The sequence below is a fragment of the Malus sylvestris genome, chromosome 9, assembly GCF_916048215.2.
Source record: "Malus sylvestris chromosome 9, drMalSylv7.2, whole genome shotgun sequence".
In the NCBI taxonomy this organism is placed as follows: Eukaryota; Viridiplantae; Streptophyta; class Magnoliopsida; order Rosales; family Rosaceae; genus Malus; species Malus sylvestris.
The window spans coordinates 22,201,638-22,446,037 of record NC_062268.1 but is presented as its reverse complement, the minus strand read 5'-3'; the positions used below and the strand labels follow the sequence as shown (position 1 = coordinate 22,446,037).

Sequence of the window (244,400 nt, the reverse complement as noted above, 5' to 3'; positions counted from 1 at the left end):
ATTACAACCCTCTCCATAATCCAGAAATTAATCCTTCACGCCAGAAACCATTCCCCATCTTCAACAGCACCTATCCTTCATCATTCACCATATTTTCTGACCCAAAACCACCCTAGCCGTCCCATACACCTATCCTACACACTTTTCCACCATTCTACACCATCCATAACCCCCAAAAACCATCACAAACCCCTGTGCCGCAACCAAGGAAGAGGAGGAAGGTTCTTAGATGTTCCTGCTGTGCAATTTAGATTGCTGGAATTTTTAGGTGTGATCTTTCTTATGTTTCAATGTTTCAATTCAATAAACTTTGTGTTGTGAGTATGAGGAACTAAACCCCCTTAGTTGGGGGGTAATTCGAAACCATGTACATGCTTGCAATTTGATTCGATTACATTCAGTTGTTATTTCATAAGTTGTGGATTCAATTCGTTCATCTATTTGATTGATACTTATTTATGTATGTTGATTGAGAGTGCACGCTTAGTTTTCATGCATGAATATGATGCTAGATTATGAGGGAGTTTCACCTAATAGTTACAATCTTATAATCACAAGTAGTGAAGATCGCTTGAAAACGATCGCGTTGAATGAATTCTTAGCATAAGTTTCATGCAATTCATAGCAACAAATGCTTCGTCAATGCTTATGTTTTTCATAGAACGTAATGATTCTTGCTTGTATCTCTATTATGCAATTCATGTAGGGAACTTGTAGGGAATGTTTTGGGTTGTCGTATGCAATCATCCAACTTAATAACTTGTGGAAAAACTGAGGGTTAATTAGTGCAATTCACGGTTAATCTGGGGCGTTGAGTATTTATAATTTATTGGAAGAACAACTGAAAATCGTTTTGTTTGCAAGTGTGACATGTGTGGAGAAGAACCTCCTAACTAGCCTTTTATCCATCTATTTCACCAAAATCGTTTTTACAATCTGTGCTAATTAAAGTTTCTGTTTTGTGTTAAATTTTCGTCCAAAACAAATCCCCCTCTCATTTGAAGTCTTAGATTAGTTAGAAAGTATTTTGATTTGTGTTTCTAAGTATTTTGATTCAAGTTTTCATCAAATTTCGTCCAAATTAGTGTAGGTGCTCAAAACTGCCCAGAAAGTGGTTTTTAGGCAGTTTTGAGCCTTCTAGTTGCTGTTTTGAGTTTTAGGTTTGTTTAAGTCTTTTAACCTTTACTTTTGCATTCTTTGAGTCTAGTTTAGTGTTTTAAACTTTGTTTTTGAGTTTTTAAGTCAGTTTCCAAGTGTTTAGCAATCCCTCCTAATCCCCGGTTTAGAACGATCCCTACTTACATCTTTGCTACAATTTGACAAAAAGAGGGTTTAATTTGTGTGCTTATCTATTTCGCATCAAATTTTTGGCGCCGTTGCCGGGGATTAGCAACTTTGCTAATCCCTTGGTTCTTTTCTTTTTGTTTAGTTTGTTTCTGTTTTAGTTTCTGACTTAGTTTTGTTTTCCTTGTTTTGTGTTACTTTTGATATTTGATTTAGTTCTCTTTCTTTGATTTTAGGTACTAGAGAAGTAAGACATGGATTTTGCTAGCATTCAAGCTCAATTAGCAAATCTTACTTCTCAATTGTCACAGATTGCCGAAAGTACCACAATGCAAAGTGTCCCTACATTTGGTGCGTCTTATAGGCAAGGATACCAAGCCAATCTATATCCACAAAGCGATTGGAGTGATCATTCAAACTCTATGTGGTGGGAAGCTCAACAAGTTCAACACAAAGCATATTGGCAGCCATACGAAGAGTTCTATTCAAGACCTATGCAGCCACCACAACCTCATATACAATATGCTCAATCAAATTTAGGTTCGTCAATAGATTATAATCAAATTCTTAATGAATTAAATTCTTTGTTGCAGGGCTCACAAAATCAAGCCAAGGAGGATCAACAAGGTGGATATTGGCAGCAAGAAGAGGAGTTCTATCATTGGCCATATGAACTATCACATCCATCACAACAATTTGCCCAATTCAATTCAGGTACGTCTTTGGATAATGATATGTTTAATAAGTTACTCACCTCTTTGTACCAGGAAGTAGAAAATCGAAACAAAGAGATGCCAATTCAAACCAAGAAGACGGGTGAATTGGAGAAGCATATTGGGCAGATTATGGAGTTCATGGCACACATTCAAGAGCAAAGTGAAGTTTCCAACTCAACTATTGAAAATTCGAAGGAAGATTTTGAAATCCATGATGCTATCACTTTGGGAAGGGCTATGGAGGTTGGAGCTGACCTAAAAACGTCCAAACATTGCCTAGAAGTGGATGAGGAGCTGCTGATTGAGGAGGAGGAAGAAGACATACACACGGCAAGGGTAGAACAACCCTTGCCGCAACCCCCTAAGCCTTCTAACCCACCCACCACAAGTAAGGACGTCCCAATTTCATTTCATTCTAATGTTATTCCTCCCAATGTCCCTTTTCCTAGCAGGTTTTTGATTCCCAAGCAAGAAGAGAGTGAAAAAGACATTGTGGCAGCTCTTCCAAAGGTGCAAAAGGATATTCCAATTCTTGGTGCAACAAAGCAAGTTCTAGATCGTGTTGAATATTTCAAAGGCCTTTGTTTCCCAAGAAGAATGATTCAAGAGAAAGTAGTGGCTAAAGAATGTCAAGACTTCATCAAAGAGGACAAATTTGAAACAACAAAGCCCAAAGAAGTTGAATTTGATGACATTGGACAAGTCACAACCATCATAGTAAATCTGGCCAAGTCCAATATCCCTGAAACGTTCAAAGGAGTGGTGTTTGTCATTGAGTTCTTGTCGGACAAAGCAAGTAAGTCATCTTCTCCAATTTCCATTACATTTTATACTAACTTGCTGATTTTGATGAATCAGGTACCTACACTAGAATCTAAACCAATGCCGGTTCATTTCAAGTATCATCGTCCATTCAAAGATCAAATCCATGCCGTGGGACCTAGGAATTGCTCTAACAACCAGATTTGAGTTTCTAAAACCCTTCACTTTGTTGCTTGTTTCTAATCTGCCAGTTTTGTTTTTAACTTGCTGTTTGTGTGTTTCTTTGTGTTTTGTGTGAGTTTATGCTTGAAACATTGAGGACAATGTTTGATTTAAGTGTGGGGGGGGGGGGTAAATAAGTGTTTTTGATGCAAATTCGTGGGATTTTATCACCCTTTACTTATAGACTTGTTCCTTGCTGTTTTTAAGCTCTTTTGGTGTGTTTTAGGGTGTTTTGAAGTAAAAATCCGAAAATCACATAAAAATTTGAAAAATTTGTTTTAAAAACCCAAAAAGAGTTGTTTTTGTATGTTTGTTTGTGTCTTAGGGTACCTTCCAACACAATGATGAGGATTCGGTTTGTAATTACATGGCTGTTAAAGAGAGTGATTCACATGGATGAAAGTTTGATTTACTCTTTGTTATGCTTAGTTGTGGTTATAACTTATGAATTCACATGCAATCATAAAAGAAAAAAATCAGTTTTTGTAACATGCTTGAAGGAAGGAACTCAAACTAACGCTACAACCTTGTGAGACTTGAGCCTAAACGCTTATTTGGAGAGTTAAAATCTGTGCATTCTTTGTTTTCTAAGTCGTTGCATGATCTCATTATTCCTTGCTTGGTTGCTACTTAGAAGGCGTTTCATCATTTAGTTCCAAATGCTAGAACTCATGCCCATTTCATTCAAAGCATGTTATTGATTTGCATAACACATATTCAAGATGAAGTTGTGTAGTGACCACCACCTTAGCCAAAAAGCCATGAATCCCCTATGTCATTATGTTTTGTAGGTTTTAACCCCGTTGAGCCTTGTTTAGCCTATGTTGTTGTTAACCCACATTATCCTCACCTAGCCTAGTTTAGGACCATCCATACCCTTGTTCTTAAAGCATAGTAAAGCATGATTCGAATTGAATTCCTTTTGATCTATGTTGGCAGAAACCAAGTGTGGGGGAAGTATTTTTCATGAGGAATTGTGTGCCATAGGCACGGCAAAGAAAAGAAAAAAAAATTCGTGGAAAAAGAAAAAATGAAGAAAAAAGTGTGAAAAGTATGAAAAAAAAAACAGTTTGAAAAAAAAAAAAAGAAAAAGAGTTCCAAAGTATTGTTTGTTGAAGTAAGGGTCCAAAACAATGAATTCGGCCCTAAGGAGTTGTTTAAGTCTTCCCCTTGTGTTTTAAAGTTAATTTCTGCAATCTAAGTGAATTCTAAGTCTCAATTTCATTGCTTTGCTTACTATTGCTTGAAGAACGTTTGTTTTCCCCATCCTTTCCTTGTTAACCAACAACCTAAGCCCCATTACAACCCTTAACTTCTACCTTGAGTGTTATGTGTTTCAATTTGTGGAGTTTGAATTTGGTATGAGCATATGGTGTCACTGGTTCTCGCATCTAAGTAGTAGCATTCCATTCATGAGATCATATCTAAACATGCTTCTTAACTCTAGAAATTGCGTTCTTTGTGAAACATATATGTGAGCATTCGTTTTCATATCTACATCAATCTTCTCACATATGACTAGTGTAGGGTGTGGAGTTAGAAAATCTGAGTGAAAATAGAGTGTATATCTTGTAAGGAATTGAGGGAAGTCTCTAAGGCATGTTACTACATTCAAAAGCATTGTTTTAATTGATTACTTGTGAACTAGTAAGTGGTGGCTTTAATTAAGTATGTGCTTGTGTAAAGATGACTCAAATCTGTGGGGATAGCAATCTTTAACATGTCATGTGCATTGGAAATCCCTGAGGCAAACGTTGGAAGGTTTAGGTTTGTTTTGGTTAGTTTGTTTCGTTTCGTTTTCTTTCTTTTGTTTGTTTTGCTCGAGGACTAGCAAAAGCTAAGTGTGGGGGAATTTGATAGGAGCATATTTATGCGCCTTAGTTAGCTAGTTCTTATGCATCTTTGTTATGTTTTCTTCGTTAAAGTAGTCTTTTAAGCTATTTTCATGTGTTTTCAGGTTTAAAGGACATATTACATGAAATGATGCAATTTGGAGCTTTTAGAGCAAAAAGTGAGCTTGGAATGAAAAGGACATGCTTGGAACACAAGGTTGGGTTGAAATTGAAGAGTTCGAGATTTGAGGTTTCCTACTTGAAGTAGGAAAGCTAAGCCTAAAAGTTTCCATTTTTGGTTGATCTTTCCTAAATCGGAATTGGCAACCAAAGTTTCTAAAGTTGGAATTTTCTATTTTTGGAGGTTTCCAATTTCGAGAGTTTCTATTCTCGGCTTTGGGCTTTTGGATGACCCATCTTTGCCTCTTGGACCTATGCCGCACCTAACCCTAACCCTAGCCCACTTAATCAGCCACACCTAGGCCTTGTTCACATGAAAAAAATCTGATTACTTACCCTAAGCCCATGCCGCACCTAATGTTCTAGAAACCCTAGTTTTTGGTGGATTTCCTAACCCTAGCCTCACCTAAACCCTAGCCCATTTGTCTAATCTGATTTCTTTAGGGTTTGGCTGCCTATATATATATGTTTTACCTCCCTTGGCCGAATTACAACCCTCTCCATAATCCAGAAATTAATCCTTCACGCCAGAAACCATTCCCCATCTTCAACAGCACCTATCCTTCATCATTCACCATATTTTCTGACCCAAAACCACCCTAGCCGTCCCATACACCTATCCTACACACTTTTCCACCATTCTACACCATCCATAACCCCCAAAAACCATCACAAACCCCTGTGCCGCAACCAAGGAAGAGGAGGAAGGTTCTTAGATGTTCCTGCTGTGCAATTTAGATTGCTGGAATTTTTAGGTGTGATCTTTCTTATGTTTCAATGTTTCAATTCAATAAACTTTGTGTTGTGAGTATGAGGAACTAAACCCCCTTAGTTGGGGGGTAATTCGAAACCATGTACATGCTTGCAATTTGATTCGATTACATTCAGTTGTTATTTCATAAGTTGTGGATTCAATTCGTTCATCTATTTGATTGATACTTATTTATGTATGTTGATTGAGAGTGCACGCTTAGTTTTCATGCATGAATATGATGCTAGATTATGAGGGAGTTTCACCTAATAGTTACAATCTTATAATCACAAGTAGTGAAGATCGCTTGAAAACGATCGCGTTGAATGAATTCTTAGCATAAGTTTCATGCAATTCATAGCAACAAATGCTTCGTCAATGCTTATGTTTTTCATAGAACGTAATGATTCTTGCTTGTATCTCTATTATGCAATTCATGTAGGGAACTTGTAGGGAATGTTTTGGGTTGTCGTATGCAATCATCCAACTTAATAACTTGTGGAAAAACTGAGGGTTAATTAGTGCAATTCACGGTTAATCTGGGGCGTTGAGTATTTATAATTTATTGGAAGAACAACTGAAAATCGTTTTGTTTGCAAGTGTGACATGTGTGGAGAAGAACCTCCTAACTAGCCTTTTATCCATCTATTTCACCAAAATCGTTTTTACAATCTGTGCTAATTAAAGTTTCTGTTTTGTGTTAAATTTTCGTCCAAAACAAATCCCCCTCTCATTTGAAGTCTTAGATTAGTTAGAAAGTATTTTGATTTGTGTTTCTAAGTATTTTGATTCAAGTTTTCATCAAATTTCGTCCAAATTAGTGTAGGTGCTCAAAACTGCCCAGAAAGTGGTTTTTAGGCAGTTTTGAGCCTTCTAGTTGCTGTTTTGAGTTTTAGGTTTGTTTAAGTCTTTTAACCTTTACTTTTGCATTCTTTGAGTCTAGTTTAGTGTTTTAAACTTTGTTTTTGAGTTTTTAAGTCAGTTTCCAAGTGTTTAGCAATCCCTCCTAATCCCCGGTTTAGAACGATCCCTACTTACATCTTTGCTACAATTTGACAAAAAGAGGGTTTAATTTGTGTGCTTATCTATTTCGCATCAGATCCCTACTTACATCATTACTACAATTGTCACAAATAGGGTTTAATTTGTGTGTCAAGTTAATTTTCACATCAAAAATTCTGCCCAAAAATCATCCCTAGCCGTACCCCCATCAACCCTAAACCTTTCCCTACCATTCCCCATCCATTCTACACCCTAAATACCACCCAAAACCTGTTCTAAACTTCTCTGCAGCAGCAAGGAGGAAAGGGAAATCATTGATGATCTTGCTGCCAAGTTGGAGCCTTCTAGGTGTTTTCTTTCTTTGGGTTTTAATTTCTAAATTTATGAATCTTTGCTTTGCGAGTATGAGGAACTAAACCCCTCTTAGTTAGGGGGTGATTCGAAACCATGTACATGCTTGCAATATGATTTGATTACATTCAGTTGTTATTTCATAAGTTGTGGATTCAATTCGTTCATCTACTTGATTGATAACTTATTTGTGTATGTTGATTGAGAGTGCACGCTTAGTTTTCATGCATGAATATGATGCTAGATTATGAGGGAGTTTCACCTAATAGTTACAATCTTATAATCACAAGTAGTGAAGGTCGCTTGAAAACAATCGCGTTGAATATATTCTTGGCATAAGTTTCATGCAATTCATAGTAACAAATGCTTCGTCAATGCTTATGTTTTTCATAGAACTTAATGATTCTTGCTTGTATCTCTATTATGCAATTCATGTAGGGAACTTGTAGGGAATGCTTTGGGTTGTCGTATGCAATCATCCAACTCAATAACTCGTGGAAAAACTGAGGGTTAATTAGTGCAATTCACGGTTAATTTGGGGCGTTGAGTATTCATAATTTATTGGAAGAACAACTGAAAATCGTTTTGTTTGCAAGTGTGACATGTGTGGAGAAGAACCTCCTAACTAGCCTTTTATCCATCCTTTTCATCCAAAAACGTTTTACAATCTGTTTTGTTTTAAAGTTTCTGTTTTGTTTTCAATTTTCGTCCAAAACAAATCCCCTTTTATTTTGAAGTCTTAGATTAGGTAGAATATGTTTTGATTTGTGTTTCTAAGTGTTTTGATTCAAGTTTTCACCCAAATTCGTCCAAGTTCTTGTTAGGTTCTCAAAACTGCCCAGAAAGTGGTTTTAGGAAGTTTTGAGTCATTAGGTTGCTGTTTTGAGTTTTAGGTTTGTTTAAGTGTTTTTAACTTTAGTTTTGCATTCTTTGAGTCTAGCTTAGTGTTTTAAACTTTGTTTTTATGTTTTGAAGTGAGTTTTCAAGTGTTTAGCAATCCCTCCTAATCCCCGGTCTAGAACGATCCCTACTTACATCTTTACTACGATTTGACAAAAAGAGGGTTTAATTTGTGTGCTTATCTATTTCGCATCAATGGACAAACCATGGTACTTCGGAATGTGGTGTAGCAAACTTGACTTCAACTCGAATTCCTCGGTCTTTCCTTGGGCAGCCGCTGGGTATTGAATGCATAGGGGTGCGGCATTGTCCAATCCCGAAGCCGAAAGCTCCTTGATTGTACGATTGTCTTGTGCCATAACTTCCTCTTCTTCACCCACTCTTGCCGTGGGTTGGTCCTCTTCTTCAATGGGATGTTCCTCACGCTCAGGTTTAGGAATTTGATCTTGTTGATTCCTATTCCTTCTCAAAGTCCTCTCAAAATCGTTGTCAAAGTCCAAGATGTGTTCACGAATCGGATGAGAACTCCGAGTCATAAACTAGTACCTAAAACAAGAAACAAAACAAACTCAGAATCTGGACGAATTAAAACAAACTAAAATAAACAATCCAAGGGATTAGCAAAGCTAATCCCCGGCAACGGCGCCAAAATTTGATATGATATTAATTAGCACTCAAATTAACCCTCTTTTTATCAATTGTAGTAAGTATGTAAGTAGGGATCGTTCTAGGCCGGGGATTAGGAGGGATTGCTAAATCACTGTGAAACTGACTCAAAAACGTAAAAACAAAATTTAAAACACTACACTAGACTCAAAGAATGTAAAACTATAACTTAAAACACCAAAACAAACCAAAAGACTCAAAATAACACAAAAACACTCAAAACTGCCTTAAAACCACTTTCTGGGCAGTTTTGAACTCTAAACAAGATTTTGACGAAAATAGGTTTTAACTTGACTCAAAACACTTAAAAACACAAACTAACACACTCTCTAACTAATTTGACACTTGAAAACAAAGGGGGATTTGGTTTTTACGAAATTGAAAACAAAACATAAACTTGTAAATCAAAACAGATTTTAAAACGAATTTGATTGAATTGAATGGATAGAAAGCTAGCTAAGGGGTTCATCTCCACACATGTTATACTTGCATTCAATAACCCATGAATTCTCAAAGCCCCAAGTTAATTAGGTCCGCTTAAATTAACCTTCAGATTTTCCTAACGTTATTGAATTGGATGATTGCATACGACAACCCAAAGCATGCCCCACAAGTCCCCTACATGATTGCATAATAGAGATACAAGCAAGAATCATTAAGTTCTATGAAAACCATAAGCATTGACGAGGCACTCGTAACTATGAATTGCATGAAACTTATGCCAAGAATTTACTTAACACGATTGTGATCAACAACCTTTACTACTTGTGAATATAAGTTCATAACGATTAGGTGAAATTCCCTTATATCCTAGCATCAAATTCATGCATGCAAACTAAGTGTCGACCCTCAATCAACATATAAGAATAAGTTTTAATTCACATAGATAAGCAAATTGAAATCACAACTTATGAAACGCAATTAGAAGTAATCAAATCATATAGCAAGCATAGACATGGTTTCGAATCCCCCCCTAGCCAAGGGGGGTTTAGTTCCTCATACTCGCAAAGCAAAGATACATAAATTTAGAAATTAAAACCCAAAGAAAGAAAACACCTAGAAGGCTCCAACTTGGCAGCAAGATCATCAATGATTTCCCTTTCCTCCTTGCTGCGGCAGAGAAGTTTAGAACAGGTTTTGGGTGGTATTTAGGGTGTAGAATGGATGGGGAATGGTAGGGAAAGGTTTAGGGTTGATGGGGGTACGGCTAGGGATGATTTTTGGGCAGAATTTTGGGATTTTGGTGATGGGAAGGTGCGGCAGAATGCAAGGGCAGATTTCTGGCGTGAATGATTGTGTATGAGAGGTGGTATTTAGGGTGTAGAATGGATGGGGAATGGTAGGGAAAGGTTTAGGGTTGATGGGGGTACGGCTAGGGATGATTTTTGGGCAGAATTTTGGGATTTTGGTGATGGGAAGGTGCGGCAGAATGCAAGGGCAGATTTCTGGCGTGAATGATTGTGTATGAGAGGTGGTGATCTGATCTAGGGGTTATAATGAGTATATATAGGCATCCAAAACCCTAGGGTAATCAGATTAGGGTTTCTAGAAGCCCAAATCCACCAGAAATTAGGTTAAAACAATCAGATTTTTAGTGGGAATAAGGCCTAAGGTGCGGCTAGGGTTAGGGTTTAGAGATGGCCTTCTAGAATGCCTTGCAAGGCAAGGAAATCAGATATTCTAGAGGCCTAGATGCGGCTAGGGTTAGGGTCCACAAGGAATTAGGGTTTAGGTCATCTAAAAGCCCAAAACCAAGAATAGAAACTTTCGAAAATGGAAACCTCCAAGAATAGAAACTTCCAACTTTAGAAACTTTGGTTTCCAAATCTAAATTCTTTGTTCTTCACTTTCATTTCTTCATTTCTTAAGCTCCTTTGACCTTCAAACTCGTCCATTCCTTGTGCTCCATTAGCATACACTCCATTCTAGCTCAATTTTGCTCTAAAATGCTCCATTTTGCACTTCTTTGCATACTTCGTCTCTAAACCTGAAATTGCACGAAAATGACTTTAAACACTAAAATAACTAAAGAAAAACAACATAAATGCTTAAGAACAAGCCAACTAAGTCGCATAAATATGCTCCTATCAAATTCCCCCACACTTAGCTTTTGCTAGTCCTCGAGCAAAACAAAGAAACCAAACAAAACAAAAACACAATCTAAACCTTCCAACATTTGCCTCAGGGATTTCCAATGCACAAGACATGTTAAAAATCATCACTCCCACAGATTTTAGTCATCTTCACACTTAAGCACATACTTAATCATAGTCACCACGTACTAGTTCACATATAACCAATTAAAACATGATTTTGAATGTAGTAACATGCCTTAGAGAATTTGCTCAATTCCTTACTAGATATGCACTCAATTTTCACACAGCTTTTCTGACTACACACCCTATACTAGTTATATGTGAGAAGATTGATGTAAATATGAAAACGAATGCTCACATATATGTATAACAAAGAAAGCACTTTTCGGAGTTAATAAGCATGTTTAGATATAATCTCATGGATGGAATGCTACTACTTAGATGCGAGAACCAGTGACACCATATGCTCATACCAATTTTAAACTCCACAAATTGAAACACATAACACTCAAGATTAAAGTCAAGGGTTGTAACGGGGCTAGGGGAGTTGGCTAACAACGAAAGGATAGGGAAAACAAACGTTCTTTAAGCAATAGTAAGCAAAACAATGAAATCGTACTCATAATTCCCATTAGCATGCAGAAATTAACTTTTAAACACAAAGGGAAGATTCAACAACAATTAGGGCCGAATTCACTGTTTGGACCCTTCCTTCAACAAACAACACTTAAGAACTCTTTTTCACATCTTTTCAACTCCTTTTCATTCTTTTCACAACTTTTTCTTTCTTTTTTTTTTCTTTTTATTTCCCACGAAATTTTTCTTTTCATTCTTTTCTTTTCTTTTTCTTTTCTTTTCTTTGGCACACCCACAACAAAACTCACTTCCCCCACACTTGTTTTCTGCCAACAATGACCAAAAGGAATTCATTTTGAGTCATTCATTACTATGCTTCAAGAACGAAGGTATGGATGGTCCTAATCTAGGCTAGGTGAGGATAATGTGGGTTAACGAAGAAAACATAGGCTAAACAAGGCTCAACGGGGTTAAAACCTAAAAAAACGACTGCATGGAATGAAGGCTTTTTGGCTATGGTGGTAACTACTAACTTCATCTTGAATATGTGTTATGTAATTCAATAACATGTTTTGAATGAAATTGGCATGAGTTCTAGCATTTGGAACTAAATGATGAAACGCCTTCTAAGTAATAACCAAGCAAAGAATAATGAGATCATGCAACGACTTTAGAAAACAACAATGCACAGATTTTAACTCTCCAAATAAACGTTTGGGCTCAAGTCTCACAAGGTTGTAGCGTTTGTTTGAGTTCCTTCCTTCAAGCATGTTACAAAAACTAATTTTTTTTTTCTTTATGATTACATGTGAATTCATAAGTTATAACCACAACCAAGCATAAACCAAAGAGTAAATCAAACTTTTATCCATGTTTATAACTCGCTTTAACAATCATGCAATTACAAACCGAATCCTCATCATTGTGTTGGAAGGTACCCTAAGACACAAACACACAAAAACAACTTTAAAATGACTCTTTTTGGGTTTTTTCAACACTTTTTCGAATTTTTTTCTTGAATTTTCGTATTTTCTAGTAAAGCCACATAAAAACACATCAAAACATATAAGAACACTCAAAAACAGTGAAAAACAACCTTTGAAATGTTAGGTGGTAAAATCCTACGAATTTGCATCAAAACACTTTGGTTACCCCCCCACACTTAAATCAAACATTGTCCTCAATGTTTTCAAGCATAGACTCACACAAATAACAAACAAACAAACAAAACAACATCTAAACAACAAAGAGAAGAGTTTAGGAACGCAAATCTGGAATTGGAGTGCTCTCTATATCCTCCTTTGTTGAATGCATGGGTTGCCTCCCAAGTAGCGCTTGCTTTAACGTCGTACAGCCGGACGAAGACCTCATTCACTCCTTACTAGGGCCCACGGCATCCAAGGGTAAGTCATCCACGGTATGCTCCACAAAGGTGTCATAATAAGGCTTCAGACGATGCCCGTTCACCTTGAATTCTTGTCCTGTTTTCAAGCTTTGGATTTGGACTGCACCATGAACAAAAACATTAGTAATAACAAACAGTCCAATCCACTTAGAACGTAACTTACCGGGAAACAAACGTAAACGGGAATTGAACAATAGCACTTTCTGCCCAATTGAGAATGATTTCCCACGGATCATGTTGTCATGGAAAGCTTTGGTCTTTTGCTTGTAAATGCTTGCATTATCGTATGCCTCGTGCCGTATCTCATCAAGCTCATTCAATTGCAATCTCCTTTGACTTCCCGCTTCATCGAGGTTCATGTTAAACTTCTTGATGGCCCAAAGTGCTTTGTGCTCCAATTCAACGGGAAGATGGCACGCCTTGCCATAGACAAGTCGGAAGGGGGACATCCCAATGGGGGTTTTGTACGCCGTACGATACGCCCAAAGTGCATCATCTAACCGTAAGCTCCAATCCTTCCTTGTTGGCCCAACTGTCTTCTCAAGTATTTGCTTGATCTCTCGGTTGGAAACCTCGGCTTGGCCATTCGTTTGAGGATGGTAAGGTGTAGAAACCTTATGGGTGACACTGTATTTCCTCAATAACGCTTCAATGGTCCGATTGCAAAAATGTGACCCCCCATCACTAATGATTACTCGTGGCATTCCAAACCTTGCAAAAATGTTAGTTCTAATAAAATCTGCAACCACTTTAGAATCATTAGTCCGGGTGGCCTTGGCTTCCACCCATTTCGACACATAATCAACCGCAAGCAAAATATACATGAAACCATACGATGAAGGGAAGGGACCCATAAAATCAATACCCCAAACATCAAAAATTTCAACATTTAGGATAGAAACCTGCGGCATTTGGTCCCTAGCACTTATACCACCCATTCGTTGGCATTTATCACATGTTAAACAAAAAGTTTTAGCATCTTTAAAAATACTAGGCCAATAGAATCCACATTGTAACACCTTGAGGGCTGTGCGTTGTGTGCCAAAGTGCCCTCCACATGCATAAGTGTGACAAAAACTCATAATTGAATGACATTCAGAATCGTGCACACAACGACGTATAATCTGATCGGGGCAAAATTTCCATAAGTACGGATCATCCCACACATAAAACCGTGCATCATACCTAAGTTTATCACGTTGGTGCCTAGTGAACTCACTTGGAATACGTTTTGACACCAAATAATTAACAATATCGGCATACCAAGGTGCACTAACCTTTAGGGACATCAATTGCTCATCCGGGAATGTCTCTAGAATAGGTATGACATCTTCTTCATGCACCAAACGGCTCAAGTGATCAGACACAACGTTCTCACTTCCTTTCTTGTCTCGGATTTCGATATCGAACTCTTGGAGAAGAAGCATCCATCGAATAAGCCTTGGTTTAGCCTCCTTCTTCATGAGCAAGTACTTCAATGCTGCATGATCAGTGTAAATTATTACTTTAGTACCAAGTAAATAAGAACGAAACTTATCTAAAGCAAAAACAACGGCAATGAGTTCTTTTTCCGTTGTGGAGTAGTTCAATTGAGCATCGTTCAAGGTCCGAGAGGCATAATATATGACGTGTGGCTGTTTGTCCTTCCTTTGTCCCAAAACAGCGCCTAGAGCATAATCGGATGCATCGCACATAAACTCGAAGGGAATGCTCCAATCTGGTGGCCGAATGATGGGGGCCGAAGTTAGCATCTCTTTAAGATGTTTGAACGCCTTTTCACACTCCTCGTTGAACTCGAAGGGCACCTCCTTTTGGAGAAGTCGGCAAAGGGGTGTGGAAATCCTTGAAAAATCCTTGATGAATCGCCTATAAAATCCTGCATGTCCCAGAAACGAACGAACCTCTCTAACCGAAGTCGGAGAGGGTAAGTAGCGTACAAGATCTATTTTCGATTTATCAACCTCAATTCCCCTTGCAGAAACAATATGCCCTAAAACTATGCCTTGTTTTACCATAAAGTGACACTTTTCCCAATTTAAAACAAGGTTAGTTTCCATGCATCGTTTTAAAATTAATGTGAGATTTTCCAAGCAACCATCAAACGAATCGCCAAAGACACTAAAATCATCCATGAATACCTCAATAATCTTCTCAATAAATTCTGAAAAAATACTTACCATGCATCGTTGGAACGTGGTCGGTGCATTGCATAAACCGAATGACATGCGGCGGTAAGCAAAAGTACCAAATGGGCACGTGAAGGTGGTCTTTTCTTGGTCTTCCGGAGCTATGACAATTTGATTATATCCCGAATAACCGTCAAGAAAACAATAAAAAGAATGACCGGCTAACCTTTCAAGCATTTGGTCAATGAATGGCAATGGAAAGTGGTCCTTCCTTGTGGTGTTGTTGAGCTTCCTATAGTCAATGCATACTCTCCAACCTGTTTGAATACGGGTTGGCACAAGCTCATCCTCGGCATTCTTCACCACAGTGACTCCGGACTTCTTTGGGACAACTTGAACCGGTGAGACCCAACGGCTATCCGAGATTGGATAGATCACTCCACAGTCGAGAAGCTTTATAATTTCCTTTTTCACGACTTCCATCATCGGAGGGTTGAGTCGGCGTTGAGCTTCTCGAGTTGGTTTAGCCCCCTCCTCTAGAAAGATGCGATGCATGCATGTTGTAGGGCTAATTCCCTTAATATCGGCCAATGTCCATCCGATGGCTGTTTTGTGCTCTTTCAACACCCGAATCAACTTTTCTTCCTCTAATGCCGTGAGTGATGAAGAGACAATGATGGGCAACGTCTCTTCCTCTCCCAAGAATGCATACTTTAAATGGTCCGGCAACGGTTTAAGCTCAAGAACGGGGGCCTGAATCACAGAAGGTAACAACTTATTAGTGGAAACGGGAATTTGAATTGGGTTAGAAGGCTTACCATGATGTTTTGGCAATGATTCCAAGGCAGCCACAAGCTTGGCATGTTCATCCTTTGGTACGGCCATGTTGGGTTTTGTGCCAAGTCCTTGTGCAATTGTCGTTTCGAGTGGATCGTCCTCCAACATATCAAGATAATCCTGCGCCAATTCATCCAATATATCAATAGAAAAACAAGAATGATCATCTTTAGTAAATTTCATAGCTTCAGAAATGTTAAAGTTAATAATCTCCCCATCAAATTCCATTGTCGACGTCCCTTTGAACACATCGATCTTGGTGCGTGCTGTTTTCATGAATGGCCTCCCAAGTAGAATCGGCAATGGGGTGACATTTGGTGAGTCCTCCATCTCTAAAACGTAGAAATACGCTGGAAATATCAAGTTATCCACCTGCACCAACACATCTTCCAAAACTCCTTTCGGATATGCATTAGAACGATCGGCTAATTGAATTATAACACCATCATTTTTAAGCTCTCCTAAGTTCATGGATGCATATATTGAGTATGGCATGACATTAATGGAAGCTCCTAGATCTAACATAGCATGTTCAAATTTAGTATTGCCTATAACACATGGAATTGTAAAACTTCCCGGATCTTTGCATTTAGGAGGTAATTTTCTTTGCAAAACAGCGGAAACATTCTCACTTACCTGGGCAACCTCTTTGTTTGAAATTCTCTTTCTTGTTGTACATAGTTCCTTCAAAAATTTGGCGTACCTAGGTACTTGCTTAATTGCGTCAAGGAGAGGTATATTGACTTGCACTTTCCGGAACGTCTCTAGAATGTCCTTTTCAGCTTCTTCTTTCTTTGTTTGCTTGAACCTACTAGGAAAGGGGACATTCAAAGGAAAATCATTAGTAGGAATGGAATTGGACATGGTTGTACCTTTATTTGGCAGATTGGATGGCTTAGGAGCCATGGAGACTTGCGGCAAAGGAACCTCTTTCCTTGCCGTGGCCAACCCCTGTTCCTCCTCTTCAATTATTACTTCTTCCACCTTGTTTGGGGCTGATTTGGATGGTGGTGGGGCTGTTCCTACTTGTTTCCCACTTCTTAACATGATTGCCTTGGCAGATTCAAAGCCTCCTTTCGGATTTGCAATGGTTGAGCTCGGCAACCTGCCTTGCTCTCGAAACTGCCCCATGAACTCGGCAATTTGCCCTACTTGTATCTCCAACTCGTCCACCTTTTTGTCCCTATTTTGCATTCCCTGCGCCATAGAAGTTAGTAAATTAAAAATTTGATCATTATCAATAGAGGAACCTGATTTTTGGGTGGGTTGTGCTTGGGGTTGAGTTGGTGCAAATGGCTTTTGATAGAAACCCGAGGGTTGTTGCCTAAATGTGCTTTGTTGTTGGCCTTGTTGGGGTTCTCGCCATTTGAAATTTGGTTGATCACGCCAACCGGGATTGTAGGTGTTAGAAAAGGGATCATTCCTTTGTTGGTATTGCTGCCCAAAACCCACGGCATTGAGGGTCTCCCACCCTCCGTTCTCGATCAATTGTGGGCATTTGTCCGTAGGGGGTCCTTGCATGGAACATACGCCACACGCACTTACATTTTGAACTTTTGGCCCTTCCACAACCTGAGAAAGCAAAGTAGTAAGGTTAGCCATTTGATTTTGAAGTTCGGTTATGGCACTTACCTCATTCAGTTGGTGTTGCCGTGGAGTGCCTCTTTGTCCAACACCTTCGTATTGTTGAGCGTTCAACGCTCGCTTTGCAATCAAGGTCTTTGCTGCCGTAGGGGTCTTGTCCACCAATGCTCCTCCCGCCGAGGCATCTAGCATTTGTCGTTTGATTGGTAGAAGTCCCTCGTAGAAGTATTGTAGAAGAAGCTCCTCCTTCATTTGATGCTGTGGACAAGAAGCAACAAGAGATTTAAAACGTTCATAATATGTAGGAAAGGACTCACCTTCTTCTTGTTGAATTCCACTTATCCTTTTTCGTAGGAGAATGACTCGAGAGGTTGGAAAAAACTTCTCTAAGAAAGCCCGTTTCATGCTCTCCCAAGATGTGACTGTTCCGGGAGCTAATTCATATAACCAATCTTTCGCCTTTTCCATAAGAGAAAAGGGGAAAGCCTTCATCTTCAATATACTCCCGTCCACGTTTACCGGAGTCATGCTTGAGCAAACGACTTCAAACTCCTTCAAGTGCTTGTTTGGATCTTCCATGGAAAGCCCATGGTACTTCGGAATGTGATGTAACAAGCTTGACTTCAATTCGAACTCGGCAGTTTTGTCCTGAGCCGCCCTAGGGTACTAGATACATAGAGGTGCTGCATTATCCAATCCCGAAGCGGAAAGCTCCTTGATCGTTCGGTTGTCCGCTGCCATGTCTTCCACTTCCTCTTCAACTTCAGAAACGGACTCGGAACTTGCACTTGATTCACTAGGTTCCGGGTTCTTCCTCTTTCGTCTCAACTCACGCTCAAAATCGTCGTCAAAGTCTAAAATATGTTCTTGAACCGGATTAGAACTCCGAGTCATAAACAAGTACCTAAAACAAGAAACAAAATAACATAAGAATCTGATCTAATAAGAAAAACGAAAATAACAATCCAAGGGATTAGCAAAGTTGCTAATCCCCGGCAACGGCGCCAAAATTTGATGTGAAATATATAAGCACTCAAATTAAACCCTCTTTTTATCAATTGTAGCAATGTATGTAAGTAGGGATCGTTCTAGACCGGGGATTAGGAGGGATTGCAAAATCACTTGGAATTGACTCAAAAACGTAAAAACAAGTTGAAAACACATAAAACTAGCTTAAAAGACTACTTTACTAAGCAAAAACACTATAAATGCACAAGAACAAGCTAAACTAAGGCGCATAAATATGCTCCTATCAACCTTATATTCTAGCAACATATTCATGCAAGCCAATTAAGTGTCGACCCCTAATTAACAAACACAAATAAGTTATTACTCGCACAGTTAAGCCAATTGCATTCACGATTCAAGAACTCATAACTAGAATTTATCAAATCAACTTGCATACATAGTCATGGCTACGAAATTACCCCTAACCAATAGGGGTTTAGCCACTCATGTTCATAGCAAAACGAAAGGAAAAGAAATTAAACATTGAAATCATAAAACGAATTACACCTAGAATGCACCAACGATGAAGCTTGAGCATCCAAGAGTCCTTCCTTCCCTCTCCTTGCTGCAGCACACGAATGGGTGAGTTTTTGGGGGTTATGGATGGTGTAGAACGATGGGTTTATGGCTGGGATAGGTGTATGGGACCGCTAGGGTGGTTTTGGGTCAGAAAATATGGTGAATGGTCAAGGATAGGTGCGGCAGAGAGAGTGGTGATGTTTCTGGCATGAATGGGACTGAATGGATATGTTTGTGGCTGCACACACATGTTTATTTAAAGGGATTAGGAAATTAAAAACCCTAGGCTAATTAGGTAAACAGAAATTTAAGTCAAAAGCTTCTAGAAGTAGGAAACAAAATCAGAAATTAAGGGAAAGGTCAAGGGATATGCGGCAACACCTTGAAACACATTAGGAATGTGTTTTAATGTATAAAATCAGGAAAGAACCCTCTCCCTTGCACGGCAAGGAAGAGGAAAGGGCAAGGAAATGAGGGTGTGATGTGGGAAAGGTTTAGGGAAAGGTTGATGTCCTAAAACTGAAGGGGAAGTGGATCCATTGCACGGCAAGGGGATGGAAGTTTGGGAAGGGTGCGGCAAAGGTCCCTAAGAGTTCTAGGGCCTTTGTTTTGTGTCCTCAAATGCATATGTGTCCTCAAAGTGGCTTGGAACATGAGTACTTTTAGAATTAGGAAAGGTCAAACCAAAATAGGAAACCTTGGCTTAACTTTCCTACTTCAAATAGGAATCCTTGTTGGAGTAGGAATCCTCATGTGATTTGGAATCCATCTTCAATTAGGAAACCTTCGTTGATTAGGAATCCTTCGTCGATTAGGAATCCTTCTTTCTTCAAGTCTTCAATTCATCCATTGATGCGTAAATTAACCAAACACACAAATTAACCCTCTTGTTGACAATTGTAGTATGGATAAGTAGGGATCGTTCTTAAACCGGGGATTAGGAGGGATTGCTAAAACACTCTAAACTGACTCAAATATGTAAAACAAGGTTTAAAACACTCGACTAGACTCAAAGAATGCAAAACTAAACTCTAAAACACTAAAACAAATCAAAAGACTCAAAACAGCACCCAAAACACTCAAAACTGCCTTAAAACACTTTCTGGGCAGTTTTGGGACTCTAATGCAAACTTGGACGAATTTTGGTTTTCTAATGACCTAAAACACTTAAAAACATAATCTAAGACAAGTTCTAACTAATATGACTCAAAGAAATAAAGTGGGGTTGATTTTGGACGAATTTAAATTAAATGGCAGATTGTAAAGAAAACAGATTGTAGACAAAATTGTGATGAATCAATGGATGATGGAATGGCTAAGGGGTTCTTCTCCACACATGAAATATATGCAACGTAAATCAATTTCCAGTTATCAATTTATTTCACATATATAATCATGGTTTTGAATACACCCTTAGCCAAAACGAATTTAGCCAATCATACTCAAAGCAAACCAAAGATTACATGAATTAGACATTGAAATATAAGATAGAATACACCTAAAATTGTTCAACAACTCAGAATGAAGAGCCAAACAATTGAGTGAATCTGTCCCCTTTCCTTGCTTGCGGCAGATTGGATGTTGGTGGTTTCTTGGGTTATTGAATGATGTAGAATGGATGGAAGACGTATGGAAGTGTTTAGGGTTGATGGGTGGTGCGGCTAGGGTGGTTTTGGGTCAGAAAATATGGTGAATGGTGAAGGAATGGGGCTGTTGAAGGTGGTGTTCAGTTTCTGGCGTGAATGGTTATTTTCTGGATGAATGGGTATGTTTGTGGCTGCACAAGGATGTTTATTTAAAGGGATTTAGGAAATTAAAAACCCTAGACTATTTTGGTAACAGAAATTAAGTCTAAAGCTTCTAGAAATAGGAAACAAAATCAGAAAATTAAAGGAAAGGGCAAGGGAAATTCGGCTAGGGTTTAAAACACAAAAGGAAGGTGTTTTAAAGCTTAGAATCAGGAAATAACCCTCTCCCTTGCACGGCAAGGAAGAGGAAATACCAAGGGGGGTGCGGCAAGGGTTCAAAAGGTGCAAGAGATGTGTATTTGATGTCCTAGAATGCTTAGGAAGTCTTCATAATTGCTGGAACTTTTAGGGACATTTAAGAAAAATCAAACCAAAGTAGGAAACTTTGGCTTAACTTTCCTATTTCAAGTAGGAATCCTTGTTGGAGTAGGAATCTTTGTTCTTCTAGGAATCCTCATGTGATTAGGAATCCATCTTCAATTAGGAATCCTTCGTTGATTAGGAATCCTTTTTCATGTAAGCACTTTCCTACTTCTACTAGGAAACCTTGTTCAAGTAGGAATCATCATCTTCAAGTCTTCAAATTCGTCCAAACCTTGGCTCCAAATATGTGACATTCATTCCAAGCTCCATTTTGCTCCAAAAGGCTCGAAAATGCATCTTTTTATATGCTTTGCCCTTAAAACCTGAAAACACATAAAACTAGCTTAAAAGACTACTTTAACTAAGAAACACCATGGAAATGCATAAGAACTAGCTAACTAAGGCGCATAAATATGCTCCTATCATCCATTCCTTTTGCTCCAAAAGGCTCCAAATTACATCATTTTGCACACTTCGACTTTGGAATCTGAAAACACACAAAAGTGACTTTAAACACTAAAATAACTAAGGAAAGACAACTCAAATGCACGAGAACAAGCCAATTAAGTCGCATAAATATGCTCCTATCATTCATCACAATTTTGTCTTACAATCTGTTTTCTTTACAATCTGCCAAATTAATTTAATTTCGTCCAAACACAATTCCCCCATATTTTGTTGAGTCTTAGTCATTCAAATCTGTGTTATTTTGTGTTCTTAAGCATTTGGAGTCATAAACACTTTGGATTCCGTCCAAATCAAGTTCTAGTTTCTTTTTGAGTCAATTTGATTGTTTTAGGCAGTTTTGAATGCTTTAAATCTGTTTTGAGTCATAGTAGTCTTGTTAGAGTTTTTAAGTTTAGTTTTTGTGGTTTTGAATCAATTTATATTAGATTAGCACCCCTAGTTAATCCCTGGTTAGAACGATCCGTGATAGGAGCATATTTATGCGCCTTAGTTAGCTAGTTTTTATGCATTTATGTTATGTTTTCTTAGTTAAGTTAGTCTTTTAAGCTATTTTCATGTGTTTTCAGGTTTTAGAGACAAAGTGAGCAAAAGGATGCAATTTGGAGCTTTTTGGAGCAAAATTGGGCTAAAATGGAGTTCATGCACATGAAGCACAAGGGATGGACGAATTTGAGGGATTGATGAAGCTAGAAAGGCGTTTCAAAGTTGAAGAATTGAAGATACAAAGTTTCCTAGTTGAAGAAGGAAATGGCTTGAATGAAGGATTCCTAAATGAATTGGGATTCCTAATCACTGAAGGAGTCCTAATTGAAGATGGATTCCTAGATGTATGAAGTTTCCTACTCAAGCAAGGTTTCCTATGTGAAGAAGAAGAGTAAAGTCAAAGAATCAGCTCAAGAGAAGGATCTTATCCAAAACCTCATCCATAACCTTATCTTATCTTATCTTATCCAATCAAACCTTATCCTATCCTATCTTATCCTTATCCTAAACTATCCACATTTCAACCACTTAGGAGGGTTTCTAATTAGATTAGGATGCTTAAAATGGGATTTCTAGAAGCCTTATCCCTTCCTAGATAAGTGCCGCACCCTATACCTTATTTCCCTTGGAATTTCAGATTTCTAGAAGCCTTATCATCTCCTATCTTTGTGCCGCACATTATCTCCCACTCCCTTTGGGTTTTTGACTTGTTTTCCTTATAGGATTGTATGTTATTATCCTATGCAACTTAGGCTTTTAAAACCATGTCCTTGGCTACCTAGGAGATGGGATTTTCAGCCTATAAATACAAGGCCTTGCCGCACCCTTTCATTCACCATCCTCTACCATATTTTCACTACACCATTCACCCAAACATCCCTCATTGTGCCGTGAGTTTGCAAGGAGAAGAAGGAAGACAACTTGGAGCCGTGCATGCCATTCAAGGAGCTTGGATTGTGGAGCGATTCTAGGTGTTTTCTATCTTTGTTTATTTGCGAACATGAGGAACTAATTTCTTTATAGTTAGAGGGGAATTCAAAGCCATGATAATATGTTTTATATGACTTGATTACCTCCAGTTATGATTTCATGAATCGTGAATGTGGTTTACTTATCTACTTGATTGATAACATGTTTATGTATGTTGATTGAGGGTCGACACTTAGTTTGCATGCATGAATTTGATGCTAGAGTATAAGGCAATTTCACCTAATCGTTATTAACTTGTATTCATAAGTAGTAAAAGTCGCTAGTCACGATTGTGTTAAGTAAATCCTAGGCAAGAGTGATAGGAGCATATTTATGCGCCTTAGTTAGCTAGTTCTTATGCATTTTCGTTATGTTTTCTTCGTTAAAGTAGTCTTTTAAGCTACTTTCATGTGTTTTCAGGTTTAAAGGACATATTACATGAAATGATGCAATTTGGAGCTATTGGAGCAAAAAGTGAGCTTGGATTGAAAAGGACATGCTTGGAACACAAGGTGGGGATGAAATTGACGAGTTGAAGATTTGAGGTTTCCTACTTGAAGTAGGAAAGCTAAGCCTAAAAGTTTCCATTTTGGGTTGATCTTTCCTAAACCGGAATGGCCTTGCGTTTGAGCAACATTAGAAGGTTCCGAAGCGTTGGAAGACACAAAGAAAGGTGTTAGAATATTTTCTCATCCTTGCCATGGGTTAGGGCTTAGTTTCTCTTGGTTTTGGGCTTTTTAGAAGCCTATCCACACTCCCACTAATCAGCCGCACCTTTCCCCTTCTAGAACACCTATTTCCTTGCCTTGCAAGGCTTTCTAGAAGCCCTAACCCTAGCCCACTTAATTGCCGCACCCTAGGCCCTTTTCTCACTAAAATTCTGATTGTTTAACCTATTTTTCTGGTGGATTTGGGTTTCTAGAAACCCTAATCTGATTTGCTAGGGTTTTTAAGTGCCTATATATATATTTCCCCACCTTGCCGCACAGATGATCTTTACAGAATTCAGAAAAAATTCCAGCAACCTTCCCACTCCTTGCCGCAGCCATTCCTCTAATCCAGCCACCATTCTACACCTCCATACACCACCCACACCCCTTGCCGCACCACCATACCATCCTAACCCCCTTCCTAAACCAAAATCACATCCAAAAATCCCCTAAACCCTCTCTGCCGCAGCAAGGAGAAGAAGAAAGAGGAGCTTGACGTGCAGAAATTCAAAGTGGAATTGTTGGGCGTTTTAGGTGTAATCTTTCTTATGTCTTCGATGTTTCAATTCAATAAACTTTGTGTTGTGAGTATGAGGAACTAAACCCCCTTAGTTGGGGGGTAATTCGAAACCATGTACATGCTTGCAATATGATTCGATTACATTCAGTTGTTATTTCATAAGTTGTGGATTCAATTCGTTCATCTATTTGTTTGATAACTTATTTGTGTATGTTGATTGAGAGTGCACGCTTAGTTTTCATGCATGAATATGATGCTAGATTATGAGGGAGTTTCACCTAATAGTTACAATCTTATAATCACAAGTAGTGAAGGTCGCTTGAAAACGATCGCATTGAATGAACTCTTAGCATAAGTTTCATGCAATTCATAGTAACGAATGCTTCGTCAATGCTTATGTTTTTCATAGAACTTAATGATTCTTGCTTGTATCTCTATTATGCAATTCATGTAGGGAACTTGTAGGGAATGTTTTGGGTTGTCGTATGCAATCATCCAACTTAATAACTTGTGGAGAAACTGAGGGTTAATTAGTGCAATTCACGGTTAATTTGGGGCGTTGAGTATTTATAATTTATTGGAAGAACAACTGAAAATCGTTTCGTTTGCAAGTGTGACATGTGTGGAGAAGAACCTCCTAACTAGCCTTTTATCCATCCTTTTCATCCAAAAACGTTTTACAATCTGTTTTGTTTTAAAGTTTCTGTTTTGTTTTCAATTTTCGTCCAAAACAAATCCCCTTTTATTTTGAAGTCTTAGATTAGTTAGAAAGTGTTTTGATTTGTGTTTCTAAGTGTTTTGATTCAAGTTTTCACTCAAATTCGTCCAAGTTCTTGTTAGGTTCTCAGAACTGCCCAGAAAGTGGTTTTTAGGCAGTTTTGAGTCATTAGGTTGCTGTTTTGAGTTTTAGTTTTGTTTAAGTGTTTTAACCTTTAGTTTTGCATTCTTTGAGTCTAGTTTAGTGGTTTAAACTTTGTTTTTGAGTTTTTAAGTCAGTTTCCAAGTGTTTAGCAATCCCTCCTAATCCCCGGTCTAGAACGATCCCTACTTACATCTTTACTACAATTTGACAAAAAGAGGGTTTAATTTGTGTGCTTATTTATTTCGCATCAAAGAGTAACATGCGTATCCCATAGTTATGAATGCCTCGTCAATGCTTATGATTTCCATTGAACTTAATGATCTTTGATATGTGTCTCTATCATTCGTATCCCATAGTTATGAATGCCTCGTCAATGCTTATGATTTCCATTGAACTTAATGATCTTTGATATGTGTCTCTATCATGCGTATTCCATAGTTAGGGTCCTTGATAAGAATAATTTGGTTGTAATGCGTATCCCATTCAATTCAATGAATCTAGGGAAATCTGAGAATTAATTGGTCAATCTAGTTAATTTGGGGCATTGTCATTCATGGTTTGTTGAAAGAGTAACTGGAAATCGAGTCGTATGCATATGTTTCATGTGTGGAGAAGGAACCCTCTAACTAGCCTTTCACCATTCTATTTCATCAAAATCGTTTTCATTAAAGTTTGTTTTCAAAGTTTTTGTTTTAAAAGTTAAATTCGTCCAAAATCAATCCCCCTTTACTTGGTTGAGTCATAGTAGTTAGAAATCACTTTAGTTTGTGTTTTTAAGTGTCTTAGGTCAAGTTAAAACCAATTTTCGTCCAAGTTTGTGTCTAGTGTTCAAAACTGCCCAGATTGTGGTTTTAAGGCAGTTTTGAGTGTTTCTGGGCTGTTTTGAGTCTTTTGGTTTGTTTTGGTGTTTTAAAGTTTAGTTTTGCATTCTTTGAGTCTAGTTTAGTGTTTTAAACTTGTTTTACGTACCTTGCTACAATTGATAAAAAGAGGGTTAATTTGAGTGTCAACATAGTTTTCACATCAAATTTTGGCGCCGTTGCCGGGGATTAGCAAAGTTGCTAATCCCTTGGATTGTTTTATTTCTATTTGTTTTAATTGAGTCCAGATTTTTACTTTGTTTTCGTTTTTTGTTTTTAGGTACTAGTTTATGACTCGGAGCTCTCATCCGGTTTGTGAACACATCTTGGACTTTCACGACGATTTTGAACGAGAGTTGAGACGAAAGAGAAAGAATCCAAAACCTAGTGAATCCAGTTCAAATTCAGAAGCCGAAGTTGAGATTGAGGAAGAGGAACCCACGGCACAAGTGGGTGAAGTTGAGACAGTCATGGCACAAGACAATCGTACAATCAAGGAGCTCTCGGCTTCAGGATTGGACAATGCCGCACCTCTATGTATTCAATATCCGGCGGCTGCCCAAAGAAAGACCAAAGAATTTGAGTTAAAGTCAAGTTTGCTACACCATATTCCGAAGTACCATGGGTTGTCCATGGAGGATCCTAACAAGCACTTGAAAGAGTTCGAGGTGGTGTGTTCAAGCATGACTCCAATCAATGTCGACGGGAGTATATTGAAGATGAAGGCCTTTCCCTTTTCTCTCATGGAAAAGGCGAAAGATTGGTTGTATGAATTAGCTCCCGGAACGGTCACATCTTGGGAGAGCATGAAACGAGCTTTCTTAGAGAAGTTTTTTCCAACTTCTCGAGTCATCCTCCTACGAAAAAGGATAAGTGGAATTCAACAACAAGAAGGTGAGTCTTTTCCTACGTATTATGAACGTTTTAAATCTCTTGTTGCTTCTTGTCCACAGCATCAAATGAGGGAGGAGCTTCTTTTACAATACTTCTACGAGGGACTTCTACCAATCGAACGACAAATGCTAGATGGTTTGGCGGGAGGAGCTTTGGTGGACAAGACTCCCACGGCAGCAAAGACTTTGATTGCCAATCGAGCGTTGAACGCTCAACAATACGAAGGTGTTGGACAAAGAGGCACCCCACGGCAACACCAAGTGAATGAGGTAAGTACCATAACCGAACTTCAAAATCAAATGGCTAACCTTACTACTTTGCTTTCTCAGGTTGTGGAAGGGCCAAAGTTCAAAATGTAAGTGCGTGTGGTGTATGTTCCATGCAAGGACATCCTACGAACAAGTGACCACAATTGATCGAGAACGGAGGGTGGGAGACCCTCAATGCCGTGGGCTTTGGGCAGCAATACCAACAAAGGAATGATCCCTTTTCTAACACCTACAATCCCGGTTGGCGTGATCATCCGAATTTCAAATGGCGGGAACCCCAACAAGGCCAACAACAAAACACATTTCGGCAACAACCCCCGGGTTTCTATCAAACGCCATTTGCACCAAATCAAACTCAAATACAATCGGCCCCAACAAATTCAGGTACGTCCTTGGATAATGATACAATTCTTAAATTACTCAACACTTTGTCTCAGGGGCAAGAGAATCAAACCATAGCATTGCAAACCCAAGCTAAAAGGGTGGATCACTTGGAAAAACAAATTGGGCAAATTGCGGAGTTTGTAGGACAGTTTCGAGACCAAGGAAGACTCCCTAGTTCAACCGTTGCAAATCCAAAAGGGGGATTCGAAACAGCCAAAGAAATTACATTGAGGAGTGGCAAACAAGTTGGACTTGAACCTCAAGCATCCAATTCAAGTCAAAAAGAGGATGAAAAGCTACTGTTTGAGGAAGAACCCCAAACCTCACCCACGCCAAGGATGGAACACCCTTTGCCGCAACCACTGATGTGATATTAACTAGCACTCAAATTAACCCTCTGTTTATCAATTGTAGTAAGTATGTAAGTAGGGATCGTTCTAGGCCGGGGATTAGGAGGGATTGCAAAATCACTTGAAAACTGACTCAATTATGTAAAAACAAGTTTAAAACACTAAACTAGACTCAAAGAATGCAAAGCTAAACTTTAAAATACCAAAACAAACCAAAAGACTCAAAACAGCACCAAAACACTCAAAACTGCCTTAAAAACACAATCTGGGCAGTTTTGAACACTAGACACAAACTTGGACGAAATTAGGTTTAAACTTGACTCAAAACACTTAAAAACACAAACTAACTTGACTTCTAACTAATATGACTCAACAAAGAAAAGGGGGATTGATTTTGGACGAATTTGAAGACAAAACAAAACCTTGTAAAACGAACAGATTTTAAAACGAATTTGGTTTAAATGAATGGATGGAAGGCTAGCTAAGGGGTTCATCTCCACACATGTTATACTTGCATTCCAAACGATTTCCAATTGCTTTTCAATAACCCATGAATTCTCAACGCCCCAAGTTAATTAGGTCCGCTTAAATTAACCTTCAGATTTTCCTAACGTTATTGAATTGGATGATTGCATACGACAACCCAAAGCATTCCCCACAAGTCCCCTACATGATTGCATAATAGAGATACAAGCAAGAATCATTAAGTTCTATGAAAACCATAAGCATTGACGAAGCACTTGTTACTATGATTGCATGAAACTTATGCCAAGAATTTACTTAACGCGATTGAGATCATCAACCTTTACTACTTGTGAATATAAGTTTATAACGATTAGGTGAAATTCCCTTACATTCTAGCATCAAACTCAGGCATGAAAATTAAGCGTGCACTCTCAACCAACATACACAAATCAGTTTTAATTCATATAGATAAGTAAATTGAATCCACGACTTATGAAACGCAATTGAAAGTAATCAAATCATATAGCAAGCATAATCATGGTTTCGAATCCCCCCTCATACGCACAAAACAAAGAGAATTGAATTTAAACATTGAAATCAAAGGAAAAGAAACACCTAGAAATTCCAGTGACGCGAACTTGAATTGCATGAACTTCCGAGCTTCCTTCTCCTCCTCCTTGGTGCGGCAAGGGTCTAGGGATAGGTTTAGAGCCTTAGGGGTATGGATGCATGGTTATGGAGGGATGTAGTAGTGTTTAGGGGATGGGGATGGTGCGGCAAAGCTTAAAAACTAGGGAGGAAGGTGTTTGGTGGCTGCGGCAAGAGTGTGGAGATGGTTAGACGAATTTCTGGAGTGAATTGTGAATTGTGGTGAGTGGTGAATGTGAAGGGGTGCGGCACACATATTTATATGGCTCTAAAACCCTAGGTGAATCAGATTAGGCCTTCTAGAAAGCCAAATCCATCAGGGAATAGGTTAAACAATCAGATTTTGCAAGGAAAAAGGGGTCCTAGGTGCGGCAGGTTTGTAGGGATTAGGGATAGGGCTTCTAGAATGCCTTGCAAGGCAAGGAACTAGGGCATCTAGAAGCTAGGGTGCGGCATTAATGTAGGGATTAGGGATAGGGCTTCTAGAAAGCCCCAAAACTGATAGGAAATGTAGAAACTCACGGCAAGGAGGGGAATTCTTCTAGAAACTTCTCATTTGTGTCCTACAACACTTAGGAGTCCTTCTAACATTAGGAAAACATGTCTTAATCCTCCCTTGACTTGGAATTCTTCTCCTACTTCATCTTGGACACCTTTCCTTCTTGAACTTGGAAATCTTCTTTGTTGCTGAAACTTGATGCCATTTGGATTTAACTTTCCTACTTCAAGTAGGAAACCTTGTTTGAGTAGGAATCTTCATTCTTCTAGGAATCCATCTCCAACTAGGAATCCTCCTCCAACTAGGAATCCTTCTTCAATTAGGAATCCCTCGTTGACTATGATTTCATCTTTTACTTAGGCGCTTCCCTACTTCAAGTAGGAAACATCATCTTCAAATCTTCAATTTCGTCCATCCTCTTGGCTCCAAGCATATGATGTCCATTCCAAGCTCTAATTTGCTCCAAAAGGCTCCAAAATGCATCCTTTTTCATACTTTGCCCTTAGAACCTGAAAACACATAAAACTAGCTTAAAAGACTACTTTACTAAGGAAAAACACTATAAATGCACAAGAACAAGCTAAACTAAGGCGCATAAATATGCTCCTATCAACCACCCAAGCCATCCAATTCGGCCAATAAAGGTAAGGAAGGTACAATTCAAGTTAATTCTAATGTTATTCCTCCGGATGTACCCTTTCCCAGCAGATTTTTGCAAGCCAAGAACGAAGAAGAGGAAAAAGACGTTCTTGAGACATTTAGAAAGGTGCATGTCAATATCCCTCTCCTCGATGCTATAAAGCAAATCCCGAAGTATGCCAAGTTTTTGAAGAAGCTTTGTACAACAAGGAAACGGATTCGGGAGAAAGAGGTGGTACACGTAAGTGAAAATGTATCTGATAGGAGCATATTTATACGCTTTAGTTAGCTAGTTCTTATGCATTTTAGTTATGTTTTCTTAGTTTAAAGTGGTCTTTTAAGTTAGTTTCATGTGTTTTCAGGTTTTAAGAGCATATTACATAAAATGATGCAATTTGGAGCATTTGAGAGCAAAATTGAGCTGGAATGGAGTGTATGCTTATGAAGCACAAGGAATGGACGAGTTTGAAGGTCAAAGGAGCTTAAGAAATGAAGAAATGAAAGTGAAGAACAAAGAAGTCGGAATTGGCAACCAAAGTTTCTAAAGTTGGAAGTTTCTATTCTTAGAGGTTTCCATTTTCGAGAGTTTCTATTCTTGGTTTTGGGCTTTCTAGAAGCCCTATCTACAAACCCTAACCCTAGCCCACTAATCAGCCGCACCTAGCCTTCTAGAACACCTATTTCCTTGCCTTGCAAGGCATTCTAGAAGGCCCATCTCTAACCCTAGCCGCACCTAAACCCTAGCCCATTGTCTAACCTGATTTCTTTAGGGTTTGTGGTGCCTATATATATGTGTTTTAAGCCTAAATTCGTCACCACCCCTTCACACCATTCAAACACACCTTGCCGCAACCCTAATCACCATTCTACATCACAAAACCCCATCCTACATCCATACACATCTCTGCCGCACCTTTTGGAGAAGAAGGAGAGCCTTGTCGTGCATTCCATTGATGAATGAGGGCCTTGTGCGCAAGCCATCTGCATCTTTGGGAGTTTTAAGAGTTTTTTCTTCTCTTGTTTCTGTTTTCATGTTTAATTTAAATTGCTTTTCAATTATGTTAGACATGTGGAACTAATTTCTTTTTAGTTAGAGGTGAATTTGAAGCCATGGACATATGTTTTATATGATTTGATTTCTTCCAATTATGATTTCAGAAATTGTGAATGTGATTTACTTATCTATTTGATTGATAACTTGTTTATGTATGTGGGTTGAGGGTCGACACTTAATTTGCATGCATAAACTTGATGCTAGGATATAAGGGAATTTCACCTAATCGTTATTAACTTATATTCATAAGTAGTAAAAATCGCTAGTCACGATTGCGTTAAGTAAATCCTAGGCAAGAGTAACATGCGTATCCCATAGTTATGAATGCCTCGTCAATGCTTATGATTTCCATTGAACTTAATGATCTTTGATATGTGTCTCTATCATGCGTATTCCATAGTTAGGGTCCTTGATAAGAATAATTTGGTTGTAATGCGTATTCCATTCAATTCAATGAATCTAGGGAAATCTGAGAATTAATTGGTGCAATCTAGTTAATTTGGGGCATTGTCATTCATGGTTTGTTGAAAGAGTAATTGGAAATCGAGTTGTATGCATATGTGCATGTGTGGATAAGGAACCCTCTAACTAGTTTCTCATCATTCTATTTTATCACAATCTGTTTTGCTTTACATTTGTTTTCAAAGTTAAATTTTAAAGTTTTAATTTCGTCAAAATCAATCCCCCTTTTATTTTAAAGTGTTAGATTAGTTAGAAATCAATTTAGTTTGTGTTTTTAAGTGTCTTAAGTTAAGTTTTAGTCCAATTTCGTCCAAATTAGTGTTAGGTACTCAAAACTGCCCAGAAAGTGGTTTTAAGGCAGTTTTGAGTCTTTTTGTTGCTGTTTTGAGTTTTTGGTTAGTGTAGGTGTTTTAAACTCTAGTTTTGCATTAATTGAGTCTAGTTTAGTGTTCTACATTATGTTTTTATGTTCTTGAGTCAGTTTCACATTGATTAGCATCCCTAGTTAATCCCCGGTTTAGAACGATCCCTATTTGCTCATATACTACAATTGTCATCCATAGGGTTTAATTTGTGTGTCAAGTTAATTTTCACATCAGTATCTGCATTGTTGCAAAGAAAGTTACCACCTAAATGCAAAGATCCAGGTAGTTTCACTATCCCTTGTGTTATTGGCAACTCGAGAGGCTCAGCGCCGTCTCAACCCTCCAATGATGGAAGTTGTGAAAAAGGAGATTATCAAACTTCTTGATTGTGGAGTGATTTATCCGATCTCTGATAGTCGTTGGGTGTCACCGGTGCAATGTGTTCCAAAGAAGTCCGGAGTGACCGTGGTGAAGAATGCCGAGAATGAGCTGGTGCCAACCCGCATCCAGACAGGTTGGCGAGTGTGCATTGATTATAGGAAGCTCAACGCCACCACAAGGAAGGACCACTTCCCTTTGCCGTTCATTGATCAAATGCTTGAAAGGTTAGCCGGTCATTCTTTTTATTGTTTCCTTGATGGTTATTCTGGATATAATCAGATTGTCATAGAGCCGGATGACCAAGAAAAGACAACTTTCACATGCCCCTTTGGTACCTTTGCTTATCGTCGCATGCCTTTTGGGCTATGCAATGCTTCGGCCACATTTCAAAGGTGTATGGTAAGTATCTTTCAGATTTTGTGGAAAAGATTATTGAGGTATTTATGGATGCTTTCAGTGTGTTTGGTGATTCATTTGATGGATGTTTGGAAAATCTCACAATAATTCTGAAACGATGTGTAGAAACTAACCTTGTGCTTAATTGGGAAAAATGTCACTTTATGGTTAGACAAGGCATAGTTCTAGGGCATATTGTTTCAGAAAGAGGAATTGAAGTGGATAAATCGAAAATAGATCTTGTACGCTACTTACCCTCTCCTACTTCGGTTCGAGAGGTTCGTTCGTTTCTTGGTCATGCAGGATTTTATAGGCGATTTATCAAGGACTTCTCCAAGATCTCAAACCCTCTTTGCCGTCTCCTCCAGAAAGATGTGGCATTTGACTTCAACGAGGAGTGTGAGAAGGCGTTCAATCACCTCAAGGACATGCTAACTTCGGCCCCTATCATAGTTCCACCGGATTGGAGCCTTCCTTTTGAGCTTATGTGCGATGCTTCTGATTATGCATTAGGAGCTGTTTTGGGGCAAAGGAAGGACAAGAGGCCACATGCTATCTATTATGCCTCTCGGACTTTAAATGATGCACAATTGAATTATTCTACCACTGAAAAAGAACTTCTAGCTGTTGTATTTGCTTTAGATAAATTCCGTTCTTATTTGCTTGGTACTAAAGTTATTATTTATACTGACCATGCAGCATTGAAGTACTTGTTCACCAAGAAGGAGGCCAAACCACGACTCATTCGTTGGATGCTTCTTCTCCAAGAGTTCGATATCGAAATCCGGGACAAGAAGGGAAGTGAAAACGTGGTGGCTGACCACTTGAGCCGTATGGTGCATGAGGAGGATGTCGTGCCTATCATAGAGACATTCCCAGATGAGCAACTGATGTCCGTCAAGGTAAGTGAACCATGGTATGCTGATTTGGTGAATTATTTGGTGTCTAAACATCTTCCTAGTGAATTACTTAAACACCAAGGTGATAAATTGAAGAAAGAGGCACGGTTTTATGTGTGGGATGACCCGTATTTATGGAAATATTGCCCTGACCAAGTTATACGTAGGTGTGTGCATGATTCTGAGTTTAATGCTATTCTAACCTTTTGTCACACGTTGCTAGAATATAAAGTTGTTTCACATAATCGTCACACACTTATATTCATATGTAGTGAAGGTCGCTAGTCACGATCGCGTTAAGTCCAATTCCTAACATGAGTGACATGATGTCATAGTTGCAAGTGCTTTGTCAATGCTTATAGTTTTCATTGAACGTAATGATCTTTGATTGTATCTTTATTATGATGTCATGTAGGGAACTTTTGAGGAATGCTTTGGGTTGTCGAATGATGTCATCCAATCCAATAACACAAGGAAAACTTGAGAATTAACTAGTGATGTCACGGTTAATTTGGGGCATTGTCATTCATAATTCAATGAAGGAATAACTGGAAATCGAGTCGTTTGCATACTTGTCATGTGTGGAGAAAGATCCTCTAACTAATCCATCATCCATTTAAAATCCCAAAATCGTTTTCAATTCTGTTTTTACTTTGCAATCTGTTTTGTTAGTTATTTTCGTCCAAATCAAACCCCCATTTATTTTGGAGTCCTAGATTAGTTAGAAAGTGTTTTGGTTTATGTTTTTAAGTGTTTTGGTACAAGTTAAAACCCAAATTCGTCCAATTTGGTGTTTTGTGCTCAAAACTGCCCAGAAAGTGTTTTTAAGGCAGTTTTGAGTCTTTTGGTTGCTGTTTTGAGTTTTTCGTTTGTTTTAGTGTTTTAAACTTTAGTTTTGCATTCTTTGAGTCTAATCTAGTGTTTTAAACTTTGTTTTTACGTTTCTAAGTCAGTTTTCAAGTGTTTAGCAATCCCTCCTAATCCCCAGTCCAGAACGATCCCTACTTACATACTTTACTACAATTAACAAAAAGAGGGTTTAATTTGTGTGCTTAATATATTTCGCATCAGTATCCAATATCCCATGGCTACCCAAGGTAAAACCGAAGAGTTCGAGTTAAAGTCAAGTTTGCTCCACCACATTCCAAAGTTCCGTGGGCTGTCCATGGAGGATCCGAACAAACATTTGAAAGAATTTGAAGTGGTGTGCTCAAGTATGACTCCGGTTACCGTTGACGGAAGTATTTTAAAGATGAAGGCTTTTCTATTCTCTTTAATGGACAAAGCCAAGGATTGGTTGTACGAGTTGGCTCCCGGTACAGTTACATCTTGGGAGAGTATGAAGAGGGCGTTTCTGGAGAAGTTTTTCCCAACTTCTCGCATCATTTTTCTTCGTAGAAAAATAAGTGGAATTCAACAAGATGAATGTGAGTCTTTTCCTACATATTATGAACGATTTAAATCACTTGTTGCTTCTTGTCCACAACATCAGATGAAGGAGGAATTGCTTTTGCAATACTTCTACGAAGGGCTCCTTCCACTAGAACGTCAAATGCTCAATGTCTCGGCGGGTGGAGCATTGGTAGACAAAACGCCCATGGCTGTAAAAATCTTGATTGCTAATCGAGCGTTAAACGCTCATTAATACGAATGTGTAGGCCAAAGAGGACCCCTGATAGGAGCATATTTATTCTACTTAATTGGCTTGTTCTCGTGCATTTAGGTTGTGTTTACTTAGCTATTTTAGTGTTTAAAGTCACTTTTATGTGTTTTCAGGTTCTAAGGTCAAAGTGTGCAAAAAGAAGCAAATTGGAGCCTTTTGGAGCAAAAGGAATGGATGAATTGAAGTCTTGAAGAAAGTTGGTTTCCTAATCCAAGAAGGATTCCTAATCAACGAAGGATTCCTAATTAAAGAAGGATTCCTACTCATTTGAGGATTCCTAGAAGAACAAGGATTCCTACTCATTTGAGGATTCCTAGAAGAACAAGGATTCCTAATCAACGAAGGATTCCTAATCAACAAAGGATTCCTAATTAAAGAAGGATTCCTACTCATTTGAGGATTCCTAGAAGAACAAGGATTCCTACTCATTTGAGGATTCCTAGAAGAACAAGGATTCCTACTTGAAGTAGGAAAGTTAAGCCAAGGTTTCCTATTTTGGTTGACCTTCCCTATTCCTAAATGTCCTTAATTTCCAGCCACTTTGAATACCTTTTAAGCACTTTGGGACACCAAACAAAGGCCCTAAACCACTCTAGGACCTTTGCCGCACCTCCCTCATCCTTTCCTCTTCCTTGCCGTGCAAGGGATAGGGTTTCTTTCCCAAAATCTGACTTAAAACACATTCCTTTTGTGTTTTAAGTGATTGCCGCAACTTTTGGTGGGTTTCCTTTAAGTTTCTGATTTTATTTCCTAATTCTAGAATCCTTAGACTTAATTTCTGATTTCCTAATCAACCTAGGGTTTGAATTTCTGTTTTCCTTTAAATAAACCTCTTGTTGCAGCCACAAAACATTCCACACACATCCATACAACTCTATTCACGCCAGAAACCTAATTTAAGGCAGTTTTGAGTACCTAACACTAATTTGGACGAATTTGGACTATGACTTGACTCAAAACACTTAAAAACACAAACTAAATGAATTTCTAACTAATCTAACACCTTAAAATAAATGGGGGAATGATTTTGACGAAATTAAAACTTTATAACTTAAACTTTGAAAACAAATGTAAAGCAAAACAGATTGTGATTAAATAGAATGGTGAGAAGCTAGTTAGAGGGTTCCTTATCCACACATGAACATATGCATACAACTCAATCTCCAATTACTCTTCCAACAAACCATGAATGACAATGCCCCAAATTAACTAGATTGCACCAATTAATTCTCAGATTTCCCTAGATTCATTGAATTGAATGGAATACGCATTACAACCAAATTATTCTTATCAAGGACCCTAACTATGGAATACGCATGATAGAGACACATATCAAAGATCATTAAGTTCAATGGACATCATAAGCATTGACGAGGCATTCATAACTATGGGATACGCATGTTACTCTTGCCTAGGATTTACTTAACGCAATCGTGACTAGCGACTTTCACTACTTATGAATATAAGTTAATAACGATTAGGTGAAATTCTCTTATATCCTAGCATCAAGTTTAGGCATGCAAATTAAGTGTCGACCCTCAACCCACATACATAAACAAGTTATCAATCCAATAGATAAGTAAATCACATTCACAATTTCTGAAATCATAATTGGAAGAAATCAAATCATATAAAACATATGTCCATGGCTTCAAATTCACCTCTAACTAAAAAGAAATTAGTTCCACATGTCTAACATAATTGAAAGGCAAGTTAAATTAAACATGAAAACAGAAACAAAGAAAGAAAGAACTCCAAACACTCCACTAATGGCAGATTGCATGTGCAAGGCTTCTCCTTCCTTTGGACTGCACGGCATTCCTTCTTTCTCCTCCTTTAGTGGCTGCACAAGGTGGATGAATGGTTATGGAAGGATGTAGGAATGGTTTGGGGAAGGGGATGGTGCGGCAATGGTGTAGAAATCAGAAATATGGAAGTTTTAGGGTGAAAGGCTGCGGCAAGGATGTAACTAGGGTTTTTGGCGTGAATGAATTAGATGGGGAGTGGTAGGTTCGGCCAAAGGGTTAGAATGAGTATATATAGGCACTTAAAAATCCTAGCAATCAGATTAGGGTTTCTAGAAATCAGAAATATGCAATGGGCTAGGGTTTAGGTGCGGCATTAAGTGAGGATCCAAGATGAATTGGGCTAGGAAGGTGCGGCCTTGTCCAAGAGGTAAGGATGGGTCATCTAGAGGCCCAAAGCCAAGAATAGAAACTCTCACAAATGGAAACCTCCGAGAATAGAAACTTCCAACTTTAGAAACTTTGGTTTCTAATTCTAAATTCTTTGTTCTTCACTTTCATTTCTTCATTTCTTAAGCTCCCTTGACCTTTAAACTCGTCCATTCCTTGTGCTCCAAGCATGTACTTTCCAATCTAAGCTCCATTTTGCTCCAAAAGTCTCCAATTTGCATCCTTTTATGTCATATGCCCTTTAAGCCTGAAAACACATGAAAGTAGCTCAAAAGACTACTTTAACGAAGAAAACATAACGAAAATGCATAAGAACTAGCTAACTAAGGCGCATAAATATGCTCCTATCAAATTCCCCCACACTTAGCTTTTGCTAGTCCTCGAGCAAAACAAAGAAACAAAAGAAAAACAAAACGAAACAAAACAAACGAAACATAACCTAAACCTTCCAACGATCGCCTCAGGGACTTCCAATGAACATGACAAATTAAAAATCATCATTCCCACAGATTTTAGCCATCTTTACACTTAAGCACATACTTAATTATAGTCACCACGTACTAGTTCACATTTAACCAATTAAAACATGATTTTGAACTTAGTAACATGCCTTAGAGAATTTGCTCAATTCCTCACTAGATATGCACTCAATTTTCACACAGATTTTCTGACTACACACCCTATACTAGTTATATGTGAGAAGATTGATGTAAATATAAAAACGAATGCTCATATATGTTATAACAAGGAAAGCTTTTTCTGAATTTAATAAGCATGTATATGATCTCATGAAAGGAATGCTACTACTTAGACGCGAGAACCAGTGACACCATATGCTCATACCAATCCCAAACTCCACAAATTGAAATACACAACACTCAAGATAGAAGTTAAGGGTTGTAATGGGGCTTGGGGTATTGGCTAACAAAGAAAGGTGAAGGGTAAACAAACGTTCTTAAAACAATAGTAAGCAAAGCAAAGAAATTGACACTTCGAATTCACTTTTGAATGCAAAAATCAACTTTTAAACTCAAAGGGGAAATTCATGCAACACTTGGGGTCAAATTCAATGTTTTGGACCCCTTCTTCAACAACCAACACCTTAGAGCTCATTTCCATGCTCTTTCAACTCTTTTTTTTCACACTTTTCTCAACATTTTTCTTTTTTTTTTTCTTCTTTTTTTTTTTTTTTCCTACGAATTTTCTTCTTTTTCTTCTCTAACCCATGCCTCATTTAAGACTTTGGCACACAATACACAAGGCTCACTTTCCCCCACACTTGTTTTCTGCACACCCTTGATCAAAAGGAATTCATTTTAAGTCATGCTTACTATGCTTTAAGAACAAGGGTATGGATGGTCCTAATCTAGGCTAGGTACGGATAACGTGGGTTAACAAACAATATAGGCTAAATAAGGCTCAACGGGGTTAAACCTACAAAACAAATGTATGGAATGAAGGCTTTTTTGGCTATGGTGGTAATTACTACACAACTTCATCTTGAATATGTGTTATGCAAATCAATAACATGTTTTGAATGAAATTGGCATGAGTTCTAGCATTTGGAATTAAAGTGATGAAACGCATTCTAAGTAACAACCAAGCAAAGAATAATGAGATCATGCAACGACTTTAGAAAACAAGAATGCACAGATTTTAACTCTCCAAATAAAGTTTAGGCTCAAGTCTCTCAGGGTTGTAGCTTTAGTTTGAGTTTCTTCCTTCAAGCATGTCACAAAAACTGATTTTTTTCCTTTTTGATTACATGTGAATTCATAAGTTATAACTACAACTAAGCATAAACCAAGAGTAAATCAAACTTCCATCCATGTATATAACTCTCTTCAACAGTCATGCAATTAAAAACCGAATCCTCATCATTGTGTTGGAAGGTACCCTAAGACACAAACAAACACACACAAACAACTTAAAAACGACTCTTTTTGGGTTTTTTAAAACAATTTTTCAAATTTTTATGGTATTTTCGGATTTTTGAATCAAAACACATTAAAACACACCAAAACAGCTTAAAAACACCTAAAAACAGCAAGAAACAACATTGGGAAGTATGAGTGAGAAAACCCTACGAATTTGCATCAAAACACTTTGGTTACCCCCCCACACTTAAAGCAAACATTGTCCTCAATGTTTCAAAGCATAAACTAACACAAAAACACATAAACAAACAAACAAACACTAACAAACTAAACATGGCAGAAACTAAATAAGCAACAAAGAGAAGGGTTTAGGAACGCAAATCTGGAATTGGAATGCTCTCTAAGTCTTCCTTTGTCGAATGCATGGGTTGCCTCCCACGAAGCGCTTGCTTTAACGTCTTCCAGCCGGACGGTACCTCCGTTTAAGCTTGACTAGGTGCCACGGCATGGAGGGGTACATGCTCCTCAAACATCTCGTAATAGGGCTTCAATCGATGCCCATTCACCTTGAATTCTTGCTGCGTCCTTGCACTCTTGATTTGCACTGCACCATGAGGGAAAACATTAGTGATAATAAAAGGACCAACCCATTTGGAACGCAACTTACCCGGAAACAACCGAAGGTGAGAATTGAACAACAACACTTTCTGCCCAATATAGAACGTCTTGGCACGAATCATCTTGTCATGGAATGCCTTCGTCTTCTCCTTGTAAATCCGGGCATTCTCATAAGCTTCATGTCGGATTTCCTCAAGCTCACACAATTGGAGCTTCCTATGTAAACCTGCGGCATCAAGGTCCATATTAAACGTTTTGACGGCCCAATGTGCACGATGCTCTAACTCGACGGGAAGATGGCATGGCTTCCCATAGATGAGCCGAAATGGTGACATCCCAATGGGGGTTTTGTAGGCAGTGCGATACTGATAGGAGCATATTTATGCTACTTAATTGGCTTGTTCTCATGCATTTAGGTTGTGTTTACTTAGCTATTTTAGTGTTTAAAGTCACTTTTGTGTGTTTTCAGGTTCTAAGGTCAAAGTGTGCAAAAAGAAGCAAAATGGAGTTTGGAATGCATGTCACATATTTGGAGCCAAGGTTTGGACGAATTTGAAGGCTTGAAGATGATGATTCCTACTTGAACAAGGTTTCCTAGTTGAAGTAGGAAAGTGCTTACATGAAGGAGGATTCCTAATCAACGAAGGATTCCTAATTGACGAAGGATTCCTAATTGAAGATGGATTCCTGATCACATGAAGATTCCTAGAAGAACAAGGATTCCTACTTGAAGTAGGAAAGTTAAGCCAAGGTTTCCTACTTTGGTTTGATTTTTCCTAATTGTCCCTAAAAGTTCCAGCAATTATGAAGATTTTCTAAGCATTCTAGGACACAAAACAAAAGCCTAGAACCCTTATGGACCCCTTGCCACACTCCCTTGCCCTTTCCTCTTCCTTGCCGTGCAAGGGAGAGGGCTCTTTCCTGTTTTGGAGCATTAAAACACCTTCCTTTTTATGCTTTAAACCCTGGCCGAATTTCCTTGACCTTTCCTTTTAATTTTCTGATTTGTTTCCTTAATTCTAGAAGCTTTAAACTTAATTCCTGATTACCTAATTAGCCTAGGGTTTTTAATTTCCTAATCCCTTTAAATAAACAGGTTTGTGCAGCCACAAACATCTCCATTCAGCCACACACTCTCCCAAAATTCGTCAAACCCCATCCACAACCTCAGAAACCATTCCTCCTCCATCTCTGCCGATTTCCACCACCATTCTTCATCTCCACACCTTCCACACAACACCCATACACTACCCCCAAGCCTTGCCGTGCCCCTACACCATCCATAATCCATTCTACATCACACAAACCCCCCAGAAATCATCCTCACCCAATCTGCCGCAAGGAGAAGAGAAGGAGACAGTTCATGAAAATTGTTTGGCTCTTCAATCTGAGTTGTTGAGCAATTTTAGGTGTATTCTATCTTATATTTCAATGTCTACTTCTTGTAATCTTTGTTTTTCATTGAGTATGATTGGCTAAATTCGTTTTGGCTAAGGGTGTATTCGAAACCATGTTTATTTATGTGAAATAAGTTGATTACTTCCAGTTATCGTTGCATAAGTCGTGAATACAATTTGCTTAACCGTTTAATTCAAAACTTATTCTTGTATGTTGATTGAGAGTGCACGCTTGATTTGCATGCTGGAATTTGGTGCTAGAATATAAGTTTGTTACACCTAATCGTTATGAATTTATATTCGCAAGTAGTGAAGATCGCTAGTCACGATCGTGTTAAGTAGATTCATGGCAGGAGTATCATGCTTTTCATAGTTACAATTGCCTTGTCGATGCTTATGATTTCCAAAGAACTTAATGATTCTAACTTGTATCTTTATCATGTTGTTCATATAGAGAACTTGTTAGGAATAATTTGTTTGCGATGCATATTCATCCAATTCAATGATTCTAGGGAAATCTGAAAGTTAATTTAAGCGGACCTAATTAACTTGGAGTGTCGAGGTTCATAACTTATTGAATTGATAACTGTAAATCGATTACGTTGCATAAATTTCATGTGTGGAGAAGAACCCCTTAGCCATTCCATCACCCATTGATTCATCACATTTAGTTTACAATCTGTTTTAATTTACAATCTGTGCATTTAGTTCAAATTCGTCCAAACACAATTCCCCCATATTTTGTTAAGTTTGAGTCTTCATAATCTGTCCTCTTTGGTGTTTTTAAGTATTTTGAGTCATAAGTTTTGTCAAATTCGTCCAAATCTTGTCTTAGTTGCTGTTTGAGTCAATTAACTTGTTTTAATCAGTTTTGGGCAGATTTGAGTGTTTCAAATCTGTTTTGAATCTTAGTAGTCTAATTAGAGTCTTTAAGTTTAGTTTTTGTGTTTCTAAGTCGATTTGTATTAGATTAGCACCCCTAGTTAATCCCCGGTTAGAACGATCCCTACTTACATCATTACTACAATTGTCACAAATAGGGTTTAATTTGTGTGTCAAGTTAGATACGCCCATAATGCATCGTTTAAGCGCAAACTCCAATCCTTCCTCGTAGGCCCCACGGTCTTCTCAAGAATTTGCTTGATTTCCCTATTCGAAACCTCGGCTTGCTCGCTCGTTTGAGGATGATAAGGTGTGGCCACCTTATGCGTGACATTGTATTTCTTGAGCAACGCCTCGATGGTTCGATTACAAAAATGGGAACCTCCATCACTGATGAGCACGCGTGGCATTCCGAACCTTGCAAAAATGTTAGTTTTCACAAAATCTGCAACCACTTGAGAATCATTAGTTCGGGTGGCTTTTGCTTCCACCCACTTCGACACATAATCCACAGCAAGCAATATATAAAGAAACCCATGTGACGAAGGAAAGGGACCCATAAAATCAATACCCCAAACATCAAATATTTCAACACTAAAAATGGGGGTTTGCGGCATTTGTTGTTTAGGACCTATATTGCCCGTTCTTTGGCATCTATCACAAGACATGCAAAATGTTCTAGCATCCCTAAAGATGGTAGGCCAATAGAAACCACATTCTAATACCTTAAGTGCTGTTCTATTAGTGCCAAAGTGTCCCCCACAAGCATAAGTGTGACAAAATGTTAGAATAGCATTAAACTCGTAATCGTGCACACACCTACGTATAACTTGGTCAGGGCAATATTTCCATAAATACGGGTCATCCCACACATAAAACCGTGCCTCTTTCTTCAATTTATCACCTTGGTGTTTAAGTAATTCACTAGGAACATGTTTAGACACCAAATAATTCATCAAATCAGCATACCACGGTTCACTTACCTTGACGGACATCAGTTGCTCATCTGGGAATGTCTCCATGATAGGTACGGCATCCTCCTCATGTACCATACGGCTCAAGTGGTCAGCCACCACGTTTTCACTTCCCTTCTTGTCCCGGATTTCGATATCGAACTCTTGGAGAAGAAGCATCCAACGAATGAGTCGTGGTTTGGCCTCCTTCTTGGTGAACAAATACTTCAATGCTGCATGGTCAGTATAAATAATAACTTTAGTACCAAGCAAATAAGAACGGAATTTATCTAAAGCAAATACAACAGCTAGAAGTTCTTTTTCAGTGGTGGAATAATTCAATTGTGCATCATTTAAAGTCCGAGAGGCATAATAGATAGCATGCGGCCTCTTGTCCTTCCTTTGCCCCAAAACAGCTCCTAATGCATAATCGGAAGCGTCGCACATAAGCTCAAAAGGAAGGCTCCAATCCGGTGGAACTATGATAGGGGCCGAAGTTAGCATGTCCTTTAGGTGATTGAACGCCTTCTCACACTCCTTGTTGAAGTCAAACGCCACATCTTTCTGGAGGAGACGGCAAAGAGGGTTTGAGATCTTGGAGAAGTCCTTGATAAATCGCCTATAAAATCCTGCATGACCAAGAAACGAACGAACCACTCGAACCGAAGTAGGAGAGGGTAAGTAGCGTACAAGATCTATTTTCGATTTATCCACTTCAATTCCTCTTTCTGAAACAATATGCCCTAGAACTATGCCTTGTCTAACCATAAAGTGACATTTTTCCCAATTAAGCACTAGGTTAGTTTCTACACATCGTTTCAAAATTATTGTGAGATTTTCCAAACATCCATCAAATGAATCACCAAACACACTGAAATCATCCATAAATACCTCAATAATCTTTTCCACAAAATCTGAAAAGATACTTACCATACACCTTTGAAATGTGGCCGGAGCATTGCATAAACCAAAAGGCATGCGACGATAAGCAAAAGTACCAAAAGGGCATGTGAAAGTTGTCTTTTCTTGGTCATCCGGCGCTATGACAATCTGATTATATCCAGAATAACCATCAAGGAAACAATAAAAAGAATGACCGGCTAACCTTTCAAGCATTTGATCAATGAACGGCAAAGGGAAGTGGTCCTTCCTTGTGGTGGCGTTGAGCTTCCTATAATCAATGCACACTCACCAACCTGTTTGGATACGGGTTGGCACAAGCTCATTCTCGGCATTCTTCACCACGGTCACTCCGGACTTCTTTGGAACACATTGCACCGGTGACACCCAACGACTATCAGAGATCGGATAAATCACTCCACAATCAAGAAGTTTAATAATCTCCTTTTTCACAACTTCCATCATTGGAGGGTTGAGACGGCGCTGAGCCTCTCGAGTTGGTTTAGCCCCCTCCTCTAGAAGTATGCGATGCATGCACGTAGTTGGGCTAATTCCCCTAATATCGGCCAAAGTCCACCCAATGGCCGTCTTGTGCTCTTTCAACACTCGGATCAACTTCTCCTCCTCTATGGCTGTGAGTGATGAAGAGACAATGACGGGCAATGTCTCGTTGTCTCCCAGAAAAACGTACTTTAAATGATCGGGTAACGGTTTAAGCTCAAGTACGGGTGCCTGAATCACTGAGGGTAACATCTTATTAGTGGAAACTGGAATTGGAATTGGGTTAGAAGGCTTACCATGGTGTTGAGGGAGTGACTCAAGGGCAGCCACTATCTCGGCCTCATCCTCACTTCTAGGCACGGCAACACCATTTTTGTGCCCAATTCCTTGTGTAATTGTCGTTTCAAGTGTATCCCTCTCCAAACAATCGAGAAAATCCTGCGCCAAATCATCAATTATATCAATAGAAAAGCAAGAATGATCGTCCTTAGGAAATTTAATACTTTCAGAAAGATTAAAATCAATGACTTCCCCATCAAATTCCATCGTTAAAGTTCCTTTAAACACATCTAACTTGGTGCGGGCTGTTTTCATGAAGGGCCTCCCTAATAGAATCGGCAATGGGGTAGAATGGGGTGAATCCTCCATGTCAAGCACGTAAAAGTCCGCTGGAAAAATCAAATTACCAACCTGCACCAAAACATCTTCCAAAACACCCTTTGGGTATGCATTAGAACGATCGGCTAATTGAATTATCACACCATCATTTTTAAGCTCACCTAAGTTCATAGATGCATAAATTGAGTATGGCATAACATTAATCGAAGCCCCTAAGTCTAACATGCATTGTTCAAACTTAGTATTACCAATAACACATGGAATTGTAAAACTACCCGGATCTTTGCATTTAGGGGGTAATTTCCTTTGTAACACGGCAGAGACATTTTCACTTACTTGAACCACCTCTTTGTTCGAAATCCTTCTCCTTGTTGTACAAAGTTCTTTTAAAAACTTAGCATACCTCGGGACTTGCTTAATCGCATCAAGGAGCGGGATATTGACTTGAACTTTCCGAAAGGTCTCTAGAATGTCCTTCTCGGCTTCTTCCTTCTTTGATTGCCTAAACCTGCCAGGAAAGGGCACATTCAGTGGAATAGAACTAGAAAAAGTCGAATTTGGACTTACCTTGGTGGTTGAGGACGATTTAGGAGGGTTAGAGGGTGGCGGCAAGGATTGGTCATCCTTGGCCGTGGGCTTTGCTCTTTGTGCCTCCTCTTGCATCAACTTGTCCTCCTCGTCTTGACTTGATTTGGATGTATTTGAGTCCGCTCCAACCTGTTTACCACTTCTCAACATGATGGCCTTAGCGGTTTCAAATCCTCCCTTCGGGTTCATAACGGTTGAACTAGGCAATCTGCCTTGTTCTCTAATTTGCCCCATAAACTCTGCAATTTGACCCATTTGCTTCTCCAAGTTGTCCACCCGTTTGTCTTGGATTTGTCTCTCCTTATTTTGAGTTTGTACTTCCTGCGTCAAAGTAGTAAGTAACTTAACAACTTGATCATTATCCAAAGACGTACCTGAGGTTGGTGGGGTGGTTTGCACTTGGTTTTGATTGGGGACGAATGGCTTTGTATAAAAGCCCGGTGGTTGCTGCCTAAATCCTCCTTGTTGTTGGGGTTGTTGAGGATCCCGCCATTTGAAATTCGGATGGTCCCTCCACCCCGGATTGTAGGAATTAGAGTATGGATCATGGCGTGGTTGATTTTGGTTCCCAAAACCCACGGCATTGGCAGCTTCCCAACCCCCATTCTCAATCAATTGAGGGCATTGATCATTGGCATGTCCTTGCATCGAGCACACGCCACACACACTTGGTCCATGAATCTTCATTCCCTCGGCCAACTGAGAAACAATAGAAGTAAGGTTAGCTAATTGGGATTGAATCTCGGGCATAGAACTTACCTCATTCACTTGTGGCCGTGGGGGGTCCCTTTGTCCAACACCTTCGTATTGTTGTGCATTATGTGCTCGGTTGGCAATTAGAACTTTTGCAGCCCCCGGAGTCTTATCCACCAACGCTCCTCCCGCCGAGGCATTAAGCATTTGGCGTTCCATGGGAAGGAGTCCTTCGTAGAAGTATTGAATGAGTAGCTCCTCCTTCATTTGATGCTGTGGACAAGAAGCAACAAGTGATTTAAAACGTTCATAATAAGAAGGAAACGATTCACCTGGGTTTTGTTGGATGCCACTAATCCGTTTCCTCAAGAGAATGACTCTTGAAGTTGGGAAAAACTTCTCCAAGAACGCTCTTTTCATACTATCCCAAGATGTAACCGTTCCGGGTGCTAACTCGTAAAGCCAATCTTTCGCCTTTTCCAAAAGTGAGAATGGAAAAGCCTTCATCATCAGAATACTCCCGTCAACATTGATGGGTGTCATGCTCGAACAAACAACCTCGAACTCCTTGAGATGCTTGTTGGGATCTTCCATGGAAAGCTCATGGTATTTCAGAATGTGGTGCAACAAGCTTGACTTCAACTCAAATTCGTCGGTCTTGCCTTGGGCAGCCGCGGGGTATTGAATGTATAATGGTGCGGCATTGGTCAACCCCGAGGCCGAAAGCTCTTTAATGGTCCGATTGTCCGTGGCCATAACTTCTTCTTCCTCTTCTTCAAACTCAGATTCGGCCTCTGAACTTGAACTAGGTTCACTAGGTTCGGGATGCCTCCTCTTTCTTCTCAAATCACGTTCAAAATCGTCGTTGAAATCCAATATGTGTGCATGCACAGTTCGAGAGCTCCGCGTCATGCACTAGTACCTAAACCAAGAAAACAAAACAAAATAAGAAACTAAGTAATTTATACTAAAACACACGGCAATAACACAAGGGATTAGCAATTTTGCTAATCCCCGGTAACGGCGCCAAAATTTGGTGTGAAAATTAACTTGACACACAAATTAAACCCTATGGATGACAATTGTAGTATATGAGCAAATAGGGATCGTTCTAGACCGGGGATTAACTAGGGATGCTAATCAATGTAAAACTGACTCAAGAACATAAAATTATAATGTAGGACACTAAACTAGACTCAATTAATGCAAAGCTAGAATTTAAAACACCTTAAACAAACTAAAAACTCAAAACAGCAACTAGAAGGCTCAAAACTGCCTTAAAACCACTTTCTGGGCAGTTTTGAGTACCTAACACTAATTTGGACGAATTTGGACTATGACTTGACTCAAAACACTTAAAAACACAAACTAAATGAATTTCTAACTAATCTAACACCTTAAAATAAATGGGGGAATGATTTTGACGAAATTAAAACTTTATAACTTAAACTTTGAAAACAAATGTAAAGCAAAACAGATTGTGATTAAATAGAATGGTGAGAAGCTAGTTAGAGGGTTCCTTATCCACACATGAACATATGCATACAACTCAATCTCCAATTACTCTTCCAACAAACCATGAATGACAATGCCCCAAATTAACTAGATTGCACCAATTAATTCTCAGATTTCCCTAGATTCATTGAATTGAATGGAATACGCATTACAACCAAATTATTCTTATCAAGGACCCTAACTATGGAATACGCATGATAGAGACACATATCAAAGATCATTAAGTTCAATGGACATCATAAGCATTGACGAGGCATTCATAACTATGGGATACGCATGTTACTCTTGCCTAGGATTTACTTAACGCAATCGTGACTAGCGACTTTCACTACTTATGAATATAAGTTAATAACGATTAGGTGAAATTCTCTTATATCCTAGCATCAAGTTTAGGCATGCAAATTAAGTGTCGACCCTCAACCCACATACATAAACAAGTTATCAATCCAATAGATAAGTAAATCACATTCACAATTTCTGAAATCATAATTGGAAGAAATCAAATCATATAAAACATATGTCCATGGCTTCAAATTCACCTCTAACTAAAAAGAAATTAGTTCCACATGTCTAACATAATTGAAAGGCAAGTTAAATTAAACATGAAAACAGAAACAAAGAAAGAAAGAACTCCAAACACTCCACTAATGGCAGATTGCATGTGCAAGGCGTCTCCTTCCTTTGGACTGCACGGCACTCCTTCTTTCTCCTCCTTTAGTGGCTGCACAAGGTGGATGAATGGTTATGGAAGGATGTAGGAATGGTTTGGGGAAGGGGATGGTGCGGCAATGGTGTAGAAATCAGAAATATGGAAGTTTTAGGGTGAAAGGCTGCGGCAAGGATGTAACTAGGGTTTTTGGCGTGAATGAATTAGATGGGGAGTGGTAGGTTCGGCCAAAGGGTTAGAATGAGTATATATAGGCACTTAAAAACCCTAGCAATCAGATTAGGGTTTCTAGAAATCAGAAATATGCAATGGGCTAGGGTTTAGGTACGGCATTAAGTGAGGATCCAAGATGAATTGGGCTAGGAAGATGCGGCCTTGTCCAAGAGGTAAGGATGGGTCATCTAGAGGCCCAAAGCCAAGAATAGAAACTCTCACAAATGGAAACCTCCGAGAATAGAAACTTCCAACTTTAGAAACTTTGGTTTCTAATTCTGAATTCTTTGTTCTTCACTTTCATTTCTTCATTTCTTAAGCTCCCTTGACCTTTAAACTCGTCCATTCCTTGTGCTCCAAGCATGTGCTTTCCAATCTAAGCTCCATTTTGCTCCAAAAGGCTCCAATTTGCATCCTTTTATGTCATATGCCCTTTAAGCCTGAAAACACATGAAAGTAGCTCAAAAGACTACTTAAACGAAGAAAACATAACGAAAATGCATAAGAACTAGCTAACTAAGGCGCATAAATATGCTCCTATCATGGAACTTTTAGGTGTAATCTTTCTTATGTTTTCAATATTTCAATTCAATAAACTTTGTGTTGTGAGTATGAGGAACTAAACCCCCTTAGTTGGGGGGTGATTTGAAACCATGTACATGCTTGCAATATGATTTGATTACATTCAGTTGTTATTTCATAAGTTGTGGATTCAATTCGTTCATCTACTTGATTGATAACTTATTTGTGTATGTTGATTGAGAGTGCACGCTTAGTTTTCATGCATGAATATGATGCTAGATTATGAGGGAGTTTCACCTAATAGTTACAATCTTATAATCACAAGTAGTGAAGGCAATACTTTTGAGAAGTGGAAAAGAGATTGGGGCAGGTTCTACACCATCACAAACAGGTCCCAAAAGTGATGTAAATATGCAAATTGAAGAGGAGGAATCAAGCATGCCCACGGCAAAGGAGGTTCCACCTTTGCCGCAAGTCCCTAAGGCCCCCAATCTGTCCAATTCGGCCAATAAGGGTAAGAATGTGTCCCATTCAGTTCATACTAATGTTTTCCCTTCAAATGTGCCTTTTCCGAGTAGGTTCATGCAAACGAAGAAAGAAGAGGCAGAAAAGGATATCCTTGAAACCTTTAGGAAAGTTCAAGTTAACATACCTTTGTTAGATGCAATCAAGCAAGTCCCGAGGTATGCTAAGTTCTTGAAGGAGTTGTGTACCACTAGGAAGAGGATGTCGACTAAGGAAGTGGTGAAGGTAGGTGAGAATGTGTCCGCCATCTTGCAACGCAAACTACCTCCCAAATGCAAAGATCCGGGTAGTTTTACCATTCCTTGTGTCATTGGTAACACTAGATTTGAATCTGCCATGCTTGATTTAGGTGCTTCTATAAATGTTATGCCATATTCCATTTATGCATCTATGAACTTAGGAGCATTGAAAAATGATGGTGTAATAATACAATTGGCCGATAGATCTAATGCCTATCCAAAGGGAGTTTTGGAAGACGTTTTGGTGCAGGTTAACCATTTGATCTTTCCGGCGGATTTCTATGTTCTTGAGATGGATGAATCGGATCATGCACCCTCGCTGCCCATTCTACTTGGAAGGCCATTCATGAAGACGGCCCGGACTAAAATTGATGTGTTTCATGGAACTTTGTCCATGGAATTTGATGGGGAAGTTGTTAACTTCATTCTTTCTGATTCTATTAAATATCCTTGTGAAGATCATTCATGTTTCTCTATTGATATTGTTGATTCTTTGGCGCAGGGATATCCTGAAGATTTGAACGAGGATGTGCTTGAAAAAGTCATTACACAAGGCGTGGAAGGCAAAAACAAAGGAGCAGATTTCATGCAAACCCACGGCATGAATGACAACATTCTTGTCGTGCCCCCTAGTGAAGAACTAATTGAAGTTGTGGCTGCCCTTGAGTCCTTACCTAAGCTTGATGGTAAGTATACTAACCGTGAGTCCATTCCCATTTCGACTAACAAATTGCTTCCATCCATAATTCAGGCACCTATCCTTGAACTCAAGCCTTTGCCAAGCCATTTGAAGTACATTTTCTTGGGAGAAAATGAAACACTACCTGCCATCATTTCCTCCTCCCTCACGGCACAAGAGGAGGAGAAATTGCTTCGAGTTTTGAAGGAGTTCAAATCTGCCCTAGGTTGGACATTGGCCGATATCAAAGGTATAAGCCCTACGACTTGTATGCATCACATATTTCTTGAGGAGGGGGCCAAACCAACTAGAGAGGCTCAACGCCGTCTTAACTCTCCAATGATGGAAGTTGTGAAAAAGGAGATAATTAAACTTCTAGATTGTGGGGTGATCTATCCCATCTCCGATAGTCGTTGGGTTTCACCTATCCAATGTGCGCCTAAGAAATCCGGAGTGACAGTTGTGGAAAATGCCGAGAATGAGCTTGTACCCATGAGGATTCAAACCGGTTGGCGTGTGTGCATTGATTATAGGAAGATAAACGCCACCACAAGGAAGGATCACTTCCCTTTGCCGTTTCTAGACCAAATGTTGGAAAGGTTAGCCGGTCATTCCTTTTATTGTTTTCTTGATGGATATTCAGGTTATAACCAAATTGTCATTGCCCCGAATGATCAAGAAAAGACCACTTTTACTTGTCCCTTTGGAACGTTTGCATATCGACGCATGCCATTTGGCTTGTGCAATGCTCCTGCCACGTTTCAAAGGTGTATGGTAAGCATATTTTCGGATTATGTTGAAAAGATTATTGAGATATTCATGGATGATTTTAGTGTGTTTGGTGATTCATTTTACAAATGCTTGGATAATCTCACTTTAATCTTGAAACGTTGTGTTGAAACAAACCTTGTGTTGAATTGGGAAAAGTGTCACTTTATGGTTAAACAAGGTATTGTTTTGGGTCATATAATTTCTGAAAAAGTAATTGAAGTTGATAAGTCTAAAGTAGATCTTGTACGTTACTTACCCTCCTACTTCGGTTAGAGAGGTTCGTTCGTTTCTAGGTCATGCAGGATTCTATAGAAGATTTATCAAAGCCTTTTCCAAGATTGCACAACCCCTATGCCGCCTCCTCCAAAAGGAAGTGTCTTTTGAGTTCAACGAGGCATGTGAGAAGGCATTCAAGCATCTCAAGGAGCTACTTACCACGGCACCCATCATCACTCCTCCGGATTGGTCCATTCCATTTGAATTGATGTGTGATGCCTCGGATTATGCACTTGGGGCTGTTTTGGGTCAAAGAAAAAATAAACATTCCCATGTTATTTATTATGCTTCACGCACTCTAAATGATGCTCAATTGAATTATTCTACAACCGAAAAAGAACTTTTGGCGGTTGTATTTGCTTTAGATAAATTTAGATCATATCTAATTGGTACTAAAGTAATTGTTTTCACTGATCATGCAGCCTTGAAGTATCTTTTCACCAAAAAGGAGGCTAAAGCAAGGCTCATTCGTTGGATGCTCCTACTTCAAGAGTTCGATATTGAAATTAGGGACAAGAAAGGTTGTGAAAACGTGGTGTCTGACCACTTGAGCAGATTGGTGCGTGAAGAAGAGTCCCTCCCCATTTCTGAGACGTTTCCGGATGAACAACTTCTGTCCATTAAGGTAAGTACCCCTTGGTATGCCGATTTGGTCAATTTCTTGGTGTCTAAGCAAGTTCCTAACACCCTAAGCAAGGCCCAACGTGATAAACTTAGAAAGGAGGCACGGTTTTATGTGTGGGATGACCCATATTTGTGGAAAATCTGTCCGGATCAGATTGTGCGTCGTTGTGTGATTGAATCTGAATTTCATTCCATTTTGAGTTTTTTCCATTCGTATGCATGTGGTGGACACTTTGGTACACAACGCACAGCACATAAGGTTCTTGACTGTGGTTTTTATTGGCCTACATTGTTTAAAGATGCTAGGACGTTTTGCTTGACGTGTGATAGATGTCAAAGAACGGGAAATTTGGGCCAAAGGGACCAAATGCCGCAAACCCCCATTCTTGTTGTTGAAATCTTTGATGTGTGGGGTATTGATTTTATGGGTCCTTTTCCTACATCTTTTGGCTTTACTTACATATTACTTGTTGATTATGTGTTGAAGTGGGTGGAAGCTAAAGCCACCCGAACTAACGATTCTAGAGTTGTTGCAGATTTCGTTAAATCTAACATTTTCTCTAGATTTGGGATGCCGAGAGTGCTTATAAGTGATGGTGGATCTCACTTTTGCAACCGCACCATTGAGGCATTGTTGAGGAAGTATAATGTGATGCATAAGGTTTCCACACCTTATCACCCCCAAACGAGTGGCCAAGCCGAGGTTTCCAATCGAGAAATCAAACAAATCTTGGAGAAGACCGTTGGGCCAAATAGAAAAGATTGGAGCTTGCGTTTGGAGGATGCATTGTGGGCGTATAGAACGGCCTACAAGACACCCATAGGTATGTCCCCATTTCGGCTAGTGTATGGCAAGCCATGCCATCTCCCCGTGGAGCTTGAGCACAAGGCACATTGGGCGGTCAAAACCTTCAATATGGATGTGGACATGGCTGGAAATCATAGGAAGCTCCAATTGAATGAGCTTGAGGAGATTAGGCATGATGCTTATGAGAATGCCCGGATTTACAAGGAGAAGACCAAGGCGTTCCATGACAAGATGATTAGAGGCAAAACATTCTCCATAGGGCAGAAAGTGTTGCTATTTAACTCCCGTCTTCGTCTATTTCCCGGTAAGTTACGTTCTAAGTGGGTTGGCCCATTTGTTATCACTAATGTTTTTGTGCATGGTGCAGTCCAAATACAAAGTTTGAGAACCGGCCAAGAATTCAAGGTGAATGGACATCGATTGAAGCCCTACTACGAGAACTTTGTTGAGCATGTTGTGGAAGAAATTCCACTAGATGCCGTGGGCTCCAATGGGGTCTGATTGTGTTCTTCGTCCGGCTTCAAGACGTTAAAGAAAGCGCTACTTGGGAGGCAACCCATGCAATTCAACAAAGGAAGCCATAGGAATCACTCCAATTCCAGATTTGCGTTCCTAAAACCCTTCACTTTGTTGCTTGTTTCTAATCTGCCCAGTTTTGTTATTTACTTGCTGTTTGTGTGTTTCTTTTTGTTTAGTGTGGTTTTATGCTTGAAACATTGAGGACAATGTTTGATTTAAGTGTGGGGGGGTAACTAAGTGTTTTAGATGCAAATTCGTGGGATTTTATCACCCTTAACTTGGAGACTTGTTCCTTACTGTTTTTAAGTGTTTTTGAGCAGTTTTGGTGTGTTTTAGTGTGTTTTGATGCAAAAATCCGAAAATCAAATAAAAATTTGAAAAATTTGTTTTAAAAAACCCAAAAAGAGTTGTTTTTGTGTGTTTGTTTGTGTCTTAGGGTACCTTCCAACACAATGATGATGATTCGGTTTGTAATTACATGGCTGTTAAAGAGAGTGATTAACATGGATGAAAGTTTGATTTACTCTTTGTTTATGCTTAGTTGTGGTTATAACTTATGAATTCACATGCAATCATAAAAGAAAAAAAATCAGTTTTTGTAACATGCTTGAAGGAAGGAACTCAAACTAACACTACAACCTTGTGAGACTTGAGCCTAAACGTTTATTTGGAGAGTTAAAATCCGTGCATTATTGTTTTCTAAGTCGTTGCATGATCTCATTATTCCTTGCTTGGCTACTACTTAGAAGGCGTTTCATCATTTAGTTCCAAATGCTAGAACTCATGCCCATTTCATTCAAAGCATGTCATTGAATTGCATAACACATATTCAAGATGAAGTTGTGTAGTGACCACCACCTTAGCCAAAAAGCCGTGTGCCCTACTCCATTATATGTTTAAGTTTAACCCCGTTGAGCCTTGTTTAGCATTTTCTTTGTTAACCCACATTACCCTCACCTAGCCTAGATTAGGACTATCCATACCCTTGTTCTTGAAGCATAGTAAAGCATGATTCAAATTGAATTCCTTTTGATTTATGTTGGCAGAAAATAAGTGTGGGGGAAGTGTTTTTCATGAGGAATTGTGTGCCATAGGCACGGCAAAGAAAAGAAAAGAAAAAAATTTTGTGGAAAAAGAAAAATTGAAGAAAAAAAATATATGAAAAGTTGAGAAAAAGAGTTCCAAAGTATTGTTTGTTGAAGTAAGGGTCCAAAACAATGAATTCGGCCCTAAGGAGTTGTTTAAGTCTTCCCTTTGTGTTTTAAAGTTAATTTCTGCAATCTAAGTGAATTCTAAGTCTCAATTTCATTGCTTTGCTTACTATTGCTTGAAGAATGATAGGAGCATATTTATGCGACTTAGTTGGCTTGTTCTTAAGCATTTATGTTGTTTTTCTTTAGTTATTTTAGTGTTTAAAGTCATTTTCGTGCAATTTCAGGTTTAGAGACGAAGTATGCAAAGAAGTGCAAAATGGAGCATTTTAGAGCAAAATTGAGCTAGAATGGAGTGTATGCTAATGGAGCACAAGGAATGGACGAGTTTGAAGGTCAAAGGAGCTTAAGAAATGAAGAAATGAAAGTGAAGAACAAAGAATTCAGATTTGGAAACCAAAGTTTCTAAAGTTGGAAGTTTCTATTCTTGGTTTTGGGCTTTTAGATGACCTAAACCCTAATTCCTTGTGGACCCTAACCCTAGCCGCACCTTAGGCCTTATTCCCACTAAAAATCTGATTGTTTTAACCTAATTTCTGGTGGATTTGGGCTTCTAGAAACCCTAATCTGATTACCCTAGGGTTTTGGATGCCTATATATACTCATTATAACCCCTAGATCAGAGCATCACCTCCCATATACATCATTCACGTCAGAAACAAAGAGGCTCTCTTTGTCGCACCTTTCCACCACCATATTCCATATTTTCTGCCCAAAATCATCCCTAGCCGCACCACCCATCAACCATACACCTTTCCATACCATTCCTCATCCATTCTACACCATAAATATCACCCAAAACCTGTTCTAAAGTTCTCTGCCGTAGCAAGGAGGAAGGAGAATTCTTGGATGCGCTTGCTGCCAAGTTGGAGCGTTCTAGGTGTTTTCTTTCTTTGGATTTTAATTTCTAAATTTATGTATCTTTGCTTTGCGAGTATGAGGAACTAAACCCCCCCTTGGCTAGGGGGGGATTCGAAACCATGTTTATGCTTGCTATATGATTTGATTACTTCTAATTGCGTTTCATAAGTTGTGAATTCAATTTACTTATCTACAAGAATTAAAACTGATTTGTGTATGTTGGTTGAGGGTCGACACTTAATTTGCATGCATGAATTTGATGCTAGGATATAAGGAAATTTCACCTAATCGTTATGGACTTATATTCATAAGTAGTAAAGGTTGATGATCTCAATCGCGTTAAGTAAATTCTTGGCATAAGTTTCATGCAATCATAGTAACAAGTGCTTCGTCAATGCTTATGGTTTTCATAGAACTTAATGATTCTTGCTTGTATCTCTATTATGCAATCATGTAGGGGACTTGTGGGGAATGCTTTGGGTTGTCGTATGCAATCATCCAATTCAATAACGTTAGGAAAATCTGAAGGTTAATTTAAGCGGACCTAATTAACTTGGGGCGTTGAGAATTCATGGGTTATTGAAAAGCAATTGGAAATCATTTTGAATGCAAGTATAACATGTGTGGAGATGAACCCCTTAGCTAGCTTTCTATCCATTCAATTCAATCAAATTCGTTTTAAAATCTGTTTTGATTTACAAGTTTATGTTTTATTTTCAATTTCGTAAAAACCAAATCCCCCTTTGTTTTCAAGTGTCAAATTAGTTAGAGAGTGTGTTAGTTTGTGTTTTTAAGTGTTTTGAGTCAAGTTAAAACCTATTTTCGTCAAAATCTTGTTTAGAGTTCAAAACTGCCCAGAAAGTGGTTTTAAGGCAGTTTTGAGTGTTTTTGTGTTATTTTGAGTCTTTTGGTTTGTTTTGGTGTTTTAAGTTATAGTTTTACATTCTTTGAGTCTAGTTTAGTGTTTTAAACTTTGTTTTTACGTTTTTGAGTCAGTTTTCAAGTGATTTAGCAATCCCTCCTAATCCCCGGCCTAGAACGATCCCTACTTACATACTTACTACAATTGATAAAAAGAGGGTTAATTTGAGTGCTAGTTAATTTTCACATCAAAGAACGTTTGTTTTCCCTATCCTTTCCTTGTTAACCAACACCCCAAGCCCCATTACAACCCTTAACTTTTATCTTGAGTGTTATGTGTTTCAATTTGTGGAGTTTGAATTTGGTATGAGCATATGGTGTCACTGGTTCTCGCATCTAAGTAGTAGCATTCCATTCATGAGATCATATCTAAACATGCTTCTTAACTCTAGAAATTGCGTTCTTTGTGATACATATATGTGAGCATTCGTTTTCATATCTACATCAATCTTCTCACATATGACTAGTGTAGGGTGTGTAGTTAGAAAATCTGAGTGAAAATAGAGTGTATATCTTGTAAGGAATTGAGGGAATTCTCTAAGGCATGTTACTACATTCAAAGCATTGTTTTAATTGATTACTTGTGAACTAGTAAGTAGTGGCTTTAATTAAGTATGTGCTTGTGTAAAGATGACTCAAATCTGTGGGGATAACAATCTTTAACATGTCATGTGCATTGGAAATCCCTGAGGCAAACGTTGGAAGGTTTAGGTTTTGTTTTGGTTAGTTTGTTTCGTTTTGTTTCCTTTCTTTTGTTTGTTTTGCTCGAGGACTAGCAAAAGCTAAGTGTGGGGGAATTTGATAGGAGCATATTTATTCTACTTAATTGGCTTGTTCTCGTGCATTTAGGTTGTGTTTACTTAGCTATTTTAGTGTTTAAAGTCACTTTTGTGTGTTTTCAGGTTCTAAGGTCAAAAAAGGAATGGATGAATTGAAGTCTTGAAGAAAGTTGGTTTCCTAATCCAAGAAGTATTCCTAATCAACGAAGGATTCCTAATCAACAAAGGATTCCTAATTAAAGAAGGATTCCTACTCATTTGAGGATTCCTAGAAGAACAAGGATTCCTACTCATTTGAGGATTCCTAGAAGAACAAGGATTCCTACTTGAAGTAGGAAAGTTAAGCCAAGGTTTCCTATTTTGGTTGACCTTCGCTATTCCGAAATGTCCTTAATTTCCAGCCACTTTGAATACCTTTTAAGCACTTTGGGACACCAAACAAAGGCCCTAAACCACTCTAGGACCTTTGCCGCACCTCCCTCATCCTTTCCTCTTCCTTGCCGTGCAAGGGAGAGAGTTTCTTTCCCAAAATCTGACTTAAAACACATTCCTTTTGTGTTTTAAGTGATTGCCGCAACTTTTGGTGGGTTTCCTTTAAGTTTCTGATTTTATTTCCTAATTCTAGAATCCTTAGACTTAATTTCTGATTTCCTAATCAACCTAGGGTTTGAATTTCTGTTTTCCTTTAAATAAACCTCTTGTTGCAGCCACAAAACATTCCACACACATCCATACAACTCTATTCACGCCAGAAACCCTTCCTTCACCTTTGCCGTGCCCAACCTTCACCCAAATCCATATTTTCTGACCCCAAACCTTCCTAGTCGTGCCATACACCCATCCTAGACACTTTCCCACCATTCTCCATCATCCCAAACCCATCCAAACCATCTCCATACCTTGTGCCGCAACAAGAAGGAAGAAGGAGTGCTCTTGAATGTGCTTGCTAGTCTATTGCAGATTGCTGGAACTTTTAGGTGTAATCTTTCTTATGTTTTCAATATTTCAATTCAATAAACTTTGTGTTGTGAGTATGAGGAACTAAACCCCCTTAGTTGGGGGGTGATTTGAAACCATGTACATGCTTGCAATATGATTTGATTACATTCAGTTGTTATTTCATAAGTTGTGGATTCAATTCGTTCATCTACTTGATTGATAACTTATTTGTGTATGTTGATTGAGAGTGCACGCTTAGTTTTCATGCATGAATATGATGCTAGATTATGAGGGAGTTTCACCTAATAGTTACAATCTTATAATCACAAGTAGTGAAGGTTGCTTGAAAACGATCGCGTTGAATGAATTCTTGGCACTAGTTTCATGCTCATCATAGTAACGAATGCCTCGTCAACACTTATAGTTCTCATTGTGCTTCATGATTCTTGATTGTATCTTTATTGTGCTCATCACGTGAGGAACCTTTGAGGAATGCTTTGAATTGTTGTATGCGCTTTCCCATCCAATTCATTAACTTAAGGAGAACTTGAAGGTTAATTTAAGCGTATCTAATTAACTTGGGGTGTTGAGTTTCATAACTTATTGGAAGAACAACTGAAAATCATTTTGTTTGCAAGTGTGACATGTGTGGAGAAGAACCTCCTAACTAGCCTTTTATCCATCGTTTTCATCCAAAAACGTTTTACAATCTGTTTTGTTTTCAATTTTCGTCCAAAACAAATCCCCCTTTATTTTGAAGTCTTAGATTAGTTAGAAAGTGTTTTGATTTGTGTGTCTAAGTGTTTTGATCCAAGTTTTCATCCAACTTCGTCCAAGTTCTTGTTAGGTTCTCAAAACTGCCCAGAAAGTGGTTTTAGGCAGTTTTGAGTCATTAGGTTGCTGTTTTGAGTTTTATGTTTGTTTAAGTGTTTTAACTTGTAATTTTACATTCTTTGAGTCTAGTTTAGTGTTTTAAACTTTGTTTTTACATTATTGAGTTAGTTTTCAAGAGTTTAGCAATCCCTCCTAATCCCCGGTTTAGAACGATCCCTACTTACATCTTTACTACAATTTGACAAAAGAGGGTTTAATTTGTGTGCTTATCTAATTACGCATCAACCCCCACGGCAACAAGTGCATGAGGTAAGTTCCACTTCCAATATTCAATCTCAGTTAGCTAATCTTACTTCTCTTATTTCATAGATGGCCGAGGGAATGAAGATTCAAGGACCCATGGTGTGTGGCGTATGTTCTATCCAAGGACATGCATCTGAAAAGTGTCCTCAACTCATTGAGAATGGTGGATGGGAGAGCGCTAATGCCATTGGGTTTCAAAGCCAAAATCAGCCAAGACATGATCCATATTCCAACACGTATAATCCGGGGTGGAGAGACCATCCAAACTTCAAATGGAGAGAGCCACAACAAGCCCAACCACAAGGAGGCTTTAGGCAACAACCCCCGGGCTTCTACAACAAACCATACGCACCCCCTCAAGTCCAACCACAATCTGCCCCAAATACTTCAGGTAATGCTTTGGATAATGATACACTTGTTAAGTTACTAACCACTTTGACGAATGGGCAGGAAAATCAAAACAAAAGGGTGGACCAACTAGAGAAACAAATGGGACAGATTGCCGAGGTTGTTGGGCAGATTCGAGACCAAGGAAGGCTTCCTAGTTCTACCATTCCAAATCCAAAAGGAGGGTTTGAATCAGCCAAAGCAATCACCCTAAGAAGTGGTAAGGAGGTTGGGGCAAGTTCTTTATCAAAAATAGGTCACAAAGAGGATGAAAAACTTCAATTTGAGGAGGAGGAAGCATGCCCACCCACGACAAGGGTGGACACACCTATGCCGCAAGCCCCCATGGCTCCAAATCCGTCCAATTCATCCAATAAAGGTAAGAATGTGTCAAATTCGGTTTCTACTAATGTTGTGCCTTCGAATGCTCATTTTCCTAGCAGGTTTGTGCAAACAAAGAAGGAAGAAGCTGAAAAGGACATCCTTGAGACACTTAGGAAAGTTCAAGTCAACATACCCTTGTTGGATGCCATTAAGCAAGTCCCGAGATACGCTAAGTTTTTAAAGGAGCTATGCACCACTAGGAAAAAGATTTCAACCAAGGAGGTTGTGAAGGTAGGTGAAAATGTCTCTGCCATCTTGCAACGTAAACTACCCCCCAAATGTAAAGATCCGGGTAGCTTTACAATTCCGTGCGTCATTGGTAACACTCGTTTCAAATCTGCCATGCTAGATTTAGGAGCCTCTATAAATGTTATGCCATACTCCATTTATGTATCTATGAACTTAGGTGAGTTGAAACATGATGGTGTAATCATACAATTGGCCGATAGATCTAACGCTTATCCAAAGGGAGTGTTGGAAGACGTTTTGGTGCAGGTTGATCATTTAGTCTTCCCAGCAGATTTTTATGTGCTCGAAATGGATGAATCGGATCATGCTCCTTCATTGCCCATCCTCCTTGGAAGACCATTCATGAAGACGGCCTGGACGAAGATTGACGTGTATAGTGGAACGTTATCCATGGAATTTGATGGGGAAGTTGTTAATTTTAATCTTTCTGATTCCATTAAGTACCCTAGTGAGGACCATTCATGTTTCTCTATTGATATATTTGACTCTTTGGCGCAGGGATATCTTGAAGATTTGAATGACGATGCGCTTGAAAAAGTCATTACACGAGGAATGGAACTCACAACCAAGGGGACAGATTCTAGTGTAACCCACGGCATACATGGACTAGGCCATGCCGTGCCTCCTAGTGATGAAATTTTTGAGTTGGTTGCTGCCTTTGAGTCACTACCTAAGCATGGTGGTAAGTCTCCTAACTTTGATTCCATTCCCATTTCGACTAACAAGTTGCTTCCATCCATCGTTCAGGCACCCATACTTGATCTCAAACCCCTACCAAGCCATTTGAAGTACATCTTTTTGGGGGAAAATGAGACACTACCTGCCATCATCTCCTCATCTCTCACGGCACAAGAGGAGGAGAAGCTAGTGCGTGTCTTGAAGGAATTCAAATCTACCCTAGGTTGTACATTGGCCGATATTAAAGGTATAAGCCCTACGACTTGTATGCTTCACATATTTCTTGAGGAGGGGGCCAAACCAACTAGAGAAGCTCAACACCATTTTAACCCTCCGATGATGGAAGTTGTGAAAAAGGAGATAATCAAACTTTTAGATTGTGGGGTGATTTATCCCATCTCCGATAGCCGTTGGGTTTCACCTATCCAATGTGTGCCCAAGAAATCTGGAGTGACGGTTGTCGAGAATGCGGAGAATGAGCTTGTGCCCACTCGAATTCAAACCGGTTGGCGAGTGTGCATTGATTATAGGAAGCTAAATGCAACCACAAGGAAAGATCACTTCCCATTGCCGTTCCTAGATCAAATGCTAGAAAGGTTAGCAGGTCATTCCTTTTATTGCTTTCTTGATGGATACTCCAGTTATAATCAAATTTTTATTGCCCCGGATGATCAAGAAAAGACCACTTTTAATTGTCCCTTTGGAACGTTTGCATATCGACGCATGCCATTCGGTTTGTGCAATGCTCCTGCCACGTTTCAAAGGTGTATGGTTAGCATCTTTTCTGATTATGTTGAGAGGATTATTGAGATATTCATGGATGATTTTAGTGTGTTTGGTAATTCCTTTGATAATTGCTTGGATAATCTCACTTTAATCTTGAAACGTTGTGTTGAAACAAACCTTGTGTTAAATTGGGTCATATAATCTCTGAACGTGGAATTGAAGTTGATAAGTCTAAAATAGATCTTGTACGCTACTTACCCTCTCCCACTTCGGTGAGAGAGGTTCGTTCTTTCCTTGGTCATGCAGGATTCTACCGACGATTTATCAAGGACTTTTTCAAGATTGCACAGCCCCTATGCCGTCTCCTACAAAAGGATGTGTCATTTAAGTTCAACGAGGCATGTGAGAAGGCATTCAAGCATCTCAAGGACCTTCTCACCACGGCACCCATCATAACTCCCCCAGATTGGTCCATTCCCTTTGAATTGATGTGTGATGCATCGGATTATGCACTTGGAGCTGTTTTGGGTCAAAGAAAGAATAAACAGCCACATGTTATTTATTATGCTTCACGCACTTTGAATGATGCTCAGTTGAATTATTCTACAACCGAAAAAGAACTTTTGGCGGTTGTATTTGCTTTAGATAAATTTAGATCATATCTAATTGGTACTAAAGTTATTGTTTTCACTGACCATGCAGCCTTGAAGTACTTGTTCACCAAGAAAGAAGCTAAACCTAGACTCATTCGTTGGATGCTTCTACTTCAAGAGTTTGACATCGAAATCAAGGACAAGAAGGGGAGTGATAATGTTGTTGCCGACCACCTAAGCAGGTTGGTGCATGAAGAAGAGGATCTTCCTTTCTCCGAAACATTCCGGATGAACAACTCTTGTCCGTTCAGGTAAGTGCTCCTTGGTACGCAGATTTGGTGAATTATTTGGTGACTAAACAAGTTCCTAGCACCCTAAACAAATTCCAACGTGATAAACTTAAAAAGGATGCTAGATTTTATGTTTGGGTTGACCCATACTTGTGGAAATATTGTTCAGATCAGGTTATAAGAAGATGTGTGCATGAATCAAATTTTCACTCAATTTTTAAGTTTTTGTCACACATATGCATGTGGGGGTCACTTTGGCACCCAAATGACAGCTTTTAAGGTTCTTGAATGTGGTTTTTATTGGCCTACTTTGTTTAAAGATGCTAGAACCTTTTGTTTAACATGTGATCGCTGCCAAAGGACAGGTAATATTAGCCAAAGAGATCAAATGCCGCAGGTACCCATCTTTGTTGTTGAAATCTTTGATGTTTGGGGTATCGATTTTATGGGTCCTTTTCCTTCATCTTTTGGTTTCACCTACATATTACTTGCCGTTGATTATGTTTCAAAGTGGGTGGAAGCAAAAGCCACTCGAACTAACGATTCTAAAGTTGTGGCAGATTTTGTGAAAACTAATATCTTTTCTAGATTTGGGATGCCTAGGGTGCTAATCAGTGATGGAGGGTCTCATTTTTGCAACCGTACCATTGGGGCATTACTCAAGAAGTACCATGTGACGTATAAGGTTTCCACACCTTACCACCCCCAAACCAATGGCCAAGCCGAGGTGTCTAATCGTGAGATCAAACAGATTTTGGAGAAGACCGTTGGGCCAAATAGAAAAGATTGGAGCTTACGGTTGGATGATGCACTATGGGCATATCGAACGGCTTACAAGACCCCCATTGGTATGTCTCCTCTTCGACTTGTGTATGGCAAGCCTTGCCATCTTCCCGTGGAATTAGAACATAGAGCTCATTGGGCCATCAAGACCTTCAATTTGAATGTGGACCAAGCTGGAATTCATCGAAAGCTTCAATTGAGTGAACTTGATGAGATAAGGCATGAAGCTTATGAGAATGCTAGAATTTACAAAGAGAAGACCACGGCATTCCATGATAAGATGCTTCGAGGCAAGACTTTCGAAATTGGGCAGAAAGTGTTATTGTTCAACTTCCGTCTTCGTCTATTCCCTGGTAAGTTACGTTCCAAGTGGGTTGGCCCATTTGTTGTTACTAATCTTTTTGTGCATGGTGCAGTCCAAATTAAGAGCTTGAGAACTGGGCAAGAATTCAAGGTGAATGGACATCGCTTGAAGCCGTACTACGAGCACTTTGTGGAGCATGTTGTGGAGGATATCCCACTGCATGCCGTGGGTTCCCATGAAGGTTGATCAATGTGGTATCGTCCGGCTGGAAGACGTTAAAGCAAGCGCTTCAAGGGAGACAACCCATTTATTCTGCTTGATTGTTAATATTTTTGCGTGTTTAATTATTTTTGGGGTATGACTTTCTATTTTGAAACATTAACAAATATGCAAAGGATTTTAATATTAAACTTCATGGAAATGAACAGGAAATTGGGAAATAAAGAAACACAGCATAAGACAAGAGGGAGCCTTCACAATGGCTGCTTGGGAGAAGTCTCAGTAGTTGGCGGAATCTCAGCAGTCGGTGGAGCCACAGAAGGAGGAGGTACCGGAGGTTGATCATTTGGAGCGTCACTACGCGGTACAGCCTCAGAAGACGACGGCAAATGCTGTTGGAACAAACCCACAAACCTCCGATGATCAAGTAAAATCTGACCATCAGATTCATGCAGCTGGTCAATTTTCCTCTTCATGTTTGTGGCATAGTTGTGTGCAAGTTTGTGCAATTGTTTATTTTCATGCTTGAGTTCTCTAATCTCCTCTTTGAGACTCAGTACTTCAGCCGCCAACGATTCAACTTGACGGGTTCGAGCAAATAGGCGTTGGGCCATGTTGGACACAGAAGCCGCACACTGCACGCTAAGAGCCAGAGACTCCTTAACAGCCAATTCATCAGACCGTCTAGAGAGCAGTCTGTTATCTCTGGGGGTGACAAGGTTCCGGGCCACCACCGCAGCGGTCATGTCATTTTTCATCACCGAATCCCCAACGGTAAGAGGACCAGTAGGGGATATGAAAGACGGACGCCATATGTTGTCTGGAGAAGGAGGGGCTGCTCCTTCACCAAGGTTCAAGTCAAAACGACGGTCGGAAGGGCCAGACATTTTTCAGAGGTGTTAAAGAAAGAGGAGATCGGACAAGTCAAGATCGTAGAAGTGCAAAACGGGAGTTTTTACAGGCAGAAATTCAAGTGTGCTTTGAACGTCCTGCATACCTCTATAAAAATCAGCACGCGATGGGATTTCAGAAATCGAAGAGGATAGCTCAGAAATCGAAGAAGCCATTCAAAAATCGAAGAGGCGCCAGCTTTCTCAAAAGTTAGGCTTGCTCACAAACCACCAATTCCAGATATCGAAGAGTGTCAGCTTTCTCAGCCTCGTCAGCACACATCACACGCAACTCAGCTTTACGAAAATCACGGGCAGTCTGTCGAAGCGCCGATTCCAACCATCTGTCTCTCTCAGCCTCGTCAGCACTTGTCACATACAGTCTCTGCCCTTAACGAAGCTCAGAACTCGAAGCGCAAATTCCGGATATTAAAGAGGCCTTGATATGATATTAACTAGCACTCAAATTAACCCTCTTTTTATCAATTGTAGTAAGTATGTAAGTAGGGATCGTTCTAGGCCGGGGATTAGGAGGGATTGCTAAATCACTTGAAAACTGACTCAAAAACGTAAAAACAAAGTTTAAAACACTAACCTAGACTCAAAGAATGTAAAACTATAACTTAAAACACCAAAACAAACCAAAAGACTCAAAATAACACAAAAACACTCAAAACTGCCTTAAAACCACTTTCTAGGCAGTTTTGAACTCTAAACAAGATTTTGACGAAAATAGGTTTTAACTTGACTCAAAACACTTAAAAACACAAACTAACACACTCTCTAACTAATTTGACACTTGAAAACAAAGGGGGATTTGGTTTTTACGAAATTGAAAACAAAACATAAACTTGTAAATCAAAACAGATTTTAAAACGAATTTGATTGAATTGAATGCATAGAAAGCTAGCTAAGGGGTTCATATCCACACATGTTATACTTGCATTCAAAACGATTTCCAATTGCTTTTCAATAACCCATGAATTCTCAACGCCCCAAGTTAATTAGGTCCGCTTAAATTAACCTTCAGATTTTCCTAATGTTATTGAATTGGATGATTGCATACGACAACCCAAAGCATTCCCCACAAGTCCCCTACATGATTGCATAATAGAGATACAAGCAAGAATCATTAAGTTCTATGAAAACCATAAGCATTGACGAAGCACTTGTTACTATGATTGCATGAAACTTATGCCAAGAATTTACTTAACGCGATTGAGATCATCAACCTTTACTACTTATGAATATAAGTCCATAACGATTAGGTGAAATTTCCTTATATCCTAGCATCAAATTCATGCATGCAAATTAAGTGTCGACCCTCAACCAACATACACAAATCAGTTTTAATTCTTGTAGATAAGTAAATTGAATTCACAACTTATGAAACGCAATTAGAAGTAATCAAATCATATAGCAAGCATAAACATGGTTTCGAATCCCCCCCTAGCCAAGGGGGGGTTTAGTTCCTCATACTTGCAAAGCAAAGATACATAAATTTAGAAATTAAAATCCAAAGAAAGAAAACACCTAGAACGCTCCAACTTGGCAGCAAGCGCATCCAAGAATTCTCCTTCCTCCTTGCTACGGCAGAGAACTTTAGAACAGGTTTTGGGTGGTATTTATGGTGTAGAATGGATGGGGAATGGTATAGAAAGGTGTAGGGTTTATGGGTGGTGCGACTAGGGATGATTTTGGGCAGAAAATATGGAATATGGTGGTGGAAAGGTGCGGCAAAGAGAGCCTCTTTGTTTTTGACGTGAATGATGTATATGGGAGGTGATATCTCCGGCCAAAAGGGTTTAATGAGTATATATAGGCACTTCAAAACCCTAGCAATCAGATTAGGGTTTCTAGAAGCCCAAATCCACCAGAAATTAGGTTAAAACAATCAGATTTTTAGTGGGAATAAGGCCTAAGGTGCGGCTAGGGTTAGGGTTTAGAGATGGGCCTTCTAGAATGCCTTGCAAGGCAAGGAAATCAGATATTCTAGAGGCCTAGATGCGGCTAGGGTTAGGGTCCACAAGGAATTAGGGTTTAGGTCATCTAAAAGCCCAAAGCCAAGAATAGAAACTCTCGAAAATGGAAACCTCCAAGAATAGAAACTTCCAACTTTAGAAACTTTGGTTTCCAAATCTGAATTCTTTGTTCTTCACTTTCATTTCTTCATTTCTTAAGCTCCTTTGACTTTCAAACTCGTCCATTCCTTGTGCTCCATTAGCATACACTCCATTCCAGCTCAATTTTGCTCTAAAATGCTCCATTTTGCACTTCTTTGCATACTTCGTCTCTAAACCTGAAATTGCACGAAAATGACTTTAAACACTAAAATAACTAAAGAAAAACAACATAAATGCTTAAGAACAAGCCAACTAAGTCGCATAAATATGCTCCTATCAAATTCCCCCACACTTAGCTTTTGCTAGTCCTCCAGCAAAACAAAGAAACAAAACAAAACAAAAACACAATCTAAACCTTCCAACATTTGCCTCAGGGATTTCCAATGCACATGACATGTTAAAAATCATCACTCCCACAGATTTTAGTCATCTTCACACTTAAACACATACTTAATCATAGTCACCACGTACTAGTTCACATTTAACCAATTAAAACATGATTTTGAATGTAGTAACATGCCTTAGAGAATGTGCTCAATTCCTTACTAGATATGCACTCAATTTTCACTCAGATTTTCTGACTACACACCCTATACTAGTTATATGTGAGAAGATTGATGTAAATATGAAAACGAATGCTCACATATATGTATAACAAAGAAAGCACTTTTCGGAGTTAATAAGCATGTTTAGATATAATCTCATGAATGGAATGCTACTACTTAGATGCGAGAACCAGTGACACCATATGCTCATACCAATTTTAAACTCCACAAATTGAAACACATAACACTCAAGATTAAAGTCAAGGGTTGTAACGGGGCTAGGGGAGTTGGCTAACAACGAAAGGATAGGGAAAACAAACGTTCTTTAAGCAATAGTAAGCAAAACAATGAAATCGTACTCAGAATTCCCATTAGCATGCAGAAATTAACTTTTAAACACAAAGGGAAGATTCAACAACAATTAGGGCCGAATTCACTGTTTTGGACCCTTCCTTCAACAAACAACACTTAAGAACTCTTTTTCACATCTTTTCAACTCCTTTTCATTCTTTTCACAACTTTTTCGTTCTTTTTTTTTCTTTTTTTCCACGAAATTTTTCTTTTTCTTTTCTTTTTCGTGCCTCATTGATAGGAGCATATTTATGCGCCTTAGTTAGCTAGTTCTTATGCATTTTCGTTATGTTTTCTTAGTTAAAGTAGTCTTTTGAGCTACTCTCATGTGTTTTCAGGTTCAAAGGGCATATGACATAAAAGATGGCAAAATGGAGCATTTTAGAGCAAAAGTGAGCTTGGATTGAAAAGTACATGCTTGGAACAAGGAATGGACGAGTTTGAAGGTCGAGGGAGCTTAAGAAATGAAGAAATGAAAGTAAAGAACAAAGAAGTCGGAATTGGCAACTAAAGTTTCTAAAGTTGGAAGTTTCTATTCTTGGAGGTTTCCATTTTCGAGAGTTTCTATTCTTGGCTTTGGGCTTTTGGATGACCCATCTTTGCCTCTTGGACCTATGCCGCACCTAACCCTAACCCTAGCCCACTTAATCAGCCGCACCTAGGCCTTGTTCACATGAAAAAAATCTGATTACTTACCCTAAGCCCATGCCGCACCTAATGTTCTAGAAACCCTAGTTTTTGGTGGATTTCTTAACCCTAGCCGCACCTAAACCCTAGCCCATTTGTCTAACCTGATTTCTTTAGGGTTTGGCTGCCTATATATATGTGTTTTACCTCCCTTGGCCGAAGACCACCCTCTCCATATTCAGAAATTCGTCCAAAACCCTATTTCCCACCTTGCCGCAGCCTTCCATCCCCAAACTCCCAACTTTCTGCCCAAATTCAACCTTGCCGCACCATCCTCTTCCCCAAACCATTCCTACATCCTTCCATAACCATTCATCCACCTTGTGCAGCCACTAAAGGAGGAGAAAGGAGTGTCGTGCAGTCCAAAGGAAGGAGAAGCCTTGCACATGCAATCTGCCATTAGTGGAGTGTTTGGAGTTCTTTCTTTCTTTGTTTCTGTTTTCATGTTTAATTTAAATTGTTGTTCAATTATGTTAGACATGTGGAACTAATTTCTTTTTAGTTAGAGGTGAATTTCAAGCCATGGACATATGTTTTATATGATTTGATTTCTTCCAATTATGATTTCAGAAATTGTGAATGTGATTTACTTATCTATTTGATTGATAACTTGTTTATGTATGTGGGTTGAGGGTCGACACTTAATTTGCATGCTTAAACTTGATGCTAGGGTATAAGGGAATTTCACCTAATCGTTATTAACTTATATTCATAAGTAGTGAAAGTCGCTAGTCACGATTGTGTTAAGTAAATCCTAGGCAAGAGTAACATGCGTATCCCATAGTTATGAATGCCTCGTCAATGCTTATGATGTCCATTGAACTTAATGATCTTTGATATGTGTCTCTATCATGCGTATTCCATAGTTAGGGTCCTTGATAAGAATAATTTGGTTGTAATGCGTATTCCATTCAATTCAATGAATCTAGGGACATCTGAGAATTAATTGGTGCAATCTAGTTAATTTGGGGCATTGTCATTCATGATTTGTTGAAAGAGTAATTGGAGATTGAGTTGTATGCATATGTTCATGTGTGGATAAGGAACCCTCTAACTAGCTTCTCACCATTCTATTTAATCACAATCTGTTTTGCTTTACATTTGTTTTTAAAGTTTGAGTTTTAAAGTTTTAATTTCGTCAAAATCATTCCCCCATCTATTTTAAAGTGTTAGATTAGTTAGAAATCCATTTAGTTGTGTTTCTAAGTGTTTTGAGTCAAGTCATAGTCCAAATTCGTCCAAAGTAGTGTAGGTGCTCAAAACTGCCCAGAAAGTGGTTTTTAGGCAGTTTTGAGCCTTCTAGTTGCTGTTTTGAGTTTTTAGTTTGTTTAGGTGTTTTAAACCCTAGTTTTGCATTAATTGAGTCTAGTTTAGTGTTCTACATTATATTTTTATGTTCTTGAGTCAGTTTTACATTGATTAGCATCCCTAGTTAATCCCCGGTTAGAACGATCCCTATTTGCTCATATACTACAATTGTCATCCATAGGGTTTAATTTGTGTGTCAAGTTAATTTTCACATCATGGCTTCCTCCTCCTCTTCTTGTACGTTTTCTTCAAGGTCAGATTCGGAATTGGGTGGATGGTGTTCTTGCTGGTTTCTAGCTCTTCTTAACTTCCTCTCAAAATCGTCGTCAAAATCCAAGATGTTTGCACGAATCGGTTGAGAGCTTCTAGTCATACATTAGTACCTAAGAAACAAGAAACAAAATTAGGTCAGAAACTTAAACAAAGTCAGAAACAAAGTGAAATAAAAGAAACAAAAACAATCCAAGGGATTAGCAAATTTGCTAATCCCCGGCAACGGCGCCAAAAATTTGATGCGAAATATATAAGCACACAAATTAAACCCTCTTTTGTCAAATTGTAGTAGAGATGTAAGTAGGGATCGTTCTAGACCGGGGATTAGGAGGGATTGCTAAACACTTGGAAACTGACTTAAAAACTCAAAAACAAAGTTTAAACCACTAAACTAGACTCAAAGAATGTAAAACTAAAGGTTAAAACACTTAAACAAACCTAAAACTCAAAACAGCAACTAGAAGGCTCAAAACTGCCTAAAAACCACTTTCTGGGCAGTTTTGAGCACCTATACTAATTTGGACGAAAATTGATGAAAACTTGAATCGAAATACTTAGAAACACAAATCAAAACACTTTCTAACTAATCTAAGACTTCAAATTAAAGGGGGATTTTGTTTTGACGAAAATTAAAATAAAGAAAACAGATTGGAAATAGGGCAGATTGTAAAAACGATTTTAGTGAAAGAGATGGGTAGAAGGCTAGTTAGGAGGTTCTTCTCCACACATGTCACACTTGCAAACAAAACGATTCTCAGTTGTTCTTCCAATAAATTATGAATACTCAACGCCCCAAATTAACCGTGAATTGCACTAATTAACTCTCAGTTTTTCCACAAGTTATTAAGTTGGATTATTGCATACGACAACCTAAAACATTCCCTACGAGTTCCCTACATGAATTGCATAATAGAGATACAAGCAAGAATCATTACGTTCTATGAAAAACATAAGCATTGACGAAGCATTTGTTACTATGAATTGCATGAAACTTATGCTAAGAATTCATTCAACGCGATCGTTTTCAAGCGATCTTCACTACTTGTGATTATAAGATTGTAACTATTAGGTGAAACTCCCTCATAATCTAGCATCATATTCATGCATGAAAACTAAGCGTGCACTCTCAATCAACATACACAAATAAGTTAGCAATCAAATAGATGAACGAATTGAATCCACAACTTATGAAATAACAACTGAATGTAATCGAATCAAATTGCAAGCATGTACATGGTTTCGAATTACCCCCCAACTATGGGGGTTTAGTTCCTCATACTCACAACATAAAGTTTATTGAATTGAAACATCGAAGACATAAGAAAGATTACACCTAAAACGCCCAAGAATTCCACTTTGAATTTCTGACTTCAAGCTCCTCTTTCTTCTTCTCCTTGCTGCGGCAGAGAGGGTTTAGGGTGTTTTTGGGTGTGATTTTGGTTTTAGAAGGGAATTAGGATGGTGTGGTGGTGCGGCAAGGAGTGTGGGTGGTGGATGGAAGTGTAGAATGGTGGCTAGAGGTGGATGAAGGCTGCGGCAAGGATGGGAAGTGGCTGGTTTGTATGGAGGAGTGGCGGCTAGGGGTTCTAAGGGTGATGATGGCTGCGGCAAGGTGGGGAAATAAGGTTGGATGAATTTCTGATTTGTAGAATGGGAGAGGATCGGCCAAAGGATGTAAAACACATATATATAGGCACCTACACCCTAAAGAAATCAGATTAGACAATGGGCTAGGGTTAGGTGCGGCTAGGGTTGGAAATCCACCAGAAAATTGGGTTTCTAGAACATTAGGTGCGGCATGGGCTTAGGAGAAATGGATTAGGGTTTAACATGGCAGAAATTGAATGATTAGGCCCTAGGATGCGGCATGGACTTAGGGTTCACAAGGAATTAGGGTTTAAGTCATCTAAAAGCCCAAAGCCGAGAATAGAAACTCACGAAAATGGAAACCTCCAAGAATAGAAACTTCCAACTTTAGAAACTTTGGTTGCCAATTCCGATTTAGGAAAGATCAACCCAAAATGGAAACTTTTAGGCTTAGCTTTCCTACTTCAAGTAGGAAACCTCAAATCTCGAACTCTTCAATTTCATCCCAACCTTGTGTTCCAAGCATGTCCTTTTCATTCCAAGCTCACTTTTTGCTCCAAAAGCTCCAAATTGCATCATTTCATGTAATATGTCCTTTAAACTTGAAAACACATGAAAGTAGCTTAAAAGACTACTTTAACGAAGAAAACATAATAAAGATGCATCAGAACTAGCTAACTAAGGCGCATAAATATGCTCCTATCAGCACCTTCCTAAACGTCTCGAGAACGTCTTTCTCCTCTTCTTCGTTCTTGGCTTGCAAAAATCTGCTAGGAAACGGTACATTCGGAGGAATGACATTAGAATTAACTTGAATTGGACCTTCCTTACCTATGGTGGCCGAATTGGAATGCTTGGGTGGTTGCGGCATTGTTGGTTCCACCTTGGCCGTGAGTGGCCTTTGCTCCTCCTCTTCAATTCTCAACTCTTCCTCCTCGTTGGAACAAGACTTGGATGGTTTGAGGTCAGATCCGACTTGCTTTCCACTTCGCAAATGCATAGCTTTTGCAGATTCGAATCCACCTTTCGGATTGATCACTGTTGAGCTAGGCAACCTTCCTTGCTCACGAAATTGCCCCATGAACTCGGCAATTTGTCCCACTTGCTTCTCCAAGTTGTCCACCCTCTTGTCTTGGATTTGCCTCTCTTTGTTTTGAGTTTGGACTTCCTGCGTCAAAGTAGTAAGTAATTGAAAAATCTTATCATTATCACTTGAATCACCTGTATTGCTTTGGGCAGGTTGTGCTTGGGCTTGTGGTGGTGCCAACGGCTTTTGATAGAAACCCGGGGGTTGTTGCCAAAATCCGCTTTGTTGTTGGCCTTGTTGGGGGTCTCGCCATTTGAAATTCAGATGATCACGCCAACCGGGATTGTAAGTATTGGAAAACGGATCACCACGTGATTGGTATTGGTTGCCATATCCCACGGCATTGAGTGTCTCCCACCCTCCATTCTCGATCAATTGTGGGCACTTGTCCGTATTGTGGTTTTGCATGGAGCATACGCCACAAGAAGCTACGGGTTTGACTTTTGGACCTTCCACCACCTGAGAAAGCAACGTAGTAAGGTTAGCCATTTGATTTTGAAGTTTGGTTATGGCACTTACCTCATTGACTTGATGTTGCCGTGGCATGCTCCTTTGTCCAACACCTTCGTATTGTTGAGCGTTCAATGCTCGATTAGCAATCAACATCTTTGCAGCCGTAGGGGTCTTGTCCACCAATGCTCCTCCCACTGAGGCATCTAGCATTTGACGTTCAATTGTAGAAGTCCCTCGTAGAAGTAGTTCCTCCTTCATTTGATGATGTGGACATGAAGCAACAAGAGATTTAAAACGTTCATAATACGTAGGAAAGGATTCACCTTCATCTTGTTAAATGCCACTTATCCTTTTGCGTAGGAGGATGACTCGTGAAGTTGGGAAAAACTTCTCTAAGAAAGCTCGTTTCATGCTCTCCCATGATGTGACAGTTCCGGGAGCCAATTCGTACAACCAATCTTTCGCCTTCTCTAGGAGAGAAAAGGGAAAGGCCTTCATCTTCAAGATACTCTCATCCACGTTCACCGGAGTCATGCTTGAGCAAACGACTTCAAACTCCTTCAAGTGCTTGTTCGGATCTTCCATGGACAGCCCATGGTACTTCGGAATGTGATGTAACAAGCTTGACTTCAATTCGAACTCGGCAGTTTTGTCCGGAGCCGCCCTAGGGTATTGGATACATAGAGGTGCGGCATTATCCAATCCCGAAGCGGAAAGCTCCTTGATCGTTCGGTTGTCCGCTGCCATGTCTTCCACTTCCTCTTCAAATTCAGAAACGGACTCGGAACTTGCACTTGATTCACTAGGTTCCGGGTTCTTCCTTTTTCGTCTCAACTCACGCTCAAAATCGTCGTCAAAGTCTTAAAATATGTTCGTGAACCGGATTAGAACTCCGAGTCATAAACAAGTACCTAAAACAAGAAACAAAATAACATAAGAATCTGATCTAATCAGAAAAACAAAAATAACAATCCAAGGGATTAGCAAAGTTGCTAATCCCCGGCAACGGCGCCAAAATTTGATATGATATTAACTAGCACTCAAATTAACCCTCTTTTTATCAATTGTAGTAAGTATGTAAGTAGGGATCGTTCTAGGCCGGGGATTAGGAGGGATTGCTAAATCACTTGAAAACTGACTCAAAAACGTAAAAACAAAGTTTAAAACACTAAACTAGACTCAAAGAATGTAAAACTATAACTTAAAACACCAAAACAAACCAAAAGACTCAAAATAACACAAAAACACTCAAAACTGCCTTAAAACCACTTTCTAGGCAGTTTTGAACTCTAAACAAGATTTTGACGAAAATAGGTTTTAACTTGACTCAAAACACTTAAAAACACAAACTAACACACTCTCTAACTAATTTGACACTTGAAAACAAAGGGGGATTTGGTTTTTACGAAATTGAAAACAAAACATAAACTTGTAAATCAAAACAGATTTTAAAACGAATTTGATTGAATTGAATGCATAGAAAGCTAGCTAAGGGGTTCATCTCCACACATGTTATACTTGCATTCAAAACGATTTCCAATTGCTTTTCAATAACCCATGAATTCTCAACGCCCCAAGTTAATTAGGTCCGCTTAAATTAACCTTCAGATTTTCCTAATGTTATTGAATTGGATGATTGCATACGACAACCCAAAGCATTCCCCACAAGTCCCCTACATGATTGCATAATAGAGATACAAGCAAGAATCATTAAGTTCTATGAAAACCATAAGCATTGACGAAGCACTTGTTACTATGATTGCATGAAACTTATGCCAAGAATTTACTTAACGCGATTGAGATCATCAACCTTTACTACTTATGAATATAAGTCCATAACGATTAGGTGAAATTTCCTTATATCCTAGCATCAAATTCATGCATGCAAATTAAGTGTCGACCCTCAACCAACATACACAAATCAGTTTTAATTCTTGTAGATAAGTAAATTGAATTCACAACTTATGAAACGCAATTAGAAGTAATCAAATCATATAGCAAGCATAAACATGGTTTCGAATCCCCCCCCTAGCCAAGGGGGGGTTTAGTTCCTCATACTCGCAAAGCAAAGATACATAAATTTAGAAATTAAAATCCAAAGAAAGAAAACACCTAGAACGCTCCAACTTGGCAGCAAGCGCATCCAAGAATTCTCCTTCCTCCTTGCTACGGCAGAGAACTTTAGAACAGGTTTTGGGTGGTATTTATGGTGTAGAATGGATGGGGAATGGTGTGGAAAGGTGTAGGGTTGATGGGTGGTGCGGCTAGGGATGATTTTGGGCAGAAAATATGGAATATGGTGGTGGAAAGGTGCGGCAAAGAGAGCCTCTTTGTTTCTGACGTGAATGATGTATATGGGAGGTGATATCTCCGGCCAAAAGGGTTTAATGAGTATATATAGGCACTTCAAAACCCTAGCAATCAGATTAGGGTTTCTAGAAGCCCAAATCCACCAGAAATTAGGTTAAAACAATCAGATTTTTAGTGGGAATAAGGCCTAAGGTGCGGCTATGGTTAGGGTTTAGAGATGGGCCTTCTAGAATGCCCTGCAAGGCAAGGAAATCAGATATTCTAGAGGCCTAGATGCGGCTAGGGTTAGGGTCCACAAGTAATTAGGGTTTAGGTCATCTAAAAGCCCAAAGCCAAGAATAAAAACTCTCGAAAATGGAAACCTCCAAGAATAGAAACTTCCAACTTTAGAAACTTTGGTTTCCAAATCTGAATTCTTTGTTCTTCACTTTCATTTCTTCATTTCTTAAGCTCCTTTGACCTTCAAACTTGTCCATTCCTTGTGCTCCATTAGCATACACTCCATTCCAGCTCAATTTTGCTCTAAAATGCTCCATTTTGCACTTCTTTGCATACTTCGTCTCTAAACCTGAAATTGCTCGAAAATGACTTTAAACACTAAAATAACTAAAGAAAAACAACATAAATGCTTAAGAACAAGCCAACTAAGTCGTATAAATATGCTCCTATCAGGCCTCTGCTTTATCGAGACGTGTGAGCATCTGTCAAATTGCACATCTGTGTTGCGTAAATCACGCACAATCTGTCGAAAATTTCTGGAGAAGCAGAATGCACGTGAAAACTACTGTTAAATTATCCCAGGCTGGCCGACGCGAGTAATGGAACAATGCCTTCCTAGCCATTAAGAAAATTCTATAAATGTTGAACTTCAAAGTGAAGCAGCCTCACCCAACTTTCAGCCTCACTTAACCATTCCTCCTTAAACAGCAACTTTTCATCCTCGTTATGACTTGGAAAGATTGAAGAAAGAAACAGACCAACACCTCTCCCTCGTGCCTGCCCGTCGTGCAGAAGAAACAAGCAGAGAAGAATGCAGCTTGCACAATCAACCCAGCAGAAGGAGTCTGAGATGAAGAACTAGAGAAGCTGCCACATCTGCTTGGAGAACAAATAAGGAATTGCAACATCGCCAAAGAGCAAAGCTTCGCCGTACAATTCCAATTCAGTTCAAGATCAAAGCTGTGGAAAGTCAACAAGATCAACTATCTCCAAAACCAGATTTGCGTTCTTAAACTCTACTCTGTCTGGTTTTTACTTTGCCATATTTGTCATGTTTATTTGTCGTTTGTTATTTGCTTGTTTTTGGTGTGAGTATATGCTTGAAACATTGAGGACAATGTTCGATTTAAGTGTGGGGGAATTGGTAACTACTGTTTTGCATGAAAATTCGTAGAAAATTATCACCCATTACTTCTAATGTTGTTCCTTGCTGTTTAAGTGTTTTTAAGCTGTTTTGGAGTGTTTCAGTATGTTTTGACATAAAAATCCGAAAATTTCATAAAAATTTGAAAAAATAGTTTTGAAAAACCCAAAAAGAGTTGTTTTTGTTTGTTTATTTTGTGTCTTAGGGTACCTTCCAACACAATGATGAGGATTTGGTCTTTAATTACATGACTGTTGATGTGAAAATTAACTTGACACACAAATTAAACCCTATGGATGACAATTGTAGTATATGAGCAAATAGGGATCGTTCTAACCGGGGATTAACTAGGGATGCTAATCAATGTAAAACTGACTCAAGAACATAAAAATATAATGTAGAACACTAAACTAGACTCAATTAATGCAAAAGTAGGGTTTAAAACACCTAAACAAACTAAAAACTCAAAACAGCAACTAGAAGGCTCAAAACTGCCTAAAAACCACTTTCTGGGCAGTTTTGAGCACCTACACTACTTTGGACGAATTTGGACTATGACTTGACTCAAAACACTTAGAAACACAACTAAATGGATTTCTAACTAATCTAACACTTTAAAATAGATGGGGGAATGATTTTGACGAAATTAAAACTTTAAAACTCAAACTTTAAAAACAAATGTAAAGCAAAACAGATTGTGATTAAATAGAATGGTGAGAAGCTAGTTAGAGGGTTCCTTATCCACACATGAACATATGCATACAACTCAATCTCCAATTACTCTTTCAACAAATCATGAATGACAATGCCCCAAATTAACTAGATTGCACCAATTAATTCTCAGATTTCCCTAGATTCATTGAATTGAATGGAATACGCATTACAACCAAATTATTCTTATCAAGGACCCTAACTATGGAATACGCATGATAGAGACACATATCAAAGATCATTAAGTTCAATGGACATCATAAGCATTGACGAGGCATTCATAACTATGGGATACGCATGTTACTCTTGCCTAGGATTTACTTAACACAATCGTGACTAGCGACTTTCACTACTTATGAATATAAGTTAATAACGATTAGGTGAAATTCCCTTATATCCTAGCATCAAGTTTAGGCATGCAAATTAAGTGTCGACCCTCAACCCACATACATAAACAAGTTATCAATCAAATAGATAAGTAAATCACATTCACAATTTCTGAAATCATAATTGGAAGAAATCAAATCATATAAAACATATGTCCATGGCTTCAAATTCACCTCTAACTAAAAAGAAATTAGTTCCACATGTCTAACATAATTGAACAACAATTTAAATTAAACATGAAAACAGAAACAAAGAAAGAAAGAACTCCAAACACTCCACTAATGGCAGATTGCATGTGCAAGGCTTCTCCTTCCTTTGGACTGCACGGCACTCCTTCTTTCTCCTCCTTTAGTGGCTGCACAAGGTGGATGAATGGTTATGGAAGGATGTAGGAATGGTTTGGGGAAGAGGATGGTGCGGCAAGGTTGAATATAGGGTTTTGGACGAATTTCTGAATATGGAGAGTGGTGGTTCGGCCAAGAGGTTTAAGGGAGTATATATAGGCACTTAAAAACCCTAGCAATCAGATTAGGGTTTCTAGAAACCCAAATCCACCAGAAAATAGGTTAAAACAATCAGAATTTGCAAGGGAAAAGGCCTAGGGTTCGGCTGGTTTAGTGGGCTAGGGTTTAGGCTTCTAGAATGCCTTGCAAGGCAAGGAAATCAGAAATTTTAAAGGCCTAGGTGCGGCAAATTAGTGGGCTAGGGTTAGGGTTTGTAGATAGGGCTTCTAGAAAGCCCAAAACCAAGAATAGAAACTCTCGAAAATGGAAACCTCCAAGAATAGAAACTTCCAACTTTAGAAACTTTGGTTTCTAATTCTGAATTCTTTGTTCTTCACATTCATTTCTTCATTTCTTAAGCTCCTTTGCCCTTCAAACTCGTCCATTCCTTGTGCTCCACGCATGTACTTTCCAATCTAAGCTCCATTTTGCTCCAAAAGGCTCCAATTTGCATCCTTTTATGTCATATGCCCTTTAAGCCTGAAAACACATGAAAGTAGCTCAAAAGACTACTTTAACTAAGAAAACATAACGAAAATGCATAAGAACTAGCTAACTAAGGCGCATAAATATGCTCCTATCAAATTCCCCCACACTTAGCTTTTGCTAGTCCTCGAGCAAAACAAAGAAACAAAAGAAAAACAAAATGAAACAAAACAAACAAAAACAACCTAAACCTTCCAACGTTTGCCTCAGGGATTTCCAATGCACATGACATATTAAAAATCATCATTCCCACAGATTTTAGCCATCTTTACACTTAAGCACACACTTAATCATAGTCACCACGTACTAGTTCACATTTAACCAATTAAAACATGATTTTGACTTTAGTAACATGCCTTAGAGAATTTGCTCAATTCCTCACTAGATATGCACTCAATTTTCACACAGATTCTCTGACTACACACCCTATACTAGTTATATGTGAGAAGATTGATGTAAATATGAAAACGAATGCTCACATATGTTATAACAAGGAAAGCTTTTTCTGAATTTAATAAGCATGTATATGATCTCATGAAAGGAATGCTACTACTTAGACGCGAGAACCAGTGACACCATATGCTCATACCAATCCCAAACTCCACAAATTGAAATACACAACACTCAAGATAGAAGTTAAGGGTTGTAACGGGGCTTGGGGTATTGGCTAACAAAGAAAGGTGAAGGGTAAACAAACGTTCTTAAAACAATAGTAAGCAAAGCAATGAAATTGACACTTAGAATTCACTTTTGAATGCAAAAATCAACTTTTAAACTGAAAGGGGAAATTCATGCAACACTTAGGGTCAAATTCACTGTTTTGGACCCATTCTTCAACAACCAACACCTTAGAGCTCATTTTCATGCTCTTTCAACTCTTTTTCACACTTTTCACATTTTTTTTTCTTTCAACTCTTTCAACTCTTTCAACTCTTTTTCACACTTTACACATATGACTAGTGTAGGGTGTGGAGTTAGAAAATCTGAGTGAAAATAGAGTGTATATCTTGTAAGGAATTGAGGGAATTCTCTAAGGCATGTTACTACATTCAAAGCATTGTTTTAATTGATTACTTGTGAACTAGTAAGTGGTGGCTTTAATTAAGTATGTGCTTGTGTAAAGATGACTCAAATCTGTGGGGATAGCAATCTTTAACATGTCATGTGCATTGGAAATCCCTGAGGCAAACGTTGGAAGGTTTAGGTTTGTTTTGGTTAGTTTGTTTCGTTTCGTTTTCTTTCTTTTGTTTGTTTTGCTCGAGGACTAGCAAAAGCTAAGTGTGGGGGAATTTGATAGGAGCATATTTATGCGCCTTAGTTAGCTAGTTCTTATGCATCTTTGTTATGTTTTCTTCGTTAAAGTAGTCTTTTAAGCTACTTTCATGTGTTTTCAGGTTTAAAGGACATATTACATGAAATGATGCAATTTGGAGCTTTTGGAGCAAAAAGTGAGCTTGGAATGAAAAGGACATGCTTGGAACACAAGGTTGGGTTGAAATTGAAGAGTTCGAGATTTGAGGTTTCCTACTTGAAGTAGGAAAGCTAAGCCTAAAAGTTTCCATTTTGGGTTGATCTTTCCTAAATCGGAATTGGCAACCAAAGTTTCTAAAGTTGGAAGTTTCTATTTTTGGAGGTTTCCAATTTCGAGAGTTTCTATTCTCGGCTTTGGGCTTTTGGATGACCCATCTTTGCCTCTTGGACCTATGCCGCACCTAACCCTAACCCTAGCCCACTTAATCAGCCGCACCTAGGCCTTGTTCACATGAAAAAAATCTGATTACTTACCCTAAGCCCATGCCGCACCTAATGTTCTAGAAACCCTAGTTTTTGGTGGATTTCCTAACCCTAGCCGCACCTAAACCCTAGCCCATTTGTCTAATCTGATTTCTTTAGGGTTTGGCTGCCTATATATATATGTTTTACCTCCCTTGGCCGAATAACGACCACCTCTCATACACAATCATTCACGCCAGAAATCTGCCCTTGCATTCTGCCGCACCTTCCCATCACCAAAGTCCCAAAATTCTGCCCAAAAATCATCCCTAGCCGTACCCCCATCAACCCTAAACCTTTCCCTACCATTCCCCATCCATTCTACACCCTAAATACCACCCAAAACCTGTTCTAAACTTCTCTGCCGCAGCAAGGAGGAAAGGGAAATCATTGATGATCTTGCTGCCAAGTTGGAGTCTTCTAGGTGTTTTCTTTCTTTGGGTTTTAATTTCTAAATTTATGTATCTTTGCTTTGCGAGTATGAGGAACTAAACCCCTCTTAGTTAGGGGGTGATTCGAAACCATATACATGCTTGCAATATGATTTGATTACATTCAGTTGTTATTTCATAAGTTGTGGATTCAATTCGTTCATCTATTTGATTGATAACTTATTTGTGTATGTTGATTGAGAGTGCACACTTAGTTTTCATGCATGAATATGATGCTAGATTATGAGGAAGTTTCACCTAATAGTTACAATCTTATAATCACAAGTAGTGAAGGTCGCTTGAAAACGATCGCGTTGAATGAATTCTTGGCATAAGTTTCATGCAATTCATAATAACGAATGCTTCGTCAATGCTTATGTTTTTCATAGAACTTAATGATTCTTGCTTGTATCTCTATTATGCAATTCATGTAGGGAACTTGTAGGGAATGCTTTGGGTTGTCGTATGCAATCATCCAACTCAATAACTCGTGGAAAAACTGAGGGTTAATTAGTGCAATTCACGGTTAATTTGGGGTGTTGAGTATTCATAATTTATTGGAAGAACAACTGAAAATCGTTTTGTTTGCAAGTGTGACATGTGTGGAGAAGAACCTCCTAACAAGCCTTTTATCGATCCTTTTTATTCAAAACGTTCTACAATCTGTTTAGTTTAAAGTTTCTGTTTTGTTTTCAATTTTCGTCCAAAACCAATCCCCCTTTGTTTTGAAATCTTAGATTAGTTAGAAAGTGTTATGATTCAAGTTTTCACTCAAATTCGTCCAAGTTCTTGTTAGGTTCTCAAAACTGCCCAGAAAGTGGTTTTTAGGCAGTTTTGAGTCATTAGGTTGCTGTTTTGAGTCTTAGGTTTGTTTAAGTGTTTTCACCTTTAGTTTTGCATTCTTTGAGTCTAGTTTAGTGGTTTAAACTTTGTTTTTGAGTTTTTAAGTCAGTTTCCAAGTGTTTAGCAATCCCTCCTAATCCCCGGTCTAGAACGATCCCTACTTACATCTCTACTACAATTTGACAAAAAGAGGGTTTAATTTGTGTGCTTATCTATTTCGCATCAAATTTTTGGCGCCGTTTCCGGGGATTAGCAAATTTCCTAATCCCTTGGATTGTTTTTGTTTCTTTTATTTCACCTTGTTTCTGACTTTGTTTAAGTTTCTGACCTAATTTTGTTTCTTGTTTCTTAGGTACTAATGTATGACTAGAAGCTCTCAACCGATTCGTGCAAACATCTTGGATTTTGACGACGATTTTGAGAGGAAGTTGAGAAGAGTTAGAAACCAGCAAGAACATCATCCACCCGATTCCGAATCTGACCTTGAAGAAAACGTACAAGAAGAGGAGGAAGAAGCCACGGCAGGGATATTTGAAGAAGTCCAAGGCATGGCCATGGACAATCGTACACTCAAGGAGCTTTCCGCCTCGGGTTTGGATAATGCCGCACCCTTGTGCATCCAATACCCCGTGGCTGCCCAAGGTAAGACGGATGAGTTTGAATTAAAGTCAAGTTTGCTTCATCATATTCCTAAATACCATGGCTTGTCCATGGAAGATCCTAACAAGCATTTGAAAGAATTTGAAGTAGTTTGCTCTAGTATGACTCCCGTCAATGTTGACGGAAATATCTTGAAGATGAAGGCTTTTCCATTCTCTTTGATGGATAAAGCCAAGGATTGGTTATACGAGTTAGCTCCCGGCACTGTCACTTCTTGGGAGAGTATGAAGAGAGCGTACTTGGAGAAGTTCTTTCCAACTTCTCGCATCATCCTCCTACGCAAAAAGATAAGCGGAATTCAGCAAGAAGAAGGTGAGTCTTTTCCTACATATTATGAACGATTTAAATCACTTGTTGCTTCTTGTCCACAGCATCAGATGAAGGAGGAATTGCTCTTGCAATATTGCTACGAGGGCCTACTACCTCTAGAACATCAAATGCTTGATGCTTTGGCGGGGGGAGCATTGGTGGATAAAACACCCATGGCTGCCAAGGTCTTGATTGCTAATAGAGCGTTGAACGCTCAACAGTACGAGGGTGTAGGCCAAAGAGGACCCTGACGGCACCAAGTACATGAGGTAAGTGCGACTTCCGATCTTCATTCACAATTGGCTAATCTTACTTCTATTGTTTCACAGATGGCCGAGGGAATGAAGATGCAAGGACCTGTGGTATGTGGCGTATGTTCTATCCAAGGACATGTCTCCGAAAAATGTCCTCAACTCATCGAGAATGGCGGTTGGGAGAGTGCGAATGCCATTGGGTTTCAAAGCCAAAATCAGTCAAGACATGATCCATACTCCAACACGTATAATCCGGGGTGGCGAGACCACCCAAATTTCAAGTGGAGGGATCCCCAACAACCTCAAAATCAAGGAGGCTTTAGGCAACAACCCCCGGGGTTCTTTCCCAAAACCTACGGCCCACCCCAAAATCAAGCCCAATCCGGCCCAAGTGCCTCAGGTACGTCTCTTGACAATGATGCACTTCTTAAGATACTAACTAAGTTGTCTAATGGGCAGGAAGATCAAGCTAGAGCTATGCAAAACCAAGACAAAAGGGTGGATCAACTTGAGAAACAAATTGGGCAGATTGCTGAGTTTGTAGGTAAGTTTCGAGATCCCGGACAACTCCCTAGTTCCACCATTCCAAATCCAAAGGGAGGTTTCGATAGCGCAAATGCAATCATGCTAAGGAGTGGAAAAGAGATTGGGGCAGGTTCTACACCATCACAAACAGGTCCCCAAAGTGATGTAAATGTGCAAATTGAAGAGGAGGAATCAAGCATGCCCACGGCAAGGGAGGTTCCATCTTTGCCGCAAGCTTCTAATGTCCCCAATCTGTCCAAATCGGCCAATAAAGGTAAGAATGTGTCAAATTCGGTTCCTACTAATGTTTTTCCTTTGAATGTCCCCTTTCCTAGCAGATTTTTGCAATCAAAGAACGAAGAGGAGGAAAAAGATGTTCTAGAGACATTTAGAAAGGTGCATGTCAACATTCCCCTCCTTGATGCCATAAAGCAAATCCCGAAGTATGCCAAGTGTTTAAAGAAGCTTTGTACAACCAAGAAACGTGTCCGGGATAAAGAAGTGGTACATGTAAGCGAGAATGTCTCCGCCATCTTGCAACGCAAACTACCCCCTAAATGCAAAGATCTGGGGAGTTTTACAATTCCGTGTGTCATTGGTAATACCCGTTTCAAATCTGCCATGCTAGATTTAGGAGCATCTATTAATGTTATGCCATATTCTGTTTATGCATCTATGAATCTAGGAGCACTTAAACATGATGGTGTAATCATACAATTGGCTGATAGATCTAACGCTTATCCAAAGGGAGTTTTGGAAGACGTTTTAGTGCAGGTTGATCGTTTAGTCTTCCCAGTGGATTTCTATGTCCTCGAAATGGATGAATCGGACCATGCCCCTTCGTTGCCCATCCTCCTTGGAAGGCCATTTATGAAAACGGCTCAAACGAAGGTTGATGTGGCCAAAGGATTAGTAACTATGGCATTTGGTGGTGACATGATTAGTTTTAAAATTTCTGAATCCATTGAGACTCCTAATGTTGTTCATTCTTGTTGTGCCATTGATAAACTTGAAAAGATAGGCCCGGACCGTTCAGCACCAAGCACAAAGGATGCGTCAAGAACCATGCAAGACGAGGGAATTGGAGTGGAGTACAAGGCCCATACGGCCACTGCCCTCAAAGTGCTCACAGTGGCCGAAGGCACCATGGGGAAGAACGTGTACCTTGCTGCCACTTCATCACATCACATAGGTAAGCCACCTAATCCAAATCCAATTCCCATTAAAGTTGATAGGTGGTTCCCTTCTATGGTGCAGGTACCCAAGCAAATCCCCGATGGTGGGCGCATGTACATGAACCTTAGGCAACACAACGCACCCATCAACAAACATCACTATCCATTACCGTTCAAAGATGCAATGTATGAGAGTGACGTGGGCTCCAATGGGGCATGATCATGTTTTTCGTCCGGCTGTACGACGTAAAAGAAAGCGCTACTTGGGAGGCAACCCATGCAATTCAACAAAGGAAGCCCAAGGAATCACTCCAATTCCAGATTTGCGTTCCTAAACTCTTCACTTTGTTGTTTATTTCGAATCTGCCTATTTAGTTGTTTTAGTTGCTGTTTGTGTGTTTCTTTTTGTTTAGTGTGATTTTATGCTTGAAACATTGAGGACAATGTTTGATTTAAGTGTGGGGGGGTAACTAAGTGTTTTAGATGCAAATTCGTGGGATTTTATCACCCTAAACTTGAAGACTTGTTCCTTGCTGTTTTTAAGTGTTTTTGAGCAGTTTTGATGTGTTTTAGTGTGTTTTGAAGTAAAAATCCGAAAATTACATAAAAATTTGAAAAATTTGTTTTAAAAACCCAAAAAGAGTTGTTTTTGTGTGTTTGTTCGTGTCTTAGGGTACCTTCCAACACAATGATGAGGATTTGGTTTTTAAGTGCATGACTGTTAAAGAAAGTGACTAACATGGATGAAAGTTTGATTTACTCTTTGTTATGCTTAGTTGTGGTTATAACTTATGAATTCACATGCAATCATAAAAGAAAAAATCAGTTTTTGTAACATGCTTGAAGGAAGGAACTCAAACTAACGCTACAACCTTGTGAGACTTGAGCCTAAATGTTTATTTGGGAGAGTTAAAATCTGTGCATTCTTTGTTTTCTAAGTCGTTGCATGATCTCATTATTCTTTGCTTGGTTGCTACTTAGAAGGCGTTTCATCATTTAGTTCCAAATGCTAGAACTCATGCCCATTTCATTCAAAGCATGTTATTGATTTGCATAACACATATTCAAGATGAAGTTGTGTAGTGACCACCACCTTAGCCAAAAAGCCATGAATCCCCTATGTCATTATGTTTTGTAGGTTTTAACCCCATTGAGCCTTGTTTAGCCTTTTCTTTGTTAAACCACATTAACCTCACCTAGCCTAGTTTAGGACCATCCATACCTTGTTCTTAAAGCATAGTAAAGCATGATTCAAATTGAATTCCCTTTTGATTTATGTTGGCAGAAAATAAGTGTGGGGGAAGTGTTTTTCATGAGGAATTGTGTGCCATAGGCACGGCAAAGAAAAGAAAAGAAAAAAAAAATTGTGGAAAAAGAAAAATTGAAGAAAAAAAAAATATGAACAGTTTGAAAAAAAAAAAGAAAAAGAGTTCCAAAGTATTGTTTGTTGAAGTAAGGGTCCAAAACAATGAATTCGGCCCTAAGGAGTTGTTTAAGTCTTCCCCTTGTGTTTTAAAGTTAATTTCTGCAATCTAAGTGAATTCTAAGTCTCAATTTCATTGCTTTGCTTACTATTGCTTGAAGAACGTTTGTTTTCCCTATCCTTTCCTTGTTAACCAACAACCTAAGCCCCATTACAACCCTTAACTTCTACCTTGAGTGTTATGTGTTTCAATTTGTGGAGTTTGAATTTGGTATGAGCATATGGTGTCACTGGTTCTCGCATCTAAGTAGTAGCATTCCATTCATGAGATCATATCTAAACATGCTTCTTAACTCTAGAAATTGCGTTCTTTGTGAAACATATATGTGAGCATTCGTTTTCATATCTACATCAATCTTCTCACATATGACTAGTGTAGGGTGTGGAGTTAGAAAATCTGAGTGAAAATAGAGTGTATATCTTGTAAGGAATTGAGGGAATTCTCTAAGGCATGTTACTACATTCAAAGCATTGTTTTAATTGATTACTTGTGAACTAGTAAGTGGTGGCTTTAATTAAGTATGTGCTTGTGTAAAGATGACTCAAATCTGTGGGGATAGCAATCTTTAACATGTCATGTGCATTGGAAATCCCTGAGGCAAACGTTGGAAGGTTTAGGTTTGTTTTGGTTAGTTTGTTTCGTTTCGTTTTCTTTCTTTTGTTTGTTTTGCTCGAGGACTAGCAAAAGCTAAGTGTGGGGGAATTTGATAGGAGCATATTTATGCGCCTTAGTTAGCTAGTTCTTATGCATCTTTGTTATGTTTTCTTCGTTAAAGTAGTCTTTTAAGCTACTTTCATGTGTTTTCAGGTTTAAAGGACATATTACATGAAATGATGCAATTTGGAGCTTTTGGAGCAAAAAGTGAGCTTGGAATGAAAAGGACATGCTTGGAACACAAGGTTGGGTTGAAATTGAAGAGTTCGAGATTTGAGGTTTCCTACTTGAAGTAGGAAAGCTAAGCCTAAAAGTTTCCATTTTGGGTTGATCTTTCCTAAATCGGAATTGGCAACCAAAGTTTCTAAAGTTGGAAGTTTCTATTTTTGGAGGTTTCCAATTTCGAGAGTTTCTATTCTCGGCTTTGGGCTTTTGGATGACCCATCTTTGCCTCTTGGACCTATGCCGCACCTAACCCTAACCCTAGCCCACTTAATCAGCCGCACCTAGGCCTTGTTCACATGAAAAAAATCTGATTACTTACCCTAAGCCCATGCCGCACCTAATGTTCTAGAAACCCTAGTTTTTGGTGGATTTCCTAACCCTAGCCGCACCTAAACCCTAGCCCATTTGTCTAATCTGATTTCTTTAGGGTTTGGCTGCCTATATATATATGTTTTACCTCCCTTGGCCGAATAACGACCACCTCTCATACACAATCATTCACGCCAGAAATCTGCCCTTGCATTCTGCCGCACCTTCCCATCACCAAAGTCCCAAAATTCTGCCCAAAAATCATCCCTAGCCGTACCCCCATCAACCCTAAACCTTTCCCTACCATTCCCCATCCATTCTACACCCTAAATACCACCCAAAACCTGTTCTAAACTTCTCTGCCGCAGCAAGGAGGAAAGGGAAATCATTGATGATCTTGCTGCCAAGTTGGAGTCTTCTAGGTGTTTTCTTTCTTTGGGTTTTAATTTCTAAATTTATGTATCTTTGCTTTGCGAGTATGAGGAACTAAACCCCTCTTAGTTAGGGGGTGATTCGAAACCATATACATGCTTGCAATATGATTTGATTACATTCAGTTGTTATTTCATAAGTTGTGGATTCAATTCGTTCATCTATTTGATTGATAACTTATTTGTGTATGTTGATTGAGAGTGCACACTTAGTTTTCATGCATGAATATGATGCTAGATTATGAGGAAGTTTCACCTAATAGTTACAATCTTATAATCACAAGTAGTGAAGGTCGCTTGAAAACGATCGCGTTGAATGAATTCTTGGCATAAGTTTCATGCAATTCATAATAACGAATGCTTCGTCAATGCTTATGTTTTTCATAGAACTTAATGATTCTTGCTTGTATCTCTATTATGCAATTCATGTAGGGAACTTGTAGGGAATGCTTTGGGTTGTCGTATGCAATCATCCAACTCAATAACTCGTGGAAAAACTGAAGGTTAATTAGTGCAATTCACGGTTAATTTGGGGTGTTGAGTATTCATAATTTATTGGAAGAACAACTGAAAATCGTTTTGTTTGCAAGTGTGACATGTGTGGAGAAGAACCTCCTAACTAGCCTTTTATCCATCCTTTTTATTCAAAACGTTCTACAATCTGTTTAGTTTAAAGTTTCTGTTTTGTTTTCAATTTTCGTCCAAAACCAATCCCCCTTTGTTTTGAAATCTTAGATTAGTTAGAAAGTGTTTTGATTCAAGTTTTCACTCAAATTCGTCCAAGTTCTTGTTAGGTTCTCAAAACTGCCCAGAAAGTGGTTTTTAGGCAGTTTTGAGTCATTAGGTTGCTGTTTTGAGTCTTAGGTTTGTTTAAGTGTTTTAACCTTTAGTTTTGCATTCTTTGAGTCTAGTTTAGTGGTTTAAACTTTGTTTTTTGAGTTTTTAAGTCAGTTTCCAAGTGTTTAGCAATCCCTCCTAATCCCCGGTCTAGAACGATCCCTACTTACATCTCTACTACAATTTGACAAAAAGAGGGTTTAATTTGTGTGCTTATCTATTTCGCATCAAATTTTTGGCGCTGTTGTCGGGGATTAGCAAATTTGCTAATCCCTTGGATTGTTTTTGTTTCTTTTATTTCACCTTGTTTCTGACATTGTTTAAGTTTCTGACCTAATTTTGTTTCTTGTTTCTTAGGTACTAATGTATGACTAGAAGCTCTCAACCGATTCGTGCAAACATCTTGGATTTTGACGACGATTTTGAGAGGAAGTTGAGAAGAGTTAGAAACCAGCAAGAACATCATCCACCCGATTCCGAATCTGACCTTGAAGAAAACGTACAAGAAGAGGAGGAAGAAGCCACGGCAGGGATATTTGAAGAAGTCCAAGGCATGGCCATGGACAATCGTACACTCAAGGAGCTTTCCGCCTCGGGTTTGGATAATGCCGCACCCTTGTGCATCCAATACCCCGTGGCTGCCCAAGGTAAGACGGATGAGTTTGAATTAAAGTCAAGTTTGCTTCATCATATTCCTAAATACCATGGCTTGTCCATGGAAGATCCTAACAAGCATTTGAAAGAATTTGAAGTAGTTTGCTCTAGTATGACTCCCGTCAATGTTGACGGAAATATCTTGAAGATGAAGGCTTTTCCATTCTCTTTGATGGATAAAGCCAAGGATTGGTTATACGAGTTAGCTCCCGGCACTGTCACTTCTTGGGAGAGTATGAAGAGAGCGTACTTGGAGAAGTTCTTTCCAACTTCTCGCATCATCCTCCTACGCAAAAAGATAAGCGGAATTCAGCAAGAAGAAGGTGAGTCTTTTCCTACTTATTATGAACGTTTTAAATCTATTGGTGGTTCTTGTCCACAGCATCAAAATATAGGAGGAGCTTCTTCTACAATACTTCTACGAGGGGCTTCTACCAATTGAACGTCAAATGCTAGATGCCTCGGCGGGAGGAGCCTTGGTGGACAAGACCCCCACGGCAGCAAAGACATTGATTGCCAATCGAGCATTAAATGCTCAACAATACGAAGGTGTTGGACAAAGGAGCAACCCACGGCAACACCAAGTGAATGAGGTAAGTGCCATAACCGAACTTCAAAATCAAATGGCTAACCTTACTACTTTGCTTTCTCAGGTGGTGGAAGGTCCAAAAGTGCAAAACGTGGCAGCTTGTGGCGTATGCTCCATGCAAGGACACCCTACGGACAAGTGCCCACAATTGATAGAGAATGGAAGGTGGGAGACCCTCAATGCCGTGGGATTTGGCAACCAATACCAATCGAGGAATGACCCTTTTTCTAATACTTACAATCCCGGTTGGCGTGATCACCCAAATTTCAAATGGCGAGAACCCCAACAAGGCCAACAACAAAGCACGTTTAGGCAACAACCCCCGTGTTTCTATCAAAAGCCGTTTGCACCAAATCACCCCAAGCACAACCCGCCCAAAAATCAGGTTCTTCTATTGATAATGATTAGATTTTTAATTTGCTAACTTCTATGGCGCAGGGCATGCAAACTAGGGACAAGAAGGTGGACGAGTTGGAAAAGCAAGTGGGGCAAATTGCGAAGTTTGTAGGACAGTTTCGAGACCAAGGAAGACTCCCTAGTTCAACCGTTGCAAATCCAAAGGGGGGTTTCGAAATCGCCAAAGCAATCACATTGAGGAGTGGCAAACAAGTTGGAACTGAACCCCAAGCATCCAAATCAAGTCATAACGAGGATGAAAAGTTGCTGTCTGAGGAGGAAACACAAGCCACACCCACGACAAGGATGGAACAACCTTTGCCGCAGCCATCTTGCATTTCCAAACCATCTAATTCGACCAAGGTAAGTTCAAATCCGAATTCTTCTAGTTCTATTCCACTAAACGTGACTTTTCCTAGCAGGTTAAGGCAATCCAAGAAGAAAGAGAACGAGAAAGACATTTTGGAGACGTTTCGGAAAGTGCAAGTCAATATACCTCTTCTTGACACAATTAAGCAAGTACCAAGGTACGCCAAGTTCTTGAAGGAACTATGTACAACAAGAAGGAGAATTTCAAACAAAGAGGTTGTCGAGGTAAGTGAGAATGTTTCCGCTGTTTTGCAAAGAAAATTACCCCCAAAATGCAAAGATCCGAGTAGTTTTACAATTCCATGTGTTATAGGCAATACTAAGTTTGAACATGCTATGTTAGATCTAGGAGCTTCAATTAATGTCATGCCATACTCAATATATGCATCTATGAACTTAGGAGAGCTTAAAAACGATGGTGTTATAATTCAATTAGCCGATCGTTCTAATGCATATCCGAAAGGAGTTTTGGAAGATGTGTTGGTGCAGGTGGATAACTTGATATTCCCAGCGGATTTCTACGTTTTAGAGATAGAGGACTCACCAAATGTCACCCCATTGCCGATTTTACTTGGGAGGCCCTTCATGAAAACAGCACGCACCAAGATCGATTTGTTCAAAGGGACGTTAACAATGGAATTTGATGGGGAGATTATTAATTTTAACATTTCTGAAGCTATGAAATTCCCTAAAGATGATCATTCTTGTTTTTCTGTTGATGTATTGGATGAATTGGCGCAGGATTATCTTGATATGTTGGAAGACGACCCCCTTGAAACAACAATTGCACAAGGAATTGGAATGAAGCCCAATCTGGTCGTACGTAAGGAAGAACATGCCGAGCTTGTGGCTGCCTTTGAATCATTGCCACAACATCGTGGTAAGCCTTCTAACCCAATTCCAATTCCCGTTTCCACTAATACGTTGTTACCTTCTGTGATTCAGGCCCCTGTTCTTGAGCTTAAACCATTGCCGGATCATTTAAAGTATGTATTTTTGGGAGATGAAGAGACGTTGCCCGTCATTGTCTCCTCATCACTCACGGCATTAGAGGAGGAAAAGTTGATTCGGGTGTTGAAAGAGCACAAAACAGCCATTGGATGGACATTGGCCGATATTAAGGAGATTAGCCCTACAACATGCATGCATCGCATATTTCTAGAGGAGGCGGCTAAACCAACTCGAGAGGCTCAACGCCGACTCAACCCTCCAATGATGGAAGTTGTGAAAAATGAGATTATAAAGCTTCTCGATTGTGGAGTGATTTATCCAATTTCGGATAGCCGTTGGGTCTCACCGGTTCAAGTTGTCCCAAAGAAGTCCGGAGTCACTGTGGTGAAGAATGCCGAGGATGAGCTTGTGCCAACCCATATCCAAACAGGTTGGAGAGTGTGCATTGACTATAGGAAGCTCAACAACACCACAAGGAAGGACCACTTTCCATTACCATTCATCGATCAAATGCTTGAAAGGTTAGCCGGTCATTCTTTATATTTTTTTCTTGACGGTTATTCGGGATACAATCAAATTGTCATAGCTCCGGATGATTTTAGTGTCTTTGGCGATTCGTTTGATGATTGCTTGGAGAATCTCACAATAATTTTAAAATGATGCGTTGAAACTAACCTTGTTTTAAATTGGGAAAAGTGTCACTTTATGGTAAAACAAGGCATAGTTTTAGGGCATATCGTTTCTGAAAGGGGAATTGAGGTTGATAAATCGAAAATAGATCTTGTACGCTACTTACCCTCTCCAACTTCGGTTAGAGAGGTTCGTTCTTTTCTAGGACATGCAGGATTGTTAGGCGATTCATCAAGGATTTTTCAAAGATTTCCACACCCCTATGCCGACTTCTCCAAAAGGTGTCCTTCGAATTCAACGAGGAGTGTGAAAAGGCGTTCAAACACCTCAAGGAGATGCTAACTTCGGCCCCCATCATTCGGCCACCAGATTGGAGCATTCCCTTCGAGCTTATGTGCGATACGTCCGATTATGCTCTAGGCGCTGTTTTGGGACAAAGGAAGGACAAACAGCCACACGTCATATATTATGCCTCTAGGACCTTGAACGACGCTCAATTAAATTATTCGACAACGGAAAAAGAACTTCTTGCTGTTGTTTTTGCTTTAGATAAGTTCCATTCTTATTTACTTGGTACTAAAGTAATAATTTACACTAATCATGCAGCGTTGAAGTACTTGCTCACGAAGAAGGAGGCTAAACCAAGGCTTATTCGATGGATGCTTCTTCTCCAAGAGTTCGATATCGAAATCCGAGACAAGAAAGGAAGTGAGAACGTGGTGGCTGATCACTTGAGACGATTGGTGCATGAAGAAGATGTCGTGCCTATCCCAGAGACATTCCCGGATGAGCAATTGATGTCCATTGAGGTTAGTGTGCCATGGTATGCAGATTTAGTTAATTATTTGGCGTCTAAAGTCATTCCAAGTGAGTTAAATAAAAACCAACGTGATAAACTCAAGTATGATACACGAAATTATGTGTGGGATGATCCTTATTTATGGAAATATTGCTCTTATAAAATCATTCGTAGGTGTGTGCATGATTCTGAAATTCAGTCTATTCTAAACTTTTGTCACACTTATGCATGTGGAGGTCACTTTGGCACCCAAATAACTGCACGGAAAGTACTTGAATGTGGTTTTTATTGGCCTACTATCTTTAAGGATGCAAGAACTTTTTGCGTAGCATGTGATCGTTGTCAACGAACTGGAAATATAGGACCAAAAGACCAAATGCCGCAAAGCCCCATGTTTAATGTAGAAATTTTTTATGTTTGGGGCATTGATTTCATGGGTCCTTTTCCTTCATCTCATGGTTTTGTTTATATTCTACTTGCGGTTGATTATGTTTCAAAATGGGTGGAAGCAAGAGCCACCCGTACTAATGATTCTAAAGTGGTTGCAGATTTTGTTAAGACTAACATATTTGCAAGGTTTGGTGATAGGAGCATATTTATGCGACTTAGTTGGCTTGTTCTTGTGCATTTATGTCGTGTTTCCTTAGTTATTTTAATGTTTAAAGTCATTTTCATGTGTTTTCAGATTTTAAGGACAAAGTAGGCAAGAAGATGCATTTTGGAGCAAAATGGAGCTTGGAATGCATGTCACATATTTGGAACCAAGGTTTGGACAAAATTGAAGACTTAAAGAGGCTAAGAATGTGAAGAATTAGTGTACAAAGGATCATGAATTCAGCCACAAAAGGACACACATCCTTGCCGTGCAATCCACATTGCATTCCCTTTGGATTCCCATGCATGCTTAATCATCCTTGTCCCCTAAAATATTTCTGATTTCATGCCCCAATACACTCAATTATCACACTCAATTGCTGCATACCTCTTGTTCCCTTCACCCATCTGATTTCACACAACTTTCACAACCATTCCATGCACCAATTGATGCTCCATCATCCACATTTGGGATCCAATGCCGTGTGCAACACATGTTGCTGCACCTTTGACTAATTTCTGAAACATTTCACCTCCCCTTTTCATTTCCATGCAATGAACACAATCATTCATGCTCCCTAGCTGAAATACCACTCCATTTTACCCTCCATACTTTGCATCATTGCTCCATTTTCATCCTTGGACCATTGCACACCACAAATTCACCCTCCTTGCTGTGCATTTCCCCCACTGCCTAATCTGATTCTCTAAGGTTTTTGGGGCCTATATATACATGTTTACAACCCTTGACAAAGGGTTGAACCTCCCATATTCATCATTCATGCAGAAAATTCGTCCATACTCACCTTAGGCAGCAAAACACCCCAAAAACACCATTTTAGTGCCCAGAAAACATAATAGCCACTCCACCTTATTCCACCTTCCTTGCCGAGTTTTCCACCACCCTCCAACCATCAAACACTCCTCCACACTCACCCTAATCCTTTCTATATCATTCCTCATCCATTCTACACCATAAAACTACCCAAAACCTGTCCACAAACCAATCTGCCGCAAGCAAGGGAAAGGAGAATTCTTGGATGCACTTGGTGCCAAGTTGGAGCATTCTAGGTGTTTTCTGTCTTTGGATTTTAATGTCTAATTCATGTAATCTTTGTTTTGCTTTAAGTATGATTGGCTAATTTTGTTTTGGCTAAGGGTGTATTCAAAACCATGATTATATATGTGAAATAAGTTGATTACTTCCAGTTATCGTTGCATAAGTTGTGAGTACAATTTGCTTAACCGTTGGATTTAGAACTTATTCTTGCATGTTGATTGAGAGTGCACGCTTGATTTGCATGTTTGAATTTGGTGTTAGGATATAAATTTGTTTCACCTAATCGTTATGAATTTATATTCGTAAGTAGTGAGGGTCGCTAGTCACGATCGTGTTAAGTAGATTCTTGGCAAGAGTATCATGCTTTCCATAGTTACAAATGCCTTGTCGATGCTTATGATTTCCAAAGAACGTAATGATTCTAACTTGTGTCTTTATCATGCTGTTCATATAGAGAACTTGTTAGGAATAATTTGTTTGCAATGCATATTCATCCGATTCAATGATTCTAGGGAAATCTGAAGGTTAATTTAAGCGGACCTAATTAACTTGGAGTGTCGAGGTTCATAACTTATTCAATTGATAACTGGAAATCGATTTAGGTTGCATATATTTCATGTGTGGAGAAGAACCCCTTAGCCATTCCATCATCCATTGATTCTTCATAACTTTGTATTACAATCTGTTTCTCTTACAATCTGCCATTTAAGTTTATTTTCGTCCAAATCAAATCCCCAATTATTTTGAATTCCTAGATTAATTGGAAAGTGTGTTGGTTTATGTTTTTAAGTGTTTTGGTACAAGTTAAAACCCAAATTCATCCAATTTGATGGTTTGTGTTCAAAACTGCCCAGAAAGTGGTTTTTAGGCAGTTTTGAGTGTTTGGTTGCTGTTTTGTTTCTTTTGGTTCGTTTTAGTGTTTTAGAGTTTAGTTTTGCATTCTTTGAGTCTAGTTTCGTATTTTTAAACTTTGTTTCACAGATTTGAGTCAGTTTAGAGTGTTTTAGCAATCCCTCCTAATCCCCAGTTTAAGAACGATCCCTACTTATCCATACTACAATTGTCAACAAGAGGGTTAATTTGTGTGTTAACTTATTTTTCACATCATTTGGAATGCCATGGATACTTATAAGTGATGGGGGCTCCCATTTCTGCAATCGAACAATTGAGGCGCTACTCAAGAAATATAATGTCACGCATAAGGTGGCAACATCTTATCATCCTCAAACAAGTGGGCAAGCAGAGGTTTCAAATAGGGAAATCAAGCAGATTTTGGAGAAGACCTGATAGGAGCATATTTATGCGCCTTAGTTAGCTAGTTCTTATGCATTTTCGTTATGTTTTCTTCGTTAAAGTAGTCTTTTGAGCTACTTTCATGTGTTTTCAGGTTCAAAGGGGCATAATACATAATAGGTGGCGAAATGGAGCATTTTAGAGAAAAAGTGAGCTTGGATTGAAAAGTACATGCTTGGAGCACAAGGAATGGACGAGTTTGAAGGTCAAGGGAGCTTAAGAAATGAAGAAATGAAAGTGAAGAACAAAGAATTCAGAATTAGAAACCAAAGTTTCTAAAGTTGGAAGTTTCTATTCTCAGAGGGTTCCATTTGTGAGAGTTTCTATTCTTGGCTTTGGGCTTTTAGATGACCCATCCTTACCTCTTGGACAAGGCCGCACCTTCCTAGCCCAATTCATCTTGGATCCTCACTTAATGCCGCACCTAAACCCTAGCCCATTGCATATTTCTGACTTCTAAGCCTTTGCCGCACCTAGGGTTCTAGAATCTTTGATTGCCTTGCCTTGCAAGGCATTCTTGAAGGCTCATATTAAACCCTAGCAAACCAGCCGCACCCTAGGCCTCATTCCCATTAAAAATCTGATTGTTTAACCTAGGGTTTTTTGGTGCCTAACTTGTTAAACCTTTTGGCCGAACTACCACCCCTTCACACCATTCAAACACACCTTGCCGCAACCCTAAACACCATTCTACATCACAAAACCCCATCCTGCATCCATACACATCTCTGCCGCACCTTTTGGAGAAGAAGGAGAGCCTTGTCGTGCATTCCATTGATGAATGAGGGCCTTGTGCGCAAGCCATCTGCATCTTTGGGAGTTTTAAGAGTTTTTTCTTCTCTTGTTTCTGTTTTCATGTTTAATTTAAATTGCTTTTCAATTATGTTAGACATGTGGAACTAATTTCTTTTTAGTTAGAGGCGAATTTGAAGCCATGATCATATGTTTTATATGACTTGATTTCTTCCAATTATGATTTCATAAATCGTGAATGTGGTTTACTTATCTATTTGATTGATAACTTGTTTATGTATGTGGGTTGGGGGTCGACACTTATCTAGGATATAAGGGAATTTCACCTAATCGTTATTAACTTATATTCATAAGTAGTAAAAATCGCTAGTCACGATTGCGTTAAGTAAATCCTAGGCAAGAGTAACATGCGTATCCCATAGTTATGAATGCCTCGTCAATGCTTATGATTTCCATTGAACTTAATGATCTTCGATATGTGTCTCTATCATGCGTATTCCATAGTTAGGGTCCTTGATAAGAATAATTTGGTTGTAATGCCTATTCCATTCAATTCAATGAATCTAGGGAAATCTGAGAATTAATTGGTGCAATCTAGTTAATTTGGGGCATTGTCATTCATGGTTTGTTGAAAGAGTAATTGGAAATCGAGTTGTATGCATATGTTCATGTGTGGATAAGGAACCCTCTAACTAGTTTCTCATCATTCTATTTCATCACAATCTGTTTTGCTTTAAGTTTGTTTTCAAAGTTTAAGTTTTAAAGTTTTAAGTTCTTCAAAATCAATCCCCCATTTATTTTAAAGTGTTAGATTAGTTAGAAATCAATTTAGTTTGTGTTTTTAAGTGTCTTGAGTCAAGTTTTAGTCCAATTCCGTCCAAATTAGTGTTAGGTACTCAAAACTGCCCAGAAAGTGGTTTTAAGGCAGTTTTGAGTTTTTTAGTTGCTGTTTTGAGTTTTTGGTTGATTTAAGTGTTTTAAACTCTAGTTTTGCATTAATTGAGTCTAGTTTAGTGTTCTACATTATGTTTTTATGTTCTTGAGTCAGTTTCACATTGATTAGCATCCCTAGTTAATCCCCGGTTTAGAACGATCCCTATTTGCTCATATACTACAATTGTCATCCATAGGGTTTAATTTGTGTGTCAAGTTAATTTTCACATCAAGACCGTAGGGCCAAACTAGAAAGATTGGAGCTTGCGCTTGAATGATGCATTGTGGGCGTATCGTACAGCCTACAAAACACCAATTGGAATGTCCCCATTTCGGCTAATCTATGGGAAACCATGCCATCTTCCAGTTGAATTGGAGCACAAAGAACATTGGGCCATCAAAACTTTCAATATGGACATTGATGCCGCAGGACTCCATAGAAAGCTTCAATTGAATGAGCTTGAGGAAGTTAGGAATGAAGCTTACGAGAATGCTCGCATTTACAAGGAGAAAACGAAGGCATTCCATGACAAGATGATTCGTAGCAAGACGTTCTCTATCAGGCAGAAAGTGTTACTTTTCAATTCTCGCCTTCGGTTGTTTTCAGGTAAGTTGCGTTCTAAGTGGATTGGTCATTTTATTGTTACTAATGTTTTTTCGCATGGTGCAGTTCAAAATCAAAGTTTGAAGACGCAACAAGAATTCAAAGTCAATGGACATCGTTTGAAGCCATATTTCACAACTTTTGAGGAGAAGGCCGTGGAAGAAGTCTCCCTCCATGCCGTGGGCCCTATTCAAGCTCGATTGGAGGCATCGTCCGGCTGGAAGACGTTAAAGCAAGCGCTTCGTGGGAGGCAACCCATGCAAATAAAGAAGACCTAGGAAGCTCCGGCATCACAACCAGATTTGCGTTCCTAAACCCTACTCTTTATTGCTTTTACTTTGCCATATTTGTCATGTTTGCTAGTTGTGTTATTTGCTTGTTTTTTGTGTGAGTCTATGTTTGAAACATTGAGGACAATGTTTGGTTTAAGTGTGGGGGGGGGGGGGTAAACAAGTGTTTTTATTGAAAAATTCGTAGGATTTTACCACCTAACATTTCAAAGGTTGTTTTTCATTGTTTTCAAGTGTTTTTAGTATGTTTTGATGTGTTTTAATGTGTTTTACCATCAAAATCCGAAAATCCCCTAAAAATTTGAAAAAGTGTTTTGAAAAACCCAAAAAAGAGTCGTTTTTGTGTTTGTTTGTGTCTTAGAGTACCTTCCAACACAATGATGAGGATTTGGTTTTTAATTGCATGACGGTTAAAGAAAGTTACAAACATGGATGGATGTTTGAATTGCTCTTTTGTTTATGCTTGGTCATCGTTGTTGTTTACGAATTCACATGTAATCACAAAGGAAAAAATCAGTTTTTGTAACATGCTTGAAGGAAGGAACTCAAATTAACGCTACAACCTTGTGAGACTTGAGCCTAAACATTCTTTGGAGAGTTAATAATCTGTGAATTTGTTGTTTTCTAAAGTCGTTGCATGATCTCATCATTCTTTGCTCGGTTGCTACTTAGAAGGCGTTTCATCATTATAGATCCAAATATTAGAACTCATACCATTTCATTCAAAGCATAAAATTGATTAGCATAACATATAACAAGATGAAGTTGTTTAGTAGTTACCACCAGAGCCAAAAAGCCTTCATACCATGCATTTGTTTTGTAGGTTTACCCTTTTGAGCCTTGGTTAGCCATTTTCTTTGTTAGCCACATGATCCTTACCTAGCCTAGATTAGGACTATCCATACCCTTGTTCTTAAAGGATAATAAAGCATGACTTAGAGGGAATTCCTTTTGATCAACATTGTGCAGAAAAATAAGTGTGGGGGAAGGGAAATTTTGTGTGCCAAAAGAAGTAGAAGGGCACGGGTTAGAAAAAAAAAAAAAAAAAAAAGAGTGAAATTCGGAGAAAAAGAAAAAATGAAGAAAAAAGTGTGAAAAGAATGAAGAAGAGTTGACAAATATGTGAAAAAGAGCTCTAAAGTGTTGGTTGTTGAAGAAAGGGTCCAAAAAGCTTGAATTTGGCCCTAAGTGTTGCATGAGTCTTCCCCTTGTGTTTAAAAATTGATTTTTGCATGCAAAAGTGAATTCTAAGTGTCAATTTCATTACTTTGCTTATTATTCTTTAAGAATGTTTGTTTATCCTTACCTTTCTTTGTTAGCCAATACCTTAGCCCCGTTACAACCCTTTACTTCTATCTTGGGTGTTATGTGTTTCAATATGTGGAGTTTGGGATTGGTATGAGCATATGGTATCCCTGGTTCTCGCGTCTAGGTAGTGGCATTCCATTCATGAGATCATATCTAAATGTTTATTAACTCCAGAAAATGCTTTCTTTGTTATACATATATGTGAGCGTTCGTTTTCATATTTACATCAATCTTCTCACATATAACTAGTATAGGGTGTGGAGTTAGAAAATCTGTGTGAAAATTGAGTGCATATCTAGTAAGGAATTGAGCAAATTCTCTAAGGCATGACTACATTCAAAATCATGTTTTAATTGGTTAAATGTGAACTAGTACGTGGTGACTATGATTAAGTATGTGCTTAAGTGTGAAGATGGCTAAAATCTGTGGGAATGATAATTTTTAATATGTCATGTGCATTAGGAATCCCTGAGGCAAACGTTGGAAGGTTTATGTTATGTTTTGAAATTTTGTTTCGTTTCGTTTTATTTCTTTGTTTTGCTCGAGGACTAGCAAAAGCTAAGTGTGGGGGAATTTGATAGGAGCATATTTATGCGCCTTAGTTAGCTAGTTCTTATGCATTTATGTTGTGTTTTCTTAGTTAAGTTAGTCTTTTAAGCTATTTTCATGTGTTTTCAGGTTTTAAGGACAAAGTAAGCAAAAAGATGCAATTTGGAGCATTTTGGAGCAAAGTTGAGCTAGAATGGAGCTCATGCATGTGGAGCACAAAGAATGGACGAATTTGAAGGATTGAAGAAGCTAGGAATGTGTTTCAAAGTTGAAGAATTGAAGATGCAAAGATTCCTAATTGAAGTAGGAAAGTGCTTAATTGAAGATGAAATCCTAGTCAACAAAGGATTCCTAGTTGAAGAATGATTCCTAAGTGAAGTTGGATTTCTAGAAGATTGAAGTTTCCTACTCAAACAAGGTTTCCTACTTGAAGAAGGGAAGTTAAAGCCAAAGAATCAGCTCAAGTGAAGAAACCTTATCCAAAACATTATCCAAACCCTATCCTATCCTATCTTATCCTAATCCTAATCCACCTATATTTCAGCTGCAAGGGAGGATTCCTAACTATATTAGGATGCTTAAAATCAGATTTCTAGAAGACCTAATCCTCTCCTACAAAAGTGGCGCCTAGAACCTTTCTAGAAGACCTTTGCCTTGCATTGCAATTCAGCCACTTTCCCTCCAATTCTTGCCGTGAGTTTTCACCCAATTCCCTTGGGATTTTGGTTTCTAGAAGCCTTTATCCTTTCCTAGTTTAATGCCGCACCTTATCCTCCCATTCCCTTTGGATTTCTGATTTGTTTTCCTTCAAGGATTGTGTGTTATTTTCCTATGCAAATTAGGCCTTTAAATCCTTTTCCTTTGCTACCTAGGGGCTGTGATTTTCAGCCTATATATATGTAGTGCCGCACCCTTTCATTCGCACCACCCTCTACCATATTTTCACTACACCATTCACCCAAACATCCCTCTTGTGCCGTGAGTTTGCAAAGGAGAAGGAAGGAGACTCTTGGAGCCGTGCATGCCATTCAAGGAGCTTGGATTGTTGGAGCGTTTCTAGGTGTTTTCTATCTTTATGTCAATGTTTAAATTATTTATCTTTGTTTATTTGCGAACATGAGGAACTAATTTCTTTATAGTTAGAGGGGAATTCAAAGCCATGATCATATGTTTTATATAACTTGATTTCCTCCAGTTATGATTTCATAAATCGTGAATGTGGTTTACTTATTGATAGGAGCATATTTATTCTACTTAATTGGCTTATTCTCGTGCATTTAGGTTGTGTTTACTTAGCTATTTTAGTGTTTAAAGTCACTTTTGTGTGTTTTCAGGTTCTAAGGTCAAAGTGTGCAAAAAGAAGCAAAATGGAGCCTTTTGGAGCAAAAGGAATGGATGAATTGAAGTCTTGAAGAAAGTTGGTTTCCTAATCCAAGAAGGATTCCTAATCAACAGAGGATTCCTAATTGAAGAAGGATTCCTAATCAACAGAGGATTCCTACTCATTTGAGGATTCCTAGAAGAACAAGGATTCCTATTGAAGTAGGAAAGTTAAGCCAAGGTTTCCTATTTTGGTTGACCTTTCCTATTCCTAAATGTCCTTAAGTTCCAGCCACTTTGATTGCCTTTTATGCATTTTGGGACACCAAACAAAGGCCCTAGAATTCTTAGGGACCTTTGCCGCACATCATACACCAATCCCTTGTCCTTGCCGCACAAGCTTTCCCTTTCCCTTTAAGTTTTAGGACACTTAGACCTTTCCTAAAGCTTTGCCGCACCTTGTAAGGGATTTCTGACCTTTCCTCTTCCTTGCCGTGCAAGGGAGAGGGTTTCTTTCCCAAAATCTGACTTAAAACACATTCCTTTTGTGTTTTAAGTAATTGCCGCAACTTTTGGTGGGTTTCCTTTAAGTTTCTGATTTTATTTCCTAATTCTAGAATCCTTAGACTTAATTTCTGATTTCCTAATCAACCTAGGGTTTTAATTTCTGTTTTCCTTTAAATAAATCTCCTTGTTGCAGCCACAAAACATTCCACACACATCCTTACAACTCCATTCACGCCAGATTTCATCTCTCACCTTTGCCGTGCCCAACCTTCACCCAAATCCATATCTTCTGACCCCAAACCTTCCTAGCCGTGCCATACACCCATCCTAGACACCTTCCCACCATTCTCCATCATCCGAAACCCATCCAAACCATCTCCATACCTTGTGCCGCAGCAAGAAGGAAGAAGGAGTGCTCTTGAATGTGCTTGCTAGTCTATTGCAGATTGCTGGAACTTTTAGGTGTAATCTTTCTTATGTTTTCAATGTTTCAATTCAATAAACTTTGTGTTGTGAGTATGAGGAACTAAACCCCCTTAGTTGAGGGGTGATTCGAAACCATGTACATGCTTGCAATATGATTTGATTACATTCAATTGTTATTTCATAAGTTGTGGATTCAATTCGTTCATCTACTTGATTGATAACTTATTTGTGTATGTTGATTGAGAGTGCACGCTTAGTTTTCATGCATGTATATGATGCTAGATTATGAGGGAGTTTCACCTAATAGTTACAATCTTATAATCACAAGTAGTGAAGGTCGCTTGAAAACGATCGAGTTGAATGAATTCTTGGCACTAGTTTCATGCTCATCATAGTAACGAATGCCTCGTCAACACTTATAGTTCTCATTGTGCTTCATGATTCTTGATTGTATCTTTATTGTGCTCATCACGTAAGGAACCTTTGAGGAATGCTTTGAATTGTTGTATGCGCTTTCCCATCCAATTCATTAACTTAAGGAGAACTTGAAGGTTAATTTAAGCGTATCTAATTAACTTGGGGTGTTGAGTTTCATAATTTATTGGAAGAACAACTGAAAATCGTTTTGTTTGCAAGTGTGACATGTGTGGAGAAGAACCTCCTAACTAGCCTTTTATCCATCCTTTTCATCCAAAAACGTTTTACAATCTGTTTTGTTTTAAAGTTTCTGTTTTGTTTTCAATTTTCGTCCAAAACAAGTCCCCCTTTATTTTGAAGTTTTAGATTAGTTAGAAAGTGTTTTGATTTGTGTTTCTAAGTGTTTTTGATCCAAGTTTTCATCCAACTTCGTCCAAGTTCTTGTTAGGTTCTCAAAACTGCCCAGAAAGTGGTTTTTAGGCAGTTTTGAGTCATTAGGTTGCGGTTTTGAGTTTTATGTTTGTTTAAGTGTTTTAACTTTTAATTTTACACTCTTTGAGTCTAGTTTAGTGTTTTAAACTTTGTTTTTACATTATTGAGTTAGTTTTCAAGAGTTTAGCAATCCCTCCTAATCCCCGGTTTAGAACGATCCCTACTTACATCTTTACTACAATTTGACGAAAGAGGGTTTAATTTGTGTGCTTATCTATTTACGCATCAAATTTTTGGCAGTGTGTTTTGATGCAAAAATCCGAAAATCACATAAAAATTTGAAAAATTTGTTTTAAAAACCCAAAAAGAGTTGTTTTTGTGTGTTTGTTTGTGTTTTAGGGTACCTTCCAACACAATGATGAGGATTCGGTTTGTAATTACATGGCTGTTAAAGAGAGTGATTAACATGGATGAAAGTTTGATTTACTCTTTGTTTATGCTTAGTTGTGGTTATAACACATGAATTCACATGCAATCATAAAGGAAAAATCAGTTTTTGTAACATGATTGAAGGAAGGAACTCAAACTAACGCTACAACCTTGTGAGACTTGAGCCTAAATGTTTATTTGGAGAGTTAAATTCTGTGCATTCTTTGTTTTCTAAGTCGTTGCATGATCTCATTATTCCTTGCTTGGTTGCTACTTAGAAGGCGTTTCATCATTTAGTTCCAAATGCTAGAACTCATGCCCATTTCATTCAAAGCATGTCATTGAATTGCATAACACATATTCAAGATGAAGTTGTGTAGTGACCACCACCTTAGCCAAAAAGCCGTGTGCCCTACTCCATTATATGTTTAAGTTTAACCCCGTTGAGCCTTGTTTAGCCTTTTCTTTGTTAACCCACATTACCCTCACCTAGCCTAGATTAGGACTATCCATACCCTTGTTCTTGAAGCATAGTAAAGCATGATTCAAATTGAATTCCTTTTGATTTATGTTGGCAGAAAATAAGTGTGGGGGAAGTGTTTTTCATGAGGAATTGTGTGCCATAGGCACGGCAAAGAAAAGAAAAGAAAAAAATATGAAAAGTTTGAAAAAAGAGTTGAAAAGTTGAGAAAAAGAGTTCCAAAGTATTGTTTGTTGAAGTAAGGGTCCAAAACAATGAATTCGGCCCTAAGGAGTTGTTTAAGTCTTCCCTTTGTGTTTTAAAGTTAATTTCTACAATCTAAGTGAATTCTAAGTCTCAATTTCATTGCTTTGCTTACTATTGCTTGAAGAACGTTTGTTTTCCCTATCCTTTCCTTGTTAACCAACACCCCAAGCCCCATTACAACCCTTAACTTCTATCTTGAGTGTTATGTGTTTCAATTTGTGGAGTTTGAATTTGGTATGAGCATATGGTGTCACTGGTTCTCGCATCTAAGTAGTAGCATTCCATTCATGAGATCATATCTAAACATGCTTCTTAACTCTAGAAATTGCGTTCTTTGTGATACATATATGTGAGCATTCGTTTCAATATCTACATCAATCTTCTCACATATGACTAGTGTAGGGTGTGTAGTCAGAAAATCTGAATGAAAATTGAGTGCATACCCTGTAAGGAATTGAGCAAATTCTATAAGGCATGTTACTACATTCAAAACATCGTTTTAATTGGTTAATTGTGAACTAGTAAGTGGTGACTATGATTAAGTATGTGCTCAAGTGGAAAGATGACTCAAATCTGTGGGGATGATGATTTTTAACATGTCATATGCATTGGAAATCCCTAAGACAATTGTTGGAAGGTCTAGGTTGTGTTTTGTTTTGTTTTGTTTTGCTCGAGGACTAGCAAAAGCTAAGTGTGGAGGAATTTGATAGGAGCATATTTATGCGACGTAATTAACTTGTTTCCTTGCATTTACGTTGCTAGTACTTAGTAATTTTAGTATTTTAAGCTATTTTCGTGCAATTTCAGGTTTTAAGGACAAAGTATGCATACATGTGCATTTTGGAGCCTTTTGGAGTAGTTTTGGGCATCAAATGGATTGCATATGCTTGGAGGTAAGAAGATGGACGAAATTGAAGATCAAATGAGCATAGGATTGAATGATGATGTGAAGAATTGGATTCAAGACAAATAAAGAACAAAGTGTTCAAAATTGGAAGCCAAAGTTTCTAAAGTTGGAAGTTTCTATTCTTAGAGGTTTCCATTCTTGATAGTTTCTATTCGTGGCTTGGAAGTTTCCTAATCTTTCCTCACCTATGTTCCAGCCACAAAGGGATTCCAAAACATATTAGGGCACTTAATTGGTTGTTCTAGAAGCCCTAAACCTTCCCTAAAGTCCTTGCCGCACAAAAGCATCCTTTCTTTCCTATTTTCTGATCTTAAAACCACATTCCCTTTTATTCAAGCAACCAGCCGCACCTTTCCCCTCTTTCTTACCTATTTTCTAACCCAAAATTACATTCCCCTTTGTTCTAAAGCCTTGCCATACAAGGGGATAGGATTCTTACCTATTTTGTGCCATAAAACACATTCCTAAATCTGTCCTACAATTTCTGCCGAATTTCCCTTTCCTTTTCTCTTTAATTCCTGCACCTTTCTTGCCTATTTTCTGACCCAAAATCACATTCCTTTTCCTACATAAATCCTTCCCTAAAACCACTTCAAATTCATAGCCCTTCCTTCCCCTATAAATAAAGGCCCTTGCTGACCATTCTAAACACTCCACCCTTCACCATAACCAACCTATATCCATCCACCACCACAAATCATCACCAAACACCCTTGTGTCGCAGCAAAGAAGAAAGGAGACCCTTGGACGTGCTTGCCATTCAAGACGTTGGATTGTTGGAGCGTTTCTAGGTGTTTTCATTCTTTGTTTTCAATGTCTAAATTTATGTATCTTTGTTTTGCGTTTATGAGGAACTAAGCCCTTCTTAGTTAGGGGGTAATTCGAAACCATGTTCATGCTTGCAACATGAATTGATTATTTTTTGTTGTGATTTCATAAGTTGTGAATTCAATTCGTTTAACTGCTTGATTGATAACGTATTCGTGTATGTTTGTTAAGAGTGCACGCTTAGTTTTCATGCATGAATATGATGCTAGAATATAAGGGAGTTTCACCTAATAGTTACAAACTTATATTCACAAGTAGTGGAGGTCGCTTATAAACGATCGCGTTAAATGAATTCTTGGCATAAGTTTCATGCTCATCATAGTAACGAGTGCCTCGTCAATACTTATAGTTCTCATGTTGCTTAATGATCTTTGATTGTATCTTTATTGTGCTTTTCACGTAAAGGACTTTTGAAGAATGTGTTGAGTTGTTGTATGCGCTTTCCCATCCAATTCAATAACTTAAGGAGAACATGAAGGTTAATTTAAGCGGACCTAATTAACCTGGGGTGTTGAGTTTCATGATATATTGAACGAACAACTGAAAATTGGTTTGTATGTGTCATGTGTGGAGAAGAACCCTCTAGCTAGCCCATCATCCATAGTTTGATCCAAATTCGTCTAGAATCTGTTTTCAATTTACAATCTGTTTTGCTAGTTTAATTTCGTCCAAAATCAACCCAACCTTATTTCTTTGAGTCATATTAGTTAGAACTTGTCTTAGATTATGTTTTTGAGTGTTTTAAGTCATTAGAGAACCAAATTTCGTCCAAGTTGTGTTAGTATTCAAAACTGCCCAGAAAGTGTTTTAAAGCAGTTTTCAGTGTTTTTGTGCTGTTTTGAGTCTTTTGGTTTGTTTTAGTGTTTTAAAATTTAGTTTTGCATTCTTTGAGTCTTGTTAAGTGTTTGTAACTTGTTTTTAGTTATTTGAGTCAGTTTAGAAATGTTTTAGCAATCCCTCCTAATCCCCGGTTTAAGAACGATCCCTACTTATCCATACTACAATTGTCAACAAGAGGGTTTAATTTGTGTGTTAAGTTAATTTACACATCACTTATCTATTTGATTGATAACATGTTTATGTATGTTGATTGAGGGTCGACACTTAGTTTGCATGCATGAATTTGATGCTAGAGTATAAGGGAATTTCACCTAATCGTTATTAACTCATATTCATAAGTGGTAAAAGTCGCTAGTCACGATTGTGTTAAGTAAATCCTTACCAAGAGTAACATGCGTATTCCATAGTTATGAATGCCTCGTCAATGCTTATGATTTCCATTAAACTTAATGATCTTTGATATGTGTCTCTATCATGCGTATTCCATAGTTAGGGTCCTTGATAAGAATAATTTGGTTGTAATGCGTATTCCATTCAATTCAATGAATCTAGGGAAATCTGAGAATTAATTGGTGCAATCTAGTTAATTTGGGGCATTGTCATTCATGGTTTGTTGAAAGAGTAACTGGAAATCGAGTCGTATGCATATGTTTCATGTGTGGAGAAGGAACCCTCTAACTAGCCTTTCACCATTCTTTTTCATCCAAAATCGTTTTTGTTAAGTTTGTTTTCAAAGTTTATGCTTTAACTTTCAATTTCGTCAAAACCAAACCCCTTGCTTTTAAGTCTTGTTTTTAGAGTCAAAACTTGTTTCCTTTAAGTCTTTTGAGTCTTTGAAGTTCTATTTTCGTCCAAATCACTTGTTAGGTCTAGAATTGAGTTTTTTTTATTGTTATTTGCTGTTTTGAGTGTTTTGAGTTAGTTTTGGGTCTATAGAGTCTAGTTTAGTGTTTTTGAGTCTTATTTTTGTTGATTAGCATCCCTAGTTAATCCCCGGTCTAGAACGATCCCTACTTGCATCATTACTACAATTGTCATCAATAGGGTTTAATTTGTGTGTCAACTTAATTTTCACATCAATCAACGAAGGATTCCTAATTGACGAAGGATTCCTAATCTAAGATGGATTCCTATTCACACGAGGATTCCTATAAGAACAAGGATTCCTACTCCAAGAAGGATTCCTACTTGAAATAGGAAAGTTAAGCCAAGGTTTCCTACTTTGGTTTGATCTTTCCTAAATGTTCCTAAGTTTTATCAACTTTGAAGGCATCCTAAGCATTCTAGGACATCAAATACACATCTCTTGCACATTGTGAACCCTTGTCGCACCCCCTTGACATTTCCTCTTCCTTGCCGTGCAAGGGAGAGGGTTATTTCCTGATTCTATGCTTTAAAACACATTCCTAATGTGTTTTAGGACCTTGCCACATATCCCCTTGCCTTTTCTTTTAATTTTCTGATTGTGTGTCCTATTTCTAGAAGCCTTAGACTTAATTTCTGATTACCTAAATAACCTAGGGTTTTAATTCCTGAAAACCTTTAAATAAACTCCCTTGGTGCAGCCACAAAACATCCATATACTGACCATTCACGCCAGAAACACCATTCCACTCTTAGCCGCACCATTCTACCACCATTCACCCTATTTTCTGCCCTGAAACTACCCTAGCCGACCCCTACATCCATCCTAAACTTAATTCCATCCTTCTACATCATCCATCACTCCCAAAACTCACCCCCAACCCTTGTGCCGCAGCAAAGGAGAGGAAGAAGAAGTGCTTGAAGGTTCTAGCTGTTCAACATCTAATCGTTGGAATATTTAGGTGTTCTCTTTCTTATATTTACAATGTATAAATCTGTTTTCCTTTGTTTTGTGAACATGAGGAACTAAGCCTTTTTGGCTAGGGGGTTATTCGATACCATGATTATGCTTGCAAGATGAATTAATTACGTCTAATTGTTATTTCATGAATTATGAATGTAAAAAAGAATTCTAAAGTGTTGTTTGTTGAAGAAGGGGTCCAAAACATTGAATTCGGCCCTAAGTATTGCTTTATTCTTCCCTTCGTGTTTAAAAGTTGATTTCTGCAATCTAAGTGAATTCTAAGTTTCAATTTCATGAAATCAAAATTTGATGCGTAAAATAACTAAACACACAAATTAACCCTCTTGTTGACAATTGTAGTATGGATAAGTAGGGATCGTTCTTAAACCGGGGATTAGGAGGGATTGCTAAAACACTCTAAACTGACTCAAATCTGTAAAACAAAGTTTAAAATACTAAACTAGACTCAAAGAATGCAAAACTAAACTCTAAAACACTAAAACAAACCAAAAGACTCAAAACAGCAAACAAACACTCAAAATTGCCTAAGAACCACTTTCTGGGCAGTTTTGGGACTCTAACACAACTTGGACGAATTTTGGTTTTCTAATGACCTAAAACATCTAAAAACATATTCTCAGACAAGTTCTAGTTAATATGACTCAAAGAAATAAGATGGGGTTGATTTTGGACGAAAATAAATAAAATAAAGCAAGAACAATGTAAACAGATTTTTAGACAGAATTAAGTAAATTGATGGGTGAGAGACTAACTAGAGGGTTCTTCTCCACACAAGATACACTTGCATTCAACTTTGATTTCCAATTGCTTCTTTCAATAAACTATGAATCTCAATGCCCTAGGTTAATTGTGATAGAACTTTTTTAACCTTCAAGTTTTCCTAAAGTTAGTGAATTGGATGGGAATGCACATGCAACAACTCAAAACATTCTCTAAAAGTCCCTTACGTGAAAAGCACAATAAAGGTACAATCAAAGATCATTAAGCTTCATGAAAACTATAAGCATTGACGAGGCAATTGTTACTATGAAAAGCATGAAACGTTTGCCAAGAATTCACTTAACACGATCGTTTATAAGCGACCTCCACTACTTGCAAACATAAGGTTGTAACTATTAGGTGAAACTTCCTTATGCTTTAGCTTCAAATTCCTGCATGAAAACTAAGTTGGCCACCTTAATTAACACACAAAAATAGGTCATCAATCAAACGGTTAAGCAAATTGCATTCATAATTGATGAAATAACAATTAGACGTAATCAATTCATCTTCCAAGCATAATCATGGTATGGAATAACCCCCTAGCCAAAAAGGCTTAGTTCCTCATGTTCACAAAACAAAGGAAAACAGATTTATACATTGTAAATATAAGAAAGAGAACACCTAAATATTCCAACGATTCGATGTTGAACAGCTAGAACCTTCAAGCACTTCTTCTTCCTCTCCTTTGCTGCGGCACAAGGGTTGGCGGTGAGTTTTGGGAGTGATGGATGATGTAGAAGGATAGATTTAAGGTTAGGATGGATGTAGGGGTCGGCTAGGGTAGTTTCTGGGCAGAAAATAGGGTGAATGGTGGTAGAATGAAGCGGCTAAGAGGGGAATGGTGTTTCTGGCGTGAATGGTCAATATATGGATGTTTTGTGGCTGCACCAAGGGAGTTTATTTCAAGGATTTCAGGAATTAAAACCCTAGGTTATTTAGGTAATCAGAAATTAAGTCTAAGGCTTCTAGAAATAGGAAACACAATCAGAAAATTAAAGGAAAAGGCAAGGGGATATGCGGCAAGGTCCTAAAACACATTAGGAATGTGTTTTAAAGCATAGAATCAGGAAATAACCCTCTCCCTTGCACGGCAAGGAAGAGGAAATGTCAAGGGGGTGCGGCAAGGGTTCACAATGTGCAAGAGATGTGTATTTGATGTCCTAGAATGCTTAGGATGCCTTCAAAGTTGATAAAACTTCGGAACATTTAGGAAAGGTCAAACCAAAGTAGGAAACCTTGGCTTAACTTTCCTATTTCAAGTAGGAATCCTTCTTGGAGTAGGAATCCTTGTTCTTCTAGGAATCCTCTTGTGAATAGGAATCCATCTTCAATTAGCAATCCTTCGTCAATTAGGAATCCTTCATTGATTAGGAATCCTAACTTCTTCAAATCTTCAATTACGTCCATTCCTTGTGCTCCGAGCATGTGATAATCATTCCAAGCTCCATTTTGCTCCAAAAGGCTCCAAAATGCAACTTCTTGCATACTTTGTCCTTGGAATCTGAAAACACACAAAAGTGACTTTAAACACTAAAATAACTAATGAAACACACCGTAAATGCACGAGAACAAGCCAATTAAGTCGCATAAATATGCTCCTATCAAATTCCCCCACACTTAGCTTTTGCTAGTCCTCGAGCAAAACAAGGAAATAAAACGAAACAAAACAAATAAGACACAACCTAAACCTTCCAAAATTTGCCTCAGGGATTTCCAATGCACAGGACATGTTAAAAAAATCATTATCCCCACAGATTTGAGTCATCTTTACACTTGAGCACATACTTAATCATAGTCACCACTTACTAGTTCACAATTAACCAATTTAAACAATGTTTTGAATGTAGTAACATGCCTTAGAGAATTCGCTCAATTCCTTACAAGATATGCACTCAATTTTGATAGGGGCATATTTATGCACCTTAGTTAGCTTGTTCTTGTGCATTTACATTCTTTTTCCTTAGTTAAAGTAGTCTTTTAAGCTAGTTTTATGTGTTTTCAGGTTTTAAGGGCATATCATACAAAAAGATGCATTTTGGAGTCTTTTGGAGCACAATTGAGCTTGGATTGGACATCACATACTTGGAGCCAAAAGAATGGACGAAATTGAAGATTTGAAGATGATAATTCCTACTTGAACAAGGTTTCCTAGTTGAAGTAGGAAAGTGCCTAATTGAAGATGAAATCCTAGTCCACGAAGGAGTTCTAATTGAAGAAGGATTCCTAATCAACGAGGGATTCCTAGTTGAAGATGGATTCCTAGAAGAATGAAAATTCCTACTCAAACAAGGTTTCCTACTTGAAGTAGGAAAGTTAAGCCTAAAAGTTTCCTATTTTGGGTTGAACTTTCCTAAACCTAGATGGCTTTAAGTTCCAGATATTTTGAAGGTTTCCTAAGCATTTGTGGAGACAAAAGAAGGTTCTAGAACACTCCCCATAAGGTGCCGCACCAATTCCTTCTAGATGACCTATTTTCCTTGCCTTGCAAGGCTTTCTAAAAGCCTTATCCTTCATTCCCTATCCAGCCGCACCTCCTTGCCCTTTTACCCTTGTAATTCTGATTTCTAAGCCTTTTTCCTTGTGGATTTGGATTCTACAAGTCCATATCTGATTCCCCTAGGGTTTTAAGTGCCTATATATACTCATATTAACCCTTTGGCTGGATGACCACCTCTCATACACATCAATTCACGCCAGAAATCATCCCTTGCTCTCTGCTGCACCCTTCCACCACCATATTCCATAATTTCTGCCCAAAATCATCCCTAGCGACACCACCCATCAACCCTAGACACCACTACACATCCCCCATCCATTCTACACCATTCATAACGCCAAAACCTGTCCACAACCTTTGTGCCGCAACAAGGAGAAAGGGAGGAACTTCATGGATGCACTTGCTGTCCAAGTTGGAGTATCTAGGTGTTTTGTTTCTTTGGATTTCAATGTTTAAACTTATTTATCTTTGCTTTGTGCATATGAGGAACTAAACCCCCCTTGGCTAGGGGGGGATTCAAAACCATGTTTATGCTTGCTATATGATTTGATTACTTCTAATTGCGTTTCATAAATTGTGAATTCAATTTACTTATCTATATGAATTAAAACTGGTTTGTGTATGTTGGTTAAGAGGGCCCGCTTAGTTTGCATGCATGAATTTGATGCTAGGATATAAGGGAATTTCAATTAATTGTTATGAACTTATATTCACAAGTACTAAAGGTAACAATCGCGTTAAGTAAATTCTTGGCATAAGTATCATGCGCTTTCATAGTTACGAGTGCCTCGTCAATGCTTATGATTTTCATAGAACTTAATGATCCTTGCTTGAATCTCTATTATGCGCTTTCATGTAGGGAACTTGTGGGGAATGCTTTGGGTTGTCGTATGCAATTCATCCAATTCAATAACTTAAGGAAAATCTGAGGGTTAATTTAAGCGGACCTCATTAACTTGGGGCGTTGAGAATTCATGGTTTATTGAGAAGCAATTGGAAATCGTTTTGTATGCAAGTGTGACATGTGTGGAGAAGAACCCCTTAGCTACCCTTCCATCCATTCACTTTAACTAATTTCGTTTTAAAATCTGTTTAGTTTAGTTTACTTGTTTTGTTTTTAAATTCGTCCAAAATCAATCCCCCTTTACTTTGTTGAGTCATATTAGTTAGAAATCAATTTAGTTTGTGTTTTTAAGTGTCTTGAGTCAAGTTATAACCAATTTTCATCCAAATTCTTCCTTGGTGTCAGAAACTGCCCAGAAAGTGTTTTTAAGGCAGTTTTGAGTGTTTGGTTGCTGTTTTGAGTCTTTTGGTTTGTTTTGGTGTTTTAAAGTTTAGTTTTGCATTCTTTGAGTCTAGTTTAGTGTTTGAGTCAGTTTTCAAGTGATTTAGCAATCCCTTCTAATCCCCGGCCTAGAACGATCCCTACTTACATACTTTGCTACAATTGATAAAAAGAGGGTTAATTTGAGTGCTAGTTAATATCATATCAAATTTTCACTCAGATTTTTGATAGGAGCATATTTATGCGCCTTAGTTTAGCTTGTTCTTGTACATTTATAGTGTTTTTGCTTAGTAAAGTAGTCTTTTAAGCAAGTTTTATGTGTTTTCAGGTTCTAAGGGCAAAATATGAAAAAGGATGCATTTTGGAGCCTTTTGGAGCAAAGTTGAGCTTGGAATGGATGTCATATGCTTGGAGCCAAGAGGATGGACGAAATTGAAGATTTGAAGATGATGTTTCCTACTTGAACAAGGTTTCCTAGTCGAAGTAGGAAAGCGCCTAAGTGAAGATGGAATCCTAGTTGAATTAGGATTCCTAGTCAAAATGGGTTTCCTAGTTGAATTAGGATTCCTTGAAGATGAAGGTTCCTACTCAAACAAGGTTTCCTACTCGAAGTAGGAAAGTTAAATCCAAATGGCATCAAGTTTCAGCAACGAAGAAGATTTCCAAGTCCAAGAAGGAAAGGTTTCCAAGATGAAGTAGGAGAAGAATTCCAAGTCAAGGGAGGATTGAGACATGTTTTCCTAATGCTAGAAGGACTCCTAAGTGTTGTAGGACACAAATGAGAAGTTTCTAGAAGAATTCCCCTCCTTGCCGTGAGTTTCTACATTTCCTATCAGTTTTGGGGCTTTCTAGAAGCCCTATCCCTAATCCCTACATTGGTGCCGCACCCTAGCTTCTAGATGCCCTAGTTCCTGATAGACGCATATTTATGCGACTTAGTTAACTAGTTTTCTTGCATTTACGTTATTAGTTCTTAGTTATTTTAGTACTTTAAGCCATTTTCGTGTGTTTGTAGGTCCAAAGGGCTAAGGTAGCAAGAAAGTGCATTTTGGTGCATTTTGGAGCAGTTTTGAGCTTGGAATGGATTACATATGATATGAGCAAGATGGATGGACGAATTTGAACACAAAAGAGGCTAAGAACATGCTAAAAATCTGGTGAAACAAATACAAGTTGCAAGAAGGGATAAATTTCTAAAAGGATTGGCCAAAACTTCACTCAAAACACATCAATGCCGTGACTTTTACTTCCACCTCCACCAGAAATTTGAGTAATGATGCAATGCTTAAATCACCATGACATGTGAGTGGATGATGCAATGCTTAGCTAACCATGACATGTGAGTGGATGACTCAAAACCTACCCCAACAACAATTCCCACTCTTGCCGTGACTTACCTACCCATTCCACCAGAAATTTGTGCTTAAACAAGTCCATCATCTCCCTATAAATACCATGCAGCAACCTCATTGAATTCATCCAGAAATTAACCATTCTCCAAGCCTTTCCTTGCCTCTCCTACATATCTAAACCCCTTCCCATCCATTCCTCCAAATAACCAACCCTTCAACATCATTCCAACCTTGTTGTTGCGGCAAGGAGTAGGAGAAAAGTCCTTGAACGCACTTGCTATCCAACATGGATCGTTGGAACGTTTAGGTGCTTTCTTCCCTTTGTTTTTCAATGTTTAAATTTGTTTATCTTTGTTTTGTAATAATGAGGAACTAAACCCCCCTTGGCTAGGGGGGGATTCGAAATACATGTTTATGCTTGCGTTATGATTTGATTACTTCTAATTGCGTTTCATAAGTTGTGAATTCAATTTACTTATCTATGTGAATTACATTGATTTGTGTGTGTTGGTTGAGAGTGCACGCTTAATTATCATGCATAAATTGAATGCTAGGATATAAGGAAATTTCACCTAATCGTTATGGAATTATATTCACAAGTAGTAAAGGTTGATGATCTCAATCGCGTTAAGTAAATTCTTGGCATAAGTTTCATGCAATCATAGTAACAAGTGCTTCGTTAATGCTTATGGTTTTCATAGAATTTAATGATTCTTGCTTGTATCTCTATTATGCAATCATGTAGGGGACTTGTGGGGAATGTTTTGGGTTGTCGTATGCAATCATCCAATTCAATAACGTTAGGAAAATCTGAAGGTTAATTTAAGCGGACCTAATTAACTTGGGGCATTGAGAATTCATGGTTTATTGAAATGCAATTGGAAATCGTTTTGTATGCAAGTATAACATGTGTGGAGATGAAACCCTTAGCTAGCCTTCCATTATCCATTCAACCCAAATTTGTTTAAAATCTATTTAAGTTTTTAGTTTATTCGTTTTTACTTTCAACTTCACCAAACTCAAATCCCCCTTTTACTTTCTTGTTTTAAAATCTTTTGTTTACATTTTTAACTTTGTTTCTTTTTGTTTTTGAGTCAGTAAAGAGGTTTTAGCAAGCCCTCCTAATCCCCGGTTTAGAACGATCCCTACTTACATACTTTGCTACAATTGTCAAAAAGAGGGTTTAATTTGTGTGTCAAGTAATTCTCGCATCAGTTCCTTGCCTTGCAAGGCATTCTAGAAGGCCTATCCATATCCTAAAAACCTGCCGCACCTAGGACCCCTTTTCCCTTGCAAAATCTGATTGTTTAGACCTATTTCCTTGTGGATTTGGGTTATCCAAGTCCATATCTGATTACCCTAGGGTTTTAAGTGCCTATATATACTCCTATTAACCCCTAAATCAGATCACCACTCACCACAATTCACAATTCACGCCAGAAATCATTCCTTGCTCTTGGCCACACCCTTCCACCACCATATGCCATAATTTCTGCCCAAAAACAACCCTAGCCGCACCACCCATCAACCCTAAACACCATTACACATCCTCCATCCATTCTACACCATCCATAACCCCAAAGAACCTGTCCAAAGTCCTTTCCGCACTAAGGAGGGGGAGAAGGAAGCTCGGAAGATTCATGCAATTCAAGTTCGCGTCACTGGAATTTCTAGGTGTTTCTTTTCCTTTGATTTCAATGTTTAAATTCAATTCTCTTTGTTTTGTGCGTATGAGGAACTAAAACCCCCCTTGGCTAGGGGGGGATTCGAAATACATGTTTATGCTTGCGATATGATTTGATTACTTCTAATTGCGTTTCATAAGTTGTGAATTCAATTTACTTATCTATGTGAATTACATTGATTTGTGTGTGTTGGTTGAGAGTGCACACTTAATTATCATGCATAAATTGAATGCTAGGATATAAAGAAATTTCACCTAATCGTTATGGACTTATATTCACAAGTAGTAAAGGTTGATGATCTCAATCGCGTTAAGTAAATTCTTGGCATAAGTTTCATGCAATCATAGTAACAAGTGCTTCGTCAATGCTTATGGTTTTCATAGAACTTAATGATTATTGCTTGTATCTCTATTATGCAATCATGTAGGGGACTTGTGGGGAATGTTTTGGGTTGTCGTATGCAATCATCCAATTCAATAACGTTAGGAAAATCTGAAGGTTAATTTAAGCGGACCTAATTAACTTGGGGCGTTGAGAATTCATGGTTTATTGTAAAGCAATTGGAAATCGTTTTGTATGCAAGTATAACATGTGTGGAGATGAACCCCTTAGCTAGCTTTCCATTCACCCATTTAAATCAAATTCGTTTTTACAATCTGTTCTAATTTACAAAGTTTGTTTTGTTTTTAAATTCATCCAAAACCAATCCCCCTTTGTTTTAAAGTGTCAAAATTAGTTAGTAAGTGTTTAGTTTGTGTTTTTAAGTGTTTTGATTCAAGTTAAAACCCAAATTCGTCCAATTTGGTGCTTAGTGTCCAAAACTGCCCAGATTGTGTTTTTAAGGCAGTTTTGAGTGTTTTGGTGCTGTTTTGAGTCTTTTGGTTTGTTTTAGTGTTTTAAAGTTTAGTTTTGCATTCTTTGAGTTTATTTTAGTATTTTAAACTTGTTTTTACGTTTTTGAGTCAATTCCAAGTGATTTTGCAATCCCTCCTAATCCCCGGTCTAGAACGATCCCTACTTACATACATTGCTACAATTGATAAAAAGAGGGTTTAATTTGAGTGCTAGTTAATTTTCACATCAATTTTCTAACTACACACCCTATACTAGTTATATATGAGAAGATTAATGTAGATATGAAAACGAACGCTCACATATATGTATCACAAAGAAAGCAATTTCTGGAGTTAATAAGCATGTTTAGATATGATCTCATGAATGAAATGCTACTATTTAGACCCGAGAACCAGTGACACTATATGCTCATACCAAATTCAAACTTGATGCGAAATAGATAAGCACACAAATGAAACCCTCTTTTTGTCAAATTGTAGTAAAGATGTAAGTAGGGATCGTTCTAGACCGGGGATTAGGAAGGATTGCTAAACACTTGAAAACTGACTTAAAAACATAAAAACAAAGTTTAAAACACTAAACTAGACTCAAAGAATGCAAAACTAAAGGTTAAAACACTTAAACAAACCTAAAACTCAAAACAGCAACCTAATGACTCAAAACTGCCTAAAAACCACTTTCTGGGCAGTTTTGAGAACCTAACAAGAACTTGGACGAAATTGGGTGAAAACTTGAATCAAAACACTTAGAAACACAAATCAAAACACTTTCTAACTAATCTAAGACTTCAAAATAAAGGGGGATTTGTTTTGGACGAAAATTGAAAACAAAACAGAGACTTAAAACTAAACAGATTGTAAAACGTTTTTGGATAAAAAGGATGGATAAAAGGCTAGTTAGGAGGTTCTTCTCCACACATGTCACACTTGCACACAAAACGATTTTCAGTTGTTCTTCCAATAAATTATGAATACTCAACGCCCCAAATTAACCGTGAATTGCACTAATTAACCCTCAGTTTTTCCACAAGTTATTAGGTTGGATGATTGCATACGACAACCCAAAACATTCCCTACAAGTTCCCTACATGAATTGCATAATAGAGATACAAGCACGAATCATTACGTTCTATGAAAAACATAAGCATTGACGAAGCATTTGTTACTATGAATTGCATGAAACTTATGCTAAGAATTCATTCAACGCGATCCTTTTCAAGCGACCTTCACTACTTGTGATTATAAGATTGTAACTATTAGGTGAAACTCCCTCATAATCTAGCATCATATTCATGCATGAAAACTAAGCGTGCACTCTCAATCAACATACACAAATAAATTATCAATCAAATAGATGAACGAATTAAATCCACAACTTATGAAATAACAACTGAATGTAATCAAATCATATTGCAAGCATGTACATGGTTTCGAATTACCCCCCAACTAAGGGGGTTTAGTTTCTCATACTCACAACACAAAATTTATTGAATTGAAACATCGAAGACATAAGAAAGATTACACCTAAAACGCCCAAGAATTCCACTTTGAATTTCTGCACGTCAAGCTCCTCTTCTTCTTCTCCTTGCTGCGGCAGAGATGGTTAAGGGGACTTTTGGATATGATTTTGGTTTAGGAAGGGAATTAGGATGGTATGGTGGTGCGGTAAGAGGTGTGGATGGTGTATGGAGATGGAGAATGGTGGCTGGAGTAGAGGGATGGCTGTGGCAAGGTGTATGGGTGTGGCTGGAATGGATGAAGGCTGCGGCAAGGTGTGGGAATAGGGTTTAGACGATTTCTGATTTGTAGAGTGGGAGCTCTTCGGCCAAAGGAGTAAAACACATATATATAGGCACCTAAAACCCTAATGAAATCAGATTGAAACAATGGGCTAGGGTTAAGGTTTGTAAAATAGGGCTTCTAGGATGGAAAGGTGTGGCATGGGCTTAGGGTAAATAATCAGATTCTTTTGCATGTGAACAAGGCCTAGGTGCGGCTGATTAAGTGGCTAGGGTTAGGGTTTAGGTGCGACATAGGTCCAAGAAGTAAGGATGGGTCATCCAAAAGCCCAAAGCCGAGAATAGAAACTCACGAAAATGGAAACCTCCAAGAATAGAAACTTCCAACTTTAGAAACTTTGGTTGCCAATTCCGATTTAGGAAAGATCAACCCAAAATGGAAACTTTTAGGCTTAGCTTTCCTACTTCAAGTAGGAAACCTCAAATCTTCAACTCTTCAATTCCATCCCAACCTTGTGTTCCAAGCATGTCCTTTTCAATCCAAGCTCATATTTTGCTCCAAAAGCTCCAACTTGCATCATTTCATGTAATATGTCCTTTAAACCTGAAAACACATGAAAGTAGCTTAAAAGACTACTTTAACGAAGAAAACATAACAAAGATGCATAAGAACTAGCTAACTAAGGCGCATAAATATGCTCCTATCAAATTCCCCCACACTTAGCTTTTGGTAGTCCTCGAGCAAAACAAACTAACCAAAACAAAACCTAAACCTTCCAACGTTTGCCTTAGGGATTTCCAATGCACATGACATGTTAAAGATTGCTATCCCCACAGATTTGAGTCATCTTTACACAAGCACATACTTAATTAAAGCCACTACTCACTAGTTCACAAGTAATTAATTAAAACAATGGTTTGAATGTAGTAACATGCCTTAGAGAATTCCCTCAATTCCTTACAAGATATACACTCTATTTTCACTCAGATTTTCTAACTCCACACCCTACACTAGTCATATGTGAGAAGATTGATGTAGATATGAAAACGAATGCTCACATATATGTTTCACAAAGAACGCAATTTCTAGAGTTAAGAAGCATGTTTAGATATGATCTCATGAATGGAATGCTACTACTTAGATGCGAGAACCAGTGACACCATATGCTCATACCAAATTCAAACTCCACAAATTGAAACACATAACACTCAAGATAGAAGTTAAGGGTTGTAATGGGGCTCGGGGTATTGGTTAACAAGGAAAGGATAAGGAAAACAAACGTTCTTCAAGCAATAGTAAGCAAAGCAATGAAATTGAGACTTAGAATTCACTTAGATTGCAGAAATTAACTTTAACACACAAGGGGGATACTTAAACAACTCCTTAGGGTCAAATTCATTGTTTTGGACCCTTACTTCAACCAACAATACTTTGGAAGTCTTTTTCTCAATTTTTCAACTCTTTTTTTTTTTTTTTTTTTTTCTTTGCCGTGCCTTTGGCACACAATTCCTCATGAAAAAACACTTCCCCCACACTTATTTTCTGCCAACATAAATCAAAAGGAATTCAATTTGAATCATGCTTTACTATGCTTCAAGAACAAGGGTATGGATAGTCCTAATCTAGGCTAGGTGAGGGTAATGTGGGTTAACAAAGAAAAGGCTAAACACGGCTCAACGGGGTTAAACTTAAACATATAATGGAGTAGGGCACACGGCTTTTTGGCTAAGGTGGTGGTCACTACACAACTTCATCTTGAATATGTGTTATGCAATTCAATGACATGCTTTGAATGAAATGGGCATGAGTTCTAGCATTTGGAACTAAATGATGAAACGCCTTCTAAGTAGCAACCAAGCAAGGAATAATGAGATCATGCATTGACTTAGAAAACAAAGAATGCACAGATTTTAACTCTCCAAATAAACGTTTAGGCTCAAGTCTAACAAGGTTGTAGCGTTAGTTTGAGTTCCTTCCTTCAGGCATGTTACAAAAACTGATTTTTCCTTTATGATTGCATGTGAATTCATGAGTTATAACCACAACTAAGCATAAACAAAGAGTACATCAAACTTTCATCCATGTTAATCACTCTCTTTAGCAGCCATGTAATTACAAACCGAATCCTCATCATTGTGTTGGAAGGTACCCTAAGACACAAACAAACACACAAAAACAACTCTTTTTGGGTTTTTTAAAACAAATTTTTCAAATTTTTATGTGATTTTCGGATTTTTGCATCAAAACACACTAAAACACATCAAAACTGCTCAAAAACACTTAAAAACAGCAAGGAACAAGTATCCAAGTTAAGGGTGATAAAATCCCACGAATTTGCATCTAAAACACTTAGTTACCCCCCCCCACACTTAAATCAAACATTGTCCTCAATGTTTTAAGTATAAAATCACACTAAACAAAAAGAAACACACAAACAGCAACTAAAACAACTAAATAGGCAGATTCGAAATAAATAACAAAGTGAAGAGTTTAGGAACGCAGATCTGGAATTGGAGTAATTCCTTGGTCTTCCTTTGTTGAATTTCATGGGTTGCCTCCCAAGTAGCGCTTTCTTTAACGTCGTACAGCCGGACGAAAAGCCCATTCATTCTCCATTTGTGCCCACGGCACCCAAAGAAATATCATCCACGGTTTGTTCAACAAAGTTCTCATAATATGGCTTCAAACGGTGTCCGTTCACTTGGAATTCATGACCTGTTTTGAGACTTTGAATCTGGATGGCACCATAAGAAGATATGTTAGTAATAACAAACGGTCCAATCCACTTAGAACGTAACTTACCGGGAAACAAACGTAAACGGGAATTGAACAATAGCATTTTCTGCCCAATTGAGAATGATTTCCCACGGATCATGTTGTCATGGAAAGCTTTGGTCTTTTGCTTGTAAATGCTTGCATTATCATACGCCTCGTGCCGTATCTCATCAAGCTCATTCAATTGCAATCTCCTTTGACTTCCTACTTCCTCGAGGTTCATGTTAAACTTCTTGATGGCCCAAAGTGCTTTGTGCTCCAATTCAACCGGAAGATGGCACGCCTTCCCATAGACAAGTCGGAAGGGGGACATCCCAATGGGGGTTTTGTACGCCGTACGATACGCCCAAAGTGCATCATCTAACCGTAAGCTCCAATCCTTCCGTGTTGGCCCAACGGTCTTCTCAAGTATTTGCTTGATCTCTCGGTTGGAAACCTCGGCTTGGCCATTCGTTTGAGGATGGTAAGGTGTAGAAACCTTATGGGTGACACTGTATTTCCTCAATAACGCTTCAATGGTCCGATTGCAAAACTGTGACCCTCCGTCACTAATGATCACTCGTGGCATTCCGAACCTTGCAAAAATGTTAGTTCTAATAAAATCTGCAACCACTTTAGAATCATTAGTTCGGGTGGCCTTTGCTTCCACCCACTTCGACACATAATCAACCGCAAGCAAAATATATGTAAAACCATACGAAGAAGGAAAAGGACCCATAAAATCAATACCCCAAACATCAAAAATTTCAACATTTAGGATAGAAACCTGCGGCATTTGGTCCCTAGCACTAATACCACCCATTCGTTGGCATTTATCACATGTTAAGCAAAAAGTTTTAGCATCTTTGAAAATACTAGGCCAATAAAATCCACATTGTAACACCTTAAGGGCTGTGCGTTGTGTGCCAAAGTGCCCTCCACATGCATATGTGTGACAAAAACTCAAAATTGAATGACATTTAGAATCGTGCACACAACGACGTATAATCTGATCGGGGCAAAATTTCCATAAGTACGGATCATCCCACACATAAAACCGTGCATCATGCCTAAGTTTATTACGTTGGTGCCTAGTGAACTCACTTGGAATACGTTTTGACACCAAAAAATTAACAATATCGGCATACCAAGGTGCACTAACCTTAATGGACAGCAATTGTTCATCGGGGAATGTCTCCAAAATCGGCAAAGACTCCTCATTATGCACCATTCGGCTTAGGTGGTCAGCCACCACGTTTTCACTTCCCTTCTTGTCCCGAATCTCTATGTCGAACTCTTGAAGTAGCAATATCCATCGAATTAGCCGTGGCTTGGCCTCCTTTTTGGTGAGCAAGTACTTCAGAGCTGCATGATCAGTGAAAACAATTACTTTAGTTCCAATTAAATATGATCGAAATTTATCTAAAGCAAAGACAACGGCAAGGAGTTCTTTTTCCGTAGTGGAGTAGTTCAATTGTGCATCGTTCAACGTCCGTGAGGCGTAGTAAATGACATGCGGCCTCCTGTCCTTTCTTTGTCCTAAAACAGCTCCTAAAGCATAGTCGGACGCATCACACATGAGCTCGAAAGGTAGACTCCAATCCGGTGGAACAATGATGGGTGCCGTGGTTAACAACTCCTTGAGTTGGTTGAATGATGCCGTGCACTCCTTGGTGAATTCAAACGCCACTTCTTTTTGTAGGAGCCGGCAAAGAGGTTGTGCTATCTTCGAGAAATCTTTGATGAACCTACGATAGAATCCTGCATGGCCAAGAAACGAACGAACCTCTCTAACTGAAGTCGGAGAGGGTAAGTGACGTACAAGATCTATTTTCGACTTATCAACCTCAATACCCTTTTCAGAGATTATATGACCTAAAACGATACCTTGTTTAACCATAAAATGACACTTTTCCCAATTAAGTACAAGGTTAGTTTCAACACAACGTTTTAGGATCAAACTTAGATTATGCAAGCAACTATCAAACGAATCACCAAATACACTAAAATCATCCATAAACACTTCAATTATCTTTTCTACGTAATCAGAAAATATGCTCATCATGCATCTTTGAAATGTAGCAGGTGCATTACATAAACCAAAAGGCATGCGACGATATGCAAAGGTACCAAACGGGCATGTAAAAGTGGTTTTTTCTTGGTCCTCGGGTGAAATGACAATTTGATTATAACCAGAATAACCATCAAGAAAACAATAAAAAGCATAACCCGCTAACCTCTCAAGCATTTGGTCAATGAACGACAATGGGAAGTGGTCCTTCCTCGTGGTGGTGTTTAGCTTCCTATAGTCAATGCACACCCTCCAACCGGTTTGAATACGTTGAGGGACAAGCTCATTCTCGGCATTAGCTACCACCGTCACTCCGGATTTCTTTGGCACGCATTGAACGGGCGAAACCCACTTACTATCCGAGATTGGATAGATAACCCCACAATCTAGAAGCTTTATGATCTCCTTTTTCACTACTTCCATCATCGGAGGGTTAAGACGGCGTTGAGCCTCTCTAGTTGGTTTGGCCTCCTCCTCAAGAAATATGTGATGCATACAAGTTGTAGGGCTTATACCTTTAATATCGGCCAATGTCCAACCTAGGGAAAATTTGAACTCCTTCAAAACTCGAAGCAATTTCTCCTCCTCTTGTGCCGTGAGGGAGGAGGAAATAATGGCAGGTAGTGTTTCATTTTCTCCCAAGAAAATGTACTTCAAATGGCTTGGCAAAGGCTTGAGTTCAAGGATAGGTGCCTGAATTATGGATGGAAGCAATTTGTTAGTCGAAATGGGAATGGACTCACGGGTAGTATACTTACCATCAAGCTTAGGTGAGGACTCAAGGGCAGCCACAACTTCAATTATTTCCTCATTAGGGTGCACGGCATGGCCTAGTCCATGTATGTCGTGGGTTACACTAGAATATGCCCCCTTGGTTGTAATTTCCATGCCTCGTGTAATGACTTTTTCAAGCGCATCGTCATTCAAATCGTCGAGATATCCCTGCGCCAAAGAGTCAATTATATCAATAGAGAAACATGAATGGTCCTCACTAGGGTATTTAATGGAATCAGAAAGATTAAAATTAACAACTTCCCCATCGAATTCCATGGACAAAGTTCCACTATACACGTCAATCTTTGTCCGGGCCGTCTTCATGAATGGCCTTCCAAGTAGAATGGGCAGCGAAGGAGCATGGTCCGATTCATCCATTTCGAGGACATAGAAATCCGCCGGGAAAACTAAATGATTAAGCTGCACAAGAACATCTTCCAAAACTCCCTTTGGATAGGCGTTAGATCTATCGGCCAATTGTATTATTACCCCATCATTTTTCAACGCTCCTAAGTTCATAGATGCATAAATGGAATATGGCATAACATTTATAGAAGCACCTAAATCAAGCATGGCCGATTCAAATCTAGTATTCCCAATGACACAAGGAATGGTAAAGCTACCTGGATCTTTGCATTTGGGAGGTAGTTTACGTTGCAAGATGGCGGACACATTCTCACCTACCTTTACCACTTCCTTGGTCGACATCCTCTTCCTAGTGGTACACAACTCCTTCAAGAACTTAGCATACCTCGGAACTTGTTTGATTGCATCTAATAAAGGTATGTTAACTTGAACTTTCCTAAAGGTTTCAAGGATATCCTTTTCTGCCTCTTCTTTCTTCGTTTGCATGAACCTACTAGGAAAAGGCACATTTGAAGGGAAAACATTAGTATGAACTGAATTGGACACATTCTTACCTTTGTGGGACGAATTGGGCAGATTTGGGATACTAGGAGCTTGTGGCAAAGGTGGAACCACCTTTGCCGTGGGCAGCCTTGATGCCTCCTCTTCCAATTGCAAGAGTTCATCCTCATTATGACCTGTTTTTGATGTAGGACCTGCCCCAACTTCCTTACCACTTCTTAGGGTGATTGCTTTGGCACTTTCGAACCCTCCCTTCGGATTTGGAATAGTGGAACTAGGGAGTTGTCCGGGATCTCGAAACTTACCTACAAACTCGGCAATCTGCCCAATTTGTTTCTCAAGTTGATCCACCCTCTTATCTTGGTTTTGCATAGCCTTCGCTTGATCTTCCTGCCCATTAGACAACTTAGTTAGTATCTTAAGAAGTGCATCATTGTCAAGAGACGTACCTGAGGCACTTGGGCCGGATTGGGCTTGATTTTGGGGTGGGCCGTAGGTTTTGGGAAAGAACCCCGGGGGTTGTTGCCTAAAGCCTCCTTGGTTTTGAGGTTGTTGGGGATCCCTTCACTTGAAATTTGGGTGGTCTCGCCACCCCGGATTATACGTGTTGGAGTATGGATCATGTCTTGACTGATTTTGGCTTTGAAACCCAATGGCATTCGCACTCTCCCATCCGCCATTCTCGATGAGTTGAGGACATTTTTCGGAGACATGTCCTTGGATAGAACATACGCCACATACCACAGGTCCTTGCATCTTCATTCCCTCGGCCATTTGTGAAACAATAGAAGTAAGATTAGCCAATTGTGAATGAAGATCGGAAGTCGCACTTACCTCATGTACTTGGTGCCGTGAGGGTCCTCTTTGGCCTACACCCTCGTACTGTTGAGCGTTCAACGCTCTATTAGCAATCAAGACCTTGGCAGCCATGGGTGTTTTATCCACCAATGCTCCCCCCGCCGAAGCATCAAGCATTTGACGTTCTAGAGGTAGGAGGCCCTCGTAGAAATATTGCAAGAGCAACTCCTCCTTCATCTGATGCTGTGGACAAGAAGCAACAAGTGATTTAAATCGTTCATAATATGTAGGAAAAGACTCACCTTCTTCTTGCTGAATTCCGCTTATCTTTTTGCGTAGGAGGATGATGCGAGAAGTTGGAAAGAACTTCTCCAAGTACGCTCTCTTCATACTCTCCCAAGAAGTAACAGTGCCGGGAGCTAACTCGTATAACCAATCCTTGGCTTTATCCATCAAAGAGAATGGAAAAGCCTTCATCTTCAAGATATTTCCGTCAACATTGACGGGAGTCATACTAGAGCAAACTACTTCAAATTCTTTCAAATGTTTGTTAGGATCTTCCATGGACAAGCCATGGTATTTAGGAATATGATGAAGCAAACTTGACTTTAATTCAAACTCGTCCGTCTTACCTTGGGCAGCCATGGGGTATTGAATGCACAAGGGTGCGGCATTATCCAAACCTGAGGCGGAAAGCTCCTTGAGTGTACGGTTGTCCACTGCCATGCCTTGGACTTCTTCAAATATCCCTGCCGTGGCTTCCTCCTCCTCTTCTTGGACGTTTTCTTCAAGGTCAGATTCGGAATTGGGTGGATGATGTTCTTGCTGGTTTCTAGCTCTTCTTAACTTCCTCTCAAAATCGTCGTCAAAATCCAAGATGTTTGCACGAATCGGTTGAGAGCTTCTAGTCATACATTAGTACCTAAGAAACAAGAAACAAAATTAGGTCAGAAACTTAAACAAAGTCAGAAACAAAGTGAAATAAAAGAAACAAAAACAATCCAAGGGATTAGCAAAATTGCTAATCCCCGGCAACGGCGCCAAAAAATTTGATGCGAAATAGATAAGCACACAAATTAAACCCTCTTTTTGTCAAATTGTAGTAAAGATGTAAGTAGGGATCGTTCTAGACCGGGGATTAGGAGGGATTGCTAAACACTTGAAAACTGACTTAAAAACATAAAAACAAAGTTTAAAACACTAAACTAGACTCAAAGAATGCAAAACTAAAGGTTAAAACACTTAAACAAACCTAAAACTCAAAACAGCAACCTAATGACTCAAAGCTGCCTAAAAACCACTTTCTGGGCAGTTTTGAGAACCTAACAAGAACTTGGACGAAATTGGGTGAAAACTTGAATCAAAACACTTAGAAACACAAATCAAAACACTTTCTAACTAATCTAAGACTTCAAAATAAAGGGGGATTTGTTTTGGACGAAAATTGAAAACAAAACAGAGACTTAAAACTAAACAGATTGTAAAACGTTTTTGGATAAAAAGGATGGATAAAAGGCTAGTTAGGAGGTTCTTCTCCACACATGTCACACTTGCACACAAAACGATTTTCAGTTGTTCTTCCAATAAATTATGAATACTCAACGCCCCAAATTAACCGTGAATTGCACTAATTAACCCTCAGTTTTTCCACAAGTTATTAGGTTGGATGATTGCATACGACAACCCAAAACATTCCCTACAAGTTCCCTACATGAATTGCATAATAGAGATACAAGCACGAATCATTACGTTCTATGAAAAACATAAGCATTGACGAAGCATTTGTTACTATGAATTGCATGAAACTTATGCTAAGAATTCATTCAACGCGATCCTTTTCAAGCGACCTTCACTACTTGTGATTATAAGATTGTAACTATTAGGTGAAACTCCCTCATAATCTAGCATCATATTCATGCATGAAAACTAAGCGTGCACTCTCAATCAACATACACAAATAAATTATCAATCAAATAGATGAACGAATTAAATCCACAACTTATGAAATAACAACTGAATGTAATCAAATCATATTGCAAGCATGTACATGGTTTCGAATTACCCCCCAACTAAGGGGGTTTAGTTTCTCATACTCACAACACAAAATTTATTGAATTGAAACATCGAAGACATAAGAAAGATTACACCTAAAACGCCCAAGAATTCCACTTTGAATTTCTGCACGTCAAGCTCCTCTTCTTCTTCTCCTTGCTGCGGCAGAGATGGTTAAGGGGACTTTTGGATGTGATTTTGGTTTAGGAAGGGAATTAGGATGGTATGGTGGTGCGGCAAGAGGTGTGGATGGTGTATGGAGATGGAGAATGGTGGCTGGAGTAGAGGGATGGCTGCGGCAAGGTGTATGGGTGTGGTTGTAATGGATGAAGGCTGCGGCAAGGTGTGGGAATAGGGTTTAGACGATTTCTGATTTGTAGAGTGGGAGCTCTTCGGCCAAAGGAGTAAAACACATATATATAGGCACCTAAAACCCTAATGAAATCAGATTGAAACAATGGGCTAGGGTTAAGGTTTGTAAAATAGGGCTTCTAGGATGGAAAGGTGCGGCATGGGCTTAGGGTAAATAATCAGATTCTTTTGCATGTGAACAAGGCCTAGGTGCGGCTGATTAAGTGGCTAGGGTTAGGGTTTAGGTGCGACATAGGTCCAAGAAGTAAGGATGGGTCATCCAAAAGCCCAAAGCCGAGAATAGAAACTCACGAAAATGGAAACCTCCAAGAATAGAAACTTCCAACTTTAGAAACTTTGGTTGCCAATTCCGATTTAGGAAAGATCAACCCAAAATGGAAACTTTTAGGCTTAGCTTTCCTACTTCAAGTAGGAAACCTCAAATATTCAACTCTTCAATTCCATCCCAACCTTGTGTTCCAAGCATGTCCTTTTCAATCCAAGCTCATATTTTGCTCCAAAAGCTCCAACTTGCATCATTTCATGTAATATGTCCTTTAAACCTGAAAACACATGAAAGTAGCTTAAAAGACTACTTTAACAAAGAAAACATAACAAAGATGCATAAGAACTAGCTAACTAAAGCGCATAAATATGCTCCTATCAAAACTCCACAAATTGAAACACATAACACTCAAGATTGAAGTCAAAGGTTGTAACGGGGCTTGGGGTGTTGGCTAACAAATGAAGGATAGGGATAACAAACGTTCTTAAAGCAATAGCAAGCAAAGTAATGAAATTGAAACTTAGAATTCACTTAGATTGCAGAAATCAACTTTTAAACATGGAGGGAAGAATAAAGCAATACTTAGGGCCGAATTCAATGTTTTGGACCCTTTCTTCAACAAACAACACTTTAGAATTCTTTTTTACATCATTTCAACTCTTTTTTTCATACTTTTCACACTTTTTTTTTTCTTTCTTTCTTTTCACGAATTTTTCTTTTCTTTTCTTTCTACCCAAGCCTATGGCACACTAACTCACATGAGAAACACTTCCCCCACACTTGTTTTCTGCCAAACATTAATCAAAAGGAATTCAATTTGAATCATGCTTTACTATGCTTCAAGAACAAGGGTATGGATGGTCCTAATCTAGGCTAGGTGAGGATAATGTGGTTAACAAAGAAAATAGGCTAACAAGGCTCAATGGGGTTAACTTAAACATATAATGATATAGGATACACGGCAGTTTGGCTTTGGTGGTGGTGACTACACAACTTCATCTTGAATATGTGTTATGCAAATCAATAACATGCTTTGAATGAAATGGGTGATGCGAAATAGATAAGCACACAAATTAAACCCTCTTTTTGTCAAATGGTAGTAAAGATGTAAGTAGGGATCGTTCTAGACCGGGGATTAGGAGGGATTGCTAAACACTTGGAAACTGACTTAAAACTCAAAAACAAAGTTTAAAAACACTAACTTAGACTCAAAGAATGCAAAAGTAAAGGTTAAAACACTTAAACAAACCTAAAACTCAAAACAGCAACTAGAAGGCTCAAAACTGCCTAAAAACCACTTTCTGGGCAGTTTTGAGCATCTACACTAATTTGGACGAAATTTGATGAAATCTTGAATCAAAATACTTAGAAACACAAATCAAAACACTTTCTAACTAATCTAAGACTTCAAATTAAAGGGGGATTTGTTTTGGACGAAAATTTAACACAAAACAGAAACTTTAACGATTTTGGTGAAATAGATGGATAAAAGGCTAGTTAGGAGGTTCTTCTCCACACATGTCACACTTGCAAACAAAACGATTTTCAGTTGTTCTTCCAATAAACTATGAATACTCAACGCCCCAAGTTAACCGTGAATTGCACTAATTAACCCTCAGTTTTTCCAGAATTTATCAAGTTGGATGATTGCATACGACAACTCAAAACATTCCCTACAAGTTCCCTACATGAATTGCATAATAGAGATACAAGCAAGAATCATTACGTTCTATGAAAAACATAAGCATTGACGAAGCATTTGTTACTATGAATTGCATGAAACTTATGCTAAGAATTCATTCAACGCGATCGTTTTCAAGCGATCTTCACTACTTGTGATTATAAGATTGTAACTATTAGGTGAAACTCCCTCATAATCTAGCATCATATTCATGCATGAAAATTAAGCGTGCACTCTCAATCAACATACACAAATAAGTTATCAATCAAATAGATGAACGAATTGAATCCATAACTCATGAAATAACAACTGAATGTAATCGAATCAAATTGCAAGCATGTACATGGTTTCGAATCACCCCCCAACTAAGGGGGTTTAGTTCCTCATACTCACAACACAAAGTTTATTGAATTGAAACATCAAAGACATAAGAAAGATTACACCTAAAATGCCAAAGAAGTCCACTTTGAAATCTGCACAGAAAGCTCCTCTTTCTTCTTCTCCTTGTTGCGGCAGAGTTGGTTTAGAGGCTGTTTGGATGGTTTTCTGATGTAGGAAGGGAATTAGGATGGTATGGGGGTGCGGCAAGGTGTGTGGGTGGTGTATGGAGGTGTATAATGGTGGCTGGAATGAAGGAGAGTTGCGGCAAGGTGTATGGATGTGGCTGGAATGAATGGTGGCTGCGGCAAGGTGGGGGAAGGGATTTTTTGCGATTTCTGATTTGTAGAATGGGGTCCCTGTGCGGCTAGGGTGTAGAAATATATATATAGGCACTTAAAAACCCTAGCAATTCAGATTAGAACAATGGGCTAGGGTTAAGGTTTGTAAAATAGGGCTTTTTGGATGGAAAGGTGCGGCATAGGCTTAGGGATTTCCAATCAGATTTTTGCATGTGAACAAGGCCTAGGTGCGGCTGAAACAATGGGCTAGGGTTAGGGTTTAGGTACGGCATAGGTCCAAGAGTTAAGGATGGGTCATCCAAAAGCCCAAAACCTAGAATAGAAACTCACGAAAATGGAAACCTCCAAGAATAGAAACTTCCAACTTTAGAAACTTTGGTTGCCAATTCCGATTTAGGAAAGATCAACCCAAAATGGAAACTTTTAGGCTTAGCTTTCCTACTTCAAGTAGGAAACCTCAAATCTTCAACTCTTCAATTTCATCCCAACCTTGCGTTCCAAGCATGTCCTTTTCACTTCAAGCTCACTTTCTGCTCCAAAAGCTCCAAATTGCATCATTTCATGTAATACGTCCGCTAAACCTGAAAACACAAGAAAGTAGCTTAAAAGACTACTTTAACGAAGAAAACATAACAAAGATGCATAAGAACTAGCTAACTAAGGCGCATAAATATGCTCCTATCAAATTCCCCCACACTTAGCTTTTGCTAGTCCTCGAGCAAAACAAACAAAAGAAAGGAAACAGAACGAAACCAACTAACCAAAACAAAACCTAAACCTTCCAACGTTTGCCTCAGGGATTTCCAATGCACACGACATGTTAAAGATTGTTATCCCCACAAATTTGAGTCATCTTTACACAAGCACATACTTAATTAAAGCCACCACTTACTAATTCACAAGTAATCAATCAAAACAATGCTTTGAATGTAGTAACATGCCTTAGAGAATTCCCTCAATTCCTTACAAGATATACACTCTATTTTCACTCAGATTTTCTAACTCCACACCCTACACTAGTCATATGTGAGAAGATTGATCTAGAAATGAAAACGAATGCTCACATATATGTATCACAAAGAACGCAATTTCTAGAGTTAAGAAGCATGTTTAGATATGATCTCATGAATGGAATGCTACTACTTAGATGCGAGAACCAGTGACACCATATGCTCATACCAAATTCAAACTCCACAAATTGAAACACATAACATTCAAGATAGAAGTTAAGGGTTGTAATGGGGCTTGGGGTGTTGGTTAACAAGGAAAGGATAAGGAAAACAAACGTTCTTCAAGCAATAGTAAGCAAAGCAATGAAATTGAGACTTAGAATTCACTTAGAGTGCAGAAATTAACTTTAAAACACAAGGGAAAGATTTAAACAACTCCTTAGGGCCGAATTCATTGTTTTGGACCCTTACTTCAACAAACAATACTTTGGAACTCTTTTTCTCAACTTTTCTTCATTTTTTTTTTTTTTTCCACAATTTTTTTCTTTTCTTTTCTTTGCCGTGCCTATGGCACACACTTCCTCATGAAAAACACTTCCCCCACACTTATTTTCTGCCAACATAAATCAAAAGGGAATTCAATTTGAATCATGCTTTACTATGCTTTAAGAACAAGGTATGGATGGTCCTAATCTAGGCTAGGTGAGGAGAACATGGGTTAACAATTAACGAAGGCTAACAAGGCTCAATGGGGTTAAAAACCTACAAAACATAATGACATAGGGGATTCATGGCTTTTTGGCTAGGGTGGTGGTCACTACACAACTTCATCTTGAATATGTGTTATGCAAATCAATAACATGCTTTGAATGAAATGGGCATGAGTTCTAGCATTTGGAACTAAATGATGAAACGCCTTCTAAGTAGCAACCAAGCAAAGAATAATGAGATCATGCAACGACTTAGAAAACAAAGAATGCACAGATTTTCACTCTCCAAATAAACGTTAGGCTCAAGTCTCACAAGGTTGTAGCGTTAGTTTAAGTTCCTTCCTTCAAACATGTTACAAAAACTGATTTTTTTCTTTTATGATTGCATGTGAATTCATAAGTTATAACCACAACTAAGCATAAACAAAGAGTAAATCAAACTTTCATCCATGTTAGTCACTTTCTTTAACAGCCATGTAATTACAAACCGAATCCTCATCATTGTGTTGGAAGGTACCCTAAAACACAAACAAACACACAAAAACAACTCTTTTTGGGTTTTTAAAACAAATTTTTCAAATTTTTATGTAATTTTCGGATTTTTACTTCAAAACACACTAAAACACATCAAAATTGCTCAAAAACACTTAAAAACAGCAAGGAACAAGTCTTCAAGTTTAGGGTGATAAAATCCCACGAATTTGCATCTAAAACACTTAGTTACCCCCCCACACTTAAATCAAACATTGTCCTCAATGTTTCAAGCATGAAATCTCACTAAACAAAAAGAAACACACAAACAGCAACTAAAACAACTAAATAGGCAGATTCAAACTAAATAACAAAGGGAAGAGTTTAGGAACGCAAATCTGGAATTGGAGTGATTCCATGGGCTTCCTTTGTTGAATTGCATGGGTTGCCTCCCAAGTAGCGCTTTCTTTTACGTCTTGCAGCCGGACGAAGCTCCTTTGAAGGTTATTGAACCCCACGGCATGGAGGGGTGTTTCCTCTACACCTTGTCCTTCGAACCACTTCATGCATTGGGTCCTTGAATGGAATGGGATAATGATCCTTTCGTAGTGTCGTGTTGTGCTTCTCTAAATCAACACGAACTCTCCCACCATATTGCCTTTCATTAGGTACCTGCACCATACAAGGTAACAACCGATTAGTTGAAATGGAAATTGAAATTGGATCAGGTGGCTTACCTAGGTGCGGCATAGGAGTGGGAGTACAATGGACAGATGCACAAAGGTTGCACTCGGCCAAATTTGGTGATTTCAAGGTTGAGGCCGTGCATTCTTTGTTGCTCACTCCAATTCCCTCCGCGATGGTAGTTCGAGGTGCGTTCTTCTTGACTAGTGTTGAACATTCCTGCCCTATATTTTCAATTACATTAATGGCACAACAAGAACGAACATCATTAGTATTCTCAATTGATTCAGGAATCTTAAAGTTAATCATATCACCACCAAAGGCCATAGTTACGGCTCCCTTGGCCACATCAATCTTGGTTTGAGCCGTTTTCATGAATGGTCGTCCAAGCAAGAGTGGTGATGGTGGAGAGTGGGTTGAGTCCTCCATATCAAGCACATAGAAATCTGCAGGAAAAATCAAATGGTCTACCTGCACCAAAACATCTTCCAACACTCCCTTGGGATATGCATTAGATCGATCGGCTAATTGAATTATAACGCCATCATTTTTAAGTTTTCCTAGATTCATAGATGCATAAACAGAATATGGCATGACATTAATTGATGCACCTAGATCTAGCATAGCATGTTCAAATCTTGTATTACCAATTACACAAGGGATTGTGAAACTACCTGGATCTTTGCATTTAGGTGGTAGCTTCCTTTGCAACATTGTAGAGACATTCTCGCTTACATGTACCACCTCCTTCTCCCGAATCCGCTTCCTCGTTGTACAAAGCTTCTTCAAGAACTTGGCATACTTCGGGATTTGCTTGATTGCATCCAAAAGAGGTATGTTAACTTGAACTTTCCTAAATGTCTCTAGAACATCTTTTTCCTCCTCTTCATTCTTGGATTGCAAAAATCTGCTAGGGAAGGGCACATTGGGTGGAATAATGTTAGAATTAACTGAACTTGGACCTTTCTTACCTAGGGTGGACGGATTGGAGGACTTAGGATCAATGGTTGCTTGCGGCAAAGGTTGGTCCACCTTTGCCGTGGGTTGCTTTGGGTTCTCCTCTCCAGATTTCAACGTTTCATCTTCTTTGGGACCTGATTTTGGTGGTGTAGGACCTGCCCCAACTTCTTTTCCACTCCTTAGCATGATTGCATTTGCGGTTTCAAAGCCTCCCTTTGGATTTGGAATGGTGGAACTAGGGAGTTGTACGGGATCTCGAAACTTACCTACAAACTCGGCAATCTGCCCAATTTGTTTCTCGAGTTGATCCACCCTTCTGTCTTGGTTTTGCATAGCTTTAGCTTGATCTTCCTGCCCATTAGACAACTTAGTTAGTATCTTAAGAAGTGCATCATTGTCAAGAGACGTACCTGAGGCACTTGGGCCGGATTGGGCTTGATTTTGGGGTGGGCCGTAAGTTTTGGGAAAGAACCCCGGGGGTTGTTGCCTAAAGCCTCCTTGGTTTTGAGGTTGCTGAGGATCCCTCCACTTGAAATTTGGGTGGTCTCGCCACCCCGGATTATACGTGTTGGAGTATGGATCGTGCCTTGACTGATTTTGGCCTTGAAACCCAATGGCATTCGCACTCTCCCAACCGCCATTCTCGATAAGTTGAGGACATTTTTCAGAGACATGTCCTTGGATAGAACATACGCCACATACCACAGGTCCTTGCATCTTCATTCCCCCGGCCATCTGTGAAACAATAGAAGTAAGATTAGCCAATTGTGAATGAAGATCGGAAGTCGCACTTACCTCATGTACTTGGTGCCGTGAGGGTCCTCTTTGGCCTACACCCTCATACTGTTGAGCGTTCAACGCTCTATTAGCAATCAAGACCTTGGCAGCCATGGGTGTTTTATCCACCAATGCTCCCCCTGCCGAAGCATCAAGCATTTGACGTTCTAGAGGTAGGAGACCCTCGTAGAAGTATTGCAACAGTAACTCCTCCTTCATCTGATGCTGTGGACAAGAAGCAACAAGTGATTTAAATCGTTCATAATATGTAGGAAAAGACTCACCTTCTTCTTGCTGAATTCCGCTTATCTTTTTGCGGAGGAGGATGATGCGAGAAGTTGGAAAGAACTTCTCCAAGAACACTCTCTTCATACTTTCCCACGATGTGACAGTTCCGGGAGCTAACTCATATAACCAATCCTTGGCTTTATCCATCAAAGAGAATGGAAAAGCCTTCATCTTCAAGATATTTCCGTCAACATTGACGGGAGTCATACTAGAGCAAACTACTTCAAATTCTTTCAAATGTTTGTTAGGATCTTCCATGGACAAGCCATGGTATTTAGGAATATGATGAAGCAAACTTGACTTTAATTCAAACTCATCCGTCTTACCTTGGGCAGCCCTAGGGTATTGAATGCACAAGGGTGCGGCATTGTCCAAACCTGAGGCGGAAAGCTCCTTGAGTGTACGATTGTCCATGGCCATGCCTTGGACTTCTTCAAATATCCCTGCCGTGGCTTCCTCCTCCTCTTCTTGTACGTTTTCTTCAAGGTCAGATTCGGAATTGGGTGGATGGTGTTCTTGCTGGTTTCTAGCTCTTCTTAACTTCCTCTCAAAATCGTCGTCAAAATCCAAGATGTTTGTACGAATCGGTTGAGAGCTTCTAGTCATACATTAGTACCTAAGAAACAAGAAACAAAATTAGGTCAGAACTTAAACAAAATCAGAAACAAAGTGAAATAAAAGAAACAAAAACAATCCAAGGGATTAGCAAATTTGCTAATCCCCGGCAACGGCGCCAAAAATTTGATGCGAAATAGATAAGCACACAAATTAAACCCTCTTTTTGTCAAATGGTAGTAAAGATGTAAGTAGGGATCGTTCTAGACCGGGGATTAGGAGGGATTGCTAAACACTTGGAAACTGACTTAAAACTCAAAAACAAAGTTTAAAAACACTAACTTAGACTCAAAGAATGCAAAAGTAAAGGTTAAAACACTTAAACAAACCTAAAACTCAAAACAGCAACTAGAAGGCTCAAAACTGCCTAAAAACCACTTTCTGGGCAGTTTTGAGCATCTACACTAATTTGGACGAAATTTGATGAAATCTTGAATCAAAATACTTAGAAACACAAATCAAAACACTTTCTAACTAATCTAAGACTTCAAATTAAAGGGGGATTTGTTTTGGACGAAAATTTAACACAAAACAGAAACTTTAACTAGCACAGATTGTAAAAACGATTTTGGTGAAATAGATGGATAAAAGGCTAGTTAGGAGGTTCATCTCCACACATGTCACACTTGCAAACAAAACGATTTTCAGTTGTTCTTCCAATAAACTATGAATACTCAACGCCCCAAGTTAACCGTGAATTGCACTAATTAACCCTCAGTTTTTCCAGAATTTATCAAGTTGGATGATTGCATACGACAACTCAAAACATTCCCTACAAGTTCCCTACATGAATTGCATAATAGAGATACAAGCAAGAATCATTACGTTCTATGAAAAACATAAGCATTGACGAAGCATTTGTTACTATGAATTGCATGAAACTTATGCTAAGAATTCATTCAACGCGATCGTTTTCAAGCGATCTTCACTACTTGTGATTATAAGATTGTAACTATTAGGTGAAACTCCCTCATAATCTAGCATCATATTCATGCATGAAAATTAAGCGTGCACTCTCAATCAACATACACAAATAAGTTATCAATCAAATAGATGAACGAATTGAATCCATAACTCATGAAATAACAACTGAATGTAATCGAATCAAATTGCAAGCATGTACATGGTTTCGAATCACCCCCCAACTAAGGGGGTTTAGTTCCTCATACTCACAACACAAAGTTTATTGAATTGAAACATCAAAGACATAAGAAAGATTACACCTAAAATGCCAAAGAAGTCCACTTTGAAATCTGCACAGAAAGCTCCTCTTTCTTCTTCTCCTTGTTGCGGCAGAGTTGGTTTAGAGGCTGTTTGGATGGTTTTCTGATGTAGGAAGGGAATTAGGATGGTATGGGGGTGCGGCAAGGTGTGTGGGTGGTGTATGGAGGTGTATAATGGTGGCTGGAATGAAGGAGAGTTGCGGCAAGGTGTATGGATGTGGCTGGAATGAATGGTGGCTGCGGCAAGGTGGGGGAAGGGATTTTTTGCGATTTCTGATTTGTAGAATGGGGTCCCTGTGCGGCTAGGGTGTAGAAATATATATATAGGCACTTAAAAACCCTAGCAATTCAGATTAGAACAATGGGCTAGGGTTAAGGTTTGTAAAATAGGGCTTTTTGGATGGAAAGGTGCGGCATAGGCTTAGGGATTTCCAATCAGATTTTTGCATGTGAACAAGGCCTAGGTGCGGCTGAAACAATGGGCTAGGGTTAGGGTTTAGGTACGGCATAGGTCCAAGAGTTAAGGATGGGTCATCCAAAAGCCCAAAACCGAGAATAGAAACTCACGAAAATGGAAACCTCCAAGAATAGAAACTTCCAACTTTAGAAACTTTGGTTGCCAATTCCGATTTAGGAAAGATCAACCCAAAATGGAAACTTTTAGGCTTAGCTTTCCTACTTCAAGTAGGAAACCTCAAATCTTCAACTCTTCAATTTCATCCCAACCTTGCGTTCCAAGCATGTCCTTTTCACTTCAAGCTCACTTTCTGCTCCAAAAGCTCCAAATTGCATCATTTCATGTAATACGTCCGCTAAACCTGAAAACACAAGAAAGTAGCTTAAAAGACTACTTTAACGAAGAAAACATAACAAAGATGCATAAGAACTAGCTAACTAAGGCGCATAAATATGCTCCTATCAATGGGCATGAGAGCATTTGGAACTAAATGATGAAACACCTTCTAAGTAGTAACCAAGCAAGGAATAATGAGATCATGCAACGACTTAGAAAACAATAATGCACAAATTATCAACTCTCCAAATAAACGTTTAGGCTCAAGTATCACAAGGTTGTAGCGTTAATTTGAGTTCCTTCCTTCAAGCATGTTACAAAAACTGATTTTTTTCTTTTATGATTGCATGTGAATTCATAAATTATAACCATAACCAAGCATAAACAAAGAGTAAATCAAACTTTCATCCATGTTTATCACTCTTTTTAACAGCCATGCAATTACAAATCAAATCCTCATCATTGTGTTGGAAGGTACCCTAAGACATAAACAAACACACAAAAACAAATCAAAAACAACTCTTTTTGGTTTTTTCAAAACAATTTTTCAATTTTTTTCTGGGATTTTCGGATTTTTAGAACAAAACATACTAAAACACACCAAAACAGCCTAAAAACACTTCAAAACAGCAAGGAACAACACTTGAAGTTATGGGTGATAAAATCCCACGAATTTGCATAAAAAACACTTAATTACCCCCCCACACTTAATCAAACATTGTCCTCTATGTTTCAAGCATAAATTCACACAAAACACAAGTAAACATGCAAACAGCAACTAAACAAGTAAACTGGGCAGATTAGAAAGAATCAACAAAGAGAAGGGTTTTAGGAACGCAAATCTGGAATTGGAGTGATTCCTAAGTCTTCCTTTGTTGAATGCATGGGTTGCCTCCCACGTAGCGCATGCTTTAACGTCGTACAGCCGGACGAAGAACACCTTTACTCCTCCTTGGGACCCACGACATGCAGTGGGATCTCCTCCACGACATGCTCAACAAAGTTCTCATACTTTGAATCATTGAACGGAAATGGATAGTGATGTTTGCGGATGAGTGCGTTGTGTTGCCTACGGTTCATGTAAATGCGCCCACCATCGGGGATTTGCTTGGGTACCTGCACCAAAGAAAGGAACCACCTATCAACTTTAATGGGAATTGGATTTGGATTAGGTAGCTTACCTATGTGTTGTGATGAAGTGGCAGCAATGTGAACATTCTTCCCCATGGTGCTTTCGGCCAATTTGAGCACTTAGAAGGCAGTGGCCGTATGGTCCTTGTGCTCCACTCTAATTCCCTCGTCTTGCATGGTTCTTGATGCATCCTTTATGCTTGGTGCTGAACGGTCCGGTCCTATCTTTTCTATTTTATCAATGGCACAACAAGAATGAACAACATTAGGAGTCTCAATGGATTCAGAAATTTTAAAACTAATCATGTCACCACCAAATGCCATAGTTAGTAATCCTTTGGCCACATCAATCTTGGTTTGAGCTGTTTTCATGAATGGTCGTCCAAGTAAGAGTGGTGATTGTGAAGAGTGGCCTGAATCCTCCATATCAAGCACATAGAAATCTGCAGGAAAAATCAAGTGGTTTACCTGCACCAAAACATCTTCCAACACTCTTTTTGGATATGCGTTAGATTGATCGGCTAATTGAATAATCACACCATCATGTTTAAGTGCTCATAGATGCATAAACAGAATATGACATGACATTAATTGATGCACCTAAATCTAACATAGCATGTTCAAACCTTGTATTACGAATTACGCAAGGAATTGTGAAACTACCCGGATCTTTACATTTAGGTGGCAGCTTTCTTTGCAACATTGCGGAGACATTCTCGCATACATGTACCACTTCTTTCTCCCGGACACGTTTCTTTGTTGTACAAAGCTTCTTTAAACACTTGGCATACTTCTGGATTTGCTTTATGGCATCAAGGAGGGGAATGTTGACATGCACCTTTCCAAACGTCTCTAGAACATCTTTTTCCTCCTCTTCGTTCTTGGATTCCAAAAATCTGCTAGGAAAGGGGACATTCGAAGGAAAAACATTAGTAGGAACTGAATTTAACACATTCTTACCCTTATTGGACAGATTTGAAGGTTTAGGGGCCATGGATATGCTGCGTAAAATAACTAAACACACAAATTAACCCTCTTGTTGACAATTGTAGTATGGATAAGTAGGGATCGTTCTTAAACCGGGGATTAGGAGGGATTGCTAAAAGACTCTAAACTGACTCAAATCTGTAAAACAAAGTTTAAAATACTAAACTAGACTCAAAGAATGCAAAACTAAACTCTAAAACACTAAAACAAACCAAAAGACTCAAAACAGCAAACAAACACTCAAAACAGCCTAAAAACCACTTTCTGGGCAGTTTTGGGACTCTAACACAACTTGGACGAATTTTGGTTTTCTAATGACCTAAAACACCTAAAAACATATTCTAAGACAAGTTCTAGTTAATATGACTCAAAGAAATAAAATGGGGTTGATTTTGGACGAAAATAAATAAAACAAAGCAAGAACAATGTAAACAGATTTTTAGACAGAATTAAGTAAATTGATGGATGATAGACTAACTAGAGGGTTCTTCTCCACACATGATACACTTGCATTCAACTTTGATTTCCAATTGCTTCTTTCAATAAACTATGAATTTTAACCTTCAAGTTTTCCTAAAGTTAGTGAATTGGATGGGAATGCACATGCAACAACTCAAAACATTCTCTAAAAGTCCCTTACGTGAAAAGCACAATAAAGGTACAATCAAAGATCATTAAGCTTCATGAAAACTATAAGCATTGACGAGGCAATTGTTACTATGAAAAGCATGAAACGTTTGCCAAGAATTCACTTAACACGATCGTTTATAAGCGACCTCCACTATTTGCAAACATGAGGTTGTAACTATTAGGTGAAAACTAAGTTGGCCACCTTAATTAACACACAAAAATAAGTCATCAATCAAACGGTTAAGCAAATTGGATTCACAATTCATGAAATAACAATTAGACGTAATCAATTCATCTTGCAAGCATAATCATGGTATCGAATAACCCCCTAGCCAAAAAGGCTTAGTTCCTCATGTTCACAAAACAAAGGAAAACAGATTTATACATTGTAAATATAAGAAAGAGAACACCTAAATACTCCAACGATTCAATGTTGAACGGCTAGAACCTTCAAGCACTTCTTCTTCCTCTCCTTTGCTGCGGCACAAGGGTTGGGGGTGAGTTTTGGGAGTTATGGATGATGTAGAAGGATGGAAATAAGGTTAGTATGAATGTAGGGGTCGGCTAGGGTAGTTTCTGTGGTAGAGAGTGGGGATAGCTTTCTGGCGTGAATGATGAATGAATGGATCATTTGTGGCTGCACAAGGATGTTTATTTAAAGGGATTTAGGAAAATCAAACCCTAGGTTATTTAGGTAATCAGAAATTAAGTCTAAGGCTTCTAGAAATAGGAAACACAATCAGAAAATTAAAGGAAAAGGGCAAGGGATATGCGGCAATGACTTAAATTAAAGGGAATGTGGGTTAAATGCAAGGAAACAGGAAAGATAAGCTTTCCCTTGCACGGCAAGGAAGATAAAGGTTAGGGGAAGTGCGGCTAGGTTTAGGGAAAGGTATGAATGACCTAAAACTAAAGGGACAAAAGCTCCCTTGCACGGCAAGGAAGAGGGAAATGTGGAAAGTGCATGTATGGTGCGGCATCTACTTGGACCATGCAAGAAACGTGTGCTTGATGTCCTAGAATGCTTAGGAGGCCCCCAAAGTGAATGGAACATTAAGGACATTTAGGAAAAGTGAAACCAAAGTAGGAAACCTTGGCTTAACTTACCTATTTCAAGTAGGATCCTTCTTGGAGTAGGAATCCTTGTTCTTCTAGGAATCCTCGTGTGAGTAGGAATCCTTCGTTGATTAGGAATCCTAAGTTCTTCAAATCTTCAATTGCGTCCATTCCTTGTGCTCCGAGCATGTGATAATCATTCCAAGCTCCATTTTGCTACAAAAGGCTCCAAAATGCAACTTCTTGCATACTTTGTCCTTGGAATCTGAAAACACACAAAAGTGACTTTAAACACTAAAATAGCTAAGGAAACACAACGTAAATGCACGAGAACAAGCCAATTAAGTCGCATAAATATGCTCCTATCAAATTCCCCCTCACTTAGCTTTTGCTAGTCCTCGAGCAAAACAAAGAAATAAAACAAAACAAAACAAATAAAACACAACCTAAACCTTCCAACATTTGCCTCAGGGATTTCCAATGCACAGGACATGTTAAAAATCATTATCCCCACAGATTTGAGTCATCTTTACACTTAAGCACATACTTAATCATAGTCACCACTTACTAGTTCACAATTAACCAATTTAAACAATGTTTTGAATGTAGTAACATGCCTTAGAGAATTCACTCAATTCCTTACAAGGTATGCACTCAATTTTCACTCAGATTTTCTAACTACACACCCTAAACTAGTTATATGTGAGAAGATTGATGTAGATATGAAAACGAACGCTCACATATATGTATCACAAAGAAAGCAATTTCTGGAGTTAAAAAGCATGTTTAGATATGATCTCATGAATGGAATGCTACCACTTAGATGCGAGAACCAGTGACACCATATGCTCATACCAAATTCAAACTCCACAAATTGAAACACATAACACTCAAGATTGAAGTCAAGGTTTGTAATGGGGCGTGGGGTATTGGTTAACAAATGAAGGGTAGGGATAACAAACGTTCTTAAAGCAATAGCAAGCAAAGTAATGAAATTGAGACTTAGAATTCACTTAGATTGCAGAAATCAACTTTTAAACACGAAGGGAAGATTCAAGCAATACTTAGGGCCGAATTCAAAGTTTTGGACCCTTTCTTCAACAAACAACACCTTAGAACTCTTTTTCACATCTTTCAACTTTTTTTTTATTTTATTTTTTTTTCACGAATTTTTCTTTTCTTCCCATGCCTATGGCACACTAACTCACATGAGAAACACTTCCCCCACACTTGTTTTCTGCCCTACATTAATCAAAAGGAATTCAATTTGAATCATGCTTTACTATGCTTCAAGAACAAGGGTACAGATGGTCCTAATCTAGGCTAGGTGAGGATAGCGTGGGTTAACAAAGAATGTAGGCTAACAAGGCTCGAAGGGGTTAAACTTAAACATAAAATGATATGGGATACACGGCAGTTTGGCTTTGGTGGTGGTAACTACACAACTTCATCTTGAATATGTGTTATGCAAATCAATAACATGCTTTGAATGAAATGGGTATGAGTTCTAGTATTTGGAACTAAATGATGAAACGCCTTCTAAGTAGTAACCAAGCAAGGAATAATGAGATCATGCAACGACTTAGAAAACAATAATGAACAGATTTTAACTCTCCAAATAAACGTTTAAGCTCAAGTCTCACAAGGTTGTAGCGTTTGTTTGAGTTCCTTCCTTCAAGCATGTTACAAAAACTACTTTTTATCCTTTGTGATTGCATGTGAATTCATAAGCTATAACCACAACCAAGCATAAGCAAAGAGTAATTCAAACTTTCATCCATGTTAATCACTCTTTTTAACAGCCATGCAAGTACAAACCGAATCCTCATCATTGTGTTGGAAGGTACCCTAGACACAAACACACAAAAACGACTCAAAACACTCTTTTTAGGCTTTTCAAAACACTTTTTTCAAATTTTTATGTGATTTTCGGAGTTTTATGTCAACACACACTAAAACACACCAAAACTGCTTAAAAACACTTAAAAACAGCAAGGAACAAGTGATAGGAGCATATTTATGCGCCTTAGTTAGCTAGTTCTTATGCATTTCCATGGTGTTTTCTTAGTTAAAGTAGTCTTTTAAGCTAGTTTTATGTGTTTTCAGGTTTTAAGGCCAAAGGATGCAAGAAGATGCATTTTGGAGCTTTTTGGAGCAAAATTGGGCTTGGAATGATTATCACATAATTGGAGCCAAGGTTTGGACGAATTTGAAGACTTGAAGATGATGATTCCTACTTGAACAAGGTTTCCTAGTTGAAGTAGGAAAGTGCTTACATGAAGGAGGATTCCTAATCGAGGAAGGATTCCTAATCGACGAAGGATTCCTAATCAACGAAGGATTCCTAATTGAAGATGGATTCCTAATCACAAGAGGATTCCTAATTGAAGATGGATTCCTAATCACATGAGGATTCCTAGAAGAACAAGGATTCCTCCTCCAACAAGGATTCCTACTTGAAGTAGGAAAGTTAAGCCAAGGTTTCCTACTTTGGTTTGATTTTTCCTAATTGTCCCTAAAAGTTCCAGCAATTATGAAGACTTTCTAAGCATTCTAGGACACAAAACAAAAGCCTAGAACCCTTTTGAACCCTTGCCGCACCCCCCTTTGCATTTCCTCTTCCTTATTTCCTGTTTTTATGCTTTAAAACACCTTCCTTTTGTGTTTTAAACCCTAGCCGAATTTCCCTTGCCCTTTCCTTTAATTTTTTGATTTATTTCCTAATTCTAGAATCCTTAGACTTAATTTCCGATTACCTAATTAGCCTAGGGTTTTTAATTTCCTAATCCCTTTAAATAAACATGTTTGTGCAGCCACAAACAGAGCCATTCATCCAGAAAATAATCCTTCACGCCAGAAACCATTCTCCATCTTCAACAGCCCCATTCCTTCACCATTCACCCAAATTTCTGCCACAAAACCACCCTAGCCGCACCACCCATCAACCCTAAACACTTCCATACATCCTCCATCCATTCTACATCATTCAAATACCCAAGAATCTGCCCATTCAGTCCCATTCACGCCAGAAACATCACCACTCTCTCTGCCGCACCTATCCTTCACCATTCACCAAATTTTCTGACCAAAAACCACCCTAGCCGTCCCATACACCTATCCCAGTCATAAACCCATCGTTCTACACCATTCATAACCCCCAAAACTCACCCATTCGTGTGCAGCAGCAAGGAGAAAGAAGGAAGGACTCTTGGATGCTTAAGCTTCATCGTTGGTGCATTCTAGGTGTAATTCGTTTTATGCTTTCAATGTTTAATTTCTTTTCCTTTCGTTTTGCTACGAACATGAGTGGCTAAACCCCTATTGGTTAGGGGTAATTTCGAAGCCATGACTATGTATGCAAGTTGATTTAATAAATTCCAGTTATGAGTTCTTGAATCGTGAATGCAATTGGCTTAACTGTGCGAGTAATAACTTATTTGTGTTTGTTAATTAGGGGTCGACACTTAATTGGCTTGCATGAATATGTTGCTAGAATATAAGGTTGTTTCACATAATCGTCACACACTTATATTCATATGTAGTGAAGGTCGCTAGTCACGATCGCGTTAAGTTCAATTCCTAACATGAGTGACATGATGTCATAGTTGCAAGTGCTTTGTCAATGCTTATAGTTTTCATTGAACGTAATGATCTTTGATTGTATCTTTATTATGATGTCATGTAGGGAACTTTTGAGGAATGCTTTGGGTTGTCGAATGATGTCATCCAATCCAATAACACAAGGAAAACTTGAGAATTAACTAGTGATGTCACGGTTAATTTGGGGCATTGTCATTCATAATTCAACGAAGGAATAACTGGAAATTGAGTCGTTTGCATACTTGTCATGTGTGGAGAAAGAGCCCCTAACTAGCCTTCTACCCATCTATTTCACAAAAAAATCGTTTTTACAATCTGCCCTATTTCCAATCTGTTTTCTTTATTTTAATTTTCGTCAAAACAAAATCCCCCTTTATTTTAGAGTCTTAGATTAGTTAGAAAGTGTGTTAGTTTATGTTTTCTAGTGTTTTGAGTCAAGTTATAACATAAATTCGTCCAAATTTGTGTTATTACTCAAAACTGCCCAGATTGTGCTTCTAAGGCAGTTTTGAGTGTTTATTTGCTGTTTTGGTTCCTTTGCCTTGTTTTGGTGTTTTAACTTTTAATTTTACATTCTTTGAGTCTAGTTTAGTGTTTTAACTTTGTTTTTACATCATTGAGTCAGTTTTCAAGTGTTTAGCAATCCCTCCTAATCCCCGGTTTAGAACGATCCCTACTTACATCTTTGCTACAATTTGACAAAAAGAGGGTTTAATTTGTGTGCTTATCTATTTAGCATCAACAAGTCTATAAGTAATGGGCGATAAAATCCCACGAATTTGCATAAAAAACACTTAGTTACCCCCCCCCCACACTTAAATCAAACATTGTCCTCAATGTTTCAAGCATAAAATCACACCAAACAAAATTAAACACACAAACAGCAACTTAATCAACTAAACTGGCAGATTAGAAAGAATCAACAAAGAGAAGGGTTTTAGGAACGCAAATCTGGAATTGGAGTGATTCCTAAGTCTTCCTTTGTTGAATGCATGGGTTGCCTCCCAAGTAGCGCTTTCTTTTACGTCTTGCAGCCGGACGAAGAACTCATTCATCTCTCATTGGAGCCCACGGCATGCAGTGGGATCTCCTCCACAATATGTTCCACAAAGTTCTCATACTTTGAATCCTTGAACGAAAGTGGATAGTGATGTTTGCGGATGAGTGCGTTGTGTTGCCTACGGTTCATGTAAATGCGCCCACCATTGGGGATTTGATAGGAGCATATTTATGCGCCTTAGTTAGCTTGTTCTTGTGCATTTACGTTGTTTTTCCTTAGTTAAAGTAGTCTTTTAAGCTAGTTTTATGTGTTTTCAGGTTTTAAGGGCAAAGTATGCAAAAGGGTGCATTTTGGAGCCTGTTGGAGCAAATTAGAGCTTGGAATGAAGATCATATGCTTGGAGCCATGAGGAGGGACGAAATTGAAGATTTGAAGATGATGTTTCCTACTTGAACAAGGTTTCCTAGTTGAAGTAGGAAAGTCCCTAATTGAAGATGGAATCCTAGTTGAATTAGGATTCCTAGTTGAAATAGGTTTCCTAGTGAAATTGGGATTCCTAGAAGATGAAGTTCCCTACTCAAACAAGGTTTCCTACTTGAAGTAGGAAAGTTAAATCCAAATGGCATCAAGTTTCAGCAACAAAGAAGTTTTCCAAGTCCAAGAAGGAAAAGGAATCCAAGATGAAGAAGGATTGACAAAGACAAACTTTCCTAATCCTAATGTACAAAGATTTCAGCTGCAAAGAGGAGTCCTAAACGCTTTAGGACACCTTATCCCTTCACAATCAGCCTTATCCCTTAGTGCCGCACCTATTCCCTTCTAGAAATCTGATTTCCTTGCCTTGCAAGGCTTTCTAGAAGCCTTATCCACCTTATCTCTTACCTGCCGCACCTAGGAGGCCTTTTCCTTTGCAAAATCTGATTGTTTAAACCTATTTCCTTGTGGATTTGGGTTATCCAAGTCCATATCTGATTACCCTAGGGTTTTAAGTGCCTATATATACTCATATTAACCCCTAGATCAAATCACCACCTCTCATACACATCAATTCACGCCAGAAATCATTCCTTGCTCTCTGCCGCACATTTCCACCACCATTCTCTCAAATTTCTGCCTAAAAACAACCCTAGCCGCACCACCCATCAACCCTAAAGCCTTCCATACCATTCCCCATCCATTCTACACCACAAATAACCCCAAAAACCTGTCTAAAGTTCTCTGCCGCAGCAAGGAGGAAGGAGGATTCTTGGATGCACTTGCTGCCACGTTGGAGCATTCTAGGTGTTTTCTTTCCTTTGATTTTAATTTCTAAACTTATGTATCATTGCTTTGCGAGTATGAGGAACTAAACCCCCCCTTGGCTAGGGGGGGATTCGAAACCATGATTATGCTTGTTATATGATTTGATTACTTTCAATTGCGTTTCATAAGTCGTGGATTCAATTTACTTATCTATATGAATTAAAACTGATTTGTGTATGTTGGTTGAGAGTGCACGCTTAATTTTCATGCATGAGTTTGATGCTAGAATGTAAGGGAATTTCACCTAATCGTTATAAACTTATATTCAAAAGTAGTAAAGGTTGTTAATCACAATCGTGTTAAGGAAATTCTTGGCATAAGTTTCATGCAATCATAGTAACAAGTGCTTCGTCAATGCTTATGGTTTTCATAGAACCTAATGATTCTTGCTTGTATCTCTATTATGCAATCATGTAGGGGACTTGTGGGGAATGCTTTGGGTTGTCGTATGCAATCATCCAATACAATAACGTTAGGAAAATCTGAAGGTTAATTTAAGCGGACCTAATTAACTTGGGGCGTAGAGAATTCATGGGTTATTGAAAAGCAATTGGAAATCGTTTTGAATGCAAGTATAACATGTGTGGAGATGAACCCCTTAGCTAGCTTTCCATCCATTCATTTAAGCCAAATTCGTTTTAAAATCTGTTCTAGTTTACAAAGTTTTGTTTTGTTTTTAAATTCGTCCAAAATCAATCCCCCTTTTCTTTGTTGAGTCATATTAGTTAGAAGTCAAGTTAGTTTGTGTTTTTTAAGTGTTTTGAGTCAAGTTAAAACCTAATTTCGTCCAAGTTTGTGTCTAGTGTTCAAAACTGCCCAGATTGTGTTTTTAAGGCAGTTTTGAGTGTTTTGGTGCTGTTTTGGTATTTCCAAGTTTAGTTTTGCATTCTTTGAATCTAGTTTAGTGTTTTAAACTTGTTTTTACGTATTTGAGTCAGTTTTCAAGTGATTTAGCAATCCCTCCTAATCTCCGGCCTAGAACGATCCCTACTTACATACTTACTACAATTGATAAAAAGAGGGTTAATTTGAGTGCTAGTTAATATCATATCAGGATTTGCTTGGGTACCTGCACCAAAGAAGGGAACCACCTATCAACTTTAATGAGAATTGGATTTGGATTAGGTGGCTTACCTATGTGTTGTGATGAAGTGGCAGCAATGTGAACATTCTTCCCCATGGTGCTTTCGGCCAATTTGAGCACTTTGAGGGCAGTGGCCGTGTGGTCCTTGTGCTCCACTCCAATTCCTTCGTCTTGCATGGTTCTTGATGCATCCTTTGTGCTTGGTGCTGAACAGTCCGGTCCTATCTTTTATTTTTTATCAATTGCACAATAAGAATGAACAACATTAGTAGTCTCAATGGATTCAGAAATTTTAAAACTAATCATGTCACCACCAAATGCCATAGTTACTAATCCTTTGGCCACATCAATCTTAGTTTGAGCCGTTTTCATGAACGATCGTCCAAGTAAGAGCGGTGATGGTGAAGAGTGGCTTGAATCCTCCATATCAAGCACATAGAAATCTGCAGGAAAAATCAAGTGGTCTACCTGCACCAAAACATCTTCCAACACTCCTTTTGGATATGCGTTAGATCGATCGGCTAATTGAATAATCACACCATCATGTTTAAGTGCTCCTAAATTCATAGATGCATAAACAGAATATGGCATGACATTAATTGATGCACCTAAATCTAACATAGCATGCTCAAACCTTGTATTACCAATTACGCAAGGAATTGTGAAACTACCCGGATCTTTACATTTAGGTGGCAGCTTTCTTTGCAACATTGCGGAGACATTCTCGCTTACATGTACCACTTCTTTCTCCCAGACACGTTTCTTTGTTGTACAAAGCTTCTTTAAACACTTGGCATACTTCGGGATTTGCTTTATGGCATCAAGGAGGGGAATGTTGACATGCACCTTTCTAAACGTCTCAAGAACATATGTTTCCTCCTCTTTGTTCTTGGATTGCAAAAATCTGCTAGGAAATGGGACATTCGAAGGAAAAACATTTGTAGGAACTGAATTTAACACATTCTTACCCTTATTGGACAAATTTGAAGGTTTAGGGGCCATGGACACTTGCGGCAAAGATGTTTCTACCCTTGCCGTGGGTTGAGTTGCTTCCTCCTCCTCCATTTTCAACATTTCATCATCTTTGTGACCTGTTTTTGATGAAGAACCTGCCCCAATCTCATTGCCACTTCGTAGGGTGATTGCTTTGGCTGTTTCAAACCCTCCCTTTGGATTTGCAATGGTTGAACTAGGAAGCTTTCCTTGGTCTCTAAACTGCCCAACAAACTCCGCAATCTGCCCAATTTGCTTTTCCAATTGATCCACCCGAATGTTCGTGTTGTGCATTGCTTGGGTGTGATTGTCTTGCCCCTGAGATAACTTGGTTAGTATCTTAAGAAGTGCATCATTATCTAGAGATGTACCTGAAGCATTTGGGGCAGATTGTGGTTGGACTTGAGGGGGTGCGTATGGTTTGGTGTAGAAACCCGGGGGTTGTTGCCTAAAGCCTCCTTGTGGTTAGGACTGTTGGGGCTCCCTTCACTTGAAATTTGGGTGGTCTCTCCAACCAGGATTGTAGGTATTGGAATATGGATCGTTTCTTGGTTGATTTTGGCTTTGAAACCCAATGGCATTAGCGCTCACCCATCCACCATTCTCAATGAGTTGAGGACACTTTTCAAAGGCATGTCCTTGGATACAACATACGCCACACACCATTGGTCCTTGATAAGAGCATATTTATGCGACTTAATTGGCTTGTTCTCGTGCATTTACGTTGTGTTTCTTTAGTTATTTTAGTGTTTAAAGTCACTTTTGTGTGTTTTCAGATTCCAAAGCCGAAGTGTGCAAAATGATGTAATTTGGAGCCTTTTGGAGCAAAAGGAATGGATGAATTGAAGACTTGAAGAAATTAGGATTCCTAATCAACGAAGGATTCCTAATCACATGAGGATTCCTAGAAGAACAAGGATTCCTACTCCAACAAGGATTCCTAATTGAAGTAGGAAAGTTTAGCCAAAGTTTCCTATTTTGGTTTAACCTTTCCTAAGTCTAAAAGCACTTATGTTCCAGCCACTTTGAAGACCTCATACGCACTTTAGGACGTAAAACAAAGATTCCTTGCACCATTCAAGGTAGTGCCGCACCTCACATACCTTTTCCTTCCCTTTCCTTGCCGTGAGTCCCCTTTCCCTTTCTTTTTAGGACACTATCCCTTTCCCAAACATCCAGCCGCACCACCCTTGCCTTTCCTCTTCCTTGCCGTGCAAGGGAGAGGGTCCTTTCCTGTTTCTTTGCAATTAAAACACACTCCCTTTTGGTTTTAAACCCTAGCCGCACCTCCTAGCCTAATTCCCTTTAGTTTTCTGATTCTATTTCCTATTTAGATAAGTTTTAGACTTAATTTCTGTTTACCTAATTAACCTAGGGTTTTAATTTCCAAAATCCCTTTAAATAAACATCCTTGTGCAGCCACAAAGATCCCCATTCATCCAACAACTCACCATTCACTCCAGAAACTGAACACCACCTTCAGCCACACCATTCTACCACCATTCACCCAAATTTCTGCCACCAATCACCCCTAGCCGCACCACCCATCAACCCTAAACACTTCCATACGTCCCCCATCCATTCTACATCATTCAATAACCCAAAAACCTCCCCATAGTCCCTGTGCCGCAGCAAAGGAGAGGAAGAAGAAGTACTTGAAGATTCTAGCCGTTCAACATCGAATCGTTTGAATATTTAGGTGTTCTCTTTCTTATATTTACAATGTATAAATCTATTTTCCTTTGTTTTGTGAACATGAGGAACTAAGCCTTTTGGCTAGGGGGTTATTCAATACCATGATTATGCTTGCAAGATGAATTGATTACGTCTGATGCGTAAAATTAACTTGACACACAAATTAAACCCTATTTGTGACAATTGTAGTAATGATGTAAGTAGGGATCGTTCTAACCGGGGATTAACTAGGGGTGCTAATCTAATACAAATCGACTTAGAAACACAAAAACTAAACTTAAAGACTCTAATTAGACTACTAAGATTCAAAACAGATTTGAAACACTCAAATCTGCCCAAAACTTATTTAAACAAGTTAATTGACTCAAACAGCAACTAAGACAAGATTTGGACGAATTTGACAAAACTTATGACTCAAAATACTTAAAAACACCAAAGAGGACAGATTATGAAGACTCAAACTTAACAAAATATGGGGGAATTGTGTTTGGACGAATTTGAAGACTCAAACTTAAACAACTCCTTAGGGTCGAATTCATTGTTTTGGACCCTTACTTCAACAAACAATACTTTGGAACTCTTTTTCTCAACTTTTCAACTCTTTTTTCAAACTTTTCATATTTTTTTCTTCAATTTTTCTTTTTCCACGAAATTTTTTTTTTCTTTTCTTTTCTTTGCCGTGCCTATGGCACACAATTCCTCGTGAAAAACACTTCCCCCACACTTATTTTCTGCCAACATAAATCAAAAGGAATTCAATTTAAATCATGATGTACTATGCTTCAAGAACAAGGGTATGGATGGTCCTAAACTAGGCTAGGTGAGGAAAACATGGGTTAACAAATAATGAAGGCTAACAAGGCTCAACGGGGTTAAAAACCTACAAAACATAATGACATAGGGCACACGGCATTTGGCTAAGGTGGTGGTCACTACACAACTTCATCTTGAATATGTGTTATGCAAATCAATAACATGCTTTGAATGAAATGGGCATGAGTTCTAGCATTTGGAACTAAATGATGAAACGCCTTCTAAGTAGCAACCAAGCAAAGAATAATGAGATCATGCAACGACTTAGAAAACAAAGAATGCACAGATTTTAACTCTCCAAATAAACGTTTAGGCTCAAGTCTCACAAGGTTGTAGCGTTAGTTTGAGTTCCTTCCTTCAAGCATGTTACAAAAAAAAACTAAATTTTTTCTTTTATGATTGCATGTGAATTCATAAGTTATAACCACAACCAAGCATAAACAAAGAGTAAATCAAACTTTCATCCATGTTAATCACTCTTTTTAACAGCCATGTAATTACAAACCGAATCCTCATCATTGTGTTGGAAGGTACCCTAAGACACAAACAAACACACAAAAACAACTCTTTTTGGGTTTTTCAAAACAAATTGCTTCAAATTTTTATGAGATTTTCAGATTTCTATGTCTAAACACACCAAAATGCTTCAAAACATACTAAAAACACTTAAAACAGCAAGAAACAACATTGTAAGTGATAGGTGAATAAAACCCACGAATTTTCATGCAAACATATTGTTTACCCCCCCCACACTTAAATCAAACATTGTCCTCAATGTTTCAAGCATAAACTAACATAAACAAAAATCAAACAAACAAACAGCAACTAAACTAATCATGGCAGATGGTAAACAACAAAGAGAAGGGTTTGAGAAATTCAAATCTGGAATTGGAGTGATTCCAAGAGATTCCTTTGTTGATTGCATGGGTTGCCTCCCACGAAGCGCTTTCTTTTACGTCTTGCAGCCGGACGATGCTCCTTTGAAGGTTTATGGAACCCCACGGCATGGAGGGGTGTTTCCTCTATGCCTTGTCCTTCGAACCACTTCATGCTTGGGGTCCTTGAATGGAATGGGATAATTATCCTTTCGTAGTGTCGTGTTGTGCTTCTCTAAATCAACACGAACTCTCCCACCATATTGACTTTGATTAGGTACCTGCACCATACAAGGTAACAACCGATTAGTTGAAATGGGAATTGAAATTGGATTAGGTGGCTTACCTAGGTGCGGCATAGAAGTGGTAGAACAATGGACAGATGCACAAAGGTTGCACTCGGCCAAATTTGGTGACTTCAAGGTTGAAGCCGTGCATTCGTTGTTGCTCACTCCAATTCCCTCCTCGATGGTAGTTCGCGGTGCATTCTTCTTGACTAGTGTTGAACATTCCGGCCCTATATTTTCAATTACATTAATGGCACAACAAGAACGAACATCATTAGTATTCTCAATCGATTCAGGAATCTTAAAGTTAATCATATCACCACCAAAGGCCATAGTTACAGCTCCCTTGGCCACATCAATCTTGGTTTGAGCCGTTTTCATGAAAGGTCGTCCAAGTAAGAGTGGTGATGATGGAGAGTGGGTTGAGTCCTCCATATCAAGTACGTAGAAATCTGCAGGAAAAATCAAGTGGTCTACCTGCACCAAAACATCTTCCAACACTCCCTTGGGATATGCATTAGATCGATCGGCTAATTGAATTATAACGCCATCATTTTTAAGCTTTCCTAGATTCATGGATGCATAAACGGAATATGGCATAACATTAATTGATGCACCTAAATCTAGCATAGCATGCTCAAATCTTGTATTACCAATTACACAAGGGATTGTGAAACTACCCGGATCTTTGCATTTAGGTGGTAGCTTCCTTTGCAACATTGCAGAAACATTCTCGCTTACATATACCACCTCATTCTCCCGAATCCGCTTCCTTGTTGTACAAAGCTTCTTCAAGAACTTGGCATACTTCGGGATTTGCTTGATTGCATCCAAAAGAGGTATGTTAACTTGAACTTTCCTAAATGTCTCTAGAACATCTTTTTCCTCCTCTTCATTCTTGGATTGCAAAAATCTGCTAGGAAAGGGCACATTGGGTGGAATAATGTTAGAAGTAACTGAACTTGGACCTTTCTTACCTAGGGTGGACGGATTGGAGGACTTAGGATCAATGGTTGCTTGCGGCAAAGGTTGCTCCACCTTTGCCGTGGGTTGCTTTGGGTTCTCCTCTTTAGATTCCAACGTTTCATCTTCTTTGGGACTTGATTTTGGTGGTGTAGGACCTGCCCCAACTTCTTTTCCACTCCTTAGCATGATTGCATTTGCGGTTTCGAAACCACCCTTGGGATTGACCACCGTAGTGCTTGGTAACTTACCATTTTCACGGAATTGTCCCAAAAACTCGGCCATTTGGCCCATTTGCTTCTTGAGCTCATTAACTTCCTTTGCTTGGGTCTGCAATCCCTGCGCCATTGTGGTTAGTAATTGATAAGTTTTTTCATCATTCATAGAAGTACCTGAGTTGTTTTGTGATGATTGTGCTTGAGGAGGTGGTTGTGGTGCCATTGGCCTTGGAAAGAAACCCGGAGGTTGTCGGAATCCACCTTGTTGGGCAGGTTGTTGTGCATCTCTCCATCTGAAATTTGGGTGGTCACGCCATCCTTGATTGTATGTATTAGAGAAAGGATCACCCCTTGGTTGGTTTTGATTCCCATAACCCACGGCATGGGCAGATTCCCACCCTCCATTTTCAATTAATTGAGGGCATTGATCTGATTGGTGTCCTTGAATGGAGCATACACCACAGATTGTAGTTCCTTGCGTTTTGGGGCCTTCAACAAACTGCGATAACATAGAAGTGAGGTTAGCCATTTGGGATTGTAACTCAGAAATAGAACTTACCTCATTTACATGGTGTGGCCGTGGGGTATCTCTCTGCCCAACACCTTCATATTGTTGTGCGTTGTGTGCTCGGTTCGCAATGAGAGTCTTGGCAGCCACCGGAGTCATGTCCACCAATGCACCACCCGCCGAGGCATCTAGCATTTGGCGTTCCATGGGAAGGAGTCCTTCGTAGAAGTATTGAAGGAGCAACTCCTCCTTCATTTGATGCTGTGGACAAGAAGCAACAAGAGTTTTAAAATGTTCATAATATGTTGGAAATGACTCACCTTGGCTTTGTTGGATGCCACTAATGCGTTTCCTCAAAAGAATGACTCTTGAGGTTGGAAAGAATTTTTCCAAAAACGCTCGTTTCATGCTCTCCCACGAGGTAACCGTCCCCGGGGCCAATTCATACAACCAATCTTTAGCTTTATCCATTAGAGAGAATGGAAAAGCTTTCATCTTCAAAATGTTGCCATCAACATTTACCGGCGTCATGCTTGAACAAACAACTTCAAACTCCTTCAAGTGTTTGTTTGGGTCTTCCATGGACAGCCCATGGTACTTTGGAACATGATGTAACAAGCTCAACTTCAATTCAAATTCATCGGTCTTATCAGGAGCTGCCCTAGGGTATTGGATGCAAAGAGGGGCTGCATTGGCCAAACCCGAGGCAGAAAGCTCCTTGATGGTTCAATTGTCGACTGCCATGGTTGGTACTTCTTCTTCAACTCTTGCCGTGGCCTCCTCTTCAACCTCAACTTCTTGCTCTTCTAATTCAGGTTCGGGGCTAGGAGGATTAGACTTGTGCAATTTCTTTTTCCTTCTCAACGTCCTCTCAAAATCACCGTCAAAGTCGAAGATATGCTCACGAACAGGTTGTGAGCTACGGGTCATAAACTAGTACCTGCACACAAGAGCAAACAAGGTTAATAACCAACTTAATAGACTCGGCACAAGTAAGGACATAAGGTACCTATACACGGCACAAAAACAAAACACACACACACGGTGCAAAATTCAAAAACAAAACAGAAAACGAAACAATTCAAACAAGACTCAAGACAAGGGATTAGCAACTTTGCTAATCCCCGGCAACGGCGCCAAAATTTGATGCGTAAAATTAACTTGACACACAAATTAAACCCTATTTGTGACAATTGTAGTAATGATGTAAGTAGGGATCGTTCTAACCGGGGATTAACTAGGGGTGCTAATCTAATACAAATCGACTTCGAAACACAAAAACTAAACTTAAAGACTCTAATTAGACTACTAAGATTCAAAACAGATTTGAAACACTCAAATCTGCCCAAAACTGATTAAAACAAGTTAATTGACTCAAACAGCAACTAAGACAAGATTTGGACGAATTTGACAAAACTTATGACTCAAAATACTTAAAAACACCAAAGAGGACAGATTATGAAGACTCAAACTTAACAAAATATGGGGGAATTGTGTTTGGACGAATTTGAACTAAATGCACAGATTGTAAATTAAAACAGATTGTAAACTAAATGTGATGAATCAATGGGTGATGGAATGGCTAAGGGGTTCTTCTCCACACATGAAATTTATGCAACGTAATCGATTTCCAGTTATCAATTCAATAAGTTATGAACCTCGACACTCCAAGTTAATTAGGTCCGCTTAAATTAACTTTCAGATTTCCCTAGAATCATTGAATTGGATGAATATGCATCGCAAACAAATTATTCCTAACAAATTCTCTATATGAACAGCATGATAAAGATACAAGTTAGAATCATTAAGTTCTTTGGAAATCATAAGCATCGACAAGGCAATTGTAACTATGAAAAGCATGATACTCCTGCCATGAATCTACTTAACACGATCGTGACTAGCGATCTTCACTACTTGATGCGAAATAGATTAAGCACACAAATTAAACCCTCTTTTTGTCAAATTGTAGCAAAGATGTAAGTAGGGATCGTTCTAGACCGGGGATTAGGAGGGATTGCTAAACGCTTGGAAACTGACTTAAACACTCAAAAACAAAGTTAAAAACACTAAACTAGACTCAAAGAATGCAAAACTAAAAGTTAAAACACTTAAACAAACCTAAAACTTAAAACAGCAACTAGAAGGCTCAAAACTGCCTAAAAACCACTTTCTGGGCAGTTTTGAGCACCTACACTAATTTGGACGAAATTTGATGAAAACTTGAATCCAAATACTTAGAAACACAAATCAAAACACTTTCTAACTAATCTAAGACTTCAAATAAAAGGGGGATTTGTTTTGGACGAAAATTTAACACAAAACAGAAACTTGAAACTAAACAGATTGTAAAAACGATTTTGGTGAAATAGATGGATAAAAGGCTAGTTAGGAGGTTCTTCTCCACACATGTCACACTTGCAAACAAAACGATTTTCAGTTGTTCTTCCGATAAACTATGAATACTCAACGCCCCAAGTTAACCGTGAATTGCACTAATTAACCCTCAGTTTTTCCAGAATTTATCAAGTTGGATGATTGCATACGACAACTCAAAACATTCCCTACAAGTTCCCTACATGAATTGCATAATAGAGATACAAGCAAGAATCATTACGTTCTATGAAAAACATAAGCATTGACGAAGCATTTGTTACTATGAATTGCATGAAACTTATGCTAAGAATTCATTCAACGCGATCGTTTTCAAGCGATCTTCACTACTTGTGATTATAAGATTATAACTATTAGGTGAAACTCCCTCATAATCTAGCATCATATTCATGCATGAAAACTAAGCGTGCACTCTCAATCAACATACATAAATAAGTATCAATCAAATAGATGAACGAATTGAATCCACAACTTATGAAATAACAACTGAATGTAATCGAATCAAATTGCAAGCATGTACATGGTTTCGAATCACCCCCCAACTAAGGGGGTTTAGTTCCTCATACTCACAACACAAAGTTTATTGAATTGAAACATCGAAGACATAAGAAAGATTACACCTAAAATGCCAAAGAAGTCCACTTTGAATTCTGCACAGAAAGCTCCTCTTTCTTCTTCTCCTTGTTGCGGCAGAGTTGGTTTAGGGGGTTTTTGGATGGGTTTGGATGACTTTGGATGATGGAGAATGGTGGAAAACTATCTAGGATAGGTGTAGGGCACGGCTAGGAAGGTTTGGGGTCAGAGAATATGGATTTGGGTGTAGGTTGGGCTCGGCAAAGGTGAGGGACAGGTTCTGGCGTGAATGGAGTTTCTGGATGTGTTTTTGGTTTTTTAGAAGGGAGTTAGGATGGTAGGGTGGTGCGGCAAGGTGTGGGAAAGAGTTATGGAGGTGTGGAATGGTGTCTAAAGGTGGAGGATGGTGGCTGGAATGGATGAATGGCTGCGGCAAGGAAGGAATTTGGGTGATGGTGGCTGCGGCAAGGTGGGGAAAGGGATATGGTTTTCTGATTTTTATGGAGAGGGAAGAAGATGTGCGGCTAGGTGTAAAAATACATATATATAGACACCTAAAACCCTAAATAAATCAGATTGGGCTAGGGTTAGGTGCGGCTACTTAAGTGGACTAGGGTTTAGGGTTTGTAAAATAGGGCTTCTAGGTGGAAAGGTGCGGCTTGGGTTTAGGAGGAATGGGCTAGGGTTTAACATGGCAGATTTTAGATGATTAGGCCCTAGGGTTCGGCATGGGTTGAAGGTCCACAAGGAAATTTGGGTTTAGGTCATCTAAAAGCCCAACGCCAAGAATAGAAACTCTCGAAAATGGAAACCTCCAAGAATAGAAACTTTCAACTTTTAGAAACTTTGGTTGCCAATTCCGATTTAGGAAAGATCGACCCAAAATGGAAACTTTTAGGCTTAGCTTTCCTACTTCAAGTAGGAAACCTCAAATCTTCAATTCTTCAATTCCATCCCAACCTTGCGTTCCAAGCATGTCCTTTTCAATTCAAGCTCACTTTTTGCTCCAAAAGCTCCCAATTGCATCATTTCATGTAATACGTCCGCTAAACCTGAAAACACAAGAAAGTAGCTTAAAAGACTATTTTAACAAAGAAAACATACAAAAGTGCATAAGAACTAGCTAACTAAGGCGCATAAATATGCTCCTATCAAATTCCCCCACACTTAGCTTTTGCTAGTCCTCGAGCAAAACAAACAAAGAAAGAAAACAAAACGAAACAAACTAACCAAAACAAAACCTAAACCTTCCAACGTTTGCCTCAGGGATTTCCAATGCACATGACATGTTAAAGATTGTTATCCCCACACATTTGAGTCATCTTTACACAAGCACATACTTAATTAAAGCCACCACTTACTAATTCACAAGTAATCAATCAAAACAATGCTTTGAATGTAGTAACATGCCTTAGAGAATTCCCTCAATTCCTTACAAGATATACACTCTATTTTCACTCAGATTTTCTAACTCCACACCCTACACTAGTCATATGTGAGAAGATTGATGTAGAAATGAAACGAATGCTCACATATATGTATCACAAAGAACGCAATTTCTAGAGTTAAGAAGCATGTTTAGATATGATCTCATGAATGGAATGCTACTACTTAGATGCGAGAACCAGTGACACCATATGCTCATACCAAATTCAAACTCCACAAATTGAAACACATAACATTCAAGATAGAAGTTAAGGGTTGTAATGGGGCTTGGGGTGTTGGTTAACAAGGAAAGGATAAGGAAAACAAACGTTCTTCAAGCAATAGTAAGCAAAGCAATGAAATTGAGACTTAGAATTCACTTAGAGTGCAGAAATTAACTTTAAAACACAAGGGGAAGATTTAAACAACTCCTTAGGGCCGAATTCATTGTTTTGGACCCTTACTTCAACAAACAATACTTTGGAACTCTTTTTCTCACTTTTCATATTTTTTTTTTCTTCATTTTTTCTTTTTCCACGAATTTTTTTTCTTTTCTCTTTTTTTTCTTTTCTTTCCACACGTGCCTATGGCACACAAAATCACAAAAGAAATACTTCCCCCACACTAGTTTTCTGCCAACATAAATCAAAAGGAAGTCAATTTGAATCATGCCTTACTATGCTTTAAGAACAAGGGTTTGGATGGTCCTAAACTAGGCTAGGTGAGGAAAACATGGGTTAACAAATAACGAAGGCTAACAAGGCTCAATGGGGTTAAAACCTACAAATCACAATGACATAAGGCACACGGCTTTTTGGCTAAGGTGGTGGTCACTACACAACTTCATCTTGAATATGTGTTATGCAAATCAATAACATGCTTTGAATGAAATGGGCATGAGTTCTAGCATTTGGAACTAAATGATGAAACGCCTTCTAAGTAGCAACCAAGCAAGGAATAATGAGATCATGCAACGACTTAGAAAACAAAGAATGCACAGATTTTAACTCTCCAAATAAGCGTTTAGGCTCAAGTCTCACAAGGTTGTAGCGTTAGTTTGAGTTCCTTCCTTCAAGCATGTTACAAAAACTGATTTTTTCTTTTATGATTGCATGTGAATTCATAAGTTATAACCACAACTAAACATAACAAAGAGTAAATCAAACTTTCATCCATGTTAGTCACTTTCTTTAACAGTCATGCACTTAAAAACCAAATCCTCATCATTGTGTTGGAAGGTACCCTAAGACACAAACAAACACAAAAACAACTCTTTTTGGGTTTTTAAAACAAATTTTTCAAATTTTTATGTAATTTTCGGATTTTTACTTCAAAACACACTAAAACACATCAAAACTGCTCAAAAACACTTAAAAACAGCAAGGAACAAGTCTTCAAGTTTAGGGTGATAAAATCCCACGAATTTGTATCTAAAACACTTAGTTACCCCCCCACACTTAAATCAAACATTGTCCTCAATGTTTCAAGCATAAAATCAAACTAACCAAAAAGAAACATAAAACAGCAAGTAAAACAACTAAATAGGCAGATTCAAAATAAACAACAAAGAGAAGGGTTTAGGAACGCAAATCTGGAATTGGAGTGATTCCTTGGGCTTCCTTTGTTGAATTGCATGGGTTGCCTCCCAAGTAGCGCTTTCTTTAACGTCGTACAGCCGGACGAAAAGCCCTTTTATTCTCCATTTGTGCTCACGGCACCCAAAGAAATATCCTCCACAGTTTGTTCAACAAAGTTCTCATAATATGGCTTCAAACGGTGTCCGTTCACTTGGAATTCATGACCTGTTTTGAGACTTTGAATCTGGATGGCACCATAAGAAGATATGTTAGTAATAACAAACGGTCCAATCCACTTAGAACGTAACTTACCGGGAAACAAACGTAAACGGGAATTGAACAATAGCACTTTCTGCCCAATTGAGAATGATTTCCCACGGATCATGTTGTCATGGAAAGCTTTGGTCTTTTGCTTGTAAATGCTTGCATTATCGTACGCCTCAAGCCGTATCTCATCAAGCTCATTCAATTGCAATCTCCTTTGACTTCCTGCTTCCTCGAGGTTCATGTTAAACTTCTTAATGGCCCAAAGTGCTTTGTGCTCCAATTCAACAGGAAGATGGCACGCCTTGCCATAGACAAGTCGGAAGGGGGACATCCCAATGGGGGTTTTGTACGCCGTACGATACGCCCAAAGTGCATCATCTAACCGTAAGCTCCAATCCTTCCTTGTTGGCCCAACGGTCTTCTCTAGGATTTGCTTGATCTCACGGTTAGAAACCTCGGCTTGCCCATTAGTTTGAGGATGGTAAGGTGTAGAAACCTTATGGGTGACACTGTATTTCCTCAATAACGCTTCAATAGTCCGATTGCAAAAGTGTGACCCTCCGTCACTAATGATCACTCGTGGCATTCCGAACCTTGCAAAAATGTTAGTTCTAATAAAATCTGCAACCACTTTAGAATCATTAGTTCGGGTGGCCTTTGCTTCCACCCACTTCGACACATAATCAACCGCAAGCAAAATATATGTAAAACCATACGAAGAAGGAAAAGGACCCATAAAATCAATACCCCAAACATCAAAAATTTCAACATTTAGGATAGAAACCTGCGGCATTTGGTCCCTAGCACTAATACCACCCATTCGTTGGCATTTATCACATGTTAAGCAGAAAGTTTTAGCATCTTTAAAAATACTAGGCCAATAAAATCCACATTGTAACACCTTAAGGGCTGTGCGTTGTGTACCAAAGTGCCCTCCACATGCATATGTGTGACAAAAACTCAAAATTGAATGACATTCAGAATCGTGCACACAACGACGTATAATCTGATCGGGGCAAAATTTCCATAAGTACGGATCATCCCACACATAAAACCGTGCATCATGCCTAAGTTTATCACGTTGGTGCCTAGTGAACTCACTTGGAATACGTTTTGACACCAAAAAATTAACAATATCGGCATACCAAGGTGCACTAACCTTAATGGACAGCAATTGTTCATCGGGGAATGTCTCCAAAATCGGCACCAACTCCTCATTATGCACCATTCGGCTTAGGTGGTCAGCCACCACGTTCTCACTTCCCTTCTTGTCCCGAATCTCTATGTCGAACTCTTGAAGTAATAATATCCATCGAATTAGCCGTGGCTTGGCTTCCTTTTTGGTGAGCAAGTACTTCAGAGCTGCATGATCAGTGAAAACAATTACTTTAGTTCCAATTAAATATGATCGAAATTTATCTAAAGCAAAGACAACGGCAAGAAGTTCTTTTTCCGTAGTGGAGTAGTTCAATTGTGCATCGTTCAACGTCCGTGAGGCGTAGTAAATGACATGCGGCCTCTTGTCCTTTCTTTGTCCTAAAACAGCTCCTAGAGCATAGTCGGACGCATCACACATGAGCTCGAAAGGTAGACTCCAATCCGGTGGAACAATGATGGGTGCCGTGGTCAACAACTCCTTGAGTTGGTTGAATGATGCCATGCACTCCTTGGTGAATTCAAACGCCACTTCTTTTTGTAGGAGTCGGCAAAGAGGTTGTGCTATCTTCGAGAAATCTTTAATAAACCTACGATAAAATCCTGCATGGCCAAGAAACGAACGAACCTCTCTAACCGAAGTCGGAGAGGGTAAGTGACGTACAAGATCTATTTTCGCCTTATCAACCTCAATACCCTTTTCAGAGATTATATGACCTAAAACGATACCTTGTTTAACCATAAAATGACACTTTTCCCAATTAAGTACAAGGTTAGTTTCCACACAACGTTTTAGGATCACACTTAGATTATGCAAACAACTATCAAACGAATCACCAAATACGCTAAAATCATCCATAAACACTTCAATTATCTTTTCTACATGATCAGAAAATATGCTCATCATACATCTTTGAAATGTAGCAGGTGCATTACATAAACCAAAAGGCATGCGACGATATGCAAACGTACCAAACGGGCATGTAAAAGTGGTTTTTTCTTGGTCCTCGGGTGAAATGACAATTTGATTATAACCAGAATAACCATCAAGAAAACAATAAAAAGCATAACCCGCTAACCTCTCGAGCATTTGGTCAATGAACGGCAATGGGAAGTGGTCCTTCCTCGTTGTGGTGTTTAGCTTCCTATAGTCAATGCACACCCTCCAACCGGTTTGAATCCGTTGAGGGACAAGCTCATTCTCAGCATTAGCTACCACCGTCACTCCTGATTTCTTTGGTACGCATTGAACCGGCGAAACCCACCTACTATCCGAGATTGGATAGATAACCCCACAATCTAGAAGCTTTATTATCTCCTTTTTCACTACTTCCATCATCGGAGGGTTGAGACGGCGTTGAGCCTCTCTAGTTGGTTTGGTCCCCTCCTCAAGAAATATGTGATGCATACAAGTCGTAGGGCTTATACCTTTGATGTCGGCCAATGTCCAACCTAGAGCAGATTTGAACTCCTTCAAAACGCGACGCAACTTCTCTTCCTCTTGTGCCGTGAGGGAAGAGGAAATGATGGCAGGTAGTGTTTCCTTTTCTCCCAAGAAAATGTACTTCAGATGGCTTGGCAAAGGCTTGAGTTCAAGGATAGGTGCCTGAATTATAGATGGAAGCAATTTGTTAGTCGAAATGGGAATGGACTCACGGTTAGTATACTTACCATCAAGCTTAGGTAAGGACTCAAGGGCAGCCACAACTTCAAGTAATTCCTCACTAGGGGGCACGGCATGGGATGAACCATGTATGCCGTGAGCATGCATGCAATCAGCCCCCTTTGTTTTGAGTTCCATGCCTCGTGTAATGACTTTTTCAAGCGCATCGTCATTTAAATCGTCGAGATATCCCTGCGCCAAAGAGTCAATTATATCAATAGAAAAGCATGAATGGTCCTCACTAGGGTATTTAATGGAATCAGAAAGATTAAAATTAACAACTTCCCCATCGAATTCCATAGACAAAGTTCCACTATACACGTCAATCTTCGTCCGGGCCGTCTTCATGAATGGTCTTCCAAGTAAAATGGGCAGTGAAGGAGCATGGTCCGATTCATCCATTTCGAGGACATAGAAATCCGCTGGGAAAACTAAATGATTAACCTGCACAAGCACATCTTCCAAAACTCCCTTTGGATAGGCGTTAGATCTATCGGCCAATTGTATTATTACCCCATCATTTTTCAATGATCCTAAGTTCATAGATGCATAAATGGAATATGGCATAACATTTATAGAAGCACCTAAGTCAAGCATGGCAGACTCAAATCTAGTATTCCCAATAACACAAGGAATGGTAAAGCTACCTGGATCTTTACATTTGGGAGGTAATTTGCGTTGCAAGATGGCGGACACATTCTCACCTACCTTGACCACTTCCTTGGTCGCCATCCTCTTCCTCGTGGTACACAACTCCTTCAAGAACTTAGCATACCTCGGAACTTGCTTGATTGCATCTAACAAAGGTATGTTAACTTGAACTTTCCTAAAGGTTTCAAGGATATCCTTTTCGGCCTCTTCTTTCTTCGTTTGCATGAACCTACTAGGAAAAGGCACATTTGAAGGGAAAACATTAGTATGAACTGAATTGGACACATTCTTACCTTTGTGGGACGAATTGGGCAGATTTGGGACATTAGGGACTTGCGGCAAAGGTGGAACCACCTTTGCCGTGGGCTGCTTTGATGCCTCCTCTTCCATTTCCAAAAGTTCATCCTCATTATGACCTGTTTTTGGTGTAGGACCTGCCCCAACTTCCTTACCACTTCTTAAGGTGATAGCTTTGGCACTTTCGAAACCTCCCTTCGGATTTGGAATGGTGGAACTAGGGAGTTGTCCGGGATCTCGAAACTTACCTACAAACTCGGCAATCTGCCCAATTTGTTTCTCAAGTTGATCCACCCTTTTATCTTGGTTTTGCATAGCCTTTGCTTGATCTTCCTGCCCATTAGACAACTTAGTTAGTATCTTAAGAAGTGCATCATTGTCAAGAGACGTACCTGAGGCACTTGGGCCGGATTGGGCTTGATTTTGGGGTGGGCCGTAGGTTTTGGGAAAGAATCCCGGGGGTTGTTGCCTAAAGCCTCCTTGGTTCTGAGGTTGCTGAGGCTCCCTCCACTTGAAATTTGGGTGATCTCTCCAACCGGGATTATATGTGTTTGAATATGGATCGTTCCTTGGTTGGTTTTGCCCTTGAAACCCAATTGCATGAGCGCTTTCCCATCCACCATTTTCAATCAACTGTGGACATTTTTCAGAGACATGTCCTTGGATGGAACATACGCCACATACAATTGGTCCTTGCATCTTCATGCCCTCGGCCATCTGAGACACAAGAGAAGTAAGATTAGCCAATTGTGAATGAAGATCAGGAGTCGAACTTACCTCATGTACTTGGTGCCGTGGGGGTCCTCTTTGGCCTACACCTTCGTACTGTTGAGCGTTCAACGCTCTATTAGCAATCAAGACCTTGGCAGCCATGGGTGTCTTGTCCACCAATGCTCCCCCCGCCGAAGCATCAAGCATTTGACGTTCTAGAGGTAGGAGACCCTCGTAGAAGTATTGCAACAGTAACTCCTCCTTCATCTGATGTTGTGGACAAGAAGCAACAAGTGATTTAAATCGTTCATAATATGTAGGAAAAGACTCACCTTCTTCTTGCTGAATTCCGCTTATCTTTTTGCGGAGGAGGATGATGCGAGAAGTTGGAAAGAACTTCTCCAAGAACGCTCTCTTCATACTTTCCCACGATGTGACAGTTCCGGGAGCTAACTCATATAACCAATCCTTGGCTTTATCCATCAAAGAGAATGGAAAAGCCTTCATCTTCAAGATATTTCCGTCAACATTGACGGGAGTCATACTAGAGCAAACTACTTCAAATTCTTTCAAATGTTTGTTAGGATCTTCCATGGACAAGCCATGGTATTTAGGAATATGATGAAGTAAACTTGACTTTAATTCAAACTCATCTGTCTTACCTTGGGCAGCCATGGGGTATTGAATGCACAAGGGCGCGGCATTATCCAAACCCGAGGCGGAAAGCTCCTTGAGTGTACGATTGTCCATGGCCATGCCTTGGACTTCTTCAAATATCCCTGCCGTGGCTTCCTCCTCCTCTTCTTGTACGTTTCCTTCAAGGTCAGATTCAGAACTGGGTGGATGATGTGCTTGCTGGTTTCTAACTCTTCTCAACTTCCTCTCAAAATCGTCGTCAAACTCCAAGATGTTTGCACGAATCGGTTGAGAGCTTCTAGTCATACATTAGTACCTAAGAAACAAGAAACAAAATTAGGTCAGAAACTTAAACAAAGTCAGAAACAAAGTTTAATAAAAAAAACAAAAACAATCCAAGGGATTAGCAAAATTGCTAATCCCCGGCAACGGCGCCAAAAATTTGATGCGAAATAGATTAAGCACACAAATTAAACCCTCTTTTTGTCAAATTGTAGCAAAGATGTAAGTAGGGATCGTTCTAGACCGGGGATTAGGAGGGATTGCTAAACGCTTGGAAACTGACTTAAACACTCAAAAACAAAGTTAAAAACACTAAACTAGACTCAAAGAATGCAAAACTAGAAGTTAAAACACTTAAACAAACCTAAAACTTAAAACAGCAACTAGAAGGCTCAAAACTGCCTAAAAACCACTTTCTGGGCAGTTTTGAGCACCTACACTAATTTGGACGAAATTTGATGAAAACTTGAATCCAAATACTTAGAAACACAAATCAAAACACTTTCTAACTAATCTAAGACTTCAAATAAAAGGGGGATTTGTTTTGGACGAAAATTTAACACAAAACAGAAACTTGAAACTAAACAGATTGTAAAAACGATTTTGGTGAAATAGATGGATAAAAGGCTAGTTAGGAGGTTCTTCTCCACACATGTCACACTTGCAAACAAAACGATTTTCAGTTGTTCTTCCGATAAACTATGAATACTCAACGCCCCAAGTTAACCGTGAATTGCACTAATTAACCCTCAGTTTTTCCAGAATTTATCAAGTTGGATGATTGCATACGACAACTCAAAACATTCCCTACAAGTTCCCTACATGAATTGCATAATAGAGATACAAGCAAGAATCATTACGTTCTATGAAAAACATAAGCATTGACGAAGCATTTGTTACTATGAATTGCATGAAACTTATGCTAAGAATTCATTCAACGCGATCGTTTTCAAGCGATCTTCACTACTTGTGATTATAAGATTATAACTATTAGGTGAAACTCCCTCATAATCTAGCATCATATTCATGCATGAAAACTAAGCGTGCACTCTCAATCAACATACATAAATAAGTATCAATCAAATAGATGAACGAATTGAATCCACAACTTATGAAATAACAACTGAATGTAATCGAATCAAATTGCAAGCATGTACATGGTTTCGAATCACCCCCCAACTAAGGGGGTTTAGTTCCTCATACTCACAACACAAAGTTTATTGAATTGAAACATCGAAGACATAAGAAAGATTACACCTAAAATGCCAAAGAAGTCCACTTTGAATTCTGCACAGAAAGCTCCTCTTTCTTCTTCTCCTTGTTGCGGCAGAGTTGGTTTAGGGGGTTTTTGGATGGGTTTGGATGACTTTGGATGATGGAGAATGGTGGAAAACTATCTAGGATAGGTGTAGGGCACGGCTAGGAAGGTTTGGGGTCAGAGAATATGGATTTGGGTGTAGGTTGGGCTCGGCAAAGGTGAGGGACAGGTTCTGGCGTGAATGGAGTTTCTGGATGTGTTTTTGGTTTTTTAGAAGGGAGTTAGGATGGTAGGGTGGTGCGGCAAGGTGTGGGAAAGAGTTATGGAGGTGTGGAATGGTGTCTAAAGGTGGAGGATGGTGGCTGGAATGGATGAATGGCTGCGGCAAGGAAGGAATTTGGGTGATGGTGGCTGCGGCAAGGTGGGGAAAGGGATATGGTTTTCTGATTTTTATGGAGAGGGAAGAAGATGTGCGGCTAGGTGTAAAAATACATATATATAGACACCTAAAACCCTAAATAAATCAGATTGGGCTAGGGTTAGGTGCGGCTACTTAAGTGGACTAGGGTTTAGGGTTTGTAAAATAGGGCTTCTAGGTGGAAAGGTGCGGCTTGGGTTTAGGAGGAATGGGCTAGGGTTTAACATGGCAGATTTTAGATGATTAGGCCCTAGGGTTCGGCATGGGTTGAAGGTCCACAAGGAAATTTGGGTTTAGGTCATCTAAAAGCCCAACGCCAAGAATAGAAACTCTCGAAAATGGAAACCTCCAAGAATAGAAACTTTCAACTTTTAGAAACTTTGGTTGCCAATTCCGATTTAGGAAAGATCGACCCAAAATGGAAACTTTTAGGCTTAGCTTTCCTACTTCAAGTAGGAAACCTCAAATCTTCAATTCTTCAATTCCATCCCAACCTTGCGTTCCAAGCATGTCCTTTTCAATTCAAGCTCACTTTTTGCTCCAAAAGCTCCCAATTGCATCATTTCATGTAATACGTCCGCTAAACCTGAAAACACAAGAAAGTAGCTTAAAAGACTATTTTAACAAAGAAAACATACAAAAGTGCATAAGAACTAGCTAACTAAGGCGCATAAATATGCTCCTATCACTACTTGCGAATATAAATTCATAACGATTAGGTGTAACAAACTTATATTCTAGCACCAAATTCCAGCATGCAAATCAAGCGTGCACTCTCAATCAACATACAAGAATAAGTTTTGAATTAAACGGTTAAGCAAATTGTATTCACGACTTATGCAACGATAACTGGAAGTAATCAACTTATTTCACATAAATAAACATGGTTTCGAATACACCCTTAGCCAAAACGAATTTAGCCAATCATACTCAATGAAAAACAAAGATTACAAGAAGTAGACATTGAAATATAAGATAGAATGCACCTAAAATTGTTCAACAACTCAGATTGAAGAGCCAAACAATTTTCATGAACTGTCTCCTTCTCTTCTCCTTGCGGCAGATTGGGTGAGGATGATTTCTGGGGGGTTTGTGTGATGTAGAATGGATTATGGATGGTGTAGGGGCACGGCAAGGCTTGGGGGTAGTGTATGGGTGTTGTGTGGAAGGTGTGGAGATGAAGAATGGTGGTGGAAATCGGCAGAGATGGAGGAGGAATGGTTTCTGAGGTTGTGGATGGGGTTTGACGAATTTGGGAGAGTGTGTGGCTGAATGGAGATGTTTGTGGCTGCACAAACCTGTTTATTTAAAGGGATTAGGAAATTAAAAACCCTAGGCTAATTAGGTAATCAGGAATTAAGTTTAAAGCTTCTAGAATTAAGGAAACAAATCAGAAAATTAAAAGGAAAGGTCAAGGAAATTCGGCCAGGGTTTAAAGCATAAAAAGGAAGGTGTTTTAATGCTCCAAAACAGGAAAGAGCCCTCTCCCTTGCACGGCAAGGAAGAGGAAAGGGCAAGGGAGTGTGGCAAGGGGTCCATAAGGGTTCTAGGCTTTTGTTTTGTGTCCTAGAATGCTTAGAAAATCTTCATAATTGCTGGAACTTTTAGGGACAATTAGGAAAAATCAAACCAAAGTAGGAAACCTTGGCTTAACTTTCCTACTTCAAGTAGGAATCCTTGTTCTTCTAGGAATCATCATGTGATTAGGAATCCATTTTCAATTAGGAATCCTTCGTCAATTAGGAATCCTCCTTCATGTAAGCACTTTCCTACTTCAACTAGGAAACCTTGTTCAAGTAGGAATCATCATCTTCAAGTCTTCAAATTCGTCCAAACCTTGGCTCCAATTATGTGATAATCATTTCAAGCCCAATTTTGCTCCAAAAAGCTCCAAAATGCATCTTCTTGCATCCTTTGGCCTTAAAACCTGAAAACACATAAAACTAGCTTAAAAGACTACTTTAACTAAGAAAACACCATGGAAATGCATAAGAACTAGCTAACTAAGGCGCATAAATATGCTCCTATTAACTTGAAGCATTGTCATTCATTGTTTGTTGAAGTCATAACTGGGAATCAAATTTTATGCATATGTTCATGTGTGGATAAGGAACCCTCTAACTAGTTTCTCATCATTCTATTTCATCACAATCTGTTTTGCTTTAAGTTTGTTTTCAAAGTTTAAGTTTTAAAGTTTTAAGTTCGTCAAAATCAATCCCCCATTTATTTTAAAGTGTTAGATTAGTTAGAAATCAATTTAGTTTGTGTTTTTAAGTGTCTTGAGTCAAGTTTTAGTCCAATTTCGTCCAAATTAGTGTTAGGTACTCAAAACTGCCCAGAAAGTGGTTTTGAGGCAGTTTTGAGTCTTTTAGTTGCTGTTTTGAGTTTTTGGTTTGTTTAGGTGTTTTAAACTCTAGTTTTGCAATAATTGAGTCTAGTTTAGTGTTCTACATTATGTTTTTATGTTCTTGAGTCAGTTTCACATTGATTAGCATCCCTAGTTAATCCCCGGTCTAGAACGATCCCTATTTGCTCATATACTACAATTGTCATCCATAGGGTTTAATTTGTGTGTCAAGTTAATTTTCACATCAAATTTTGGCGCCGTTGCCGGGGATTAGCAAAATTGCTAATCCCTTGCGTTTTGCCGTGTGTTTTAGTATAATTTACTTAGTTTTCTGATTTTGTTTTGTTTTCTTGGTTTAGGTACTAGTGCATGACGCGGAGTTCTCAAACTGTGCATGCAAATATCTTGGACTTTAACGACGATTTTGAACGTGATTTGAGAAGACAGAGGAGGCATCCCGAACCTAGTGAACCTAGTTCAAGTTCAGAGGCCGAATCTGAGTTTGAAGAAGTGGAAGAAGAAGTTATGGCAGCAGACAATCGGACCATTAAAGAGCTTTCGGCCTCGGGGTTGACCAATGCCGCACCATTATGCATTCAATACCCCGCGGCTGCCCAAGGCAAGACCGATGAATTCGAGTTGAAGTCAAGCTTGTTGCACCATATTCCAAAATACCATGGGCTTTCCATGGTAGATCCCAACAAGCATCTCAAGGAGTTCGAGGTTGTTTGTTCGAGCATGACACCCATAAATGTCGACGGGAACATTTTGATGATGAAGGCTTTTCCATTCTCACTTGTGGAAAAGGCGAAGGATTGGCTTTACGAGTTAGCACCCGGAACGGTTACATCTTGGGATAGTATGAAAAGAGCTTTCTTGGAGAAGTTTTTCCCAACTTCAAGAGTCATTCTCTTGAGGAAACGGATTAGTGGCATCCAACAAAATCAAGGTGAATCGTTTCCTTCTTATTATGAACGTTTTAAATCACTTGTTGCTTCTTGTCCACAGCATCAAATGAAGGAGGAGCTGCTCATTCAATACTTCTACGAAGGACTCCTTCCCATGGAACGCCAAATGCTTGATGCCTCGGCGGGAGGTGCGTTGGTGGATAAAACTCCGGGGGCTGCAAAAGTTCTAATTGCCAACCGAGCACATAATGCACAACAATACGAAGGTGTTGGACAAAGAGACCCCCCACGGCCACAAGTGAATGAGGTAAGTTCTATGCCCGAAATTCAATCCCAATTAGCTAACCTTACCTCTATTGTTTCTCAGTTGGCCGAGGGAATGAAGATTCATGGACCAAGTGTGTGTGGCGTGTGCTCTATGCAAGGACATGCTAACGATCAATGCCCTAAATTGATTGAGAATAGGGGTTGGGAATCTGCCAATGCCGTGGGTTTTGGGAACCAAAATCAACCCCGTCATGATCCATACTCTAATTCTTACAATCCGGGGTGGAGATGATAGGAGCATATTTATGCGACTTAATTGGTTTGTTCTTGTGCGTTTACTTTGTGTTTCTTTAGTTATTTTAGTGTTTAAAGCCATTTTCATTTGTTTGTAGGTCTTAATAACAACCTTGGCAAGAAAAGTGCATTTTGGTGCATGTTGGATCAATATTGGGCTCAAATGGATTGCATGCATGAGGATGGACGTTTTGGGCATATGTGTGTGCAAGTGTGTGTGTGTAATTGCAAGGATAAACAATGACAACTCATACACATGCAAAGAAGCCCACATGCAAAGTGAAGGAGGCCTTTGGAGCTTGTTTCGGGCTTGGAATGGATAGCAAATGCATGGGCCAAAGTGGATGGACGAATTTGAGAACTAAAGAGGCCAAGAATGTGAAGAATTAGTGTCCAAAAGATAAAGAATTCAGCCCAAAAATTTGTCACTCCAAGTTGCACACTCCTTGCCATGCAAAACACATAGAATTCCCTTTGGATTCCCATGCCATGCTTGATCACTCTTGTCCCCTACATAATTTCTGATTTCATGCTTTAATTCATTTAATTATTTCACTCAATTGCTTGATACCTCTTGTTCCCTTCACCCATTAGATTTTAGACAACCTTTACATCCATTACATGCACCAATTGATGCTCCATCATTCACATTTGGAATCCAATGGCATGTGTCACACATGTTGTTGCACCTTTGACCCATTTGTTGACACATTTCACCTCCCTTTCCATCTCTATGCAATGTACACAATCATTCATGCTCCCTAGCTGCAACACCACTCCATTTTACCCTTCACACTTTGCATCATCACTTCATTTTCACCCTTGGACCATTGCACACCACACACACCAACTTGCCATGCATTTCATCCCTAGCCTAACCTAATTTTCTAAGGTTTTTGGGGCCTATAAATACATGTTTACACCCCTTGGCCAAAGAACAATCCCCCATATTCATCATTTTATCACAGAAATTCGTCCATACACACCCTAGGAAGCAAAACACCCAAAAAACACCATTCTAGTGCCTAGAAAACATAACAGCCACTCCACCTTCTTCCACCCTCTTTGCCTAGTTCTCCACCACCTTCCAACCATCAAACACTCTTCCACACTCACCCTAAACCCCTCCATATAACATTCCCCATCCATTCTACACCATAAATCCACCCAAAAATCTGTCTACAAGCTTCATGCCGCAACAAGGAGGAAGGGAGATCCATTGATGCACTTGCTTTCCAAGTTGGAGCATTTTAGGTGTTTTCTTTCCTTTGATTTTAATGTCTAATTTTATGTATCTTTGTATTGCAAGAATGAGGAACTAAACCCCCTTAGTTGGGGGGTGATTCGAAACCATGTACATGCTTGCAATATGATTTGATTACATTCAGTTGTTATTTCATAAGTTGCGGATTCAATTCGTTCATCTACTTGATTGATAACTTATTTGTGTATGTTGATTGAGAGTGCACGCTTAGTTTTCATGCATGAATATGATGCTAGATTATGAGGGAGTTTCACCTAATAGTTACAATCTTATAATCACAAGTAGTGAAGGTCGCTTGAAAACGATCGCGTTGAATGAATTCTTGGCACTAGTTTCATGCTCATCATAGTAACGAATGCCTCGTCAACACTTATAGTTCTCATTGTGCTTCATGATTCTTGATTGTATCTTTATTGTGCTCATCACGTAAGGAACCTTTGAGGAATGCTTTGAATTGTTGTATGCGCTTTTCCATCCAATTCATTAACTTAAGGAGAACTTGAAGGTTAATTTAAGCGTATCTAATTAACTTGGGGTGTTGAGTTTCATAATTTATTGAAAGAACAACTGAAAATCATTTTGTTTGCAAGTGTGTCATGTGTGGAGAAGAACCTCCTAACTAGCCTTTTATCCATCCTTTTCATCCAAAAACGTTTTACAATCTGTTTTGTTTTAAAGTTTCTGTTTTGTTTTCAATTTTCGTCCAAAACAAATCCCCCTTTTATTTTGAAGTCTTAGATTAGTTAGAAAGTGTTTTGATTTGTGTTTCTAAGTGTTTTGATTCAAGTTTTCATCCAACTTCGTCCAAGTTCTTGTTAGGTTCTCAAAACTGCCCAGAAAGTGGTTTTTAGGCAGTTTTGAGTCATTAGGTTGCTGTTTTGAGTTTTATGTTTGTTTAAGTATTTTAAAGTATAGTTTTGCATTCTTTGAGTCTAGTTTAGTGTTTTAAATTTTGTTTTTATGTTTTTAAGTCAGTTTTCAAGTGTTTAGCAATCCCTCCTAATCCCTGGCCTAGAACGATCCCTACTTACATACTTTACTACATTTGATAAAAAGAGGGTTTAATTTTGTGTGTTAACTTATTTTTCACATCAAATTTTGGCGCCGTTGCCGGGGATTTCCAAATAAACGTTTAGGCTCAAGTCTAACAAGGTTGTAGCGTTAGTTTGAGTTCCTTCCTTCAAGCATGTTACAAAAACTGATTTTTCCTTTATGATTGCATGTGAATTCATGAGTTATAATCACAACTAAGCATAAACAAAGAGTACATCAAACTTTCATCCATGTTAATCACTCTCTTTAGCAGCCATGTAATTACAAACCGAATCCTCATCATTGTGTTGGAAGGTACCCTAAGACACAAACAAACACACAAAAACAACTCTTTTTGGGTTTTTTAAAACAAATTTTTATGTGATTTTCGGATTTTTGCATCAAAACACACTAAAACACATCAAAACTGCTCAAAAACACTTAAAAACAGCAAGGAACAAGTATCCAAGTTAAGGGTGATAAAATCCCACGAATTTGCATCTAAAACACTTAGTTACCCCCCCCCCCCCCACACTTAAATCAAACATTGTCCTCAATGTTTCAAGCATAAAATCACACTAAACAAAAAGAAACACACAAACAGCAACTAAAACAACTAAATAGGCAGATTCGAAATAAATAACAAAGTGAAGAGTTTAGGAACGCAAATCTGGAATTGGAGTAATTCCTTGGTCTTCCTTTGTTGAATTGCATGGGTTGCCTCCCAAGTAGCGCTTTCTTTAACGTCGTACAGCCGGACGAAAAGCCCATTCATTCTCCATTTGTGCCCACGGCACCCAAAGAAATATCATCCACGGTTTGTTCAACAAAGTTCTCATAATATGGCTTCAAACGGTGTCCGTTGACTTGGAATTCATGACCTGTTTTGAGACTTTGAATCTGGATGGCACCATAAGAAGATATGTTAGTAATAACAAACGGTCCAATCCACTTAGAACGTAACTTACCAGGAAACAAACGTAAACGGGAATTGAACAATAGCACTTTCTGCCCAATTGAGAATGATTTCCCACGGATCATGTTGTCATGGAAAGCTTTGGTCTTTTGCTTGTAAATGCTTGCATTATCGTACGCCTCGTGCCGTATCTCATCAAGCTCATTCAATTGCAATCTCCTTTGACTTCCTGCTTCCTCGAGGTTCATGTTAAACTTCTTGATGGCCCAAAGTGCTTTGTGCTCCAATTCAACAGGAAGATGGCACGCCTTGCCATATACAAGTCGGAAGGGGGACATCCCAATGGGTGTTTTGTACGTCGTACGATACGCCCAAAGTGCATCATCTAACCGTAAGCTCCAATCCTTCCGTGTTGGCCCAACGGTCTTCTCAAGTATTTGCTTGATCTCTCGGTTGGAAACCTCGGCTTGGCCATTCGTTTGAGGATGGTAAGGTGTAGAAACCTTATGGGTGACACTGTATTTCCTCAATAACGCTTCAATGGTCCGATTGCAAAAGTGTGACCCTCCGTCACTAATGATCACTCGTGGCATTCCGAACCTTGTAAAAATGTTAGTTCTAATAAAATCTGCAACCACTTTAGAATCATTAGTTCGGGTGGCCTTTGCTTCCACCCACTTTGACACATAATCAACCGCAAGCAAAATATATGTAAAACCATACGAAGAAGGAAAAGGACCCATAAAATCAATACCCCAAACATCAAAAATTTCAACATTTAGGATAGAAACCTGCGGCATTTGGTCCCTAGCACTAATACCACCCATTCGTTGGCATTTATCACATGTTAAGCAAAAAGTTTTAGCATCTTTGAAAATACTAGGCCAATAAAATCCACATTGTAACACCTTAAGGGCTGTGCGTTGTGTGCCAAAGTGCCCTCCACATGCATATGTGTGACAAAAACTCAAAATTGAATGACATTCAGAATCGTGCACACAACGACGTATAATCTGATCGGGGCAAAATTTCCATAAGTACGGATCATCCCACACATAAAACCGTGCATCATGCCTAAGTTTATCACGTTGGTGCCTAGTGAACTCACTTGGAATACGTTTTGACACCAAAAAATTAACAATATCGGCATACCAAGGTGCACTAACCTTAATGGACAGCAATTGTTCATCGGGGAATGTCTCCAAAATCGGCAAAGACTCCTCATTATGCACCATTCGGCTTAGGTGGTCAGCCACCACGTTTTCACTTCCCTTCTTGTCCCGAATCTCTATGTTGAACTCTTGAAGTAGCAATATCCATCGAATTAGCCGTGGCTTGGCCTCCTTTTTGGTGAGCAAGTACTTCAGAGCTGCATGATCAGTGAAAACAATTACTTTAGTTCCAATTAGATATGATCGAAATTTATCTAAAGCAAAGACAACGGCAAGGAGTTCTTTTTCCGTAGTGGAGTAGTTCAATTGTGCATCGTTCAATGTCCGTGAGGCGTAGTAAATGACATGCGGCCTCTTGTCCTTTCTTTGTCCTAAAACAGCTCCTAAAGCATAGTCGGACGCATCACACATGAGCTCGAACGGTAGACTCCAATCCGGTGGAACAATGATGGGTGCCGTGGTCAACAACTCATTGAGTTGGTTGAATGATGCTGTGCACTCCTTGGTGAATTCAAACGCCACTTCTTTCTGTAGGAGTCGGCGAAGAGGTTGTGCTATCTTCGAGAAATCTTTGATAAACCTACGATAGAATCCTGCATGGCCAAGAAACGAACGAACCTCTCTAACCGAAGTCGGAGAGGGTAAGTGACGTACAAGATCTATTTTCGACTTATCAACCTCAATACCCTTTTCAGAGATTATATGACCTAAAACAATACCTTGTTTAACCATAAAATGACACTTTTCCCAATTAAGTACAAGGTTAGTTTCAAACTTAGATTATGCAAGCAACTATCAAACGAATCACCAAATACACTAAAATCATCCATAAACACTTCAATTATCTTTTCTACGTAATCAGAAAATATGCTTATCATGCATCTTTGAAATGTAGCAGGTGCATTACATAAACCAAAAGGCATGCGACGATATGCAAAGGTACCAAACGGGCATGTAAAAGTGGTTTTTTCTTGGTCCTCGGGTGAAATGACAATTTGATTATAACCAGAATAACCATCAAGAAAATAATAAAAAGCATAACCCGCTAACCTCTCAAGCATTTGGTCAATGAACGGCAATGGGAAGTGGTCCTTCCTCGTGGTGGTGTTTAGCTTCCTATAGTCAATGCACACCCTCCAACCGGTTTGAATACGTTGAGGGACAAGCTCATTCTCGGCATTAGCTACCACCGTCACTCCGGATTTCTTTGGCACGCATTGAACGGGCGAAACCCACTTACTATCTGAGATTGGATAGATAACCCCACAATCTAGAAGCTTTATGATCTCCTTTTTCACTACTTCCATCATCGGAGGGTTAAGACGGCGTTGAGCCTCTCTAGTTGGTTTGGTCCCCTCCTCAAGAAATATGTGATGCATACAAGTCGTAGGGCTTATACCTTTGATGTCGGCCAATGTCCAACCTAAGGCAGATTTGAACTCCTTCAAAACTCGAAGCAATTTCTCCTCCTCTTGTGCCGTGAGGGAGGAGGAAATGATGGCAGGTAGTGTTTCATTTTCTCCCAAGAAAATGTACTTCAAATGGCTTGGCAAAGGCTTGAGTTCAAGGATAGGTGCCTGAATTATGGATGGAAGTAATTTGTTAGTAGAAATGGAAATGGACTCACGGGTAGTATACTTACCATCAAGCTTAGGTGAGGACTCAAGGGCAGCCACAACTTCAATTAGATCCTCACTAGGGGGCACGGCATGGCCTAGTCCATGTATGTCGTGGGTTACACTAGAATCTGCCCCCTTGGTTGTAATTTCCATGCCTCGTGTAATGACTTTTTCAAGCGCATCGTCATTCAAATCGTCGAGATATCCCTGCGCCAAAGAGTCAATTATATCAATAGAGAAACATGAATGGTCCTCACTAGGGTATTTAATGGAATCAGAAAGATTAAAATTAACAACTTCCCCATCGAATTCCATGGACAAAGTTCCACTATACACGTCAATCTTTGTCCGGGCCGTCTTCATGAATGGCCTTCCAAGTAGAATGGGCAGCGAAGGAGCATGGTCCGATTCATCCATTTCAAGGACATAGAAATCCGCCGGGAAAACTAAATGATTAACCTGCACAAGAACATCTTCCAAAACTCCCTTTGGATAGGCGTTAGATCTATCGGCCAATTGTATTATTACCCCATCATTTTTCAACGCTCCTAAGTTCATAGATGCATAAATGGAATATGGCATAACATTTATAGAAGCACCTAAATCAAGCATGGCAGATTCAAATCTAGTGTTCCCAATGACACAAGGAATGCTAAAGCTACCTGGATCTTTGCATTTAGGAGGTAGTTTGCGTTGCAAGATGGCGGACACATTCTCACCTACCTTTACCACTTCCTTAGTCGACATCCTCTTTCTAGTGGTACACAACTCTTTCAAGAACTTAGCATACCTTGGAACTTGCTTGATTGCATCTAACAAAGGTATGTTAACTTGAACTTTCCGAAAGGTTTCAAGGATATCCTTTTCTGCCTCTTCTTTCTTCGTTTGCATGAACCTACTAGGAAAAGGCACAATTGAAGGGAAAACATTAGTATGAACCGAATTTGACACATTCTTACCTTTGTGGGACAAATTGGGCAGATTTGGGGCCTTAGGGACTTGCGGCAAAGGTGGAATCACCTTTGCCGTGGGCATCCTTGATTCCTCCTCTTCCATTTGCAAAATTTCATCCTCGTTATGACCTGTTTTTGATGTAGGACCTGCCCCAACTTCCTTACCACTTCTTAAGGTGATTGCTTTTGCACTTTCGAAACCTCCCTTCGGATTTGGAATGGTGGAACTAGGAAGTTGTCCGGGATCTCGAAACTTACCTACAAACTCAGCAATCTGCCCAATTTGTTTCTCAAGTTGATCCACCCTTTTATCTTGGTTTTGCATAGCCTTAGCTTGATCTTCCTGCCCATTAGACAACTTAGTTAGTATCTTAAGAAGTGCATCATTGTCAAGAGACGTACCTGAGGCACTTGGGCCGGATTGGGCTTGATTTTGGGGTGGGCCGTAGGTTTTGGGAAAGAATCCCGGGGGTTGTTGCCTAAAGCCTCCTTGGTTTTGAGGTTGTTGGGGATCCCTCCACTTGAAATTTGGGTGGTCTCGCCACCCCGGATTATATGTGTTGGAGTATGGATCGTGTCTTGACTGATTTTGGCTTTGAAACCCAATGGCATTCGCACTCTCCCATCCGCCATTCTCGATGAGTTGAGGACATTTTTCGGAGACATGTCCTTGGATAGAACATACGCCACATACCACAGGTCCTTGCATCTTCATTCCCTCGGCCATCTGTGAAACAATAGAAGTAAGATTAGCCAATTGTGAATGAAGATCGGAAGTCGCACTTACCTCATGTACTTGGTGCCGTGAGGGTCCTCTTTGGCCTACACCCTCGTACTGTTGAGCGTTCAACGCTCTATTAGCAATCAAGACCTTGGCAGCCATGGGCGTTTTATCCACCAATGCTCCCCCCGCCGAAGCATCAAGCATTTGACGTTCTAGAGGTAGGAGGCCCTCGTAGAAATATTGCAAGAGCAACTCCTCCTTCATCTGATGCTGTGGACAAGAAGCAACAAGTGATTTAAATCGTTCATAATATGTAGGAAAAGACTCACCTTCTTCTTGCTGAATTCCGCTTATCTTTTTGCGTAGGAGGATGATGCGAGAAGTTGGAAAGAACTTCTCCAAGTACGCTCTCTTCATACTCTCCCAAGAAGTGACAGTGCCGGGAGCTAACTCGTATAACCAATCCTTGGCTTTATCCATCAAAGAGAATGGAAAAGCCTTCATCTTCAAGATATTTCCGTCAACATTGACGGGAGTCATACTAGAGCAAACTACTTCAAATTCTTTCAAATGTTTGTTAGGATCTTCCATGGACAAGCCATGGTATTTAGGAATATGATGAAGCAAACTTGACTTTAATTCAAACTCGTCCGTCTTACCTTGGGCAGCCATGGTGTATTGAATGCACAAGGGTGCGGCATTATCCAAACCTGAGGCGGAAAGCTCCTTGAGTGTACGGTTGTCCACCGCCATGCCTTGGACTTCTTCAAATATCCCTGCCGTGGCTTCCTCCTCCTCTTCTTGTACGTTTTCTTCAAGGTCAGATTCGGAATTGGGTGGATGGTGTCCTTGCTGGTTTCGAACCCTTCTCAACTTCCTCTCAAAGTCGTCGTCAAAATCCAAGATGTTCGCACGAATCGTTTGAGAGCTTCTAGTCATACATTAGTACCTAAGAAACAAGGAACAAAATTAGGTCAGAAACTTTAACAAAGTCAGAAACAAAGTGAAATAAAAGAAACAAAAACAATCCAAGGGATTAGCAAAATTGCTAATCCCCGGCAACGGCGCCAAAAATTTGATGCGAAATAGATAAGCACACAAATTAAACCCTCTTTTTGTCAAATTGTAGTAAAGATGTAAGTAGGGATCGTTCTAGACTGGGGATTAGGAGGGATTGCTAAACACTTGGAAACTGACTTAAAAACTCTAAAACAAGGTTTAAAACACTAAACTAGACTCAAAGAATGCAAAACTAAACTTTAAAACACTTAAACAAACCTAAAACTCAAAACAGCAACCTAATGACTCAATACTGCCTAAAAACCACTTTCTGGGCAGTTTTGAGAACCTAACAAGAACTTGGACGAAATTGGGTGAAAACTTGAATCAAAACAATTAGAAACACAAATCAAAACACTTTCTAACTAATCTAAGACTTCAAAATAAAGGGGGATTTGTTTTGGACGAAAATTGAAAACAAAACAGAGACTTCAAACTAAACATATTGTAAAACGTTTTTGGATGAAAAGGATGGATAAAAGGCTAGTTAGGAGGTTCTTCTCCACACATGTCACACTTGCACACAAAACGATTTTCAGTTGTTCTCCAATAAATTATGAATACTCAACGCCCCAAATTAACCGTGAATTGCACTAATTAACCCTCAGTTTTTCCACAAGTTATTAGGTTGGATGATTGCATACGACAACCCAAAACATTCCCTACAAGTTCCCTACATGAATTGCATAATAGAGATACAAGCACGAATCATTACGTTCTATGAAAAACATAAGCATTGACGAAGCATTTGTTACTATGAATTGCATGAAACTTATGCTAAGAATTCATTCAACGCGATCGTTTTCAAGCGACCTTCACTACTTGTGATTATAAGATTGTAACTATTAGGTGAAACTCCCTCATAATCTAGCATCATATTCATGCATGAAAACTAAGCGTGCACTCTCAATCAACATACACAAATAAATTATCAATCAAATAGATGAACGAATTAAATCCACAACTTATGAAATAACAACTGAATGTAATCAAATCATATTGCAAGCATGTACATGGTTTCGAATTACCCCCCAACTAAGGGGGTTTAGTTTCTCATACTCACAACACAAAATTTATTGAATTGGAACAACGAAGACATAAGAAAGATTACACCTAAAACGCCCAAGAATTCCACTTTGAATTTCTGACTTCAAGCTCCTCTTTCTTCTTCTCCTCGATGCGGCAGAGAGGGTTTAGGGGACTTTTGGATGTGATTTTGGTTTAGGAAGGGAATTAGGATGGTATGGTGGTGCGGCAAGAGGTGTGGATGGTGTATGGAGATGGAGAATGGTGGCTGGAGTAGAGGGATGGCTGCGGCAAGGTGTATGGGTGTGGCTGGAATGGATGAAGGCTGCGGCAAGGTGTGGGAATAGGGTTTAGACGATTTCTGATTTGTAGAGTGGGAGATTCTCCGGCCAAAGGAGTAAAACACATATATATAGGCACCTAAAACCCTAATGAAATCAGATTGAAACAATGGGCTAGGGTTAAGGTTTGTAAAATAGGGCTTCTAGGATGGAAAGGTGCGGCATGGGCTTAGGGTAAATAATCAGATTTTTTTGCATGTGAACAAGGCCTAGGTGCGGCTGATTAAGTGGCTAGGGTTAGGGTTTAGGTGCGACATAGGTCCAAGAAGTAAGGATGGGTCATCCAAAAGCCCAAAGCCGAGAATAGAAACTCACGAAAATGGAAACCTCCAAGAATAGAAACTTCCAACTTTAGAAACTTTGGTTGCCAATTCCGATTTAGGGAAGATCAACCCAAAATGGAAACTTTTAGGCTTAGCTTTCCTACTTCAAGTAGGAAACCTCAAATCTTCAACTCTTCAATTCCATCCCAACCTTGTGTTCCAAGCATGTCCTTTTCAATCCAAGCTCATATTTTGCTCCAAAAGCTCCAACTTGCATCATTTCATGTAATATGTCCTTTAAACCTGAAAACACATGAAAGTAGCTTAAAAGACTACTTTAACGAAGAAAACATAACAAAGGTGCATAAGAACTAGCTAACTAAGGCGCATAAATATGCTCCTATCAGTGCTCAAGTATGACTCCGGTTACCATTGACGGAAGTATTTTAAAGATGAAGGCTTTTCCATTCTCTTTAATGGACAAAGCCAAGGATTGGTTATACGAGTTGGCTCCCGGTACAGTTACATCTTGGGAGAGTATGAAGAGGGCGTTTCTTGATAGGAGCATATTTATGCGCCTTAGTTAGCTAGTTCTTATGCATTTTCGTTATGTTTTCTTCGTTAGAGTAGTCTTTTGAGCTACTTTCATGTGTTTTCAGGTTCAAAGGGGCATAATACATAAAAGATGGCAAAATGGAGCATTTTAGAGCAAAAGTGAGCTTGGATTGAAAAGTACATGCTTGGAGCACAAGGAATGGACGAGTTTGAAGGTCAAGGGAGCTTAAGAAATGAAGAAATGAAAGTGAAGAACAAAGAATTCAGATTTAGAAACCAAAGTTTCTAAAGTTGGAAGTTTCTATTCTCGGAGGTTTCCATTTGTGAGAGTTTCTATTCTTGGCTTTGGGCTTCTAGATGACCCATCCTTACCTCTTGGACAAGGCCGCACCTTCCTAGCCCAATTCATCTTGGATCCTCACTTAATGCCGCACCTAAACCCTAGCCCATTGCATATTTCTGACTTCTAAGCCTTTGCCGCACCTAGGCCCCAAAATATCTGATTTCCTTGCCTTGCAAGGCTTTCTAGAAGGCCTATCCACACTCCCACCAAATCTGCCGCACCCTAGCCCTTTTCCCATGCAAATTCCTATTGTGTTAACCTAATTTCTGGTGGATTTGGGTTTCTAGAAACCCTAATCTGATTGCTAGGGTTTTTAAGTGCCTATATATATTCATTCTAACCCTTTGGCCGAACTACCACTCCCCATCTAATTCATTCACGCCAAAAACCCTAGTTACATCCTTGCCGCAGCCTTTCACCCTAAAACTTCCATATTTCTGATTTCTACACCATTGCCGTGCCTCCCTAATCCTTTTAACCCTTCTACCCTCTTCCATAACCATCCATCCACCACAGCCGTGCCTTCCCACCACCATCACCACCTTGCGCAGCCACCAAAGGAGGAGAAAGAAGGAGTGCTGTGCAGTCCAAAGGAGGAAGACACCTTGCACATGCAATCTGCCATTAGTGGAGTGTTTGGAGTTCTTTCTTTCTTTGTTTCTGTTTTCATGTTTAATTTAAATTGTTGTTCAATTATGTTAGACATGTGGAACTAATTTCTTTATAGTTAGAGGTGAATTTGAAGCCATGGACATATGTTTTATATGATTTGATTTCTTCCAATTATGGTTTCAGAAATTGTGAATGTGATTTACTTATCTATTTGATTGATAACTTGTTTATGTATGTGGGTTGAGGGTCGACACTTAATTTGCATGCCTAAACTTGATGCTAGGATATAAGGGAATTTCACCTAATCGTTATTAACTTGTATTCATAAGTAGTGAAAGTCGTTAGTCACGATTGTGTTAAGTAAATCCTAGGCAAGAGTAACATGCGTATCCCATAGTTATGAATGCCTCGTCAATGCTTATGATTTCCATTAAACTTAATGATCTTTGATATGTGTCTCTATCATGCGTATTCCATAGTTAGGGTCCTTGATAAGAATAATTTGGTTGTAATGCGTATTCCATTCAATTCAATGAATCTAGGGAAATCTGAGAATTAATTGGTGCAATCTAGTTAATTTGGGGCATTGTCATTCATGGTTTGTTGAAAGAGTAATTGGAGATCGAGTTGTATGCATATGTTCATGTGTGGATAAGGAACCCTCTAACTAGCTTCTCACCATTCTATTTAATCACAATCTGTTTTGCTTTACATTTGTTTTTTAAAGTTTGAGTTTGAAAGTTTTAATTTCGTCAAAATCATTCCCCCATTTATTTTAAAGTGTTAGATTAGTTAGAAATCCATTTAGTTATGTTTTTAAGTGTTTTGAGTCAAGTCATAGTCCAAATTCGTCAAAACTAGTGTTAGGTACTCAAAACTGCCCAGAAAGTGGTTTTAAGGCAGTTTTGAGCCTTTTAGTTGCTGTTTTGAGTTTTTAGTTTGTTTAGGTGTTTTAAACCCTAGTTTTGCATTAATTGAGTCTAGTTTAGTGTTCTACATTATATTTTTATGTTCTTGAGTCAGTTTTACATTGATTAGCATCCCTAGTTAATCCCCGGTTAGAACGATCCCTATTTGCTCATATACTACAATTGTCATCCATAGGGTTTAATTTGTGTGTCAAGTTAATTTTCACATCAAATTTTGGCGCCGTTGCCGGGGATTAGCAAAATTGCTAATCCCTTGTGTTATTGCCGTGTGTTTTAGTATAAATTACTTAGTTTCTTATTTTGTTTTGTTTTCTTGGTTTAGGTACTAGTGCATGACGCGGAGCTCTCAAACTGTGCATGCACACATATTGGATTTCAACGACGATTTTGAACGTGATTTGAGAAGAAAGAGGAGGCATCCCGAACCTAGTGAACCTAGTTCAAGGTCAGAGGCCGAATCTGAGTTTGAAGAAGTGGAAGAAGAAGTTATGGCCATGGACAATCGGACCATTAAAGAGCTTTCGGCCTCGGGGTTGACCAATGCCGCACCATTATGCATTCAATACCCCGCGGCTGCCCAAGGCAAGACCGACGAATTTGAGTTGAAGTCAAGCTTGTTGCACCACATTCCGAAATACCATGGGCTTTCCATGGAAGATCCCAACAAGCATCTCAAGGAGTTCGAGGTTGTTTGTTCGAGCATGACACCCATCAATGTTGACGGGAGTATTCTGATGATGAAGGCTTTTCCATTCTCACTTTTGGAAAAGGCGAAAGATTGGCTTTACGAGTTAGCACCCGGAACGGTTACATCTTGGGATAGTATGAAAAGAGCGTTCTTGGAGAAGTTTTTCCCAACTTCAAGAGTCATTCTCTTGAGGAAACGGATTAGTGGCATCCAACAAAACCCAGGTGAATCGTTTCCTTCTTATTATGAACGTTTTAAATCACTTGTTGCTTCCTGTCCACAGCATCAAATGAAGGAGGAGCTACTCATTCAATACTTCTACGAAGGACTCCTTCCTATGGAACGCCAAATGCTTGATGCCTCGGCGGGAGGAGCGTTGGTGGATAAGACTCCGGGGGCTGCAAAAGTTCTAATTGCCAACCGAGCACATAATGCACAACAATACGAAGGCGTTGGACAAAGGGACCCCCCACGGCCACAAGTGAATGAGGTAAGTTCTATGCCCGAGATTCAATCCCAATTAGCTAACCTTACTTCTATTGTTTCTCAGTTAGCCGAGGGAATGAAGATTCATGGACCAAGTGTGTGTGGCGTGTGCTCGATGCAAGGACATGCCAATGATTAATGCCCTCAATTGATTGAGAATGGGGGTTGGGAAGCTGCCAATGCCGTGGGTTTTGGGAACCAAAATCAACCACGCCATGATCCATACTCTAATTCCTACAATCCGGGGTGGAGGGACCATCCGAATTTCAAATGGCGGGATCCTCAACAACCCCAACAACAAGGAGGATTTAGGCAGCAACCACCGGGCTTTTATACAAAGCCATTCGTCCCCAATCAAAACCAAGTGCAAACCGCCCCACCAACCTCAGGTACGTCTTTGGATAATGATCAAGTTGTTAAGTTACTTACTACTTTGACGCAGGAAGTACAAACTCAAAATAAGGAGAGACAAATCCAAGACAAACGGGTGGACAACTTGGAGAAGCAGATGGGTCAAATTGCAGAGTTTATGGGGCAAATTAGAGAACAAGGCAGATTGCCTAGTTCAACCGTTGTGAACCCGAAGGGAGGATTTGAAACCGCTAAGGCCATCATGTTGAGAAGTGGTAAACAGGTTGGAGCGGACTCAAATACATCCAAATCAAGTCAAGACGAGGAGGACAAGTTGATGCAAGAGGAGGCACAAAGAGCAAAACCCACGGCCAAGGATGACCAATCCTTGCCGCCACCCTCTAACCCTCCTAAATCGTCCTCAACCACCAAGGTAAGTCCAAATTCGACTTTTTCTAGTTCTATTCCACTGAATGTGCCCTTTCCTGGCAGGTTTAGGCAATCAAAGAAGGAAGAAGCCGAGAAGGACATTCTAGAGACCTTTCGGAAAGTTCAAGTCAATATCCCGCTCCTTGATGCGATTAAGCAAGTCCCGAGGTATGCTAAGTTCTTAAAAGAACTTTGTACATGAAGGAGAAGGATTTCGAACAAAGAGGTGGTCCAGGTAAGTGAAAACATCTCTGCTGTGTTACAAAGGAAATTACCCCCTAAATGCAAAGATCCGGGTAGTTTTACAATTCCGTGCGTTATTGGTAATACTAAGTTTGAACAATGCATGTTAGACTTAGGGGCTTCGATTAATGTCATGCCATACTCGATTTATGCATCTATGAACTTAGGTGAGCTTAAAAATGATGGTGTGATAATTCAATTAGCCAATCGTTCTAATGCATACCCAAAGGGTGTTTTGGAAGATGTTTTGGTGCAGGTTGGTAATTTGATTTTTCTAGCGGACTTTTACGTGCTTGACATGGAGGATTCACCCCATTCTACCCCATTGCCGATTCTATTAGGGAGGCCCTTCATGAAAACAGCCCGCACCAAGATAGATGTGTTTAAAGGAACTTTAACGATGGAATTTGATGGGGAAGTCATTGATTTTAATCTTTCTGAAAGTATTAAATTTCCTAAGGACGATCATTCTTGTTTTTCTATTGATATAATTGATGATTTGGCGCAGGATTTTCTCGATTGTTTGGAGAGGGATACACTTGAAACGACAATTGCACAAGGAATTGGGCACAAAAATGGTGTTGCCGTGCCTAGAAGTGAGGATGAGGCCGAGATAGTGGCTGCCCTTGAGTCACTCCCTCAACACCATGGTAAGCCTTCTAACCCAATTTCAATTCCAGTTTCCACTAATAAGATGTTACCCTCAGTGATTCAGGCACCCGTACTTGAGCTTAAACCGTTACCCGATCATTTAAAGTACGTTTTTCTGGGAGACAACGAGACATTGCCCGTCATTGTCTCTTCATCACTCACGGCCATAGAGGAGGAGAAGTTGATCCGAGTGTTGAAAGAGCACAAGACGGCCATTGGGTGGACTTTGGCCGATATTAGGGGAATTAGCCCAACTACGTGCATGCATCGCATACTTCTAGAGGAGGGGGCTAAACCAACTCGAGAGGCTCATCGCCGTCTCAACCCTCCAATGATGGAAGTTGTGAAAAATGAGATTATCAAACTTCTTGATTGTGGAGTGATTTATCCGATCTCTGATAGTCGTTGGGTGTCACCGGTGCAATGTGTTCCAAAGAAGTCCGGAGTGACCGTGGTGAAGAATGCCGAGAATGAGCTTGTGCCAACCCGTATCCAAACAGGTTGGCGAGTGTGCATTGATTATAGGAAGCTCAACGCCACCACAAGGAAGGACCACTTCCCTTTTCCGTTCATTGATCAAATGCTTGAAAGGTTAGCCGGTCATTCTTTTTATTGTTTCCTTGATGGTTATTCTGGATATAATCAGATTGTCATAGCGCCAGATGACCAAGAAAAGACAACTTTCACATGCCCCTTTGGTACTTTTGCTTATCGTCGCATGCCTTTTGGTTTATGCAATGCTCCGGCCACATTTCAAAGGTGTATGGTAAGTATCTTTTCAGATTTTGTGGAAAAGATTATTGAGGTATTTATGGATGATTTCAGTGTGTTTGGTGATTCATTTGATGGATGTTTGGAAAATCTCACAATAATTTTGAAACGATGTGTAGAAACTAACTGATAGGAGCATATTTATGCGCCTTAGTTTAGCTCGTTCTTGTGCATTTATAGTGTTTTTGCTTAGTAAAGTAGTCTTTTAAGCTAGTTTTATGTGTTTTCAGGTTCTAAGGGCAAAATATGAAAAAGGATGCATTTTGGAGCTTTTTGGAGCAAAGTTGAGCTTGGAATGGATGTCATATGCTTGGAGCCAAGAGGATGGACGAAATTGAAGATTTGAAGATGATGTTTCCTACTTGAACAAGGTTTCCTAGTCGAAGTAGGAAAGCGCCTAAGTGAAGATGGAATCCTAGTTGAATTAGGATTCCTAGTCAAAATGGGTTTCCTAGTTGAATTAGGATTCCTTGAAAGATGAAGAGTCCTACTCAAACAAGGTTTCCTACTTGAAGTAGGAAAGTTAAATCCAAATGGCATCAAGTTGCAGCTACAAAGAAGATTTCCAAGTCCAAGAAGGAAAAGGAATCCAGAATGAAGAAGGAATGACAAAGACAAGGTTTCCTAATCCTAATAGGCAAAGTTTCCAAGTGCAATGAGGAGTCCTTATCCATTTAGGATACCTTATCCTTGTTCTAGAAACCTTATCCATCATTGCCGTGAGTTTTCCTTGCATTAGAGGGTTTCTAGAAGCCCTAATCTGCCCTATCCTTTAAGTGCCGCACCTATCCCTTCTAGAAACCTGATTTCCTTGCCTTGCAAGGCCATCTAGAAGCCTTATCCACCTTATCCCTATCCAGCCGCACCTAGGACCCCTTTTCCCTTGCAAAATCTGATTGTTTAGACCTATTTCCTTGTGGATTTGGGTTATCCAAGTCCATATCTGATTACCCTAGGGTTTTAAGTGCCTATATATACTCCTATTAACCCCTAAATCAGACCACCACTCACCACAATTCAGAATTCACTCCAGAAATTCGTCCAAACTCTCTCCACACCTTTGCCGCACCATTCTCTTCCCCTAAACACTACTACATCCATCCATAACCATGCATCCATACACCTAAGGTCCTAAACCTGTCCCTAGACCCTTGCCGCGCCAAGGAGGAGGAGAAGGAAGCTCGGAAGTTCATGCAATTCAAGTTTGCGTCGCTGGAATTTCTAGGTGTTTCTTTTCCTTTGATTTCAATGTTTAAATTCAATTCTCTTTGTTTTGTGCGTATGAGGAACTAAACCTCCCCTGGCTAGGGGGGATTCGAAATACATGTTTATGCCTGCGTTATGATTTGATTACTTCTAATTGCGTTTCATAAGTTGTGAATTCAATTTACTTATCTATGTGAATTACATTGATTTGTGTGTGTTGGTTGAGAGTGCACACTTAATTATCATGCATAAATTGAATGCTAGGATATAAGGAAATTTCACCTAATCGTTATGGAATTATATTCACAAGTAGTAAAGGTTGATGATCTCAAACGCGTTAAGTAAATTCTTGGCATAAGTTTCATGCAATCATAGTAACAAGTGCTTCGTCAATGCTTATGGTTTTCATAGAACTTAATGATTCTTGCTTGTATCTCTATTATGCAATCATGTAGGGGACTTGTGGGGAATGTTTTGGGTTGTCGTATGCAATCATCCAATTCAATAACGTTAGGAAAATCTGAAGGTTAATTTAAGCGGAACTAATTAACTTGGGGCATTGAGAATTCATGGTTTATTGAAAAGCAATTGGAGATCGTTTTGTATGCAAGTATAACATGTGTGGAGATGAACCCCTTAGCTAGCTTTCCATTCACCCATTTAAATCAAATTCGTTTTTACAATCTGTTCTAATTTACAAAGTTTGTTTTGTTTTTAAATTCGTCCAAAACCAATCCCCCTTTGTTTTAAAGTGTCAAATTAGTTAGTAAGTGTTTTACTTTGTGTTTTTAAGTGTTTTGATTCAAGTTAAAACCCAAATTCGTCCAATTTGGTGCTTAGTGTCCAAAACTGCACAGATTGTGTTTTTAAGGCAGTTTTGAGTGTTTTGGTGCTGTTTTGAGTCTTTTGGTTTGTTTTGGTATTTTAAAGTTTAGTTTTGCATTCTTTGAGTCTAGTTTAGTGTTTTAAACTTGTTTTTACATATTTGAGTCAGTTTTCAAGTGATTTTGCAATCCCTCCTAATCCCCGGTTTAGAACGATCCCTACTTACATACTTTGCTACAATTGATAAAAAGAGGGTTAATTTGAGTGTCAACATAATTTTCACATCAAATTTTGGCGCCGTTGCCGGGGATTAGCAACTTTGCTAATCCCTTGGATTGTTATTTTCGTTTTTCTTATTAGATCAGATTCTTATGTTATTTTGTTTCTTGTTTTAGGTACTTGTTTATGACTCGGAGTTCTAATCCGGTTCAAGAACATATTTTAGACTTTGACGACGATTTTGAGCGTGAGTTGACACGAAAGAGGAAGAACCCGGAACCTAGTGAATCAAGTGCAAGTTCCGAGTCCGTTTCTGAAGTTGAAGAGGAAGTGGAAGACATGGCAGCGGACAACCGAACGATCAAGGAGCTTTCCGCTTCGAGATTGGATAATGCCGCACCTCTATGTATCCAGTACCCTAGGGCGGCTCAGGACAAAACTGTCGAGTTCGAATTAAAGTCAAGCTTGTTACATCACATTCCGAAGTACCATGGGCTGTCCATGGAAGATCCAAACAAGCACTTGAAGGAGTTTGAAGTCGTTTGCTCAACCATGACTCCGGTAAACGTGGACGGGAGTATATTGAAGATGAAGGCTTTCCCCTTTTCTCTTATGGAAAAGGTGAAGGATTGGTTATATGAATTAGCTCCCGGAACGGTCACATCTTGGGAGAGCATGAAACGGGCTTTCTTAGAGAAGTTTTTTCCGACCTCTCGAGTCATTCTCCTACGAAAAAGGATAAGTGGAATTCAACAAGAAGAAGGTGAGTCTTTTCCTACATATTATGAACGTTTTAAATCTCTTGTTGCTTCTTGTCCACAGCATCAAATGAAAGAGGAGCTTCTTCTGCAATACTTCTACGAGGGACTTCTACCAATCGAACGACAAATGCTAGATGCCTCGGCGGGAGGAGCATTGGTGGACAAGACCCCCACGGTAGCAAAGACTTTGATTGCCAATCGAGCGTTGAACGCTCAACAATACGAAGGTGTTGGACAAAGAGGCACCACACGGCAACACCAAGTGAATGAGGTAAGTGCCATAACCGAACTTCAAAATCAAATGGCTAACCTTACTACTTTGCTTTCTCAGGTTGTGGAAGGGCCAAAAGTTCAAAATGTAAGTGCGTGTGGCGTATGTGATAGGAGCATATTTATGCGCCTTAGTTAGTTAGTTCTTATGCATTTATGTTGTGTTTTCTTAGTTAAGTTAGTCTTTTAAGCTATTTTCATGTGTTTTCAGTTTTTAGAGACAAAGTGAGAAAAAGGATGCAATTTGGAGCATTTTGGAGCGAAATTGGGCTAGAATGAAGTTCATGCACATGAAGCACAAGGGATGGACGAATTTGAGGGATTAATGAAGCTAGGAAGGCGTTTCAAAGTTAAAGAATTGAAGATACAAAGTTTCCTAATTGAAGTAGGAAAGGGCTTACATGAAGGATTCCTAAATGAAGAAGGATTCCTAATCAATGTAGGTGTCCTAATTGAAGATGGATTCCTAGACGAATGAAGTTTCCTACTCAAGCAAGGTTTCCTACATGAAGAAGAAGAATTAAAGCCAAATAATCAGCTCAAGATAAGGAATCTTATCCAAAACCTCATCCATAACCTTATCTTAGCTTATCTTATCCAAACAAACCTTATCCTATCTTATCTTATCCTAATCCTAAATTATCCACATTCCAGCCACTTAGGAGGGTTTCTAACTAGATTAGGATGCTTAAAATGGGATTTCTAGAAGACCTAATCCTTTCCTACAAAGGTGCCACACCTTATCCCTTGTTTTTCTAGAAATCAGCCACAAAAATAACCTTTCTAGAAGGCCTTATCCCTTCTCCTACAAAAGTGACGCCCCAAACCTTTCTAGGACTCCTAGAAACCTGATTATTCATTTCCCCCTTGGTTTCTAAAAGCCTTAGCCTTTTCCTTCAAGGATTGTGTGTTATTATCCTATACAAATTAGGCTTTTAAATCCTTTTCCTTTGCTACATAGGGGCTGCGAATTTCAGCCTATAAATACCACCCTTTGCTGCACCATTTAGACACCATCCTCTACCATATTTTCACTACACCATTCACCCAAACATACCTTGTGTGCCGTGAGTTTGCAAGGAGAAGAAGGAAGACAACTTGGAGCCGTGCATGCAATTCAAGGAGCTTGGATTGTGGAGCGTTTCTAGGTGTTTTCTATCTTTGTTTTAATGTTTAAATTTATTTATCTTTGTTTATTTGCGAGTATGAGGAACTAAACCCCCCTTGGCTAGGGGGGGATTCGAAACCATGATTATGCTTGCTATATGATTTGATTACTTCTAATTGCGTTTCATAAGTTGTGAATTCAATTTACTTATCTACAAGAATTAAAACTGATTTGTGTATGTTGGTTGAGGGTCGACACTTAGTTTGCATGCATGAATTTGATGCTAGGATATAAGGGAATTTCACCTAATCGTTATGAACTTATATTCACAAGTAGTAAAGGTTGTTGATCACAATCATGTTAAGTAAATTCTTGGCATAAGTTTCATGCAATCATAGTAACAAGTGCTTCGTCAATGCTTATGGTTTTCATAGAACTTAATGATTCTTGCTTGTATCTCTATTATGCAATCATGTAGGGGACTTGTGGGGAATGCTTTGGGTTGTCGTATGCAATCATCCAATTCAATAACATTAGGAAAATCTGAAGGTTAATTTAAGCGGACCTAATTAACTTGGGGCGTTGGGAATTCGTGGTTTATTGAAAAGCAATTAGAGATCATTTTATATGCAAGTGTGACATGTGTGGAGATGAACCCCTTAGCTAGCCTTCCATCCATCCATTTAAACCAAATTCGTTTTAGAGTCTCTTCAATTTACAAAGTTTTGTTTTGTTTTCAAAATTCGTCCAAAATCAATCCCCCTTTAATTTTTAGTTGTCATATTAGTTAGAAACCCATTTAGTTTGTGTTTTTAGGTGTCTTGAGTCAAGTTTAAACCAATTTTCGTCCAAATTCTTCCCTAGTGTCCAAAACTGCCCAGAAAGTGGTTTTAAGGCAGTTTTGAGTGTTTATTTGCTGTTTTGAGTCTTTTGGTTTGTTTTAGTGTTTTAAAGTCTAGTTAGTGTTTTAAACTTGTTTTTACGTTTTTGAGTCAAGTCCAAGTGATTTTGCAATCCCTCCTAATCCCCGGCCTAGAACGATCCCTACTTACATACTTGCTACAATTGATAAAAAGAGGGTTAATTTGAGTGTCAACATAATTTTCACATCAGTATGTTCCATGCAAGGACACCCTACGGACAAATGCCCACAACTGATTGAGAACGGAGGGTGGGAGACCCTCAATGCCGTGGGTTTTGGGCAGCAATACCAACAAAGAAATGATCCCTTTTCTAACACCTACAATCCCGGTTGGCGTGATCATCCAAATTTCAAATGGCGAGAATCCCAACAAGGCCAACAACAAAGCACATTTAGGCAACAACCCCCGGGTTTCTATCAAAAGCCATTTGCACCAACTCAACCCCAAGCACAACCCACCCAAAAATCAAGTTCGTCTATTGATAATGATCAAATTTTTAATTTACTAACTTCTATGGCGCAGGGAATGCAAAATAGGGACAAAAAGGTGGACGAGTTGGAGAAACAAGTAGGGCAAATTGCCGAGTTCATGGGGCAATTTCGAGAGCAAGGCAGGTTGCCTAGCTCAACCATTGCAAATCCGAAAGGCGGCTTTGAATCCGCCAAGGCAATCATGTTAAGAAGTGGGAAACAAGTAGGAACAACCCCACCACCATCCAAATCAGCCCCAAACAAGGTGGAGGAAGTGATAATTGAAGAGGAGGAACAAGGGTTGGCCACGGCAAGGAAAGATGTTCCTTTGCCGCAAGTCCCCATGGCTCCTAAGCCATCCAATCTACCAAATAAAGGTACAATTGTGTCCAATTCCATTCCTACTAATGATTTTCCTTTGAATGTCCCCTTCCCTAGTAGGTTCAAGCAAACAAAGAAAGAAGAAGCTGAAAAGGACATTCTAAAGACGTTCCGGAAAGTGCAAGTCAATATACCTCTCCTTGACGCAATTAAGCAAGTACCTAGGTACGCCAAGTTTTTGAAGGAACTATGTACAACAAGAAAGAGAATTTCAAACAAAGAGGTTGTCTAGGTAAGTGAGAATGTTTCCGCTGTTTTGCAAAGAAAATTACCTCCTAAATGCAAAGATCCGGGAAGTTTTACAATTCCATGTGTTATAGGCAATACTAAATTTGAACATGCTATGTTAGATCTAGGAGCTTCAATTAATGTCATGCCATACTCAATATATGCATCCATGAACTTAGGAGAGCTTAAAAACGATGGTGTTATAATTCAATTAGCCGATCGTTCTAATGCATATCCGAAAGGAGTTTTGGAAGATGTGTTGGTGCAGGTGGATAACTTGATATTTCCAGCGGATTTCTACGTTTTAGAGATGGAGGACTCACCAAATGTCACCCCATTGCCGATTCTACTTGGGAGGCCTTTCATGAAAACAGCACGCACCAAGATCGATGTGTTCAAAGGGACGTTGACAATGGAATTTGATGGGGAGATTATTAACTTTAACATTTCTGAAGCTATGAAATTTCCTAAAGATGATCATTCTTGTTTTTCTATTGATATATTGGATGAATTGGCGCAGGATTATCTTGATATGTTGGAGGACGATCCACTCGAAACGACAATTGCACAAGGATTTGGCACAGAACCCAACATGGCCGTACCAAAGGATGAACATGCCGAGCTTGTGGCTGCCTTGGAATCATTGCCAAAACAACATGGTAAGCTTTCTAACCCAATTCCAATTCCTGTTTCCACTAATACGTTGTTACCTTCTGTGATTCAGGCCCCCGTTCTTGAGCTTAAACCGTTGCCGGACCATTTAAAGTATGCATTCTTGGGAGAGGAAAAGACGTTGCCCATCATTGTCTCTTCATCACTCACGGCATTAGAGGAAGAAAAGTTGATTCGGGTGTTGAAAGAGCACAAAACAGCCATCGGATGGACATTGGCCGATATTAAGGGAATCAGCCCTACAACATGCATGCATCGCATATTTCTAGAGGAGGGGGCTAAACCAACTCGAGAGGCTCAACGCCGGCTCAACCCTCCGATGATGGAAGTCGTGAAAAAGGAGATTATAAAGCCTCTCGACTGTGGAGTGATCTATCCAATCTCGGATAGCCGTTGGGTCTCACCGGTTCAAGTTGTCCCAAAGAAGTCCGGAGTCACTGTGGTGAAGAATGCCGAGGATGAGCTTGTGCCAACCCGTATTCAAACAGGTTGGAGAGTATGCATTGACTATAGGAAGCTCAACAACACCACAAGGAAGGACCACTTTCCACTACCATTCATCGATCAAATGCTAGAAAGGTTAGCCGGTCATTCTTTTTACTGTTTTCTTGACGGTTATTCGGGATATAATCAAATTGTCATAGCTGCGGAAGACCAAGAAAAGACCACCTTCACGTGCCCATTTGGTACTTTTGCTTACCGCCGCATGCCATTCGGTTTATGCAATGCACCGGCCACGTTCCAAAGATGCATGGTAAGTATCTTTTCCGATTTTATTGAGAAGATTATTGAGGTATTCATGGATGATTTTAGTGTCTTTGGCGATTCGTTTGATGGTTGCTTAGCAAATCTCACATTAATCTTAAAACGATGCATGAAAACTAACCTTGTTTTAAATTGGGAAAAGTGTCACTTTATGGTAAAACAAGGCATAGTTTTAGGGCATATTGTTTCTGCAAGGGGAATTGAGGTTGATAAATCGAAAATAGATCGTGTACGCTACTTACCCTCTCCGACTGCGGTTAGAGAGGTTCGTTCGTTTTTGGGACATGCAGGATTTTATAGGCGATTCATCAAGGACTTTTCAAAGATTTCCACACCCCTATGCTGACTTCTCCAAAAGGATGTGACCTTCGACTTCAACGAGGAATGTGAAAAGGCGTTCAAACACCTCAAAGAGATGCTAACTTCGGCCCCCATCATTCGGCCACCAGATTGGAGCATTCCCTTCGAGCTTATGTGCGATGCATCCGATTATGCTCTAGGCGCTGTTTTGGGACAAAGGAAGGACAAACAGCCACACGTCATATATTATGCCTCTCGGACCTTGAACGATGCTCAATTGAACTACTCCACAACGGAAAAAGAACTCCTTGCCGTTGTTTTTGCTTTAGATAAGTTTCGTTCTTATTTACTTGGTACTAAAGTAATAATTTACACTGATCATGCAGCATTGAAGTACTTGCTCACGAAGAAGGAGGCTAAACCAAGGCTTATTCGATGGATGCTTCTTCTCCAAGAATTCGATATCAAAATCCGAGACAAGAAAGGAAGTGAGAACGTTGTGGCTGATCACTTGAGCCGTTTGGTGCATGAAGAAGATGTCATACCTATTCCAGAGACATTCCCGGATGAGCAATTGATGTCCCTAAAGGTTAGTGCACCTTGGTATGCCGATATTGTTAACTTTTTGGTGTCAAAACGTATTCCAAGTGAGTTCACTAGGCACCAACGTGATAAACTTAGGCATGATGCACGGTTTTTTGTGTGGGATGATCCGTACTTATGGAAATTTTGCCCCGATCAGATTATACGTCGTTGTGTGCATGATTCTGAATGTCATTCAATTTTGAGTTTTTGTCACACATATGCATGTGGAGGGCACTTTGGCACACAACGCACAGCCCTCAAGGTGTTACAATGTGGATTCTATTGGCCTAGTATTTTTAAAGATGCTAAAACTTTTTGCTTAACGTGTGATAAATGCCAACGAATGGGTGGTATTAGTGCAAGGGACCAAATGCCGCAGGTTTCTATCCTAAATGTTGAAATTTTTGATGTTTGGGGTATTGATTTTATGGGTCCCTTCCCTTCATCGTATGGTTTCATGTATATTTTGCTTGCGGTTGATTATGTGTCGAAATGGGTGGAAGCCAAGGCCACCCGGACTAATGATTCTAAAGTGGTTGCAGATTTTATTAGAACTAACATTTTTGCAAGGTTTGGAATGCCACGAGTGATCATTAGTGATGGAGGGTCACATTTTTGCAATCGGACCATTGAAGCGTTATTGAGGAAATACAGTGTCACCCATAAGGTTTCTACACCTTACCATCCTCAAACGAATGGCCAAGCCGAGGTTTCCAACCGAGAGATCAAGCAAATACTTGAGAAGACAGTTGGGCCAACAAGGAAGGACTGGAGCTTACGATTAGATGATGCACTTTGGGCGTATCGTACGGCGTACAAAACCCCCATTGGGATGTCCCCCTTCCGACTTGTCTATGGCAAGGCGTGCCATCTTCCCGTTGAATTGGAGCACAAAGCACTTTGGGCCATCAAGAAGTTTAACATGAACCTCGATGAAGCGGGAAGTCAAAGGAGATTGCAATTGAATGAGCTTGATGAGATACGGCACGAGGCATACGATAATGCAAGCATTTACAAGCAAAAGACCAAAGCTTTCCATGACAACATGATCCGTGGGAAATCATTCTCAATTGGGCAGAAAGTGCTATTGTTCAATTCCCGTTTACGTTTGTTTCCCGGTAAGTTACGTTCTAAGTGGATTGGACCGTTTGTTATTACTAATGTTTTTGTTCATGGTGCAGTCCAAATCCAAAACTTGAAAACGGGACAAGAATTCAAGGTGAACGGGCATCGTTTGAAGCCCTATTATGACACCTTTGTGGAGCATGCCGTGGATGACATACCCTTGGCTGCCGTGGGCCCTAGTAAGGAGTGAATGAGGTCTTCGTCCGGCTGTACGACGTTAAAGCAAGCGCTACTTGGGAGGCAACCCATGCATTCAACAAAGGAGGACATAGAGAGCACTCCAATTCCAGATTTGTGTTCCTAAACTCTTCTCTTTGTTGTTCAATTCGTTTCTGCTATGTTAGGTTGTTTAGATGTTGTTTTGTTTGTTTGTTTGTTATTTGTGTGAGTCTAAGCTTGAAACATTGAGGACAATGTTTGATTTAAGTGTGGGGGGGTAACCAAAGTGTTTTGATGCAAATTCGTAGGGTTTTGTCACCCATAATTTCAAATGTTGTTTCTTGCTGTTTTTAAGCCTTTTTAAGCTGTTTTGGTGTGTTTTAATGTGTTTTGAGTCAACAATCCGAAAATCCCATAAAAATTTGAAAAATTTGTTTTAAAAAACCCAAAAAGAGTCGTTTTTGTGTGTTTGTTTGTGTCTTAGGGTACCTTCCAACACAATGATGAGGATTCGGTTTGTAATTGCATGACGGTTAAAGAGAGTTATAAACATGGATAAAAGTTTGATTTACTCTTTGGTTTATGCTTGGTTGTGGTTATAACTTATGAATTCACATGTAATCATAAAGTAAAAATCCGTTTTTGTAACATGCTTGAAGGAAGTAACTCAAACTAACGCTACAACCTTGTGAGACTTGAGCCTAAACGTTTATTTGGAGAGTTAAAATCTGTGCATTCTTTGTTTTCTAAAGTCGTTGCATGATCTCATTATTCTTTGCTTGGTTGCTACTTAGAAGGCGTTTCATCACTTAGAACCAAACACTAGAACTCATGCCCATTTCATTCAAAACATGTCATTGATTTGCATAACACATATTCAAGATTAAGTTGTGTAGTGTCCACCATAGCCCAAAAGCCGTATATCCTTATTCCATTATGTTTTGTAGGTTTTAACCCCGTTGAGCCTTGTTTAGCCTATGTTCTTTGTTAACCACATTATCCTCACCTAGCCTAGATTAGGACCATCCACACCCTTGTTCTTAAAACGTAGTAAAGCATAACGCAAGATGAATTCCTTTTGATCAATGTGTGCGGGAAACAAGTGTGGGGGAAGGATTAATGATATAGGGATGTGCCAAAGTCTTGAATGAGGCACGGCAAAGAAGAGAAAAAAATGAGAAAAGAAAGAAAAAAGAAAAAAAAAATTTCGTGAAAAATAGAAAGAAAAAAAAATGTGAAAAACATGCAAAATAGTTGATGAGCATGTGAAAAAGAGTTCCAAAGTGTTGTTTGTTGAAGAAAGGGTCCAAAGAGTTGCATTCGGCCCTAATTGATTGTTTGAGTCTTCCCTTCTGTTTTGAATTTGATTTCGGCATGCTAAAGAGAATTCTAAGTTTCGATTTCCATACTTTGCCTACTATTGTTTTAAAGAACGTTTGTTTTCCATATCCGTTTTTGTTAGCCAATACCTTGAGGCCCGTTACAACCCTTGACTTTAATCTTGAGTGTTGTGTGTTTCAATTTGTGGAGTTTGAAATTGGTTTGAGCATATGGTGTCATTGATTCTCGCATCTAAGTAGTAGCATTCCATTCATGAGATCATATTTATAAACATGTTCTTAACTCCGGAAATTGTTTTCTTTGTTATACATATATGTGAGCATTCGTTTTTATTTTTACATCAATCTTCTCACATATAACTAGTGTAGGGTGTGTAGTTAGACAATCTGAGTGAAAATAGAGTGCATATCTAGTAAGGAATTGAGGGATTCTCTAAGGCATGTTACTACATTCAAAACATTGTTTTAATTGGTTAAATGTGAACTAGTAAGTAGTGACTATGATTAAGTATGGGCTTGAGTGTAAAGATGGCTAAAATCTGTGGGAATGATGATTTTTAACATGTCATGTGCATTGGAAATCTCTGAGGCGATTGTTGGAAGGTTTAGGTTGTTTTACTTGTTTTATTTCGTTTTGTTCTTTTGTTTCGTTTCGTTTTGCTCTCAAATGCTCCAAATTGCATCATTTTATGTAATATGCTTTTAAAACCTGAAAACACATGAAACTAACTTAAAAGACTACTTTAAACTAAGAAAACATAACTAAAATGCATAAGAACTAGCTAACTAAGGCGCATAAATATGCTCCTATCAAATTCCCCCACACTTAGCTTTTGCTAGTCCTCGAGCAAAATAAAGAATTAAAGAAAAACAAAACGAACAAAACAAACAAAACACAACCTAAACCTTCCAACATTTACCTCAGGGATTTCCAATACACCTGACATGTTAAAAATCATCATTCCCACAGATTTTAGTCATCTTTACACTTAAGCACACTTAATCATAGTCACCACGTACTAGTTCACATTTAACCAATTAAAACATGATTTTGAACGTAGTAACATGCCTTAGAGAATTTGCTCAATTCCTTACTAGATATGCACTCCATGTTCACACAGATTTTCTGACTACACACCCTATACTAGTTATATGTGAGAAGAGTGATGTAAATATAAAAACGAATGCTCACATATGTTATAACAAGGAAAGCTTTCTCTGAATTTAATAAGCATGTATATGATCTCATGAAAGGAATGCTACTACTTAGACGCGAGAACCAGTGACACCATATGCTCATACCAATCCCAAACTCCACAAATTGAAATACACAACACTCAAGATAGAAGTTAAGGGTTGTAACGGGGCTTGGGGTATTGGCTAACAAAGAAAGGTGAAGGGTAAACAAACGTTCTTAAAACAATAGTAAGCAAAGCAATGAAATTGACTCTTCGAATTCACTTTTGAATGCAAAAATCAACTTTTAAACTCAAAGGGGAAATTCATGCAACACTTGGGGTCAAATTCAATGTTTTGGACCCCTTCTTCAACAACCAACACCTTAGAGCTCATTTCCATGCTCTTTCAACTCTTTTTCACACTTTTCTCAACATTTTTCTTTTTTTTTTTTTCTTCTTTTTTTCTACGAATTTTCTTTCTTTTCTTTTTTTTTTCTCGTGCCTCAAAATAGACTTTGGCACATCCACCTATCAAAAATCCTTCCCCCACACTTGTTTTCTGCACACCCTCAATCAAAAGGAATTCATTTTAAGTCATGCTTACTATGCTTCAAGAACCAGGGTATGGATGGTCCTAATCTAGGCTAGGTAAGGATAATGTGGGTTAACAAGCAATATAGGCTAAACAAGGCTCAACGGGTTTAAACCTACAAAAACAAATGTATGGAATGAAGGCTTTTTGGCTATGGTGGTAACTACTAAACAACTCTATCTTGAATATGTGTTATGCAATTCAATAACATGTTTTGAATGAAATTGGCATGAGTTCTAGCATTTGGAACTAAATGATGAAACGCCTTCTAAGTAGTAACCAAGCAAAGAATAATGAGATCATGCAACGACTTTAGAAAACAAGAATGCACAGATTTTAACTCTCCAAATAAAGTTTAGCCTCAAGTCTCTCAGGGTTGTAGCTTTAGTTTGAGTTTCTTCCTTCAAGCATGTCACAAAAACTGATTTTTTTCCTTTTTGATTACATGTGAATTCATAAGTTATAACTACAACTAAGCATAAACCAAGAGTAAATCCAACTTCCATCCATGTTTATAACTCTCTTCAATAGTCATGCAATTAAAAAAACCGAATCCTCATCATTGTGTTGGAAGGTACCCTAAGACACAAACAAACACACACAAACAACTTAAAAACGACTCTTTTTGGGTTTTTTAAAACAAATTTTCAAATTTTTATGGGATTTTCGGATTTTTGAATCAAAACACATTAAAACACACCAAAACAGCCTAAAAACACCTAAAAACAGCAAGAAACAACATTGGAAATTATGAGTGAGAAAACCCTACGAATTTGCATCAAAACACTTTGGTTACCCCCCCACACTTAAACCAAACATTGTCCTCAATGTTTCAAGCATAGACTCACACAAAAACACATAAACAAACAAACCAACACTAACAAACTAAACATGGCAGAAACGAAAGAAACAACAAAGAGAAGGGTTTAGAAACGCAAATCTGGAATTGGAGTGCTCTCTAGGTCTTCCTTTGTCAAATGCATGGGTTGCCTCCCACGAAGCGCTTGCTTTAACGTCTTCCAGCCGGACGGTACCTCCGTTTAAGCTTGACTAGGTTCCATGGCATGGAGGGGTACATCCTCCATGACATGCTCCTTGAAATACTCATGCATTGGGTCTATGTATGGCAGTGGATAATGATGGTCCCAGATTGTGGCATTGAGCTTCCCAAGGTCAAAGTAAGAACTCCCATAATCATGGATTCGATTTGGTACCTGCACTACAGAAGGCAATAACCTATTAGTGGAAACGGGAATTGGAATTAGAGGAGGAGGCTTACCAATGCATGTAGATGAAGACTCAAAAGGGGCAGCAAAGGTGGTGCTCTCGGCCAGATTTGGTATTTTGGGTGTAATGACATGTTTCGTATGCTCCACTCCAATACCCTCTTCGATGATGCATCTAGGGACATCCTTCTTGATTGGTGCGCATGAATGTTCCTTCCCCACATTTTTAATCACATCTATTGCAAAACAAGAACGAACATCATTAGGATTCTTAACATATTCAGGAACTTTGAATTTAATCAATTCATCACCAAACTCCATTGTTAACTCTCCCTTAGCCACATCAATCTTGGTTTGGGCTGTCTTCATGAAGGGCCTCCCTAATAGTATCGGCAATGGGGTAGAATAGGGTGAATCCTCCATGTCAAGCACGTAAAAGTCTGCTGGAAAAATCAAATTCCCCACCTGCACCAAAACATCTTCCAAAACACCCTTTGGATATGCATTAGAACGATCGGCTAATTGAATAATCACACCATCGTTTTTAAGCTCACCTAAGTTCATAGATGCATAAATAGAGTATGGCATAACATTAATCGAAGCCCCTAAGTCTAACATGCATTGTTCAAACTTAGTCTTGCCAATAACGCACGGAATTGTAAAACTACCCGGATCTTTGCATTTAGGGGGTAATTTCCTTTGTAACATGGCAAAAACATTCTCACTTACTTGGACCACCTCTTTGTTCGAAATCCTTCTCCTTGATGTACAAAGTTCTTTTAAAAACTTAGCATACCTCGGGACTTGCTTAATTGCATCAAGGAGCGGAATATTGACTTGAACTTTCCGAAAGGTCTCTAGAATGTCCTTCTCGGCTTCTTCCTTCTTTGATTGCCTAAACCTGCCAGGAAAGGGCACATTTAGTGGAATGGAACTAGAAAAAGTCGAATTTGGACTTACCTTGGTGGTTTGGGACGGCTTAGGAAGGCTAGATGGTGTCGGCAAGGATTGTTCATCCTTGGCCGTGAGTTTTGGTCCCTGTGCTTCCTCTTGTAGCAACTTTTCATCCTCATCGTGACTTGATTTGGATGATTTTGGTTCGGCTCCAACCTGTGTACCACTTCTCAACATGATTGCATTGACGGTTTCAAAGCCTCCTTTAGGATTCATAATAGTTGAACTAGGCAATTTGCCTTGTTCTCTAATCTGCCCCATGAATTCCGCTATTTGCCCCACTTGCTTTTCCAAGTTATCCACCCTTTTATCTTGGATTTGCCTCTCTTTGTTTTGATTTTGTACTTCCTGCGTCAAAGTAGTAAGTAACTTAACAACTTGATCATTATCCAAAGACATACCTGAGTTTGTTGGGGCAGATTGCACTTGGTTTTGATTGGGGATGAATGGCTTTGTATAAAAACCCGGTGGTTGCTGCCTAAATCCTCCTTGTTGTTGGGGTTGTTGAGGATCCCGCCACTTGAAATTTGGATGGTCCTTCCACCCCGGATTGTAGGAATTAGAGTATGGATCGTGGCGTGGTTGATTTTGGTTCCCAAAACCCACGGCATTGGCAGATTCCCAACCCCCATTCTCAATCAACTGAGGGCATTGATCGTTGGCATGTCCTTGCATAGAGCACACGCCACACACACTTGGTCCATGAATCTTCATTCCCTCGGCCAACTGAGAAACAATAGAAGTAAGGTTAGCTAATTGGGATTGAATTTCGGGCATAGAACTTACCTCATTCACTTGTGGCCGTGGGGGGTCTCTTTGTCCAACACCTTCGTATTGTTGTGCATTATGTGCTCGGTTGGCAATTAGAACTTTTGCAGCCCCCGGAGTTTTATCCACCAACGCACCTCCCGCCGAGGCATCAAGCATTTGGCGTTCCATGGGAAGGAGTCCTTCGTAGAAGTATTGAATGAGCAGCTCCTCCTTCATTTGATGCTGTGGACAAGAAGCAACAAGTGATTTAAAACGTTCATAATAAGAAGGAAACGATTCACCTTGATTTTGTTGGATGCCACTAATCCGTTTTCTCAAGAGAATACTCTTGAAGTTGGGAAAAACTTCTCCAAGAAAGCTCTTTTCATACTATCCCAAGATGTAACCGTTCCGGGTGCTAACTCGTAAAGCCAATCCTTCGCCTTTTCCAAAAGTGAGAATGGAAAAGCCTTCATCATCAGAATGTTCCCGTCGACATTTATGGGTGTCATGCTCGAACAAACAACCTCGAACTCCTTGAGATGCTTGTTGGGATCTTCCATGGAAAGCCCATGGTATTTCGGAATGTGGTGCAACAAGCTTGACTTCAACTCGAATTCATCGGTCTTGCCTTGGGCAGCCGCGGGATATTGAATGCATAATGGTGCGGCATTGGTCAACCCCGAGGCCGAAAGCTCTTTAATGGTCCGATTGTCCGCTGCCATAACTTCTTCTTCCACTTCTTCAAACTCAGATTCGGCCTCTGAACTTGAACTAGGCTCACTAGGTTTGGGATGCCTCCTCTTTCTTCTCAAATCACGTTCAAAATCGTCGTTGATATCCAATATGTGTGCATGCACAGTTTGAGAACTCCGCGTCATGCACTAGTACCTAAACCAAGAAAACAAAACAAAATAGGAAAACTAGGTAAATTATACTAAAGACACACGGCAAAACACAAGGGATTAGCAATTTTGCTAATCCCCGGCAACGGCGCCAAAATTTGATGTGAAAATTAACTTGACACACAAATTAAACCCTATGGATGACAATTGTAGTATATGAGCAAATAGGGATCGTTCTAAACCGGGGATTAACTAGGGATGCTAATCAATGTGAAACTGACTCAAGAACATAAAAACATAATGTAGAACACTAAACTAGACTCAATTAATGCAAAACTAGAGTTTAAAACACTTAAATCAACCAAAAACTCAAAACAGCAACTAAAAGACTCAAAACTGCCTTAAAACCACTTTCTGGGCAGTTTTGAGTACCTAACACTAATTTGGACGAAATTGGACTATAACTTGACTCAAAGCACTTAAAAACACAAACTAAATTGATTTCTAACTAATCTAACACTTTAAAATAAATGGGGGATTGATTTTGACGAACTTAAAACTTTAAAACTTAACTTTGAAAACAAATGTAAAGCAAAACAGATTGTGATGAAATAGAATGATGAGAAACTAGTTAGAGGGTTCCTTATCCACACATGAACATATGCATATAATTTGATTCCCAGTTATGACTTCAACAAACAATGAATGACAATGCTTCAAGTTAATTAGGTTCGCTTAAATTAACTTTCAGATTTCCCTAGATTCATTGGATTGAATGGGATACGCATTACAACCAAATTATTCCTCATCAAAGCCCCTAACTATGGAATACGCATGATAGAGACATTCAACAAAGATCATTAAGTTCAACGGAAATCATAAACATCGACTAGGCATTCATAACTATGGAATACGCATGTTAATCCAACCTAGGGTTTACTTAAACACAATCGTGACTAGCGATCTTTACTACTCATGAATATAAGTTCATAACGATTAGGTGAAATTCCCTTATATCCTAGCATCAAGTTTAGGCATGCAAATTAAGTGTCGACCCTCAACCCACATACATAAACAAGTTCTTAATCAAAATAGAAAAGTAAACCACATCTAAAGTTCATGAATTCATAACTGGAGTAAATCAAATCATAACCAACATATGTCCATGGCTTCAAATTCGCCTCTAACTAAAAAGAAATTAGTTCCACATGTTTAACATAATTGAAAAGCAAGTTAAATTAAACATGAAAACAGAAACAAGAGAAGAAAAAACTCTTAAAACTCCCAAAGATGCAGATGGCTTGCGCACAAGGCCCTCATTCATCAATGGAATGCACGACAAGGCTCTCCTTCTTCTCCAAAAGGTGCGGCAGAGATGTGTATGGATGTAGGATGGGGTTTTGTGATGTAGAATGGTGATTAGGGTTGCGGCAAGGTGTGTTTGAATGGTGTGAAGGGGTGGTGACGAATTTAGGCTTAAAACACATATATATAGGCACCACAAACCCTAAAGAAATCAGGTTAGACAATGGGCTAGGGTTTAGGTGCGGCTAGGGTTAGAGATGGGCCTTCTAGAATGCCTTGCAAGGCAAGGAAATAGGTGTTCTAGAAGGCTAGGTGCGGCTGATTAGTGGGCTAGGGTTAGGGTTTGTAGATAGGGCTTCTAGAAAGCCCAAAACCAAGAATAGAAACTCTCGAAAATGGAAACCTCTAAGAATAGAAACTTCCAACTTTAGAAACTTTGGTTGCCAATTCCGACTTCTTTGTTCTTCACTTTCATTTCTTCATTTCTTAAGCTCCTTTGACCTTCAAACTCGTCCATTCCTTGTGCTCCATAAGCATACACTCCATTCCAGCTCAATTTTGCTCTCAAATGCTCCAAATTGCATCATTTTATGTAATATGCTCTTAAAACCTGAAAACACATGAAACTAACTTAAAAGACTACTTTAAACTAAGAAAACATAACTAAAATGCATAAGAACTAGCTAACTAAGGCGCATAAATATGCTCCTATCAATAAACATGTTCTTAACTCCGGAAATTGCTTTCTTTGTTATACATATATGTGAGCATTCGTTTTTATTTTTACATCAATCTTCTCACATATAACTAGTGTAGGGTGTGTAGTTAGACAATCTGAGTGAAAATAGAGTGCATATCTAGTAAGGAATTGAGGGATTCTCTAAGGCATGTTACTACATTCAAAACATTGTTTTAATTGGTTAAATGTGAACTAGTAAGTAGTGACTATGATTAAGTATGGGCTTGAGTGTAAAGATGGCTAAAATCTGTGGGAATGATGATTTTTAACATGTCATGTGCATTGGAAATCTCTGAGGCGATTGTTGGAAGGTTTAGGTTGTTTTACTTGTTTTATTTCGTTTTGTTCTTTTGTTTCGTTTCGTTTTGCTCGAGGACTAGCAAAAGCTAAGTGTGGGGGAATTTGATAGGAGCATATTTATGCGCCTTAGTTTAGCTCGTTCTTGTGCATTTATAGTGTTTTTGCTTAGTAAAGTGATAGGAACATATTTATGCGACTTAGTTGGCATGTTCTTAAGCATTTATGTTGTTTTTCTTTAGTTATTTTAGTGTTTAAAGTCATTTTCGTGCAATTTCAGGTTTAGAGACGAAGTATGCAAAGAAGTGCAAAATGGAGCATTTTAGAGCAAAATTGAGCTAGAATGGAGTGTATGCTAATGGAGCATAAGGAATGGACGAGTTTGAAGGTCAAAGGAGCTTAAGAAATGAAGAAATGAAAGTGAAGAACAAAGAATAAAGATTTGGAAACCAAAGTTTCTAAAGTTGGAAGTTTCTATTCTTGGAGGTTTCCATTTTCGAGAGTTTCTATTCTTGGTTTTGGGCTTTCAGATGACCTAAACCCTAATTCCTTGTGGACCCTAACCCTAGCCGCACCTAGGCCTCTAGAATATCTGATTTCCTTGCCTTGCAAGGCATTCTAGAAGGCCCATCTCTAAACCCTAACCCTAGCCGCACCTTAGGCCTTATTCCCACTAAAAATCTGATTGTTTTAACCTAATTTCTGGTGGATTTGGGCTTCTAGAAACCCTAATCTGATTACCCTAGGGTTTTGGATGCCTATATATACTCATTATAACCCCTAGATCAGATCACCACCTCTCATACACAATCATTCACGCCAGAAATCTGCCCTTGCATTCTGCCGCACCTTCCCATCACCAAAATCCCAAAATTCTGCCCAAAAATCATCCCTAGCCGTACCCCCATCAACCCTAAACCTTTCCCTACCATTCCCCATCCATTCTACACCCTAAATACTACCCAAAACCTGTTATAAACTTATCTGCCGCAGCAAGGAGGAAAGGGAAATCATTGATGATCTTGCTGCCAAGTTGGAGCCTTCTAGGTGTTTTCTTTCTTTGGGTTTTAATTTCTAAATTTATGTATCTTTGCTTTGCGAGTATGAGGAACTAAACCCCCCTTGGCTAGGGGGGGATTCGAAACCATGTTTATGCTTGCTATATGATTTGATTACTTCTAATTGCGTTTCATAAGTTGTGATTTCAATTTGCTTATCTATGTGAATTAAAACTTATTCTTGTATGTTGATTGAGGGTCGACACTTAGTTTGCATGCATGAATTTGATGCTAGGATATAAGGGAATTTCACCTAATCGTTATGAACTTATATTCACAAGTAGTAAAGGTTGTTGATCACAATCGTGTTAAGTAAATTCTTGGCATAAGTTTCATGCAATTCATAGTTACGAGTGCCTCGTCAATGCTTATGGTTTTCATAGAACTTAATGATTCTTGCTTGTATCTCTATTATGCAATCATGTAGGGGACTTGTGGGGAATGCTTTGGGTTGTCGTATGCAATCATCCAATTCAATAACGTTAGGAAAATCTGAAGGTTAATTTAAGCGGACCTAATTAACTTGGGGCGTTGAGAATTCATGGGTTATTGAAAAGCAATTGGAAATCGTTTTGAATGCAAGTATAACATGTGTGGAGATGAACCCCTTAGCTAGCTTTCTATCCATTCAATTCAATCAAATTCGTTTTAAAATCTGTTTTGATTTACAAGTTTATGTTTTGTTTTCAATTTCGTAAAAACCAAATCCCCCTTTGTTTTCAAGTGTCAAATTAGTTAGAGAGTGTGTTAGTTTGTGTTTTTACGTGTTTTGAGTCAAGTTAAAACCTATTTTCGTCAAAATCTTGTTTAGAGTTCAAAACTGCCCAGAAAGTGGTTTTAAGGCAGTTTTGAGTGTTTTTGTGTTATTTTGAGTCTTTTGGTTTGTTTTGGTGTTTTAAGTTATAGTTTTACATTCTTTGAGTCTAGTTTAGTGTTTTAAACTTTGTTTTTACGTTTTTGAGTCAGTTTTCAAGTGATTTAGCAATCCCTCCTAATCCCCGGCCTAGAACTATCCCTACTTACATACTTACTACAATTGATAAAAAGAAGGTTAATTTGAGTGCTAGTTAATATCATATCAAATTTTGGCGCCGTTGCCGGGCATTAGCAACATTGCTAATCCCTTGGATTGTTTATTTTAGTTTGTTTTAATTCGTCCAGATTCTGAGTTTGTTTTGTTTCTTGTTTTAGGTACTAGTTTATGACTCGTAGTTCTCATCCGATTCGTGAACACATCTTGGACTTTGACGACGATTTTGAGAGGACTTTGAGAAGGAATAGGAATCAACAAGATCAAATTCCTGAACCTGAGCGTGAGGAACATCCCATTGAAGAAGAGGACCAACCCACGGCAAGAGTGGGTGAAGAAGAGGAAGTTATGGCACAAGACAATCGTACAATCAAGGAGCTTTCGGCTTCGGGATTGGACAATGCCGCACCCCTATGCATTCAATACCCAGCGGCTGCCCAAGGAAAGACCGAGGAATTCGAGTTGAAGTCAAGTTTGCTACACCACATTCCGAAGTACCATGGTTTGTCCATGGAGGATCCTAACAAGCATTTGAAAGAATTCGAGGTGGTGTGTTCAAGCATGACTCCAATCAACGTGGATGGGAGCATATTGAAGATGAAGGCCTTTCCCTTTTCTCTCTTGGAAAAGGCAAAAGATTGGTTGTACGAATTGGCTCCCGGAACTGTCACATCTTGGGAGAGCATGAAACGGGCCTTCTTGGAGAAGTTTTTTCCAACTTCTCGAGTCACCCTCCTACGAAAAAGGATAAGTGGAATTCAACAAGATGAAGGTGAGTCTTTTCCTACGTATTACGAACGTTTTAAATCTCTTGTTGCTTCATGTCCACAGCATCAAATGAAGGAGGAGCTTCTTTTACAATATTTCTACGAGGGACTTCTACCAATCGAACGGCAAATGTTAGATGCCTCAGCGGGAGGAGCATTGGTGGACAAGACCCCTACGGCTGCAAAAATGTTGATTGCTAATCGAGCGTTGAACGCTCAACAATACGAAGGTGTTGGACAAAGGAGCATGCCACAGCAACATCAAGTCAATGAGGTAAGTGCCATAATCGAACTTCAAAATCAAATGGCTAACCTTACTACGTTGCTTTCTCAGGTGGTGGAAGGTCCAAAAATCAAACCCGTAGCTTCTTGTGGCGTATGCTCCATGCAAAACCACAATACGGACAAGTGCCCACAATTGATCGAGAATGGAGGGTGGGAGACACTCAATGCCGTGGGATATGGCAACCAATACCAATCACGTGGTGATCCGTTTTCCAATACTTACAATCCCGGTTGGCGTGATCATCCGAATTTCAACTGGGGTGACCCCCAACAAGGCCAACAACAAAGCGGATTTAGGCAACAACCCCAGGGTTTCTATCAAAAGCCGTTGGCACCACCACAAGCCCAAGCACAACCTGCCCAAAGCAATGCAGGTAATTCAAGTGATAATGATAAGATTTTTCAATTACTTATTACCTTGACGCAGGAAGTCCAAAATCAAGCCAAAGAGAGGCAAATCCAAGACAATAGGGTGGACAACTTGGAGAAGCAAGTGGGACAAATTGCCGAGTTCATAGGGCAATGTCGTGAGCAAGGAAGGTTGCCTAGCTCAACGGTGGTCAATCCGAAAGGTGGATTCGAATCTGCAAAGGCTATCATGCTAAGAAGTGGGAAAGAAGTAGGAATCGAGCCAAAACCATCCAAATCTGGCCCCAAGGAGGATGAGAAGTTGAAAATTGAAAAGGAGGACCAAGCAAAGGCCACGGCAAGGATTGAGCAATCTTTGCCGCAACCACCCAAGCATTCCAATTCGGCCAACACAGGTAAGAAAGGTCCAATTCCATTTAATTCTAATGTTATTCCTCCGGATGTACCCTTTCCTAGCAGATTTTTGCAATCCAAGAACGAAGAGGAGGCAAAAGATGTTCTAGAGACATTTAGGAAAGTTCAAGTCAACATACCCCTTTTGGATGCAATCAAGCAAATCCCGAAGTATGCGAAGTTCTTAAAGAAGCTTTGTACAACAAGGAAACGTTTTCGGGAGAAAGAAGTGGTACATGTAAGTGAGAATGTCTCCGCCATGTTGCAACGCAAACTACCCCCCAAATGCAAAGATCCGGGTAGTTTTACAATTCCTTGTGTCCTTGGTAACACTCGCTTTGATTCCGCCCTGTTAGATTTAGGTGCATCTATAAATGTCATGCCATATTCAGTTTATGCATCTATGAATTTAGGCGAGTTGAAAAATGATGGCGTGATTATTCAATTGGCCGATCGATCTAATGCCTATCCAAAGGGAGTTTTGGTGCAGGTAGACCACTTGATTTTCCCGGCAGATTTCTACGTGCTCGATATGGAGGATACAGGCCACTCTCCACCACCACCACTGTTGCTTGGCCGACCTTTCATGAAAACGGCTCAAACCAAGATTGACGTGGCCAAAGGAGAAGTCACTATGGCATTTGGTGGTGACATGATTTGTTTTAAAGTTTCTGAATTTATTAAGACTCCTAATGTTGTTCATTCTTGTTGTGCCATTAATGTAATTGCAAATATAGGGCAGGAATGTTCAACACTCATCAAGACGAAAGTACCTCGAACTACCATCGAGGAAGGAATTGGAGTGAACAACAAGGGGAGCACGGCCCCACCCCTGAAGTCACCAAATCTGGCCGAGTGCACTCCTTGTGCATCTGTCCAGAGTGCTACCATTTCTTTGCCGTACAAAGGTAAGCCACCTATTCCAATTTCGATTCCCATTTCAACTAATAGGTTGTTACCTTGTATGGTGCAGGTACCAAATCGAAGACAACGTGGTGGGAGAGTTCGTGTTGATTTCGAGAAGCAAAACATGACAATAAGAAAGGATCATTATCCCATCCCATTCAAGGACCCAAAAGATGAAGTATTTCGTAGGTCAGATTGTGGAAACAACCCTCAATGCCGTGGGGTTCCATAAACCTTCAATAAAGCATCGTCCGGCTGGAAGACGTTAAAGCAAGCGCTTCTTGGGAGGCAACCCATGCAAATAAAGAGGACCTAGGAAGCTCCGGCATCATCATCAGATTTGCGTTTCTAAACCCTACTCTTTATTGCTTTTACTTTGCCATATTTGTCATGTTTGCTAGTTGTGTTATTTGCTTGTTTTTGTGTGAGTCTATGTTTGAAACATTGAGGACAATGTTTGGTTTAAGTGTGGGGGGGGTGAACAAAGTGTTTTTGTTGCAAAATTCGTAGGATTTTACCACCTAACATTTCAAAGGTTGTTTTTCATTGTTTTTAAGTGTTTTTAGAAAGTTTTGATGTGTTTTTATGTGGCTTTACCAGAAAATACGAAAATTCAAGAAAAAATTGAAAAAAGTTTTGAAAAAACCCAAAAAAAAAGAGTCGTTTTACAGTTGTTTTTGTTTGTTTGTGTCGTAGAGTACCTTCCAACACAATGATGAGGATTTGGTTTTTAATTGCATGACTGTTAAAGAAAGTTACAAACATGGATGGAAGTTTGATATGCTCTTTTGTTTATGCTTGGTCATCCTTGTTGTTTACGAATTCACATATAATCACAAAGAAAAAAAATCAGTTTTTGTAATATGCTTGAAGGAAGTAACTCAAACTAACGCTACAACCTTGTGAGACTTGAGCCTAAACGTTTATTTGGAGAGTTAAAATCTGTGCATTGTTGTTTTCTAAAGTCGTTGCATGATCTCATTATTCTTTGCTTGGTTATTACTTAGAAGGCGTTTCATCATTTAGTTCCAAATGCTAGAACTCATGCCAATTTCATTCAAAACATGTTATTGAATTACATAACACATATTCAAGATGAAGTTAGTAGTTACCACCATAGCCAAAAAGCCTTCATTCCATGCAGTCGTTTTTGTAGGTTTTAACCCCGTTGAGCCTTGTTTAGCCTATGTTTTCTTCGTTAACCCACATTATCCTCACCTAGCCTAGATTAGGACCATCCATACCTTCGTTCTTGAAGCATAGTAATGAATGACTCAAAATGAATTCCTTTTGGTCATTGTTGGCAGAAAACAAGTGTGGGGGAAGTGAGTTTTGTTGTGGGTGTGCCAAAGTCTTGAATGAGGCACGAAAAAGAAAAGAAAAAGAAAAATTTCGTGGGAAATAAAAAGAAAAAAAAAAAGAAAGAAAAAGTTGTGAAAAGAATGAAAAGGAGTTGAAAAGATGTGAAAAAGAGTTCTTAAGTGTTGTTTGTTGAAGGAAGGGTCCAAAACAGTGAATTCGGCCCTAATTGTTGTTGAATCTTCCCTTTGTGTTTAAAAGTTAATTTCTGCATGCTAATGGGAATTCTGAGTACGATTTCATTGTTTTGCTTACTATTGCTTAAAGAACGTTTGTTTTCCCTATCCTTTCGTTGTTAACCAACTCTCCTAGCCCCGTTACAACCCTTGACTTTAATCTTGAGTGTTATGTGTTTCAATTTGTGGAGTTTAAAATTGGTATGAGCATATGGTGTCACTGTGGTTCTCGCATCTAAGTAGTAGCATTCCATTCATGAGATTATATCTAAACGTGCTTATTAACTCCAAAAAGTGCTTTCTTTGTTATACATATATGTGAGCATTCGTTTTCATATTTACATCAATCTTCTCACATATAACTAGTATAGGGTGTGTAGTCAGAAACGCTGTGTGAAAATTGAGTGCATATCTAGTAAGGAATTGAGCAAATTCTCTAAGGCATGTTACTACATTCAAAATCATGTTTTAATTGGTTAAATGTGAACTAGTACGTGGTGACTATGATTAAGTATGTGCTTAAGTGTGAAGATGACTAAAATCTGTGGGAGTGATGATTTTTAACATGTCATGTGCATTGGAAATCCCTGAGGCAAATGTTGGAAGGTTTAGATTGTGTTTTTGTTTTGTTTGGTTTCTTTGTTTTGCTCGAGGACTAGCAAAAGCTAAGTGTGGGGGAATTTGATAGGAGCATATTTATGCGACTTAGTTGGCATGTTCTTAAGCATTTATGTTGTTTTTCTTTAGTTATTTTAGTGTTTAAAGTCATTTTCGTGCAATTTCAGGTTTAGAGACGAAGTATGCAAAGAAGTGCAAAATGGAGCATTTTAGAGCAAAATTGAGCTAGAATGGAGTGTATGCTAATGGAGCATAAGGAATGGACGAGTTTGAAGGTCAAAGGAGCTTAAGAAATGAAGAAATGAAAGTGAAGAACAAAGAATTCAGATTTGGAAACCAAAGTTTCTAAAGTTGGAAGTTTCTATTCTTGGAGGTTTCCATTTTCGAGAGTTTCTATTCTTGGTTTTGGGCTTTTAGATGACCTAAACCCTAATTCCTTGTGGACCCTAACCCTAGCCGCACTTAGGCCTCTAGAATATCTGATTTCCTTGCCTTGCAAGGCATTCTAGAAGGCCCATCTCTAAACCCTAACCCTAGCCGCACCTTAGGCCTTATTCCCACTAAAAATCTGATTGTTTTAACCTAATTTCTGGTGGATTTGGGCTTCTAGAAACCCTAATCTGATTACCCTAGGGTTTTGGATGCCTATATATACTCATTATAACCCCTAGATCAGATCACCACCTCTCATACACAATCATTCACGCCAGAAATCTGCCCTTGCATTCTGCCGCACCTTCCCATCACCAAAATCCCAAAATTCTGCCCAAAAATCATCCCTAGCCATACCCCCATCAACCCTAAACCTTTCCCTACCATTCCCCATCCATTCTACACCCTAAATACTACCCAAAACCTGTTATAAACTTCTCTGCCGCAGCAAGGAGGAAAGGGAAATCATTGATGATCTTGCTGCCAAGTTGGAGCCTTCTAGGTGTTTTCTTTCTTTGGGTTTTAATTTCTAAATTTATGTATCTTTGCTTTGCGAGTATGAGGAACTAAACCCCCCTTGGCTAGGGGGGGATTCGAAACCATGTTTATGCTTGCTATATGATTTGATTACTTCTAATTGCGTTTCATAAGTTGTGATTTCAATTTGCTTATCTATGTGAATTAAAACTTATTCTTGTATGTTGATTGAGGGTCGACACTTAGTTTGCATGCATGAATTTGATGCTAGGATATAAGGGAATTTCACCTAATCGTTATGAACTTATATTCACAAGTAGTAAAGGTTGTTGATCACAATCGTGTTAAGTAAATTCTTGGCATAAGTTTCATGCAATTCATAGTTACGAGTGCCTCGTCAATGCTTATGGTTTTCATAGAACTTAATGATTCTTGCTTGTATCTCTATTATGCAATCATGTAGGGGACTTGTGGGGAATGCTTTGGGTTGTCGTATGCAATCATCCAATTCAATAACGTTAGGAAAATCTGAAGGTTAATTTAAGCGGACCTAATTAACTTGGGGCGTTGAGAATTCATGGGTTATTGAAAAGCAATTGGAAATCGTTTTGAATGCAAGTATAACATGTGTGGAGATGAACCCCTTAGCTAGCTTTCTATCCATTCAATTCAATCAAATTCGTTTTAAAATCTGTTTTGATTTACAAGTTTATGTTTTGTTTTCAATTTCGTAAAAACCAAATCCCCCTTTGTTTTCAAGTGTCAAATTAGTTAGAGAGTGTGTTAGTTTGTGTTTTTACGTGTTTTGAGTCAAGTTAAAACCTATTTTCGTCAAAATCTTGTTTAGAGTTCAAAACTGCCCAGAAAGTGGTTTTAAGGCAGTTTTGAGTGTTTTTGTGTTATTTTGAGTCTTTTGGTTTGTTTTGGTGTTTTAAGTTATAGTTTTACATTCTTTGAGTCTAGTTTAGTGTTTTAAACTTTGTTTTTACGTTTTTGAGTCAGTTTTCAAGTGATTTAGCAATCCCTCCTAATCCCCGGCCTAGAATGATCCCTACTTACATACTTACTACAATTGATAAAAAGAGGGTTAATTTGAGTGCTAGTTAATATCATATCATAAAGTAGTCTTTTAAGCTAGTTTTATGTGTTTTCAGGTTCTAAGGGCAAAATATGAAAAAGGATGCATTTTGGAGCTTTTTGGAGCAAAGTTGAGCTTGGAATGGATGTCATATGCTTGGAGCCAAGAGGATGGACGAAATTGAAGATTTGAAGATGATGTTTCCTACTTGAACAAGGTTTCCTAGTCGAAGTAGGAAAGCGCCTAAGTGAAGATGGAATCCTAGTTGAATTAGGATTCCTAGTCAAAATGGGTTTCCTAGTTCAATTAGGATTCCTTGAAAGATGAAGATTCCTACTCAAACAAGGTTTCCTACTTGAAGTAGGAAAGTTAAATCCAAATGGCATCAAGTTGCAGCTACAAAGAAGATTTCCAAGTCCAAGAAGGAAAAGGAATCCAGAATGAAGAAGGAATGACAAAGACAAGGTTTCCTAATCCTAATAGGCAAAGTTTCCAAGTGCAATGAGGAGTCCTTATCCATTTAGGATACCTTATCCTTGTTCTAGAAACCTTATCCATCCTTGCCGTGAGTTTTCCTTGCATTAGAGGGTTTCTAGAAGCCCTAATCTTCCCTATCCTTTAAGTGCCGCACCTATCCCTTCTAGAAACCTGATTTCCTTGCCTTGCAAGGCCATCTAGAAGCCTTATCCACCTTATCCCTATCCAGCCGCACCTAGGACCCCTTTTCCCTTGCAAAATCTGATTGTTTAGACCTATTTCCTTGTGGATTTGGGTTATCCAAGTCCATATCTGATTACCCTAGGGTTTTAAGTGCCTATATATACTCCTATTAACCCCTAAATCAGACCACCACTCACCACAATTCAGAATTCACTCCAGAAATTCGTCCAAACTCTCTCCACACCTTTGCCGCACCATTCTCTTCCCCTAAACACTACTACATCCATCCATAACCATGCATCCATACACCTAAGGTCCTAAATCTGTCCCTAGACCCTTGCCGCGCCAAGGAGGAGGAGAAGGAAGCTCGGAAGTTCATGCAATTCAAGTTCGCGTCGCTGGAATTTCTAGGTGTTTCTTTTCCTTTGATTTCAATGTTTAAATTCAATTCTCTTTGTTTTGTGCGTATGAGGAACTAAACCTCCCCTGGCTAGGGGGGGATTCGAAATACATGTTTATGCTTGCGTTATGATTTGATTACTTCTAATTGCGTTTCATAAGTTGTGAATTCAATTTACTTATCTATGTGAATTACATTGATTTGTGTGTGTTGGTTGAGAGTGCACACTTAATTATCATGCATAAATTGAATGCTAGGATATAAGGAAATTTCACCTAATCGTTATGGAATTATATTCACAAGTAGTAAAGGTTGATGATCTCAATCGCGTTAAGTAAATTCTTGGCATAAGTTTCATGCAATCATAGTAACAAGTGCTTCGTCAATGCTTATGGTTTTCATAGAACTTAATGATTCTTGCTTGTATCTCTATTATGCAATCATTTAGGGGACTTGTGGGGAATGTTTTGGGTTGTCGTATGCAATCATCCAATTCAATAACGTTAGGAAAATCTGAAGGTTAATTTAAGCGGAACTAATTAACTTGGGGCATTGAGAATTCATGGTTTATTGAAAAGCAATTGGAGATCGTTTTGTATGCAAGTATAACATGTGTGGAGATGAACCCCTTAGCTAGCCTTCCATTCACCCATTTAAATCAAATTCGTTTTTACAATCTGTTCTAATTTACAAAGTTTGTTTTGTTTTTAAATTCGTCCAAAACCAATCCCCCTTTGTTTTAAAGTGTCAAATTAGTTAGTAAGTGTTTTACTTTGTGTTTTTAAGTGTTTGATTCAAGTTAAAACCCAAATTCGTCCAATTTGGTGCTTAGTGTCCAAAACTGCCCAGATTGTGTTTTTAAGGCAGTTTTGAGTGTTTTGGTGCTGTTTTGAGTCTTTTGGTTTGTTTTGGTATTTTAAAGTTTAGTTTTGCATTCTTTGAGTCTAGTTTAGTGTTTTAAACTTGTTTTTACATATTTGAGTCAGTTTTCAAGTGATTTTGCAATCCCTCCTAATCCCCGGTTTAGAACGATCCCTACTTACATACTTTGCTACAATTGATAAAAAGAGGGTTAATTTGAGTGTCAACATAATTTTCACATCACTAACCTAGTGCTTAATTGGGAAAAATGTCACTTTATGGTTAGACAAGGCATAGTTCTAGGGCATATTGTTTCAGAAAGAGGAATTGAAGTGGATAAATCGAAAATAGATCTTGTACGCTACTTACCCTCTCCTACTTCGGTTCGAGAGGTTCGTTCGTTTCTTGGTCATGCAGGATTTTATAGGCGATTTATCAAGGACTTCTCCAAGATCTCAAACCCTCTTTGCCGTCTCCTCCAGAAAGATGTGGCGTTTGACTTCAACAAGGAGTGTGAGAAGGCGTTCAATCACCTAAAGGACATGCTAACTTCGGCCCCTATCATAGTTCCACCGGATTGGAGCCTTCCTTTTGAGCTTATGTGCGACGCTTCCGATTATGCATTAGGAGCTGTTTTGGGGCAAAGGAAGGACAAGAGGCCGCATGCTATCTATTATGCCTCTCGGACTTTAAATGATGCACAATTGAATTATTCCACCACTGAAAAAGAACTTCTAGCTGTTGTATTTGCTTTAGATAAATTCCGTTCTTATTTGCTTGGTACTAAAGTTATTATTTATACTGACCATGCAGCATTGAAGTATTTGTTCACCAAGAAGGAGGCCAAACCACGACTCATTCGTTGGATGCTTCTTCTCCAAGAGTTCGATATCGAAATCCGGGACAAGAAGGGAAGTGAAAACGTGGTGGCTGACCACTTGAGCCGTATGGTACATGAGGAGGATGCCGTACCTATCATGGAGACATTCCCAGATGAGCAACTAATGTCCGTCAAGGTAAGTGAACCGTGGTATGCTGATTTGGTGAATTATTTGGTGTCTAAACATGTTCCTAGTGAATTACTTAAACACCAAGGTGATAAATTGAAGAAAGAGGCACGGTTTTATGTGTGGGATGACCCGTATTTATGGAAATATTGCCCTGACCAAGTTATACGTAGGTGTGTGCACGATTCTGAGTTTAATGCTATTCTCACATTTTGTCACACTTATGCTTGTGGGGGACACTTTGGCACTAATAGAACAGCACTTAAGGTATTAGAATGTGGTTTCTATTGGCCTACCATCTTTAGGGATGCTAGAACATTTTGCATGTCTTGTGATAGATGCCAAAGAACGGGCAATATAGGTCCTAAACAACAAATGCCGCAAACCCCCATTTTTAGTGTTGAAATATTTGATGTTTGGGGTATTGATTTTATGGGTCCCTTTCCTTCGTCACATGGATTTCTTTATATATTACTTGCTGTGGATTATGTGTCGAAGTGGGTGGAAGCAAAAGCCACCCGAACTAATGATTCTCGAGTGGTTGCAGATTTTGTGAAAACTAACATTTTTGCAAGGTTCGGAATGCCACGCGTGCTCATCAGTGATGGAGGTTCCCATTTTTGTAATCGAACCATCGAGGCGTTGCTCAAGAAATACAATGTCACGCATAAGGTGGCCACACCTTATCATCCTCAAACGAGCGGGCAAGCTGAGGTTTCGAATAGGGAAATCAAGCAAATTCTTGAGAAGACCGTGGGGCCTATGAGGAAGGATTGGAGTTTGCGCTTAAACGATGCATTGTGGGCGTATCGCACTGCCTACAAAACCCCCATTGGGATGTCACCTTTCCGGCTCATCTATGGGAAGCCATGCCATCTTCCCGTCGAGTTAGAGCATCGTGCACACTGGGCCGTCAAAACGTTTAACATGGACCTTGATGCCGCAGGTTTACATAGGAAGCTCCAATTGTGTGAGCTTGAGGAAATCCGAAATGAAGCATATGAGAATGCCCGGATTTACAAGGAGAAAACGAAGGCATTCCATGACAAGATGATTCGTGCCAAGACGTTCTCTATTGGGCAGAAAGTGTTGTTGTTCAATTCTCACCTTCGGTTGTTTCCAGGTAAGTTGCGTTCCAAATGGGTTGGTCCTTTTATTGTCACTAATGTTTTCCCTCATGGTGCAGTGCAAATCAAGAGTGCAAGGACGCAACAAGAATTCAAAGTGAATGGGCATCGATTGAAGCCCTATTACGAGATGTTTGAGGAGCATGTCGTGGAGGAGGTACCCCTCCATGCCGTGGCACATAGTCAAGCTTAAACGGAGGTACCGTCCGGCTGGAAGACGTTAAAGCAAGCGCTTCTTGGGAGGCAACCCATGCATTCGACAAAGGAAGACCTAGAGAGCACTCCAATTCCAGATTTGCATTCCTAAACCCTTCTCTTTGTTGTTTATTTCGTTTCTGCCATGTTCGGTTGTTAGTGTTTGTTTGTTTGTTTATGTGTTTTTGTGTGAGTCTATGCTTAAAACATTGAGGACAATGTTTGGTTTAAGTGTGGGGGGGGTAACCAAAGTGTTTTGATGCAAATTCGTAGGGTTTTCTCACTCATAATTTCCAATGTTGTTTCTTGCTGTTTTTAGGCGTTTTTAGGCTGTTTTGGTGTGTTTTAATGTGTTTTGATTCAAAAATCCGAAAATCCCATAAAAATTTGAAAAATTGTTTTACAAAACCCAAAAAGAGTCGTTTTTAAGTTGTTTTTGTGTGTTTGTTTGTGTCTTAGGGTACCTTCCAACACAATGATGAGGATTCGGTTTTTAATTGCATGACTGTTAAAGAGAGTTATAAACATGGATGAAAGTTTGATTTACTCTTGGTTTATGCTTGGTTGTGGTTATAACTTATGAATTCACATGTAATCATAAAGAAAAAAAAATTAGTTTTTGTAACATGTTTGAAGGAAGGAACTCAAACTAACGCTACAACCTTGTGAGACTTGAGCCTAAACATTATTTGGAGAGTTAAAATCTGTGCATTCTTGTTTTCTAAAGTCGTTGCATGATCTCACTATTCTTTGCTTGGTTATTACTTAGAAGGCGTTTCATCACTTTAGTTCCAAATGCTAGAACTCATGCCAATTTCATTCAAAACATTTCATTGAATTGCATAACACGTATTCAAGATGAAGTTGTTTAGTAGTTACCACCATAGCCAAAAAGCCTTCATTCCATACATTTGTTTTTGTAGGTTTTAGCCCCGTTGAGCCTTGTTTAGCCTATATTGTTTGTTAACCCACGTTATCCTTACCTAGCCTAGATTAGGACCATCCATACCCTTGTTCTTAAAGCATAGTAAGCATGACTTAAAATGAATTCCTTTGGATCAAGGGTGTGCAGAAAACAAGTGTGGGGGAAAGTGAGCCTTGTGTATTGTGTGCCAAAGTCTTAAATGAGGCATGGGGTAGAAAAGAAAAAGAAAAGAAAAAAAAAATGTGAAAAGTGTGAAAAAGAGTTGAAAGAGCATGAAAATGAGCTCTAAGGTGTTGGTTGTTGAAGAATGGGTCCAAAACAGTGAATTTGACCCTAAGTGTTGCATGAATTTCCCCTTTGAGTTTGAAAGTTGATTTTTGCATTCAAAAGTGAATTCTAAGTGTCAATTTCAAACCTAAAACTCAAAACAGCAACCTAATGACTCAAAACTGCCTAAAAACCACTTTCTGGGCAGTTTTGAGAACCTAACAAGAACTTGGACGAAATTGGGTGAAAACTTGAATCAAAACACTTAGAAACACAAATCAAAACACTTTCTAACTAATCTAAGACTTCAAAATAAAGGGGGATTTGTTTTGGACGAAAATTGAAAACAAAACAGAGACTTAAAACTAAACAGATTGTAAAACGTTTTTGGATGAAAAGGATGGATAAAAGGCTAGTTAGGAGGTTCTTCTCCACACATGTCACACTTGCACACAAAACGATTTTCAGTTGTTCTTCCAATAAATTATGAATACTCAACGCCCCAAATTAACCGTGAATTGCACTAATTAACCCTCAGTTTTTCCACAAGTTATTAGGTTGGATGATTGCATACGACAACCCAAAACATTCCCTACAAGTTCCCTACATGAATTGCATAATAGAGATACAAGCACGAATCATTACGTTCTATGAAAAACATAAGCATTGACGAAGCATTTGTTACTATGAATTGCGTGAAACTTATGCTAAGAATTCATTCAACGCGATCTTTTTCAAGCGACCTTCACTACTTGTGATTATAAGATTGTAACTATTAGGTGAAACTCCCTCATAATCTAGCATCATATTCATGCATGAAAACTAAGCGTGCACTCTCAATCAACATACACAAATAAATTATCAATCAAATAGATGAACGAATTAAATCCACAACTTATGAAATAACAACTGAATGTAATCAAATCATATTGCAAGCATGTACATGGTTTCGAATTACCCCCCAACTAAGGGGGTTTAGTTTCTCATACTCACAACACAAAATTTATTGAATTGGAACAACAAAGACATAAGAAAGATTACACCTAAAACGCCCAAGAATTCCACTTTGAATTTCTGACTTCAAGCTCCTCTTTCTTTTTCTCCTTGATGCGGCAGAGAGGGTTTAGGGGACTTTTGGATGTGATTTTGGTTTAGGAAGGGAATTAGGATGGTATGGTGGTGCGGCAAGAGGTGTGGATGGTGTATGGAGATGGAGAATGGTGGCTGGAGTAGAGGGATGGCTGCGGCAAGGTGTATGGGTGTGGCTGGAATTGATGAAGGCTGCGGCAAGGTGTGGGAATAGGGTTTAGACGATTTCTGATTTGTAGAGTGGGAGATTCTCCGGCCAAAGGAGTAAAACACATATATATAGGCACCTAAAACCCTAATGAAATCAGATTGAAACAATGGGCTAGGGTTAAGGTTTGTCAAATAGGGCTTCTAGGATGGAAAGGTGCGGCATGGGCTCAGGGTAAATAATCAGATTTTTTTGCATGTGAACAAGGCCTAGGTGCGGCTGATTAAGTGGCTAGGGTTAGGGTTTAGGTGCGACATAGGTCCAAGAAGTAAGGATGGGTCATCCAAAAGCCCAAAGCCGAGAATAGAAACTCACGAAAATGGAAACCTCCAAGAATAGAAACTTCCAACTTTAGAAACTTTGGTTGCCAATTCCGATTTAGGGAAGATCAACCCAAAATGGAAACTTTTAGGCTTAGCTTTCCTACTTCAAGTAGGAAACCTCAAATCTTCAACTTTTCAATTCCATCCCAACCTTGTGTTCCAAGCATGTCCTTTTCAATCCAAGCTCATATTTTGCTCCAAAAGCTCCAACTTGCATCATTTCATGTAATATGTCCTTTAAACCTGAAAACACATGAAAGTAGCTTAAAAGACTACTTTAACGAAGAAAACATAACAAAGATGCATAAGAACTAGCTAACTAAGGCGCATAAATATGCTCCTATCAGTGCTCAAGTATGACTCCGGTTACGGTTGACGGAAGTATTTTAAAGATGAAGGCTTTTCCATTCTCTTTAATGGACAAAGCCAAGGATTGGTTATACGAGTTGGCTCCCGGTACAGTTACATCTTGGGAGAGTATGAAGAGGGCGTTTCTTGATAGGAGCATATTTATGCGCCTTAGTTAGCTAGTTCTTATGCATTTTCGTTATGTTTTCTTCGTTAGAGTAGTCTTTTGAGCTACTTTCATGTGTTTTCAGGTTCAAAGGGCATAATACATAAAAGATGGCAAAATGGAGCATTTTAGAGCAAAAGTGAGCTTGGATTGAAAAGTACATGCTTGGAGCACAAGGAATGGACGAGTTTGAAGGTCAAGGGAGCTTAAGAAATGAAGAAATGAAAGTGAAGAACAAAGAATTCAGATTTAGAAACCAAAGTTTCTAAAGTTGGAAGTTTCTATTCTCGGAGGTTTCCATTTGTGAGAGTTTCTATTCTTGGCTTTGGGCTTCTAGATGACCCATCCTTACCTCTTGGAAAGGCCGCACCTTCCTAGCCCAATTCATCTTGGATCCTCACTTAATGCCGCACCTAAACCCTAGCCCATTGCATATTTCTGACTTCTAAGCCTTTGCCGCACCTAGGCCCCAAAATATCTGATTTCCTTGCCTTGCAAGGCTTTCTAGAAGGCCTATCCACACTCCCACCAAATCTGCCGCACCCTAGCCCTTTTCCCATGCAAATTCCTATTGTGTTAACCTAATTTCTGGTGGATTTGGGTTTCTAGAAACCCTAATCTGATTGCTAGGGTTTTTAAGTGCCTATATATATTCATTCTAACCCTTTGGCCGAACTACCACTCCCCATCTAATTCATTCACGCCAAAAACCCTAGTTACATCCTTGCCGCAACCTTTCACCCTAAAACTTCCATATTTCTGATTTCTACACCATTGCCGTGCCTCCCTAATCCTTTTAACCCTTCTACCCTCTTCCATAACCATCCATCCACCACAGCCATGCCTTCCCACCACCATCACCACCTTGCGCAACCACCAAAGGAGGAGAAAGAAGGAGTGCCGTGCAGTCCAAAGGAGGAAGACACCTTGCACATGCAATCTGCCATTAGTGGAGTGTTTGGAGTTCTTTCTTTCTTTGTTTCTGTTTTCATGTTTAATTTAAATTGTTGTTCAATTATGTTAGACATGTGGAACTAATTTCTTTATAGTTAGAGGTGAATTTGAAGTCATGGACATATGTTTTATATGATTTGATTTCTTCCAATTATGGTTTCAAAAATTGTGAATGTGATTTACTTATCTATTTGATTGATAACTTGTTTATGTATGTGGGTTGAGGGTCGACACTTAATTTGCATGCCTAAACTTGATGCTAGGATATAAGGGAATTTCACCTAATCGTTATTAACTTGTATTCATAAGTAGTGAAAGTCGCTAGTCACGATTGTGTTAAGTAAATCCTAGGCAAGAGTAACATGCGTATCCCATAGTTATGAATGCCTCGTCAATGCTTATGATTTCCATTAAACTTAATGATCTTTGATATGTGTCTCTATCATGCGTATTCCATAGTTAGGGTCCTTGATAAGAATAATTTGGTTGTAATGCGTATTCCATTCAATTCAATGAATCTAGGGAAATCTGAGAATTAATTGGTGCAATCTAGTTAATTTGGGGCATTGTCATTCATGGTTTGTTGAAAGAGTAATTGGAGATCGAGTTGTATGCATATGTTCATGTGTGGATAAGGAACCCTCTAACTAGCTTCTCACCATTCTATTTAATCACAATCTGTTTTGCTTTACATTTGTTTTTTAAAGTTTGAGTTTGAAAGTTTTAATTTCGTCAAAATCATTCCCCCATTTATTTTAAAGTGTTAGATTAGTTAGAAATCCATTTAGTTGTGTTTTTAAGTGTTTTGAGTCAAGTCATAGTCCAAATTCGTCCAAACTAGTGTTAGGTACTCAAAACTGCCCAGAAAGTGGTTTTAAGGCAGTTTTGAGCCTTTTAGTTGCTGTTTTGAGTTTTTAGTTTGTTTAGGTGTTTTAAACCCTAGTTTTGCATTAATTGAGTCTAGTTTAGTGTTCTACATTATATTTTTATGTTCTTGAGTCAGTTTTACATTGATTAGCATCCCTAGTTAATCCCCGGTTAGAACGATCCCTATTTGCTCATATACTACAATTGTCATCCATAGGGTTTAATTTGTGTGTCAAGTTAATTTTCACATCATTTCTGGAGAAGTTTTTCCCAACTTCTCGCATCATTCTTCTTCGTAAAAAAATAAGTGGAATTCAGCAAAGCCAAGGTGAATCTTTCCCATCTTATTATGAACGATTTAAATCACTTGTTGCTTCTTGTCCACAACATCAGATGAAGGAGGAGCTACTTCTTCAATACTTTTACGAAGGTCTTTTACCACTTAAACGGCAAATGTTGGATGCTTCCGCGGGAGGAGCTCTAGTGGATAAGACACCTAGGGATGCCAAAACTCTCATTGCGAATCGAGCACTCAATGCACAACAATATGAAGGTGTTGGGCAAAGAGACACCCCACGGCCACATCATGTCATTGAGGTAAGTTCTATTTCTGAGTTACAGTCCCAAATGGCTAACCTTACGTCTATGTTATCGCAGTTGGTTGAAGGCCCCAAAACGCAAGGAACTACAATCTGTGGTGTATGCTCCATTCAAGGACACCAATCTGATCAATGCCCTCAATTAATTGAGAATGGAGGATGGGAATCGGCCAATGCTGTAGGTTATGGGAATCAAAACCAACCAAGGAATGATCCTTTCTCCAATACATACAACCCGGGATGGCGTGACCACCCCAATTTCAGATGGAGAGATGCACCACAATATGGCCAACAAAGTGGATTCCGACAACCCCCGGGTTTCTTTCCAAGGCCAATGGAACCACAACCACCTCCTCAGGCACAATCTTCCCAAACTAACCCAGGTACGTCTATGAATGATGATAAAACATATCAGTTACTAACCACCATGGCGCAGGGAATGCAGAACCAAGCAAAGGAGGTTAATGAGCTGAAGAAGCAAATGGGCCAAATGGCCAAATTTTTGGGGCAATTCCGTGAAAATGGTAAGTTACCAAGCACTACGGTGGTCAATCCAAAGGGTGGCTTCGAATCTGCAAAGGCTATCACATTACGAAGTGGAAAAGAGGTGAGAAACAAGGAAGATGAGAAGATACAACTCGAAGAAGATGAGAACACCTACCCCACGGCAAGGGTACCATCACCCATGCCGCAGCCATCTAAGACATCCCATCCGTCCACCTCAGGTAAGAATGTTCCAAATGTTGTGATTTCGAACACTAATCTGCCCAATGTCCCCTTTCCTAGCAGATTTTTGCAATCAAAGAACGAAGAGGAGGAAAAAGATGTTCTAGAGACATTTAGAAAGGTGCATGTCAACATTCCCCTCCTTGATGCCATAAAGCAAATCCCGAAGTATGCCAAGTGTTTAAAGAAGCTTTGCACAACAAAGAAACGTGTCCGGGAGAAAGAGGTGGTACATGTAAGTGAGAATGTCTCCGCCATCTTGCAACATAAACTACCTCCCAAATGCAAAGATCCGGGAAGTTTTACAATTTCGTGTGTCATTGGTAATACCCGTTTCAAATCTGCCATGCTTGATTTAGGTGCTTCTATAAATGTTATGCCATATTCCATTTATGCATCTATGAACTTAGGAGCATTGAAAAATGATGGTGTAATCATACAATTGGCCGATAGATCTAACGCTTATCCAAAGGGAGTTTTGGAAGACGTTTTAGTGCAGGTTGATCATTTAATCTTCCCGGCAGATTTCTATGTCCTCGAAATGGATGAATCGGACCATGCCCCTTCATTGCCCATCCTCCTTGGAAGGCCATTCATGAAAACGGCTCAAACGAAGATTGATGTGGCCAAAGGATTAGTCACTATGGCATTTGGTGGTGACATGATTAGTTTCAAAATTTCTGAATCCATTGAGACTCCTAATGTTGTTCATTCTTGTTGTGCCATTTATAAAATTGAAAAGATAGGACTGGACCGTTCAGCACCAGGCACAAAGGATGCATCAAGAACCATGCAAGACGAGGGAATTGGAGTGGCGCACAAGGACCATACGACCACTGCTCTCAAAATGCTCAAATTGGCCGAACGCACCATGGGGAAGAATGTTCACATTGCTGCCACTTCATCACAACACATAGGTAAGCCACCTAATCCAAATCCAATTTCCATTAAAGTTGATAGGTGGTTCCCTTCTTTGGTGCAGGTACCCAAGCAAATCCCCGATGGTGGGCGTATGGACATGAACCTTAGGCAACACAACACACCCATCAACAAACATCACTATCCATTTCCGTTCAAGGATGTAATCTATGAGAACTTTGTTGAGCATGTTGTGGAGGACATTCCCTTGCATGCCGTGGGCTCCAGTGGGGAGTAATTGTGTTCATCGTCCGGCTGGAAGACGTTAAAGCAAGCGCTTTAAGGGAGGCAACCCATTTATTCTGCTTGATTGTCAATTTTATTACTTGTTTAATTATTTTTGGTTGTGACTTTCTATTTTGAAACATTAACAAATATGCAAAGGATTTTAACATTAAACTTCGTGGAAATGAACAGCAAACTGGGAAATAAAGAAACATAACATAATACAAGAGGGAGCCTTCACAAAGGCTGCTTGGGAGAGGTCGTAGTAGTCGGCGGAGTTGCAGTAGTCGGCGGAGTCTCAGCAGTCGGTGGGGCCACGGAAGGAGGAGGTATCGGAGGTTGATCAGTTGGAGCTTCACTACGCGGTGCCGCCCCAGAAGACGAAGGCAGATGCTGTTGGAACAAACCCACAAACCTCCGGTGATCAAGTAAAATCTGACCATCAGTTTCCTGCAACTGGTCAATTTTCCTCTTCATGTGTTGTGGCATAACTGTGTGCAAGCTTGTGCAATTTTTTATTTTCATGCTTGAGTCCTCTAATCTCCTCTTTGAGACTCTGTATTTCAGCCACCAACGATTCAACGTGACGGGTTCGAGCAAATAGGCGTTGGGCCATGTTGGACACAGAACCCGCACACTGCACGCTAAGAGCCAGAGACTCCTTAACCGCCAATTCATCAGACCGTCTAGCGAGCAGTCTGTTATCTCTGGGGGTGACAAGGTTCCGGGCCACCACTGCAAGGGTCATGTCATTTTTCATCACCGAATCCCCAACGGTAAGAGGACCAGTAGGGGATATGAGGGACGGGCGCCATATGTTGTCTGGAGAAGGAGGGGCTGCTCCTTCACTAAGGTTCAAGTCAAAACGACGGTCGGAAGGGCTAGACATTTTTCAGAGGTGTTAAAGAAAGAGGAGATCGGACAAGTCAAGATCGTAGAAGTGCAAAACGACAGTTTTTACAGGCAGAAATTCAAGAGTGCTTTGAACGTCCTGCATACCTCTATAAAAATCAGCACGCGATGGGATTTCAGAGATCGAAGAGGTGAGCTCAGAAATCGAAGAAGCCATTCGGAGATCGAAGAGGCGCCAACTTTCTCAAAAGTTGGGCTTGCTCACAAACCACCAATTCCAGATACCGAAGAGTGTCAACTGTCTCAGCCTCGTCAGCACCCATCACACGCAACTTAGCTTTACGAAAATCATGGGCAGTCTGTCGGAGCACCGATTCCAACCATCTGTCTCTCTCAGCCTCGTCAGCACTTGTCACATGCAATCTCTGCCCTCAACGAAGCTCAGAACTCGAAGCGTAAATTCTGGATATTAAAGAGACCTCTGCTTTATCGAGATGTGTCAGCATCTGTCAATTTGCACATCTGCGTTGCGTAAATCACGTGCAATCTGTCGAAATTTTTTTGGAGAAGCGGAATGCACGTGGAAACTACTGTTAAATTATCCCAGGCTTGCCGACACGAGTAATGGAACAACGCCATCCCAGCCATTAAGAAAATTCTATAAATGTTGAACTTCAAAGTGAAGCAGTCTCACCCAACTTTCAGCCTCACTTAACCCTTCATCCTCTCTGAAATGGCTTTCCAACAAACCCTCTCGAGTCGCTCTGTATTTTTCATCCCCTGGGATACCCCTGCAAACAACCCATCCAGAGTGATAGGAGCATATTTATGCGCCTTAGTTAGCTAGTTCTTATGCATTTTCGTTATGTTTTCTTCGTTAAAGTAGTCTGTTGAGCTACTTTCATGTGTTTTCAGGCTTAAAGGGCATATGACATAAAAGGATGCAAATTGGAGCCTTTTGGAGCAAAATGGAGCTTAGATTGGAAAGTACATGCTTGGAGCACAAGGAATGGACGAGTTTGAAGGTCAAAGGAGCTTAAGAAATGAAGAAATGAATGTGAAGAACAAAGAATTCAGAATTAGAAACCAAAGTTTCTAAAGTTGGAAGTTTCTATTCTTGGAGGTTTCCATTTGTGAGAGTTTCTATTCTTGGCGTTGGGCTTTTGGATGACCTATCCTTACCTCTTGGACTTGAGCCGCACTTCCTAGCCCATTCTGACTTATACAAATCCCTGTTTAAAACTAAGTGGACCTAAGCCCTAATTCTTTGTGGATATTCACCCTATGCCGCACCTAAACCCTAGCCCATTTCCAAATCTGATCTCCCTAATCCTATGCCGCACCTAGGGTTTTAAATACCTGATTTCCTTGCCTTGCAAGGCATTCTAGAAGGCCCATCTCTAACCCTAACAAACCAGCCGCACCCTAGGCCTTTTCCCACTAAAAATTCTCATTGTTTTAACCTATTTTCTGGTGGATTTGGGTTTCTAGAAACCCTAATCTGATTGCTAGGGTTTGAAGTGCCTATATATACTCCTTAAAACCCTTTTGGCCGAACAATAACCTCCCATATCATCCATTCACTCCAGAAAATCATTCTAAACCCTTGCCGCAACCACCAATCCCATTCTCCCTAGTTCTAAGTCCTTGTCGTGCCTCCCTAGTCCTTTTAACCCTTCTACCCTCTTCCATAACCATCCATCCACCACAGCCGTGCCTTCCCACCACCATCACCACCTTGTGCAGCCACCAAAGGAGGAGAAAGAAGGAGTGCCGTGCAGTCCAAAGGAGGAAGACACCTTGCACATGCAATCTGCCATTAGTGGAGTGTTTGGAGTTCTTTCTTTCTTTGTTTCTGTTTTCATGTTTAATTTAAATTGTTGTTCAATTATGTTAGACATGTGGAACTAATTTCTTTATAGTTAGAGGTGAATTTGAAGCCATGGACATATGTTTTATATGATTTGATTTCTTCCAATTATGATTTCAGAAATTGTGAATGTGATTTACTTATCTATTTGATTGATAACTTGTTTATGTATGTGGGTTGAGGGTCGACACTTAATTTGCATGCCTAAACTTGATGCTAGGATATAAGGGAATTTCACCTAATTGTTATTAACTTGTATTCATAAGTAGTGAAAGTCGCTAGTCACGATTGTGTTAAGTAAATCCTAGGCAAGAGTAACATGCGTATCCCATAGTTATGAATGCCTCGTCAATGCTTATGATTTCCATTAAACTTAATGATCTTTGATATGTGTCTCTATCATGCGTATTCCATAGTTAGGGTCCTTGATAAGAATAATTTGGTTGTAATGCGTATTCCATTCAATTCAATGAATCTAGGGAAATCTGAGAATTAATTGGTGCAATCTAGTTAATTTGGGGCATTGTCATTCATGGTTTGTTGAAAGAGTAATTGGAGATCGAGTTGTATGCATATGTTCATGTGTGGATAAGGAACCCTCTAACTAGCTTCTCACCATTCTATTTAATCACAATCTGTTTTGCTTTACATTTGTTTTTTAAAGTTTGAGTTTGAAAGTTTTAATTTCGTCAAAATCATTCCCCCATTTATTTTAAAGTGTTAGATTAGTTAGAAATCCATTTAGTTGTGTTTTTAAGTGTTTTGAGTCAAGTCATAGTCCAAATTCGTCCAAACTAGTGTTAGGTACTCAAAACTGCCCAAAAAGTGGTTTTAAGGCAGTTTTGAGCCTTTTAGTTGCTGTTTTGAGTTTTTAGTTTGTTTAGGTGTTTTAAACCCTAGTTTTGCATTAATTGAGTCTAGTTTAGTGTTCTACATTATATTTTTATGTTCTTGAGTCAGTTTTACATTGATTAGCATCCCTAGTTAATCCCCGGTTAGAACGATCCCTATTTGCTCATATACTACAATTGTCATCCATAGGGTTTAATTTGTGTGTCAAGTTAATTTTCACATCATTTCTGGAGAAGTTTTTCCCAACTTCTCGCATCATTCTTCTTCGTAAAAAAATAAGTGGAATTCAGCAAAGCCAAGGTGAATCTTTCCCATCTTATTATGAACGATTTAAATCACTTGTTGCTTCTTGTCCACAACATCAGATGAAGGAGGAGCTACTTCTTCAATACTTTTACGAAGGTCTTTTACCACTTAAACGGCAAATGTTGGATGCTTCCGCGGGAGGAGCTCTAGTGGATAAGACACCTAGGGATGCCAAAACTCTCATTGCGAATCGAGCACTCAATGCACAACAATATGAAGGTGTTGGGCAAAGAGACACCCCACGGCCACATCATGTCATTGAGGTAAGTTCTATTTCTGAGTTACAGTCCCAAATGGCTAACCTTACGTCTATGTTATCGCAGTTGGTTGAAGGCCCCAAAACGCAAGGAACTACAATCTGTGGTGTATGCTCCATTCAAGGACACCAATCTGATCAATGCCCTCAATTAATTGAGAATGGAGGATGGGAATCGGCCAATGCTGTAGGTTATGGGAATCAAAACCAACCAAGGAATGATCCTTTCTCCAATACATACAACCCGGGATGGCGTGACCACCCCAATTTCAGATGGAGAGATGCACCACAATATGGCCAACAAAGTGGATTCCGACAACCCCCGGGTTTCTTTCCAAGGCCAATGGAACCACAACCACCTCCTCAGGCACAATCTTCCCAAACTAACCCAGGTACGTCTATGAATGATGATAAAACATATCAGTTACTAACCACCATGGCGCAGGGAATGCAGAACCAAGCAAAGGAGGTTAATGAGCTGAAGAAGCAAATGGGCCAAATGGCCAAATTTTTGGGGCAATTCCGTGAAAATGGTAAGTTACCAAGCACTACGGTGGTCAATCCAAAGGGTGGCTTCGAATCTGCAAAGGCTATCACATTACGAAGTGGAAAAGAGGTGAGAAACAAGGAAGATGAGAAGATACAACTCGAAGAAGATGAGAACACCTACCCCACGGCAAGGGTACCATCACCCATGCCGCAGCCATCTAAGACATCCCATCCGTCCACCTCAGGTAAGAATGTTCCAAATGTTGTGATTTCGAACACTAATCTGCCCAATGTCCCCTTTCCTAGCAGATTTTTGCAATCAAAGAACGAAGAGGAGGAAAAAGATGTTCTAGAGACATTTAGAAAGGTGCATGTCAACATTCCCCTCCTTGATGCCATAAAGCAAATCCCGAAGTATGCCAAGTGTTTAAAGAAGCTTTGCACAACAAAGAAACGTGTCCGGGAGAAAGAGGTGGTACATGTAAGTGAGAATGTCTCCGCCATCTTGCAACATAAACTACCTCCCAAATGCAAAGATCCGGGAAGTTTTACAATTTCGTGTGTCATTGGTAATACCCGTTTCAAATCTGCCATGCTTGATTTAGGTGCTTCTATAAATGTTATGCCATATTCCATTTATGCATCTATGAACTTAGGAGCATTGAAAAATGATGGTGTAATCATACAATTGGCCGATAGATCTAACGCTTATCCAAAGGGAGTTTTGGAAGACGTTTTAGTGCAGGTTGATCATTTAATCTTCCCGGCAGATTTCTATGTCCTCGAAATGGATGAATCGGACCATGCCCCTTCATTGCCCATCCTCCTTGGAAGGCCATTCATGAAAACGGCTCAAACGAAGATTGATGTGGCCAAAGGATTAGTCACTATGGCATTTGGTGGTGACATGATTAGTTTCAAAATTTCTGAATCCATTGAGACTCCTAATGTTGTTCATTCTTGTTGTGCCATTTATAAAATTGAAAAGATAGGACTGGACCGTTCAGCACCAGGCACAAAGGATGCATCAAGAACCATGCAAGACGAGGGAATTGGAGTGGCGCACAAGGACCATACGACCACTGCTCTCAAAATGCTCAAATTGGCCGAACGCACCATGGGGAAGAATGTTCACATTGCTGCCACTTCATCACAACACATAGGTAAGCCACCTAATCCAAATCCAATTTCCATTAAAGTTGATAGGTGGTTCCCTTCTTTGGTGCAGGTACCCAAGCAAATCCCCGATGGTGGGCGTATGGACATGAACCTTAGGCAACACAACACACCCATCAACAAACATCACTATCCATTTCCGTTCAAGGATGTAATCTATGAGAACTTTGTTGAGCATGTTGTGGAGGACATTCCCTTGCATGCCGTGGGCTCCAGTGGGGAGTAATTGTGTTCATCGTCCGGCTGGAAGACGTTAAAGCAAGCGCTTTAAGGGAGGCAACCCATTTATTCTGCTTGATTGTCAATTTTATTACTTGTTTAATTATTTTTGGTTGTGACTTTCTATTTTGAAACATTAACAAATATGCAAAGGATTTTAACATTAAACTTCGTGGAAATGAACAGCAAACTGGGAAATAAAGAAACATAGCATAATACAAGAGGGAGCCTTCACAAAGGCTGCTTGGGAGAGGTCGTAGTAGTCGGCGGAGTTGCAGTAGTCGGCGGAGTCTCAGCAGTCGGTGGGGCCACGGAAGGAGGAGGTATCGGAGGTTGATCAGTTGGAGCTTCACTACGCGGTGCCGCCCCAGAAGACGAAGGCAGATGCTGTTGGAACAAACCCACAAACCTCCGGTGATCAAGTAAAATCTGACCATCAGTTTCCTGCAACTGGTCAATTTTCCTCTTCATGTGTTGTGGCATAACTGTGTGCAAGCTTGTGCAATTTTTTATTTTCATGCTTGAGTCCTCTAATCTCCTCTTTGAGACTCTGTATTTCAGCCACCAACGATTCAACGTGACGTGTTCGAGCAAATAAGCGTTGGGCCATGTTGGACACAGAACCCGCACACTGCACGCTAAGAGCCAGAGACTCCTTAACCGCCAATTCATCAGACCGTCTAGCGAGCAGTCTGTTATCTCTGGGGGTGACAAGGTTCCGGGCCACCACTGCAAGGGTCATGTCATTTTTCATCACCGAATCCCCAACGGTAAGAGGACCAGTAGGGGATATGAGGGACGGGCGCCATATGTTGTCTGGAGAAGGAGGGGCTGCTCCTTCACTAAGGTTCAAGTCAAAACGACGGTCGGAAGGGCCAGACATTTTTCAGAGGTGTTAAAGAAAGAGGAGATCGGACAAGTCAAGATCGTAGAAGTGCAAAACGAGAGTTTTTACAGGCAGAAATTCAAGAGTGCTTTGAACGTCCTGCATACCTCTATAAAAATCAGCACGCGATGGGAGAGATCGAAAAGGTGAGCTCAGAAATCGAAGAAGCCATTCGGAGATCGAAGAGGCGCCAGCTTTCTCAAAAGTTGGGCTTGCTCACAAACCACCAATTCCAGATACCGAAGAGTGTCAACTGTCTCAGCCTCGTCAGCACCCATCACACGCAACTTAGCTTTACGAAAATCATGGGCAGTCTGTCGAAGCACCGATTCCAACCATCTGTCTCTCTCAGCCTCGTCAGCACTTGTCACATGCAATCTCTGCCCTCAACGAAGCTCAGAACTCGAAACGTAAATTCTGGATATTAAAGAGACCTCTGCTTTATCGAGATGTGTCAGCATCTGTCAATTTGCACATCTGCGTTGCGTAAATCACGTGCAATCTGTCGAAATTTTTTTGGAGAAGCGGAATGCACGTGGAAACTACTGTTAAATTATCCCAGGCTTGCCGACACGAGTAATGGAACAATGCCTTCCCAGCCATTAAGAAAATTCTATAAATGTTGAACTTCAAAGTGAAGCAGTCTCACCCAACTTTCAGCCTCACTTAACCCTTCATCCTCTCTGAAATGGCTTTCCAACAAACCCTCTCGAGTCGCTCTGTATTTTTCATCCCCTGGGATACCCCTGCAAACAACCCATCCAGAGTGATAGGAGCATATTTATGCGCCTTAGTTAGCTAGTTCTTATGCATTTTCGTTATGTTTTCTTCGTTAAAGTAGTCTGTTGAGCTACTTTCATGTGTTTTCAGGCTTAAAGGGCATATGACATAAAAGGATGCAAATTGGAGCCTTTTGGAGCAAAATGGAGCTTAGATTGGAAAGTACATGCTTGGAGCACAAGGAATGGACGAGTTTGAAGGTCAAAGGAGCTTAAGAAATGAAGAAATGAATGTGAAGAACAAAGAATTCAGAATTAGAAACCAAAGTTTCTAAAGTTGGAAGTTTCTATTCTTGGAGGTTTCCATTTGTGAGAGTTTCTATTCTTGGCGTTGGGCTTTTGGATGACCTATCCTTACCTCTTGGACTTGAGCCGCACTTCCTAGCCCATTCTGACTTATACAAATCCCTGTTTAAAACTAAGTGGACCTAAGCCCTAATTCTTTGTGGATATTCACCCTATGCCGCACCTAAACCCTAGCCCATTTCCAAATCTGATCTCCCTAATCCTATGCCGCACCTAGGGTTTTAAATACCTGATTTCCTTGCCTTGCAAGGCATTCTAGAAGGCCCATCTCTAACCCTAACAAACCAGCCGCACCCTAGGCCTTTTCCCACTAAAAATTCTCATTGTTTTAACCTATTTTCTGGTGGATTTGGGTTTCTAGAAACCCTAATCTGATTGCTAGGGTTTGAAGTGCCTATATATACTCCTTAAAACCCTTTTGGCCGAACAATAACCTCCCATATCATCCATTCACTCCAGAAAATCATTCTAAACCCTTGCCGCAACCACCAATCCCATTCTCCCTAGTTCTAAGTCCTTGTCGTGCCTCCCTAGTCCTTTTAACCCTTCTACCCTCTTCCATAACCATCCATCCACCATAGCCGTGCCTTCCCACCACCATCACCACCTTGTGCAGCCACCAAAGGAGGAGAAAGAAGGAGTGCCGTGCAGTCCAAAGGAGGAAGACACCTTGCACATGCAATCTGCCATTAGTGGAGTGTTTGGAGTTCTTTCTTTCTTTGTTTCTGTTTTCATGTTTAATTTAAATTGTTGTTCAATTATGTTAGACATGTGGAACTAATTTCTTTATAGTTAGAGGTGAATTTGAAGCCATGGACATATGTTTTATATGATTTGATTTCTTCCAATTATGATTTCAGAAATTGTGAATGTGATTTACTTATCTATTTGATTGATAACTTGTTTATGTATGTGGGTTGAGGGTCGACACTTAATTTGCATGCCTAAACTTGATGCTAGGATATAAGGGAATTTCACCTAATCGTTATTAACTTGTATTCATAAGTAGTGAAAGTCGCTAGTCACGATTGTGTTAAGTAAATCCTAGGCAAGAGTAACATGCGTATCCCATAGTTATGAATGCCTCGTCAATGCTTATGATTTCCATTAAACTTAATGATCTTTGATATGTGTCTCTATCATGCGTATTCCATAGTTAGGGTCCTTGATAAGAATAATTTGGTTGTAATGCGTATTCCATTCAATTCAATGAATCTAGGGAAATCTGAGAATTAATTGGTGCAATCTAGTTAATTTGGGGCATTGTCATTCATGGTTTGTTGAAAGAGTAATTGGAGATCGAGTTGTATGCATATGTTCATGTGTGGATAAGGAACCCTCTAACTAGCTTCTCACCATTCTATTTAATCACAATCTGTTTTGCTTTACATTTGTTTTTAAAGTTTGAGTTTTAAAGTTTTAATTCCGTCAAAATCATTCCCCCATTTATTTTAAAGTGTTAGATTAGTTAGAAATCCATTTAGTTGTGTTTTTAAGTGTTTTGAGTCAAGTCATAGTCCAAATTCGTCCAAACTAGTGTTAGGTACTCAAAACTGCCCAGAAAGTGGTTTTAAGGCAGTTTTGAGCCTTTTAGTTGCTGTTTTGAGTTTTTAGTTTGTCTAGGTGTTTTAAACCCTAGTTTTGCATTGATTGAGTCTAGTTTAGTGTTCTACATTATATTTTTATGTTCTTGAGTCAGTTTTACATTGATTAGCATCCCTAGTTAATCCCCGGTTAGAACGATCCCTATTTGCTCATATACTACAATTGTCATCCATAGGGTTTAATTTGTGTGTCAAGTCAATTTTCACATCACAGAGCCCAAGTATTTCATATCATAAAGGTTGAGAGCACGAGTATCTCATATCATGCTTTCTCCCTGTCCTTTATCCAGCCAGCACCTGCTCTCGAGTACTCATCATCTTGTGTTTCCGTTTCGTCTCTCACGTATAAGGGAAGTGAAGATGATATCTCGAAGCATGTGGAGACAACGTGCTGATTCATCCTCAACTAGGGACAAGGAGAAAGAAAGCAAGAGGTGGGCACATGGAAAGATTGAAGAAAGAAACAGACCAACACCTCTCCCTCGTGCCTGCCCGTTGTGCAGAAGAAACAAGCAGAGAAGAATGCAGCTTGCACAATCATCCCAGCGGAAGGAGTCTGAGATGAAGAACTAGAGAAGCTGCCACATCTGCTTGGAGAACAAATAAGGAATTGCAACATCGCCAAAGAGAAAAGCTTCGCCGTACAATTCCAATCCAGTTCAAGATCAAAGCTGTGGAAAGTCAACAAGATCAACTATCTCCAAAACCAGATTTGCGTTCTTAAACTCTACTCTGTCTGGTTTTTACTTTGCCATATTTGTCATGTTTATTTGTCGTTTATTTGCTTGTTTTTTGTGTGAGTTATGCTTGAAACATTGAGGACAATGTTTGATTTAAGTGTGGGGGGGTAACTAGTGTTTTACATGAAATTTGTAGAAAATTATCACCCATTACTTCTAGTGTTGTTCCTTGCTGTTTTAAGTATTTTTAAGCTGTTTTGGAGTGTTTCAGTGTGTTTTGATATAAAAATCCGAAAATTCATAAAAATTTGAAAAATTGTTTTTGAAAATCCCAAAAAGAGTTGTTTTTGTGTGCTTATTTGTGTCTTAGGGTACCTTCCAACACAATGATGAGGATTCAGTTTGTAATTGCATGACTGTTAAAGAGAGTTATAAACATGGATGAAAGTTTGATTTACTCTTTATTTATGCGTGATTGTGGTTATAACTTATGAAATCACATGTAATCATAAAAGAAAAAAATTAGTTTTTTGTAACATGCTTGAAGGAAAGAACTCAAACTAACGCTACAACCTTGTGAGACTTGAGCCTAAATGTTTATTTGGAGAGTTAAAATCTGTGCATTATTGTTTTCTAAAGTCGTTGCATGATCTTATTATTCTTTGCTTGGTTATTACTTAGAAGGCGTTTCATCATTTAGTTCCAAATGCTAGAACTCATGCCTATTTCATTCAAAGCATGCTATTGATTTGCATAACACATATTCAAGATGAAGTTGTGTAGTTACCACCACCAAAGCCAAACTGCCATGTATCCCATATCGTTATATGTTTAAGTTAACCCCATTGAGCCTTGATAGCCTACATTCTTTGTTAAACCACATTATCCTTACCTAGCCTAGTTTAGGACCATCCATACCCTTGTTCTTGAAGCATAGTAAAGTATGAGTCAAATTGAATTCCTTTTGATTAATGTATGGCAGAAAACAATTGTGGGGGAAGTGATTCTTGTGTGTGTGTATGCCAAAATCATTCATAAGGCACGAGTAGAAAAGAAAGATTCGTGAAAAATAGAATGAAAAGAAGAAGAGCTGTGAAGAGAAAAGGAGTTGAAAAATATGTGAAAAAGAGTTTTAAAGTGTTGCTTGTTGAAGAAAGGGTCCAAAACATTGAATTCGGCCCTAAATATTGCTTGAATCTTCCCTTCATGTTTAAAAGTTGATTACTGCAATCTAAGTGAATTCTAAGTTTCCATTTCATTACTTTTCTTGCTATTGCTTTAAGAACGTTTGTTATCCCTATCCTTCATTTGTTAGCCAACACCCCAAGCCCGTTACAACCTTTGACTTCAATCTTGAGTGTTATGTGTTTCAATTTGTGGAGTTTGAATTTGGTATGAGCATATGGTGTCACTGGTTCTCGGGTCTAAGTAATAGCATTCCATTCATGAGATCATATCTAAACATGCTTATTAACTCCAGAAATTGCTTTCTTTGTGATACATATATGTGAGCATTCGTTTTCATATCTACATCAATCTTCTCACATATAACTAGTATAGGGTGTGTAGTTGGAAAATCTGAGTGAAAAGTGAGTGCATATCTTGTAAGGAATTGAGCGAATTCTCTAAGGCATGTTACTACATCAAAAACATTGTTTTAATTGATTAATTGTGAACTAGTAAGTGGTGACTATGATTAAGTATGTGCTTAAGTGTAAAGATGACTCAAATCTGTGGGGATAATGATTTTTAACATGTCATGTGCATTGGAAATCCCTGAGGCAAATGTTGGAAGGTTTAGGTTGTGTTTTATTTGTTTTGTTTCGTTTTATTTCTTTGTTTTGCTCGAGGACTAGCAAAAGCTAAGTGTGGGGGAATTTGATAGGAGCATATTTATGCGACTTAATTGGCTTGTTCTTGTGCGTTTACGTTGTGTTTCTTTAGTTATTTTAGTGTTTAAAGCCATTTTCATTTGTTTGTAGGTCTTAATAACAACCTTGGCAAGAAAAGTGCATTTTGGTGCATGTTGGATCAATATTGGGCTCAAATGGATTGCATGCATGAGGATGGACGTTTTGGGCATATGTGTGTGCAAGTGTGTGTGTGTAATTGCAAGGATAAACAATGACAACTCATACACATGCAAAGAAGCCCACATGCAAAGTGAAAGACTCTAAGTACAAAGTATGCAAGAAGATGCATTTTGGAGGCCTTTGGAGCTTGTTTCGGGCTTGGAATGGATAGCAAATGCATGGGCCAAAGTGGATGGACAAATTTGAGAACTAAAGAGGCCAAGAATGTGAAGAATTAGTGTCCAAAAGATAAAGAATTCAGCCCAAAAATTTGTCACTCCAAGTTGCACACTCCTTGCCATGCAAAACACATAGAATTCCCTTTGGATTCCCATGCCATGCTTGATCACTCTTGTCCCCTACATAATTTCTGATTTCATGCTTTAATTCATTTAATTATTTCACTCAATTGCTTGATACCTCTTGTTCCCTTCACCCATTAGATTTTAGACAACCTTTACATCCATTACATGCACCAATTGATGCTCCATCATTCACATTTGGAATCCAATGGCATGTGTCACACATGTTGTTGCACCTTTGACCCATTTGTTGACACATTTCACCTCCCTTTCCATCTCTATGCAATGTACACAATCATTCATGCTCCCTAGCTGCAACACCACTCCATTTTACCCTTCACACTTTGCATCATCACTTCATTTTCACCCTTGGACCATTGCACACCACACACACCAACTTGCCATGCATTTCATCCCTAGCCTAACCTAATTTTCTAAGGTTTTTGGGGCCTATAAATACATGTTTACACCCCTTGGCCAAAGAACAATCCCCCATATTCATCATTTTATCACAGAAATTCGTCCATACACACCCTAGGAAGCAAAACACCCCAAAAACACCATTCTAGTGCCTAGAAAACATAACAGCCACTCCACTTTCTTCCACCCTCTTTGCCTAGTTCTCCACCACCTTCCAACCATCAAACACTCTTCCACACTCACCCTAAACCCCTCCATATCATTCCCCATCCATTCTACACCATAAATCCACCCAAAAATCTGTCCACAAGCTTCATGCCGCAACAAGGAGGAAGGGAGATCCATTGATGCACTTGCTTTCCAAGTTGGAGCATTTTAGGTGTTTTCTTTCCTTTGATTTTAATGTCTAATTTTATGTATCTTTGTATTGCAAGAATGAGGAACTAAACCCCCTTAGTTGGGGGGTGATTCGAAACCATGTACATGCTTGCAATATGATTTGATTACATTCAGTTGTTATTTCATAAGTTGCGGATTCAATTCGTTCATCTACTTGATTGATAACTTATTTGTGTATGTTGATTGAGAGTGCACGCTTAGTTTTCATGCATGAATATGATGCTAGATTATGAGGGAGTTTCACCTAATAGTTACAATCTTATAATCACAAGTAGTGAAGGTCGCTTGAAAACGATCGCGTTGAATGAATTCTTGGCACTAGTTTCATGCTCATCATAGTAACGAATGCCTCGTCAACACTTATAGTTGTCATTGTGCTTCATGATTCTTGATTGTATCTTTATTGTGCTCATCATGTAAGGAACCTTTGAGGAATGCTTTGAATTGTTGTATGCGCTTTTCCATCCAATTCATTAACTTAAGGAGAACTTGAAGGTTAATTTAAGCGTATCTAATTAACTTGGGGTGTTGAGTTTCATAATTTATTGAAAGAACAACTGAAAATCATTTTGTTTGCAAGTGTGTCATGTGTGGAGAAGAACCTCCTAAC

General features: G+C 39.2%; 2 protein-coding genes across 2 annotated transcripts; both read right to left on the bottom strand.

Annotated features, from left to right (window-relative positions):
* Positions 1–14,185: 14,185 nt before the first annotated feature.
* On the bottom strand, positions 14,186–124,040 carry LOC126582037 (uncharacterized; the record flags this gene model as incomplete). The annotated part of the gene is made up of 4 exons (XM_050246007.1): positions 14,186–15,065; positions 43,458–44,166; positions 122,663–123,430; positions 123,545–124,040. Coding segments are annotated over 4 exons (2,853 nt in total), but the record flags the coding sequence as incomplete, so codon positions are not given.
* A 33,625-nt stretch (positions 124,041–157,665) lies between these two features.
* Positions 157,666–181,545, bottom strand: LOC126633884 (uncharacterized). Its single transcript, XM_050304415.1, has 3 exons — positions 181,074–181,545; positions 166,894–166,986; positions 157,666–157,679 (listed from the first exon to the last, which is right to left on the bottom strand). Exons 1-3 carry the CDS (start codon positions 181,540–181,542, stop codon positions 157,666–157,668), a joined length of 576 nt encoding a protein of 191 aa, XP_050160372.1. The 5' UTR covers positions 181,543–181,545.
* Between the last annotated feature and the right edge of the window lie 62,855 nt (positions 181,546–244,400).

Excerpts from the sequence above, each read along its gene's own strand:
- LOC126633884 (XM_050304415.1), bottom strand. The coding sequence starts at position 181,542 with ATGGCCGAGGGAATGAAGATGCAAGGACCTGTGGTATGTGGCGTATGT. Across the intron at positions 166,987-181,073 it reads GCAGATTGCTGAGTTTGTAG|GTAAGTTTCGAGATCCCGGA; the intron begins GTAAGTTTCGAG and ends CCGAGTTTGTAG.